The sequence below is a fragment of the Hippopotamus amphibius genome, chromosome 7, assembly GCF_030028045.1.
Source record: "Hippopotamus amphibius kiboko isolate mHipAmp2 chromosome 7, mHipAmp2.hap2, whole genome shotgun sequence".
Lineage (NCBI taxonomy): Eukaryota > Metazoa > Chordata > Mammalia > Artiodactyla > Hippopotamidae > Hippopotamus > Hippopotamus amphibius.
In genome coordinates, this window is record NC_080192.1 from 101,907,903 (window position 1) to 102,196,260 (window position 288,358).

Consider the following 288,358-nt stretch of genomic DNA (forward strand, 5'->3'; position numbering starts at 1 on the left):
AAAAAGAAATAAAACCCCTTAGTTCACGGCAGTGTTGTTTTAGTTTTGTTTTGCTTTCACTGTAGTTGATTTAGAATGTCCTTAATGCTGTTCCTGTGACTTTGATAGACATTTGATAAAGACAGCCTGATGGCTACATTTTTAAATTCCTGAATTTATACTACGGTTCTTTCAAAAATAGGTAATGAGCTTACAAAAAGAAGACTCTGGAATGGTCATTGGAGATGAATAAATCAGGAAGGGAAAATAAGGACTGAGAAAAAATAGGAATTCAAAGATGCTAGTCATGGTGGTTAATGCTGTTTACATGACTGAACTTCTAAACTTGGCTCTCGACCGCCTGTCAGCTGACAAAAGGCCAAACATGGTAAGTTTAATAAACATATCACATAAAAGAAGATGGGGGGGAAAAAACCCTCACTACTTCATTATATGAGACAAACATTTGCCAATTACAAATTTTAGACTGATATGTTCACTTGGGATTGTTTATGAGAGATACTGTTTGTTCATTAGACATTATACTTGGTAACGTTTTTACAGCAAACACATGGTCATTTCATGAAATGGTACTTGGTTAAATATTTAATGCAACCAATGATTAAAGAGTAAAGATGATTCTATGAGCCAAGCTTCTGTGGAAAATTCTGGTGATCTGATTTGTGTTAATGACAATTTTAAATTACCAAAAGTAGAGACTACTTTATTTTTCCTAAATGGAAATTTTCTCAGCCAGGCTTTTGTTAAGAGCTAGACAGTAGAAAAATTAGGATTATTCTCTCCAACCAGTGTTTGAAAAGCAAATGCATGCTGACAGTGCATTGAAGAAAGCTCCACATGCTTTGGAAGCCAGATGAACAGGTGGGTAAACTGATCTTTTCTCATAACAGTTGATGAACAATCTACCATTGTCCTCTGGATTAACTGATGATCCATCGATGCCCACAGGCGAGCATTTGTTAGAAACTCAATAAGTGTTATTACAGAAAGATTTCAGATATGATCCAACACTTAAATAAGTCATAGAATTTATACTCTCACATGGCAAAAATAGTTTTGGCTTAACAGCACTTTTTCTTTTGGAGAAAATTCAATGATGCCAGTAATGACAGCTTCCATTTCAACACAACACTATATGCTTTAGTCAAAACAATGACAACAATAATACTAGTAATAATAGTATTATTTATTGCAAGCTTACTTGCATATGAAGTACAGTTTCCAGTGATTTACACATAATAACATGTAATCTTCACAAAAAATGTAAATTAGATATTATTATCCCCATTATACAGAGGAAAATACTGAAATATGAAGATCACACAGCAACTAAGGGTTGGAGCCCAGGCAGTGTAATTTCAATGACTGAGCTCTTAACCACTATGCTAAAAAAGAACAACTGTAAGAATTATAATGGGAGAAACAAACTTATCAGCAGATAATCACATGATTGTCTACATTGGAAACTCATAGGATACCACAAATTAACCATTCTCCAGCGTTACTTGATAAAAGATCAACAAAAGAAAACAAGCAGAGTGCTCATAGCTCTGTAATAACCAACTAGGAAAAAAAAGGTAATATAAAAAAAGATCCCATTCACAAAATTAACAAAAACTGTAGAGCATCTAGGAATAAGTGTAACAAAACTTGTGCAAGACCTTCATGAATAAAACTGCAAAGCATTATGAAAGGATATAAATAAATCTGAATAAATTTAAAGATTAGTGGGTGGAAAAACAACGCTCTAGTCTAGATAGATAGGTAGATATAGATATAGATAGAACCAATTCAATTCCAATTAAACTCCCAAGCAGGACGTTTATGAAAATTGATAAATTAATCTCTAAAACTAATATGTGAGAGTCAAGACTAAAGAAAAACAAGATATGAAGATATAAAGAAGACATAGTAATTAAGTAATTAAGACAGTGAGCATTGGAGGAGCACGTGGAGAGGACATGGCCAGCTGCTGATCCATGCGCTAGACCCAGGCAATCAGAAGCCCCTTCCCCACCTCCCCTGGCTTTTGGATATACTCTCTCCCCACCATTCCTTCAGCTGGAGCCATTTTCAAGGATGCAGTCTTAAAAGAGTGATGTTTTATTGAAATCATCTGGACCTAATACATGATTGAACACCAGTTAAGGCCTCTATTTAAACGCAAAATGGCTGGCGGTGGGTGCAGAGATCTACTCGTCTGGCGGCCTCTCAAGAAAGCCTTGTAAGTAAGTTCCCTTGCTTATTAAACCTGCCACCTCCTCGTCTGGAGTGGTCTGCCTCTTTCTTCGGTCTCTCCATGCTCTCTGTATACAGGAACAAATTTGTGAACCAACAATTGGCATAGCAGCTAGGAGACGGGAGAAATGGGTCTTGGGAAAGGGGTATCCATGGAGGAAATCTGAGCTGGCCTTTTAACTGTGTGGGAAGGAGTGGCCTGTATTTAGATGCTTGTGTACTGCTGTGTGAGTAGAGGGACTCCCCCCAAAAGCCAGCTGGTCTAATGCGCATCTTCGAGGAACTACACAGAGGGCACTCCGACAAAGAAGGAAAACACATGGCTGTGTAGTGGGCTGGGCTCTGCTGTGGTCAGTTCTGTGGTCACTGATGCTCAACTAGAGGCAGAAGTTTGGGTTAGAAAGTTGGAAGGAGGGACGTGATTAGAGAAGGGTGTGTGGGTGTCCACTACTCTGGCAACTCAGGGCTGGCGGACAAGGTGGGAGAGCAGGATAAATTGGAGACATTTGTGTGCCATTTTGCAAAGATAGGAGGGTAAAAACTGCTGAGGTAGATTAAGGTCGGAGTGCTTGTGACAAAACCTGGTTGGGATGCACAGAGGCGGAATCTCTGGGAAAGTGAGCCACGTCAGGAGGAGGGTGTTGTGGTGTTTGATGGAAACAGATGAAATGCCGTGTCTTCAGACCACTAATAGGAAAGCAAAAACACAGCAACAACCACCCAGCCATCGGGGCAGCCCCCAAGTCGGGAAACATTCATGGTGGGAGAATTTCCTGGAACTTGGCAGCTACGTCAGTAAGCTCAGTGAGAGTGTAAAGCCAGGGAAAGCATCCAGGTGTGATTAATACAGCTATGGGATACAGGGGCGGTGGCATTTCTCTGGCCCAGCAGGAGGCACAGAAAATGAGCAACATCACCACACACCCTGCCCTCCAATAGTGTGTGTGTGTGTGTGGAGGGGCGGGGAGTTCAAGATACCCACTCCCTTAGAAACTGGATTATTCTAACCTACAGGGAGGCTTGGCCCAGTGAGGGGATCTCCCTGGGCATGTGGGACCCTGGAAATCTATAGAGAAGGTACAACAAATTCTTTTTTAAGAAAATACATCTTTATTGGAGTGTAACTGCTTTATAATGTTGTTAATTTCTACTATACAACAGAGTGAATCAGCTATGTGTGTACATATATCCCCATATCACATCCCTCTTCAGTCTCCCTCCCACCCCTCTAAGTCTTCACAAAGCACTGAACTGATCTCGCTGTGCTATGCCGGAACTTCCCACTAGCTATTTTACATTTAGTAGTATATATATGTCAGTGCTATTCTCTCATTAAGTCCCAGCCTCCCCTTCCCCCATCTACATCCTTAAGTCCATCTACATCTTTATTCCTGCCCTGCCACTAGGTTCATCAGTACCATTTTTCTAGATTCTGTATGTATGCATTAGCATACGGTGTTTGTTTTTCTTTCTGACTTACTTCACTCTGTAAGACAGGTCCATCCACCTCGCTACAAATAATTCAATTTCGTTCTTTTTATGGCTGAGTAATATTCCATTGTATATATGTACCACACTTTCTTTATCCATTCCTCTGTTGATGGACATTTAGGTTGCTTCCATGTCCTGACTATTGTAAATAGTGCTGCAGTGAACATTGGAGTACATGTGTCTTTTTGGATTATGGTGTTCTCTGGGTATATGCCCAGTAGTGGGATTGCTGGGTCATATGGTGGTTCAATATTTAGTTTTTTAAGGAATCTCTATACTGTTCTCCATAGTGGCTGTATCAATTTACATACCCACCAACAGTGCAAGAGTGTTCCCTTTTCTCCACACCCTCTCCAGCATTTATTATTCCTAGATTTTTTGATGATGGCCATTCTGACCGATGTAAGGTGATACCTCATTGTGGTTTTTTGTTTGTTTTTGTTGGGTTTTTTTAGGAACTTTTATTGAGATGATCGACATACAATAAACTGTATATATTTAAAGTGTACTATTTGATTATTTTTTCTTATTAGTAATGTATATATGTCAATCCCAATCTCCCAGTTCATCCCACCCCAACCCCCCCCCCCACGCTTCCCCAACTTGGTATCCATATGTTTGTTCTCTACATCTGTGTCTCTATTTCTGACTTGCAAACCGGCTGATTTGTACCATTTTTCTATATTCCACATATATGCGTTAATATACGATATTTGCTTTTCTTTCTGCCTTACTTCACTCTGTATGACAGTCTTTAGGTCCATCCATGTCTCTAAAAATGTCCCAGTTTTGTTCCTTTTTATGGCTGAGTAGTATTCTATTGTATATATGTACCACATCTTCTTTATCCACTCATCTGTTGATGGACATTTAGGTTGCTTCCATGTCCTGGCTATTGTAAATAGTGCTGCAATGAACATTGGAGTGCATGTGTCTTTTTGAATTATTGTTTCCTCTGGGTATATGCCCAGTAGTGGGATTGCTGGTTCATAGGGTAACTATTTTTAGTTTTTCAAGGAACCTCATTGTGGTTTTGATTTGCATTTATCTAATGATTACTGATGTTGAGCATCTTTTCATGTGTTCATTGGCAATGTGCACATCTTCTTTGGAGAAATGTCTGTTTACATCTTCTGCCCATTTTTGGATTGGGTTGCTTGTTTTTGTGATATTGAACTGCATGAGCTGCTTGTATATTTTGGAAATGACTGCTTTGTCAGTTGCTTTGTTTGTAAATATTTTCTCTATTCTGAGGGTTGTCTTTTTGTTTTGTTTATGGTTTCCTTTGCTGTGCAAAAGCTTTACATTTCATGAGGTCCCACTGGTTTTTTTGTTTTGTTTTGTTTTTATTTCCATCACTCTAGGAGGTGGGTCAAAAAGGACCTTGCTGTCATTTATGTCATAGAGTGTTCTGCCTGTGTTTCCTCTAAGTGTTCTATAGTGTCTGGCCTTACATTTAGGTCTTTAATCCATTTTGAGTTTATTTTTGTGTATGATGCTAGGAAGTGTTCTAATTTCATTCTTTTACATATTGCTGTCCAGTTTACCCAGCACCACTTATTGAAGAGGCTGTCTTTTCGTCATTGTATATTCTTGCTTCCTTTGTCAAAGATAAGGTGACCGTATGTGTGTGGGTTTATCTCTGGGCTTTCTATCTTTTTCCATTGATCTGTATTTCTGTTTTTGTGCCAGTACCATGCTATCTTGATTACTGTAGCTTTGTAATATAGTCTGAAGACAGGGACCCTGATCTCTCCAGCTCTATTTTTCTTTCTTAGGATTGCTTTGGCTATTCAGGGTCTTTTGTGTTTCCACATAAATTGTAAAATTTTTTGTTCTAGTTCTGTGAAAAATGCCATTGGTAATTTGATAGGGATTGCATTGAATCTGTAGGTTGCTTTGGATAGTATAGTCATTTTCACAATATCGATTCTTCCAATACAAGAACATGGGATATCTTTCCATCTGTTTGTATTGTCTTTGATTTCTTTCATCAGTGTCTTTTAGATTTCCACATACAGGTCTTTTTGCCTCCTTAGGTAGGTTTATTCCTGGGTATTTTATTCTTTTTGTTGCAGTCGTAAATGGGAGTATTTCCTTAATTTCTCTGATTTGTCATTGTTCGTGTATAGGAATGCAAGAGATTTCTGTGCATTAATTTTGTATCCTGCTACTTTACCAGTTTCTTTGATTAGCACTAGTAGCTTTCTGGTGACATCTTTAGGATTTTCTGTGTATAGTATAATGTCATCTGCAAAGAGTAACAGTTTTACTTCTTTTCCAATTTGGATTCCTTTTATTTCTTCTCTGATTGCAGTGGCTAAAACTTCCAAAACTATGTTGAATAATAGTGGTGAGAGTGGGCACCCTTGTCTTGTTCCTGATCTTAGAGGAAATGCTTTCAGTTTTTCACCATTGAGAATGATGTTTGCTGTGGGTTTGTCATATATGGCCTTTGTTATGTTGAAGTGGGTTCCCTCTATGCCTACTTTCTGGAGAGTTTTTATCATAAATGGATGTTGAATTTTGTCAAAAGCTTTTTCTGCATCTATTGAGATTATCATATGTTTTTTATCCTTCAGTTTGTTAATATGGTATATCACATTGATTGATTTACATATATTGAAAAATCCTTGCATTCCTGGGATAAACCCCACTTGATCATGTTGAATGATCCTTTTAGTGTGCTGTTGGATTCTGTTTGCTAGTATTTCATTGAGGAATTTTTTGCATCTATGTTAATCAGTGATACTGGCCTGCCATTTTCTTTTTGTGTGTGACATCTTTGTATGATTTTTGGTATCAAGGTGATGGTGGCCTTGTAGAGTGCATTGGTAGTGTTCCTCCCTCTGCTATACTTTGGAACAGCTTGAGAAGGGTAGGTGTTAGCTCTTCTCTAAATGTTTGATAGAATTCACCTGTGAAGCCATCTGGCCCTGAGCTTTTGTTTGTTGGAAGACTTAATCACAGTTTCAATTTCAGTGCTTGTGATTGGTTTGTTCATATTTTCTGTTTCTTCCTGGTTCAGTCTTGGAAGGTTATACTTTTCTAATAATTTGTCCATTTCTTCCAGGTTGTCCATTTTATTAGCATATACTTGCTTGTAGTAGTCTCTCGTGATCCTTTATATTTCTGTGGCATCAGTTGTTCTTTTTCACTTCTAATTCTGTTGCTTTGAGTCTCCTCCCTTTTTTTCCTGATGATGATGACGAGTCTGGCTAATGGTTTATTACTTCTGTTTATATTTTCAAAGAACCAACTTTTAGTTTTATTGATCTTTGCTGTTGTTTCCTTCATTTTTTTCACCTTTTTCTAATCTGATCTTTATGATTTCTTTCCTCCTGCTAACTGTAGGGTTTTGTTTGTTTGTTTGTTTGTTTGTTTTTGGTTCTTTCTCTAATTGCTTTAGGTATAAGGATAGGTATTTTGAGATTTTTCTTGTTTCTTGAGGTAGGATTGTGTTGCTATAAGCTTCTCTCTCAGAACTACTTTTGCTGTGTCTTATAGGTTTTGGATCATCATGTTTTCATTGCCATTTGTTTCTAGGCATTCTTTGATTTCCTCTTTTATTTCTTCAGTGATCTCTTGCTTATTTAGTAGCATATTGTTTAGCATCCACGTGTTTGTATTTTTTCAGTTTTTTTCCCTGTAATTGGTATCTAGTCTCATAGTGTTGTGGTCAGAAAAGATGCTTTATACAATTTCAGTTTTCTTAAATTTACCAAGGCTTTATTTGTGAGCCAAGATGTGATCTATCCTGGAGAATATTCTGTGTGCACTTGCAAAGAACATGTGTTCTGTTGTTTTGGGATGGAAAAATCCTATAAATATCAATTAAGTCTATCTGGTCTAATGTGTCATTTACAGCTTGTGTTTCCTCATTTATTTTCTCTTTGGATGATCTGTCCATTGGTGTAAGTGGGGTGTTAAAGTCCCCTACTATTACTGTGTTACTGTTGATTTCCCCTTTTATGGCTTGTCAGCATTTGCCTTATGTATTGAGGTGCTCCTTTGTTGGGTTCATAGATATTTACAATTGTTATATCTTTTTCGATTGATCCCTTCATCATTATGTAGTGTCCTTCCTTGTCTCTTATAATGGTCTTTATTTTAAAATCTAATTTGTCTGATATGAGTATTGCTACTGCAGCTTTCTTTTGGTTTTGATTTTCATTTGCATGGAATATCTTTTTCCATCCCCTCACTTTCAGTTTGAATGTATCCCTAGGTCTTAAGTGGGTCTCTTATAGACAGCATATATACAGGTCTTGTTTTTATATCCATTCAGTCAGTCTGTGTCTTTTGGAACATTTAATCCATTTACATTTAAGGTAATCATTGATATGTATGATATTAATAATTTGATATTTTCTTGTTCCATTTCAAGCAATTCTCACACAGGGGAATAGGTCACATTTGCAGAAAATTTTTCTGTCAGTAGCCGCATCATAGGATAGTACACCTGCCAATTGATGTATATGATAGTTATTGATATTACCATTTTCTTAATTGTTTTGGGTTTGTTTTTGTAGTTCTTTTGCTTCTCATGTTTCCTGCCTTGAAAAGTTCCTTTATCATTTGTTGTAAAGCTGGTTTGGTGGTGCTGAACTCTCTCAACTTTTGCTTGTCTGTAAAGCTTTTGATTTCCCTGTTGAATCTGAATGAGATCCTTGCTTGGTAGAGTAATCTTGGTTGTAGATTTTCCCCTTTCATTACTTTAAATATATCCTGCCACTCCCTGGTACAACAAATTCTTAGGGAATTGGAAGTAAGACAGCGCTATAGATGACCTTATCTTTGAAAACCCTGATCTTATTGGGCCACGTTCACTGCAGGAATGAGAGCCTAGTGTATGACACTGATATCCATGCCTAGCTCAGTCATGAGCAAGACATTTGTGATGTTGGGCAATCAACTGGTGATCTGGGGGAAACTGACAAATCCTGGGAATGGGGATAGGCTGTGGGAAAGATGCAAGACAGCTCAAAAGCCAAAAGGCTGTCCCAATCTGCTATAAAGGGTCCTGTAAAGGTCACCTAGAAGCAAATGCGACTTGATCTCATTGCTGCAGAATGTCACCTGAAAAAATAGCCCAGCAACCCAATCCTGTGTTGGTCAGCCTATAGAGAGTCTTAAAACCTGAAAAACCATTCAGACCTGCCCCACCTGCCCTACTATTCCTGAGGCCTCACCTGCTCTAGCTGAGGCTTCAGAGATAACATCCTATTCAGGGTGGGTGATTATCATGCCCCAGATAAAGGATGCAAGCCAGAATTGCCCCCAGGTGAGGGCCGTTGGAGGCAATTGAAGACCTCACGTTGCGCTTACAATTTGTTGGTTCCCACAAAATAAACAAAAGATGACTGCTCTGGTTGATACAGGAGTCAATTGCACTCTAGTACATAGTAGCTCCCAGAAAATTTCCAGCCCAATCATTGCCATCTACGATTACAGAGGTCAAATGGTTATTGTCAGGAGGGTGCCTTTGACGCTGAAAATTGGGTGTCCTTCCCCATGAGAAGAGGAGGTTTTTCCTCCTCTCTCCAGTACCAGAGAACATATTAGACATTAAAACCTCACAAGGTGAAAAAAACTGCAAACTGCTATAGGTGAATTCCACTTCTGGCTTAGACTAATTAAACCAGTGCTAAGGGAAAATACCAACTGGGAACTGGTAAGTCTACTGCCCTCATGAAAAATATGAACCATATAAATTGCCTGAGGAGCATAAGGAAATAGGAGAAACTACCCAAGAACTGCACCAAGTGGGGAGGTATTACACACCCTGCCTGTAGTGCTTTCAATGCTCAGGTATAGCTGGTCAAAAAGTCAGATGGCTCATGGCAGATGACCATGGACTACCTAGAATTGAACAAGGTAGTGCCCCCATCCATGGGGCTGTGCCTCCATCTTAGATACTTTGGCCATGGTGCAAGGGGTGTACCATGCTATACTGGACTTAGCAAATGTTTTTTCAGTATAACTCTGGTGGCTGAATCATAAGATCAGTTTGCCTCCATATGGAAGGGGCAACAACGGACCTTTCAACACCTTCCCTAAGGCAACCTGCACAGCCTCACAACATATCACAGGATGGTAGTCCAAGATCTGCCCTTGTTCTCCTTCCTCACATCAGTAAAATGGCTCTTTACATCAATGATATAAGGTTAACATGTGAAGACTTTCCTCTGATACAGGACACTCTGCAGACTTTGCTGGAACATCTGCAAGGGAGAGGGTAAACCATGGAAAATTCAAGGCCCAGGCAATAATGTCAAATTTTGGGGACTCGTTTAGTTGGGTAAGATGCACACTGTCCAAGAAGCTGTAATTGACAAGGTGCAAGCCTATCCAACCCCTAAAAACGTGAAAGAAGTACAAGCTTTTGTAGCAATGTGGAGGTTTCTGAGGACTTTTGTTCCCCACCTGAACAGTACCTTCATCTTTTATACCACCTAGTAAACAAAGGGCATGTGTAGGGCTAGGGATCTGAACAGCAAGTCACCTTTGAGAATGCAGAAATACTAGAGAAAGCAGGTCAAAACTCTGGGTATCTCCCAAGCAGGGCTACCCTTTGAGTTGGATGTATCTTTGTGTACTAGGCACTGTGGCAGAGACAACAGAAGGAGAATGTACCACTAGAATTTTGTGGTCCCAGTTCTAGAAGGGGCCAGGAACCTGATATACGCACATAGAGCAACAGCTCCTGGCAGTGTACACAGTGCTCCTGCAGGTAGAGCCTCTCATGAAGGAACAGCGTATCATAGTAAGAACTTCCCTTCTTATCAAGGTGTAGGTTGAGAATATGTTCTATCGATCCATCTCTGCCATGGCTGAAACTTCTATGCTGTCTAAGTGGCATGCATATTTACAGCAGAAAAGCACTGTATCCAAGCCCACTGTCTCAAGAAATGGTGCTACTAGCTAAGCAGAGTATGTAGAACCTCCAGATGTTCTTGTGGCAGCCCCTGCAGCCTGTATAGAGAGAATAGGGGAAATTTTTGCTGCAGCCCCATATACAGATGGATCTAGTTGGGGCAACCGCCCGCATGGACTGCAGTCACTATTCTGCCCATTACTTACACCACCTGGATTGAAACGGGAACAAACCACAGCAGCGAGTGAGCTGAACTCTGAGCGTTTTGGCTGATGATCACTCATGAGCCCTGGCCATTAACCCATTGCACTAACAGTGAGCTGTTTCATAGAGGTTAACTCTATGGCTTGGACAATGTGGAGGATGAGGGGTGAATGATCATGAGTAAGTCCTTGTGGGGTCAGGATATGTGGGAAGACATTTGAGCAACAGCCTGAGGTGGCCCTTGCTGTCCTCCATGTCCCAGCTCATAAGGCACTGCACTCCTGAGAAGAAACTGATACCCTAGCCTAGATACTCTAGCAACTGACCCTTCAGTAGATACAGCAGACTGGAGGCATAGGAAAAGCATGTACCACAGCATCTGGTGGATGGCATATTGCCAAGAATGCCAGATTGCCCTTGAAATACAATGACTTGGTTCATGCAGTAATAGCATGTACTGTGTGTTCTAAACAACAGCCAAGGCAACTACCAAAGGAGTTTGGGGCTGCCACTGAAGTTCCCAATGGGCAAGGGATTGGCAGATTATATTGGCCCCCTTCCTCTGAGTAAATGTTCTAGATATGCTTTAGTTTGTGTGGACACTGTGTCTGGTCTAGCCCAGGTTGCCACCACTGGGGGCTAGAGAAGCTGAGTACCATGTATGAATACCATCCTTAAGTAGATGGTGATTGGGGGGTCACATTTCAAAGGTCATGGTATGTAAGACTGGGCAAAAAAAAAAACATGACATTGAATGAGGGGTTCCCTCTCTTCTATAACCCACAAGCAGCAGGGCTGGTAGAAGGTGATAATGAAATATGAAAGCAACAGATTAAATTAGTAACAGATAAAACTCTCTTGATGGGTGGACTAAAGTACTATCCCAGGTTTTAATATATTTAAATGATCACCCAGTAGGGCATGTTGCCCCAAATGCCAGACTGGGTACCTTACTACTATTGAGACAGCCCGTACCACAAAAATATGGAAGTCATGTGAAATAGCCCCAAATCTCACTGTGGATCAACATGCTGTGTTGCTGAGAACACCAAGTCCCATCATGCCCTGGAAAGGTGTTGTCTACTGGAATGTGCAGTGGGACCTCCCACCAGGATGGGTGAATTACTCCAAACCCCTGGGTGACGAGGAACTACTCAGCCTCCACTGGGATCCGATTGTCCTGCTGCAAGCCAGAGCTATTGAAGTTCACTATACCTGAAGTGGAACACACATCATTGGAAGAGGGGAGAAGGTGGGATCCTTGTCTGGCGTATCCCACCCCCAGTCCATCTCCTCACACCTAACAGTGCTGCCTCCCCAGCCAACATATATGATATGCACAACCAGGTCAAGTTCCTAAAGCTGCCAACCTTCCTCTCAAGGTTAGGTGGACACATTCTGTTTTCCACTGGTGTGATCATCTGGCTGTTGTCTTTGTTCCCTCCATTGGCCTAGAAAACATAGCACACATAGAAGGTCTTACTAATTCACCCAGCAAGCCTTAAAGGATGGCCAATAAAGCCTGTCCTTAATTGAAAACTGAAATGTGTCTAGTGAGAAAAGTCTGCAAAATAGGATAGGCTTGGACATTATTACTGCTTTGCAAGGAGTCACCTGTGCCTTTATCCAAAGAGATTCATATCTCAGTCTGCTAATGTGTCAACTTCCATTAAATTACATGAGGACATAAGTGAATGCCCTGACTGATCCAACCCCCAGTCCAAGGGACTTAATAAATTAGTGGTTTGGACCATGGGGCTCCTGGTGGAGAAAATTGTTACTTCTTTTAGGTATCAGTATCTTTATTTGTGCTTTCTCTTGCATTTGCTTCTGTTACTATTGTATCTGCATTCAGTGCAGCCAGATAGCCCCCAAATGAGCCACCTCCATGTTAGTGGAACTCCTTGCTGACCACTCAGGGCACATTGAGGAAGAGGGGCCATGTAAGAGTGTAAGAGCTGGTCATGAGGAGTGGAGTGTTGGAGGCCATCCAGAGGACATGAACGCTAGTTTACCCACGAGTTGGACGTAGGCAATTGGAGGCGCCTCACCCCTGACCCTGTCCTTAGAATGAACATTCTGTCCACTATTTCCACAGTGGAAGCTGTTTTCAGAGCCACAGCCATAAGAGAGCAATGTGTTGTTGAGTCTATCTGGACAGTATACTTGACTGAACCCTGTTAAGACCTCTATATAAACTTTTTTTCTAATATTTATTTGGTTGTGCTGGGTCTTAGTTGTGGCACTCAGGCTCCTTAGTTGCAGAAAGTGAGCTCCTTAATTGCAGCAGGTGGGCTCCTTAGTTGCAACTCTAGGGCTCCTTAGTTTCAGCATGAGGGCTTCTTGATCATGGCATGCAAACTCTTTGTTGCTGCATGCATGTGGGATCTAGTTCCCTGACAAGGGATCGAGCCTGGGCCCCTTGCATTGGGAGCATGGATTCTTATCCACTGTGCCACCAGAGAAGTCCCAAGGCCTCTAAATAAACTTTTAAGATTGAGGCAGGCTGGTGCAGAGACCTGTTTGTCTTGTGGCTACCCAAAACAACCCTCAAAAGTTCCTGTAACTATTAAAACTCCCACCTACCAATCTGCAATGGCCTGCCACTTTCTTCAGTCTTTTCTTGCCCTCCTTGTGCAGAGACCAGTATTCAAACCAACAGTGAAATATTAGCATGAACAAATTAATGAACCAGAAGAGATCCAAAAACACAGACGTATGTGCGTACACACACATATTTGATAAATAACAGGTGAAACTACAAATAACTGCAGAAGGATGGGCTATTTAATAAATGATTCTGGAATATAATGGAAAAAATTGATTCCTACCTTATAAAACACAAAAAGATAAATTATAGCTGGTTAGATACACATAAATAACACAATTTTAAAATGTTTAGGGACTTCCCTGGTGGTTCAGTGGCTAAGACTCTGTGCTTCCACTGCATGGGGCATAGATTTGATCCTTGGTTGGAGAACCAAGATCCCACATGCTGCACAGCACAGCCATAATAAATAAACAGATAAAATAATTATTAAAAATGTTTAGAATAAATAGAAGATTATAGTTTTAGGGTAAGAAGACTTTGTGGCATAGTTTATATACAATATTAAGTTTCAGGTGTACAACATAGGAATTCACTATTTTTAAAGGTTATATTCCATTTATAGTTATTATAAAATATTGGGTATATTCCCTGTATTGTACAATATGTCCTTGAGGCTTATTTTATGTGTAGTAGTTTGTACAGTCATCTATCACCCCTATTTCCCCTCTTCCTACTGATAGCCACTAGTTTGTTCTCTTGATCTCTTTATTTTGTGTTGTACTCACTAGTTTGTTTTACTTATTAGATTCCACATATAAATGATATCATACAGTATTTGTCGTTCTCTGTCTGACTTATTTCACTTGTAATACACTTGAAGTCTATCCATGTTGATGCAAATGGCATCTTTTTGTATGGCTGTGTAGTATTCTGTTGCATATATATGGCACATCTTCTTTATCCACTCATGTGTTGATGGACACTTAGGTTCCTTCCATACATTGGCAATTGTAAATAATGCTGCTATGAACATAGAGGGGCATGCATCTTTTCAAACTATTGTTTTTTTCAGATATATACCCAGGTGTGGAATTGCTGGGTCAGATGTTAGCTGTATTTTTAGTTTTTTGAGAAATATCCATACTGTTGTCAACAGTGACTTCACCAATATACATCCCTAACAACGGTGTATGTAAGTTCCCTCTTCTCTACATGTTTGCCAACATTTATTTGTGTTCTGTTTGGTGCTGGACATTCTGACAAGTGTGAGGTGATGTCTCTTTGTAGTTTTAATTTTTATCTCTGATTAATGATGGTGAGCATCTTTTCACATGCCTATTGGACATCCTGTATGTTTTCTATGTACGTAGAATAGCAGAAATGTCTATTCAGGTCTTCTGCCCATTTTTTTGATGCTGAGTTTTATGAACTGTTTATATATCTTGGACACTAGTTCCTTACTGGTCATATCATTTGCAGATATTTTCTCCCAGTTAGTAGATTTCTTTTTGTTTTGTCAGTGGTTTCCTTTGCTGTCAAAAACTTTTAAGTTTAATTAGGTCCCATATGTTTATTTTTGCTTTAGTTTCTTTTGCTTTTAGGAGACAAAGAAAAAAAAATCTTTCTACAATTTATGTTGAGTGTTCCACCTATGTTTTTTTCTAGGAGTTTTATGATTTCTGGTCTCACATTTAGATTGTTAATCCATTTGGATTATTTTTGTGTATGGTGTTAGAGAATATTTCATTCTTTTACATGTAGCTGTCCAGTTTTCCCAGCATTACTTAATAGACTGTCATTTCTCCATTGTATAGTCTTGCCTCCTTTGTCATAGATTAATTGACCATAAGTGCATGGGTTTATTTCTGGGCTCTCTTATTCTATTCCATTGATCTATGTGTCTATTTTTATACCAGTACAGTACTGTTTTGATTACTGTAGCTTTATAATATAGTCTAAAGTCAGGGGGCATAATTCCTCCAGCTCTATTCTTAAGATTTTATTGACTATTGGAGGTCTTTTGTGTTTGCATACAAATTTTAAAATTACTTATTCTAGTTTGGTGAAAAATGCTACTGATGTTTTGTTAGGGATTACATTAAATCTCTAGATTGCCTTAGGTTGTACGGTCAATATTGACAATATGGATTCTTCTAATCCATGAACACAGTATACTTTTTCCATCTGTTTGTGTCATCTTCAATTTCTTTCACCAGTTTATTATAGTTTTTGACATATAGGTCCTTTGCCTCCTTAGGTATGTTTATTCCAAGGTATTTTATTCTTCTTAAGCAATTGTTAATATAGATGAGATTGTTTCCTTAATTTCCCTTTCTGACAGTTCATTGTTAGTATATAGAAATTCATCAGATTTCTGTATATTTTGTATCCTGCAAATTTACTGACTTTATTGATGAGCACTAATAGTTTTTTTTGTTCCATCTTTAGGATTTTCTATGTATAGTATCATGTCTTCTGCAAACAATGACAGCTTTACTTCTTCCTTTCCAATTTGGATTATTTTTATTTATCTCATTGTTATGACAAGGACTGCCAATACTATGTTGAATTAAAGTGGTGAGAGTGGGCATCCTGATCTTGTTCCTGATCTTAGAGGAAATGCTTCCAGCTTTCTTCCATTGAGTATGATGTTGGCAGAGGGTTTCTCAGATATGGCTTTTATCATGTTAAGGTATGTTCCTTCCATTCACACTTCCTGGAGAGTTTTTATCATAAATGGATGGTAATTTTTGACAGAAGCTTTTTCTGCATCTACAGAGATGATCATATATGGTTTTTATTCTTTAATTTGTTAATGTTGTGTATCACATTGATTTTGTGACTATTGAAAAACCCTGCATCCCTGGGATAAATCCCACTTAATCATGGCGTATGATTTTTTTTAACATATTATTGGATTTGGTTTACTAATATTTTGTTGAGGATTTTTGCATCTATGTTCATTCATCAGTGATACTGGCCTGTGATTTTATTTTCTGTGATATCTTTAACTGGCTTTGGTATCAGGGTGACACTGGCCTCATAGAAATATTTGGAAGAGTTCCTACATCTGCTAATTTTTGGAATAGTTTGAGAAAGATAAGTGTTAAGTCTTCTCTAAATGTTTGGTAGGATTCACCTGTGAAGCCATCTGGCTCTGGACTTTTATTTGTTGAGAGTTTTTTTTATTATTGGTTCAATTTCATTACTGCTAATTAGTCTGTTCATATTTTCTATTTCTCCATGGGTCAGTCTTCAAAGATTGTTCACTTCTAGGAATTTGTCCATTTCTTCTAGATTGTCCATTTTATTAATATATAATTGTTCATAGTAGTCTCTTATGATCTTCTGTATTTCTGTGGTGTCAGTTGTAACTTCTCTTTTTTCGTTTTTAATTGTATTGATTTGAGCCCTCTCCCTTTTTCTTGATGAGTTTCACTGAAGATTTATCAATTTTGTTTATCTTTTCACAGAACCAGCTCTGAGTTACGTTGATCTTTTCTATTTTTTGTGGTCTCTATTTCATTTATTTCTGCTCTGACCTTTTTTATTTCTTTCCTTCTGCTAACTTTGGGTTTTGTTATTTTTCAAGCTCCTTTAGGTGTAAAGTTGGGTTATTTGAGATTTTCCTTATTTCCTGAGGTAAGCTTGCATAACTGTAAACTTCCCTCTTAAAACTACTTTTGCAGCATCTCGTAAGTTTTGAATTGTTTTGTTTTCATTTTTCATTTGTCTCTAGGTACTTTTTGATTTCCTCCTTGATTTCTCTAATGATCCATTGGTTGTTTAGGAGCATATAGTTTAGCCTCTACATTTTTTTTTTTGCAGTTTTTTTTCTCATACTTGATTTCTAGTCTCATAGTGTTTTGCTCAGAAAAGATGCCTGATATGATTATAATTTTCTTAACACATTATTGACTGGGAGATTTTTGCAGAAACTAATGCCTGTGGTCAGCAATTTGTTATATAAGTGAATATTGAAACACTCATCTTTGAGTAAATATCAACAATTTTTTTGCACTTAATGTATTTATTTGAAACTTTGTACATCTTACTAAAGCATTCTAATATTTCATTAGAGTGTGATAGGCAGTATAGCAGGCACCTCTGAACAGAAGAACAGAACATCTATTACAAATATACTGTGTTTCACTGCACTTCCCCCTGGAAGGGCAAACTCTACACTTTCTGGCAGCATTTTTTTTTCAGTCCTGTGGGTGTTATTTCCTCTAGAATATGTTCTTTTATTTTACCTGATAGTCAACAAGGTGAGTCTTTGTGTGGGGCTCTTTTAGAAATGCCACAAGAAGGACCAGGTGAGGGACTACCACTGCATTCACCGGAATGGTCAATTACCCATTCTCTAGCTACTGCTAACAAAAATTGCTTGTAAGTCATTTTATTCTGTGCATTAAGGCTACAATAAATTTTAAATGCATTGAATAAACTGCAATTACTCAAATAGAAACCCACTTTCTTATGCCATTTTTGAGTTTTCCAGAGGATATTGAAGTTTGCCAGATATAGATCAGATTGATCAGCTCCTTGCACATATTTATTATACTCTAATATAGAAGTGGCCTATAGTTTTATCTGATGGCCAGTCCTCCTTTCTTCCTTTCTTGTAGATGCTATGGAGGCATCATGAATAGTTGTCATAATGCAGACTATCCTGTTGCCTTTCCATATAAGAAGAATCACTTCTCGCTTCCATAAGAATACCATTTCTCCCCTCTGTAGATTTTTAGATTTCTCCTTTAATTGGTTTGGTAGACCACAGTTTTCTCTTATGGTCCTACAAACATAGTTCAATATTTCAGATGTGGACACACTGTTGTAATAATTGTATTGGTAAATATGGTGCCGTGAACCAAGATAAGGTTGTAGAACTGATAATATTGTTTCTTGCAGTTTATTTCCTTCCCCCATGTAAACCTCAGGTTTGCATATATATCCAGTTTCACTTTCACCAACCATGCTGACCAAAATTCCATATTTTGTACATTCTCTGGGATTATAGATTTTGAATCTAAGGCTTCCTCTCCACTTATTCCCTCAAGTGATAACTCTTGTTTGGGTATATAGATTGACTGAGATTTTGGTAGAAAATAATCCAAAAGAGGTTTAACTTTTGAAATTCTGTCTACAGGAAGTGGAGTTTCTGCATTATCATTAAAGAAATGTCATTGTTTGTTTGAACCTTCTTGTCATAATCTTTGGAAGTATAGGTGTTTCAAGTAAGGGATCAGTCAACCAGTATTCTTTCTTTCCAATGTGACTTTCTTATTTGACCCATCAAAACTATTAATCCAAGAAACTTCTTCATGTCACTATTGGTTACATCAGTCCATTTTAAAGCCTTATCATACTTTTTATATGATTTTTTCATTCTGTTGGTGATACAAGTTTGTTTGAGAAGTGACCAACTTGAAAAAGTTGTTACCAAAAATTAATTCTATTATTTCCCTAGCACTTTATGGGTTATTACATTCAATAGTTACACCTGACACACCTGTAAAGCCTTCTAATTTTCATGAAGTGTTGTCTTCAATCCACTCTTCTGTAGAAACAAAGGAGCATTCTCCAGCACCATGAGTTTTGTTTTCACTTTCTGTGTCAGAATCAGTCACTAAGGTTTTTTGTCTTTTTGTTGGTCACATTGTCTGAATCAGAACTATATTCTGAAGAATTATCATCTTCTGAGACACTAGCATATAGGTCACTTGGACAATCAGAGAAAGTATCTGCATAAAATTCATTGAAAAATTCTTCACTCAAAATTTCACTGCACATCATTTTTGAAAATTTTACAGTAATAAACTTGCATTTATAATATACACAAGGTTGGAACAAAAACCTAACAGAGCAAAATGTGAATGATAACAACAATCATAAGTTGTATAATGTACCCTTGATCAATTTTAAGCTCTAACAACTTCACATGGTGATGTTAATTATATTACTCTCTAAAAACATATCGATAAGTCTCCAGTCAATAATGTGTTAAATTTACTGAGTCTTCCTTTGTGGCCTAGCATGTGATCTATCCTGGAGAATACTCTATGTGCATTTGAAATGAATGTATATTCTGCTAATTTTGGATGGAATGTTTTATCTATCTATGTATCTCTCTCTCTCTCTCTCTCTATATATATATATATATATATTAAGTTTATCTAGTCTAATATGTCATTTAAGGCCAATGTTTCCTTATCGATTTTCTGTCTGGATAATCTGTCCACTGATGTAAATGGGGTGTTAAAGTCCCCTACTATTTTTTTGCTTCTGTCTTTCTCCTTTTATGTCCATTAATATTTGCCTAACATATTTAGGTGCTCTTATGTTGGATGTATATATATTTACAGTTATATCTTCTTGGATTGATCCTTTGATCATTATGTAGTGTACTTCTTTGTCTCTTATAACACTCTTTATTTTAAAGTCTATTTTGTCTGACATAAGTATTGCTTCTGTGGTTTTTGATCTCCATTTGCCTGAAATACCTTTTTCCATCTTCTTACTTTCAGTCTCTGTGTGTCTTTAGCTATGAAGTGAGTCTGTTGTAGGCAGCATATATATGGGTCTTGTTTTTGTGTCCATTCAACTACTCTATGTCTTTTGATTGGAGCCTTTAGTCATTTATATTTAAAGTAATTATTGATATGTTTGTTCTTATTGCCATTTTGTTAATTGCTTTAGGGTTGTTGTGTAGGTCTTTTTTAGTAGGTTCTTTCTTTTGTTCTCTTGTGATTGGATGACTGTCTTTATGTTCAGATTCCTTTTAGTTTGGTGTGTGTATGATCTGTTATACATCTTTGGTTTTCAGTTACCATGAGGTATCTCATATATATATATTATATATATATATATATAATATATTATATATGATTATATAAAATATAGGATTGTTCATATGTATATATATGCATATATGTGTGTATATATATGATTTTTTAAGTTGCTGGTCTCTTTAATTTCAAATGCATTCTAACAGCCCTGCATTTGCAGTCTCATCCCCTCACAATTACTGTTTCTGATATCATGTTTTACATCTAATTGTTTTGTGTATCCCTTAACTGCTTATTGTGGGTATAGATTGATTTTACTATTTTGTCTTTTAACCTTCCTACTAGCTTTGTGCCTTTTTCTTTTTCTCTTAGAGAAGTTCTTTAACATATCTTGTAAAGCTGGTTAGGTGGTGCTGAACTCCTATCTTTTGCTTGTTTGTAAAGCTTTGGTTCTCTCAGTCAAATCTGAGAGATTTGCCAGGTAGAGAGCACTCTTGGTTATAGGTTTATTTCATTGATCACTTTCAATATGCTGTCCCACTCCCTTCTGGCTTGTGGTTTCTGCTGAAAAGTCAGCTGATAGCCTTATGGGAGTTCCCTTGTACAAAACATGTTGCTTTTCCCTTGCTGCTATTAGTATTCTCTTTATTTTTAATTTTTGCCATTTTGATCACAATAGGTCTTGGTGGGTTCCTCTTTTGGATTCTTCACATTTCCTGGACTTGGATGTCTGTTTGCTTTCCCAGGTCAGGGAAGTTTTCAGTTATTATGTCTTCAACTATATTCTCAGCCCCTTTCTCTTGTTATTTTCCTTCTAGGACCTCTATAATTCATGTATTAGTGTGCTTGATGTTGTCCTAAAGGTCTTCTAAACTGTATTCATTTCTTTTCACTTTTCTCTTTTGTTTAGTATCAGTGATTTCTACTACTTTCTTCCAGCTCACTGACCACTTGTCTGTATAACTTAAGTCTACTGTTAATTCCTTCTAGTGTACTTTTCATTTCTATCTCTGTGAGTCCATTCTACTCCCATGTTCTTTTATATCTTTACAGTCACTACCCTAAACTGCTTCTTGGGTAGATTGCCTATCTCCATTTCACTTAATTCTTCTTTTGGGATTTTATATTGTTCCTTCATGTGGGATACGTTCCTCTGTAACCTCATTTTGCCTAAATTCTTGTTTTTTATCTGGTAGGTTGGTTTCTCAACTTTGGAGAAGCGGCTTTTTATAGGAGATATCCTATGGGTTCCAGCAGCACACTGCCCTCATCACCAGAGTTATATGCTCTAGGGGTTCCCCCTATAAAGGCTTGTGGGTCTGTTTATTGTGAAAGACTATATGGGCAGTATGGTAAGCCTTGTTGGCCTCCAATCTGGTTGGTTGCCAGGTCCTACCTGTGGGAAGGCTGCTGGTTGCTGGTTGGTGGGACTGGTCAGGTGGCAGCTGACTGTGGAACCCCAGGATCCCTGGAGCTAGTGTTAGGTTACTTGTGGGTGAAGTCATAATCCAGGGGATCCTAGCACTGTTGCCCACACATTGGTGGGTGAAGCCAGTCCTGGGGCTGGTGCCAGCCAACTGGCAGGAAGAACCAGGTTCTAGGGTCTGGTTGCAGAGCACAGGGGTCCCAGAGCTGGTGTCAGATCATTTTGTGAGTGGGGCTGGTTCCTGAAACAGCTGGCTGCATGATCTGTGGTGTCTCGAAGCTTATATTGGCCTGCTGGTAGACAGGGCAAAGCCCAGTAGGTCATAGGGCAGGGTCTGGCCTGCTGGTGGGAGAGCTGCAGGGCTGTAGTTTTCTCGCAGCTGGTGTCTGTCCACTGGTATGCAAGCCTGGGCCCAAGGCTAGAGCAGGCTTCCTGAAGGTCAGGGCCAGGACCCATATGATTCTGGGGCTTGGTGCCTATGCACTGGTGGGTAGAGCTGGGTCCCAAAGTGTCTGACTGGAAGTCTCTAGAGATTTATGGTCCAGTGCTTACACACTGTTGTATGTGGCTGTGTCCAGGGCCCTTTTGTGGGTAGAGCTGTTTCCCAGGGTGACTTTGGACTCAGAGAGTCTTAAGGCAGCCTGTCTGCTGGTAGGTGGGGCTGGGTCCATGCCCAGTTAGTTTGACCTGAGGCATCTCAGCACTGGCACCTATGGGCTGTTGGTCCAGGGCAGGGCTGTTTCTGAGGCAATAAGCTAGAGGGAGTACTCTAAAATGGCACTCACTAGCAACAGTGTCCATGTGGTAGAACAAGCTCCCCAAAATAGCAGCCACCAGTGTCTATGGCCCCAGGGTGAGCTCAGTTGCCTCCTGCCTCTCCAGGAGACTCTCTAAGATAAGCAGGTAGGTCTGACCCAGGTTCTAATCAAATTACTGCCTGTGCTCTGGGTTCCTGAGTGTGTGAGGTTTTGCCTATGAATAAAGTATCTTTTTTCTCCAGCCCCCTGGGACTCTTAAAAGTAAGCCCACTGGACTTCAAAGCCAAATGCTCTGAGATCTCTTCCTCACAGGGCAGGAACCCAAAGTGGGGCTCAGATCTCTCACTCCTTTAGGCAAACCTCTGCAATTGTAGATATTCTACCATTTTGTGAGTCACCCACCCTGGGGATTTGGGACTTGAGTATCATGACTCTGCTCCTCCAACCTATTTTATTGTGGTTCCTTCTTTATATCTTTAATTGTACAAAATCTTTTCTGGTAGGTTCTGGTCTTTTTCATCGATAGTTGTTCTGCAAATATGTGGTTTTGGTGTGCTTGTGAGAGCAGGTGAGCTCAGGGTTTTTCTACTCCACCATCTTGGCCAATCTCCTTAAGAAGATTTTCTTAAAATGCGAAAAAGCAAAAGTCATAAGGGAATACTAAGATTTTTACTACGTAAATACTAAAAGCTTCTCTATAAAAAATAATACAATGAAAATAATTAGAGAAGATGTGTGCAATACATAAAACCCTCAAAGACTTAATGAGCAGAATATGCAAATCTCTAAAAACTTAAAAACAACCTAGTAGACAAATGGTTAAAGTACATGGACTTCAAGAGGAAAACGTACAAACCAATAAACATTATTATGGTTAATCTCGCTGACAGTAGGGATAAAGCAGAGTATAACCACAATGAGATATTATTTTGTACCTAATCAGATCAGCAAAAACTATAAAAGGTCATATGTACCAAATGTTAAGTACATGGGAAACTAAATCTATTGGATGCTCTATTGATAAGTAGACATAGCCACTCAGAGGACAATCTGGCAATATCTTGTAGTTGAAGACATTCACACCCTGAAAACAAGTTATTCCACTTCTAAGTATATACTCTAGAAAGGCTGGCACAGGTGCACAAAGAGGTTTTCATTAAGCATTGTTTATTTTGCTACTATAGATTATTTTACTATCAAAATCTAAAATAATTAACTTTGGGTAATAAATTCTTACAATGAAAAATTATGCAGCAATTTAAAAATATGAGTTAGGTCCTCATGAATTAATATGTACATATGTCAAATGTTGAATGAAAAAGTTGTAGGATGACATTTATGTAAGTGCATAAAACTCAAGAATAATTTTCTATATGTATGAACATATGTGTGTTATAAATCTATGAGTGGAAAGGACACATACCAGTTCTGGAGCAGATTTTGCCTCTAGAATGGGGAGAAGGAGATGAATAAGGAAGGGAGTTCAAAAGAGACTTTAAAAAATGTTTTCTGTTAAGAGTGAATCAAATATTAGAAAAATGTCAGCATTTGTTAAAACATTTTTTCACTAAATCTTTGAAATATTTTATAATTGGGAAAACTTCAAATCCAGAGTTTTATTAACAATCTCTGGTGCACTTTTGTTCTTGGAAACTCTAAAACTCCTAGGATTCCTTCACTTTCTTCCCAGGCGCCCTCTCTCATCCACCATCCTGGTCCGTCCATCTTCCCTCCCCCACTTCTCAGCCCCCAGCATAGTTGGGTCTGAAATACTGCTTCTCACTCTCCCTACTCCGTTGCTAGAAGCAGTCTTCTTTTACTGTTGAGATTCTGCCTCAGCCCTGTTTTATTTTTCCTCTCAGATGGATTAGAGGATGGAGGGGTCAGGAGAGGAGTGACAAAACAGATGAAAATAAACAAGCAAAAGGAAAGAGGAAGGCCATGAAGCTCCACTTGTAACTTTTTTAAATCAAAGTATAGTTGACACTTTCAGGTGTACAGCATAGTAATTCAGTATTTTTGCAGATTATACTCCATTATAGGTTATCACAAGATAATGGCTCTAATATCCTGTGCTATTCAGTAAACCTTTGTTGCTTATCAATTTTATACATAGTACTTTGTTAATCCCATACCCCCATCTAGCCTCTCCCCACTTCCTCTCCTGTTTGGTAACCATAAGTTTGTTTTCTATATCAATGAAACTCTATATTCTATGTATAGAATGTACATATACATTTATTTGTATTTCTGAGATTCCACATATAAGTGATATCATACAGAATTTGTCACTGTTTTATTTCACTAAGCATCCTAAGCATAATATTCTCTAAGTCCATGCATGTTGCCACAAATGGAAATATTTCATTCTTTTTATGGCTGAATAATATACCATTGTGTATGTATGTATGTATGTACCACATCTTAATCCAAATGTCTGTTAATGGGCCCTTGGGTTTCTTTCATGTCTTGGCTGTTGTAAATAGTGCTGCTATGAACTTTGGGGTACAAGTATCTTTTCAAATTAGCGTTTTCATATTTTCTGGACATATACCCAGGAGTGGAATTGCTGGATCAGATGGTAGCTCTATTTTTACTTTCTTGAGAAACCTCCATACTGTTTCAATTATGGCCGCACCAATTTAAATTCCCACAAACAGTGTGCAAGCGTTCTCATTTCTCCACATCTTCACCAACATTTGTTATATACTTTTTGATAATGGCCATTCTGATAAATGTGAGGTGATAGTTGATTGTTGTCTTGATTTGCCTTTTTCTAATAATTAGTGATGTTGAGCATCTTTTCATGTGCCTGTTAGCCATCTGTATGCATTCTCTGGAAACTGTCAACTTAGGTCTTCTGCACATTTAATGATTGGGTTATTTTTTCTTCATTGAATTATGGTTGACTTACAGTATTGTATTAGTCTCAGGTGTACAGTATAGTGATTCTTTTTTTGCATAGTGTATTCCATTATAGGTTATAAGATATTGGATATAATTCCCTACGCTACATGGTAAATTCTTGTTACTTATATATTGTATATATAGTAGCTTGTATCTCTTAATCCTATACTCCTAATTTGTTCATCTCCCCCCTCCCCTTTGGTAACCATAAATTTGTTCTCTTGTCAGTGATTCTATTTTATATATAGATTCATTTGTATTTTTGAGATTCCACATATCAGTGATATCTTATAGTATTTGTCTTTCTCTATTTCAATAAGCACAATATTCTCTAGGTCTATCCATGTTGCTGAAAATGGCAATATTTTACTCTTTTATGTGGCTGAGTAATATTCCATTGTATATTTATATACCAGTTCTTCTTAAGCCAATCATTTACCGGTGGGCACTTGGGTTGTTTCCATATCCTAATTATTGTAAACAATGCTGCTATAAACATTGGGGGAAATGTATCTTTTTGAATTAGAGTTTTAATTTTTTTTCAGATCTATGCACAGGAGTGGTATTGCTGGATCATATGGTAGCTCTATTTTTACTTTTTTAAGGAACCTCCTTACCATTTTCCATAGTAGCTGCACCAATTTACATTCCTATCAACAGTGTATAAGGGTACTCTTTCCTCCATACCTTTTCCGCATTTGTTATTTGTAGACTTTTTGATGATGGCCATTCTGACTGGAGTGAGGTGATACCTCATGGTGATTTTGATTTGAATTTCTCTAAAAATTAGTGATGCTGAGAATCATTCCATGTGCCTGTTAGCTGTCTGTATGTCTTCCTTGGAAAAAATATCTATTTAAGTTTTCTGTCCATTTCTTGATTGGGTTGTTTATTTATTGATTGATATTGAGTTGAATGAGCTGTTTTGATATTTTGGATCCTAATCCTTTGTCAGTTGCATCATTTTCAAATATTTTCTCCCATTGCATATGTTGTCTTTGCATTTTGTTGATGGTTTCCTTTGCTGTGCAAAGGCTTTTAAATTTGATTAAGCCCCATTTGTTTATTTTTGCTTTTATTTCTTTTGCTGTAGGAGACTGATCTAAGAAAATATTACTATGATTTATGTCAGAGAATGTTTTGCCTATGTTCTCTTTTATGAGTTTTATGATGTTATGTCTCATTTTTAGGTCTATAAACCATTTTGAGTTTGTGTATATGGTGTAAGGGAGTGTTCATTGATTTACATGTAGATGCCCAGCTTTCACAACAGTATTTATTGAAGAGACCATCTTTTCTTCATTGTATATTCTTGCCTCCTTTGTCATAGATTAATTGACTGTAGGTGCATGTGTTTATTTCTAGGCTCTCTGTTATCTTCCATTGATCTATGTGTGTGTTTTTGTGCCAGTATCACTATTTTGGTTACTGTAGCTTTGCAGTATAATCTGAAGTCTGGAAGGGTTATACCTCCCGCTTTCTTTTTTCTTGGGATTGCTTTGACAGTTCTCAGTCTTTGTGGTTCCATATGAATTTTGGAAGTATTTGTTCTAGTTCTGAGAAAAATATCATTGATATTTTGATAGGGATTGCATTAAATTCATAGATTGATTTGGGTAGTATGGCCATTTTAACAATATTAATTCTTCCAATGCAAGAGTATGGGAAGTCTTTCCATTTCTTTAAGTCATCTTCAGTTTTCTTTATCAATGTTTTCAGTGTATAGATCTTTCACCTCTTTGGTTAATTTTGTTCCAAGGTATTTTATTTTTTTAATGCAATTTTAAATGGAATTTTTAAAACTTTCTCTTTTTGACATTTCATTAGTGTAAAGAAATGCAATATATTTCTGTACATTAATCTTGCATCCTGCTACCTTGCTGAATTTATTCTAATAGTTTTTGGGTGGTGACTTTAGGGTTCTCTATATAGAGTACTGTGTCATCTGACAGTTTTACCTCTTCCCTTCCAATCTGGATAACTTTCTTTCATTGTCTGATTGCTGTGGCTAAGACTTCCTATACTATGTTGAATGAAGTTGTGAGAATAGGCATCCTTGTCACGTTCTTAAGTTTAGCAGAAATGCTTTCAGCTTTTTCACACTTGAGTATGATATTAGCTATGGGTTTGTCAAAAATGGCCTTTACTATGTGAGATTTGTTCCCTCTATATCCACTTTGGTGAGAGTTTTTGTCATGAATAGATGTCAGATTTTGTCAAATGTTTTTTCTGCATCTGTTGAGATGATCAGGTGAGTTTTGTCTTTCCTTTTGTTAATGTGGTGTATCATGTTGATTTGCATATGTTGAATATCTTGTGAGACTGAAATGAGTCCAACTTGATCATGGTGTATGACCCTTTTTATGTATTGTTGGATTCATTTTTCTAAAATTTCAAGGATTTTTGCATCTATATTCATCAAAGATATTGGGCTGTCATTTTCTTTTTTTGTAGTTTCTTTGTCTAGTGTTGATATCAGGATGATAGTAACCTCATAGAATGAATTTATGAGTGTTCCCTCTTCAGTTTTTCAGAATAGTTTTAGAAGGATAGGTACAAGTTCTTTGTATGTTTGCTAGAATTCCCCAGTGAAGCCCTCTGGTCCTGGACTCTTTTATCCTGGGTGGTATTTGTGTGTGTATGTGTGAGAGTGTTTTTTTACAGATTCTATTTTACTTCTAGAGACTGTTTTGTTCAAATTGTCTGTTGCTTCTTGATTTGGTTTTGGCAAGCTGGAAACTTGTCTTTTTCTTCTAGGTTGTCCAATTTGTTGGCATATAACTGTTGGTAGTGTTTCATTAGGATTTTTTTTTTCTATGTTATGGATTGTTATTTCTCCTCTTTTGTTTCTTATTTTATTTGCATCCTGTCTTTCCTTCCTGGTGAGCCTGGCTAAAGATTTATTGACTTTATCTCTTCAGAAAACCAGCTCTTGCTTTTATTGATTGTTTCTATTGTTTTTTGATCTTTGTTTTATTTATTTCCCCTCTGATCTTTATTATTTCCTTCCTTCTGCTGACTTTGGGCTTTATTGGTTCTTGATTTTCTAACTACTTTAGGTAATGGATTCAGTTGTTATTTAAGATTTTTCTTGTTTCTTCAGGAAGGCCTATATTGCTATGAACCTCTTACAACTGCTTTTGCTGCATCTCATAGATTCTGTAAAGTTGTATTTTCATTTTCCTTTGCCCAAAGTATTTTCTAATTTCTTTTTTGATTTCATCACTGACCCATTGGCTTTTTGGTAGCTTGTTGTTTAGTGTTCATTCTTTTCCCATTTTTTTTTTTCTGTTGACTTCTAGTTTCAAATGTTGTGGTCAGAAATGATGTTTGAAACTATTTCTGTCCTCTTAAATTTCCTGAGCCTTGTCTTTTGACCTAGTATGTGGTCTTTCCTAGAGATCGTTCCATGCACACTTGAAAATGATGTGTACCTCCTGTTTGGGGATGTAATGTTCTATAGACATCAATTAACTCCAGCTGGTCTATTTTGTCATTTAGGAGTTCTGCTGCCTTATTGATTTTCTGTCAGGATGATCTGTCCATTGATGTCATTGCAGTGTTAAAAGTCTCTTACTATTACTGTATTATTGTCAGTTTCTCCCTTTGTTAGTATTTGCTTTATGTATTTATGTGCGCCTCTAATTTAGTGCATAAAGATTAACAAGTGTAAGATTCTCAATGAATTGATACCTTTATCATTATATAATGTCCTTTGTCTTTCTCTATGGCCTTTGTTTTAAAATTTATTTTGTCTGATATGAGTATTGCTATCCCCACTTTCTTGTCATTTCCATTTGCAAGAAATCTTTTTCCATCCCCTCACTGTAGTCTGTCTTTTGCCCTGAAGTGAGTCTCTCATAGGCAACATATTATGGGTTTTTTTTTTAATCTAACTTGCCATTCACTGTTTTCATTGGATTGTTTAGTCCTTTGTTATTTAAAGTAATTATTGATAGGTATGTACTTACTGCCATTGTGATCCTTGTTTTTTAGTTGTTTTTGTAGTTCTTCTTTCTTCATTTTTTTCGTGTTTATTCCTTTTGTGGTGTGATAGTTTTCTTTTGTAGTATGCTTGAGTTCCTGTCTTTTTGGTTTTTATAAATTTATTGTATATTTTTCATTTGTGGTTACCATGGAGTTCAAGAATGTTGACCCATAACTATATCTATTAGCTGTAAATTGATAGTCATTCAATTTAAAACATCCTGAAAGATCTACATTTTTATACTCCCCTCCCACACATTTTGTGATTTTGATCTATTTTACATCTTAATGCATATCCTTTCTCTTTTTATTGTAGTTATGAACACTTTTATAATTTTTTGACTATTTTTAATTCACATACTGGCTTATTTAAATGATCTTCAGTCCTTACAATATATTTGCCTTTCATATTGGGATTTTCCTTTTCCTTTAGATTCTTCTTTTCTTTTCATTTTTTAATGTTTATGTATTATTTTATTTGGCTGCACTGTATCTTCTTTGTGGTGTGTGGGATCTTCATTGTGGTGCGTGGGATCTTCGTTGTGGTGCGTGGGATCTTCGTTGTGGTGCGTGGGATCTTTTAGTTGTGGCATTTGGGATCTTTTAGTTGCGGCATGCAGGATCTACTTCCCTGACCAGGGATCAAACCCAGACCTCCTGAACTGGGAGCACAGAGTCTTAACCACTGGACCACCAAGGAAGTCCTTCTTCTTTTCTATTTGAAGAAGACCCTTCAGTATTCCTTTTAGGATAGGTTTAGTATGGCTGAATTCTTTTAGTTTTTGCTTGTCTGAAAAGTTCTTTATCTTTCCTTCTATTCTAAATAATAATCTTTTTGGGTAGAATATCCTGAGTTGCAGGTTTTTCCCTTTTAGGACCTTTAATATGTTGTGCACTCCCTTCTGGCCTGTAAAGTTTCTGTAGAGAAATCAGCTAATAGCCTTACGGGGATTCCCTTGTATATGACCTTTTCTCTTTCTGCTTTTAGAATTCTCTTTTTATCTTTAACGTTTGCCATTTTAATTATGATATGTCTTAGTAGGTCTCTCTGGGTTCATCTTTATTGGGACCCTCTGTACTTTTTATACCTGGATATTTATTTCCTTAAGAGGTTTGGGAAATTTTCAGCCATAATTTCTTCAAATAGTTCTTTGAAACCCTTCTTTTCTCTCTTTTCCTTCTGGAACCCCTATAATGCAAATGTTGCCACATTTGATGTTATCTCAGAGATCTCATATGTTGTACTCATATTTTTTCATTTGTTTGTCAGCTGTTCTGATTGGGTGATTTCCATTATTCTGTCTTCCAGATCACTTATGCATTCTTCTGTGTCATTTAGTCTGCTATTCATTTTTCCTAGCATGTTTTTTATCTCAGATGTTGAATTTCTGTTTGCTGCTTCCTTATAATTTCTAGTTCCTTATTAAAAATGATCTGTTTAGATCAATCTTCTTCCTTCATTCAGTTAGCCTTATTACCAATATTTTGAATTATCTGTCTGGTAAATTGCTTATTTCTATTTCATTATTTTTTCAGAAGTTTTCTCTTGCTCTTTCAATTGAGAGTTCTTCTCTGTTTTCATTTTACTTAACTTTCTCTATCTCTATGAATTTAGGTGAAACAGTTACCTACTTTGGTCTTGAAGGGGTGTTCTTATGTGGAAGTGTACCTATGGAAACTGCTTGTGCTCAATGCCTTTGGTGATAGGGCTGAATTTGATGTGGATGCCAGTCATGTCTTTCCTTAGGGACTGCTGGCAGCTATCACCTTGACAGGGGATGCTTTTGATGGAGAAACTAGAGTCTGGGAGGGATGGGATGTGAGGCGGGACTTCCTTTCTGCTCAGTGGCCATCACTGCCCTGTCAGGGGTGCTGGTCTTCTCCCAAGTTGCTGGAATAAAAGACCTGAGAGTTGGGCTCAGGCAAGCTCTGTTGCCTTTAATTGTGTGTTTTTCCTTCTCCCCACACTGGGACCTTTGCCCCAAAGAAGGGGAGTGCTGAAGCAAGTAGAGCTTGTGTGCTTACAGAGATCCTGTAGTCTGCCTGTATGGGCATCTGGGGCTCTGCTCAGATGTCATAGCCCATGGTTGCACTTTTTCCCCTGTTGTGGCCATCCCAGATCTATAGCATGGAGTGGGCAGGGCAGGGCCGGAGTATCCACTTGGCTTGGGCTAGGGACCTTTCTCCACCATGCCTGGGGTCAAACCAACACCTGCACACTCCTCAGATGTAGAGTCTAGACTTCTCCAGTCTATCCATCCCAATGCTTTTCCAGTCAGCCAAATGAGCTTGTCTCCTGTACGTAGGCCCCCAGGACTGGGATATCCAGTCTGTGGCTCAATCCACTCACTCCCCAGGATGAGTGTCTGTCTATGCAATCTCCCTTTTCCTCTTGGTCCCCTCCCGGAGCACAGATTCTGACCCAGTGCTTTTCTTTCCATCCTACCCAAATAGGAGCCTTTCTGCCAGTTTCCAGTTAGTTTTTCATGAGAATTGTTCCACATGTAGATGTATTTTTGATGTGTCTGTTGGGGGAGATAAGCTCCACATCCTCTTACTCCACCATCTTGATCTCCCTTCTTGCTAATTTATTTTTCTTCTACTACATAAAGATAACATAGAATCTCTCTTTTGTGGCAGTAGTTAGAGGAATCAGTTGTTTGAACACACTCCTTGTTCTCAATACAACTAAGCCATCATCATAGAATATTTATCCTGCAGTTTTCTACAACGGGAGACCAGGTATTCAATTCATAACATTTAAAGTGTACAATATTAGTCAGTAACAGAATCCCAAATCAAAAACAGTAAGGAAGATTTCAATCTCTTTGAGAGTCCAGAAGCAGGGTAGGCTCTGGACAAGGTATAATCAATGTTTCAGCTCCCTTTTTCCACAGTTTTCTTGGTGCTACCCTTTCTTGTAGGTATGCTTTCTCCTCAGGATGACTTCTCAATGACAGTCAGTAGGGCTGCATGCAACAGACAACTCTTCCTTATACATCTAACAGGAGAAAATAAACCTCTTCCCTACCCATGAAATAAAATTTCTTCCCCAAGAACTTAGAGGAGCCTTGTTAGGTCATGTTGCCACATTTGGGCCATAGGAATGCTGTGTGCTGATTGGCTGAAGATTGGCTTCCTGAACCAATTACTAGCAAGTAGGATGAGATTACCAAGACAGACTTTGAGTTTAGGCTTTAGAATAATCAAGATTCAGCTATGGAGTTGGAAACAACTTCTCCTGATTCTCTTGGGCAGTGTAGAAGAGCAGTCTTTCTAAAGCAAAGGAGAACTGTCTCAGGAAAAAGAGAAAAATGAATCTTGGGTAGCCAATCAATGTGTTCACTATTGAGTGGCAGAGCTAGACTGAGCCTGAGGAATGGTGATGGTTAAAAAAATAAAATGAAACAAAATGCTAGAGACTGTTATCCAGACTGTCAGAAACCCATTCCTCCCTAACCCAAATTTGTGCAAAGGGAAAACAGATTTTGTTTAATGCTATATTAAGCTCATGCAGCTTGGCCCATACCCAACAGTGGCCCATAGAATCAAAGGCCAATTTCAGACCCTTTGTGCTTCTATAAAACTGCATTCCTTATTAGCATATGAATCTGTTGTTGCCATGGCAATTATGATGTTGTATATTGTATGCTATTACTTTAGAACAGGATCTAAAAAACTAAAGGTCCTGGGGTAGGAAATGAAAGCCTTTTTGGTAATAAGACCAAATGGAATTATAACTTCGGCATCAAAACTCAGAAATATTTCCGCAAAATTGAGAGGATCTTGTGTTTTAAAGAGACATTTTTAAATTTCAATGAAATGAGGCTATACTTCACTTGTAATTTATCCTTACTTCCATACGGTTTTGAGGTAGCTTTAACATTTAAACTTATAAAATAGGGCAATTAAAAAAACAACTAGGAAAGAGGAGGAAGGAAGGATGAAGGAAATGGAAGAAAGTGAGAGAAATGTTGGCTAGTGTTTGGTTGTATACTCATCTTAGTATTGAAATTTCCTTGTTAGCCTGCTGTGTTTATTTTACCAGTTGCTTCAAGAAGAGGTCAGGATGCTGGGTTTGGGAGATACTTCAGCCTAAGTGCAAAGGAGATGGTGGGACAGACTTCTAGGCAGGGTGTATCATTAGCTAAAGCAAAGAGTGTCCCTCTTCCTCTGGGTGTTACCAATCCAAAGACTTTGCACTGCGACTCTGATTGAATTATGCTTCCTCTCTATTCTGGCCTGGGAGTAATTATCTCTTTTGTTCTCTTCCTGACCCAGGGAGGGAGAGGTTATATGCAGGAGTCAAAATGCCTGACTATTGTCCATTATCCCAGGATCACATGCAATGCGTGTATCAAACTCTTCCTTGTTTGGAACATCCTTGTAGCCGCGCCTCCTTTTTAAACAATACCGTCCATCGTGTGTTTTGAACTTTGGATCCATTCTTCAACAAGATACTGTTTGTTTCCCTTCTTTCAAGAATTCATCATAATTCAGGGTCCATAGAATACGCTATTTTTTATGTTCTACTGGAATTAGAAGTTTATTATCTTTTCAGTCGTTTTCAGGGTTCAAGGCAAGAGGTGGGAGCTGCAGCATGTACTCATTCTGCCATTTTGACGTGAAAGTATTCTCAAACATTTCTGCGGTGACATGAAAAACTACAGAATTAAATAGTTGTGGAAATTGTTTTTCAAATATACTGTTCCTATGTGAGAATCAGATAAATGTCCTTTTTCTCCATTTCCAAAATCACAATCTGTGACTGGTCATGACAAGGCCTGTGGTAGGCTTGAAAGTACATATGTGCAGCTAGAATCTCTCTATGTGCTAGACAGTCCCTTTGTGCTGATGTGGTTCCTTCCTCCAGCCTAATGGTATAAATTGCCACAGCTCATGAGTCTAGACGCCTATGTTTTAAAGGACTCGCCATTGTTTCTCGTGGACTGTCATGATCAATGAACTTTAGAACTAGGAAGGCTACTAAGAATCTTAAAATAACTCGACAAGTTAGATGTTATCTCCATTCAGCACATCAGGACACTGAGGCTCAATGAGATTAAGTTCAAATGCACAGAGCTAGAGTCATATGCTGAACTTGCTGCCCCAGAGTCAGCCTCACTATGCCAAAGGCCTTTATTCAGTGTTGTACTTAGTAAAGCATACTTTATATTGCTCTAGCCCAATCTCCTGACGCTTACTTCTATTGTGTTTATTCCCACCAAAACTCTCTTAATCATACGTAGTTATACCATGTGTTTTTATAACCCAAAGATGGTCAAATATTGGCAATCTCATATGGTTCAATCTGATATATTGTCCTTTAATTGTGTAATGAGATGGAGAATTTTTCTTTTAGAAGTCAATATATGAATTCCTCATAGAAGTGTCTTGAGTTTGTTGGGAATTTTACTTTGATAAGCCAGCTTGGAGTAGGCAGATCGTTTCTAAGAATGAGTGACAAGGTTTATAACGGAGAATCAGTTGCACTTGAGGTGAAGGTGAGGCAACAGGAACTTACAATAGAGTTAAAACTCTAGAAATGAGTAGAAGTCACTAGGAAACTTAGCACTTCCTCAAGATCATGAAAATGGATGTTTGAGGCAAATTTATCTACATTGCAAGGATAAAGGAAGCTCCTGCTGGTATTTAAGATACTACAGTTCCATGTATTTTTTTGTACAGTCAGCATCCTGAGTGAGGCATCAAAACGTGTTTACTCATGGTAGTGATAGGCATTCATTAAGTTTGTTGAACTATAGAACAGTCATCCCAATTAAGACTGTCAGCATTTTGCTGGATGTCACATATGATCTAAATTTTCTATAGTGCCTTGAGCATGTGCTAGAAAGTTATAAATCGTTTATTTTTTTAAATTTATTTAATGGCTGCATTGGATCTTTGTTGCTTTGTATGGGCTTTCTCTAGTTGCAGTGAGTGGGGGCTACCCTTCATTGTGGTGTGTGGGCTTCTCATTGCGGTGGCTTCTTTTATTGCGGAACATGGGCTCTAGGCACATGGGCTTAGTTGCTCCGCAGCATGTGGGATCTTCCTGGCCCAGGGCTCGAACCCATGTCCCCTGCACTGGCAGGCAGATTCTTAACCATTGCACCACCAGGGAAGCCCTATAAGGCATTAATTTACAAAGCTTAGATTTTGATAGACTGACATGATATGTAAATTAACCTTTGTTCCAGGGAAAAAGAGATCATAAACTGGTCATGTAAGAGAAGGGTGCCACTCACTTTTATTGATAAACATATTGGGCAGTAGCAAGATTCAGGCCCTGGGCTGTCCAGCTACTAGGTCATTTAAAGTACAGACTAATGCTAAGTGTAGGAAGCCTTGTTCCACAGTCGTATGAGTGATTTCCAAGAAGTTCTCTATTTGAGCATGTGTGTGTGTGTGTGTGTGTGTGTGTGTTTTCTAATCTGCATCTTGGTCATATGTGTATATTGTCTTTCCCCAGTAATGTATAAGCTTCTTCAATACAGAGGCTGAGTTTTCCATTTAATATTTCCCCTCTAGTATATCTCCTTGTGATTACTAATGTTTTAATAATAATTGAAGTTTAATCTTAATCTATATGAATTAAAAGAACAAGTGAAAGATAACTTTTAAATATTTAGTCTAAATTTTTAACTACATTATACTAGAAAATAGTGAATTGAGGAATCTCAATATCAAATCCCTCATTAAGAGCATGTTTAAATATGCCTTTGTTTTATATTTAAGACAGTGAATGATCTGTATTACTTTTATTACTGTCATTACACAAGAGCAATATGATATTTAGTGACTATTAGAAATTGCCTCAATTTAGGAAAAACATTTTGAGGGACAAAAAAACACTGAGATTAAATAATTTATTATCATTGCTAAGATGAACACATATACTTGATACTCAATTTTATGCAGAACTTTAAAAAAATAGTTTTAATACAGTATCAAAATTTACACAAGTATTTTGTCAAAAGACCAGTGTTCCTCGTATCAGCTTCTGCAGGCTCTACTGCAGGCACAAAAACTTGTTTTAAATGTCTTCAGAGTGTAGGAATACAACAATTTAAGCATGAAAGCTTTTCAAGATAAGGTGTAAATATAGCAAGCAATTTTCTTTTATAGAGTAATAATATTCTTAAAATATATAACATTTTAAAAGAAAAGCTTAAATGGTAACCCAATTATGATAATTAGATAATTCTATAGCAAACTAATTCATAAATATTTTCTGAGAACAGAGGGCTGCTTTTTCATCACAATAACATTCAAAAATGTGTAACGTGTAATGAGCCAGTTTAAAAACAAGAACAACAGAATATCTGCTATGAATCAAATCTGAGTAATTTGGAATAAATCTGAAAACTGGGAATTGTTGCATTCCTACTTTTTATAATCTTAAACTACAATATAAACTTAGCATTCGGTCACAGGCCTCTTGCACATTCATACAAGAAACTATCATTGCATTTGGATAAACACAAAATACCTATCATAGCATTTCCAATACACACAGTCTATTTTATATATATGTATATACCAAAAATAAGGAAAACTAAGCAAAGCTAGCACACCTCCTTTTCAAACCTCAAGCAATCTGAACAAGAGCTTTTAGCTTCAATAATGAAGGACATGCGATAGTTTCATGAAACGTTAGATAGCTGCTGTAGGCTAAGAAAGCTTTTTTCATAAATGCAGTGCAGTATTTTAAAGTTTACAGAAAGTTTATTAAGTATGACAGCATGTCTAGAAACTAAATTGTAGAAATTGACATTTCACAGCTGGAAACACTTAGAAAAATTGTTTGCTTGTTCTTTAATTGAAATTGTTAATATTAACATTAATGAATACACTGAAGATGGAGGTTGATATGTCCCCAAGATGTGTCTTCATGGACAATACATTAAGATGAAAAGAAAAGATATACTTACTGTGATCAATAGAAATAAATGGTACTCTCTGATAAGCACTTGACAAAGTCTTCCCTTCTAGCTGGTAAGGAAAATTTATGTGGTATTTTTAGCACCTCAAAAGTCAAAACAAAATCCCAGAAACCTAATCTTATCTTGCATTCAAATTAATTATGCATCAGGAACTAGTATTTTATTAACTAAAATATAATAGGTGACCAACTCTCCAACTTGGGAAGCTGGAAACCACCTCTTATCTTGAACAACATGGTAGAACACTCCCACCATTATATGCAATGATTCAATTCTATCAAAACCACTGAGGCTCTACTGGAGTCTTCCAATCATGCAGGTTCCCCAATTACAATCTTAGATCTGAAGAGTCAAAAACATTTTAGTTCTAATGAAAATATTGGTACCAAAATGGCGATTTTCAAAGCTACCTTGTTTGAGATTGACTGTTGTGAACACTGAAGTGAGAGACATAAAATACAACTTCAGTTATACTAAATATTTTAGAGGGAAAATATGTGCAATGTACAATCACTCCATGTTATTCCATGAGTCCTGGTTTGTGGAAATCCACTCTTTTCTTCTCTCTGGCAGTGGTGATGTCATGTTTGAAAGAGTGCGCTTCTCACATGGGTCCTTTGTACTGGTTTCCAGACAAATGTTGCCTAATTCCAGGACACGAACCTGCAGCATCTCCAAGTTTCCTCCATACAACCTTAAAAAGAAAAAGAAAAGAAAGTAAGCATCTTAACTGTTCTCTTCCACAAAGACACGTGTGTTTTTTGGTTTTTTTTAAGGGGGAAATCTGTGAGAGGGACAAAGAGCAATATAAGACACGAGACAAAATAGTCACATGAATGAGCTCAAACACAAAATGAAATGTGATGCAAGTTTCTAAATCATAAGCACTGCTCAATAGATGGGACTACTGCACTTTGTTAGAAACCAGGCTCAGAATTAAAGAATGACATTCCAGCTTACACTCGTTATGAGACTGGTCCTCAACTCTGGCTGCGCACTGGGAGTTTCTCTTAAACAGGTATGGTCATCTATTTTTTTTTGAGCTTTCAGCTTGGTTCTAATGTGTAGCCAGAATTAAGAACACATGAGCAAAATCATCCTGGTTCCTATATCATACATCTAAAATGAGGGAGACCAAAATGTTAAATCGCTAAGAACAGAAGCTCCTTCATGGTCCTTAGTGGTTTAAAGTCCTAAGCTGGTAGCCTTAACATCACTAGTAGATTCCCCCAGTTTCCCCTGCAAAGTGGGGGCCTCAGTTACCATAAATCTTAGCTACCCAACAGTTTGATATCTCAGATTACCACAACAGAAAGCAGCCAGATGCAGGGAAAATAATAAATTCAAGAGTAACTAATATAGATACAATATGTTAAAAATTGGGCTCTTTAAAGGGACAGTAGCAAAAGGTGAGATTAACAGTAAGTAAAACCACTGGATCCAACAATGACATACCAATATACTAATGTTAATTAGGAAACACACACACAGTAACAGTCATAACCCTCAGAGTGTTTCACTATTGGATTATGATCAGATTGATTAATTCCACAAAAATTTACATTGCTCTAACATGAACACAAACCAGTTGACTTATTAATTACTCACAGATGTGTTTCTTTGCTTTCTCTTTTAAAAAGAGCAGATGCTCCAGGGAAGCCCAGTACTATCCACAGTAATACATAAGAATGTAGGGTTCTCTCTACCTTCATTTCGAAGCCCATGGAACTATTAGTCTTTATGTTTTAGCAGGCACCGGTATGTGGCAGAGATATTCTGTCATATTTGAAGGGAGTTGCAGTTATGGTCCTAATATTTGGAAAGGAATGATATAGCAATGGATGGCTCAAGCTGTACCCAAGGGTAGGAAAGTGTCATTTCTCAATAAACTGATTGAAAAGGCACAAATTCTGAATCAGGAAGCCAAGGAATGCTATGGGCTTTGCCTTTCCAGCCCTTAAATGGTATACACAAGTACATCTACTCAAAACGCTTTGATGTCTTGTTTAGAAGGAGAGGATAGACTCAAATGATTAGGGACATAACACATTAGAGGATTACAACTCAAAAGTGCAACCCCTCTTCAAGTATTCAAATGTAGAATGCAGTAGGCCTTAACCCTGAAATTACTATGTGGTGAAAGGAAATTCAGAGAAGACAGAACTCTGAAATAAGCCAAGGATACTAAGGCAGACACAGAGCAGTGACTTGTTAACTGAAACAACAGAACAGGTGGGTATCTGAGATGGTGGCTGAGATGACCAGTCAGGTATTTCAGCTGTTCTCAGGGAACTGACAAGAGCCAAGCAGACAAACCTAAGATAAAACCATTACTAGAAAAAGACAGATTTACTATTCCTTAAACTTTGTTTTATATAAAGTTTATTTTTGTGGTATAGCTTGGGAAGAGAATAAAAGTACTTCATGCTTACTAGTCAACATGATGGTGCTGTGAAGAATAGTCTTTCCATTGTATAGATGTTAACAACTTATCTCCAGAAAGAATACCAGAGACTGGGATTAAACTATTAAGTTCTGAGTCTTTTAACGGCTCTCATATCATGAGAAAGCTTTACATTTCTCTAAAGTTACTGTAAAAGCACATAGTTCCTCTTAATAGGTTTCATAATCTTATGTAAGTTATTTCTTAGAAACTATGAAACTGTCCCACAATCTGTATTTTTCTTTTTTCCCCAATATTCGCTATGTGTATTTTTGTTTTCTTTTGTTTTGTTTCCTTGAATTTACCAAGGCTTGATTTATGACCCAAAATGTGATCTATCCTGGAGAATGTTCCATGTGCACTGGAGAAGAATGTGTAATCTGCTGTTTTTGGATGTAATGTCCTGTAGATATCTATTAAATCAAGATGATTTATTGTGTCATTTAAAGCTTGTGTTTCCTTATTAATTTTCTGTGTGGATGATCTGTCCATTGGTGTCAGTGGGGTGTTAAAGTCCCCCACTATGATTGTGTTACTGTCAATTTCCTCTTTCATAGTTGTTAGCATTTGCCTTATGTATTGAGGTGCTCCTATTTTGGGTGCATATATATTTATAATTGTTATCTCTTCTTCTTGGATTGATCCCTCAGTCTTTATGTAGTGTCCTTTCTTGTCTCTTGTAACATTTTTTAAAGTCTATTTTATCTGAGTATCACTACTCCAGCTTTCTTTTGATTTTCATTTGTGTGGAATATCTTTTTCCATCCCTTCACTTTCAGTCTGTGTGTGTGCCGAGGTCTGAAGTGGGTCTCTTGTAGACAGCATATATATGGGTCTTGTTTTTGTATCCATTCAGCCAGTCTGTGTCTTTTGGCTGGGGCATTTAGTCCATTTACATTCAAGGTAATTATTGATATGTATGTTCCTATTACCATTTTCTTAATTGTTTTGTGTTTGTTTTTGTAGGCCCTTTTCTTCTCTTATGTTTCCTGCTTAGAGAAGTTCCTTTAGCATTTGTTGTAGGGCTGGTTTGGTGGTGCTGAATTCTCTTAGCTGTTGCTTGCCTGTGAAGCGTTTGATTTCTCCATCGAATCTGAATGAGATCCTTGCTGGGTAGAGTGTTCTTGGTTGTAGGTTCTTCCCTGTCATCACTTGAAATATATCATGCCACTCCCTTCTGGCTTGCAGAGTTTCTGCTGAGAAATCAGCTGTTAACCTGATGGGAGTTCCCTTGTATATCATCTGTCATTTTTCCCTTGTTGCTTTTAATAACTTTTCTCTGTCTTTAATTTTTGTCAATTTGACTACTATATGTCTTGGCATGTTTCTCCTTGGGTTTATCTTGCCTGGGACTCTCTGCACTTCCTGCACTTGGGTAGCTCTTTCCTTTCCCATGTTAGGGAAGTTTTCAACTATAATCTCTTCCAGTATCTTCTCGGGTCCTTTCTCTCTCTCTTCTCCTCCTGGGACCCATATAATGCAAATGTTGGTGCATTTAACATTGTCCCAGAGGTATGTTAGACTGTCTTCAGTTCTTTTCATTCTTTTTTCTTTTTATTCTTTTCTGCATCAGTGATTATCACCATTCTGTCTTCCAGCTCACTTATTCGCCCTTCTGCCTCAGTTAATCTGCTATTGGTTCCTTCTAGTGTATTTTTCATTTCAGTTATTGTGTTTCATATCTCTGTTTGTTTGTTCTTTAATTCTTCTAGGTCTTTGGTAAACTTTTCTTGCAACTTTTCAATCTTTGCATCCAGTCTTTTTTCAAAGTCCTGGATCATCTTCACCATCATTATTCTGAATTCTCTTTCTGGAAGGGTGCCTATCTCCTCTTCATTTAGTTGTTTTTCTGGTGTTTTATCTTGTCCCTTCATCTGGTACAAAGTCTTCTGCCTTTTCATTTTCTCTATCTTTCTGTGGCTGTGATTTTCAGTTCCACAAGATGAAATACTGCTGATATTGCTTGATTCTGCTGTCTGCCCTCTTGTGGAGGAAGCTGTCTGAGCTATGTGTTTTTGATGTTGATGTAACTTACAATGGTGACACAAATATTTTAAATCAATGCCTTTTTCTCTTGGCTTTTAAATAGTTTCCAAATATGAGTGTAATAATCAGATTTGAACTACCTTACATTTTTTCTCAAATTTCTGTGATCAAAGACAAAAGTGGACAGTTAGAAAAGATGCCCTATGGAATTTCTGAAGGTAAACAAAGTGTGCAAGCTTTTGGCTGTCTGAAATCAACACCACCACTGTGTGTGTCCTCTTGAAGGATTTTTGGAAATATAGGCAAACAAAAATCAATGTAAAACTAATCAAGATCCAATTCATTAGTGGGTCTCTTCTATACTAAGAAATAAATTTTCTAATATCTAAAAATCTTATTAAAAAAAAAAAGAGACAAGAGACAGTCCTGCCTTTTTTTTTTTTTTTTTTTACAGAAATTCTGGCATTAAGCACAATGGAGATGTTCTCTGCTATAAGATACATTGATGTTGATTCTTGAGGAAAGAAAATGGAAGTGCCTAGATTAACTACACTTGGGAAAGTGGAAAGACCTTGTCCTCAGAGAAAATCTGGGTATACACCTGATTTCACTGTTCATTAGAGAACATTTGAGCAAGGTAACTTCAGAATCTTAGTTTCTTCAAATATAAAATGCGAGTATGGGGTTCTTACCTAGGAGTTCCTACCCCAATTGCCCCTGATCTGGGGTGAAAGCCAGACTTCTGAATTATGAAGAAGCCTCATATGACTGAGAACCACTGGAGGGATGCCCTGCTATGGTCCCTTCTAGTTTTACAATTCCTAGTGTCTGAAGTTTTCAATTTGAACATTTCCCTCAGATAAATTTTAAACCTACGGACAGGCAAATAGCTACAGAAGATGAACAGTGATGCATTTAGGAAATTATGACATCTAGAGCCAAGGACTTTTTTAAAACAGACAAAAACAGATATGTAGGAAAGAAAAACAAATATTTGAAAACAGTTGCAAAAGAAAAACAGCCACAACACAAGCAAGCAGGAGCCTATATGTGCTGGGGCAAGAGTGTTAAAATGCCCCTGGGACTTATTTAACATTTACTGGATTCCAGGAACACCTTAGGGAGGTACGTAAATGAGATATCTGGTCCTAATAGCCTAAAGCTGAAGGGTATTTCTAAGCAATTTTGATATCCTAATGAATAAATAATATAAGGATAAAACTATAATATAAAGCCAATTCAAATCAGTGCTTGAAATAATCAGCCATGAATTTTTGCTTTTAACAAATGTCTTCCCCATCATATTCTACTTATCTTTTTAATAAGCTTTATAAGTTATATTCTTGATGAAATGATATATCAAGCATATTACTCAAAAATTAAAATTCAGTTAATCAAATTCAAACCCCAAAAATGATTACATAGGCTATGCATTGTGAAAACAGCATGTCTTTTTTTGTTTTTAAACTGTGTTTTACTATGACTTTATAGGTAGGTTTCTATGTGGCTATCTCAAGTTCATATCTATCTATCTCTTACTATTCTGAGCTTGTATCAACCACTGAAAGGTAAAGATACTGCTTGCATGACATGAAGCACTCATATCATATGCATCAAGAACTAAGCAAATATTACCTATTAAGATGGTGATTTTTTTCCCCAAGTATAGTTACAAATAATCTGAAGAAGGTCATGTTTTCTTTGTTTATGACAGGTTTTTAAACACTGATCTTTAAGGAAAATTATGAAATGGAAACTGATTTATCAAAACTAGTAACATTTTAGGAAATTTATTACTCAAAAATTTCAACAACTCATTCTGGAACACAGAATTGGCTAATTCTTGCTTACCTGAATATTTTACAACATGATTATTGTGTTAATAAAACTGTAATAAAATTTACTAAAGAAAATCAAGGGAAGGTTGGTTTTAGTTTCATATAAAAATATAAAGGCATTTGGCCAGCATTTTAAAAAGTAGGTATTCATGAAGCAATAACTAAGCTATGATGAGGCTTTCAACACAGAATACACAATAAAGCACATTAAACTTACATTGCACATTTCTCTGACTATAGCTTTTTCTGTCTCACTAAGGTCATGTTCATACTCTTTACCCTGTTGACGATCTATAGTTTCCTGAACATCCAAGACCTGGATTTGTTGAAAAAGAAAAGCAAATTTCACATGGAAAAAAAACTTGTTAGTTATGAATAAAAATCATCAAGGTGCTCCACTTTGTAAAAATCTTTAGTTTTCTCCATGTCTGCATATCAGAGTGGATTAGCATACGGCAAAATCTTTTAAAAGAGTGGATTGTTCTGAAAGCTATCTGGAATCAATTCTACTTGATTTTCAAATGGCCATTAAAAGCAATCTATTGCATCACTAATAGTCAATTGAATTCATTAATGTCCAGTATAATTAGATGCATTTAGTTAATTTGGTCATTAAGATAAACCTGACTGTCCACCATGTAGAGACAGTCAATAATTCTTGCTCCATTGTAAAGACTGGCATGTAATTAATTATACTGCTCAACAGTCCAAATGATATGTAGACATGGCCTATAGAAAAAAAATGACTAAAAAAGATAATAGTGACAGGTGAAACTGGTCAGAACCCAGGAATCTGTAGCGTAAGAACTTTTGTTAACATTAACACTACTGCCCTCACAGTTCTTGCCTGGACGTGTTCCCAGTGGCTAGGAGAAAACTATGGAGACAGTCTTTGACAGAAGCAAAGAGAAGTGATGGCTCCCCAGTCATGAAAATATTTGAGCAACACTAAATATTTTTCATTTTTCACCTGGGAATGAAATGCTTTTAAACAATTTCAGATTCTGCTTCTCTATCACTAAATGGATTGAAAATAAAATTGTGTTCAAAATGTCTTTAAAATTTTCACATCAATACTTTCTGTAGTACAAAAGAGGGCAAAATTTTGGCTTTGAGTGCTGTTTATTTTTCTCTACATCAGCTTATAAATCAAATCATTGATGTAGCATAAAAAAAATGTTTTTCTAAAAGCTCCTGTGGAATCCACACTGAACTGTAACACTGCTGAACTCCCTGGTTCTGCTGTTGTCATGGTCAGTGCTGATGGCCACAGATAAAGATATCACCTGAGTATTTGCACCAATGAACAGGTGAACCAAAATAAATAACTTAAGCCTGAAGTGGGACCTTCATGTCAAGTTCATGGATACTGAGACTATAATGATATTTACTAGAGTTCAAATCTGTAATAAATAACCTAATACACAAACTACTTTCTCATAAACTCAAAACTTCTAGCCATTATTACTATGTAGATAGTGTCATATCCTACTTTAAAGAAGTACTGGTAAATGAAAGCCTCACTCTCGTACGCAACTCATATTGGAGTCAGTTCACATTCTTTTTATACTTAAAGGAAATCATTGACGATGCTCAGTGAATATTCATAGAAAACTTAACTCCTAGAACAAGCTCATTTGCCTACAAATTTGATTTATAATCCACCTCAGAGAAGTATACTTAAAAATCTGTTAAATTTCTACTAATGAAGTGAAGCTCCAATTAATAGTTACGAATTTTAAAGCAAGAAAAATGTGGTATTATTACAAGTGGGGCAATTCCTCACACTGATTTACACTTTCCCCACAACTAATGACCATGGAGTTTATTAAAGCCTGTAAAATTTTAAAAATTTATCAGAAGATGAGAAACTGAGCCATTGTTCTAACTATTCCTTTCAGAACAGAAAAATCTTATAATGTAAATCAGCTCTAGATTGGTAGCTATTAAAAACAAAACATGTTGAGTGGCTACATTTCTTTTTTTACATTGAGATGTTGTGAAGATGCATTTCCCAGAAATATGTGCAAACATAGCCTCTGTTTCAACTCATGGAAGCAAGTGTATTCTATATTCAAGAGCCTTCAGTTAATCAAGATGCTTCAGTTGCTTGGCATTACGCGTTGGCCAAGTGAGGACACTTAACGTGTTCTGATTATAACATAGTATCTTCCTCTCGAGATAAAATTTTATATGAAAATTAGAGAATGAATTCAGAGAAAACTGAACAACTCTTCCTTGCCCTCCCCTTCCTTTTAGGCCATACTAACACAGCTGCATTGAGAAATTTGGGAAAGATGGCAATGTGACCCACTACGCTGATCTGATTCCAACTGTACTTGCCATTGGATAAGGCAATAGGCTGAAACAGGTTTCAAACTGTTTGGAAAGTAGGGCAGTGTGTTGCCTTTGGAGTATGTGCAGATACTAACACTATAGGATTGAAGTCACACCTTCATTTTTCCATTTCTAAAATGCTTTTCAGATTGCTAGTGCCTGATTTATGCTAAAGTAGCAGCTTGGTTAGCATGCTGTTCATACTAAACAGTATACAAATGCTGTGGCAGAGAGCAAGCCAGTTGATAAACCAGCAACCCAGACACAGGGCAGTGCACCTCTTTTTGGTGCGCCTTCCCACAAATCCCTCTCACTTCACTTTGTGAGGTTTCCCAAACAAGACAGTAAATGCCAAGTGCACTGCCACCGGCCACCAGCATGGGTCTGCTACCTCCCCTCAGCAATACTGATCAGCAATCAGTATGTGCTCGGGAGAAGCAAACTCATTTCATCGTTAAGTTACAGCAAAATACAACGAGGGAGCTAAATCAACTACTAAAACAATCATCCTCATGTCAAGTAAATATTTTGAAGTTCTCATCTACTTCTTTGCTTTCCACATGCCAAGGAACGTATGCCCCCCTTCACAAGAGTGCATTGTCAGGCTGTTGATAAATCATTCTGAAACCAAAACAGTTTTAGAAAAGTCATGAAACCCATGTGGCAAAAGCAGGACTGAAGCACTCTACCTACTTTATGGCTCAGAAAGGTTTGGTCAAGGCTACATGTTAGGAATTATAGTGTGTTTTATACTTTGGAATTGATGAAACTTCACGGAACTGTCTCAATTTTTAAGATGACTTTATTGCCTGCAATTTCTTCTCAGAAACGTAAATATTTACATTGCTTATTATTAATTTTACTTATGGGAAAGCTCATTACTGGTAAAGAAAAATGATAAATTTCAGCCAAATCTTTTTTTAAGTCATTGAAGATCTGAAGTATAAGACAAAAATAAAATATCTTTATGAAATAAGACCATATATCTATTTTCTAATACTCCATAAAGAAACGTTAAAGCATTAACTAGAGTTTGAAGACAATTTCTATTTAGTGGTGAATGGAGTAGGTTTTTGTGTATTTGAAAACTTTCTTTTAGTAAGTTGCACAACATACTTCAGTTTCAAAAAGAAAGAAAAATATGGTATCTTTCCTTATTTTGGCCAACTATTAGCTTCCTATATTTGAAGACATCCATGCTACAAACATTGCACAGAAAATATCTGTAACAGTATTTTACACATATGGATATACATGCACATCAGACTTCAACTTCGATGCAGATAGATATGAATCACATTACTCAAAACAAAATGATAAAACTAGAGATTCAATTCAACCATAAGTATTCAAACCCACTATTTAAAAAAATTAAAATCATACCTTGAAACTTAAGATTAAAAAAAAAAGTTATACCATAAGGGGTCAAAAAATAAAGTATCTATGGTTAAAACAAGACTGTGAAGATTACCAGACTATAGCAAACAAGCCACAACACAACTGAAGTACTGGATAAATGGCTGTACACAGTTGGTTACCTTAAGAGAGTGTACCACGGGTTCAGGCTGCTGAGAAGGTGTGGTATGTCCACTGAAGCTAGCTGGAGAGTTGGGTGAACTGTTACTCCCATCAGCCCCTGATGACAACCTAAAAGAACCCTTAGTAGAAAATCAACAACTTTGTTATTAAAACAAAAGTCGTTTATAACTGTAGAGATGTCATTCAATATTCAATTTCACTGTCAAATGAGAATTAGCCATTTTGTTAATTTTTTTTCTAGCCTGTCTTAAGATGCTATCAACCTGTTAATTGGAATACACTTGCTGCTTGACCAGCAAGAAAAAATGTAACCAAGAGCCATCTCTATGCATTTCCAGATGTCACTTCTGATTTACTGAAGAGAGCAGTGCCCCCTAAGGAATGCCCATTAGGAACATTTCAAGAATGATTTTGAAACTTAAAGATACTCAAGAGTAGGGAATTTGTGCGTTACTCCACAGCTGAGTAAAACATGCTCACTCAGCAAGACAAATGCCATATTCCATATGTCTCAGAAAATGCAGGCACATCACATTGCTGCATTCGAGAAATGGTGTCCCTTATAAAAGCTTTCTTTGAGGGAAAGACCTATGGTGGAACATTTTCCAAAGAAATTTAACCATATTCGACATTTTCTTCAAGAATTCTCTTATTTTATGAACTTTTAAAATTGAAAAACAAAACATCACAAATTACATATTTGTAGTTTAGTGACTCTTTAACTGAATTGCTGAGAAGTCAGAACCTGGGCATTATTAATTTGACCTGTGAAAGTCACAGTCACCCACACAGGAACTGGGAAAAAGTAAAAACGTCACTTTTTCTAGGCCTTCCTTGGGAAAAAGACTAATGGATCAGGAAAGAAAAAGAACAGCAGTGATCTATCCTCCTAGCAAAAACAGTCTAAAGGGAATTTCCCAAACCTTTTTTTAGGGCCTGAGAAATTTTAATTTCTGTCCATCAACAAATCTACAGATTTTTTTCATACTTAATAGATTAATAACTGTTCTGTTCAACTTGATCCTATGAATCTAATCCCCTGCGAAGGAGCCACGGAAGGTGCATCATGTGTGAATTCAGGAAAGGAAGAAACAACAGTGATCGGGACATTAATTTTCCAGCACCTACAGGAGAGCTTCTATGTTGTAAATTTTAAGGACGGGAGGGAGAAGCTGAGCACAGGTTATAGCTATGGGTTTTACATAAACCATGCTACCTGTAGAGAAATTAACTCTTCCCACTGACTTTCACAAAGATTATTATTTATATGCAATTTGGAAAATCTTCTCCCTTGTTGCTGTCCTTTCTTCCTATGCCCTTGAAGGCTATCTTTGCCACCTCACAAGCCATCTGAGGCCAGGTTCTTTTCCTAATGCAGTCAAGTCAGGTCCTGCCCCCACCCTCGCTAGCCAACAGGGAGAGGAAGCCATGGAATCTGACATTTAGGTGACCTCTCCGGCTTCTGTCTGCCATTGCAACTAATGATGAAATTAATAGCAGGTGATGACACAGAACATACAATTATTATAGCCCCAACCCTCTCTGGGAAAAAAATATTTATAAGATTTGTCTTGCTGTATTTGTAATTTGGATCAAATCAGACATAATAGTACCCAAAACAAATAACAGAAGGGAAACTATTTGAAGTTTAAAGATGGGTAATAATAGGCACATCCTCCCCCCTCCCCCCACCAAATTTGGGCATTCTCTTCCTTTGTTGAGATCAAATATTTCCAAAATGAAGGAGTTATAAAGGAAGCTCTTTCTACCTGAAAAGCCCTGGTCCTCCACTATTCTCTTTCCTTAGTGGCACCACCCTTATGAACTCTTTGGAAAAGACGTCGGAGGTTATACAGAGTTCACATCAGCCCTCTCATTTAGGCTCCACCACTGCAGTGCTGTTTCCCCTGACTGGTAATCTAACTTGGCAGGCAACAATCCTTCCCGCTCTGGGATACATTCCCTTCCAGTTCTTCTTTTCAAATCCTTTTCTGCCGAGCCCTTCTGTTTCAAAGGTTCCCTTCCCAGACCTGGCAAAATGGTAGGTGTGTCAAATTCTAGCTTGCTTTTTTTCTTGGGCATGGGACCTCTATCAGGGTATTTTGGTTTAAGAGAATTTCTGAAATCAATGATATGTAACTTCCCTAAACCAAATCCTCTGGGCAATTTAGCATCATTTAAACTTACGGAGAGTCCTGTCTATTCAGAAAAACATACTCTTTTATTAAAGAAGTTTCATCATCATCGTCAAGGCTACACTGGAAGCTACACAGTGGGGAAAACTTTATCGTTCAGGGATTAAAGTTCTACTTCAAATTTGCTTTGCGAGCCACGGACTGGTAATCACCAGAAAAGTCAAGGTTTATATTTTATGTAGTTTCTGCGAAGCCACAAAGCTTACTGAATGCTGGTTAAGTTGTACTAACAGGTGCTAAATTGTTTTCTAGATTATAACAGAAACAAGTACCTCCTTCTATCACATCGCATTTAGTTACTATAAAATAAAAGGTTAAATTTCTATGTGCTTATTAGTAGAATCACACCAATATCTGGAGTTTTCTCTGGGAGCCATCAATATATACTCTCAGTTGAATAATACATTTTCACTGAAGTATTTTTTAAAATATGGTACTGGGTGAAATACTAGCACAACAAATAATTTTAAGCAGCCCCTTGGAATTTATTTCAATGAGATTTAGCCTGTTTATTTAAACTGTATCTTGGCTAGTTCAGGAGACAGGGAATTTAAACAGAAAAACATCTTACTAAAATTGGAAATGTGCCTCCCAGCTTCGGGGTTGCTTGTTTTCAAGCTACACGTGGATACACGTGATCACACAGTGCACGCACTGCCTCTTGGGTCAGCGGTCAATTTGAAACGGTGAGGAATAATTTTCTGGGCTGGTTGTGAGATATCTGATGGTGTGTAACAATTCATTTTCATGGCCACTGACCTTTAAACTCCCTTTCAAAACAGGTGCAGGTACCTTCCTCCTCCTCCAGTGTTTGGGGTTATTCAACGTTCACCCCCCAGGTTCAGGGAGAAAAAACACTGAAGGTGACTGTTTAGGAGGTGAAAGACTCTACTCCCACCTTCCCTCCCCTAATTTGTACACACAGTGACTTTCTTTCATGTGTACAGACTTATTCTTTCCCCCCAGGATAACTTTTCCTCTAGCAACAGAAGCCATCTGGTTACGCACAAGCAAATCAGCAGCTGACTCATCTTCACTCACCGGGAGAGTGGGCAGGCATCGTCCTATTCCTCGGCACCCTTGCCACCACTTCAAGACCCGCCGGGCTCTGGGCCCCCAGCCTTTCTCCATATTTGAGCTGTTTCTAGTTGGAGGTTGCCTTCTATTCTGGGTGGCCTTATATTTGGAACAATATAGTACAATCACTCAGAAAAATACTGTTTCCCAAGTCTCAAGAAAGCAGATAAGAACAAGAAGCTTAATGAAATGAACCACAATGACCACAATGGCAAGCTGTAACATGCACCTCTAACTGGGGAAAAAATTAAGATAAAAACTCACTGAAGTCCTGTATATGAGGACTAACACTGATTTTTAAAAAAGTTTTGGGCAAAGGTATAACTAATTCTCAAGGTATCAAAAAGAGATAGATGATAATGCCAAAATTCCAGAAGAAAAATGGAAGCTACTTATATACAACTTAATTTTGTTGGTTTTATTTGTGAGGAACAGAGAATTAACATAAGTCTTACAAGTATTTAAAACTGTAACTTCAAGTTAGAAATTATTTAAATGCAACTGGGAGCACCCTGACCTTATGTTAAGAGACACAAGTTGTGTAGATATATTCAATACTCAGAAAATCTGACACTGCATCAAATTCTTCGCAAAATTTCTGCATTTTGAAGAGTATATAATGATCCAAGAGATCACCATTGCATTAAAATAACTATTTTGCATGGGACATACACATCATTATCAAAATTTATATTAATCAGTTAATTCCCAAATTTCTGTACTGGTTGGAACTAGAGATATCACAACTGACGTAAAAAGAAAATACAAAAAAAATGTTTCCCTGAATTTCAGGTTTTTCCCATGACCAAACTGTAATTTTATTAAAATGACCAGAAGCAAAATGAACCCATTTGAACATAATTTCCTTTCCCTGACAACTTTCACTAAGACCTGTTATCTAAAATACTATGTCCTAAGGAATAAGAAACAATTTTTAAAATATAGAAAATTCACAAACATAGTCCAAAAATTCCACTGTCCAAATGTTTAAGTTAATTTTAGGAGACTGAAAATGAGAACATAATTTTTTAGTTCTCATTAATCTATTATCCTAGAAGTATGCGCTCTACTGTGAATAGCAATAATGTTTACTTTTCTCTAAGGCTGGATAATAAAGAAAATGTATCATGGTCTTAAGTGAGGTAAAAAAAGGGGTGCAATCTCAACCAGCAGTTGGTACTCACAAAACTTTTTCCTGAATCTACAAAATCAATACCAGTTACCTATTAAATAAGTCACACATACTCCTCATATATAACAGAGAAAATTATAATTTTTGCACTTAGATCATAATGATCATTTCATCAAAGCAACACTGATTTAAACTTTGCTCTTTTAGTAATCATTTCATATGTTAGTGTCTAATTTATTTCCATCATCAAACGAGTTACATCCAGTAATTTATAATATGGTTGACGGCTTAAAATTCACCTCCCATCCCAATCTGCATAGTTCTATTTCTGAGATAATCATTAAAAACTAATGCAGATTTTTTACAAAAGAGTTCTATCTTCTAAATTTGGTTCTCTCCAAGACTTTCGCATCTCTCAGATCTCATGTTTTCTGGATTCAACAACCAAGTAAAACATAAAAATTTCTTTCATTCTTCCTTAATGTGTAGCGAGATTAAATCCCAGTGCCTTTCCACTGTAACAAAGCTTATTATCATAACCATGAAATCTAAGGTAACATCTATAACCATTTAGAGGCCTGCTGGAAAGAGCAGTCATTTATTTTCCCAATTTCAGACAGTTGATACAACATGCAATAGCTATGCCTTTCAGTATCCTGTAAAATGTTTTTAAACATATTAAATACAGATGGTATAGTATTATTAATCTCATAAGAGGGAGCGATATATGGGTCAGATTTTTATGGAAGAATAAACTACTTGGTGATATCATTTTAAAGAAAAAGGTACTCTTTTAGAATCAGGATTATTGACTTTCTACTCATGTCAGCAACCTTCTTATTTTAATACAGGTCATGGAAAAATGTGTCTGGACCGGTGATCATTTTTGACCTTCGAGTAAAATATATCTGAATAATACTTATATATTAATGAAGGCTTAGCTCTTTGCTAGCTCTACAATTGTCAATCATGCTATTTTTTGATGACAGCTTCATAAAACATAAGCCTTCAGTAACTCAGTGGTTGGAGTTACTTTTGGCAACTTCAGAGCCTGAAGTGGGGAAATCCAGATTCCAGCCATCAATTGGGAGAATAATTCCCAACAACCTTAAGAAAGTCCCTTCCCATTTTCTGAAGAATTCTAATGTGCGTTTTTTCCTGCAGTTTTCCAAAAATCCAAGTTCATTAAAAAAAAAGAAAATAGCAAGTGTGAATGACCTTACTATTCCAATAGAAATCTGTGCACTCATCAACTACTTTATATACAGTTACTTAGAGTAATCTGAAAATTATTTGGTACTCTGGCAAATTATTTTCCTTTGCTATTTTGTTAATAGCAAAGTAATGCTCTGCATAAAGACAGTGTGGGAGGTAAATTACAGATCACTTACTATGTGCTAAGTACTTATTACAGAAATCACAAATTCTGATACTCTAAGCAAACACCCTAGATCGGGAAACAAAAGCACACCTCAACATAACATAGGCTATATATGATAAACCTACAATTAACATCATATTCAATGGTGAAAAGCTAAAAGCACTTCCCCTAAGCTGAGAAACAAGACAAAGATGTCCCCTCTTGCCAGTTTTATTCAACATGGTATTGGAAGTCATAGCAGTCAGACAAGAAAAAGAAATGAAAGGGATACAAACTGGAAAGGAAGAAGTAAAAGTGTCAATGTTTGCAGATGACATGATACCATACAGAGAAAATCCTAAACATGCCACCGGAAAACTACTAAAGCTCATCAGTAAATTCAGGAAAGTTTCAGGATACAGGATTAATACACAGAAATCTGTTGCTTTTCTATACACTAATAATGAACTATTAGAAAGAGAAAACAGGAAAACAATCCCATTTAAAGCTGCATCAATAAAACACCCAGGAATAAACTTAACCAAGGAGGTGGAAGACCTATACTCTGAAAACTATAAAGTTCTGATGAAGGAAATTGAAGATGATGCAAATAAATGGAAAAATATCCTGTGTTCATGGATTGGAAAACATAATACTGTTAAAATGTCCATACTACCCAAAGCAATGTATGGTCAATGCAATCCCTATCAAAATACCTGTGACATTTTTCACAGAACTAGAACAAATAACCCTAAAATTTATATGGAATTGCAGAGACCCCGAATAGCCAATGCAATCTTGACAAAAAAGAACAAAGCTGCAGGTATCATGCTCCTTGAATTCAGACTATACTACAAAGCCACAATAATCAAAACAGTATGGTAATGGCACAAAAACAGATGCATAGATCAATGGAACAGAATAGAGAGCCCAGAAGTAAACCCACACACTTACATCAATCAATCTATGACAAAGGAGTTAACAGTATACAATCAGAAAAAGTCTCTTCAATAAGTGGTCCTGGGAAAACTGAACAGCTACATGTGAAACAATCAAATTAGAATATTCCCTATGCCATATCGAAAAATAAGCTCAAAATGGGTTGAAAACCTAAATGTAAGACCAAAAACCATAAAACTAGATGAAAACATAGGCAGAACATTCTTTGACATGAATTGTAGCAATATTTTTTTGGATCTGTCTCCTAAGGCAAAGGAAACAAAAACAAACAAACAAATGGGGCCTTATTGAACTTAAAACCTTTTGTACAACAAAGGAAAGCATCAACAAAATGAAAAAACAACACACTTAATAGGAAAAAATACTTGCAAATAATATGATTGATAAGGGGTTAATATTAAAAATATATACAACAGCTCATAAAACTCAATATCAAAAAAACAACCTGATTAAAAAATAGATCTGAATAGACATTCTTCCAAAGAAGACATACAGATGGCTAACAAGCACATGAAAAGATGCTCAACATCACTAATCATCAGAGAAATGCCAATCAAAACCACAAAGAGGTCACCCTCCTCACATCTGTTAGAAGGGCTGTCATCAAAAAGACTACAAATAACAAATGTTGGCAAGAATGTGGAGAAAAGGGAACCACTGTACACTGTTGGTAGGAATGTAAATTGATGCAACCGCTATGGAAAATGGTATGGAGGTTCTTCAAAAAAACTAGAAACAGAACTACCATATAATCCAGCAATTCTACTCCTGAGTATATATCTGAAGAAAACAAAAACACAAATTCAGAAGGATACACGCACCCCAGTGTTCACAGCAGCATTATTTACAATAGCCAAAGTACAGAAGCAACTTAAGTGACAACTGACAGATGAATGGATAAAAGAGATGTGGCATACACCCACATAGAATGTAATACTAAAATGTAAAAGCCATAAAAAAGAATTAAATTTTGCCATTTGCAACAACATGGATGGACTGGAGGGTATTATGTTTAGTCAAATAAGTCAGAAAGAGAAAGAAAAATACTCTATGTTACCATTTATATGTGAAATCTAAAAAATAAAACAAAGGAATGAATATAACAAAACAGAAACAGACTCACGGATCTATAGAACCAACTAGTGGTAGCCAGTGAGAGGGAAGCAGGGAGGGGCAATATAGGAGTACGGGGTTAAGAGGTACAAAGTACTAGGTATAAAATAAATAAACTATAAGAATATATTGTACAGCATAGAGAATATAGTTAATAATTTATAATAACTTTAAATGGAATATAATGTATAAAAGTTTTGAATCACTATGTTCTACACCTGAAACTAATATTGTTAATCAACTAAACTTCAAATTTAAAAAATTAAAAACAAAACATTTAAAAAATTTTAAATGTTAGAATTATTATATAATGTAAAAATAAAATAAATCATGAATTCTAATACTATAAGCAAACACCCTAGACCAGAAAACAAAAGCATCCCTTCAAATCACTGAAGAAGATAAAACATATTGGTACTACTGTCTCTCTTTTATAACATGATATCTGGAAGATCTTTTTCCCTGAAAATTGTGATTTGGGATACTTTCTAATATTGTACGTAAAATAACTGACTTCTCAGGACTTCCCTGGTGGCGCAGTGGTTAAGAATCCACCTGCCAATGCAGGGGACACGGGTTGGATCCTTGGTCTGGGAAGATCCCACATGCCGTGGGGCAACTAAGCCTGTGCACCACAACTACTGAGCCTGCGCTCTAGAGCCCACGAGCCACAACTACTGAAGCCTGCACACCTAGAGCCCATGCTCTGCAACAAGAGAAGCCACTGCAATAAGAAGCCCACGCACTGCAACGAAGAGTAGCCCCCGCTCACCACAAGTAGAGAAAGTCCGTGCGCAGCAATGAAGACCCAATGCAATCAAAAAATAAAAGCAAATAAATTTATTAAACATAAATAACTGACTTCTCCTTCAAAATTAAGGAAAAACTATGAAGCCATTCAAATTTTTAAAAAATCACCTAAAAAAGAAAATATTTATATTACTTATGGTCTCACTGAGGAAAATTATAATTCACAATGTGAGTTTTAAGAGAACTAGCAAGACGAAGCTATTGTGCGTATCTTCTTGCTATTTTATGGTTATATTTTATTTATTACTGTTTTAGTAAAATTATTTTCATTGACACTCTGGAAGCTTCCATTCTTTTGCCTTATAGAAGTACATTTTAAAAAATCTTTAACAAGAATAAAAGAATATTATGTTTTTATTTTATTATATAAAATACAGGCTTCCCACTTAGATATAAATCAGATGTAATGCATTTGTAACAAACATTAGAGCCCAGCCCCCTCATCTATTATAGGAAGCCAGCTATGAAAGCCTGAAGATTGATCGGCTAAAGTAGTTTCCTGTTAGTTAAAGATTTTAATTTTTTATAAGTCCTGAAGCTAGGTCAAACTATCAAACAGTGCATCATACCTCATGAGAATGTATACCTAGTTTAGGAAGGAGGATGAATTCTCTTTCCTTATTATACGGCAAGAGCAGACACTTTTCTTAATCTCATCAGGAAAATAATATTTTGTTCAGTTTGATCAGTCTTCATTCTGACATGTTGCAATACTGCACCAACATACAAATAAGTGCTCAGATTAGAGGAGATTTTAAAGGTCACCTTGACCAATCTTTTCCAAAAGATTCCTGTCAGTGGGCTTAGAAATGCTAGGAGACCCTCTGCTTTGCTCTAATAGATAATAGTTGACTGTATTCAGGGAAAAGTTCTTTTTTATTTAAATTAAATAGAGAACCAGGACTTCCCTGGTGGTCCAGTAGTTAAGACATCACCTTCCAATGCAGGCATGTGGGTTCGATTCCTGGTTGGGGAGCTAGGATCCCACATGCCTTGGGGCCAGAAGGCCAGAACATAAAACACAAGCTGTATTGTAACAAATTCAATAAAGACTTTAAAAATGTTTATTTTTTATTTTTTTGGTGTGGACCAAACTAGAGAATCTATTCAACAGTAAAGTATTAGATAATTTCCTGGATATATATTCATTTATTCACTTAACAAAATATTTACTAAGTACCTACCAAAGATAATATCTCATACGATGCCAAGTGGGTCTCTATTCTCAGATTCTTTTTTTTTTTCTTTTTTTTTTTTTGACGTGGACCATTTTTAAAGTCTTTATTGAATTTGTTACAGTACTGCTTCTGTTTTATGTTTTGGTTTTTTGGCTGCAAGGCATGTGAGATCTTAGCTCCCCGATCAAAGATCAAACCTGCACCCCCTGCATTGGAAGGCGAAATCTTAATCACTGGACTGCCAGGGAAGTCTCTAGGTTTAGATTCTTGATCTGACACTTAGCAGTTCCACGACTTCTTTGTGCCTCAGTTTCCTCATCTATAAAATGTGCATAATAATGGTACAATGGTACCTCAGTCTATGGGTTTGGTTACTTACATGAAAAGAGCTTTTCCAGCAGTGCCTGGCCCACATTAAGTGTTAAGTATTTGCTGTCATTATCACGAATGTTTTTGCTTTGCTTGTCAACACATTTTATAACTTGCTTTCCAATCTACTTTCACATGTTTATTATTTAGAGCAGTTCTCAACCTGAAGTGATTTGGCTCCCAGCAGGGGATATTTGGCAAAAATGTCTTGCAGACATTTTTAGTTTTTAAAACTGGGCAGTTCCTATGGGCATCTAGTCAGCAGAGGACAAGGATGCTTCTGAATGTCTGACAATGTACAGGATAACCTCCTACAACAAAGAATTATCCAGTCCCAAAAGTCAATAGTGCTCACGTTGAGAAATCCTGAGTTAGAGAAAGAAGTGTGTTGGGAAACTGCAGAGCAAAATTTCTGGTGATAGCTCCATAGCAGATTTTGCATATGAACACAAGTCGCCCACAAGATTTGGAGCTTGTGGTGATTTTAAAGGAAACTCTCTGAGCTTCAGCCCTCAAGTGGTCTAAGTATAAAAACATCTTTATTTCCACCCCCAAAAAGGAAATTACTCTTTCTAACAAAAGGAATAGAATTAAAAATACCTGATACATCCTACTGTTACAACACTAGCAGAAACGGAATACCGAATGGGCAGGCTCAGGGCAGCAGTCCAAAGAACAAAGAGTTCTCAGAGTGGAGAGAGCACGCTGCAGCGCCGTGAAAACTGAGACACCAGTCCCACAGAGAATAAAACTGGCAGAAGGTGCTTTGTGGACATTATGGGAGAAAATGAAACATCCTTACCAATACAACAGGTAAAGATTCTGCCCTTAACTTTAAGTAGTCACACTAGGAAAGAATAAAATTGCCAACAAATAGAAATAAGGGTCCTGACATATGAAATAACATCCCAGTGCAGATGAGAGCATCCTGTGATATGCAGAGGGGAATCAGAGAGAGAGAATGCTGGACCAGAACAGGGACCATTCTCTCCCCTCATGCACAGATAAGGGTTGTGTCTCCTCAGTAGGGACAAGACTCCTTGAGGGTGTGGTCTTAGTCATAACAGCTCTCAATTACTAAGCCCCTACTACATGTTAGGACTCTCCTAAGTGCTGTAAATTAAAAGTTTATTAAGACTAGCTCATATGAGCTCCTGCTATATGTTAACAGCTATTAAGACACGAACTGTTGGCCTGGCACTTCTTCTCAGTAATTTATACTCCGTAGTGATTTTTTCTTTTTGGTTCAGAGCCCCGAAGGTCTTCTTCTGTTCCATGTGCTCATTATTTAGCTTCTGGGCTGTAAGGAGATCCTGTAGATCCTGGGGAGGATCAGGACAGTTTGGAATGGTCCGGGGGCTTGGGGAGGTCAGAATAGAAGCGTGTTACTATTATTAACTGATGCAGAAGAATTGGTACACACCAGCTAAACATCAGCTCTGGGCCCATTTAACTTTGTCCACTCCAGATCTAGAACTGTGGCCACAACAGTTACATAAAGGCTGCAGCTATCATAACCAAAGACTCTGAGACTTGAGATCTGATAAAGTCACCTAAAGAATTTGTTGAGTTGCTAACAACTCACTTTGGAATACTATATGAGTCATGGTATAAATGAAACACAATAGGGTTCCAGCTAAATGCAGTTATCAAGAGAATAGACTATTTCCTGTTCTAATTTCCTCCTCTTTGGGTTTGGGGTTCCAATGATACTTTTCTGGATCCTATGCTTTTCTTGTCCCACACTGGTGTGATCCAAGATCTCACTCTCTTGATTCTGGTTCCTTATTCATTCATAGGTACTGAAAAAGCTTGCTTCCATCCTGGCTCTGATGAACAAGTCCATGATCTCATGGACTCTACTTTCATGGTTTGACAGAGGGTGTAATTACCCTGACCACTCACCATAAGAGGAGCTGATAAGACTCTTGTTCATAGTTCTATTCCATTTTACAGTAATATTTCATGTATCTTGGAGCTCCCTGAGGTCATCGCACTTGACTTTCATTATCTCTGTAATCATGACTAGCACACTATCTACACATAGTAGTTGCTCTGTAAACTTAATATATGAATGGATGATCAAAATCTATGTGCGAGACTGTGGCTTTTCATCTGTCATCTCAAAATTAGTTGTGTAAATGCTTTACTTGTGTGCCTGTGTACCTCATAATTAGTAGATACTCAACTATTTGTCAAGTAATTAAAGCACACTTCTAGAGTGCTAAAATGGCCTGAAATAAGTGAAACTGACATTTCTGTGATGGTCCATAATTTGGCAAGTCTACAGAATTTAAACACAGACTAAATTCTCACTATTTTTTCTCATTAGCCAGTTATTATTTGAGAAAAATAAATTCTGAAAATTCTGAATCACTTTCATCTATTTCTAAAGCTGCAGTGAAGCTTAAATATGTTAAAAAAAAAAAAACAACAACAACAGTAATTGAGAAGATTACTAGGAATGGTTAACAGACTAAAAGTAGAAATAAGACCTTATTATGGAGGCATCCACAGTATATGCTGATTTCCACCAAAATCATTCCAAACATTAAGTGGTGAATATAAAAAAAGATTTGTCATCAAAAGAGATATTATTCTCAACTTCATTAAGTATAGGCCAATCAATATATAAGGATCCACACGTTCCCAGCTAAGGAAACGAGAAGATAACATTTATTCACTCACTCATTATGCCAAAGAATGGCTAAGCTTGAGGTCTGTGGAGTCACAGTTGAAGTGATGAGGAGCTTCAATTCAGAGAACCTGAAATTTTAGACAGTTATCACATTCAGGGAACAGAAGTTGTTCAAAAGCATGTGAGCCTAGAACTTGAGGGACAGGATAGCAAGAACTGAGGCTGACATGAAAGGCAAGAGGTCAGATGATGGAGAACCTTCTATACCATATGAAGGATTTGACATTTATTCTATGCTGAGGCATGAGCTGTGTGACAAGACCTGATTTGGTTTGACAGATAGCTCTAGGAATAATGTGGAGAATGATCTGGTTGGGACAAGACTAGCTGGGATGAAGTCCAATTACTAGATTAACAAAGAAATTCAAGTGAAAAATGATGACCTATCACCTACACTGGACAATAGCAGAAGGAATAAAAAGGATGATATTGATGGATTAAAGGGCAAGACCTTATGAGCCTTAATATTTATCTGAGTGTAGACAGGGAGGCTGAAAGAAGACTCCACAATGCGTACCAGCTAACTGGTCATGCCGTTAAGCAGGATAGGAAATGCCAGGGGAAGTAATATATCTAACTCATTCATCAGATTTTAGGATCAAGATCAAAGAGGGAATTAACAATATTAAACACAAAAGCATCTTTCTCACAAATACCCCCAACAAATGGTTTTCTTCTGACATGTAAAATAGGAGTTTGCAAAATACTTAAATTGTAAATGGTTTTAACTTCACACCCTAATGAAAATATATTCTTGGAAAAGAAAATAATTCAAATATCTATGACTCCAGGTGAAACTTGCAGATATTTAAATAGTTTCCAGAAAAAAAAATTAAATGAAAGCAATTACAGAGGTTAGCAGGATGCCTTTTTATAAGAATGAGAAAGAGCAAACCCCAGGAAGAAAAGAATTAATATCCTGAAAGGGCCAAAACAGCAAACATCCTGTATCTTTGTAGCCAGAGTGACAACAGACAAAGAATAACAATGAAGGCCTGGTTAAAAAAATAGCTGTTAAACGATAGGAAATGTGGACAATTAGATTTACGTACATTCTGCTTCTAAGAGTTTATGTGCTTAATTCTTGTCTTTTATTAACTGTACACCTCCCTGTGAGAAAGACTGAAATTTCTGGAAAAAAGATGATACATCTAAATGGGTTTCCAATCAGGTTGACATTAGATAGTAAAAGTTTGCGGCATTTTTGCTGAGAGAAACATATCTGAATACTGTTAGGTCTTGAGCTTATAAAAAAAGGGGGGAATGAGAGGGTCATGAGGAGGAGTAAGAGTCAGGGCATGGAAATGAAATGCCAGTGTAGATACAAAAGCAAAAATGTAAGGCTAATTAACATTGCATTTGGTTTGCAGAGAAGAGGTCTGTAATGATTGTCTTAAATACCTCAGCACTTCAGAGCCCAGTGGAAGACATGTAGCTAGAGTCCCAGGGACTAAACAGATATTTAAGACAAATCCTTGCTGAGGTGACAGAACTACTACATTGTGAGGTGGTGTTCACTGGCCTGGCTTTGGCAAAAAGAAGGGTCTCCAGTTTCTTCAAGGAGTCTTCCAGTCCCCAAAGCTCCCACACAAAATGGTCAAGATATGAGAGAGGTCAAGAGAGAGGCGGAAAAAGTCAGCTTCATCCAAGGGCAGCTACTGCCCTAGGACATGTGTTCATAACGCAAGTAAGAACGGTTGCCTGTCAGACTGCAGTTCCGCCATGCCATTTGTGGAAAACTCTACCTTGGAGCGATTCACAATGCTCTGATTGTTAAAGGTTTACAAAAACAAGAGTGGCCCAAGTGAATCTAGGCCCTGTAGTCTCTGCACACGTGATAATAATAAAATTACCAGCAAGGAGAAATGAGATCTCCCATTAGTGACAACACCATTAGAGCACAAAAGGAAACATCACGGAGACATGAAGCTCAATTTTCACAAACGGCTCTTCCTAGGGAAGGAAGAAAATAAGTGATTTAAAAAATGTGTATTTGTGCGCTCCTTCCTAATATAAATTTAGAATGCATTGTACTTCTCTCTCCTTCCCTACCTGTAAATCTTGCAGGGTCCCAGGGCACAGTCTACAAGCCACGTTTTTTCTCAACACTCATTCACAAAAATTCCTAATTCAGTCCCAAAGCCATGTATTCTTTCGAATTTTTCAATCCAGCCTGGCTCTTCCCCCTGAGTTCCATGTGTGTACATCTAACTCTGCATCTGACATCTCCTCGTGGATGTCCAACAACTCAACTTTACCAAGCCCCAAAGAACTTGATTCCCCTGCACCCCCTAACCTGTTCCTCCCAGTCTTCTCCACCTCCATACAAAGCACCACCAATCATACAGTTGCTTAGATCAAAATCCAAGGATCATCCTTGATTCTTCTTCAGGTTGCCCCTGGCTGCACAGTCTCTGTAAACAGTTCCTCCCGGGGTTGTTGGCGCCCAACCCGTGATGCCATGTGTCGTCCCTTTGCTTTCTAGTCCACATCAGCTGTGTCATAAAGCGCTCTCAGCGCTGCTGCGACATGTGGCATTGCGAACCCCACGCCCCCTCCCATTTCCACCCCGCGTGCAAGCTACCATCAGCCCTCTCAGTCTACCAAAGGCGCTCCCTGTGGAGTGTCCCTATGTCCCTTCCCCCTGCCTCTACTATCCTCAGTCTGGTCATGACCGAATAGTCACAGAGACCTTTGAGAAATGTAAATATATATCACACCCTTGCCCAATTCCTCCAATGGCTTTCCATCAACTCAGACCCCAAATCCACACACTTGACCTTGGTTAACAGAGCCCACAGGGGCTCTTTCCTGCCCATCTCTGACTTCACATCTTGTCACTCTCTGTCTCACTCATTCTGTTCCCGCCACTCTAGCCTCCTAACTCCTGTTCCTCAAATACACCCATCTCATTCCTACCTAAGGCTTTTGTCCTTGCTGTTTTCACTCACTGCAATACTCTTTTCTAGCCATAATCCTTTCCTTCCTTCAGGTCTCTTCAGATGTCAGGTCCTCTTCAGAGAGGCTTTTTCTAACTCCATGTAAAATATCCCCTTACTGCAGTCACTGTCCAATTCTGTATCCTGCTTTTGTTTTCTTTACAGTAATTATCACTTCCCAATAACATGTATTTATGGTTTTAAAAGAATAATCCACCTACTAAAATGTAAGCTGCATAAATTTCTTATTCAGGGTTGTATCCCACTGTCTAAAATATTATCTGTATATAACGGATGCTCAAAAAATACTTGAGGGGTAAAATAATGAATAAATGGCCAATACAAGTCATCAGACTTCCATGACCTATAGAAAGTCCATTCCCTATTGGTTAGCAGTTGTCCTGGTGCTACTAAGAAAAGCAGAGAAAGCCCACTAATCACTCATCATTGAATGAATATCCCTGTACTAATTTAACAATAAATGTTAACATTTTTCATTCCAAAAAGTGAGGTTACTGCTTTTGTCTAGCCTCTATGAGATTCTCAGAATAAAAGATAGAATAACTGAAATAGAAGACAGTTTCACTTCATCCCTCCATACAAAGTTTGACCACAGCTAATGCCACAAACCAAGTCTGCTTGGTTAAAAAAATTTATTTCTCCTTAAGTCTCTCCTGAAGTCTCTGGGTGAAGAACTTGAGAGGAATAAAAGGGCCAAAATTTTAAGATCACTACCTAAATAAAGGACTGGGCTAACATTTAAAATGCACAGCTAAATTTTTCTGAAAAGTTTTGAAAAGTGACATTATGAAGCCTTAAAGCAAATTAAAAATATATATATTTTTAAGTTAGAATTTTTGCAGTAGTATCATCCTGGAAAACAATCAGGTCTACCAGTAGTAATAAGTTTTCCAAGGCTGGCTAGAGCTGTCTTAAAAAAAAAGAAAAAAAGAAAAAAAAGAGTATTTTGTTAACCCACGAGAGAGATGGCCCAGGGACTAATGAGCTCCATAAGCCACTCAGTGCCTGACCCTCAGCCAGTCACTTGTCTTCAGTGCTAAAAGGGAGAGGCCTATCAATTAGCTCCATGTAGTGGCTGTGAAGGGGGACTAAGAAACCTGATTGCAAGGCACTCTGAGAACACTAAGCGCTACAGAGAGAGGCTTGCTAATTGCCAGGTTGCCATCAGTCACCATCTAAGCATTGCCAATGCACTTGGCTCTTTTTAAGCTGCCTTCTCCCTCTTGGCTCTTCTGATGACTGTCACTCCTGATGACAAAGAGAAAAAGACAAGTGAAGATTCTTCTCACTTGCCTAGTCCTCTCACTCACTTCTCCCTTCCTGATCCACAGGAAACATGCTGGAGACGTGAACTAGCCTTTGCCTTCCTCTGTTGTTTCCAAAGCAACTTGCAGATCCCCTATGAAGGAAGAGACACTGTATCAACGGCCAGAGGCCTTTCTTTTCTTTCCTTTCCTCTCCAAGCACACAGAGACCATAATTAAAACCACATATTTGACAAAGATAATGGGAGAGGAGAAGATTAATATGAAGGACTTGAAAATACAGAATTCACTTAATTCTTATCAGTGATCTCCCTATTTCTTATTCTTTCATGAAATGCCCTCACTTAAGGGAAGAGGGAGATTAATTGATTTCTGATGTCCTCCCAAGCCAGAAATGGTTTTTCTCATTCACTGATAAGCATGGATTTAGAATTTTGCTTATCTATGAAGAACTATATAGCAGTTCACATTCTTTCCAAGCCACCAGCCATTTGGTAAGCATTTTAAAGACAAGCCTGACCTATGTTATCTTCCCAGAAATCTCTTGAAGCATCCAAGAATAGCCACGACACAAAAGCAATATAATCAATCACTCACTAAAGTACAGATTCAGTCACCATACATATGCATTTCAGAAAAATACAAATTTCCTATCTGTAAGCACCACAATTGTCCTTCCTATATGGGAGGACTTGCCTTTTCAAGTTAAATGCAAGCATCTCCAACAAAATCATTCCAAAGCTTAGCAGTTTGCTAGGAAAAAATACCTTTACCTCTTGGCTCAACTACTCCTCTGATTCAGTCACAGCACTTTTCAAATCCCAGATACTGATAACTCAGGGCAGGTTTGGGGATGATAAGACAAAGGAACTTAAACCAATGAAAAAATAAATAATACTTATTGAGAAAAGTGTTTGCATACAATAAATTATTCATGTACAAATGAAAATTTATATAACAATGAGACAAATTTAAAAAAAATAACATTAACAGATAACCCAAGTAATTGACACATAAATGTTTTTAGTGTAGGACAGGAGTCGGCAAACTACTGCCAGAGTTAAATCCAGCCCTTTTCACCTGTTTTATAAACAGAGTCATCTTAGAACACCGACAGACCCATTCATTTAGATACTATACATTTGTTTTCAGCTCTTTTGGTGCTACACACATATGGCTCACAAATTTGAAAATGTTTACTATCTGCCCCTTTACTTAAAAAGCACCAACCCCTGGTATAGAAGATAATAAGGTCACTGCAGACTGGAATAGTCTGGGAAGTTTCTGGAGAAGGAGGCATCTTAAAGAGAAACTATAATTGAACCAGAAAATAAGTGATAAGTGAATATTTTTTTTCCTCAGTAATCATTTATCTAGGGGCTAGAAATGTCCTTAGGATTGATAAAAGGATGAGATCTTCCCATGCTGAGAAAATCATTATTAGAGCAATGAAAATTCTCAGTGAATAGCAAAGCAGATGGACCAGAAAATAAATTGGGTTTCTTGGTTAATTCCCAATTCACACCCCAGTGATAACACACCAGAGGTTTGTCAGGGATGGTGGTGGAGATGGTGCTGGCCATGGTGTTTTCATAGCTATCTTGCTTCAAGGGAAACATATTTGGCATGTGACAAGTTTCAGCAAAATGGGAAGAATGCTAGGCTAGTGGTACCAGAAAATCTGGACACAAACCTTGCCTCTGCCCATTAGTGCATACATACATGCTCACCTGCAATAGAGATAATCATAGGGGCCAAGGTCAGAATGGGAATCAGTATCAAGATGGACTCAATGTTTGTTCAATACCCAGGATGTCAGCTGATATTCAGGTTGTGGTTAGTGCTTGTGACCTAAACAAGCCTCCGGGGTAGAATGTGTGATTCAATCATCACATCCTGTGCACTGTCTGCACCCTGATGCAGACCCAGCTTCAAGGGTCATAGATTCTTCTAAATGATCCATCCTGCTGTGGTGCAAGCTGCTTCTCACAGAAAGAAAGGTCCATTTTAGGCTACAACCTTATCATTTCATATACAAATAAAAGAACTGGACACTATCCTTTTCATGACTTACAATGGGGTCTCTCCTTGGGCCCTAATGACTTAAGATTCTGAACAAATACTTAAAACCAGTAGGATTTATGCCTTAAAACAGAATTACCATAAAAGATACATTTAAAATAAAAAGCATAATTTTATAAGGCAATAAAGTATTAAAAATCAATGTGAACCATATGACCCAGCAATCCCACTACTGGGCATATACCCAGAGAAAACCATAATTCAAAAAGACACATGCACTGCAATGTTCACTGCAGCACTATTTACAATAGCCAGGACGTGGAAGCAACCTAAATGTCCATTAACAGATGAATGGATAAAGAAGATGTGGTACATATATACAATGGAATATTACTCAGCCATAAAAAGGAACGAAATTAGGACATTTGTAGAGACATGGATGGACCTAGAGACTGTCATACAGAGTGAAGTAAGTCAGAAAGAGAAAAACAAATATCGTATAGTAATGTATATATGCAGAATCTAGAAAAATGGTACAGATCAACTGGTTTACAAGGCAGAAATAGAGACACAGATGTAGAGAACAAACATATGGACACCAAGCGGGGAAAGTGGGGGGGTGGGAGGCGTTGGGGTGGGATGAATTGGGAGATTGGGATTGCCATATATACATTACTAATAAGAAAAAAAGTATCAAATTATACACTTTAAATATATGCAGTTTATTGTATGTCAATTATATCTCAATAAAAGTTTTTTTAAAAAAATCAATGTGATGACTAAATTGAACATTTTCTACCGGTTTAAAGACTAGTTAAAGTCTATTGACTCACAAATTACACTGGCATCATTTATAGCCCTGAAGCCCTGAGAAACCACCTAGAATTGAGAGATGTCTTATCATATTCTGGTGACTGACTCTGAAGAACTTTGTCAATATCAAGATCCTGAGCAGGGCACTTATTTTAATTGAAAAACATCGGAAGGGCAGCTGCCCTTACCTGCTCTCATGCCCATTTTGATCTTGTTCTCAGGGGTCAAAAGCTCAACTGGTTTCCCTAACCAAGAGAAGCCTCTTTAATAAAACAAATGCCATGTGGCCACATGAGCCACCTTCTTTGCAAGTGACCGTTTAGTAGAGGGTCCAGTCTTAAATCGACCTCTCCAAGGTCCTTTTCAATTGGCAATGAACGTGAGCTGCTATCACTAACTACTTTACCATTTGCAGAACTCATCAACAAATGCATGTGAGTTTTGCTGGTTAAGGAATTGTGCATTCAAATAGAAGTGGGATGAGAACAGGGGCTGAAAGTGACTGGAATTTGTCCCAAACAATATAACAAATTTCAAAAAGCAAAGTTGCTAAAGCCCCCACTGTCTAAAACTCTGTCAGAAAGAAAACATCCAAATTCTAACTGTAGCTTCTGTTAACTTCTGGCACTCAATACGTGCCTGGCACCCAAAAGGATAAAGACCCATCATTCCCACACAATTTATTTGTGATCAGATTTACTGGAGTTGTGATTTATTTCTGAGTGTATATCTTATGTTTTTCTGTAGTTAGGGTTATTAAATTTCCTAGCATATAAAAATGTTTAAATAAAAAAAATTCTCTTTTTGACATTAAGACACACCTGCCTTGAATGTCAAAAACAGCTGAAATATTTTGACTATTAAAAAGCCTTTCTTAGAGCCAGCTTTTATATAAGTCCAGGATGGCTCCCATCTGGTCCTGAGTTTATTACTTATTTGTTATCTGTCAAACATTAGAACTTCTGCCTCACATGTTGTTCTGTTGCAAATGAGAGGCATCTCAGGTCAAGAAAAGACAGTATCAAATTCCTTTATTTGCTATACTACATTTAAATCAGATTTACATTTCTTCCATGATCCTTACATTTCTGTATCTAATCTTTTTTCGAATAAACTGCTAAGAGCAATAGCTGGATGAATAAAACTACAAAATACTAATTAGTCCAAGAATTTTAAGCAAGGTTAGCATCTCCTTGTATTTTATTTTTCTTTTTAAAAATAATAATTCGAAAGTTGCTTCTACTCCACTAAACTACATTATGGTAGTTACAAAAATCTGAAAGAGGATCAGAATTCTGAAAGAGGGCTTGATGATCTGTGTGCCTCGACTAAGTACTCCTGAAATCAAAAGCATCTGAGATGAGTGGATTTTTGGTGAGGTATCGGAAAAGTGTGGGGACAAGACGTTCTCCCAAAGGAAAGAATTAGACCCGGGAGAGACACTTGAACCAAGGATAATGAAGTACTTTCAGAAGGGAGGAACGATCTTTGAAGAGACTGTCCCCTCGCTAATAGTACCTCTTCATTCCCACTTCCGATTCTGGGCTTTAACACTAGGACCCTGTGGTAAGAAGTACTTTTTCTATAGTCTCTGGGCCTGGAACGAGGTGGATCACAAGCAGCAGTCGGGGAATCTTAGCCCAGGGAACGTTGAGAGACCTGATCATAGGAGCCCTGGGGAAGGACCAGGACATCACTGTAGCAGCCAGTCAACAGCCAAAGACAGGACCAGACTATGGAGGATAGGGAAACCTGTACACTTGAGGAGGGAGCTGCTCCCAAAGGCAGGCTCCCAGAGGCTGAGTGCACCGATCCCATCCACCCACCCTGTCCTGAGCAAACACAGCCTACCATGACTTTGAGGAACACCACATTTACACATGGGGGTGGGTTGTTTTACAAAGTACTCCATTGCTTAGCAATGTATAAACTAGGTTGTAGAATTTCTAGATTAAACTCTAAAGTAAACCCTAAATATACTAAGAATTATTTACGCAGACACTAAAGGCCCTTAAGTCATAAAAGAATTAAGGGGAAGCCTATAATTTATTTCATACGTTCTCTTTCTTCATGCTGCTTCTCTACACATACTTTAATTAGCTTCATATGTCAACATGCTACTAGTTTATACAGGTTCCATGGCACAAAATCTAAAAGATAATATATAAAAAGTCCATGTGGACGGTAAAAGCGACACTGATCCCTGTCTCGCAATGTACCTCCTACCATTTTTCTTTCACTCTCTATGTCAACCACAAAATCTAAAGAAAGACCCAGTCTAGTAGTTGCTGGCTGTTATTTCAGATGCTTTAGCCTACAGTCTACAATCATCTACAATAAATCAGTTTCCTTTGAAGGAACATTTTCTTCCTTCTGTGGATGCCAGGATAGCTGCCATTTGATTCACATGCAGGGCCTCCTGCGTTATTCTCCTCAGTCTGGTCACATTGCAAAAGACTACTGTATGATCCCTCATATTTGTCCTCTGTTTTTCACAGTAATTTATTTGGGCCTCTCTCAGAATCAAATTCCTGAAAAGTATGTTACATTTTAAAATTAAGAATACACATAGTCTTGGTATAAATTAGAGGTAAATAAAAGTTGATTTTCTAACATTTCCTATATTGGTATCCTCTTCCATCATAATTTTAAAAACTTTGTGAAATATCATTCTCCATTGTTATAGGAAATCATTTGAAATATTTTTAAATGTGATTTTTTTTTTAAGAAAATGTTTACATTAGTTTAGGTGCTCAGGAGAGAATATCCTAAATTCCAATGATCTTTAACTATCATTGGTACCAACTCTGAAAAGGCATTTCCTTCTCAAATGATAATACCTCGTAGATAATACTACATTTTTAAAAAGTAATAGGAGTTGTCAATTTCTGTTGGGTTTCTCTTTGAATATCTGATAGCACACTGGGGTTCTGTCAGGTCTTTCTAGAGCCTTATGTCCTAACGGATTCAGTAATTGTGTGTCTTATACATGTATCTGTTTCCTAGACTTAATATTCGTTTAATCCAATACTTGGACATTAGTCTGAGGCTTGGACAGTCTTCTATAAACACCTCTATCGCCAGGACAAGCAACCCCAAAAGTTTGGACAACCATGAGGAAACAAAGAAACACCATGCAGGGAAAGGAGCAGGAAAAAAACCCACAAGACCAAATAAATGAAGAGGAAATAGGAAAAATGCCTGAAAAAGAATTCAGAGTAATGATAGTAAAAATGATACAAAATCTCAATAACAAAATAGAGAAAGTACAAGAAACAGTTCATAAGAACTCAGAAAAACAAACAGCAATGGATAACAAAATAACTGAAATTAAAAATACTCTAGATGCTATAACCAGCAGAATGACTGAGGCAGAAGAACAAATAAGTGAGTTGGAAGATAGAATGGGGGAAATAAACGACACAGAGCAGGAAAAAGAAAAAAGAATAAAAGATTAGAAGACAGTCTTAGAAACCTCAGTGATAACGTTAAGCGTACCAACATTCGAATTATAGGCATCCCAGAAGAAGAAGAAAAGAAAGGGTCTGAGAAAATATTTGAAGAGGTTCTAGTGGAAAACTTCCCCAACATGGGAAAGGAAATAATTCACCAAGTCCAAGAAGCATAGAGAGTCCCATACAGAATAAACCCAAGGAGAAATACACCAAGACACATATTAATCAAACTAACGACAATTAAACACAAAGAAAAAATATTAAAAGCAGCAAGAGAAAAGCAACAAACAACATATAAGGGAAAACCCATCAGGATAACAGCTGACCTTTCTACAGAAACTCTGCAGGCCAGAAGGGAATGGCAGGATATCCTGAAAGTCCTGAAAGAGAGAAACCTACAGCCAAGAATACTCTACCCAGCAAGAATCTCATTCAGATTTGAGGGAGAAATCAAAAGCTTTACAGACAAGCAAAAGTTAAGAGAATTCAGCACCACCAAACCAGCCTTACAGCAAGTGCTAAAGGAACTTCTCTAAGTAGGACACACAAGAAAAGGAAAACACCTACAAATACAAACCCAAAACAATTCAGAAAATGGTAATTGGAACACACATGTCATTAATCACCTTAAATGTAAATGGATTAAATGCTCCAACCAAAAGACACAGACTGGCTGAATGGATACAAAAACAAGACCCTTCTATATGCTGCCTACAAGAAACGCACTTCAGACCAAGGGATACATATAGACTGAAAGTAAAGGAATGGAAAAAGATATTCCATGCAAATGGAAGTCAAAAGAAAGCTGGAGTAGCAATACTCATATCAGACAAATTAGACTTGAAAGTAAAGACTATTACAAGAGACAAGGAAGGACACTACATAATGATCAAGGGATCCATTCAAGAAGAACATATCACAATGGTAAATATCTATGCCCCCAATATAGGAGCGCCTCAATACATAAGGCAAATGCTAACAGCTATAAAAGGGGACATCAACAGTAACACAATAACAGTGGGAGACTTGAACACCCCACTTACATCAATGGACAGATCATCCAAACAGAAAATAAATAAAGACATACAAGCTTTAAATGACACATTAGACCATCTCGACTTAATTGACATTTATAGGACATTCCATCCAAAAATGACAGACTACATATTCTTCTCAAGTGCACACGGAACATTTTCCAGGATAGATCACATCTTGGGTCACAAATCAAACCTCGGCAAATTCAAGAAAATTGAAATCATATCAAGCATCTTCTCAGACCACAACGCCATGAGACTAGATATCAATTACAGGAAAAAAACTGCAAAAAATACAAACTCATGGAGGCTAAACAATTCACTGTTAAACAACCAAGAAATCACTAAAGAAATCAAAGAGGAAATCCAAAAATATCTAGAAACAAATGACAACGAAAACACAACAACCCAAAACCTATGGGACGCAGCAAAAGCAGTTCTAAGAGGGAAGTTTATAGCAATACAGTCCTACCTTAAGAAACAAGAAAATTATCGAATAAACAACCTAACCTTACACCTAAAACAACTAGAGAAAGAAGAACAAAGAAACCCCAAAGGGAGCAGAAGGAAAGAAATCATAAAGATCAGAGCAGAAATAAATGAAAAAGAAAGGAAAGAAACCATAAGAAAAATAAATATAACTAAAAGCTGGTTCTTTGAGAAGATTAACAAAATTGATAAACCATTAGCCAGACTTATCAAGAAAAAAAGGGAGAAGATGCAAATCAACAGAATTAGAAATGAAAAAGGAGAAGTCACAACGGACACCTCAGAAATACAAAAGATCATGAGAGACTACTACAAGCAACTATATGCCAATCAATTGGTTAACCTGGAAGAAATGGATACATTCTTAGAAAAATACAATCTTCCAAGACTGAACCAGGAAGAAATAGAAACCATGAACAGACCAATCACAAGTACAGAAATTGAGGCAGTGATTAAAAATCTCCCAACACACAAAAGCCCAGGACCAGATGGGTTCAGGGGCGAATTCTATCAAACATTTCAAGAAGAGTTAACACCTATCCTTCTCAAACTCTTCCAAAATATTGCAGAAGGCGGAACACTCCCAAACTCATTCTACGAGGCTACCATCACCCTGATACCAAAACCTGGCAAAGATGTCACAAAAAAAGAAAACTACAGACCAATATCACTGATGAATATAGATGCAAAAATCCTCAACAAAATACTAGCTAACAGACTCCAACAGCACATGAAAAAAATCATACACCATGAGCAAGTGGGGTTTATCCCTGGGATGCAAGGATTCTTCAATATATGCAACTCAATCAATGTGATACATCATATCAACAAATTGAAGGATAAAAACCATATGATCATTTCAATAGATGCAGAAAAAGCTTTTGACAAAGTTCAACATCCATTTATGATAAAAGCTCTCCAGAAAATGGGCATAGAAGGAAATTACCTCAACATAATAAAAGCCATATATGAAAAACCAAAAGCCAACATCGTTCTCAATGGGGAAAAACTGGAAGAATTCCCTCTAAGAACAGGAACAAGACAAGGGTGTCCACTCTCACCACTATTATTCAACATAGTTTTGGAAGTTTTAGCCACAGCAATCAGAAAAGAAAAAGAAATAAAAGGAATACAAATTGGAAAAGAAGTCAAATTGTCACTCTTTGCAGATGACATGATATTATATATAGAAAACCCTAAAGACTCTACCAGAAAACTGCTAGCACTAATTGATGAGTTTAGTAAAGTAGCAGGATACAAAATTAATGCACAGAAATCTCTTGCATTCCTATACGCTAACAACGGAAGAGCAGAAAGAGAAATTAAGGAAACTCTCCCATTCACCATTGCAACAAAAAGAATAAAATACCTAGGAATAAACCTGCCTAAGGAGGCAAAAGATCTGTATGCAGAAAACTTTAAGACATTGATGAAAGAAATCAAAGACGACACAAACAGATGGAGGGACATACCATGTTCCTGGATTGGAAGAATCAACATCGTGAAAATGACTGTACTACCCAAAGCAATTTACAGATTCAATGCAATCCCTATCAAATTACCAATGGCATTTTTCACAGAACTAGAGCAAGAAATCTTACGATTTGTATGGAAACGCAAAAGACCCCGAATAGCCAATGCAATCTTGAGAAGGAAAAATGGAGTTGGTGGAATCAGGCTTCCTGACTTCAAACTATACTACAAGGCCATAGTGATCAAGACAGTATGGTACTGGCACAAAAATAGAAAGGAAGATCAATGGAATAGAATAGAGAACTCAGAAGTAAGCCCAAACACATATGGGCACCTTATCTTTGACAAAGGAGGCACGAGTATACAATGGAAAAAAGACAGCCTCTTCAATAAGTGGTGCTGGGAACATTGGACAGAAACATGTAAAAGAATGAAATGAGAACACTTCCTAACACCATACACAAAAATAAACTCCAAATGGATTAAAGACCTACATGGAAGGCCAGACACTATAAAACTCCTAGAGGAACACATAGGCAAAACACTATGACATCCATCAAAGCGAGATCCTTTTGGACCCACCTCCTAGAATCATGGAAATAAAATCAAGAATAAACAAATGGGACCTCATGAAACTTAAAAGCTTTTACACAGTGAAAGAAACCATAAACAAGACTAAAAGGCAACCCTCAGAATGGGAAAAAATAATTGCCTATGAAACAATGGACAAAGGATTAACCTCCAAAATATACAAGCAGCTCATGAAGCTGAATACCAAAAAAGCAAATAACCCAATCCACAAATGGGCAGAAGACCTAAATAGACATTTCTCCAAAGAAGACATACAGATGGCCAACACACACATGAAAAGATGCTCAACATCACTAATCATCAGAGAAATGCAAGTCAAAGCCACAATGAGGTATCACCTCACACCAGTCAGAATGGCCATCATCACAAAATCTGGAAATCACAAATGTTGGAGAGGGTGTGGAGAAAAGGGAACTCTCTTGCACTGTTGGTGGGAATGTAAGTTGGTACAGCCACTATGGAAAACAATTTGGAGGTTCCTTAAAAAACTACAAATAGAACTACCATATGATCCAGTAATCCCACTACTGGGCATATACCCAAAGAAAACCATAATCCCAAAAGAAACTTGTACCATCATGTTTATTGCAGCACTATTTACAATAGCCAGGACATGGAAGCAACCTAAATGCCCATCAACAAATGAATGGATACAGAAGATGTGGCATATATATACAATGGAATATTACTCAGCTATAAAAAGGGATGAGATGGAGCTATATGTAATGAGGTGGATAGAACTACAATCTGTCATACAGAGTGAAGTCAGAAAGAGAAAGACAAATATTGTATGCTAACTCACATATACAGAATCTAAAAATGGTACTGATGAACTCAGTGACAAGAACAAGGATGCAGATATAGAGAATGGACTGGAGAACTCGAGGTATGGGAGGGGGCGGGGGGTGAAGGGGAAACTGAGACGAAGCGAGAGAGTAGCACAGACATATATATACTACCAACTGTAAAATAGTCAGTGGGAAGTTGTATAACAAAGGGAGTCCAACTCGAGGATGGAAGATGCCTTAGAGGACTGGGGCAGGGAGGGTGGGGGGGACTCGAGGGGGGGGGGAGTCAAGGAAGGGAGGGAATACGGGGATATGTGTATAAAACTAGATGATTGAACCTGGTGTAACCCCCCCAAAAAATAATAATAAAAATAAATAAATAAATAAATTTAAAAAAAAAGAAAAAAAAAAGTAATAGGGCTGTTCATACTTTTGTGCTCCCTTTCAAATGCTGTGCTCACAAATTGGATGGCGAGTACAGCTCAGCAATGCTTATGGGGTGCCACGGAGAGCATGGCAGAGCGAAGAGCCTGTGCTCACTGGGTGATGAGTGTAACCCATTCATGCTTCCCTTGGGGTCCTCTTGATCACTATATGGAACCAACTCAATCGCACTACATTTCTCTATCTGTTCTTGACTACAGACCCCTTCATTCTGGGACTTGGTAACTTTGCATGGGTATACGACAGACACATGCTTTTATTTATCCTTGGGCTCGGAATGTTCAGGGCTGAAAGGAACCACACTTACCAATGAAGAAACAGAGGCCTTTGTATCTGACCAGACAGAAATCCATAAGCATTCATTACATTCCTCTTGGTTATTTTTAAATATGTACATTGTTGGGGAAAACTAGTGCCTTTATGTTCATTACATATAATTTTATGTAAAGAATAAAAAAAAAACATTACGGGGATTGCACATTCTCTCTCAAAATATATATAAGCTAGCACTGCCCAGACTAGTATGTGAACCCCATTACATGCATACTAGATGTGATATAAGCCTCAAAGATTTATACACAAGACTGTATGTTACTTAAATTTAATAGCTATCTGATGAAATTTTATTAACTAGAACACAATGAGGTAGAATAACCCACAATACACCTGTAATAAAAGATCCAATAGAGTGTCAAGTTGTAGTTTTAGGGAACTTTGTATCAAAAATAAAAGGGGCACACCTCTTTTGTGTATACATTACACAGACACAAACTTTCTCTGGTTAAAGAGTTATGGATTTGCAGAACTGAGCAGAACCTTCCACATTACCTTTGACAATCCTCTTTTTTAGTCAAGGCATTTAAGGTTCAGGTTAGGGTAGCATCCTGGTCCAACAGCTCATTAGGCCAAGTCCTAGTTCTTGTAATTCCTATTCAGTGTTTGTTCTAGCATATTCACAGCGACTCCTTTAATTTCTTGATTATTAATAAGAGTCCAAAGTCATGGCTGACTATGTCTCAGCTTTCTAAAAATGACTTAGTTATGTTTTGCTTATTTTCCACACAATGATAGCTTTTAAAATATAATTTAGGAAAGTTTCAAATCACTTAGAAATTTATTGCCTTAAACTGTCTTACTTTGTCAAAGAATATAATTATTTGCTTATATTACATTTATTATTTATATTGTATGTATACTTAGGCAATATAGATATTGCCTATATTGCATTTATATTTGCCTACTTTACATTTTGAGCATATAGGTAACTACCAATTATTAAGAGGCACCAATTTTAATTTTTATTGTGTTATAAGCTATGCACTTTCCTCAAGCTACAGTAAAGAAACAAACTGCACATTTAGACTCATAAATGAAAAATGCCTAAACCCCACTGTAGGAAAAGTTTGAAACAGAATGAAGAGGAGGACAGCATGGTTCAGATGCCTCTCATCCATCAGGGAAGTAGTGTGACCTCCAGCAGGAAATGGAGATCAAAGTGTAACTGTGCTTCAATGGGAGTCTCCACAATTTTACAAGTATCAACTAAGCCAAGTTTTCATAATTTATGGTTTTTTGATATCCTTATTTCAATAGTATTCACATTTAATTTACTTAATTTAATCCCCAAGTTGAATATTACACAGTATTTTCCACTACTTCCTATGAGACTGTTTTCCTTAGAAAGGAACAAGAAAAGGAAAGATTGTTTCATCTTTATTTTACAAAAATGTTTTGACTCTATTCTGGATTTAAAAAAAAAAAAAGAGTAGAGAGCCATTTCTATAGGACAAGAAAACATTAATTTCTCTTATAGTTCCATCTCACATTTTCCCCAGATATTCCTCCATATTGCTTCTCATTCAAATACCTATGATTCTAGTTGATATTACTACGCAGCAAAACTTTGTGCTGAGAGTCCCATCATTTCTGGTGACAAATTCTGCCAAGGACAGGTAACAAAAATGCTGCTATTTTTATGGCTATTACAAATCAAAAACATTTTTTAAAATATGCCCTAGTGATAGAATTATTAACATACCAGTATAGCTATAAAAAGGCAACACTGTAAAATATGAATAATTGATACCACAGTCCCTAATAATGGAGTACCTTTTAAATTCAATAATTCTATTAATAAGTTTAATAAGTAGTATAGCTATGCTTCCTGTTGCATTTCTATTTCACCTATTTTCTCTCATTAGAAATAAGATTTCTCATCATGTAGCAGAGTCTCAAACAAGAATTCTTATGCATGAGGGGTCACAGAAGAATGTTTTAAATCCCTTCACTTTGAGAGACTCCATGTTGCCTTAGATATTTTTCCTATGAGCTCTACTCTCTTTGATATTTTCTCTGATAGGTTTTCATTTTTCCCTTAATCCAGTCTCCATGTATTTAGGTTCTCCAACATGACTTTCCCCCATCAATTTACTTTCCATATCCATTTGTCTGTTTTATTCCAATACACCCACACCACTTGTGTAGCACCCATCTGTCCTCTGAAAACTCTATTGAACTATACATAAAAGCTTTTTTCCCCCTTTTCTTTAATTATATAAATCATGGTGATTTAGAGAAAACTGTAATCCACAAGCACTATTTCTCTGGTGGAGTCCATTTTTTTCCCCCAAATATGACTCTAGCAGCAACCAACCCTTAACGGATTTAACTAATTTCTTCTGTCAGTAGCATCCAGATTCTACTCAGGTTGTGCAACATAATTAGACTTGCTATCCATGGAAAAATTTTTTTGCACAAGTTACTCCTCGTGAGCACCACAACGGTAATTTCCATGCAAATAACAACTGAAGGGTACCACCACTCACTTTAAGCATCCTGAAAAGCACTACTCTGTGTCTGCTTTTGTGCAATAGTTACTGAATTTTTCTTTTTTCTTCCAGAGCAATTCTAACCCTAGAAGAGCCATATATTTACAACCTGATAAGGCAGAAATGACTTGCAAAACATAAAGTCAGAAAATGTAGAAAGGAGAAAGAGCGACACAATAAATAAATACCTCCACAGCAACACAGGAAAAGCACAGGAGGGAAATCTACATGTCGGAAAGAACCCCCCCACCCCCACCCAAAGCCCCCAATCTCTGCCCAGCACGCTGGCAATATGCATAAGCACACAGGTGAGGGAGATTTTCCGAGATGTGACGCTGGACCTGGGCTATGTTGCCATGGAAGTGAGGGGCTCGATTTCGTCAGCTCCTGTGTACCCTCCTTGGCACTTCTGGCAATGGTGACCGCTTCTTTCCTTTGTTCAGAAAATGCTCTGGAAATGGCCCTGCCTCCCAAGCACTGAGAGACTGCATTGTTGAGGCTACACTGCAACCAAATTACTCGACAAGGAGATTTTTTCATTTCCCTTCCTAAAATTAGACTCATGTGTGTGTGCTAGCACAACAGAAATAGAAACACTTGCTGAAAAGGGCCCAGTCAGTGGTGATCCAAGTTGCCAGTGCCTTTCAAACAGATTTGCTGAACCCAGAGCACAGGGCAGGCATAGCACACTAGGCACCTACACTGCTTCTGGAAACTGGCTCTAAAATTAAAATGGTGGTCTCAAGAGGTGGGGGGTTTGTTCTGGAGACGGTCACTGGGGCACAAAGGACACACAGTGCTTTTCAAGCCGATGTTGGTGCCAGAGGACTAGAAGAAAAAAACAAATTTCCCAGTAAGACTTGTAACAAATGTACTTAATTGACTTTGGATTTGCAGCAAACTGCTTATTCCTGTCTCTAGCCCTCTCCATAATGCAAAATCCAAACTCAACACAAGATAGGTGAAAATAGCTTTAGAAATATTAGTTTTTATGTTATGGTTGTATCTAAAAAGCAACTGATGTCTTCAAAGGATAGTATTATTTATAATAATCATCAGATAGGTATTCCTCATCATCCACTTTAAGATATTTTCTCCTTGAACAGACTGCTTTGCACACATAGCACATAAACATATTGGCTAGGTCTGGGTCAAAAAACCTTTGTAACTAACCATCAAGAAAAGGACAATGGAATGAGTAGAGAGATCCAAGCAAGGTTTTCAGATGAAGGCTAAAATATCAGCTGTCACTGGGATATACCTTGAAAACCACGACTGTATCTCTGTTTCCCTACTCACCTATCTCCAAATCATCTGAATAGAAAGACCCTTTCTGACCACATTCTTTCAAGTATGAATTTTTCATGAAGATACGGGTCTGTGTGCTTGTACAATAAAACTTTATGATTCTGAAGTATTTGGGAAAAGGAGGGAGAAGAAGGCTCTAAAATGCATTTTTCTTTCATTTATGATGGATACCATGGCTTGCAGAACAGTATTTCCCTTAAAGCAGGAAGAGAAAATAAACGTCTAACAAATCTTAGATGGCTAAGCAGATCCAATGTTAATTTTTAAGAAAAGTGTAAAAAAAAGAATTCAACAATAAGATAAAAATAGATTTAGCAGCTTAATTCCAGTGAATTAAGTTAATGGTATGAAATAATTAAAGGAGGCACTGTGTGTACACTAGAAAGAACGTTGAATAGGCCTATGTCTTAGCCTGAGTCTGTCTGTAAATTAGTTGTCTGACCAGGACTATACTCCCAAACTTTGTGAACCTTAGATGCTTTTTCTAAAGGAGGGGAGTGTCCAATCTGATACGTAAGGTTCTAATCAGATTTGAAAATTAATGACTTGTGTCATAATTGTCAAACAAAGAGCAAGCTTGTGTTTATGTGTAAACATACATGAGATGATATGCTGCTTTTAAATTTGACATAAAATTCCTTACAACTACAACTTTACACTTTCTCAGGTCTTTTATTTATAAATGCTTACTTACGACATTGTGAGTGACTCTACCTCATTGGATTTGAAAGTTAAAATTTCAAAGATAGCAGCTACATTTATTTAAGTAACATACAATCTTCATTTAGGGTTCATATCGTATTAAATATGTACATAGTGGAGCTGACAGACCAGTCTGAGCAGTTTTACGATTACGTGTATATATTATGAGAGGGTAGATGCAATTGTTTGAAATATTTTTAGACATGATCTGTAAAAAAATGTTCATGTTAGTTTATGTATTCAAGGAAGAATATCCCAGGTCCAGGATATCTTTAGTGATCACTTATACCAACTTTCAAAAAAGCATTTTCAGGGTTTACGCTTGTTGTTTCTTCTTTTTTAAATGCCTGAATGATGATCCATTATATGTTTATACCACATTTTCATTATCTATTCATCTGTTGATGTACATTTAAAGTTGCTTCCATACCTTGGCTACGGTTAATAGTGCTGCAATAGACATAGGAGTGCTAACATCTCTTTGAGATCCTGATTTCAATTCTTTTGGGTGAATATCTGGAAGTGGGATTGCTGGATCAAATGGTAATATTATGGCAAGAGAAATAAGCCAGTCACAAAAGGACAAATACCACATGATTCCACTTATATATGAGGTGTCTAACAGTCAAACTCACAGAAGCAAAGAACAGAATGGTGGTTGCCAGGGGCTGGGAGAGGAGGAGGGAGAGATAGGGAGTCACTAATCAACACGTATAAAATTTCCATTATGCAAGAGGAGTACATTCTGGAGATCTAAAGTACAACATCATGCCTATAGATAACAATACTGTATTATGCACTTAAAAATCTATTAGGAGGGTAGACCTCATGTTGTCTTCCTCACAAAACAAAATAAAAAGGTATTTTCTTTTCAAATAATACCTAGGTAAATAACACTGCATTTTCTGAAATTAATGAGACAGTTCTTACTTTAGGATACATTTGGGATATTGCATTTACTAACTGGACTTACAGAGTAGCTCAGCGACTCTTGGAGGATACTGTAAAGGCCGCGGCAGAGCAAAGAGCTCTGTGCTTACTAGGTGGTGACCTGCCACAGCACCCATACTGACATTTCATCCATGCCTCCTGGGAGCTCCTCTTCACCACCAGATAGAACCAAACTCAGTCTTCACTGCATTTTTCTATTTTCTAAAAAACCGTTCATTCTAGGACCTAGTAACTTTGCACGGGTATAAGACTGGACCTAAGCTTTAATTATACTTAGGCCTATGAAATACAAGAGCTGGGAGGAAACTTGTCATTTACATATCAAGGAATGGAAGCCTTTGCACCTAACCAGAGGAAAACCCACAAACACTGATGACATTCATCCTGTTTATCGTTTATCTTTAAATATGTATTTCTAGGGTAAAGTTGTGACTTTCTGTTTATTATAAACAATTTTATGTAAGTAATAAAAGTAAACATGATGGAGATTTCTTCAGGAAAAGGTTTTATGTAATTAGTCTAAATACTAAACTAACAGCAAAGGACCTCGCTACAGCCACAAATGGTATCTGATACACTTGGAATTCCAATTGCCAACTATATTCTTATTCCTGTTTATCCAAAGACAAGTGGGCATATTTTTATAAACTTGGGAGTAAAAAAAACAGTACCTTCTAATCAAGGCACAGTGAACAGGCTCTTATAATTGGAAATCAAGTGTTCAGATATTGATACTAATTTATGCAAGGGTGTCAGCCTGTCGCAATGAACTGACCTTGCAAATCAGCTCACATCATGCAGTCAGAATCGTTTCTGCAGGGAAATCTCACAATTATTTGTTTTAGTACCAATAAACATCTAAGAATAAGTTACATATGCCTTTGTGTTAGTCAGCCAAAGTCTCAGACTTCCACAAGGATTCACTTGACATCATTCCCACTGCTCTGAGGTCCATTTACTGTTTTCCATCCTCAGATCTCACCTACTGTCCATGTTCATTTCAGTTGAGTTTATACAAGTAGTTGCAAATGGTGCTTCTATCATACCTATCTATCTTAGCTATGAATGAAGGCAACATTCTCAAATATAGAAATTTAACAGAAATAATGTTTTTGAATTGAGATAGATCTATTATATTAGTTGCATACGTCCAATTGCGTATTTCAAACAGTAGATTTTCTTTGCATTAAAGTACTTTGGACACATAAAAAGCTGTTTAATTCTAAAACATTGTTTTTCCATTTTAACATCACTGAAATCAGCAAGAATCTGACATGGTATAACTGACAACATCTTTTTACTTTCTGAATAGTACGTATGATAATGGTGCCTCCCACATCAATAACACGTTAGGTTCAGTAAAACATGGTCTTTCTTAGACATTTCTTGAGGAGAAAAGCAAAAACAACAAGTCTTTTTTGATAAAAAAATAGCAATGCATTTAAAATCATAGGAATATGGAAAGTTGTTTAACCTCTTCTACTTTTAACTGTGCAAGCATTTAAATACGCACACACAGATCAACTATAGTTGAGGACTCTTCTGATTTCCCTTCAAGATCTCTAACACTCACTTTCACAGATTTTTTAAAAAATCAATCATAATTATTTTCCCATTTTTTTGTGCCTCTTTTTCAATAAGACAGCACACATACACACATTCAATATTCAGTATGAGTTTCAGTTCCCACTCAGAACCAAGAAACATCTCTCTTTTTTTTCCTCTTTCTTATCACTTACATTCCCAGGTGCCTCAGAGATGGTATAACCATATATAACATACACTAATTACATCTTTTAGGTTTCTTGGGACAGAGAAGTTAGATGTTGTCAGTTAAGGGTATTAGCACATTCATACTCTGAATCCAACATAAAAGGGAAAATGGCAAAGAAATTTAAAAAATGAAAAGTGTAGAAGAGCCCAGGAAAAAACTTTACCGGTAATATTTTATTTCATAATGAAAATAACCCTTTCTGTCATCATGAGCATTGACGTATGCATAGTTTGAGAAGGGTGAGAAATAGACTCATTTCATTTAATCTCATGACTTCCAGCTGGGTGACTGGCCAGTGGAAGAAAGAGAGAAGCACTCCCACATGCAGTACCTGACAGCCCAAATCATCACCAGTGAGCAAAACTAGTTTAAAAACACAAGGTTAAAAAGACCTAAAATATCTTTCCAAAGCCTTTGCGTTAATTAGGTCTTTGTATTAATGTTTACATATCTTCTCCTGAATTAGAAACAGTCTTTGTCTTGACATTTAAACGATTTACTAGCTGTGTGAGGTTTAATTTTCTCTTAGTCGCTTATGAAATAGAAATAGTCACCAGAATGTAGAAAGAACACCAGTGACTAAATGCTGAGACAACTCCTCTTTATGAAATATTAAAACACATTACTGTTTACCTGTCTATCAAGGAAACCGAGCTAGAATCAGTAGATTTGTTCAACTCGTCAATAAAATATTCCCAAGAACCACGACCTCAACCAACATCATTGTCACCAACATATCAGCCCATGGAAAATGTTTAAGTAAAATATACGGCAAGGCATTAAATCCCAGAAAAAGTGCCATTTTACATTCATCAGGGAAACAAAATTAAGCCCCAAAGTAAAAACTGTCAATTACTGTCATTGCTTTGTTGCACTGAAAGAGTTCAATTATATCACAAACAATTTTAGAAAGTACTCATTTAATGAAAATATGAAATCTTCAAACTACCTGCAGCTTTCCCTAGCTCATAAATTAGCACATTTTCCATTTAAATCAGAGTCCCTTCCCTATATTCACCAACAACATGCAGGATGGATGTGAGCAGTACCATCAAAGCACTTTCTACTTCTCAGTTTCTCTTTCTTCTTCCTTTCAAAATGAGTTTACATTCTTATTTTAGACATCTGTACCCTTCACTATCACACTTAAGAATCTGGACAATGTGATGGTCATTATGGAAAGTAATCACGCTCTATATTGATGAATGGCTATTCACAAAATGATTTCTATCATTTAAAGGAGAAAATGTAATTGAGACTTTCAATTCCAAATAAAATGCTACAGCTCAAATGACACTGACTAGCTATGAGCTTCTGGAAGTCACCCACCTGGGGCAGCATGCGATTTTCTTCTTCCAGCTGTCTTACTCTTGCCTCCAGCTGCCTAACATAGGACAAGGTTGATTCTAAAATTGAAAAGAAAGAACTCACATTATACACACAGGTCTTGTTTGGTACACTGTCAGGATATTTCTGCCTCCATTTATTCAATTCAAGTAGTGACCACTCAATCTGATATTCAGACAAAAAGATTTCTCCCCAGAAAAAAGAATAACAGAAGCCATTAAAACTATAAGCAGTTTGAACAATTGCACAATGTTAAGGAAAATCAGAGAAATTTATAGGTAGTAAGATTGTAGGCATCTGCACACCATGCAGCCTTCAGAACACTAGACACTTTGAAGATAGTTATTCCCTCTTTTCCACTTATTTTGTGCATTTTGAGCTTTCCCACACATAAGACTTTTTGTAATATTCATTATAACAAAGATAAATTACAAGGTCTTCCTAAAAAAATAGAAAATAAGAAAATATTTCAAATATCCAGCTCCCTTCATTTTCCCAGTAAACTTCTCAAGTCTTAAGAGCAATGTTTTGTTCTTCTCACACATCTATAGATACCATGACTATAACTAGAGAACAGCTACAAAAGGGCTAAATAATGTTACTATGAATTTTGACTTTGATATTGGCTGAGCATGACAGAGAGTCAAGTTTGTCCCTATTAGGTAAACCGGGGCAGGCTTGAAATTCATTTTCACTTCTTCAACAAGCTCAGGTGTGTGCTGACAGCTCAGGATCAGCATCATGCTTAGGGTCTGTTCCATAGCGAAACTCTAGGTTTTCTAGTTTTACATTATGAAAAGGTTCACACGTGAAGCAAAGTGGAGTTTCATTTTAAGGAATTATCTGACAGTAACTCTTCTTCAGTTAAATTGAAAATAATCAAGAGTGCAGCATCACATTGCGACACAGTTGTAATTCATTCATTACCCAAGAACAAACATATTTCAGGTCTAGTGAAATGTACATGACCAAAGAATCCCTCCAGAGCATATTTCCACAGTTAATACTGAAGAACAGATCCCCCTCAGTGCATATTCGTCAGCCTCAAAAACACAAAAGAGCAAGAAGCAAGGCCAAGACGGTAGTGCATTTAAGAGAAAAGTATTTGGAGCCCAAATAATCTGTAGTTAGGATGGATATGTATGCAAATTAGTACCCTGACCTGAAATTTATCATGAAAACGCTATAATTTTTAAACGTAAATTGGTTATATGAACCCAATTCCATTTTGTGACCTCCAAAGCAACAAGGTAACATTTTATTTTCTTAAAATACATGAGAAATTTCAGTCCCTAATTCACAAATGTAAAAATTAAACTCACCCCTAACCAGTTTACAGCATGCCTGTTTTCACAAATGTTTGCAGAAAGTCCCCATCACTAACATTAATATAACCATCCACTGATCTCACAGCACTGGTGACGACTTGAGCATTTCTCAACAAGACAGAAACACAAGGTAAAGGAAACTGAAGAGATTTGCTAGAAATATGCTCTCATTTTTTTAGCTCAATGAAATGTTAAGTATTTGCTTTATGGACTCTTCAAAAGGGAAAAAAAAAGTATCTGGCATAAATGAATAACAAACATTGATTTCATGAATCCACTTTACTCTAGCAAATGAATAAGTGATTTGCTGATCATCAAAACGTGAATGTAGATTGCCTGATTTACACAGTTTTGCAAGCTCACCTCTCTGCTCTCAAAAGACAACCACTTGATAAGGGCCATTCAAGTGAAAAGTTGCTCAGAAATAGTTTCTATTTAAACCATGAACAAATAAAATTCTTTTCTCCTTTGTTCACAATTCACACTTTATCTTTATTGTCCCTATACTGCACTATCCTTAAGGCTGTGATACTGAAAGCAGCTAAAATGACTCTATATAGAGTGATTTAGGTGACATTTGAAAAATGCCACTGACTGGATTTTAATTCAGTAACTATCTTCAGTCACTTTAATCTATTTCTCTTCTTTATCTTTGCAGTTTACATATTTAATGGTTTCACTAAGTTTCTACTTACATTACAGAAGTCATATCATGTCAGTTCCAAAAAAGGGTAAATTCTTGAATTTGGAAACCATTCCTTAACTCCAATTTTTAATGTCAAGTTATAGCAGATGAAGTCCCAATCTTTGTTTCAAAGCATTCACTGCAAATATGGGCAGGGACAGGAAATGACAGGGAATATTTTTAGACAGGTAAAGTAGTAAAACAAATTAGCTCTATGGTAAAGGCAAAGGTAAGGGAAATTTTGAGTTCATTTGTTCCACAAATATTTATTGTGTCACTGACGTGTGTCACGCACTACTAGGGTCGGGATGAAGAGAAGGCCAGTTATTGCAAGTCTTGTTTCTCAGAAATGCAAGTTCCATTTTAGGATTACACGTCCAAGGGCTGTGTTCCAGCCTCACGCTCTGTTGCAAATATTACTTAACAATGAACGGATACGATGAATGAAGAAACTCCTCCCGTGTGTGTTGGGGGATGGGGGGAAAGGGCGGGGTGGGGGGGACAGGAAGAATAGCTAATCTGCATGAATAAAGAAGAGAATTCATGCTGTTCATTATTTAAGTCATCAAGGAACTGATTATATACTCCTTTTGTATGGGAGTGGGTAAGGCAAACTTTTTTCTGGAATATACTGGAAGATCATCACTGGGTCCCCAAGTCCCTATATGAAGAGCCATTGAAGAAACATCCAATCCTTCAATTGTGACATGAGAGAAAAATAAACATTTGTTTTGTTAAACCCTGATGATTTCAAGATTTGTTATTGCATCATAGGTTAGCCAAGCCTGACTATAAGTGCGTAACCAATACAGGGACAGAAAATATGTAAACATTTTAATAAAACATAATCGGATAAAGCGTAAGAAATTCCACTTAAAAAAAAAAAAAAAACCACAATCCACATCCCAGTCCTAGTTGATCATTAGAAAAAAAAAAGATAAAATCTTGTGTGTAAGAAAGAAAAGGAGCCCCTTGTGCGCTGGAACGTATTTGACCACGTCTGCTGTAATCCTTTGCCCAGGCTCCTTTTCTTTCCTTACTCAAGGACCTTTCAGAGTGGTGTCAACTATAAGATAAGCTGGTCTTCCATTACACCCAGGGAGTGTGGAGTACAGCTGTGCTCCCAAGCACATGACAAAAATCGGTGTTTTTATTATGAAGTGATACACACACACATGTGCACGCACACTCACACACAAGTGCATTAGAAGGTCCTGTCATTTGAACTGATCATTACATTTATACCCATGGCTCACAGCTGTTAAAACAGATTCCAGAATGGCATTTTGGCTTTCAGAACTCTGAGAAAGAGGTTCCAAAACAGCATCAAGGCTCCCTGCAGAAAACAGTCAAATACTAGGCTGTCCTCTATGTAGTGCAGAAAACAGTCAAATACTAGGCTATACTCTACATAGACATACACTATATTAAAGAAGGATCCTATCTTCAAGAAGTGTATAACTAGTTAAGGGGAAATAAGGAGGAAAAAAATAAAGCAATAAGGTAATATGAAATTCAGGGCTAATGTACTTCCTGTGAAACAGTACAGAAGGATCAATATTGGCTGTAGGAGAAACTGGACTAATGGATCAAAAGAAGCTTGAGAGATCAGAGAGATGCCATTGGAGCCATAGGATGGACAAAAATGATCCTGTTGTAAACAGGGAAGAGAGAAGGAATTCACATGAAGGAAGAGAAAGGGACATACTGGGAGCAGAAGGAGGAAAGGCCAAGTTGCATCCCACATTCATGGATCTGAAAAGCCAGTGTCCAATCACAGCTATGCAGATGGTGAGATTTGCTTTTAACTTCCCCTAAGGGTATTTCATTTCTCTTTCCACCCTGGGAAACCTATGGACACCTACACATTAGAAAAGCCAGGTTAAGCAAACAATACCAATGCGAAAATCCAATGACATTCTCAAGATGGTTTGGGGGTATATCTTGAGCATGTTTTCAAAGCAGAAACCATTCTCTCCATGTATCTCACTTTTCTTTGAACCTACATGTAAAGATTCACAGTGCCTCTTGCAATAAAACAAGTATATGAAACAGTCATAAGAATTCCACTAATACACATCTTCTAATTGACTCCAGTTTTAGAACTGGAATGTACCTAAGACATTCCCTAATCCAACCTGTCCCCGATCTCAACTCATTTGGCAGATAAGAGAATAAAGCCCAGAAGGTAGTGAACTTGGCCACTAACACTGGGGATTAGTTACATACATTGAAAAGACTTTGTTTCATTCCTGGGGGCATCACAGTGATTTCCACCTTGTATCTTCTCATCACTAAGATGTCAAACTTCTCATATAGACAGTTAAATTCTAATTTCTCCTTTTTCCTTCCTGATTTTAGATATTCTGGATGGATTTTTACCTTTAAAATAACTTGATATTCTCCTTGGACAATATCCTGGACTTGATTTCACTTCAATTTACCTGAAATGCATTCAATCATATAAAGTAGCTCAACTTTTTTCTCTGCTAGTTTGAAAATACTCTGGTTAAAATATTATACCTTCTAATTTCCCCCTTGGTTTCTAAAGCAGTGTTTCTCTCCCTAGGGGAATCCCATCCTTGAAATTAGCCATGAATTACTCTGGTTATTGTGCATGAAAGGTTTACTGTTGATATTTGCAACTGTCTAAGGTTTGTCAAACTTCTGAGCAATTTTGCTTAGATGAAGTGCCGTCCGGTCTTCAAAACTTCAGGGTGGAAAATAAAATCTGGCAATGGTCCATTCTAAAACAAATTACAGCATCTTGTAATTATCTTGTAAAAAAGGAGGACAATTATCTGGAAGACTATTGCTGCTGTGAGTTTACAGACGTTAGCTTTTCTGTGTTAGCTAGTTAGTCTCCCTCAGCCAGAGAGAGAGTCCAACAGCCACATGCTTTCAAATTCAGAGACAATCACTTTAATAAACCCCAAACTCCAAAGACACTGTTGGAATTAGTTCCAAATTAATCCCACCATCCACAGGCTTTTACACATTCCTAAGGAAATGACTTCAGAACTATATATTTTCAAAATTATTACTGTTCTAAAAGTGTTTCTCTTTCTTCCTCAGGCAAGTAAAGTTCAGCCTCCTACTTAGAATTCATATTAGCTCCAGAAGTATAAGTGATTATATTTCTCACTATAATTTGATGCTTTTCTTATTAAAAAAAAATCTTGTTGGCATCAGCATTTTTGGATTTGCCTGGATATTTAACTCAGGCTGCCTTATTGGCAGAGATAGAATTTTTTAATTTTTAATGGGAGCTTTAATTGTCCTAAGTAGGTAAAAAATGATGTCAGGTCTTGCTCTGGTCCATCATCTATGAAGCTAATTCTGCTCTTGTCAGACCTTTGTTTCTGCGGCAATCAGAAAGAAATATGATGTAGTTATTTTCTATCCCGTTCCTCCCATATAGAAACCTGTTCACTGTTATTCACTGGCCCCAGCTTCTCTTAGCTCTGGGTCTCTGCCCACACCTTCTGCTGCCAAATAATCATTTTCAGCCTAGTCCATACTGCTTAATTTCTCTATGCATGCTATGAAAAACAGCTTTCTAATAATTAGAATATGCAAAGACTAGAGTATACCACTTCAGATGATAATGTGATTCATGTTCCTGGAAATGTTTGGAGAATGCTCAGTAAGATGCTGCAAAGATTTCTACCTGGGTGTGCTACTAAGCTAGTCCCCTCACCTCTGAAGATCAATGCTTCTACAATTTTAAATTCTTCTCTCTCCATAAATCTCTTTCAGTTTTCCTTCGTATCATTTGCCAAGAAATCATATATTGCGTGCCTTGTGATTTTCCTGTACCTAGTTGGCTATGTTATTTATTTTCATGTTTTCAATTTTTGCCCAAATGCGCTACCTGAAAATATTCTCTTAAACCCTACACAGTGACTATCAGTGTTCCCTGCAGGGATTTAATACATACTTGTTGATTTCCTGTAATATCAAGGTTTGGTCTTTCCCCAATAGTGATTATCTGCTGTGTGCCAGCCGCTGTTCTAGATACTAGAGATACAGCAGCAAGCAAGAGCGATAAGGTCTGTGTGTTCAAGGAGTTCACATTCCAGAGGGGAAGACAGACAATGGAGAGCAAATACACTCCTTTGTAAAGGCAGCATATACAATAAAGGCAATAAAACAGAGAACTAGCAAAGGGAGATGAGCGGAAGTATGGCTACATTAGGGAGCGTGGCCGAGGAAGAGCTCTCTGGGGACTACAACCTGCACGTGAGCCAACTATGCAGAGAGCCTGGAGAAGAGAGTTCTAGGCATCAGCAAAGGGGGGTGCCCAGGCCCTGGCTGGGAAGTCTCCTCTTCTGGAGTGCCCTGTGAAGAGGGGAGGGACAGCAGCTTGAAACAGGGATCTGGTGCAGTGGTTTAGAATCTTCCTGCTGGGGCTTCCTAGGTGGTGCAGTGGTTGAGAGTCCGCCTGCCAATGCAGGGGACACGGGTTCGAGCCCTGCTCCAGGAAGATCCCACGTGCCGCGGAGCAGCTAAGCCCGTGTGCCACAACTATTGAGCCTGCGCTTTAGAGCCCATGAGCCACAACTGTTGAGCCCATGTGCTGCAACTACTGAAGCCCACGCACCTAGAGCCCACGCTGTGCAACAAGAGAAGCCACAGCAATGAGGAGCCCGCACACCACAACGAAGACTAGCCCCCCACTCACCGCAACTAAAAAGAAAGCCTGCACACAGCAAAAAAGACCCAACACAGCCAATAAAATAAATAAATAAATAAATTTATTAAAAAAAAAAAAAAAAAAAAAATCTTCCTGCCAATGCAGGGAATATGGGTTCCACCCCTGGGCTGGGAAGATCCCACATGCCGTGGAACAACTAAGCCCATACACCACAACTACTAAGTCAGCACTCTAGAGTCTGCGAGCCACAACTACTGAGCCTGCATGCCACAACTACTAAGCCTGTGTGCCTAGAGCACAGGCTCCACAACAAGAGAAGCCACCGCAGTGAGAGGCCTGCACACCACAACAAGGAGTAGCTCCTGCTCGTGGCAACTAGAGAAAGCCCGCATGCAGCAATGAAGACCCAACGCAGCCAAAATAAATAAATAAAAATTTAAAACATTAAAAAAAAAAAAAAGAAACAGGGATCTGTTTGTGTTGTCAGCTTCCTCCACTACTTAAAAAAAAAAAAAAACCTTGTGTTCCTTTTGGCTGTTTACACTTAAACCTCGATTTTAACTCTTTGACTATTAGGTTTTCTTTATGACAAGAACCCTAGCATTTCATTCGGCTCCACTCTCTCACACACCCTACTGCCCCCGCATTGGGAAATTCTGTTGACCCTGCCGCCAAACTACTCTCAAAATCCAACCTCCCACCAGTCTAACAGGTGTGCTCACTTTTATCTTTGCCTCCACTCCCAGGTCTACTATCATTTAAAGTCTATTTCAAACCCATGGCAGCCAGGGTTTTCCTTCTAAAATACTAAGTCTAATCACGGCATTCTCCAGAACCCCACAGGAGCTCACCATTTTGCTCCATATAAAAGTCAAGATCCTTAAAAAGCCCAGCAGGGCCCCATGTGATCTGGGCACCTGGCTCCTCTCTGACTTCATGCCATCACACCTCTGCTCCAGCCACAAGGCCTCCTTTCTGTTCCTGAACACCCCAGGCACACACGTGCTTTAGCTGTTCACACTTTCTGGACTGTTCCTCCCCCAGGGAGCAGCTTCACTAACTCCTTCACTCTTACAAGTCTTTGTTCGGATCTCAGTTTCTCAGTGAGCCTTACCAAGCCCCCTTCATTTACTCCTGTAAACTGCCCCCACCTCCGCCCCACAGTCTCCTGATCTTCTTTAGCCTGCTGTATTTTTTTATTTTTCTTCAAAATACTTGATCACCTTCTATCATATACGTTAGCTTGTTCTTATGTTTATTATATAAGCCCAGTCTCTCTGCATCAGGACGTCAACTCCACAAGGCAGGGATCTTTGTCTGCTGTGCTGAGTGATGTACTCCAAGTGCCTAGAATAGTGTCTGGCGCATTAAAATTTATTGAATGAGTCAATCAACCAATTACATAGATAGTGCCCTGAAAGGAAACTATTTCATAGTACAGGTCTACACTTTTCAATCACTCCAGGTAAGACTGGGTTTGTATCTGAATGGAGCCTAATATCAATTCTGTTGTGTTGCTGAACATGCAGAACACTCTACAGAACATTAAACTTTGGACGGAAACTGGGAGGTTCTCAAATGACGTCAGATCTAATCATTGGTGGGTAATTTCAATAAGAAAATCTGAAATGTGCTCTGAAATGTGCTTTCACCAGGCTTGAAAAGCAATGTCTGTATGGGGAAGGGGGCGTGTGGCACGTGGGAAGGTAGGACGGGGGAGGAGAAAGGAGAGGGACAGGGAGAGGAAGAGAAGGGACAGAGAGAGAGACACAAAAACAGTTATGGGAGATGTGTAAAACATCAACCATTTCTGCCCTGATATCTTGGAATACAATATAAATGCCTTCAGCTGGAAATCTGCTTACGTGGCTAAGGTTCCCCCTTTTGGTTAGAAATAGCACTGGAAGGAATTTAAACTTCACCTGGACATCCTCCTCCCAGGTCCACCCTGTGAAGGAGGGGAAGGACGCAGGAGCACGCACAGCTGCGGGGCACTGGGCAGGTGCCAGCCGGGCCCCGAAGGAGGGGCTTTGAGCGGTCAGAGAGCAGACTGAGGAGGGCAGAGAGCAGTGGTCCGTATCAAAACAGGTTATGTTTCTTTGTGAAGAGAAAAACCTGTCATTTCAAAGGAAAAGGAAACAGAGCAATGCGCTGTCCTGTTTCTTCTCATTAGAATGAAGGCTGGAAATACGGCATCCTTTTCCAAGCATGCTTTGACAGAAAAAAATCACCCTAGTGCCATGCACGTGGTACGTTTTTGGAAACAGTCCAGATTTTTTTCACTTCTTTTCTATCAAAGAGTAAATAGAATCGTTAAAGAGATAGAAATCCAATGATGTGCACACAAACCAATTTAGAAAACAGAGAAGAAATTCAGGATCTGTGTCCTCACTTTGTTCCAGAAAATAATTAATTTTTTATTTTTTTATTAAAGATAGTTAATTTTTCAAGTTTCTCCTCTTTCCAAATGAGAATGTTTTTAAAATGGGAGAGAATGGCCTTTTGTTGCCTGTTTGCTGTCACCCACCTGTACCTATTCCCTGGGAACTGGCGCCTGGTTGTTTCAGCTTCCATCTCTCTAGCAGCTGGAGGCTCCACGAGGCAAGGCCGTGCCTTACAGTCCCTTTCCGAGCTGTCCTGTGACTCGCACAGCGCTATGTGCTAGAAGGTGTCCTGTAACTTTCTGATGCGTGAATGTCCTCATCATTCGGCTCCCAACCGCTCTGGCTGCTATTCCAAGTTTGGTGCTCCCAGAACAGTTTCAAGCAGTTACCTCAAAATGCAGTCAGATTTCCACCAAAAAAATCACACAATAGCAACAAGCAATCTAAACTGAAGTCTGGCTTAGAGAAGTATGTGTGCCCTAAAATTGCCTTCACTTTGACTTTTCCCTTGGAAAGCATCAACCCCATGAAGGAGACACTAGGTAAGTAGCACTGAACTGGCCTAAAGGACTGGGGAATCTATGGAAAATATTTCAAACTCTAAAGAGCTGTTTAGCGTGAGTACCATTTTCACAGCTATTCAGTGTTAAAATGTGTCTTACTTTCCACTGTTATGTTGCTGTGGCTGCTGTTGTCATTTCGCAGAGAAAATCACTGCCTTTTCCCAATACCAGAGGATAAAAATTGATGTCATTTTAAGAAATCTAACAATTTCCTTCAATGTTTGTGGCCCCCTTGTAAGTGCATCTTGTCAGCATTGTCAATGAATGAACAAAACAAATTTTCAAAAGATGGTAAGTCTATAAAAATTTTATTTTCTCTTAGGATAATTATTCTGACTTTTTATGTATATTTAGATATTTTTAGAAGCCTATATACAGCTTTTTTTTTTACTGTCATACTTTGCAGCAAAATACAAGTATTTTTATCACATTGTTCAGCAAAGCATCATTAATCTGGAGTCTATCAATTGGGAATTCATAAAAATTTTGTTCAATTCAGCCTGTATATACTCTCTACACTGGTTATGAAATAGTAGCGGGCAAAACAAACTCGTAGTGTAACAGTTAAGGAATAGTTACCTGAAATAAGAAAAGCAAAGTTTTCACAATGTTTTAGCATTATCTAGCCACACACAAAGTGATACGAATAGATAATGAATGAATGCAGTTTGATAATGGATAAATATAGTTAGTTTAGATAAGTAAAATTGGAAAGACCACATACTGTGGAACTTTTTTTTTTTTTTTTGGTTAACTATTTTAGTATGTATTAGCAAGCAGTTTGTAATCAGTCAGTTAACATACAGTTATTGAGCACTTAGTATGTGTTAGACACTCTTTCAAGTGCTATAGACACTCCACTGAAAACAAAAAGGGCTCCTCTGCTCAAGTAGCACTCTAGTACAGAAGACAGACAGACAGACCTGCAGACACACACACATAAGTAAGCACACTGCTCCCCTGTACACTCTCCACCACTTTAGCTTAGATCTAGATCATCAGACAAGATCTGAGGCATTCAAGTTGAAACCTGAATGTAAAGATTCTGGGAATGAACTCACCAAACATCAAGAATAGAATTTGCAAAGTCCCCAAGATGGGAATGAGCCACAGGCACTCAAAGAAAGAAAGGCAGCTGCAGTGGCCAGAGAGACCTGAGGAAAGTGAGGGGAGACGGAGTTGGAGCAGCAGAGACAAGACTTACAGCGTCAGTGAACCAACGTAAGGAGCTGGGACTTTGTACCGTTTGGAGCAGGGAGCGACTGGGGAAGGGGGCTGGTACGTTACAGTGGCACCATGTGCTTTATACTTGAAAATGATCGTCCTGGCTACTCTGTGGAAGACAGAATAAAAATAGAACGATGTGAAGTTTGGGTATGATTGAGGGAGCCTCTGCAGGAGGTGGGCTGAGAGGTGGCTGTGGGTTGTAAAGGAGCCACAGTCACGGTGCAGAGAGAAGTGTTCACACTCAATGAGCCTGCTGGAGGAAGAGACTAACTACAAAGCATAGGTATGGAGCAAATGTGAGGTCTTATGAAGAAAAGGAATCAAAGATAATGGCTACATTTCTGGCGTGGGCAACCAGGGGATGGGGAGATGGCTTGGAGACGGAGCAGGAGTGGGGTTTGAAATCAAGAATTCTATTTTGTTCATATTAGGCTTAATATTTCTACTAGACTTCTAAGGCAAGATCCAGTAAGCAGTTAAACATATGAGTCTGCAGCTCAGAGAAGGGATTCGGGGTGGTTTAAATGTGGAAGTCACCAGTAGAGCGCTGTCGTCAAAAGCCTGTTTGGAGAAGGGTCTGAATAGAGAAGCGTGGTGGAGGGGAAGAGCCACATGGCAGACACCCAGCCACAACCCCCTCTCCCCAGCCCTGAGCCTCAGAAAGCTGAGCAAGCTCCCGGCTGCCTTTACAGACACAACCTCAGAGCTTGTGTATCTTCTGCTCAGGTACATTTTAATGAGATCTCTCTCTCCTTTACTCTCACTGTGTTTTCATAACAAAATCAAATCCTCTCACTTTGGCTTTCTCCTGCTGGCCCCTTTTAGCATATCTCTCTTTCTCCTTCCCTTGGGACCCCTTGCCCTCCCACAGTAATTTTGGAAGGAGTGAAGTAAAGCACACTGGCTAAGTGCTAGCTCTGTGGGTTTCAGTTTTCACTTAAACATGAATATAGAAATAGATGATCTTTAAGGCTATTTAAGACCCACAATTCCTGGGTTACAATTATGCATTTTACCATAATCCATGTTAGTGGTTTAACTGCTAAAGGCAGCTAAGATAAGATTTCTATGTAAGTTATGTTGCTATTTTTTCAATTATTCATTAAACAAACATTTATAGACTATCTACCATGCACACAGCCTTGGTGAAGCAGAGACTATTTAAGACGATGTTATGTTCTGAGAAAGGGAATAAAACACACTCATGCGACAGAAATATACCAGTTCTGATTAGGGGAGTTAAACATGTTTAAGTGAAGCTTATTTATGTTTAAAAATCCTATTCTTGGGACTTTCCTGGTGGTCCAATGGCTAAGACTCCATGCTCTCTATGCAGGGGGTCCAGGTTCGATCCCTGGTCAGGGAACTAGATCCCACATGCCACAACTAAAGATCCCACACGATGCAGCTAAAGGATCCCACATGCTGCAACCAAGATTCCACGTGCTGTAACTAAGACCCAGCACAGCCAAATAAATAAATAATATTAAAAAGAAATCCTGTTCTTTAAGAACACCCACCCTTACAGATTTCTTTCCTCAACTGTGTACTTAAAAACTTTCCACTAAAGAAAGTTATCAGGTTAAGAAAAAAAAGAGTTTTATCTCAATATAACAGAATATTAGTTGATGTCATTGTTGAGAACAAATTACTGAATGTCTGCAAAAACAAGGAGCTAAGAAGCTATAAAAGGACTAAAGTTTAGGATACCGTGGTCAAATAAAACTAAGATACCAAGTTTTGTTTTGTTTTGTTTTTCTGCCACTGGTAAAATTGTAATGGGAAACAAATCTCAAAAGTCCAATTAAATACAGCCAACACAGGGCACCCTGGATGTGTTCACATTGGTTTTCATGTCCTTTGATTTTAGAGACACTTGACCATAGTGCAGGAGGGAGGATAAGTTCTGGCCAAGAAAACTCTTGCTGACCTCAAAGTTCATTTGGGCTCCTCTCTATTCCCAAGGATTCAATCATTTTGTCTTCACTAGACAGTTACTAGGCAACAACAGACTAATCAATTTGCTCAAGCAAGTATATCAGGTGACACACATAATGGCTAAGAACTTTAATTTGATTTATTATGTATCAAGCACTTTGCTAAAAAGGCATGGGCATTTTTCATGTGCACTAATGCTTTTTTTTTAATGTTTTTATTTTTATTTATTTATTTATTTATCTATTGGGTCTTTGTTGCTCTCATGGGCTTTCTCTAGTTGTGGCGAGCGGGAGCTACTCTTTGTTGTGGTGCGCGGGAGCTACTCTTTGTTGTGGTGCACAGGCTTCTCATTGCAGTGGCTTCTCTTGTTGCAAAGCACGTGCTCTAGGAGTGTGGGCTTCAGTAGTTGTGGCACGTGGGCTCAATAGTTGTGGCTCACGGGCTCTAGAGCACAGGCTCTATAGTTGTGGTGCACGGGCTTAGTTGCTCTGCAGCATGTGGGATCTTCCTGGACCAGGGCTCAAACCCGTGTCGCCTGCATTGGCAAGCGGATTCTTAACCACTGTGCCACCAGGGAAGCCTGCTCTAATACATTTGATTCTCACTGCAAAACTAAGAAGCAGGTATTATTATTCCCATCTTAGAGATGAAAGATTGAGGCTTAGAGGTGTTGAGTAATTCCTCAAAGTCACAAAGCTAATAGAATGCAATTCTGGACCTCAAAGCCCACTCCTCACTGCTGGAGAACATAGACCCTGAGAAGAGACAGAGGGAAGGCCAAATTTAGCAACTGTCAAAGAGTTTGATCAGCACAGATAGAGTCTGACTGATTTAAAGTTTCTTCCCCATTGCACTTGAACGCTATACCATCACTCAATGAATGCATTCATTGAAAGAAAACTATTTTCTATAAGATACAAAAAAAAAAAAAAAAAAAACTCATTGTTTCAATTCATACGGTTGTGCCTTCAAGTAAACAAGAGTCAACCAAAGTGACGACAGCAAGTTTCACAGTCAACAACCACCGAAACATCCCCAATTAAACGCCTGGATCTGCTAAGTCATTAGTGGGCTTAATAAATATAGATGCCATTCACAATGCAATCACTGGACAGTCTCACAAACTGCTTACAATTCAGAAACCTACAGGTTTAGAAGAAAATAGTGGACAAAGGCAAAGAGCAGTTTCTTCAGGCTTGCTAATGTCTAATCTGAGTTGTTTTCAAAGCAGCTTTCCTGGATTCTCTTCTGAACAGTTTGGAAACCCAATGAAATGTTCACTCTGCTTAATTTAACGTCATGGCTACCAATGCTGTTTAACGTTCTTCTTGATGATAACAAAAGAGAATTTGATGTATTGTATATCACCTAACAGAAGTAATCACAGGCAATTGGACACAAGTTGGTTATTCCCCCAAATCGAATATCTCAATGCACTATTTCTAAAGTAATCATCCTTGGCCACAAAATCCTATAGACATTCAAAGTATGTATCAATACCTAATGATACGTGAGAAACTGGACCAGATACAATGAACTTCTACACCTAAAGTAACTGTAATCGTCAAACAGTGGTGTCTCAAGCTCCATACCGCCTGAAATTATACACACAACAATGGAAAGGATATTTTAAATTTGTTTGGGCCCTGCAATGAATCTATTAAATTCTGTTCTATTTACACTACTTTTCAGATTATGTACTATCCTAGAAATGTTATGTGCTGTATTATAAAATGACATCCTTAAAATCAATGATTTCTTATTCACCCTCACAAAATACAAGAGGGCTTCTTTAACTTTCAAAGCAGATGGAATTGTACATCTTTAAGTTTTCACTTGTGTTAACTCTTATCAGTGCAGTCCCTGTTTAGGGAAAACCTTAGGTTATAAATAAAAGAAATGCATAAATCAAAAAGTTAGAGACGGAATAAAATAGACTGTGAAATCCTAAAATAAACTGTGAAGTCCATGTTCCTTAGCAAAGGGATTGTGCTTTTTTTATATTTATAACCCAAGTCTGGCACCAATATTTAACCTCAAATAGTTGCTAAACTAAGGTGCATGCCTCTTCAACATGAAAATGACCTTCGAGTATTTTAAGACCTAAAAATGTCTCTATGAAATTCAAGTCTATGACAGCTGAAAGAAAGTGTAAGCAATTGACTTTAAGGAAGAAATCTAACTGTGAATAAAAGAAGTAGATGTGCAAATCAGACCACAATAAAAACATTCCCCCTTAGAACACACTAAGATTAAGCAAAAGTCTACCTGGTCCCAAACGGCTTGAGTGAAGCATTCTAATTAAAATAATGATAATAATTAAATGATGCTTTTACACCCTTGGGAAAATTCCATTGTAATAAGGTATCTTAGGGCATGTTGGATGGAGGGAGGCTGATCAGAGGCAGCCCTTCCCTGTGTAACCCTTCAAGTAATAATTAACATTAGGCTATTCCTGCTCCTCTGGGAGTTCACAGTTATGGAGGGTGGGCACCATCATCGTGTAAAGAGAATTACGAGTCTATTTCCTCCTTGAGAATAAATGGAGCTTTATATTTATATATAAATTTATATATAAATACATCCTTCTCCCCCCTGGACAGCTCAGCTTTCTGCTATTAGCACCAGCAACCCAACTGGGGCTCTTGTTTGAGGTTACTGGCTTAGCAGATTTACTGAGAAAAGGCTTCTTAAATCATCATATTTGACCCAGGAATGGGATAAGGTAAATTGTTTTTAATTTGCTGTCTGTCCTTAAAAAGTACCCAGGAACATTAAGGTAGAACAAAACAACAGGCCCATGGCCCATGTAAATTCAAATCCATGGAAAATGACGGGTATCTCTTACATTTACAAATGTATATATCTTTCCATAATGCCCATTTTAATGAACTGACTTATAAAGAGATTAATCTTCTTAGTCTAAATAGCAACTCACTCGAAATTTATTTTCCTATTGTTCTCTGTGCAGGGGTGACACAGAATTCAATCTATCATCAAGAGACACTGACTTCTCTTATCCTATCCCTGCTATCGAGCTAGAAATCTAGCTCCTAATATACATGGAGGAAAATCAATTACTCAGAAGAAGTGCACATAATTCTGAAGATAGTGCTCAATTCTGTGTAAATAAGATCCAATCAGCTTTTTTTTTTTTAGAGGCCTAGAAAAAATACTTGCTTTGTAATCCCCACCATCACAACATATTTGATACATATGCAGGGAGGAAAAGAGTTTTAGAAGCTTAGCCAAGTCTTCCACATCAGAACAGACAAGCTCCTAGCCCAGGAAGGAAATACCAAATAGAACCTTCTCATACCCACTGAATCAGGGATACCTATTACTGTCATCTGCTCACTCAGATCTAAATAGCAAGCAGATGCTATAGCAGTTTGAAAGTTAACTTCAACAGGGCATCTCCCTGGAGCTCTAACCAGGCTCCTTGACAGTGGAAGGATTCGGCCTCCATCTCTTACAACTTCAGAAGCTAAGTTCTGTCTTCAGTTCAGGTCTCAGCACCCAAGTGTCACCACTCCCTGTCCAGTCACTTTGTGTGTGGGGTCCAGTGATCTCCCCAACCACTATCCAGGACATTTCACAGGGTCCTGGTCTCCGATACTTGAGTCTTCTGCATGCCTATTGTTTCTTATTCTATCATGTTGTCTTTTCCACATATTTTTTTCCACTTTTATCAGCCTGAAAATATGCAATCTTTGTTTACTTCAAAAAACATCTGTCAAGAGTTCATGTGGTCTTTTAAAAACTTGTCTGGCTCTTAAAAGTTACCCTTAAATAAATGGCTTCTAACTTTTTTAAAAAGCTCTTTACTTATGCTACTGGTTTATATATTTTTATGCACTGTTTTTTTTTACAGTAAAATGGAGCATGGTGGATCCAAAGTCCTAGGATATGTTTTGCTGGACAAAGGATGGTCATCGAGGGGCTAGAAGACTCTGCCTGACTCTGCTCAACCTGCAGGACTCTTGAGAATCCACACACTGTGTGATTTAATCTGCTCTGACAATCAAGACTCTAGCCTCAGGACCTGCATCCAGACTTAAGCCACAAATCCAATTATCAGGCTGGGGACTAGAGCACCGCACCTTGAAGGAAAGCAAAGGCCAGGAAGGAAGGCAGGTGCTAGACCTTTCAAGGACACACCTTAGGAACAACGCTCAGGTGTGAAGATGACGAGGACTGCCCTGAGCCCAGTTTCCAGGTATCCTTCCTGTTCATTGGCTTCTGCTAACTTTAGCTGGAAATCTTCCAGACAGTTCCAACCTTTATCTATCTGGGCAATAGTCTCTTTATGCCTCTGTTAGAATCAGCCCCCGAAGACACACATCTGGGGTCTGGCACAGATTCGTTGTTAAGAGCATGGAGCCAGACTGCCTGAGTTTGCATCCTGACTCGACAACCTCCTCTGCAGCCTTGAGTAAGTTATGAAACTTCTGTGCCTCAGTTTCCTCATTTGCAAAGCGGGTGAATAACAACCTTCCACTCGCGAGGCAGGTACGGAGTGAATTACTCTGTGTAGGCACCTGGGATAGTGCCTGGCACAGTCAGCCCCAGCTGTTACTAACACCCGCCTCCCTTCTAGTGCCAAGTGTGGTCGTGAGACCACCAACCACCGGCCCGTCTCTGGCCCTCTGCAGTGGAGGAGATTGCTTGCTCTGCCCTCCTCCTCCAGCGCCAAGGTGGCAGGCAGGACTGTGCTCCACATATGTGTCGTCTCCTATGGCCCTATGCATGGGCAGCTCACAGGCTCTTCAGCCTCGCTTTATGGCTTCTCTGTCTCAGCCATACATACTAACACTGGTAAGTCACAGCTTCCACTGAGTGCAGCCTGACTGCTGCACCGAGCACTGAACCTCAGCAAAGAGAATCTGTGAAATGGGAGTAAAAACCAGTTGAATACAAATGGGCAAGAAAATTCAAAGGAAAGGGAATGCCTATGTGTGGGAGCAGCACACACTTTATTTGACCAGTCTTTATAAAGTGATTAGTGACCCTCTGGCTGTTAATAAACACTGAATTTAAGCCAAAACAGCATATTTACTTATTCACCAAATATTTGAATGTTTCAGACACTGAACTACAATGAAGAACAAACATTAGTTAGGAAGCAAGAGAATAAATGAAATCAGTTCAAATGTGTTAAGGTTGATGAAGGAATGATTGAATGGTTAGGGAAGGCTCTCTGAAGGATGAGCATTTAAATTAAGAAATAATGAATGTGGCTAAGGGTCAGCATTCTAGACAAAAGGGGCAGTGCATGCAAAGGCCCTGTGGTGGAGATGGGCAAAGCATTTTTTTTAAATAGAGAATACAATTAGAAAGAGTGTTAGGCATTAAGTTTATATCTGCCTCAAACCAGCTTGGTGATTATGTTCATGTGATCCCTTCCACCTCTAAAATTCCATAAATCTCTCTAGGAAGTGATGTATTGATAGGTATGGATAAGGCAGATTATATTGGCTCTAGCACTTTGGAATGACTGTACAAAAATGCCAGAGGAAGGCATCTCAGTAGATGACATGCATAAGCAGTCATCCGTTTTCATCACAAGAATTAAGAAGATGAATTGGATTTAAGAAGCTTTGTTGTGATCTGGTTAATCAAAGAAAGAGTAAAGTGGTCATAGATCATCCCCCATCTTCACAATGTAAAAGACCACAGGACTTGAGGATGGAGGTGATGTGGAGAGAGAAAGTGGGACCTAGAGATGACATAACAGACAAGCAGAATACATGAATGAACTGGAGTTAAAAAAAAATAATTTTAGAAAGTTTAAACTCCAAAGGCTGTTCAGGAGTATCAGTCAAACTGCTCTGCAGGGGCTTTGAAACAAACACCCTTTTCAAGTCCCTTCTGAAAAATTCATTTCCAATTATGAAGACAACTCCAATATTTCAGGTAAAATTTCCTCCTAATGAGAGAAGAGTCGAGTCTGGGGACAGATGAACGGAGTTGCCTGAAAGTATTTAATTTCTCACTTAGTTTGGCAAGTCAAGACAGACAGCCTTAGTTCACACATTAAGATTTATGAAAAATGGCATGATGTTCCATTTGGAAAGAAGATTTGGGGGAATTGCAATATCCAGCAATGCCAGCTCAGACTCTCTGGACTGCTGCATGCTGGAGTAGGTGTGCCCCTCAATACAGAAAGTAAACTTCCAATTAATGTGGAATTTCTGTTGTGAAAATATCTTTACAGATAAATTGCTCAAATGGAGGCCTTGGAAACCATAGCAACTATATATTTTAATTAAAGTTTGAGGCTTGAAAGGAAAATCTTAAATAATTGGTGCCTCCAAGTCTTTGCTGAATTTGAATTGGCTTAGCTATGGGAAATACAGGCTTTTAATAACAGGAAAAGAAAAACCTTCCACTTTACCATCTTCCATTTACTACACGCATCTCTTAGACTGTGAGATATCCTGAGTTAATTCTCCAATATAGGAAGATAAAATTTGCCCTCTGAATAGAAAGTCCACTTGAACACAAAATAGAAGAAAAATTATAACTCTGGCTTAGGAATGTTTTTCCAGCCATGGGTAAGACACACACAAAAGACATTTTCAAAACCTTTTGACAACTACCATTAATACTTTCAATTTATTGAACGTCAATGACATCTGTTTATCATAGAAAAGTGACACTTTGCTATTTTGTGAATAACTGCCTGAAACAGAAGTGGAAATCTTTAACCACACACTTATTCAAGGAACATTTATGGGATGTCAACTATGTATCTGTACTGAAAACAAATATCCTAATAGAATATATTTAATAGAACACTCCCATACTATGTGCTTTCTGGACAATTTGTTTCATTCTCACAATAGTATCATAACTATTCAACAGATAGGGTGACAGGGATCTAGCAAAGGTTACTGACTTTTTCCAAGTCAAGTACTAAAATTGTGTCTACAACTGCAAACCAGTTCAAGGCTTCAACAGAACTGATCGGTTAGCTTCATCAATAGCCTGTCAATTTCTGTCAATAACAACAATGTCAAAAATAAACCTCAGGTAAATCACTGGAGTGATGTATCTGTGCACTCAACAGGAACAAACGTCCTTTGTGTGGGTCCTCGAGCCCAGTCAAAAGCAGAAATAAAATTCTGTGGCTCTAAATATACAAAAGAAAAAATCCAAGATGGGATCAGAATGGTTTTGTCCCTAATATACAAGAACAGGTTATAGGAGAACCATGTAAGTGTCCATATGATCATATAAGTATCCTGGCAAAGATTAATAAATGCCTTCCAAACCAAATTTGGCACTGGGACAGTTCTTGGAATGATTCCAAAAGGAAACAGGCAATATTTTATTTGAAATTTATAATCTCCTTGGCTGTCAATTAATCCAAATATCAGTCTAAGTTCTTTTAACAAGTATGTCTCAGGAATGTACTCTTATTCTTTATTATTAACACTGCGTCCCCCTGTCACTGCTCTATCTGGTCCCAGGTCTCCCAACATCAAGTCCACTATGGAGCTGACTCCTTCTAGGTGGTCTGTGCACTGCCACCAAGCAGGGAAAGTTCCAACTTACAATTAAGCAGGGAAGCTGGGATTTGTTGTCTTTTTCTGTCTGAGGTAGCTCTATTTACATATTCATCCTCCCAGGTCCTACATATCCACTTGCCACCTCAAAGAGGCAGTTCTCGTGATCATCCTCTGCTAAAAAACACACTGCCCAGCACACAACAGGGTTTCAAAAGCCTTTTCTTTGAGGAGGTTTGATTCACTTATGCTTTTGCCCATTTAAACATCACCCCTTTTCTTTGTAAAACCTACAAATCCCACGTATCTTTCGACAGCTGGCCCTCAACTCCTTCCATCTCAGCAGTCTTTCCAACTCCCTTGACTAAGTTAGTCTGTCAGGTCACTCCCGTCTCTGAATTCATACCACACTTTGACTTAACTCAGTGAAATGCTATGCAGAACACCACTGGATTCCATTCTCACATATCCACATGGTGGTTGTACCTCCCCAGTTGTGTAAGTCCCTTGAGGGCAGGAGCTTGGTTGATATCCCACTGTGTCAGGCACAATGTTAGACACATGGTATAAGCCACATACATACTTGCTATGTGGGTAAATATTGTCAGTCTCAAAGTCCATAGCTAGATTCAATCACTAAAAAATAGTCACTTTTACTTCCACCAAGTTTGCTTTATGAAATTTCCCCATTCCCAAAAGGCTGCCGGGAAAAAAGCTATGCAAAATGCAGCCTGATAAAACAATTAGTATTTTTTTTCCTACTCTTGATTACAAAATGTTTAAACAGGTTGCATTTAAGAAATAACCTCAGCTAGCCCCATGGGAGGTGGGGTGGGTGGGCAGAATTCCAAAAGTTTATTCGCACATCAGTTGTTGGGAAAGAGGAAAGCACATTCCCAGTGACTGAAATAATGCCCTATGTGGGGGGTTCATTTTCCAGAAGGCTGTAACAGATGAAGCAAAAGGGGCTGAGAGGAAGAGAAGTGGCTTCAGGGAGGCAGACTTGACACCCAACACCAAGGCTCTGGGAAAAGAGAGAGGAACAATCACAGGCCCCTCCACACCCCTTCCTCTGAATTGTGATGGGGAATCAGGCACCAGAGCTCCAGTGCTGGGAGACAGGAAATTCCGAGCAACAGCGAGTCTCCACTATAACTTTCAAGACGGAAGGAACACCAAGTTAAAGTTGAAAGGACCACGTGTGGCTACCCAACTGGACAGGCCACTTGTGTATCTGCTGCCTCATAAATGAATGGTGGATGTACTTGAGGGCATCCTCCACTGGCGGGCATCTGGGGGATCACTGAACCCAGTCTTTTTCAGACTGTGTGCTTCCAAGCTGGAGAGTCCCTGACAAAGTCATTAACTGCTCTGGGGAAAAGACACATGATGGCCAATCAGTTTGAGAACCACTAGGCTAAATAAAAATCATCACAGGTCCTCACTGGCTCCTTGAAGATAATGATGACTAGTGTAAATCTCATCAATGCTGAGGGGAGAGAGGCCAGGCAGCATTTCCCAAACTATTTTAACACAGAATGATCCTCCTGAAGGACAACACTGTGCAGGTTATAGGTTGGAAAATGCACATCAACCCATCCTCTGCATTTTACAGATGAGGCACTGAGGCCTAGAGATGCAAAATAATTTCTGGGGACTGACCACAGGTTCCGTTGTGTTAGGCAGTCGCGCCTATAGCCCCACCTCCTCTCCCTACCATCCTGGGGCTCTGCCTTCCACTCCCTCCATAGCTAAGGGCCCAGATTCATTCAAGACTGCCCTTGCCTCCTGGCCCTAATCTATTCTACTTAATATCAAATCCAATCTCCACTGCCAGCTCACCTGGATCTCTGCGGATGACCTGCTGCTAGAATCCCCATCACAACACGGCTGATCACCAGCCAAAACACACCTGCTGCCCTAAAGAAACCTTCCCAATGCTAATTAGTGCCTGCAGCAACACCATACCATCTCCTGACACCACACCTTAGTTCCCTCCACAGGCCAGCCCTGACTACCTGACTAGAAGGCCCCCCCATAGCCTCTGCTGGGTCCAAGCAAAGTCCCTGCCCTCCCTGTGAATACTTAGTACTCATGTCCCATCCCTGTTCCTCTGCCACCCAGCTAGCTATTTGCTGCCACAGGCAACATCATGTACCAGTGCCTGTAGGACAACCTTCTGCCACAGCAAGTATCCATGGCAACCAGATGGGGCCAGCAAATAGAATTTAACTTCACAGATAATTCCCCAAAGTTAGCTTAGCTGATAGATGATTTATCAGAGCAGTGAACATTTGGCAAAACTGAGTCTATTGGGCGCCAAATCCTCTTTGTTGTATCATGGTCTGCTGGGCAAAGACATGGCTTAGAGTGTGAGCCTGGAAAAGAGAGACAGCAGTCCCAGCCTTCACTGACCTCGAGAAAAAACACTGCCTAGGAAATGAAACAAAGCAGGGCAGGTTGCAAATCAGGATATTAGTCCTCCTTATTCCCACTTCAGATTCAACTAAATTTATCGAGGGCCTGTGATGCACCAGGTTATATGAGGAGCGTAAAGAAATATAACACAGAGGAGATTTGCACAGGCCAGTCAGGAAAGTAAAACTGAAATGTATAAAAAATGTGATTTAAGTGACTATTAAGATAAAAACAGAAGACAAAATTGCCACACAAAAGAACATGCTTAGCTGCCAACTGGATGGTACAAACAATAACAGCCATGAATGGTCAGGCAATAATATGACAAGTGCTCATCTCTGCTCATAACAAAAGACTTCCAGGATACAAAAGGCAGTAAGACCACCTGACTCATCAATCCTTCGATCAAATGAGCATGTTAAACCCTGACTCACGTGAGGGTTAAACAAGATGGTGTATATGAAGCATTCTGGAAGCATAAAGAACTCTACAAACCTACTTCTTACACTCTCATATTTCAGGATCAAAACCTAGACCACCAAGTCTCTTCTCTTCACGTGAAACTCCAGAAACATTTTATCAAATCAGCTTCAGGACTGGTGAATAGTGTCAGATTTTCAAAGTTAGAGATGAATCTTATTAGCACAGAGTAGGCACTCAATAAATATCAAAAATATGAATGTTAAAATGAAAGTGCTGTGCAGATAGTACTTCCTCTTCTCCAAGTTAAACTCCTTAAAATCACTTTATAAAGTGGACTCTCATAAAGCAAATCATGTTTTCCCACTGAGACTATACAGTAATTGGATGTTTATTTCTGACCAAGGATTCAGTATTACAGCTGTCACAAATATGATCTACAATGTCATAAAAGCAAAGATAGAATAATCATAAATCTTCATAATCATGGAAAGCACTAAGTTCTTCTTCAAACCCCATAATAGGGGTATCATGCATTGATTATACAAAGGGCCCAATGCATCATACATCATACCTACATCAAGATACAACCCTATTACATTATAAATTTAAACCCAAACCACTGTGGTAACTATAATAAACATTTAATTAAAAATGATATTCTTGCTTTTTAAGCACTGTCTCCAGGTACTCAAACATAGTCCAAGAAATTCTGATTTAGGCTCCCATTTTCTCCCGATAAATGTCTCACAACAGACAGAGGCATTCTAAATCATTCCATCAACTGAGAGCTGCCATTTAAAGAAACAGGTCTTAATAGATGTTTACTAGCGATAATGATAGTGACGGTGGTGCTTCTACACCTCAAAAATTACTCTGTAGGTCATCATTTACACAATGCTTCTCTTCTTCATTCCCCCCTCCTCTTGCTTCAGGCACAGTTAGAAAAGCAAATGCCCAGCGTCACACCTCAACAGCACCACCAGGAAGCAAGTGACCTCCTATCTACTGCAGTCTCCAGTTTATCAGACTTCTGAGTACAGCAGCGCTTCTCAAACATTAATGTGCATTCAAGTTACCTTTGGATCACCTGAAAGTGCAGATTTTTAGTTCAGTAGTCCCAGGCTGAGATGACACTCTTGTTGCTAGTCTGCGGATCACCCTTGAGATGTAAGGTATTAGAGCTCTACTGATGCTCTGCCCTCCACCAGCTGTGAGGCCTTGAGCAAGTCATTCAGCCTTTAGACATGGTTTGACATCTGCAAAAGGGAATTTCTACTGCTCCATTTTTGAAGTTACTGTAAAGGTGAACTGAACTCACACAGAAGCTTTTAGCATGGTGCCTGATACATGGTTAGATTCTCATTCAATGTTAGTTACCTTCATTTTATTGCAAAGTCATCAAAACCAACCAAATCAGGACAATGCTTAACAGATCATCAGCCTGAATCTGTAAACAACTCTTACCAAAACTGCTAGAAGCCAGCAAAAGCCAAAATCCTATGTTTAAGTATTGATGCAAAGTGTCAAATGGAAAAAGGCACTGGGACCTGAGGGATAGTGTGAATGCTGCAGTGTGATGAGGACAGGAGGGAAATGGGAAACAGTCAAAGAAGGCTACCCCTGATGACTAACTCTAGAGTCTGAGGCATTAAACTCTGTACTCTCTTCCTCAGAGCCTTATCACCAGAGAGGACCAAGGATTCTGAAGAATTTAAAAAAACAGAACAAAATACAAGTCAAAATTATTCTTTCCCTCCTGTATTTCAAGTCAAAATACCAGCATATAAGAATAACATTTCCATGGAAATGCCTATGGACACTGCCACTGAACTTACAGGAAATTTGGGTAGAAAAGGTCATATTCAACATTCTCTCCTTAAATTAAAAGTTGCCAGCCTTGCAAGAATCAAGAGTTCCTTGAAGGTATGAATTCAAGAGAGAGACACATGGCTCAAGCTGTGGGAGAATAGGATTCAGCAGTCTTCATTTTCTGTCTATTCAGACCTGTAAACCTGAAGTGAAAAATTCAATGGGACCAATCCTCTCTTCCTGAAAAGCACGTGCAGTTTTCCATACAATCTTGCTTCCATTTTGTTTCCTGGAAAAATTGCTAGCTGTTGCTTTTTCTCAGTGGCACAGAGTGCTGTAGACCTCACACAGATGTGAAGGGAACAGCTCTAACAATAGGAACCCCATTTTTCTTTTTCTACTTTTGGGGCATCCTTAAATGAGTATTCTCAGATGTAGCCATATAAAAACTTAAAAAAAACCCTTCTAATAATCAGTCAGAGTAATACTAAACCCAGGGAACATGAAATCAACTAAGAATGTGCTCAGATAATCCAATAAAGTAAAGCAGAAGTGATCAATTTTTTGTTTTGTTTTGTTTGCTTGATTGGTCTGGTTGGATTGATTTTTTAATATAAAATCATCATTGTGGTCCAACTTTGAAAGGGCCTTGTTGTAAGTTAGAATAAAGGAAATCCATTTTATCTAAATAGAATTGTTCTGAGATTCCTGTTGTGTCCCACACAAATCCTAGGACTTCTTGTTGCTTCTGGTAGCTATAGTTGACAGGAGTAACAGAAGGGTAGATTCCAGCAAGAATACAAGCTAACCTCCAAAGCATCCTAAACCAGTCCTTAGTCCACTAGAAACTGCTTCCTGTATTTGGGGACAACCCTCCTCTCCAGATCTGCCCCCTCTACCTTGTCAAAATAACCAAACATCTGCTCAACAATCAGGTGCGTCACTGAACATGGCCATGACATTTCATCCAGGCATGTCCCTATCTCCTCTGCGACTGTAAGTATGGCAGTTAAACAGCAGTTGGAACCAGAGAGAGCAAATAACTCCAGCCCTGCCACAGTTGGATATATGATGGCTTCTTTATTTGTTCAAATCCTTCCTAAAACTGTTTAATAAATGTGACAGTCAAAAGATGAACCAGTATCAAGTAGGCTCATTTCTTCAGTTCAAACAGCCCTGAAGTTTATTTTCAAAATCACTTTTATTATTAACCAAATGTTACACACAATCTTGTCACCTCTCATATCAGCATCACCATTACTTTCTGAGAAGTATTTTATATACTGCCATTAGATAAGTTATCACTATACCATAAAACATTTTAGAAACTGAGCCTATGATACCAACTAGGGTCTGTGAAGCTTTTATGATCATTAAGCTGGTGGTCTCACTTAATGTGTTGCAAGCTGCAGCTCATAAAACATTTTTACAAAACAGCTATATCTGCGTAGCTGCTTATCTATTTAAGAGCTGGTTCTGATATCAAGAAAGAAATTTAATTTTAACCATTACAAGGACTCATGTCATAAGCCACTTATTTTCTTTCTTCTAAAGTCTTCAGACAAGAAATAAAATCTAAAATTTTACCCTGTAGTTACCTTATGAAAAAGTTTTGCTACATAAATTCATATACTATGTTTTTTTTCCTACTTTTTTCCCACAGAAGGAATGCCTAGGTTCCCATCTAATCAAAATAAATCTTAACTCTCAACACAGCAGAATTATCGAATTAATAATAATATTTTCCCATGATTTCTATAAGAGGCAGTCTCAAGGTTGAGTTTATAGCCTGGAACTTTGGAAACTGGGGAATCCACTTCTCCTTTCCACCTCCAAAAGGGAATTCTGGTTTCTAAAGGAGACGACTCCCCTCACTTTCCCCAAGGTACAGCCTTCTCTCTCTCCAAACAATAGCCTGTAAGTTGCAAGGCTAGGATTCCATCAACTCCAAAGCCAAAGGAATTTGCTTTGGATAATACAGTGCATGGTGCACAGATTCAATGAAACTGTAGATCTGCCAAAGGACTGGACTCAGTGGACATCTAATAAATACAAGTTCTCTTTCCTCCCACTCACAAATAACTGCCATTCAGTGAATGGTAGTATCAACAGTGACAGAACTGCACAGAAAACATTCACAGTAGGTATTAGCAGGTTCAGTTTTCCAGTTGAGGGAAAGTGAAGTTCAGGGAAATTGTCTCCCTGACCCTCACTAATACAGTCAGGATTTTTATTTATTTATTTATTTATTTATTTATTTATTTATTTATTTATTGACTGTGTTGGGTCTTCGTTGCAGTGCACAAGCTTTCTCTAGGGGCAGAGAGCAGGGGCTACTCTTTGTTGTGGTGTGCAGGCTTCTCATTATGGTGGCTTCTCCTGTTGCAGAGCACGGGCTCTAGGCACATGGGCTTCAGTAGTTGTAGCACGTGTGCTCAATAGTTGTGGCTAGCAGGCTCTAGAGTGCAGGCTCAGCAGTTGTGGCACATGGGCTTAGTAGCTCTGTGGCATGTGGGATCTTCCTGGATCAGGGCTCGAACCCGTGTCCCCTGCATTGTATTCTTAACCACTGCGCCACCAGGGAAGCTCAGCAGTCAGGATTTGAAGTCAGGTCTTTCTGAGTCCAAAAGCTCAATCTTGTTAACTCCCATCTTAAGGGGATCTTCACAGTTCCACAGTGCCCTAAATAAATCCCAGTTCCTAAAGTGACACTGGCTGAACCCAGAACCCTTGTATGTATCTATTGATTGAGAGCTCCCCCAAGAATGTCCTCCATTTTAGTCCAAAATAGTTTAGGCGGGGGCAAGGAGGAGTTCTTTCTACAGAGGTATAGATAGCCCAAAGAGTGAGCTTCAGAATGGAAACATTTTAATGAACATCAATTAAACTTCTCTCTTGTGGAAGCAGCTCAGATGTTATTCCTTAGCAGAATGGATGAATAAGCTGTGACACATTCAGACAATGAAATATTACTCAGTGCTAAAAAGAAATGTACTAGCAAACCACGAAAAGACATGGAAGAGTCATAAATCTATATTATTAACTGAGAGAAGCCAATCTGAAAAGGCTATACACTGTATGATTCCAACTATATGACATCCTGGAAAAGACAAAACAATGGAGGCAGTAAAAAGATCAGTGGTTGCCAGGAGATGGGTGGGAGAATGAATAAGCAGAGCACAGAGGATTTTCAGGGCAGTGAAAGTAACTTATATGATATTAATATGATGGACATCTGCCATTATACTTTTGTCCAAATCCATAGACTTTACAACAACCAAGAATGGACCCCAAGGTAAACTATGGATTTTGGGTGATTATGATGTATCAAGATAGGTTCATCAGTTATAGCCAATGTACCAGTCTGATGAGGGATGCTGATAGTTGGGAAAACTATGCATGTGTGGGGCAGGAGGTGTATGGGAAAAGTCTGCACCTTTCTCTCAATTTTGTTGTAAGTCTAAAACTTCTCCAAAATATGAAGTCTTGGGGGATAAAAGTCTCATTTGAAAAAATGTCTGAAAATGGTGAACGACACCAGCTTCTCATGACTAGTTTGAGGAAACATCAAGATTTGCCCACAATGGTTTGGGCTGCTGTCACACCACCAAGTCACCTCCTTAAATGTCTAGTCATGCTATGAGAGTAAAAACACAACGCTCTCAGAGTGAATGAACTTCAGAGTGGGAGTGACTCACTTAAAATGTATTTCCTAAAAACACAAGTGTTTGCTACTGACAATGATGTCATGAAGGCTATGTTCAGAAAGGCCTTTCTTCCCTGCTTTGTTACTCACACCAAGCTTACCTAACTGTCAATAGCCGCTGCTCAAAGCACTCAAGAACTCAGTCCTATATATGAGTCATATCTGCCTCTCTGTACATAACAGATGTGTCTGGAAAAGATTTTTTTGGTCTATGTAAATCAAAGTTTCTATACGTCGTCATTTTATATCAGGTTTGCTTTAGTCAAAGGTATTACATCTTCTGCGGCATAGCCAGAAATAGGAAGGAACATCTTGACATTGGAAGGAGTAGAACTACATAACAGCCATTACAGGCTATTCTATCAACTTTGCTTCACTGCAGGCCAGTGCTGGGATGCCCCTGGGCTGTGTGTACATCTTATTCTTTCCACTTAAGCCATCATGGATCCACCATCTTGCCTTGCTAAGTAAAACAGCACAGATATGGGCAAGGCATGGGCCTTGAAGCCATGGAGACATTTGTTCTAATCGTGGTGCTGCCAATTATTAGGTATACTGCCTTTAATCTCTCTGATTCTCAGTTTCCTCATCTGTAAGATGAACAATATTTTGTAGAATTGCTGTAAGCGTAAGAAACAAATAACTGGTATAAAATAACCAATGATAGGCTAAGTATTAGTACTTTCACATGCATACGTCAATCAAGACAAGCAAACTCAAAGTCTCCACGCATAGAAGAAAAAGGGCCATTTATTCGATACATTAGTTCATTAAGTTTCTAGACTACCTCTATCGTTGGGCGAGGTAACAGGGTCACTCCTGTGAATGAGTGAGGCCTGCATGGAGCTTGACTCCACTGCAAAGCTGATCTGATTACACTGGACTTACACCCAGTTTTTTTTAAAGCATAGATGATAATTTTTGTGCTATGGAATTAATATATTTCATCATGGTAAATTTCATTATTTACTATTTGTCTTGTTTTGCATACTTAAAAGCAGGCAATCCCTTTAACTGGTAAGACTGTAACATGCAAGAAGATGAAGAAAAATGAGTTTAAAATCATTTATAATAAACTATTTACAAAGACTCCAATTTCAACTATTTCAACACAGGAAGTAAATTATGAAGATGAATGATCCCCCTAGATTTCTTTGGTTTGGGCTGAAGTTCTAGAAATTCTTTAAATGTTTAACCTTATCTCCCGCTTAAAAATATGAACTATTAAGAAAGTCACATAAATTTTGAATCTAGCATAACCACTTATTCTGAATTTTCAATCAATCAACCTGAATTAGGCAAAATGCCTTTCTAAGATAACAACGGCTGGGGAAGAGAAAGACATAACCCACTCTGGATGATAACCACATTGAGTCTGGCAGTAACCTCTGATATCATCTTCTCTGGAAAGGCAAGTGCTGTATCTTGCTCACTGTTGTAACTCAGCACCCAGCCCAGGCCTGGCACATAGTAGGTGTTCAATAAATATCTATTGCCTAATCAAGTGTCAAACACACTTACTTGAAATTTTATTACACATGGCAGATCTCCAGCTGGAAACAGCACAGGCTATGAGACGCACTGAACGTTTGTGTCCTCAGATCCCTACAGCATAGCCCTAATCGGCACCCCATGTGATGGTATTTGGAGGTGGAGCTTTTGAAAGGTAATTAGGTCAGGAGGGTGGAGCCCTCATGAATGGGATGAGTGCCTTTGTAAGAAAAACACAAAAGAGATAATCTCTCTTTTCTCTCTACCATGTAAGGATACAACAACCAGGAAGAGGACGCTCATCAGAATACAATCCTGCTCGTACCCTGATCTCAGACTTCCAGTCTCTAGAACTATGAGAAATAAAGTTCTATTGTTAAGCTACCTAGCCTGTGACATTTTTGTTACAGCAGCCCAAGCTAAGACAAGCCATGACAGGGGTTACTACATGCAATAAACACAGTAAATAAAGCATTTCTAATTCATTGTTTTCACTGACAAACTTATACGCCCACAATTTCTCTGACCTAATTAAGTTAGACGTATGATCATGTAAGTGGTTATGCAGTGAGTTAAAATTTGAATATTTCTATAAAACATGTGCAGTCCAATCCAAAAACTGCTGTTAAGAAAGACAGAAGTTCTTCTGTACTGAACTCTCACAGAACTTATGGTACAGAAGGAGAGGCCACCACCACCCTGTTCCTGTTCATCATTGTAACCATCTCACTTAGCAGTCTGGCACCTAAGCATTTAATACAACTTTTGTGAAGCAACTGAAAGAAGGAAAAAAAGAGCATGAGAAAGGAGGGAATGTCTTCTTGGAACAAGTTTACAGTTCGACTGAAAAGAAATGTGTCAATCTTCAAATTGTCATTTTTGGTACCTAATGTCATTATCTGGGAAACAGGAGTACTTGATTATTAAATCAGCAATGCTGATTAGAGAATAAGAAGCACTCTACACAGAATTAAATTCAGCAATTAATCAAAGCCAACGTGCTCACTTGTAAATATCAATATTGAATTTTAAGCATATAAACCAGCCAATCAATTAAAACGGAGACCATGACTTTAATGCTGAGATGCAATTTGCTGAATTCTGCAAGTAATGAAACTTAAGTCATTGTTGAAACCTGCTGAAAGGTAAACTAAGGCACATTAAAATTTTGAAAAGTCTATGAGCAAACATGTATTGGTGTTGAGCAGTACCAAACCAAAAGTGGTTGGAGCGCCTCCACTAAGAGGAGTTAGGGGCAAGGTTTTCATAGTGAAAATGTGAAAGCAAAGAATTTATAGCCTTCCCTTGGTAGCCACAGGTGACTGGTTCCAGGACCCTTGAAACCAAAATCCACGGATGCTTGCGTCTCTTATATGAAATGAGGTAGTATTTGCCTATAACCTACGCACATCTTCTCACATAGTTTAAATCACCTCTAGATTACTTGTAATACCTAAAACAACATAAATGCTATGTAAATAGTCGCATAAAATTCAAGCTTTGCTTTTTGGAACTTTCTGGAATGTTTTTAAATTTTTCTATCACAGTTGGTTGAATCTGAGGATGCAAAACCCACAGATAGGAAGCACCAACTGTACCTGACTGCTTATAGCCTAAGTGGTCAACTTATTTAAAAGTCTCATTGGCTGTTTGTAATCGAGCGGCCTTAAGTTTTACTTTTTTGGATTCAAGTGTATTGACTCTGGCTTAGGTTTTGGTTTGCTCACCTAGGTGACCAAGGCATCAGTCACCTGAGTCTAATGGTCTTTTTATTGAAATACTATAAAAACCCTGAGCTTACTGCCTTTGAGGCAGATACACAAATTACAGAATTTCTTGGTGTTTTTATCTACTGGTTGTGCCCTTGTCTTTTGAATAAACCTGGAAGTAGAGGTTATATAGTACAAAGAGAAATCCCCCAACTGCAAACACAGAGCAGTATGTTTTAGCACAGGAGTATGTTTAAACAGCAGTATGTTTAAAAGCTCAGGAACTAGATATTGTCCAAGTCAAGTCCCAATTCCACTACTTAACCAGCTATGTGACCTAGGGCAGGTTACTTGACTTCTCTGTGCTTCAATAAAATGGCAGATAATGATAATACCTAGTTCGCATATTTATTGGAAGATCAAGTTAACACCTGTGAAACAATTAGAACAGTATCTGCTAAACTGTTAACTGCTGAGTAAATGTTAGCTATTACTAATAAATGTATGTAGTCACCCTCCATTCCTTAAAGCAACAACATGTCAATAATATTATATTCTAAATATATTCATACTCTTTAAAAAAATTTTCCTAATAATCCTGAGGATAATCTTCCACGGATCATTAAAACATTTAAAAATTTTTTAAACATTTAAAAATAAACATTTTAAAGGAAGTTTACTAAAATCAGACATTTTCTTTAAAATATTTGAGACATGTTTCTATCTCCCAGATTCCCCACGAACACAACGGAGAGTGAGCATCAGGTCAATCTTATCTTTTTGTACATTTGCTATGTCAACATTTCTGAGTTTCATGTTCAGCACAAGATTATTGCAGATGCCCCAACAGTCCTTCCCAGAATTTGAATTTCCTATTCTGCCACCAGCACAGGTGCAAACAAAATCACGGAGTATTATTTCACCTCATAATTAAGTCTACGTGGCCCAGTGAACTCTAGTATATGTGCACCACTCCTAGAGGAAATTATCGATGCCACTGCACAAAAGCCAAACGTGCATGCGTATCGTCTTCCCTCAGAATTAAAATTCTACTCAGGACCCATCTTCACTGCCACTGTTTAGTGCGAGCATGACAGTGTTTCAAAAACATTATTTATTTGAAATGTCAGTTCTGTGAATTTCCCCTTACATCCAGAAAGCCCTAATAACAGGTGCTATCTTCAATAAAAACTACAGAATCTAAGGTGAACTTTATTGTCAGTGGCACTGGTCATGAAATAGGATGGGATTTCAGATAACATGTCATATTTCCCAATGAGAATGCACTTACAACAGCCCAGTTCATAGCAATGCAAGGAACCATCACAATTGCTACCTAATTGAAATACCTTATGTAACTGCTGCTTTCATTTGATGAAAATCAGTAGGACAAAGAGATCCAACGTCTACTCCTTCCTCTTTTTGTTCTAATCTTTATCTTTTTCACAGCTCCTCCTGGCTTACGTTGATATGATGAACTTCCTCAGTTCTTAGCGTCAGTTCCCAAAAATGCCCTTGCAGACTCTCAGCTTCCAAGCAAACTTCACTAGGAGATCCATCAACCAACATACTACTTGTCTATTAATGATGCCAGAACGTAACAGTCTAAACCATACTTTATACTTACCAAATAACTGCTCCCTGCATTCACCAAAGACAGTTCAAAACTTTTACGGGTATAGTAAATTTCTTCCTGCAATTGATCGACGAAAAAAAAAAGGGGGGGATCTGGTAGTTCCTCATCTGCACCACAAACACAGCAACCATTCAGAGACGACAAATAATTATCCAGCTCCCATAAAGGCAAATTCCTCTTTCTCCCAAGTCTTTTGCTCATAGTAATTACCAACTTTAGAATGCCTTTGCTGCTTGGTGCCTTTCAAGAAAAGCCTCCATATTCTTCCATATTCAGGGTTCACATCCAGTCCTTTCCTACTTGTGACAGAGCTTGCTGATCTTCGTTCATTTCTTTATGCAACAATTGTGGATTAGGCACGCACTCTGTGCCAGGTCTCCGGCCAAGAATTGAGGGTGCCACACACAGGAAAATAACAGTGGATGCTCTCTGGGTTCCTAAAGTTCAGGATTCTGTCTTCTGAACTATTTCAGTTTGAACCATAAAAGCATGCACATTCTTTCATTTACACATTGCACAGTGGTGACTTACTGTGCGCATGGGCAGGGGGCCATAAAGCGAGGACATAACCGTAGGCCTTAAGCATCTTCCTCTGAGTCCAGCACAGGGGACAGACAGACTGACAAGTAAAGAGTTTCAGTGCAGTTTGAAACTGCATTGATAGGTTTGTAAAAGACTGGTATAAGGGAACATGAAAACACAGAGAAGGATTCTTTTGGGGCTGAGGAGGAAGCTGGAGCTGCCTTCACAGTGGTAGCACTTAGACCAAGGGTGAGAACATTGTGTCCTAATGCAAGAACAAGGCAGAAAGACACAGGGGGCAAAAGCAGTGCCAGGGAAGCGGCAGAGAGGCCAGGAAGGTGCAGAGGCCAGGGGATGAAGAACCTCTGCCTATTTCCACCATGCCCTTCAGCCAGGGCATTGGAGAGCCACTGAAAAGTGATAAACGGAAGAAGACTAGACCAGATTTGTGTCATAGGAGGGTAGGAATATAACAAGTGAAGAAACTAGTACAACTTAAGAGGACAGTAAAATTCTGTAAGTAGCTAATGGGGAGGAAGAGAAAATTGAAACATAATCAGAAAACTAATGGAAATTAGGACAGAGTCCATATTATAGAGGGGTGAAGGAGGAAGGTGATGGATGAGAGAGAGGTCTATGTTCCTTGATGGTGGGTGCTATGTTTCAAATTTCTTTTTGTATCACAGTGCTTACCCACCGCAGTATACAGCACATAGGAGAGAGCGTCAATAAAATTTAGCCATTTGATCACTTAAGAAAACCAACTAGGAAAACATTTATTTTAATGGGTCAAAGCCCAGATTAAAACAAAAGAACTAAGATATAGTGAAATAAAAATGAGTAAAGTCATATCTACTAATAAGATATTGAATAGTAACATCACGTCCAAATGGTTGAAATTTTATTTTAAGTGGGAAAGAAATCATTCCCTGGAAAGTTTAAACCTCATTCTTTATCTTCAGCCCTACAACATACATTCAAAAACGTTATGGTAAGCTTTGGGGGACCTGTGATTTACATTCCTCCATAAGCCCCAAATGCCTTGTATGCAGAAGTGACTAAATTAAAATATGAACGATTTCTGTGAAACTTTAATTATCAGAAGTATATTCAACCTGAAATCTCTAAACCCACTAAAGAGCATCCAATTTGCAACTGTCACCATGTCCTATGAGTGAGATACTATAATCAGCATCTCAGAAGACAGTACACTACATAGTCACACAAGAGGAATGACGGGCCATTGAGTGCTCACATTAGCAACATTTTATTCCAGCCTGGAAAGCCCCAAAGAAACTTCATTTTTCTTTTCTTTCCATTCTTCCCGGGCAATCTTAATCAAGTACTTATCAATCCTGGGCCTCTGTTTCTTTATCTCTAAAATAGCCATAGAAATAGTTCTTACCCCATAGGGTTAATATAAGAATGAAATAAGTCAAAATGCATCAAGTGTTTAGAAAAATAATATGTGTCTGGTATTACCTATTATGTTTTCTTTTAAATGCTAAACCTAATCCTATGACAAAAGTCCAAAGAATGGTGAGTCTCTGAATTTTGTAAGAAATCTCTGAAGGGAAAACAATTATTTCCAGCAGTCTATAGGCTTTACACTTGTGTCAAGGAGAGAATATCCCTAGAGTTCCAGGAAAGAAATCAGCAGGTCCTTTCAAAGGAGGCATGGAAAGTGGAGAGGAGAGGCACTGGCCTGGCTCCTCCCTCACTTAGCTCTGCAAGACACCGGGCACAAATCTTAGCTTTTCCCCCACTCAGGTGCTCAGCTTAAATGTACTAACAAAGCTGATCAATTTCATCTGCCTCACAGGGTTCATATCAGCATCAAATGAAGGAAAAAGAGGGAAATGTAATTTACTAAGACCTCTATTCTCAATGCTTACACTAGGCTGGCTGCAGAGAAGGGAATAAAAGGCTTAGAAGAGCTGACCTAATGTATACCAATAAACACAACACACAGGCTCCCAGTGAATCTGACTGAGACATTTGTAAAAATGAGCTTTATGTTGAAATTATGATGTTAGTCTAAGATTAGGTTCATGGCAGAAAACAGTGGAAACAAAGATATCTTTGTAGTGGGAAGATGTTATCTGAACATATTAATCTCTATATCCAGATCTTTTTGTCTTAAGCAAGCAGCACAAAACCAAATACTTTTCTCCCAAACAGCTTTCCTCCTGTAATTACGTGGTTAGTTTTTCTGGTCCAAAATTCTGGTGGCCATGCCTATTTCACTTTCTGACAGGTGGGAAGCAGGAAGGAAACTTATGTGGACCAAGCATCACATGCTACTCTCAGTGGTTTTACAACCCAGTCTCATTTCTGCCTCTCAATTTTTCTCAGAAGTCCCTCATTATAACTTGTCCCATCTTACCTATCCAAGTATCTTCCACTGCCCTAGGGGAAACAAAGTCTTCACTCTTTTCAGGTCTATTTACCTTCTTTTAAACTCTACCTTTTGCTTAAGCCATTCTTTATGTATATCTATCTCTTGTCTCAGAACTTTAAAAAATTCACATTCCACATTGTCTATAAAGTTTTTCTCAACACCTCAAACACCATCTCCAATGACCTTTCCCTTTCTTACTTGCTATTCACTTGGTGTTAACCACATATTGTGCAAAAAATCATTCAGCCTGACAACTCCTGTGTGTCAGCATCATGGGAGGTGGGGTGTGCTTGTTTATAGAGATTCCCAGACTCTAGCCTCAAGAAATTCTGATTGGGAAAGTAGGGCCAAAGAAGCTACATTTTAGCAGCACCCTAGGTGATTCTGTCTCTGGTGGTAGGAAGACCACACTCAGAGAGTGTCCTGCCACAAATTCATCCCATGACAGAACTCTGCACCCTCATGGGTGTACACAAACTCACAAAGACACACATTTATCAACCACTGAGTAATTTGATTTGCCTCACAAATACTTTGTACAACATTTTATTATTTCAGTAAAAGCAGCATCCAAAGTCTAGAGATTGACTTTTACAATTTCTGGTGCAAAAACTTCTGTTACGCAGCTTGGACTGATTAAAAAAAGAGGGAGTTGAATGTTACTCTTTCCATTCATTGCTGCTTATGAAATAAAACCAGGGTTTCAAAACCTGTGTTACTTAGATGATAATCTAGACTAAACTTCACAGTTTGTGTTTGTAGAAAAAATTAATGTGATCAAACATAACTCAAAACATAGACTCGTAATGCAAGATTCACTGACCTTCCAGGGCAAACGTCACACATACAATCACACTCGGAGAAACCACCACCCCCAGCTGGGAGATGGCGAGGGTGGGCCAGCCCACGCACACTGACTGCAGCGCCCAATACTGTCACCTGCTTTGATCACATCAGGTTTTACGTAAGGACTTTGGAACGCTTCTTTAAATCCTCTGGAAAAAGAGAAAGAGTATAAATTCACGGAGTTGACAAACCAAAAGGTAGTCCAGGGGTGTGCTAGACGAACCTGTGTTTCCTGCATCTACAGTTCTCCTCCACTCAGCTAGGACACTTTGCGCAGACTCTAGCGCACTCCCTTTCCCCCAGCCAGGCTCACCCTGGTCCTGAGGTGACTAACGCTACCCTCAAGGTAGGGGAGGGGATTGCTTGGGATATCTAAGCTCGCTAACAGACCCGTCATTATATTATACTTGCTGATAGACTACCTCTGAGTCTATTTTCAACATCAAGAAACAGTTTTTTCCATGTTTGTTTACCTATTCGACACATATTTAGAACCTTCTTTGTATAATATGTGGTATTTACCCTCAAGTGTCTTATGATCTAGACACTGAAATCAAACTCCACCCGTCTCTTCCCCTAACATCTGATGCTGTGTCTTGGTAACTTTTCCAGCAGCCAGTTCCTTTAGGTCTGGGACCCATGGAATCCTTTCTGTGAATCTGTCACCGTGGAGGGGCCTGGTCTGCCTGGATCTATGCGTACTGTCTTTCTCTGAATGCTGGCTGCCCCCAGGGTCACCACTAGGATTCACCTTTATGTATCCAGGTGCCTCTTACCTGCCACTATTATTTCCAGACACTATAGTCCTTTCTTCCCCAGAATAGGCCCTATTAAATATGCCAAAGCTCAAGTCTCCTGTCCAGCGGCTCACCTCTTCCAGTTTTTCCAAACCTGGTCCAGTTCACTCTTCTATTCCCCATTATGCCCTTTGATTCACTGTACCTGGCACCACTAACATGTGTGCTCCTTGTGTTTGAAATGAATCACTGTAGCTCTTTAGTTAGTAAAAAACCCACTCCCCAGCCCCATGTCAAACACATTAATTCAGCAGTAAAAAGCAATGCGGTGGGGGAGGGGAGTATCAGCTGATTGCATGAAGACACTGGCAGGGATTCACAGCTCATGGTACTTCAGGGAGCTAATCTAGTCTGTGTTTTTGCTTATAATGATCTGTTCCTCACCCTGCCCAGTTTCTTGATTCAGGACACTGTCCTGTCTAATCCACGGCAGCTGGGATCTCCTCTTCTGAGTCAGACAGGCTGTAACTGACCACCCTCCATTCCCAGCATTTTCTTTCTCATATTCATGCTGCCCAGCCAACGACCATCCAACTTGCCAGGATATTTGTTTCCAGTGGCAAAGCTAGGAAACAAAAGACGTGTGAACTCCAGAACAGAGTATAGCCTCGGGATCCCAGAGATTATGAATTTTAATTCCCTGTTGCAGCACAGATGCACCCAGGCAAGAACATTAGAAAAGACTAATCAAGGAAGAAATCAGCAGGGGGCATGCATGCAGTGGATCGCTGACAGCACTCTAAGCTCAGCACAGCCAAGGCTAATAGCCTCCTTATATCCTCTCCGCCCATTAAAGATGCCCTGAAAACAAGCTACCCAAGAATATTGCTGCAGTTATCACAGTTACCAAATTGGCAGGCCATCTTCTCTAAGTGCACTAGGCCAAGAGCTTAGGATTTCCTGTGCACCCTTCACTCTTCGAGAAGGAGTGCAGTTATAAGAGGAGTAAGAGCAGAGGTACAAGCGATAAATAATGCATGAGAACTACAGGTGCAGAAAGCTTTATTCAGACCTGCCAGGCTAATGCACACCTATGCTGGGCATTTGCTACAATGTGACTGGATTTGCTACTCTGTGTGTCTGAAATGGTAATGAGAATGGCAGAGTTGAGAAAGGATGTGTACCTCTGGTCTGGTCCTCAGCCTCTCTCCAGCTGGTCTGTTCACTCTGCATTGCAATCCCCTCCCAGGTCTCCCGCCTCCAGACCTTTGCAATTTGCCTAGCTAATAAAATCACACCCTTTCAAAGGCCACAAAAGCAAACAGAACTGACGTGTGTGGTTAACTACTCTTTATTTGTAAGACTATGCATTTGGAAACTTGCAAAGCTTTACTTGCAATTAAATTAGCTGCCTCTCCTAATTTCCAATTGCTCTCTACTCTTTAGACTGCTGATGTCACCACAAACCATTCAAGTGACTGCATGGACTTCAGTTGTCCTAGAAAAGGTTGGAGAAAATCTAAAAATGGAAAAGCATAGTGGTCTTGAAAGATTCCCTAAATTCATCAAATCCTCAGGGAATGCATGATATCACGTGTATTTGAAAGATTTGCCTCAAACACTTCTGAGTTAAGAAATTCAGTTGGGCAGAAACGGAAGAACACTTACTGAAAGCATTAATATGTGCCTTTAACCAAGTGGAACAAGATCACTCTTTCTCCATAATGCAGCCTATTGTCTGGTTGAAATGAAGGGGCTGCTGCATTTAGGTGGCTTCAAGATCTGAAATTTCATGATGCATCCTAAGCAATGCAGGCATCTGACTGGAACTTCTTCACCCACCACAACCCTCACTTTTGAAATTACCTCAGTATCAAACTCAGAGCGTTGGATATCCTTTCAGTCTTGCATATCACTCTCTCTCCTGCTATTTCTCAACCAGGCTTATTCAGTCAGCTTCAAATTATCCAAAAATAGCACAAGCTGCCATTCAGCGGGGGCATCCACAAGCAAGGAAACATCATTTTTCCACTTAACCTCAACCCCAGGAAGCTTCCATGGCTATGCAAGATGGCTCTAGTGCCTGAAGCATGACCTTGTACATTTCTGCAGCCTGTATGGAATGCCACAGCCTGGGAATCACAGCTGAAACCTTTCCCAAAGGCGAATATGCAGCTGATAGCACATCATAGTGTTTCAAACATGGAACAGGTTGAAAGGTACTACCATTTCACAGTCTTTTTTTCTTTTTTTTTTAAACACCCCTAACCACTTGCCAATGGTTGGTGCCAAGCTCTATCTGCCAAGTACCACTCCGTTTGGCCAAATGGCTGAGGGAGAATGCAGCTCTGGACCCAATTCCACACGCTAACATTCAAGGCCCCCAAATCAACCCAAGTAGCAAGCTCTGACACTCACCTGAATTTAGTGAGCAAATATTTTTCCCACCATCTATGCTATTAGTTTGAGAATATGGTATATCCTTGTCCTTGGGGACCTCAGTTTAACACAGAAAACCTACAAATAAGGAGCCACTTTTTCTTAGCCCTGCACTTTGATTCCATTTGAAATTTATCATTAGTCGATTAACTCTTGCTTATGAAGTAGCTACATCACAAATGCCCCAACTCTTGGCCCTAAAACTTGAACAACCACATGTGCGTGCTTTGGAAACAGAAAAATGTACACACGTCACACAAAGGTCCCACAATGGAAAACATAGACCAGGACAAAGACTGATGTCCAAAAAACCTAAGAGAGGGGTGTGGTTTTCTAATCACAGAACTAAAAGAGGCACTGCCTCTCTGTGTCGTAAGTTTCCCCAACTCATCCATATTCCACTTAATATACTGATAAAAATCCATTTCAATGAAGCAACGTGGCCTGGCTTGCTTCTCATTTCCCCTGATCATTTTAGTGCCACCGTGGAAAGCATTTGTAATGTGCTTACAGACACATGCCCCCACCTCTCAACAAATAAGTACTTCCTCAGTAAATCCCACTGAGAATGCACTCCAGAAAAAGCAGTGCTTGCAAAACATCTCATGTTCATTTTTCAGAATTCAGAATGAAGTGACTAACCCCTGATATACAATAAAAATGATTAAAGGCAAACACTACTGAGCCTCTATAATAAATATTTTATATATTAATACGTTTTCAAAAGTCTTATTTCATTTTTACGGCTTTTTGGTACAGCATTATTCTATTTTAGTATATGCAATAAAATAATCTTCCATAAAAAAGTAGGCGTTTCTGGCCCATTTTAAATAAGCAAATGAATAACTATTGTGCTATTAATTTGCTATGTAAATTGTTTAAATTGCTAACTCTTTCCTCTTTCCATTATTAGAGATGGTTCAATCCTTCCCAAGGAAAATGGAAAATTCCTTTGCAAGGTAAACTGTTTCCACCCTCTTGTCCAAGATATACAATCCAGGTGCTCTCTCCTATGATTCTTTTTCAAAATAAGTCATAAACTCACTGAAAAGCGTTGAGTATAATGCCTGCTTAATGCTCACTCAATAACAAAATCCACCAAAACTCCCTTCCCTACTCTAGAAGCTACCAGCTGGCTTCAGGAGAAAACTCTGGTTGGGGACCACCTGATGCCTTCATGGAGTAATAACAGGTGCCTGGTGATGCCGCCTTCTCCTTTGATAGGCTTAGGGGTGCTTCAACCGTCTCCATTCCTTGGACCTAGAGATTGTCATCCTAAGCGAAATAAGCCAGAGAAAAACAATATCGCTTATATGTGGAATCCAAAAAAAATGATATAAATGAACTTATATACAAAGCAGAAACAGACCCACAGACATGGGAAACAAACCTGTGGTTACCAAGGGAGAAAGGTGGGGGAGTTTAGGATTAACAGATACACACTGCTGTATAAAACAGATAACCAACAAGGACCTACTGTTGCACAGAAAACTATACTCAATATTTTATAATAATCTATAAGGGAAAATAATCTGAAAAAATATATATATATAACTGAATCACTATGTTGTACACCTGAAACTAACACAGCATTGTAAATCAGCTCTACTTCAATAATAATAACAAAAAAATAGTCTCCGTTTCTTGTTTTCATCTGCTGCTTATGGAAAAGGGAAAGAAGAAAACTACCACATTCTAGGGACTCCTCAGTAGGTATGTTATAAACAGATTTTTGTAACATCCTGGCACAGTTCAGCAAAAAATCCTTTTCTAAACTACAAATGACTCTTTGGGACAAACCTTTCATGCAGGTGCTGTGATGGTAGCCAGGGAGGCACACACGGCCCATAGACACATTTAGAAGCTTCCGTTAAGTGGGAAATACTAAGGAAGAGAATAAAAAGAGGCAATGAAAGCTATACTCATGAGATCCTGCCGGTGTACTAAAGTTCCCAGTGTTATTTTCACATAGAGGAAAGGAAAATTGCTGCCTGTAGGTTTCACATTTTAAAAACTGACTTTTTTTCATTTTCAGGGCTGCCTGCCTCCCCTCTCCTTATCATATATGTAAGAAAGATGTCAACACTTTTCTGACTTAATTGGAAAATAGTAGAAAACCCGTCTGCTAGATCTGCAGAATCCTGACCCAGAAATCCTCAGGCTCACAGCACCTGGGCAGTGACACTGGTGGCTTGGCACCTCCCCCTCTCACCAGGCCCTTGCCTGAAGCCAAAGCTAGTAGGTGTGGGTGGGAAAGGGATTCCCCCAGGCACAGCCTTCTCATTCTATCCCCCAAGAGTTTCCTGACATTAGATAATGAGGCTAAAGCTCATGGGAAGAAGTCACTACACAGACACCACCTTCTTAATTTGGACAGAAATGATGTGGAACAAGAGTGAGTGGCAGCAGAATCCCACTCTCTAGAGGAGGGGTCATTTCTCTTTACTGGAGCCAGGCACTTGCCACCCACTCCAATGGCCACCCTCTGAGGGCCCTTAGGGTGGTCTCCAGGAGCATCATTTCAGAAAGAGGTCACCTTGCTTTCCATTAACCATGTGCAGGCTGAGTCTCTGCATCACAAAGAGAGAAAAGTTATCAGCATGCTATTAATCAGAGTTATACTTATGGCACAGGCCATGTGTAAAACCTGGCCCTTTGTAAAGAAGCCAACCCATCCTGGAAGATCACAGATGCATAAACATACAGGAAACCTTGATTTATGTCTCACTATACAAAAGAAAACAAAATTTAGGATAAAGTTCAGAAATAATGATCTAATGCTCTTTAAAACAAGTGTGAGGAAAAGTAAATAATAAGTCAATAAGTATGCTCGTCAAATTGACTTCTTCCTTTGAAGCTGTGAGACTATTTTTAGGGGTGGCATCTAGGGAGATGTTTGACTTATTTAAAAAAAAAAAAGAAAGAGAAACAACTGGTCCGTTCTTTTTCAGATTCTTTTACATTAAAGGTTATCACAGGATACTGAACATAGTTTCCTGTGCTAAACAGTAGGACCTTGTTGTTTATCTATTTTATATAAAGTAGTATGTATCTATTATCCCAAAGCTCCTAATTTATCCCTCCTCCCCCCCACTCCCGCCTTTCTTCTTGTACTAACCATAAGTTTTCTATGTCTGTGAAGACTTAGGATCATAAATGTGAGATTTTCCAGAAGTTCCCCCCCCCAGCCCAGCAACCTGGAATACCACCCCTTTTTCATACATAAATCCCCAAGTTCTGATGCGGCTTAGGTATGTGTTTTACCTATCATCACCAGTCAGTCCCTACATGATCATGGACCAAGTGACTGAAAAAGATGTGAACCCTCAGTTCTGGATAGTTATCTGGTTGGGATGAACAAGAAGATAAACTAATTCAAAGAGGCCACTCCCAAATGAAGAATGTCAGGGATGAGATAACACTGGCTGTAACAATTCCTACAGAATGAAAAGCAAACACCATGACCTGGAAAACTGACTTGTAAGTCCCATTTCTGGTATGCCTTTGGCTTTTCTCTTCATGCAGTCCTCCAGCCTAGTACATTCCAACTGGGACATCTAGTGGACAGCAAATAAGTCATTAATAGGCCGCAGACACTGATCCCTTTCCCCACTGGAGCAGCCATCCAGTGCCCAAGGTTCCTGAGCCCTGACTGTGGTCTTCTCCAGCCTGGTCCACACACTCCACTATGCTATACAACTGCTATCATTTTCTACATGTACCACGACATGAAAAGGCTGAGTGCTGTTCTAGTCCTCCATCTGGGCTTCACAGGATTATTCACTTTTAAAGTATCTGGAAAAAGTTACACCAGTATAGATTTGCACACTACCTCATTTTCAGCTTCTTTTTACAGATGGTCTCATCAATGTTAGCCATGATGGGATGGGTTGGGAAAGCACTAAGCCAGGGACCAAATTACACAATGCCTTTGTGGTCCCTTTGGAGGATACAGGTATAAATGCCAGATCCAAGGGAATTGTGTAGCCCTGTAGACCCCTGGTAACCCAGGACAGATCACACGGAGTATTCTTTCATTTTCTCGCCTAGGTTTGAAGCAGGTACAAGTGACCTACAACACTAAAAGCAGGCCAGACTAATTTCTTGTCACACAACCTACCCTAAATCCAACTGTTTGTTCCTATCACCCTCATCTTCCCAGGGCACTGAGAGAGGGTTGGGGAAGGCAGAGGGGTCTGGAGCTCCCTGTGAAGGCCAAAACAGAATGGTTTGGACCAGAAGGAAACAGGGGAAGATGTGTAGCCTTTCTCAAGTTTAGAATCATGCTGCAAACTCAAAATGTGCCTTTGCTGCAAAAATAAATGTAACGAGGCGCCCGTTTTACTAAAGTATATATGTCTCAAATTTGCCTAATCCTCTGCATCTCCATGAACATCACCCTAGTCCAAGCCAGCCTTTGCCATCTCTCACCTGGGCCTGCAGCAGCCTCCACTGGTCTCTAAGCTTCTGCTCCTTCTTCTACAATTCGCTGTACTCAGGAGTCAGCATGAGCTTTCCAAACATGTCAATCAGATTATGTCATCCCTCTCCTTAAAACTCTACTTCTCATTTTTCTTTGGATAAAAGTTAAACATGGAACTCATCCATGTTTATGTTTGCATAGGTCTCCTTGGCCTGACATAGTCTATCATATATTTCCAAGTTCATTTCATGCTATGCACCCATTATCCTGTAGAGCTCCAACCACACTGGGCTCTGACAGCTCCTCGAATGTTCTTTCCTACTTCAAGGCTTTTGTATATACCGGTCCCTCTGATCTTCTGCCAAATTTTCAAGGGGATAGCATCTTTTCATCCTTTAAGTCTCAGCTTAAACATCACCTACTCAGAGAGGCCTTCTCTGAGCACCCTAGCCAGGGCAGCACCCCCCCTCGTATTCCCTCTCACAGCCACTGTCCCTTACTGCACATCTTTTACCACCTGCTGTGCTCATTGCCTGTTGACCTGTTTCATTGTCTCTGATGCGTTCTTTCAACTTTTATCTCACTCGTTAGTGCTGTGTGTTCACTACTGTGTCCCTCGTGCCCAGCACAGAGTCTGTCTCACAGTGGAGGCTCCACCAAGCACTTCAATGACTAGTGAGTGAGGAGGTGAGCCATGGCACGGCTGGACCCATCTGTGCATATAGGGTTGTTGCTGAGCCTCTGCTCAAAGATTAAGACATCGAGATTTGCTTAATTCTCTCACTGTTCTATTTGCATGCCTCAATATTTGTCTCTGAAATACATTTTACGTTTTCCAAGATCAGAGTTTCCCAATTTATCAACAGTTGTGCTAATAATGACTATCATACACCCACACAAATTACTTCTGAAAATCACCCCCCCCCCCAAAAAAAAAAAAAAAAGACTTACAGGATCAAATCAATCTGGGAAACACTCCACATTTTTTTTTTTTTGGCCTTGGAAATTCACAATGCATGTTAACATATTAAAGGCTCGAAAAGAATTTCAGTAAAGAAGTCTGATTATCCTTGTTTAACCCAAGATTTTCCATACTTATTTGACAACAGAACTGGTTTTTCCACCAGTTCCAATTAACACCCTTAAGAACTGGTATTTCACAGAATACACTTTGGAAATAATTTTCTAGATAAATATATAGAAGATGCCAGATGTCATTTTCTTAAGAGACATTTGCTGAGTTCAAGGTAAATATGCTGGTGATATAAATTTGAAACACTAACAAAGATAGTTAAAAGTCAATCATCTATAGACCAGAGGTTAATTATATGATTTCAGAATTACCTACACTATTACCTTCTTCTATGTGTCTTCTGGACAGTTAAATGATCACCATTAGTGATGTTAACTAACTATGCGTTCAATCCAAAGCTGAGAAGGTCTGGAAGCATTAAGGAGCAAAATTTCACCACAAACATAATTCACTTACTCTCATTTGCCATAGCTGAGAGGCAAAGAGTCAGGTGTACTGAATCATAAACACGGGAAATGGCAAAAAGCTATCCTCTCCCCCTCCCCACCACAAATGATGAATCTTTCTAGGACCCCATCTAGCAAAACCAGGAAAAAAGCACACTGAAAAACAGAGAGATGTCATATTAGTATTGGCAAAAAGTTAACCTTCAGCATGGATTATATAGTTAATAATTAAGAACCAAAATAGCTAGAATGACAGATAATGGTTTCAATTTAAGACTGATCTTTGAGTGATTAAAGAGAGATTGAGAACTGACAACGACTGAAATGTCAGCACTGATGCAAGAATAAGAGAAGGTTAATTGGAGAAGGATGTGGCCCACAGCAGCACAGAGCAGAGAACCAGATCACAGCAGGAAAAGGAGGCCTGGGCCAGAACCAGGACGATCACTACACCAACCCCTCTTGGAAAGGGTCTGACTGAGATCCTAGGGCCAGAATAAGTTCTTCCACTTGATCTGTGGAAAGCAGACGGCAGAGGTGATAACTGAGAGGTGTTAAGATCCGATGTGTGTCCACCTCTCCAGCTCCATCTCTCACTGTCCCCTACTGTCACCTCTGCCTTAACCGTTTTGGACTCTATATTCCAAGCATCTAAACTACGTAGCTTCTCAAGCATGCCACGATCTCTCAGGCTGCTCCCTCTGCTTAAAATTCCTTCCTACCACCTACATCACCACCACCAACCCCCCTTTGCCTAGCCAAATCCTGTTTATCTTTCCATACTTGGCTCAGATGCCTGCCATGAGCTCCTTTCGATTTCAGTCTAAGTTAATTGCATCTACCAGGGCTCACACAACTGTATCAGAATATCTATACGATGCTACCTGGTCAATTTATTGTCATGCTTATATCCCTAGTGTCTGTCACACTGAACAGTCAACAGTGATACATATAGACAGAATGAATAAATACATGAAAAAAATCCATGCAAAATGAGAGACAAAGTTGTGATCATTGAAACTGAATTCAGCCACTAATGAGAAATCATGGGTCCTGGTGCCTACTGACTTATGAATCTATATACTTTGACTTATTGGACATGCTAATTGCAGCTTAAGCAGCTCTGCCTGTACTGTAACCAGGAACCTTGGTCTGCCTCCATGGCCCCAATCCCCTCCCAGTGCTACTCTTATGCCACTTCTGCTTACACTGTTGAGCCACTTATTTCCATGTCAGTGAATCCCTCAGCAACTAAAGGGTCACTATACATGGGCACAAGGTTCTCTGTACACCAACCTTTAGAAATAATTATCACTTTTTCACTACAGAGAGCAAATGCCATGCCCCTCTCCCCATCTGAACTATTAATGCCATCTGAACTATTAATGCAGACCCTGAACTACAAATCTGCAAGGTTCATCGATTGGGAAAATGGTGCTAATTGTGGTGTTCTGGTCTTAGGATCTACAATTTCATCACAACCAAATCTTTTAAAAAAATATATCTATTGATTTGAAATCAATGATGGTAGGGAGAAGCAGAAACAGGGCCCCAGGAGATAAAATGTATTTCTGTAGTGATGCGTTCTAAAATACACCACTGAACTTAGTTCTAGAAATGTCATTTTCATGCCAAATTAAAGGTAAACATAATTATGTGTAATACATCAAAAGTGTCTAATTAAAACACTCTTTGAGGCTAAAATATGCAGACAGACATAACTAATTCTAACTTATTTCACAATAATTTCATTATTTATTGAAAAGTGTCATTCAAAAACATTAAACTGGTTTGTGTTTATAAGAAGAGCTTAAAAACTGGCAGCGATTTTCATTGTAATTCATTCCTGGTTTCCTGCTTTGGGAAATCTATAAGCATCTGATTATCTTGATGCTAAAAGGGGAAAAAAAGAACAAAAGGAAAATTTAAGTATGGAGAGGTGGTGAATGAAGATAAAGCCTGGTGAGTCACATTGAGCTTGCTTCAAATAAAAATGCTGGGATTGTGACCAGATATGAAACTATTCATCACACTAACATAAAGACCTCTGTCTCCCTCAGTCCACTCCATCCCTCTGCAGTGAATACTGACCACGGCATTGGTGCTCCCTCTCAGCAGTGGGGAGCAAATTGTCAATCAGTCCCAAAGCATTGTATTCAGAGGTGAGACTGTCACCAGGCACTGTAAAGGAGGGCGATAGGTCCCAGAGCTTCCCCGGAGAGCCTCTTCTGTGATTCATGGCCGCTCTCTGGGGAAGAGGGAAAACCCAAAGATAACTGGGAAGGAACTTAAGAGGCCTAAAGCCCTGCTCCAAATTTGGAAGAAAATGTCACACTCCCCAAAGTAGTTCACATTTATATGCACAGAACATTGTGTGCTGGGTGCTACAATGTCCCATTTCTTAAAATCAGGCAAATAGTGAAAAGGGAAAGAATTCAAAAAGGGTAAAGGTAAGAAAATAAAGGAAAAATAGCAGCCTTGGAGCCAAGAAAGAAGAGCCACATAAATACTGGGTCTGAAAGGCTGAGCCTGACATATATCTGGTAAACAAAGAATGCAAGTGGACAGAGAAGCAGTCATTTAAACTTAATATGCATTTGACAGAGAAGGTTACTTCTACTTCTAGTCCTGACACAATAATTGGAACTGGACTTGCCTTCCTGGCATAAACAACTAAAAAGTTGAATGGAATATTAACAACTGTTTTCAGACACTAAACGACAGGCAATGGAAAATCTTTGAGGGAAGGGAAGCCTACAAAGATCTCCCACAGGTCCTTGACCAAGGGCTACATTGTACTAGTGCAGAGGGAGACTCTGTCAAGCCTAGATGAAAGAAGAGTCCAGGTATTGCACTAATGCGGAAAAACACTGGCGCTCAGCTACAGCCAGAGTGGCGAGACCTCACCACACAACTTAGCCTTTGGTTAAGACCACCAAATGGCTACACTTTGGAAAAGCACCACTCCCTAAGGAAGTCATGCCCTAGCACTAAGAACAAAACCTAAAATAGAGCAATCCTAACAGAATAAAACCAAGTCTGACAGCATCAAGAGGATCCACCAATAATTTAACTACAGGCCAGAAGAAAATCCAGTCTCCTTCAAAGATGACAACATAATCCAGACTCCCTACAAGGATTATCCCAGATGTCCAATATACAATACAAAAATTATGAGTCATTAAAAAGTAGGACGATGTGACTCATAATAAAGAAAAATAAGCATTCAATATAAAGACACCAAGAGATGGCCCAGTTGTAGGAATGAGTACACGAGATTTTAAAGTAGTTTTTATAAACATGTTCAAGGGTTTAGAGGAAAATACAGACACATGAATAAACCAAATTATAAAGAGAACCAATTCTAGTACTGTAAAGTAATAAATTTAAAATAAAAAAATCACCACATGGGCTTAATAGTCAGTTGGAGACAAGAATAGAAGATCTGTAAGCTTGAAGACAGATCAATAGAAATGATCTAATTTGAAGAATAAAAAGAACTTCAGTGAAGACAGGCTTAATGATACCAATGGTCTAACGTGCAATTGTTGGAAAAGAAAAGAGAGAATAGGACAGAATAATATTTAAAGAAATAGTGGATGAATATCTTCCAATTTGATTTAAAACATCTACCTATATATCCAAGAAGCTCAGTGAACCACAAACAGATAAATACAAAGAAAAATCACAGCTAGCCACATGATGTCAAATTGCTAAAACCCAAGATACAGAAAAAACTGTAAAAGCAGTCAGAGAAAAACCAAGATATTACCTATAGAGGAAGAAAAGATTCAAATTAAAGTTGACTTCTCATCAGAAACAAAGACCACCAACCAACAATAGACTAACTTATTTATGCTGCTGGGTGGTCATAATTCTATACCTAGTGAATATATTCTTTAAAATTGAAGGTGAAAAAGACATCTGCAGAGATACAAAACCTAAGAAGAGGGACTTCCCTGGAACCACCTGCCAACGCAGGGGACATTGGTTCAAGCCCTGGTCCGGGAAGATCCTTAGTTGCGGAGCAACTAAGCCCGTGTGCCACAATTACTGAGCCTGTGCTCTAGAGCCCTTGAGCCACAACTACTGAGCCTTTGTGCCGCAACTACTGAAGCCCATGTGCCTAGAGCCCATGCTCCGCAATAAGAGATGCCACTGCAAAGAGAAGCCTGTGCACTGCAACGAAGAGTAGTTCCCGCTCATTGCAACTAGAGAAAGCCCATGCGCAGCAAGAAAGACCCAATGCAGCCTAAGTAAATCAATCAATCAATAAATTTTATTTAAAAAAAAAATGTAAGAAGATTCATTTCCAGCAGACCTGCACTACAAAAAGATACTTCTGCAGGCTGAAGGAAAAACATAACCAGCTCAACACTCACAGTACAGGAATGGAAGAAGAGCACTACCAATGGCAAGTAGGTGGGTAAATTTAAAATATATTAAGTGTTCTTTTAACAAAGTTAAGGAAAAAAATTATTTAAAGGCAAATTAATATTTCCTCATATGGTTTATAATGCATACAGAAGTAGAATATATGATACAACACATAAGCACAAAGGGAGTAAACATAATCATATAATTAAAATTTTCTTACATTGTACACAAATTGTACAGTATAAATTCTGAGAATACCAATGAACCCAATGAGCATAGTGTAGTTTTCACAGCAATGATTTAAAAATATAAAGGATTATAGCTAAAAATTTGATTAATCTAACAGAAATTAAGTATTGTATGAAACAAAAATGAAGCAAAGAAAAGGGAAAGAAAGGGAGAAAAAAGGAAAACAAGATGACAAGATGGGACAAAAAGAAAACAAATTGCAAAAAGACCTCAACTCAACTAGATCAAAAAAAAGTACATTAAATAAAAATGGAATAAATACTCTAACTGAAAAGCAGAGACTACCAGACTGGATGAAGAGGTAAAATCCAACTATATGCTGCCTAAAAGGTATGAGAACAGGAAAATATATACATGCAAATGATATGCATAAGAAAACTGGTGTGACAATATTAACAACAAAAATATAGGCTTTAAGACAAGCAGTAAAACTGCTGATAAAGGATGATTCATAATGATTAAAAGGTTGCCTTTTCAGGAAGATATAACAGTTATAAATACTTATGTGCATAATAATAGCACTTCAAAATGAAGATAAACGTAATAGAACTAAAGGAAGAAAGACAAACCCACAATCATAGTTGAACACTCAAATATACCTATCTCAATAACAGAATAGTAAACCAGAAATTAGTAAGGATTTAGGAGATCTGAACAACACTAACAAGTAATGAACATTTAGAAACAGCTACATCCAGAAATGTCAGAATTCACATTCTTTTCTATTACAAATGGGTTACTCAAGAAAAAGCAATATAAGTCATAATAAATTTCAAGTGTGGAAATATTAAAGAGTATGATATATAAAAACAATGGAATCATAGTATAAATCAATAAGAATACTATATAGAAATACCCAAGTATTTAAAAGTTAAACACTTGTAAACAACTTTTTTATCTTAAAAAAAAAAATACATAAGGGAATTTGAAATTGATGCGTAACAAAAACACAATATATCAAAATGTATGGGATGCAGATAAAGCAGTGCTTAGAGGGAAATGCAGAGTTTTAAATACTTAGAAAAGATAAAAAGGTGAAGATCAGTTATCTAGGTTTCTTTTTTAAGGAGCTGGGGAAAGTGAAAAAAATATTAGACCCAAAATAATTAGAAGGAAATGATAAAGATAAAAACTAATGAAGTAGGACTAGTTAAGTAGGACTATTTTGATGCCTTACCATTCCTTCCTTTCTTTATCCAAAACCTGGGAAGAATATGACTGCTCCTACTTTCCCACTATTAAAGAATTTCCTGGACAAGACAAGCTAGGAGGGTGAAGCCTTCATTTGGGTGAAATTGGTATTTTGATATCACAGTGAACTTTCTCATGTTGAAAATGTTATTGTTCTTTATTACCTCCAAGTGCTTGTGAAGGTATAGGATCCAAGCAAGTTGGTTTTCAGGGTGAGGAAAATATATAAGAGCAAGCTTGAATATATGCTGAGAAAAAAATTTGTTTCTCCCTTCTAAACTATTGACTTTAAGCTCATTCTGGTTATGTGAATTTCACCACCCCTTTTTCTGCAGCAGTCTATTTTAGTAGTATATTCATTTCAAATTTTCCCAACTCTAAGAAAAAAAAATGACCCTATGGCAGTCCAGATCATCATTTTTATGTATAAATATGTTTATGTCTGAGTCCTTATCAATATTGTTTGACTGTTTAGCTAAAAGACACATGACAAGCTTCTTAACCTGGGTCTCCTTCCCTCTTTAGCCTCATCTTTTTCACTGTACCCATCTCCCAGTTCATATCTACTCTTCACCTATAATCGACTCTTTTTTATTGAGATATAATTGACATATAACACTGTGTAATTTTAAGATATACAACATGTTTAGTTGATACATTTATGTAGTGCAGTATGATTACCACTGTAGCATTAGTTAACACCTCTTTCACATCACATAATTCTTTTGTGTGTGTATGGTGAGAACAATTAAGATCTAATTTTCTCATTTTTTAATATAGCTGGTCGTGTGTATGATTTCTTCTCCAAGTGTGATATCCTTTTATAACTCTCCCACTTATTTATCTGGCCCACTCTTCCTCATACTCCAGCTTGCATGACTCTTTTTGCACATTTCCCTAAAGACTTAAGATTGGATCAGATGTTTATGAGATATGTTTCAAAATATATACTTTCATGACTACAGCTCCTATAATATTTGCTTTGTGTGGTAATGTTAATTTCTGGTATCATTTTAGTAATCTGTAAACTTCCGGTGCCAAGGTATTGTGTGTTTCTCTAGTGACTGTCACAGGCGATTGTGATGGCATTGAACATATGACTGAGTGATTCTTTGAATGGGAGTTGGAGAAATCTGCAACAGCAGAACCACGTAGGCAGTTTGGTGTTGTCCTGCCAGTAAGTTTATCAGGCACAGTGGGAGACTATCTTATGTTTTTAAAAATATCTTTTGGTGCGTTGAGACTCAAATGAAAATAAAGTAATATTGGGACAACCTTTATTTTACGTTATCTTATGAAATTGTCTCAAAGGCAGATACGTTGTCTTTACTGAAATGGCAAAGTTACTCTGTGATTAGAGACTGGAAAAGTAGAAATCACAATAAGATAGCTGAAAACAAAACAAACAAAAAAGCCTTGGCAAAGGAGCCTAACTTAATATATTTTATGGATATTTATGGAAAAAAAACAAAAAAACTAATGAAGTAGACAACACAAACACTAGTAAAAAATTAACAAAGCTAAAGGTAATTCATTTAAAAGATTAGTATAATCGATAAACCCCTAACAATGCTGATTTTAAAAAAAGAAAAATACAAGTTGCAAATATCATTAGAGGAAAGATGTCATATCACTATAGATCCTACAGATATAGCAACCACATAAAAGAAACTTTAAAAATTCAGATGAAATAGACACTTCCCTTGAAAATGCAAACTGCCAATATTTACTCAATAAAAACTAGCATAATTCTGATACCAAAACCAATCAAAAATGATTTTTAATTACATATCAAAATTCTTCATAAAGATAGACTGAAAAAATAATCTTAAAAAATCCAAACCCAGCAAGATATCAAAAAAATTAAAAAGTTTCATGACCAAGTAGAGTTTGCTCCAAATACCAATTTGGTTTGACAGTCAGAAAAAAAAAATCAATGTAATTTACTCGTTATTCTTTCTAGAATAAAGAAAAACCATATCATAACAAGAGACACAGAAAACATATTTGACAAAACATTCATATATAATGAAAACTCAGGAAACTGGAACAGAAGGGCACAAAAATTGACAGGGGTGTAGGAACAGCTGGACATGCAAATGCAAAAAAAAAATGAACTTACACTCTTCATAACAATTAACTTAAAATGGTGCACGTAGAAGAAAAACTCAATCACATTTTTAAAAAGTTAACATTACAAAACATGAAATGCTTTTCCTCTAAAATCAAAAAGGACTCTCTCATCACTTCTATTCAACATATTATTTGAGTTCCCAGCATGGATATTAAGCCAATAAAAATAAATACTATAGATGGGCAAGTGAGATTAAAATCTCTTCATTTGTAGACGATTCTTTTTTTTTCCGCAGATAATCCTAAATATTTTACTAAAAACTACTATAATAAGAGAATCTAATAGTGTCACAGGATACGAGGTTAATATACAAATATCAATTGTACTTCTATATACAAGCAGAAAAAATGGAAAATATTTTAATACCTTTAAGAATTCAATAAAAATAAAACCTTTAGGAATACATTTCTAAAAAGATATGCAAGGCCACTATTCTGAAATATCCAAAAAGAAAACGAAAAAACAAAAACAAAAAACTGCTAAGAGAAATGAAAGAAGCCTAAATAAATGGTGGAAAAATTGAAAGACTTTGTATTATTAAGATATACAGTTTCAACACAACCCAAATCGAAATCCCATCTGCCTTTTTCTTTTATAGAAACGAAAAAGTTGATTCTGAGATCTATTTGATCTCAAATGATGGAAATAATCTTAACAAAAAGGACTTAAGCTATCTGACTTCAGGACTTTCTATAAAGCTATAGTTATCAAGACAGTGGTGTATTAATATAAGAACAGACACATATAACAGAATACATCCACAAAAACATCCACACATATATGGTCAAATGATCTTTAACAAAGGTGCCAGTGTAAGGCATTCAATGGAGAAAGAATACTCTTTTCAACAAATTGTGCTGGAACCAGGATATTCATATGGGGTGGGAAGAACCTTAAATTTCTTACATGACCAAAGGAAAAAAAAGTATGACTTTAAATGGATAACAGATCTAAAAAGGTAAAACCTAAAATGATAAAAGTTCTAGTTTAAAGGAAGATAACATAGAGGTTAACATTTACAATATTGGAGTAGGCAAAGATTTCTTGGAAAGGATACAGCAAGTACAAACCCCCAGTTTTTTTAACTGATACACTGAACTTTATCAAAATTAAGGACTCTTGTTCATCTAGAAAATGACAAGTCATTCCCTATATATGTATCAAATATGTATATTTGACAAACGACTTGATTGCAACATATATAAAGAACTCCAACAACTCAATAAAAAGATGAACAATCCAACTTAAAAAACCCAAAATACATGAACACACACTTCATTAAAAAGAAACACAAACATCCTACACACACAACAGAAATTGCTCACCGTCATTAATCATCAGGAGAATACAAATGAAAAGCACAAGGTCCCATTATATACCCACCAGAATAGCTAAAATTAAGCCTGAAAATACTGTTTGAGTATATGGAGCAACTGAAACTCTCATACACTTGATGATGTGAGTGTAAAATGGTACAACCACTTTCAGAAATTATCTGGCAGTTTTTATTTAAAAAAAAAGTTCAGCATACACCTACCTTATGATCTAAAAAAAGTTCAGCATACACCTACCCTATGTCCTAGGTATTACCTAGAACAAATGAAAATGTATGTACACACACACACACACACACTCACTCATATACGGCTTTATTTAAAATAGTCCCAAAGTAGAAGCAACCCAAATGCCCACCAACACCATCATGTATAAACAAGTTGCGCTATATTCATACAACTGAACACATTTTTAAGAAAAAAAATTAACTTGTGATACATGCAACATGGCTTAATTTCAAAAACATTATGTTCAGTGAAAGAATCCAGACACAAGAGTAATACCATATGATTCTATTTACTTGAAGCTCAGAAAAGGCGAAACTAACCTGCCATGATGTAAATAAGAACAGTAGTTGCCAAAGTGGTGTAGGAGGTGACTGTAAAGGGATACAAGGTTACTTTCTGGGATAATGGAAATGTCCTACATCTTCATTGAAGTACTGGTTACATAGACACAATGTCTGTCAAAATTCATTAAACTGTACACTCAAGATACATGCATTTCACTCTATTTAAAATTTTACCCCCAAGGGCATTGACCTTCACCATTGATGTCAGCAATTGCATCAGTTAAGACAAAAATGATCTCCCCCCTTTTCTCCTAAGGCTTGTCCCAACCCACACACTAGAAGAGAAAGGAGCCTGGAAGAGGTGAGAATAGGAAAGTAGACCCTGCCCCTCCAATGTCAAGCCCCTCAGACTGAGTGCTGGGCACTGCTTAGAAGGACAAGAGAAAGAGGTGAGCCCAAGTATTCAGTTGGACCAGAATGGACTGGACTTTCTTACGTACCTAGAAGCGACCAGAAAGCTCATGTTATCACTGAAAAACAGCAAAGAGCAATTCAACATAGTGTGGTTGAAGGCTGTGACTGGAGAAACATAAGAACATTTCATTTATATACCCAGTCCTGTTCAGACTCAAAAAAATAAAATAAAATAAAACAGTTTATGAGGAAATCACTTTCTTGATTTTCTTCCCAAAAGGGGGGAAGAGAGGAGAGTAAATACTCAAGCTATTACAGAGGCTCTAGGAACTCTGGCATGGGGGAAAGACACTACAGACACACAGGTTCTAATGACACGGCTACACGGACAACTGCCTGCCCGTTCCCCGAGCCAGCACTGATGTCCTGAGCTCCTGACCAGCACAGCCAGCCGCCCGCTAGACACCTCACTCAGGTGCTTAAGTTCCCCACACCCAGCAAGTTCAAGATTGAAATCGTAATCATCTATCCTCGCCTCACTTTCACCTCCTATATCCTCAGTTGATCCAGAAGCCTGTGCAGCTCCAGAATCCTCACTCAGCTTCATCAGCTCCTGCCTGGGCTGTGCTGTCCCCATAGCGCCCCGCCCCCAAGCTCCTGCTCGCCTGGAGTCATTCTCCATGCAGTCTTGATCCTTCCAAAAAGCAAATATGATTACATATTATTCCCCACCTACAATCCTTCCAAAACTTCTTAGGGCCTCCTTCAGCACCCCAAGTCCTTGAAGATAGGGTGCTGCCTACCTCCCCAGCTGCACCTCCCATGTCTTCACACGCTTCCCTGACCGCAGTCAGGCCAAGCTGTTGGAACCCGTGACCACTCCTGAGCTATTCTCCTCGCACGCTACCCTGTCAGGTATGTCCTTTCCTAATATCTTTGTCGGAAATACTCCAACTCGTCTTTCTAAACTCAGAGCAAGAGTCATCACCCCCTCTTAGAAACCCAGCAGAGGTAAGTGCCGCTCTCATTACACTATGGTGCTTCCTAAGTAGAAAATACTAAGGGGCAGCTCCGTAGGAGACTCTGAGCCCACAGTCTAGAGCCTTATCTTATGTTTGCATTTCCTGTGCTGAGCAGGGTCTTGTACATAGAAAGGGCTAAAAATTTTCATCTGAGAGAATAAATGAGAGAACCACTAAGGATATGAATTCTGTCAGGGATTTCTTCCACAGAGTGCTAAAACGTAATATAGGAAGCAATCATTACAGAGCAAGTCAGACTTTTGAGTACTGCCCTGTGACTTTAAAGAAGTCAGGTGAATTTTCTTATGCTTCCATGTGTATGGTGTCAAATGGAGAGATTGGTCACATAATCTCTAAAGAATTCTTCTCAGCTCTAAAAGTCTATCGTGCTATGATTCTGTGTTAATGCAGAATCAGGAAGGAAATGGGCTTAATGTAAAGAAGGAGAGATTTGAGATGGACATAAGAAAGAATCTTTTAACAAAGAAGAAAAGGAGGGACATTTTGGGTTTTCTGTTCCCAGAGTTTTCAGGAGAAAAACCACCATCTGCTTTAAAAGGTTGAATTATGCCCTGAACATGAGGGGCCATACAAGATTATTTTAAAATTTTACCTCCTTTCCCATTTACTAATTATTATAGAATGCAGACATCAAAGGCACAAGTAGAAATTCCACATTGGGAAAGACCAGGGGAGAGTTTATCAAAGAACTGCCAACTTGGCATCAGGATCCAGCTTCTTGTTTAAGCTGCTGAACTATTGTGAAAGAATCAGATAGTCACTGAAGGCACTGTCTGCAACCCAGGGAGAGAGCTCTCACCAGACACCTGACTCTGCTGGTACCCTGATCAGGGACTCCAGTCTCCAGAAATGTGAGAATTAGATTACAGGTGTATAAGCCATTCAGTCTATGGTATTTTGTTATGATAGCTCAAACAGACTGAGATACAGGTTATACTTAAAAGTTTCATGGTTAACTTCATGTGTCAACTTGGCTAGGCCTCAGCACCCAGCTGTTTGGTCAAACACTAGTCTAGATGTTTCTGTGCAAGTATTTGTGAATGTGATTAATATTTACAATCAGTAGACCTGAAGGAAAGCAGATTATCCTCCATAACGTGGATCCAATCAGTTGAAGGCCCTAAGGACAAAGAGTATGGTTTCCCTAAAAAAGAAGCAAGTCTGCCTCAAGACTACAACATACAAATTCTGCTGGCCTGCCCGACAGATTTTGGACTCAAAACAGCAATATCAACCTTTGACTAAATTTCTGGTCTGCTGGCCAGCCCTACAAACCCCAGACTTGCTACCCCTCCCTGAGTATTCCTTAAAATAAATCTCTCTCTCTCTTTCTGTGTGTGTGTGTGTCTGCCTGTGTGTGTGCCACATCTATGCTCTTTGGTTCTGTTTTTCCCTAAAACTCTGCCTAATACACAAGTTCAGCAAAGTGGTATAACACAAACACGGGCTATATCACACAATATACCAAATAATCATAACTACGAGAGAGGGGGACAAGGAGAAAGAAAACAGCCCATCTTTCCCAAGTTATCCACAAGGGTTGGGGGTAACTTACAGAGGTACAGGAGAGCTATTTCACACTTAACTGACTTGGTTGATAAGTCTAAGCAAATAAAGTAAACCTTTTATTTTAATCTACTATGATCATGTTTAACCAATTTTGTGTTTTCCTTAGAGATAATAATGGCCTTAGAGATTAAAAAATTAAGTTTTCTCATTCGCATCGTTCTCAAATCATTCATCTTTACTACGTACATCAGATATGCTGTCATATGCCTGACAAAAGATTTTTCAGATATTCTATCAACTCTTTTTTTCCTGGTGTCTTCTCCTACAGTTACCTCCCAGGCATCCTACTTCTCACATCTAGCTCTGCTGTACAGTTGTCCTCCTGGGCCTTCCCTTTTCCGTCCTCTTGTGTCGCATTGTCTTTTTTCTGGAACTCACGTCCTCCTCTTTCTTGGTTTATGTATTCATTTTGCTGGAGCACATCTTTCAGTAACTTTCCAAGAAAGAATAGGTGGAAGGTACATTTTAAAAACACTTTTATCCCTGAAAATATCGTTATTTTGCTTCACAGTTGTTTGATCATTTGTTTCGGTATGAAGTATTAAGTTGAAGGTAACCCCCTCAATTTCAAAGGCATTATTCCTCTGTTTTCTAGAATCCGGCTGGTGTTGTTATTGTAAAGGCTGACTCCAATTCTTTTCCGTTTCTTGTTGTAGAATCCTACAACAGCTTTCTTCGGTCCAGGTTTCACCCCATGTACTAAGGCATTCAATGCACCTTTCAGAAATACATGTCTTTCGGAATTTTGATTTGTTCAAAAACACATCTTTTTTTTTTTTATATTGCTTATATGTTAATTTCCTATCCTTTTTGGTGATCTCTCTAGAACTCAAGTTGGTTTTGAACCTCACAAATTGATCTGCTTATCTCATCTTTCAACTTCTTTTTGTCACGCTTGCTTTTTATTTACTTTTTAGGGGAGTTATTTTCCAAATTGTTCTTTTCATTTATTTTGGCTATGTTTTTGTCTACAAGACTGCTTGTCTATTCCTTAATTGTTCCTTTATCATAGTATACTATTCTTAATTCATAAATAAAATAGCATCCCAAATCTCTTTTAAGAATATTTTATATGGTTATTTTGACATTTTCTTGTCTCCATTTTCTATACTTTTTTTTTTTCCAATTTGTTATCAGTGCTTCTTCCACAGTGAAAGCTTTCCTCTAATGCTTTTGATCTTTGGCTGCATATTCATATTTACAAGTGGAAGCTTGGAATGTATGGGCTGGGCATGCTGCCCGATTCCTCTTCAGTGAAGCCTCCGATCAGAGAGAAGACTATTTTTCTTCTTTGGAGAGACTCTCAAATGTAAGGATCTGGAAATCTTTCCACCCAGGAGTCATTCTATTTCTCAAGACACGAATTTTCTGCTCTCCTGCCTATACCTACTGTATAGATTTACTGAGTCTCCTTGCTTCCAGCCCTGTGATTTACCTTTGCCCTCTGCTGTATACATGATACCCCTGAATACAGGGCTTCCCAGTTAACTTCTCAAAAGAAGAACCTCAGTTCTATGAAAGAGAGATGGGAGGCTGGTGAGAAGAGTATCATATGACCATGTCATGTAGAGACGATCCAAGAATCCAAAAACTCCATGGTCCTTATGAGCCTTTTCCCAGATTTTTAAAATTCAATTTTATTTCTATATACAGCAACAAACACTTCAATAGAAATTTAATAAAAATTTTAAAATTAAACCATTTACAATAGAATCAAACAAAATCAAATATCTAGGAGGACATCTAACAAAATATTAACAAGACTTCTCTATGGAAAAACGCAAAGAGAAAAAGAATACTGAGAAAAATTAAGAAAAGCTAAATAATTCGACTGATACACCTTTGACCATGGATTGGAAAGCTCAATATAGTAAAAATATACTTTCCCCCAAACTGATGTACAGTTTCACTGAAATTCCCCAAGAAAGAGAGAAGCAGCTCCTGATATCTGGGTGCTTGCCAAGTCTTATCAGCTAGACAGTATGTTGCCACAAGCTGGACTAGTCCTCACATTACAGGCCTTGGTGTTCTCCTGATAAACATAAATAATTCCATTGAACATTAATATTGGACAAGAACACCAACAGTGGATCAAAACAAGACTACTCTAATCAAGTCTGGGAAGAGAGAGGACATGAATATTGTCCAAGCTGCAAACTACCAAAGAGTCCCTATCCTGGCAAAGAAGAAACTGTTGCTTCTTTACAAATTTTAGCTTTAGCCTCGGTATAGTCTTGCTTCTTAGGTAGGATTAAGATACACAATAATAAAATTAGCCCTGTTTTCTGACAGCGTCTGATCCAGAGCAAACACATACTTCCTTAAATGTTCCATAAAATCATGTAATACTACCCTAAATCCTACAGTAAATCTTTTTTAATACCATTTAACTGAGATATCCTATGGTTCCCAATAAGGTATACTCTCTCTTGCTACAGTAAGTAATAAATTCAACTTTTTCAACTACAAATATATTCCTGATTTACTTTGGCTGGAGGACATTGCATTTGCTAAGCTTATGCCAAAAGCTGAAATATTACTGTCTAATGTCAAAATTATTTGGGTGTTTTCTAGTTATATCTTTCTTTGAATTTTTAGCATAATTCTACTGTTATTGGAGAATATGCTGTTAAATAACAATTCAAATGAGTAAATTTTAAAGATATTCTTGGCCTTATTCAATGATTCATGACTTAGGCGGCATCCCATCTAGCAGACAGAACGGAGCTCCCAGGAGCTGTACAAAATATAAGATTCTTATAGGCAGAAGGCATCGGGACAAGGAAGTTATACTAGCACAAAGGGGATTTGGTTGCGGCAAGGTCATTTTCCTTTAGGGGATGACAAGGGTCTACCAGCAGACTACCTCAGTAGGGCTGATCAGGTAGCTCCTGACTGGTCCAAAATTCCACTTCTGGGAGAGGCCAAAAGTGTAATTATGTTAACTCTCTGTTTGGTAAAATGGGGAGCAGCATAAGTGACTCTACTTTGGGCCTGTTGTCTTTTTGTTTGTTTGTTTTTTAATTTATTTATTTGGCTGTGTAAGGTCTTAGTTGCAGCACGTGCTGCACGTGGGCTTAGTCACCCCGAGGCATGTGGGATCGCAGCTCCCCAAGCAGGGATCAAATCCATGTCCCCTGCATTGGAAGGTGGATTCCTAGCCACTGGACCATGAAGGAAGTCTCCTGTTGTCTTCTTCTGACAAGCATTTTGGGCCTGTGGATTTCAATGGCTTCAATGTAATGAGAAATCTGTTCTCATTTTGGTAAATGTTCCATGTTCATTTGTGAAAAATGTATATAAAGAACTATAATAAAGAATGCATATTCTTTAGTTGTTCATTTTAATATTCTATGTCAATGAAGCTAAGTTTATCAGTCATTTTGTTCAAATTCTTCACATTGACTGGATTTTTCTAATGGCTACAGGATGCTTATATTAACGCCTCACACTCTTTTGTTTTTGTTTTTGCATTGGTGCTTTTAGTTGAACCTTATGAACCTTCTGAACAAGAGTATTTTGGCAGTTTTTAGACCTGTTACTCCACAACTATCTGTAGTATCTGCTTCTTCTAAGACCATTAAGTTCTATAAGATGAATCTACTCTCTTTTGGTCAGTAAATCCCTTTGCAAGATGGTAAGTGGTAGCTTCCCCTATTTTGCTAAATTGATTACCACTCCTCTTTCTGCTTTTGATCTTGCTAAACTTTATTAAAGTCTACTATCCACTGATGCCCCCGTTCCATTTTCTTTAGCCTTAGGGATTAATATCATTTAATAACTTTACCAGTGTTTGGTAGTAGTTTGGGTAGAGAAGGCAAGAAGAGAAAAAACAAGTGTCCAACTTGTCATGATGTGTCCAAAACCCAGGACTGTCACATTAGTCTCACACACACAGCCTGGCTAACATATTTAGGAATGAAACCCCACTCCATCCACTCCTCTTAGCTTCCAACTAGGTTCAGGTAGAAATTGGAAGAAGATTGGAAGGAAGCTCAGGAATCCAAATGGTGTGTAACTTGAACCTTTTCCTCCATGTCCTCACTTGTCAAAGACAGCAGGGACCTGGCCAGGGATGGCCCGCCACTGATAGAAATAGCCCCAATCTGACATACTTATGCCCCCGAGCACACTGTCTTTATGCTGTATCTGAGGCTTCCTGATCTGAGACTTCTCACCTTCCCAGAGAGAGGAAATGCCTGCCCTTGCTCTGTGTCTCACCCCCTGTCAGACACAGAGAGTTGCTCAGCTACAGAGACCTGCTAAGTGGTCCAAATCTTTGGGACAGAATGATGGATCAGGAGAAGTTTTTCCAGAAGAAAACTGAAGGACTTACTATCGCTTGCTTGTCTCTTTATAAGGCACCCCGCCCCTGCATCCCTGAACCTCACCTGCATACTTCTGACACCTGCTGTGTAGTGTCTGGGGACCTAAAACAAACAAGCTGCAAAAAATAGGACAGAAAGCAGCTCTGGCTCACACACAGTGCCTCTCACTTCTGGTTATCACTCTTGCCTTCTTGATGTCTGAACCCTGCCAGCCTAGCCAATGATAACTGCCTGTTCCTCTCCTCTATAGCTTTACTGTCTGGTCCAATCCTGTGCGTGCCTAAGCACACACAGGATCTACCAATCCTCCCATCGTGCTCTGTCCAACAGTAATTCATTACTCAAATTATTCTTAACTTTACTGAAGACCAGTTCCTGATCAAAATCTACACTCCTCAAAACTGACCCACATCTGACCCAAATCCAATTCTAGCCTCAAAACTCCAGTTTAGTAAATCCTACAGAAGAGGTGATGAAGTGTACTAGTAACAGATTATACACTAGAGCCAGACAGATCTGTATTCAACTCCAGCCCTGCCACTTAATAGCCGTGGGATCTCAGGTGAGTTATTGCAACACTTTATGCCTACTTCCTCATCTGGAAAATGCAGATAATAATAAATTCTAATTTAAAGAGTTGTGAGGATTCAAAGAAATGATACAGCAACTATCAATTAGTAGAGTATGTAAAACAGAACAAGCACTGGCTCCCATCAAAGCCGACTTGAACCAGTAATAAATCAGTAGTTTCCCGCAGTGGACTACTTAGACTGTCTAGGAAGAATCATATAGACCCTTCCTGCCTTGAGTTTCTAAATTAATCACCTTTATCTTTAGTGCTGATTTCTAGATGCTTCTAAATCCCTCAACCTCCAACCAAACACAATGCAAAGCCAATCTTGCGGAGCCATTACAATATCTAATGCATGTTAAAATAGCATAAATAACTAAATAAATAAGTAAATAAATAAATAAATAAATAAATAAAACAGAAAGTTGTTAAAATTAAGTTGAATTTGTAAAAATAACTCAAATATAACTCCTCTAGGTTTAACAGTTCTTGATTTAAGTGAAAAATCAACCACACTCATGGGTACACAGTAACTGACATAATATTCCAGATATCTACAAAGTATTGATTACTTTTCATCCCGGGTGTTTAAATGGAAATGGTAGGATACCATTGCATTCAAAGCTTTTCTTGCTCTTTGGTATTTTATGATCACATATTCTTTGGAAATCTGAGTGGTAGCAACATTCTACTCAATTACCCAGGACTCTTAAAAATCAGTCTTTAAAGATACCTAGTGAATTAATAGGAGAATAAACTATTTTTACGTTATTGTTCTTTGCTATCAAATTATGAAATTATATGAATACTACTTATGAAAACAATGCTAATTCCTCCACAGTTCTTGAAATTTTGTCAGTTTCCAATCACTAAGAAATCAAATCTTTCTAGATTCTACCACTAATTAACATAATAGAAAGGGGCAAATTAGCCAATCCCAACTGACACAAACACATGTATGCATTCATCCACCGAGATCCTAATTCCTACAGTGGAATGAAAACAGGTGGGGTATGCTTGACAGGCTATTTCTGCACAAAATGAATCTGACACTCACTTAGCCTGACAATGCCATTACTGTGAGAAATCATTTAGCAGACATGACTCCTAACAGCAGTCCAACTGACAGATATGCATACCCCATGTTGAGTGTAAAGTAAAAACCACCAGCAAAGCTAATGTGGAAGGAAAAATCTAATAGTGCTATTTCTAGTAGTGGATCATCTGAAATAACTCAAGGGAATGAATGGGTGTTAAGTCCATCTCATCCTCACTTAAAAAAATAAAAAACTTACATATATATATATATATCTCCTCACTTAAAAGAAAAAACAAACAAAAAAACACCTGGCTTTCTTTCCTGGTGCTTTTTTTAGTGAGGGGGAGGGTGATGCTGATGGGAGGAGTGAGACAGAATCAATTAAATACAAGGAGATTTTCAATCACATGCTTAAATTATGAGGCCTGAATGTGACCCTGGGGATTGGCGTTGCTGGTGAGGCAAAGTGCCATACGCTTCCTCTGGGGAGCACTTTTGGTGATGGATTTGATGAATCATCAATATATATTAGCAAAGGCAAATTTACTGTGACAATAATGAAACTTAAGCTTTAGGGCTCTCAGTCACATGGGCCTCTTCCAAGGACTTGGGAGGAGCCCAGCAATGCGTCCATAATAGACTTGGGTTTTCATAAATTCTGCAAAAGTGAGATCTATTACCACTACCACTGAGATTGCTTCCTTCTACTCCAATTCTTCCTCCTTCACACACCCTGTCAAACACACACACCCTGCCAGGTGATGTGGCAATATCTATGGGCAAGTTGGGATCCAGCTAAGGAGAAGTTGAGTTGGAAGTACATTTAGTTGGGATTTAAAAGGATACATTTATGTGCTTCCGTGTGAGGTAAATTATTACTAGGGGTCTTGGTGGAAAAACGGCTTCCAGGAATGCTCCTGCCATACACAGTCCCAATTCCCCCCACGTTATGACCCAAAGATGCAGGGCTAGGGATTGCAAAAATCAATGTGGCCTATGGTGCCCAGCAGCAAAAGGAAATGAGGTGTGGAAGGAGAAAACAAAGCTTCAAATAAATGTTCAGAGCCAGAAACCAGTCTATGGAAAACTCTTCCAAATTGTAGAGAAAGATATTTTCTATGAAAGAAGCTTGAGTTTCCCAAATTTGAGAGCAGTGCTAAAAAAAAAAAAAGACATTACTAATAAAATCTAAAATTTTTATAAACAATAAAAAAGTCCAATCAACACTGATAAAGGGAAGACAATTATCTAAGCTCTCTATAGAAAACATTACAAAAATTATTATTGTGTGTAGTGATCAACGACCATGCAGCCAAAAGTGTTTTTCAAAATTGGACAATAGAGGCAATTAAAATATTACATAATTTTTCTGGATATTATATGATAATTGTGGTATTTGTCAGTATTTTTTTAAATTTGCAATTTGTTGTGATTTCTTTTCTCATTCTAGACCGTCCATTGTACTTAATCTGTTGTTTTTCCTTTAAGAGGTCCTCCAAAATTTTGTTTCAGGTCCCATAAAACCCAGATCTGCCTCTGCACAGTAGATCCTTGTTTTCAACATTCCATAGGAAAACTGAATGTCATTCCTGATGCATATGTGACAGCCCCGGAAACGTCCAAGTTTGACTTAACCTGAAGAGCTCATGTAAATCTTCCAAAAAATAATGAATACATTAACCCAAATTGTATGAAAGGCATAACTGGATCTAACATTTCCTTTATTTTGTATATAAAGCATCAAGGGCACAGTTTAACCATCATACAGACGAGTCAGCACAGACAGTCTATGAGATTTATCCCTGAAACTTATTTTTAGGAAAAATCACTGACATAGGCCTTGTGAGCCTACCAAACTTCATACCAAACAGCACTTGCTCTAATACCACTACCATTTAGCCTGTTTCTCTAAATGATGTTCGAGGAGAAAGTCTAGATATTTCTAAATCCTGATAGATTTTTGGCTAATTAAGTGTATTGTAAGTGTAATTTGGGGGGTAGGCGGGAGTGCAGAATAGTCCTGAATTAGACTGAATCCCACTCCCTAGTGTTTCTAGTGAAATATGGGTCTATTTGGTTGTCTTCTGAGGTTAACTATGTAAAACATAGCCAGTTTTATGCTCCATGAGGGCTGTGAGCACTCAATAAACCTGCCCCAAAGCCCGCCGGGTCCCCCTGGTGCCAGCACGCCCGAGCCATGTTGGCATCTCACATCCGTCCCGTATGGTCCCCGTCAGTGTGAACGCGAGGGTCTGTGCACTGTGATGAATACACCAATTACCTTTTTGAGGAAGGATCAAAACATCGTTCAAATGATTTAGGTGTGCACCATATGTAAAAAGGCCACGCGCACTTGAAACTCTCATTCCCAACAGGCTTAATCAATCTTTTCACAGATCTGCATTTTTTGTTTAAAAAAAAAAAAAAATCAGAAATAGCAGTACGGGTTGTTAAAGAGATCTGCCCAGGGAGCTGGCTTGAATCCAGTTCTGCGGCCTTGGCCAGGGACAGCGCGAAGTGGCAGGAAAATGGGTCTGGGGGGTGGAGGAGGAGGCGTTCTTCTCTATTTTTAGGGACGGTGAAAACTGTTCCATTTTAGAACAGCTCCTACTTCTCAGCTGGAAATACCACAAACCAAGCCCGTGAACGTATCTCATTGTCCATAATTACATGCTACACTATCTCTACGTTGTATATATTTTTTAAAAAGCGAAGGCTGTCTTCATGTGTGCAAGCACATGGAGAGTCACAAATAGAAAAACCTTCAAAGATCTTGTTCTCAGATACTCACTTTTTATTTAAAGCAAACCATTCTCCACCCCGTTTAATGTTAATGGTCTTTATCCTAGTCTTCGTATAACAACAGTCGAGAAGCCTTAATTAACTGCTAACATATCTTAAACATCCTCATCTGGACAACTTGCTAATAGTCCTTCTTAATGAAGAGAATGTAACGAAAGGTCGGGACTATAAGTAGGTGACAACAGCAACCACAGTGAGGCAAAGGGACAGAGAAACATGAACAACAACAGGACTCAGGACGCTGCTGAGGCCAGGTAAGACCCTCAGGGAAAATGCAAAGTCACGAACCCTAAATGACAAATTTCAAGACTATCTTCAATTCATTTCATATACATCGCGGTTAATCTTCTCTGGTAGCTGTGTTAGTAGAACTGTTCTCACAGAAGGGATTCCTCTAGGAAGCTGATTCAAGGACAGGCAACTTTGACACTACTGGCAAAGCAGCATCAGAAGGACAGCTTTTCTCTCCATCGCTTGTCCTTTCCTTCCGATGCCTCTTCTTTTCTCCTTTTTCCTCTTCCTACTCCTTGAGTAAGACCTGGGAGTGCCAGCAGCATCCATGAACAATGCCTCCCCCCACCTCCCACTGGCATTCTGGTTGATGACGCTCACATACTGATACGTCCTATGGAGAAAAATAAAGGAAGGTAAGGGGCAGAGGTAACGCCAGGATGAGGAGGCCACTATGTTATAGGCAAGTCCAGGAAGGTGTCCTTAAAGAGATGACATTTTACCAGAGATCTAAAGAAGAGCCTAAACCATGCAAAGCACTTAAAGGCAAAAGGCAGAGGGAATTGTACATGCAAAGGTCCTGCGGCAAAAGCACACTGGGTGTGCCTGAAGAGCAAGAATGCAAGGATGGCCTGGAGGACAGTAAGTGAGGGGAAGTGTGTTGGGAGGTGAGATCAGAGAGAAAGCAGGGGCCAGATCACAGAGGGCCTGCCTTTTCAGCCCTTTAAGGACTTCTGCTTTCAGACTGTAAGAAGGGAAGCAATTAGGAGGGTGGCGAATAGAAGAGTGATAGAATGGCAGGCTCGCTCTGGCTGCTGTGTGAAGAATAGACAGTGGGGAGCAAGGGCACATGCAGAGAGACCAGCTGGGAAGCTACTGCAATACTCCAGGTGAGAAATCCTGGTGGCTCAGGATGCTAGTAGGGTAGGTAGGGAAAGTGGATGGATTCTGGATATGTTTTGAAAGCAGAGCCAATAGGGTCTGCTGGTAGTTTGGATATGAAATTTCAGAGGAAGATAGGATGGGAGAGAGTCAAAGGTGACTCGTGGGTTCCTGGTCTGGGAAACAGAAAAGATGGTGTTTCTCTCTATGAAGATGTGTCAGGAAGCCCAAGGAGTGGGTTTTGGGGAGATGAGGATATTAGAAGTTTGGTTCTGGACAAGTTTGAAAACCTACTGTATATTCCAGAAGAAATATCAAACAGGCAGTTAGATACAAGAATATGGAATTCTAGAAGAGAGGCTCAAGCTGTAGATAAAATCTGAAAGTTGAAAGCACAGAACTGATATAAAGACTGTACGAGTGACATGAGACGGGATGAAATCAATCATTTATGGAATGAGGGGAAGTGGAAAAGGCTCAAGGATTGAAACCCAGTGCAGTCCAGTGTTTCACTGCGTAAATTGAGGGAGATAACTATTAGAAATCAGGAAAAAGGGGCTGAGAAGGAGTCCCTCATAAATAATCCCATGTGCCCCACTGTAAAAGGAGAACGAACCAGTTCACATTCCCCAAGAGCGATGCTCTCTACTGCAGGAAGAAAGCTGCGAAGATGTCTAACCGTCCCACGCTTCTCTCGCCAACACACATTCCTCCCATACACACAAACACAACCCTCTCCTGCTCACACTTGCAAAAACATGCACTCACACACGTTCACACCCAGGTTGCTCATCCACAGGACCATCCAATACACAGCTTGAGTGCAAACTTAGGAAGGGACTTGGGATTTTCCCAGCCAGGGCTCCACGGAGCCAGGAACTACCTCAGAGCGTCACGCCACTCATCTGAGAAGGCGGGTGGAGGGGGAGGCAGGGAACAAGAACTCTGCGAACTTCAAGGTTGTGTCCTGATTCAATTACACAGAATATTTTCCCAAAGGGGACAAAACACCCAAAGTAAATTATTCTGCTTGTCTCTAAACAGTCATTCAAGTATTAAAGAAGAATTTATTTCGTACTAAAACTTACAAAGAGTAACACTATCTAGAAGCTCTCTGAGTGTGCGTGTCAGTGAAGACAAAGGGCCCCGGGTCATCTACTCCCCTTACGCACCAGGACTGAGCAATCCCGGGGCTGTTGGGCTCTCTATGGAAGCTCTGTGCTTCTGGATGATGCTGCATGTCTACAAGATGTCATAGTGCCTGGGAAAGGTCAAGTTTTACACACTCTAATTAAGTACTTTCACTTGCTTTGTGCTGCTTGCAGTATTTCTAGTGCTATTCTGAACTAAGCATTCATTTGGTCCCTGCTGGTCTCTTTGTTAATCAATGCTTTAAGTGGTCTTGAAAAAAAAAAATGTTCTCTGAGGCGCCTCTTATTTTCCAAGCCTTATAATTGAAGCTGTAGTTATACTCTGCCAAAGTAATGGAATGATCCAGTCAGGGGAGAAGTCAGCAAACCAAACGTCCTATTTAGAGACGTGGCCGAGTCCTTAAATTTTCTGTTTGTAAGCTGTCATGCGGCATCATGTGGACATCCTCTGCGCCGTGGCGCTTGCCTGTGATAACTCTACTGGGAAGCACAGTACTGAGGAGCAAGAGAAAGCACTGCCCTGCCTTAACCCTACTCGGAACACAAGGTCTGGCCCTGCTGCAGTCTCTCACAAGCTCAACCACCACTAGCTACCAGATACCACAGAGAATTGAATGACCCTTTAACAATGTGTGGATTGTTTCTGGATGGCCACGATTGGGGAGGAGCATCTCCCAGTGAGGTGAAGACAACTCTTGATTACCTGGGGGTACTTGAGCTATACCAGTTCATCTAACAGCACCTAACTGCCCAATCCTGGCTTTCTCATGCAGAAAAACCCTTAGAAACGAAGGAAATCTAGGTAAAATTTTGTATTAGACTGAGAGAGAGATTTCCAGTGATTAGTTACAGAAAAAAGTGAAACAAGTCTTTATGAGCAAAGCCTATCGTTCTGTTTGAAATAAATCCCCGGAATCTCTGACATACTCCTATTCATATCACATTTTTAAAAAAAAATCCAAAACCAATATTAAGTTCGTCTTGAATAACCCACCCTTCAGTTATCCAAACCTCAATCAAGACTTAAGTAAAAAAGAATGAAATTTTGCCATTTGCGACAATATGGATGGACCTTGAAGGCGTTATGCTAAGTGACATAAGGCAAAGACAAAATACTGTATGATTTAAGCTATATGTTCAAGAACTGGGGACAGATCATACACCATAGCTTACATATATTTGATGCTCACTCAGTAAATGTTGGGTAAAAGGACTAACTTGAGGCAATTGTGTGATTGTGTGAACACAACCAAAGTGATCCCACTGGGCTGTAAAGAATGCATGCAGAATTTCAGACTGGCTTAAATGTGATAAATCCTAGCATATGAATTTGGTTACGTGATGTAGGAACGTTCAGAATGGCAGCAGGGCTATGCCTGAGTCACTCTGGATGCAGGAGGTTGTGCAGGAGGAGCTTATAAACTACAAATCTTGCTGCCCTATTTCCCTCTGCAAGGCTCAGGGTTTCAGTTCTAGCCCAAGAATAGCACCGTATGTTTATATAACCCTGTGGTTTTCAAAGTGCTACCGCAGGTTTCTTCACAATCTCCCTGATGAAGGAGGTTTCATTAGCCTCATTTAAGAGATGAGAAAACCGTATTTCCATGAGGCTTTGCAAATTTCCCTAGATCACTAAGGACAGGACTGATCTAAGATGCAAACCCAGGGTACTGATTCAGGACTATTCAGTGCTGTGTCAACTTCATCCCTAAAGCATTTTTTTAAGAGATGAAAACAAACAAACAAACAAATTAAATTGTGTAAGATGGTTTTGTAACATCAAGGTGCATTTTTAAAATTCTGCTAATTTTTTTGCAAAGATCTGTGAGAAACAGATCTAATAATCAAAGGTTAAATGCCCTGGAACAATACAGAGACTATTCAGGCTAAGTAAGATACTTAGGCGACGCATTCAACCACTAGGAATGTTTTTTAAAATGACACTGTTTTATATGTCCAATCGACCTTTTCCTTATACTAATTACCTGCCAGGTATGGTAAATATATTTACTCCCAGAACCAGTGGACTTCATGCTAACTCCAGGCAACCTAACCCCCAAAAGACCCTTCCTGGCAGCAGCACCTAGTGAAGAGATTACCTGGGTCATGAATGCAACACGATTACTAACACAGCTCTGTCCTGCTCATTACGCTAAACTACAGAACCACAGCACATTGCTACTTCTGCTGGCAGATAAGTGACCATGACGTTAGAGGAGCTCGAGAAAAACTGCACCAATGTATCATGTTCGTGTAAGCCCAGGTTTGAATAAATAAGTTCCACTAAAGTTGTATTTCAAGCATGACTTCTCCCATTATGGGCAGTGGCAAACATCTTCTTGAAAGAGCACTGATCAAAGGAAAGATTCTTGTGATTCTTTGTCAGAATCTACCTTTATTTTTATTTATTTATTTTTTTTACCATTTCCCCCAGACTGATTCAAGCTGAAATTACTAGGAAAGCCAAGCTCCAGAAAATCTCTTCTCCAGCAGAAGGCCAAATGGTGTTTTGGGAAGAGCAAGTGTTCCTGATTATCTTTTGTCTGTTGCCCTGTCCATTCATTTTCCCCTGTTTTTTGCTTGGTTTTTGTTTTTTGTTTTTTGCTTCATTTTGGTTTTCTTTAGTTCCATACTATCCTTCTAGACTTCAAGATGCATGCTGATTTTCACATTGATATTTCTCTGCTCACCACCAGTCTTCCTGTTCTCTGACTCTCTAGTTCCCTTCACATCCTATTTCTCTTGTCTTAAATACTAGTTTGGTTGCTAACCCACCACCTTAAATTTCCCAACTTAATATGAATATTTGAGTAGGTTTGGCCAAGGGAGTACTGAGGTCTCCACAGCACAGATCCATAAGGAAGAGGGTCCACTTGGGTTTGGTGGAGATGATCCAACTATCAGACTGCCCCCCAAGATGCATCATGGGACTTCAGCACTTAGTGTCCAAAGAGACAAGGAGAAATCAGATCTGACCTGGGCCGTCATCGGTATCTGTGAAGAAGCCTAATATGGCAAAAAGGATAAAGGAGCTTCGTGGTTTTCAGTCCATTAAAGACAGGACTGCAGCCAACAGCTAGGTTTCTAGTCCCTGGAGAATAGGCTCTAGGAAGACCTAGGAAGGTGACAGCGGGCCAGCCGTGCAGGTAGAGTTGCAGGTGATCCCGAACTCAGAGAAGAGCACGAGGCATAAATACAAGCAGATACCCAGACTGCAGATGCCAAGGGGATCAAGTGAGGCTACAACTCCGTGGACACCCAAGGGCTAGGATCTACCACATCCGTATCCGACATGGGAGTACAAAAGCAGAACTAAATCCACCTCCACCCACCAGCAGAGGGGAAGCCCCCAGTATGCACATACCCTGTCCTGCTCAAGGTGGTCAGGGATTGGATGGGCCTGAACTAGAAGCGGGAGGCCTGGTAGGCAACCAGGAAGTGGTGCTGGGGACAACAGGGTCCACTGGCTCTATGGAGACTCTCGTGTCTCCTCTCTTCTCTACCATCTCATGACATTTATTCTGATGTCAGTCTCTAGGAATATGGAGGGAAAAAGCAATCAGTGCATATGATCCTGTCTATAAAAAGTGAGCCACATCCAAAAACAGCACCAATGTATCCAATGCTCACTGCAGCACTATTCACAACAGCTAAGACATGGAAGCGACCTAAATGTCCACTGACAGGTGAATGGATAAAGACGACATGGGGTGTGTGTATGTACACACACACACACAGCCATAAAAAAGACTGAAATAATGCCATCTGCAGCAACATGGATGGACCTAGAGGTTAAATTACTAAGTAAGCCAGAGAAAGACAAATATATGATATTGCTTACATGTGGAATCTTAAAAAAAAAAGATACAAATGAACTTACAAAATAGAAATAGACCCACAGACATAGAAAACAAACTTGTGGTTATAAAGTGGGAAAGGTAGGGGAGAGACAAATTCAGAGTTTGGGATTAACATATACACACTGCTATGTATAAAAGAGATAACCAGCAAGGACCTACTGTATGGCCCAGGGAACTATATTCAATGTTTTGTAACAACCTATAAGGGAAAACAATCTGAAAAATTATATATGTATATTTCAGATTCTGCCTCTTTGTTATCAATGCATGAATCATTATACTTGTAAGTAAATATAAATTTCTTTAAAAAAAGAAACAAAAACAGTATCAATAATGTATCCCTCCTACCCCTGGCTCCCAGGTCCCTGTCCACCAACTTTCCTGCTCTGTTCATCCCCAGCACTAGGTAACCTCACAGGTAAGCCCAGCACTGCCCTCAGTTGAAGGAAAAAGTTATAACTATAAATATATGCCATCCAACCTCACTTGGCCCTCAAGGTTGCCTAATCCTTACTTTATTCATCTCACATTGACCCTGAATCACCTGACCTTCAGCAATTATTTTAAACTTTCTCAAAGGTCTTAGCTCTAAATCTTACCCACCCATCTACTCTCACAGAGGACTGCATTTCACATTTTACTGAGAAGACTAAAGAAATCCAACTTAAAGTGCTCCAAATTTCCTTCCATATGTTTCAAAATCACTCCATTTACCTTCCACCTCATTTCTCAGGAAGAAATGTCCCCTCTTCTTGCCAAGCCAAACCCAGACCCAACGTCTTCACCTCCTGGCTTTGCAAAGACGCAACTTCATCAGTTCTTCTCTCTCATAACGCAACCTCATTTTTCTGCTGACTCCATCCTTGTCACAATCATACTCAGATTTCTCCTGTCCTACATCTCATTGTTCTTCTTAAACTACAACCTTATTCTATCAAAATGCTTTTTGGCATCTGTACCAGGATGCCAAACAGGATCACCCCATGGCTACCTTTGTTTGGCACAATTCTCTGTGGAGAAGGACTCAAGCCAAGGCCGGCCATGGCCAATGGTGGAGTCTGACGGGGAAGGGGTGCAGTGCTCGACACACCGCGTGTATCTTCCCACCACCCACTCACCCCCGAATTCCTTGCATCCTGGCTTTCAGTGAGATCCTAATGGATAAATCCATAGATTTTTTTTCATTCTTCATTTTTCTGGGTACCCTTCTTCTGCAAACTTTCTTCCACTGGCTTCACTCTTCTTCTCCCTCCCTGGCCCTTCCTCCCCTATCTCCTCCCACAGCCACACTTAGCCCCTCACTTCCTAACTGCAGAGGTGCTCCTAGACCATGCTCTCTACTTTCGTCTACATCCTCACACTCCCTCATTAGAAGCTGATTTACTGCTTCAATGCATGTCCCTGGCTCCCATGCTGACATCTCAAGGAAGAACATCTCTGATAAATTCTAACATGTCTATAATTGAAGAAGTAGAAATCCAAACTTGTTACATTAGCCGATCTCAAATAAAAAATAGCTCTTCCTCCTGGCTTACTTCTGTTGATGAAAAGGATGTCAACATCTTATTAACATCTTTAATCCCTGTTTCTTCGCCTCCATCAGTAACTAATTCACAAAAGCTTGACATTGATAGCATTTTTGTTTCTTCTCCTTCATGTCAATTCAGAGAGCAACTATCCTTCAGATCTTTGCGATTTCTCATTTGGATCATGAAAATAACTTTCAAACTCATCTCTCTGCCTCTAACCCATCTTATACATACCTGCATACATACCTGATTAAACTTCTCAAACATGTTTTATCCCACTCCTCAACTTAAAAAAGTTAACAACTCCTCATTCAGGCATCTAAGAGCCTCCAAATTAGGCCCAAACCTACCTTCCTACCAGATGTTTCTCATGTGATTTCTCTATCCCTACCCCTTGCTTCTGCCAGACGGCGTGACTACACACCCCTCACCTCTCTCCACCTCATGCGTCCCCTCCCACCGCCTCACGCTCTTCGTTGTAACTTCACTCCGGCTCCCCATCTTCCTCTTTCACTAACTCACCATAATTTGGATTCACCTTATAACTCAGGGTTCACTTTAAATACTATCTCCTTTCCTGATCCCCCGATTGAAAACATTGCCTTCCCTCTTTGAACTTCTGCAGCACTCTGGGCCTCATTGGTGTCACCCGTTACACTCTGGGTTGCATTAAGGTTATTTATGCCTTGTCACCATCCCCCCCGCAACACACATAAATGATGATATGATACTATAAAGTTCTCTGAAGTCAGGGATTGAGTCTTATTTAAGTTTGTGCTTCCAGAATGTACATCCCACAAGACCCTGCTCATAGAGGGTACTTGTCAAATGTTTTACAAACTGGTGGAAAGTAAGCTGAGGTCTGGAATATGGTAACTGCTAAGGTCATGGGTCATTTGAGTTATTTTACATTCATGGCATTGGAAGGGTGGTACTATGTGGACTTCAGGTCAGTGCTCCCCATCTGAGTCAACTCTCTCCTTTTCCTTCTCGAATATTTGGACAAGTTGAATCTGTATAAAGTTACTACCAGTTATTTTTAAAACTCTCAAGCACAAAACGAAAAATAAATGGCATTCATCTAGCAACACCTTACAACTGGTGCCTGGTTTCTCGTTTGTGTTTCTTTTTTTAATATCTTCTCAGATGAGTCTGTAGGACTGTTCACTCTTTTCACAACTTCTGAAGCCACATGGAGGTTACCAAACGCATGTGGCCGTCATTCACACAGCTTGGGCACTGGGCCAGGAGGTCTATATTTATCTGGCTTGGCAAGAGAGTCTAATCCAGACAATACTTGAGTCGCCGGTGTGGCTCTTAAATTAGGATAAAAATGGCTTGCCCTACTTTGAATTTTTAAAGTGAACACTGAAGACCTAATCCTCTAAAAAAAAATCTGACTTAATATTGAAAATGAATTCTGATGGGTATAATTCATTCCCTCCTTATGCATGAGTTATTTTAGTCAACCACTTTATAATTGAATTTTCTTTAGGCAATTCACAGCTAGACTGACTGACAGGTTTTAAAGTGATAACACTAATCAATAGGCCACCAAGGACACATTGTGCCCACTTAATATATAGTAATAATAAGGTGCCTGACATCTGAAAGATAGTCTCATTAATTAATTCTCATACACAGTGCTACAAGGTACTTTGACTCTGCTTAAAAAGCTCTGTAGTCCATTATAGCCAGCAGGTTGGTTCTATGTTCCCATTAAAAAAAACAGCACAATAATAAATGCACGATTATTCAAAATGCAACACTTACTATTATTTTTAATTTCCTCATAATAGTCCTTTCATAGAGTCCTCGGTATTTCAGCCTGTAATCAACATATTTTGGGATTCTGACCTTTGTGAGCTAACTTGAATATTCACCATGCAATTTACTGTATTTTTCAGGATCATGAACAGGAAGCCTCTGAGGACCTTGACTTCTACATAGGCTATGTACCTCTTCTCATCTTTCCTATCAACCCTCTCATCACCTCAAATGTTTCTCAGTACTTTCAAACTCTCCTCCCATCAACTGTTCTTATCTCTAAGAAAGAAATGTCCCTCCTTATTACCAAGGCTAACTCTGTACTCAGTCTGCTCTGGTCTCCACCAAATCCTATTCTTCCTGTGTTTTCATTTTCTCTTCCTCCACGTAATCTCTATTCTGTCCCTATCATCATGTTCAGAACTTACTCCCTCTCCCATGACTTTAATAATGGCCCATAGTTCCATCATTTCTTTCTCCTTCCTAGCACATCATCAACGACCGTCTCAGTTCCCTGGACATGATGACTGATGACTGGTCTCTTTTTCCCTGTCCTTTAATGTCTACAGCATTTGACAGTGCTGGCTGCTCCTTCCTTCTGAAAGTTCCCTTCCTGGCAACCATAACTCCATGTGCTATTCTCCTGGTACCGGCTGCAGGGAAGTGCTCTCCAAGATACAGTTCTTACCACCTTCACTCTCTCCTTTAGTTTCACCTATCGCTCCCTATTTGTACTTCTCTCAAAATGCTATCTCCTTCTCCTGCAAGGTCTAGCCCTGTCATTCCAAATGCCTGTGGGAAGCTTCTCCTAACACCCCAGACTAAACATGAGTTTAGCCAGACTTACCGCCTTCTCCCTGAAACCCTCTATCACTCCCTTAACCTTATGAATTATACCTTAACTCCACATTCACCCAGATGCTAAAGGTCACCTCTTTCTCCCTGACTCCTTCTCCTCCTTTACCACCCACATTTTATTAGCCACCGAAAAATTCTGAGACATCGTTTCCATGGTCATTGATATGCTTCACTCCTTTGACATAACCATAATCATTACTTCAGTAAATGTCATCTATACCTCCCAGCCCCTACCAGTTAGGTGGCGTCATGCCATCAGCCTGGCTAATGGGCTGTGAGCAGAAGTGGGTTGCTTCTGGATGGGACTAAAGAAAAGCAAGGCATGGGAAATCCATGTGTTCTCTTCTCATTCGTCAGCAACCAGCAATGCTCCGGAAGAGGAAGCTTCCATCAGCCGGGGTCCCCCAGGACCTAGGAAGAAAAGAATCTCCTCACCAAAGTACAGCATTCACGTAGGGAAAGGAAAACACGAGTCTCTTTAATGCTAAGCCCCTAGAATCTGGGGGTTAATGTGTTCTTTATACATAACCTAGACTGCTTTCTCTCTTGCCTCTTCAAACTGGCCTGTTAGATAGAATGCTTTTCTCACCACCCTCTCCTATTCAAACGATACTATTCTTCTTGCAACTTAATCATCAACTTCCCCAGGGAAGCCTCTGCTAATGTCCCTAGCTAGGTCCAATTCCTATTTATAAGCTCTCATAACACCATATTCTCAATCATGGGACACATCACTAGCCTACAAGTGCCATGAGAGCAGAGATGCCACCCTTGTTTTAGGTCACCATGGAAACCCAATGTCCAGCACAGCATACAGAAATTAATAAGCACTTGTGAACGGAGTCAGTGTTGCCCATCTTTCTATCTGTAGTGTGTAACACAGTGCTTGGTACAACACTTGGTTTTTAATATGAATTAATCGATATGGCACTATCATACACAACAGCCACTGCGTAAATGACTTAATCACCTCTTTTCAATTGTTTCAGGGCAGGATCCACATTTTTATCCTTGATATCACTGCTACCACCACCACCACAAATACTGGGACACAGCATCAATAAACCCTGTAGAGTGTCACCAACGGGACTGCTGGGCCCCTCTGTGAGCTTGCTGAGAGAGCTTTATGAGCTGCGAATAGGTAGTGGGTATGCATCTGCTTCACATTCATCAGATTCAACAGACCTCAACATTCTTCCAAATACCTACTCTAGCTAACTCCTGCCTGCTAAAAGGGAAAACATTTACGAAGTACATGTTAACATACATACATATATCTATCCACACAAATATATTTGTGTATATGTACACATAAGTATATGTGGGTATGCATAGATGCATGTTTGTGTATCTCTTCCTCAAGAGTAGAGAGGAATAAGTTAGGAGATATATGAGGAAATGTGACACATTCTTTTAATACCCACCTGTACCAACCTGTGCCTTAGAGCCACCACTGCCAACAACGGCTTGGATGAGCACAAAACTAATCACACCTGTCCTTGGTTTTGCCAACTCTGTCCCAATCTGCATTCTGCAGAGCCATTTTAGTTGAGCTGGCAGATAACCTCAGTGACTGACATCACCCTTATTCCACTTTTCCAACAAGAAACCTAGACATCTTCCTTGACACCTTCCTCTCCAGCCGCTGTGGCTGACCCATCAACAAGCCATGTCAATCTTGGCTCTGAAACATCTCTGAAACCTACCCACCTCCCTGCATTGATACCACCACCCTCGACCAAGCCACCTCCTCTCCAGCTTAGAATACTGAAATAAGCTCCTAACTGGTCTCCCCTTATTCACTCTGACTCCTCTCCAATCCAATCTTCAGCATGCATCCAGAGCTATCTCTTTGTAAAAAGAAATCTGATACCCTCCTCCTTCCACCTCCACTGCTTTTAGGATGAGACACAACCCCACACAATGGTCTACAAGACCCAGGATGGTCCAGCCTCACCTTCCCCTCCAGCCTCATTCTTCACCAGCCTCTCTCTGCCCATCGCATGCCAGTCTTCTTTCAGTTCCTCAAATGCTTCCTGCTCTCTCTTGCCACCTGGAAACGTTTCCCTCAATCTTCACGTGAACGCCTGTCCTCCTTACCTTCAGCTCTTAGCTCAAATGTACTTCCTCAAGGAGGCCTTCCCTAGCTTCCTATTTGATCCATTCTCCAAACCAACCCACAGTTTTACAATTGCCATCATAGTTTATCCTCCGATAGGGAGTAGGAACTTGAAGAGGAGGTGAGGAGGGGCTTCTGGGTGCTGGTAAAGTTCTGTTTCTTGATCTGGTGCTGGCGACACAGGAATGTTGAGGTTGTGAGAATCCATCAAGCCGTACACTTATAATGCGTGCCCTCTCCTATATGTGTATCATACTTTAATAAGAAGCTTTTTAAAATACCCAGGGCACCCTGATCCTGATGTGTTTCTTCATTTGCCTATCGTGCCTGTGCACAACTGCAATTTTACATCATTAGATTAACGTCTAACACTCTCCCAGTAGACTGTCTGCCCTGCGGAAGCAGGCCGGGTGTGCTCGTGGGTAAACTGCAATTCCCAGCCTAGGTAAGTACTCAAGAAATATTGGATGATTTGGCCAGCGAGACTGGTGAAATGAATCTCACTGAAACATTTTAAAAATAGGTCAAATTGAATGGCACAGACTACGTGACATGAGAAATAATGGTCGCTGTCTCTCCCGCAGTGGACATTCTACTCTCTCAGGGTCCCTCCCACACCCAGGGCTCATCTGCTGTGAGGAAGCCCAAGCTCCCCATCCTAGAAAGACCAAGACCCGTGTCATTCAGGAAGGCAGAATGAAGACTCCATAAAGGCACTAAAGAAGGGCGGGAAGTGGAAGCATCTCAATGACAAGCACAGGAACAGCACGACGAAGTCCCGCGGCGACAAGGAAGCGGGGAGCTGGCACCGGGCCGGCCGTGGAGGGAAGACACAGCCCACGGGAGGCTAAGCCAAGGGGAAGGTGCAGCTTCGTGTACACAACGGTAAGAACAGAGACGCGAAAAGAAAGAGCAGGACCCACCAAGAATAAGCAATCGTGAAAGAGAATCCGAGACTAAGCAGCAGCCAGAATGGCAAAGCCACCAGACACAGAGGCACATCCAAAAGAAACCCACCTTCTTCCCAAAGAGCAACCCTTATCTTCCACTCTTACTGGCCCCCCTTCTGCAGAAAATACAGCCACCTGCTCAGACATTCACTATGCCCCTAATATGTGCCAGGCAACGGGCCGAGGGGGCCTCACAAAGCATTTGCTACCTACGGGGAGGAAGCAGAGCCGTGTCAAGGCAGAACTGCCTCAGGCCCATCCGAAAAGAAAGACAAAACAAGACAATCACCACAACACCACAGAAAAGGGGGGAGAATTAAACTAAAGTGGAAAGAGAATAAACAGTAATCAGAGTGAAAAACAAAAGGAGAGAAGGGAGGTCAGGTAGGCGTAATGGAAACCTGGCAAGAAAGAAAGGAGAAAAGAGGACATTTACAGTAAGAGCTCTGTGCCTACAATCCTTCCAATGCAGTCCTCATGCTCCTCCATTTGCTCCAGACTCTCTCTGAAAACAACTGGTCAATGAAGAGAGAAATGATTGTTAAAGTTAACCAAATGCCTCAGTTGCTCCAGATGTTGGTATTTTTAAAAGAAGCCTACATTAACAATTTGAATCACATTCTAATCTGTCCTCTAATATATTCACTTCTCAAAACCCAGAAAAGACATCTCTACTCACTGCTTCTCAGGAAACCTGGACTTCTCCGTCCTCAGCCTGAATACCCTGGCGCTGGGCCTTGACTCCCTCTGCCTCCCTCCTGGTTTTGCCCTCATTCAACCGCCCTGCCAGAAGCCCAAGAGAGCTTTTCCTTACTTTTATCTGGGCCAGGTGTGAATCATCTGATTCTTGATACCCAGTGCAATACCCTTCTCAACAATGCTCCCCACAGAAAGTTTACATGTTTTCAAACTTCAAACTAAGAACACTTTTCCACGCACTCATGCACAAGCCTGGATGCATGGAAATAATTGTAAAACTCCACTGCAGTCTCTACACCAGTTTCAGAATAAGATCCAGGGGACATTTCTATTGCTAATGCTTAGAAGCACAACCTATCTTAAAATCTTACTGTATTTTGAGCAGCTTCCCCCAAATGAAACAAGTACCAAGCCCTTAAATGAGTTAATACTTGTTTCCAGATGCTTCCTACTGTCCCACAAGGCCCCCGCCATCCACTGCACCCTCCACAGTCCTTGCCTGTGTATGGCAGGGAAGGGAAACCTGTGAACACACAGCTTTTACGGACAAGGCCCCACCTGCCCTTCATGGCTGCTGGCTGAAGGCATTTACCGCCTCAGGATCCTCAAAAGCAGAGGCAATGCAAAGAATGAGGCAACGAAGCCATTTAAATAAAGCTACGGCTGGGCTTGGCAGTATTACAGCAAATTAAATTTTAATGAGACACGGAAAACGCTGAACCTTCAGAAAGTTTATCAGACAGAGGGGCCTCTGAAGGACACAAATGCCCCAGGGCCCAGGCGTAGACACAGAGGGATAACTACATGCCAGCGCCACTCAAGGTCAAGAATTTGCAAACTACACAGACATCCAGAAAGGGAGAGACCAGCCCTCTGCAAATATGCTGGCTTTTACTCAAGAAGGCAAAGCAAATTGACGCGAGTTTCCTCTTAAAGGCTCAGAGAAAACCGATATGTAACAAGGTCAAGTGAAAGATGCTGCATGTACAAAGGCAACTGACCTAAATACAGCTGCTGACCAATGACCTAGTGACCCCCTCTTCTGATGCCGCACTTCAGGGACAAGCTCACAGATGGGCTATGAGCATAGGCTTTTTCTGTGTCCCCATCCAGATTCACTCTCCCTTCCTCCACCCTGCTCTGCGCCCCAGAAAGCTGCATCTTCCCAGCTTCCCTGCCTTTTAGCCCTGGGTTCAGCCAGTAAGAAGCCTTGGCAAGAGATGGGAGTAAAGAATAAGAAAAGCAGAGGTTCTCTCCCAGCCAGGCTGTGGTCTGGCAGTGAGTACATCCCTCTACCTAAGGCAGTGCTCATATCTGGGGGGCCTCTCCCATGGTGACAGCCACCTCTTCCCCTTGTCCTTGCAGGTCTGATCTATATGGACTGCAGCAGTGAGTTCTCCTGGCTTCTGGCTTCCTCCTGGGCTGTCACTGAGGAGCACCCGCAGGAGACTGGACAGAGGGCAGAGAGTGAGGTTCTGGCATTCATTCTCCCGACAACTCCCTCCCGTGGCACCTGGGCTGTGGCATCTAACTCCTCACTGAAGGTTACAACACTTGCCTTTACCTTTACTGAGGAGTTCTACTTGTTCTTACCAGAGCCATGACACAGGCACCCACCTGATATGATCTTCAGGACAACTACAATGGCTATGAGTGTGGGCTTTGGGGTTCAACTCTCTGAGATCGGTTTTGAGTTTTGCCCGTCAATATCTATGTGACCTTGGACCAGTGACCTGCCCTCTCCAAGCTTCCTCACCTTGGGGATCCTAATGAAACTGAGATCACAGTGTTGTCATGACAATTAAGCCAGGCATGTGGCTTGAGCTCACCCCCACCATGTAAAAGTGCTTGATAAATGTTCGTCAGTGTTATCATTATTACTTACAATGATTCCTCCCTAGCTCTTCCCTCGCTGACTGGTACCTGCCTGAAACCCCCACTTTTGTCAGGAGCCTCTGCATCGCTGGAAGGCACTTGTTAAAATAGAAACACCTTGAGAGTATAGGGGAAATCTCTGTACCGTCTGCTCAATTTTGCTGTGAACCTAAAACTTCTCTAAAAAATAAAGTCTATTAAATAAAAAGAAAACAAGTGGCAACACCTCAGGGAGACACGACACACCCAGCAGCTGTGACCACCTATCACTTTAAGCAGTCATGCACCCAGAAGGGACCAGCACGTTGGGCAGGACGGAGTGGACTCCCACAGGACCCCTGGGATGCCAGGGCCTTCGAGTAGAAACTGAGGTCTCAAGACGTAGGCCCCCCACAAGGCAGAGAAGCCAGCACCAGAAGGGAGGTAGACAGGCACCAAGGGCCTGTGTCATCTGCTTCCCCATTTTCCCAAGGGCAAGCCATCCTGGACCAAGAAGCCTGTGAGTCTCCTGTGTGTACCACCCCATCCCAGCACCTGGTCAGGAGACCAGGGCTGTCCCCAAACCAGAAGTCACCAAGGCTGGAGCCCCCAGCAAGGGAACCCCTTCCAGAGGCAGCCAGGCCCAGAATAGACCCTTCACCCTAAATTTATCATCCTTCCTGCCAGCTGGCAGGATATTCTTCCTCTAGAGCCGATGTTGCTGTGGAATATTTAGAGAGCAAGAGCATTTATCACAGTGATATATCCTGACTTCCAGAAATGGAGACATCTAGAAACAGCCATCTGAGTAATATCACTTACATTCCCTGTCACTTTCTGAAACGATCCGGGAGAGAGAAAGATAAAGTTGCTGTAACCTTCCACCGAGCAGGTAAAGCATGAATACACCTGACATGTCTCCCTGCTCCCCGGCAAATGCGTGGAGCATTTCTGAAGCACTCTCCTTTCCCCCTCTAAAGAGCTTCTGGTACCAGCAAAACATTGGTCCCAGTTCCAGTATCCCCAGATTTCCCACTTGTTTATTGAATCAATGCATTCCTTCCTTTCTTTTATGATTTAAAAGAGAGAATTAAACAGGGCTACATTCCATAGAACTGTATTAGAAGGAAAAATACATCCATCTTCTGTATCCTTCAAATCCTTCACAATGTCTTTTTATTTGTTTATATTTTTAACGGTCTAGTCGTTTCCATTTCACATTTTTATCAAAGTATAAAAGGAGACACTTATCAGTCCCCATCAAGACAAGACAGTTTGGAAATACCCAAACAAAACACTTCAAATTTAAACACAGTGGCTTCAAGGACCCTATTTCTTTCTGCGGGCTCCTACTGCATTAAAAGCCTAAATACACTCAATGAGAAAAAGCAGGACAACACTCCAACTACTTTAAGATTGTAGATGAACACATCAGTTGTGTGATTTATGCAAGGCAGAACTTCAGGAAAAAAAATGTATCTTCCAAGTTTCTTTCCTCTTCCTCCCAGGGACAAAAAATTTTACCTGTCACATTCCATGTCTATAATTCCCAGATAAGTATTTTTTTTCCAGATAAGTATTAAAATAAAGTTTAAATTTCTCAGTACCCACTATCACTAGATACCAGTGGGTTACTGTTACTCTCCCAAGCAACATATTTTCATGGCAACCCAATGTCAGAGAGCCTCAGGGCCAACCCAAATAAGAGATCATGACAAGGTAGGAAAAGTTCTGGAAATCCATTATGTTCTGGTCATCTCTGAATTCCCCCATACTAGGTAGTCACACACCCTAGTCAGCCAGGGTTCCTAGGCAGAACCTGTACCATGGTATAACCACGTTTTGAGAGGATGTCATTTAGCATGTAGCATATCTGAATACTCATAATAAAAATATTACAGAGTGGAGCTTCATTGAATTTTTATAGGAAAAAATAGTTGAAGATTATTCTAATCATAACTCCTTCAAATCCTTCACACACACTTGAGTTGCAAGGATGACTGGAATGAATTGTTCTTTCTCAAAATAAATATTTTCAAACCATGACGTCAGAAGTGAAAGGTCCTGAAACCATCAACCTTCAAAAATAAAACAGGGCATCAGTGGTAGAGCATTTGACTGCAAAAATAAAACAGGGCAGAAACAAATACAAGCAAATTTTTAGCTTAAAAAAAATCTCAATAAAAGAAATCTGTGCATTAAAAATGATAATGTTCAAATCTAAGCTATCTTGTCATGTTCTGAATCGTCTCTTCCTCTTATGTGTTCTCCTTCATTACTTTACACTGACTCTTAAGAAGTTGTTTTTAAAAAAAAGTTGTCCTTTTTCCAAAGGTCACCATTTAAGATGTCAAAGGCGGCTGCAGATTAGAAGAGAAAAAACACACAGACATACTAGGGAAATGTCTCTTGGCAACAGCACAGTTCCCCTCTACCCTCAGGATAGTCTGGCCTTCCAGACTGACTAGTCTGACATTCCTTTTGAATGTCTAAAACAAAATGAAGCAATGATCCTCTAATGGATACCCAATGTTGATGCTATGATCTGCCTTCAAATGTCAATTCAGATCATACTCCATCATCTTTCCTCGTGACATAAATTTCACTAAATTATGTTAAAAATTATAAAAGGCATTCCATTGTAAAACCTTTTCTTCTCAAGACAGGAGCCTGAAAATCAAGTTAAATTTAAATTATACACCATGACTAAGTGAGACTTATCTCAGGAATGCACAGTTGGTTCAACACATGAAAAACAATGTAATACACTATGTTAACAAAGAAAAAACACATGTGATAAATTCCGATACCTTTTCATAATAAAAACACTCAACAAACCAGGAATAATAGGAAATTTTCTCAAGCTGATAGAGGGCATCTACGAAACACCCACAGCTATCATCATACTTAATCATCAAAGTTTCCTCCTAAAATCAGGAACAAAATAAGGATGGACCCTTCTCACTACTTCTATTCAACATTGTACTGGAGGTTTTAGGTATGGAAATTGGGCAAGAAAGTAAAATAAAAAGCATACAGATTGGGGGAAAAAAAAGTAAAACTCTCTTTCTGCAGATGATCATATCTATCATGTACATAAAACCCACAAATAAACCACTAGAGCTAATTAATCAGAAAATTTTCAGGATACAAAAGTCAATCATATTTCGATACAGTAGCAATGAACAATCAAAATGAAATTAAGAAAGTAATGTACAAAGGCATCAAAAATACTTGGGAATAAATTTTACAAAAGAAGTGCACACTATGTACACTGAAAACCACAAAACACTGTTAAAAGAAATGAAAGAAGACCTAAATAAATGAAAAATATTCCAGTTCACTGATCTGAATGCTTAAGATTGTTAAGATGTTCAGATGATCCCCAAACAAAAATACTCCCCAAATATAATCCCTATCAATATCCCAGCTGCCTTCTTCGCCAAAATCATACTAAAATACATATAGAAATTCAAGGGACCCAGACCAACCAAAATAATCTTGGGAAAAAAAAAAAGTTGGAAGACTCACACTTCCCAACCTCAAGACTTATTACAAGTTGGAGTAACTAAGACAATGTGGTAGTGGCATAAGAACATATAGATCAATGGAATAAAACAGACTCCAGAAATAAACTCTCACATTTAAAGTCAACTGATTTTCAACAAGGGTGCCAAGGCAATCCAATGGAGAAAGAATAGTCTTTTCAACAAATGATTCTGGGACAACTGTACATCCACAATCAAAAGAATGAAGTTAGAATTCTACCTCACATCATATACAAAAACTAACTCAAAATGGGTCAAAGGCCAAAAAGTAAGAGGCAAAACTACAAATCTCTTAGAAGAAAGCATAAGCATAAATCTTCATGACTATGGATTAGACAGTGCTTTCTTATCTGTGATGCCAAGAGCAGCAGCAATCAAAGAATAGGTAAACGTGACTTCATCAAAATTAAAATTTTATTGTGCTTCAAAGCACACTATCAAGAAAGTGAAAAACAGCCCCTGGAATGAGAAAAAAGTATTTGCAAATCATATCTCATAAGCAACTTGTATCCAGATTACACAAAAAAAAAACTAATAAGAAAAATAGACAACCCAACAAAAAATGAGCAACGAATTTAAACACCCATTTATCCAAACAACAGATGCAAAAGGCCAATAAGACATAAAAAGATGTTTATTAGTCACTAGAGAAATGCAAGTCAAAACTTCAAGAGATAGCATTTATGTCTACTAGGATGGCCATGATAAAAAGGACAGACAATAACAAGTGTTAGCAAGGATGTGTAAGAAACTGGAACCTTTGTATATTGCCAGTGGAAATGTAAAATATTGCAGTCATTTTGGAGAACAGTTTGGCAGTTGTTCAAAAAGTTACATAGAGGGACTTCCCTGGTAGTCTAGTGGATAAGACTCCGTGCTCCCAATCTAAGGGGCATGGGTTCGATCCCTGGTCGGGAATTGGATCCCACATGCATGCTGCAACTAAGAGTTCACATGCTGCAACTAAGAAGTCCACATGCTGTAACTGGGGAGTCCACATGCCGCAGCTAAGGAGTCCACATGCTGCAACTAACAGATCCTGCACACCACAACTAAGACCTGGTGCAGGAGGAGAAAAAGATGGCGGCGAAGTAGAGAGACGTGGAGTGCATCCCTCTCCACAGATGCATTGGGAATGCACGGAAGGACGCAGTCATTCCCACAGAGAACCAGCTGACGGCCTCGGACACCGGAAAGGGCTGCGGAGAACCTGACATAGCCGGTAGGGAGGCATCTACGAGGGCTCAAAGAGGGTGAAGCGGCGGAGCTGTGGCAGACGGGAGGGAGTGAGAAACATACGGAGGGTCCGCAGCGCAGCTCAGCGTTCCCGGACCGAGACATTGATCCGCGGCTGAACGGAGGGTCCAGGAGCGGGAGCGTGGGAACCGGAGAGCTGGTTCAGGGGGAGAAACATTGTTGCCGGTAGGGTGACGGACCGAGAGGACAGGAGGGAGGAGGTCCGCGGAGAGGAGTGCCGATCCCTGAGAGCTGCCCGGCCATGATGGCGGCTGGAGGCTGCAGGCTCCCGGGCGGGGGGGAGGAGCCGCGCGCATAGCCTCTCTCTCTCTTTCGGTGCCTCTGCAACAGGCAGCGGAGAGACGCCCTGCGGGGCCACATAAGGCGCTCAGGGATAACAAGCACCCTCAGGCGCTCGGGCGGGGCTAGATTAAAACTCCTTGCAATGCCAGCAGCAGGGAGGCTGCCGAGAGAAAAAAAAAAAAAAAAAAAACCAGCATCAAAAAGAAAAAACCCCGAGAGAGGCCCAACTCTAAGACTTTCTGTGTACGCCTGAGCCACCAGCGCTCTCTGCAACAGGCACCTCCAAGCCTGACTGAAGCAACAGTGCGCCACTGCTCACTCCCTCCCAGGAGAAGGAGCCACTATTGCACCCTCTCCCTCCCCACACACCGAGGCTTACAGACGAACAATAAAGGAACCTCTGCTGGTCACAGAATAACGCAAAAAAAAAAAAAAAACCCAAGGCAAGGAAAAGGACACTTACAGCTGAGACGCTAAGGAAACAGAAATAGTAGTATCAATACCTATTGAACTGGTCCATTCGGGGATCAGTTCTGGATTTTTTTTTTTTTTTTTTCCTTTCTCTTTTTTTTTTTTTTTTTTTTTTGATTTATTAAATACGATCTTAGCCCTAAGGGATCTACAAGTTTTACAACATAATTTTTTAAGGATATTTTTTATTCTTTTTTTTTTTTTTTTTTTTGCCTTTTAAAATACTTCTATATCTAGCTAAGTTTTTGGTAGTACGGACAAAATATCTTTCATACTTTCCTTTCATCCCTTTCTTTTATACACTTCTATTCCTTTCTTTTTCTTTGCATATTTCCAACCACATTACGCTCTTCTGTTCCCCTTTCTTCCAGCCATTTTAAGTGTATTTTATCTTAACATACTTATAAGCAACACTATCGGTCTGCTCAGACTCCTTGCTCTATTCTCCAGATGATGCACTGCCTTGGTATTAATATTAGGCTTTTGTCTTTATCTTAGTTCTTAGTACAGTTGTCTAATTACATTCTGAGAATCTCCATTCTCTCTGGTGGTACTCCAGCTCATTTCTATATTTGATCCTAGCTTACAAAATCTCCCTGGATTGATGTTTGTATGTGTAGGGTGTTATTTGTTGTTTGTTTGCTTTTGCTTTTGTCTCTGATTTGTTCTGTTTCAGTTGTCAATTTCTGCTGGGTTTCTCTCTGAATATCTGATAGCACACTGGGGTTCTGTCAGGTCTTTCTAGAGCCTTATGTCCTAACGGATTCAATAATTGTGTGTCTTATACATGTATGTGTTTCCTAGACTGAATATTCATCTAATCCAATACTTGGACATTAGTCTGAGGCTTGGACAGTCTTCTATAAACACCTCTATCACCAGGACAAGCAACCCCAAAAGCTTGGACAACCATGAGGAAACAAAGAAACACCATGCAGGCAAAGGAGCAGGAAAAAAACCCACAAGACCAAATAAATGAGGAGGAAATAGGAAAAATGCCTGAAAAAGAATTTAGAGTAATGATAGTAAAAATGATACAAAATCTCGATAACAAATTAGAGAAAGTACAAGAAACAGTTCATAAGAACTCAGAAAAACAAACAGCAATGGATAACAAAATAACTGAAATTAAAAATACTCTAGATGCTCTAACCAGCAGAATGACTGAGGCAGAAGAACGAATAAGTGAGTTGGAAGATAGAATGGAAGAAATAAACGCCACAGAGCAGGAAAAAGATAAAAAAATAAAAAGACTAGAAGACAGCCTCAGAGACCTCAGTGATAACCTTAAACGTACCAACATTCGAATTATAGGCATCCCAGAAGAAGAAGAAAACAAGAAAGGGTCTGTGAAAATATTTGAAGAGGTTCTAGTGGAAAACTTCCCCAACATGGGAAAGGAAATAATGAACCAAGTCCAAGAAGCACAGAGAGTCCCATACAGAATAAACCCAAGGAGAAATACACCAAGACACATATTAATCAAACTAACGACAATTCAACACAAAGAAAAAATATTAAAAGCAGCAAGAGAAAAGCAACAAACAACATATAAGGGAAAACCCATCAGGATAACAGCTGACCTTTCTACAGAAACTCTGCAGGCCAGAAGGGAATGGCAGGATATACTGAAAGTCCTGAAAGAGAGAAACCTACAGCCAAGAATACTTTACCCAGCAAGAATCTCATTCAGATTTGAGGGAGAAATCAAAAGCTTTCCAGACAGGCAAAAGTTAAGAGAATTCAGCACCACCAAACCAGCCTTACAACAAGTGCTAAAGGAACTTCTCTAAGTAGGAAACACAAGAAAAGGAAAACACCTACAAATACAAACCCAAAACAATTAAGAAAATGGTCATTGGAACACACATGTCAATAATCACTTTAAATGTAAATGGATTAAATGCTCCAACCAAAAGACACAGACTGGCTGAATGGATACAAAAACAAGACCCTTCTATATGCTGCCTACAAGAAACCCACTTCAGACCAAGGGATACATATAGACTGAAAGTGAAGGGATGGAAAAAGATATTCCATGCAAATGGAAGTCAAAAGAAAGCTGGAGTAGCAATACTCATATCAGACAAATTAGACTTGAAAGTAAAGACTATTAAAAGAGACAAGGAAGGGCACTACATAATGATCAAGGGATCCATCCAAGAAGAACATATCACAATGGTAAATATCTATGCCCCCAATATAGGAGCACCTCAATACATAAGGCAAATGCTAACAGCTATAAAAGGGGACATCGACAGTAACACAATTATAGTGGGAGACTTGAACACCCCACTTACATCAATGGACAGATCATCCAAACAGAAAATAAATAAAGACACACAAGCTTTAAATGACACATTAGACCATCTCGACTTAATTGATATTTATAGGACATTCCATCCAAAAACGACAGACTACACTTTCTTCTCAAGTGCACACGGAACATTTTCCAGGATAGATCACATCTTGGGTCACAAATCAAACCTCAGCAAATTCAAGAAAATTGAAATCATATCAAGCATCTTCTCAGACCACCACGCCATGAGACTAGATATCAATTACAGGAAAAAAACTGCAAAAAATACAAACACATGGAGGCTAAACAATTCACTATTAAACAACCAAGGAATCACTACAGAAATCAAAGAGGAAATCAAAAAATATCTAGAAACAAATGACAACGAAAACACAACAACCCAAAACCTATGGGATGCAGCAAAAGCAGTTCTAAGAGGGAAGTTTATAGCAATACAGTCCTACCTGAAGAAACAAGAAAATGATCGAATAAACAACCTAACCTTACACCTCAAACAACTAGAGAAAGAAGAACAAAGAAACCCCAAAATGAGCAGAAGAAAAGAAATCGTAAAGATCAGAGCAGAAATAAATGAAAAAGAAAGGAAAGAAACCATAAGAAAAATAAATAAAACTAAAAGCTGGTTCTTTGAGAAGATTAACAAAATTGATAAACCATTAGCCAGACTCATCAAGAAAAAAAGAGAGAAGATGCAAATCAACAGAATTAGAAATGAAAAAGGAGAAGTCACAACGGACACCTCAGAAATACAAAAGATCATGAGAGACTACTACAAGCAACTATATGCCAATCAATTGGATAACCTGGAAGAAATGGATACATTCTTAGAAAAATACAATCTTCCAAGACTGAACCAGGAAGAAATAGAAACCATGAACAGACCAATCACAAGTACAGAAATTGAGGCAGTGATTAAAAATCTCCCAACACACAAAAGCCCAGGACCAGATGGATTCACAGGCGAATTCTATCAAACATTTCGAGAAGAGTTAACACCTATCCTTCTCAAACTCTTCCAAAATATTGCAGAAGGCGGAGCACTCCCAAACTCATTCTATGAGGCTACCATCACCCTGATACCAAAACCAGGCAAAGATGTCACAAAAAAAGAAAACTACAGACCAATATCACTGATGAATATAGATGCAAAAATCCTCAACAAAATACTAGCTAACAGGCTGCAACAGCACATTAAAAAAATCATACACCATGATCAAGTGGGGTTTATCCCTGGGATGCAAGGATTCTTCAATATACGCAAATCAATCAACGTGATACATCATATCAACAAATTGAAGGATAAAAACCATATGATCATTTCAATAGATGCAGAAAAAGCTTTTGACAAAGTTCAACATCCATTTATGATAAAAGCTCTCCAGAAAATGGGCATAGAAGGAAATTACCTCAACATCATAAAAGCCATATATGACAAACCAAAAGCCAACATTGTTCTCAATGGAGAAAAACTGGAAGAATTCCCTCTAAGAACAGGAACAAGACGAGGGTGTCCACTCTCACCACTGTTATTCAACATAGTTTTGGAAGTGTTAGCCACAGCAATCAGAGAAGAAAAAGAAAGTAAAGGAATCCAAATTGGAAAAGAAGAAGTAAAATTATCACTCTTTGCAGATGACATGATACTATATATAGAAAACCCTAAAGACTCTACCAGAAAACTGCTAGCACTCATTGATGAGTTTAGTAAAGTAGCAGGATACAAAATTAATGCACAGAAATCTCTTGCATTCCTATACACTAACAACGGAAGAGCAGAAAGAGAAATTAAGGAAACTCTCCCATTCACCATTGCAACCAAAAGAATAAAATACCTAGGAATAAACCTGCCTAAGGAGGCAAAAGATCTGTATGCAGAAAACTTTAAGACATTGATGAAAGAAATCAAAGATGACATAAACAGATGGAGGGATATACCATGTTCCTGGATTGGAAGAATCAACATCGTGAAAATGACTGTACTACCCAAAGCAATTTACAGATTTAATGCAATCCCGATCAGATTACCAATGGCATTTTTCACAGAACTAGAGCAAGAAATCTTACGATTTGTATGGAAACGCAAAAGACCCCGAATAGCCAAAGCAATCTTGAGAAGGAAAAATGGAGTTGGTGGAATCAGGCTTCCTGACTTCAAACTATACTACAAGGCCATAGTGATCAAGACAGTATGGTACTGGCACAAAAATAGAAAGGAAGATCAATGGAACAGAATAGAGAACTCAGAAGTAAGCCCAAACACATATGGGCACCTTATCTTTGACAAAGGAGGCACGAGTATACAATGGAAAAAAGACAGCCTCTTCAATAAGTGGTGCTGGGAAAATTGGACAGCAACATGTAAAAGAATGAAATTAGAACACTTCCTAACACCATACACAAAAATAAACTCCAAATGGATTAAAGACCTACATGTAAGGCCAGACACTATAAAACTCCTAGAGGAAAACATAGGCAGAACACTCTTTGACATACATCAAAGCAACATCCTTTTTGACCCACCTCCTAGAATCATGGAAATAAAATCAAGAATAAACGAATGGGACCTCATGAAACTTAAAAGCTTTTGCACAGCAAAAGAAACCATAAACAAGACTAAAAGGCAACCCTCAGAATGGGAAAAAATAATTGCCTATGAAACAACGGACAAAGGATTAACCTCCAAAATATACAAGCAGCTCAGGCAGCTTCATACCAAAAAAGCAAATAACCCAATCCACAAATGGGCAGAAGACCTAAATAGACATTTCTCCAAAGAAGACATACAGATGGCCAACAAACACATGAAAAGATGCTCAACATCACTCATCATCAGAGAAATGCAAGTCAAAGCCACAATGAGGTATCACCTCACACCAATCAGAATGGCCATCATCACAAAGTCTGGAAACAACAAATGTTGGAGAGGGTGTGGAGAAAAGGGAACTCTCCTGCACTGTTGGTGGGACTGTAAGTTGGTACAGCCACTATGGAAAACAATTTGGAGGTTCCTTAAAAAACTACAAATAGAACTACCATATGATCCAGTCATCCCACTACTGGGCAAATACCCAAAGAAAACCATAATCCCAAAAGAAACTTGTACCATAATGTTTATTGCAGCACTCTTTACAATAGCCAGGACATGGAAGCAACCTAAATGCCCATCAACAAATGAATGGATACAGAAGATGTGGCATATATATACAATGGAATATTACTCAGCTATAAAAAGGGATGAGATGGAGCTATATGTAATGAGGTGGATAGAACTACAATCTGTCATACAGAGTGAAGTAAGTCAGAAAGAGAAAGACAAATATTGTATGCTAACTCACATATACGGAATCTAAAAATGGTACTGATGAACTCAGTGACAAGAACAGGGAAGCAGATACAGAGAATGGACTGGAGAACTCGAGGTATGGGAGGGGGTGGGGGGTGAAGGGGAAACTGAGAAGAAGCGGGAGAGTAGTACAGACATATATATACTACCAACTGTAAAATAGTCAGTGGGAAGTTGTTGTATAACAAAGGGAGTCCAACTCGAGGATGGAAGATGCCTTAGAGGACTGGGGCAGGGAGGGTGGGGGGGACTCGAGGGGGGGGCGTCAAGGAAGGGAGGGAATATGGGGATATGTGTATAAAAACAGTTGATTGAACCTGGTGTACCCCCCAAAAAAATAAAATAAAATAATAATAAAATGATCACAGAGCTAAAAAAAAAAAAAAAAAAGAATTATCTAACGACAAAAAAAAAAAAAAAAAAAGACCTGGTGCAGCCAAAATAAATTAAAAAAATTTTTTTAAAGAAAAGGTTACAAAGAGTCACCAGATGGTGCAGCCATTCCACTCCCAAGAGAATTCAAAGCATATGTCCACACAAACACCTGTGCACAAATATTCACAGAAGCATTATTCATAATAGTCAAAAATGGAAATAATCCAAATGCCTATGAATTAATGAATGGATAAATAAAATGTGGTACATCCACACAAACGGGCTACTATTCAGTCTGAGGACTAAAGTACTGATACATGCTACAATATGAACGAACCCTGAAAACATTTTCCTAAGTAAAAGATGCAGACACAAAAGACCACATATCATATGACTCCATTGGTATGAAATGTCCAGAATAGGCAAATTCATAGAGACAGAAAGTATGTAAGCGGCTGCTAGAGACTGAAGGAGGAGGGAATGGGGAACAATTGCTGATGGGTATGACGTTTCTTTCTGGAGTGATGAAAAGGGTTAGATCTGGGATTAGAGAACGTTAGTGGTTTCACAATTCTGTGAGTTTACTTAAAACCACTGAATTGTATACTTCAAGAGGGGCGAATTTTATGGTATATGAATTATACTTCAAAATTATGAATTTAAGTGGCATGTAGATTTTCAGAGTATGCAAAACTTGGTTCAAGAAAAAAAATCAAGCAATTCCATTAAAAACTTACCATGAAACAGATGTAAATATTTAAAATGACAGACTAATAAAAATATCTAAAGTTATGACAGTTCTTAAAAGTATGATTCCAGAGACCTTCCAAAAGAATTCTCCAACAAATTATCACATCATATTGCCAGCAGCTGTCACTGAAGCGTCAGGACAATGTGCTCGCTGAACGGGGCCAGACCAGGCCCTTTCCAAAATCAAAACCTGGAAAGAGTCTAACTTGGTCTGAAGAATCAAACTCAGTAAGTGCTGAATAAAATCCTTAGCAAAACAAAGTTCACCCCCCAAAAAAAAACATTTTTTAATGAATCTTCATCATAAAAATGAATACTGCCAATTCATTTCTCAAATAAGTAATGTGCCTCTGAGTTTTACAAGGCTCCAGACCCTAACCTAGTTGATGATTCCAACTGAAACGTGCTTGACTAACTCCCAGCATCACATAGCTTCCTACAAAGTTACTTTGAAAAGAGAATAGCCACACACCAGGTAAAACCTACAGAGTAACTTGTCAGCCAATACAAGGCATCAGTCCGCCCAGCTTCATAAGCCTACGTGTCATGCCATTTCTCCTTTGGGCTTCATTATCCAGAAGTTTCCCTGTCTTGTCTACTTTTAAACCAAGAATAGTATGATACGTACCTTGAGTATGAGGACATTTCATTATCTCTTTTTCTGACCCAAGCAGGCTGTCTGTGCGTATTCCACAGTCTTATAGTGACCTTGACAACTGGCTCAATGAAAAGACAGTGAAATGTCTACTCAGGGAACCTCAAAAAGTACACTCATCTTTCTTCAGGATTTTAAATTTCAGCACACTTTAGCCAGGAAACCTGTCTCTCTTTTAAAGCTGCTTTACACTTTTTTTTTTTCAGCTGCCAAGAGATTCTGAAGTATAAGGATCCATTTTGCCCTTTGATAAGTACCAAGTATAAGAGCGTGATGCAGCCATCTCACAGGGGAAAATGTAACAAAAAGATACAAAGTAGTTAAATAGACTTTAGCAAACATCCATTTCACCCTGTAAGGTTACATGCATACATGATGCTTATCAAATGAATCAATCCTCTGTGAAAAGGATTGGTTTTGTGTAGACTGAACCCATGATCCAAAACAGTACAAGTTTAATCACTCTTGCACAGAACTTAATAAGTGCTCTTGTGTTAAGGAAATTATCAGTTCTTCGAAGGGAAAGCAAATCTCTGATTAAATGAACAAGTTGCACAATTTGGTCACTGCAGTTAACCAACTATCCCTGTAAAAATAAAGCCTCCAAATAATTTTCAAAGTTTTTGTTCATATTCTCAATGTATTTGTACAATGTTCAACAAACAAAAACAAGGGCTATACAGACTGCACCGGAAATGAGTCATAAATAAAGAGCCCTATTTTTAACAAAAGGATAATAGTATATGTTTGTATTTTTTAAAAGTTGAATGCTGAGCGCTATTTTTATATTAACCTACTATCTCATGGCAGCACAGCACAACAGAAAGAGCAGAGATAAACAGGACAGTGAGGCAGACCTGGGTTCAAAGCCCAGCTCTGCCACGAACTGGCTTTGGGTGAACTTGAGGAAGTCGCTTTACCTCCTCAAACTTCAGCTTTTAACTCCGTACACTGGAGATAATAATATCTACCTTTTAAGGTTGCCATGAGGGTGCAACAATCAGTATCTCACGTAGCACAGCCTGCGGCACTAGAGCCACCATACATCTCTATTAGGTCACCTATAATACGCACCTAACCAATGTTCTTTTTTTCATTTACAAAAGAAATGACACTTTATTAAGCATTTATCGTAGCAAACTTGTTTTATTATTATTCAATGGTTACAGGTAGTACAGCATCACAGTTAAGAGTTCCAGCAAGCCAATGATGAGACTTAACTTTGAATCTTAGCTCCACTACACACTGCTGGGAGATATGTACCAAATTTCTTAACCTCCCAAATGCAGTCCCTTTGTCTTTAAAATAGGGACAAGACATTCACGTAAGATGCTTAACAAAGTGCTTGATACACATTAGGGGTTACTACTTATCAAGCTTCTTACATGAATTTTTTTCCCTAATAAATGACTTTAGGTATGAATCTGCTGAAGCTCCGTCATGGCAGCAAAAGCTGCATCACCACAGATATACCTGCAGACACCTGTTTTCTGCTTCCTGCACTCAAGCTTCCCAGCCAAATGAGCTAGGCCTGCCTGTTATTTGAATTATCATTATAACTGTAACAAAAATAAGCTTGAAGAACTAATGGTAGATTATGCGTGCTAAGTCATGCCAGGAATCTAGAGAGGACATCCGGCTTTGGCAAAATGCACAGGCCATATGTGAGCAAGCCACCCTCTACACTGGCAAGGTCTGGGGTACCCCGCTTAGTCAGGCTACAGGTTCCAGGTCTACCCCCAGTGAGAATCCTGATAGAACAGAAATGCTGAATTAAGCACCACGGAGAAATGCCCCTGTGCATCAAAGCAGCATTTTGCACGGATGAGCAGCCAACTAAAATACATTTTGAAGAGCCATGCAAGCAAGTTCTAGGAAAGCTGGACAAGACAGGAGAATATGATAGAATCAATATTCTTGCAGCAGAGGGACCCTGCTTTGTTACTTCTCTGAAAGGCTCTGCATCATTCACACATTTGGGCATGAGAAGAAGAGTGATGCAGACATGAGAAGCCTGATGGGTCTGCACGAATGTGAGGCTGAAACACTGGAGCCGCCTATTTACAGAGAGAAAAGAACCTACTCAGGAGACCTGGGCTCCCTTTACTCTTCCACTAGGTAGACAGGATGTTTATCTTCTCTCATCTGCCCTAAGTCAAATCACCCCTCGTCTGATGCTATGCGGAATATTTTTAGGTTCTGAAATAGAATGTGTAAAGTATGGGAGGAGAGCTAAAGATATAAAAACGAATTTCTCATAAAAGGTCAATAAGTGTGAGGGCTCACACCTCCTCTGTTCTTCCATTCGTTGTTCTTCCTCTTCCCTCCACAGAGACTCTTCTCACCTGCTCTCTCCGTATCACCTGCACCTGACTCCAACCCAGGAGGGAGGCCAAGTTTGGAAACGGATTGCAGGAATCCACACAGGTCACACCTGGTTCTTTCTCCTGGTCTCCCAGCTACAGGTACCTCCCCACTCCACTCCATCAGGCACACAATCGTGTCACTTCTCTGCACAAACACAGGAAACAGCTCCTGACTGCCCTCCTAACAGCAGCCATTGTAACTCTTAGCGCGCTCCAGGTACCAGGACTGTAACAAAGTTTTCCTTCACTGTTCTTGGTGCTCACAATGACCCTGGAAGAAAGCTATTATTCTGTTATTATTGTTATTACCCCCAATATTCTTCTAGCTCTGTATCTGGTCACATCTGTACTTTGAGCATCATTCCTTGAGCCCCCAACAAACTGAACTTCTCACTGCTTCTTATTCAAGCCTTTGGTTTTTCCCGTTTGGTTCTTACTTGTGGCGTCCCCGCTAACGGAAATGTTCTCCTATTCACCAGGCATCCCTTTCCAAAGGCGATCCAGACACACCTCCTCCACAAGGACTTCTCATACCTCTTAGCCAAAAATAACGTTTCCTCTTCATTGTAAGATATTTTTGTACCACCTTTACGGAACTTCCATCTGACTTTGTGCATCTCTCTTCCCTCTGCTAGACTGTGCATTTTTCAAGAGACTGAATGTCCTGACATCGACTCCCATGCTCAGCACTGGGTGCACAACACACATGTGCTCAAGGAATGTCTTAAGGAAAAATACGAACTTTGAGAATAAAACCCAATCTCTTTTTAGTGTCATGTATTCTGCTTCTCTCATTGACAGGTGTTATCTTCCCTGTAATATACCTTTTTAATTTATGTGTAAAAACCAGTATCGAAATAAGCCTCCTATGGTACTATTTTTTCAAGTACATCTAATAATGGTTAATCATGGCTCTGGTTGGCTCTACTGTAAGTGGACCTGAAGAAATTAAGGGAGGAAGCTATGCAGAAAACCTCCTGCGCCTACTCTATCAACTGGTCCTAGTGATGAGATTATTCACATTTTCATTTAGACAGGCTTGCAGATTAGGAGTAAAAAGTTAATATCTAGCTTCATACTTTTCCTCTATCACATTGCACACCATGGAATATGGTATTTCAAATAATTGTCTGAAGATATTTTTAGCTTCTTCAGAGGTCTCCACGGGACTTTAGTGGAAATTAATGACCCCAAAACCCTACATCTGTTTTGATTTTTTTCTGATTTTAGTAAACTGTTTTTCACGACCTAAGATCAACTCATTTACACCCAGGCTTATAGGTATTTGGGAACATCTACTAAGCTATTTTTATCAGCAGAGATGATAGAACTGTTCAACTTTTCATAATGTGGTAATTATTATTCAACAAATAATTAGAACATAGTATCTTCCCTAAGTCAGCAAACAGGCAGGACAAGAAAAGAATGTGTAAACACTTAGCTGAAGGAAAATGAATACATAATCAAGGGGTTAGAAAGATGAGATCAATTCTGAATATCTTTAAGAAAGGTCTAAGCTGGCTCTGGGAGAGCATGCATATTTGAAAGGGAAATGAAACCCAGAGAGGAGAAAAAGGTAGATGATAAATAATGAATGACTGACATGAAACAGGAAAATCTGAGGAAAAAACTGAGGAGTTACAAAATGAACCACGATAGGAAGAAGCGTGAAACATAAAGGAAAACAAAAATCCACGGAGGTTTAATAAAAAAAAAAATCAGATAAATAAATGTAGTCAAGACATTCTGAAAGGGTAAGAGCAGTAGTTAGAAATGAAAGGCTAAGCAAGCTCAGAGGGGGCCAGTTCAATTCAGCAGCTATTTACTGAGGTCCTACTAAGGACAGGATGCCGTTCTAAGAGCTGTGAAGCCCACAAAGACAAAAAAAAGACCCTGCCATCCAGCAGCCTAGCAAAAACAAAGCTAGCACCATAGCTAAAAACCACGATAGATGGCAGATGAAGATGACTGCCAGGAGAGAGGCACCCAGAGATGAGGAGGAAAAGGAGTAAGCTCCCTAGTGAAGGAAGTGACCCATCAGCACTGACACACTTGACACGCTAGTCTCATTCACGGAGAAGCGAGAATTCAATAAACATGCAAAAGGACCTTGTATTAATAAGCAAGACATAGACTTTCTCATTTTAGTGGGGTTAGGTTGGGAAGAAAGAATTCAGAAATAAAAAGAGGACCAGAACAAGCACTATTTATCCATGTAGTGTTAACACTATATAAACCGATAGCCTCCGTTTTAAATCCGATGAATAGCATCAACAAATGAAAGATGTTCCGGCTAGTCTCTTCGTGGACAGAGCATTTTTCAGGTGTTCTGCCACTGAGCTATTAAAGTTTACTCTATCCCTCAAGATCTTAGCTCAGAAGTTAGAAAATAATACTTGAAAAACAACTCAGCCCTTGGTGCATTTCCAATTTGAATATGCCATCAGCTGACTATTCCCACCACCACCCCACCTTTTTTTTTTGACCTAAAACATAGGGAGGATCTTTTCTCCATGCAGACTGCAAAACAGGACTCCACAAAATGGGGTCAACGCAAGCAAGCATCAGTAGAGAGAAATACATCACAAGGGCCTTCTTGCAAGGAGCTTAGAGCGGCTGCAATTCAGTTCCGCGGTTAGTCCTGAACACCATTCTCAGATTCACAAATACAGCATATGAGAACTCCGATAACACCCCTCAGAGCAGGGGTCAGCAAACGGTGGCCCCTACGCTAAATCCAGGCCATGGCCTGTTTTTACATGGCCCACAAGTTATGACTGAGTTTTACATTTGTAAATGCTTAAAAAGAAAGTTTTTAAAAACATATTTTGTGACATGTGAGAATTACATAAAATTCAGATTTCAGTGTCCATAAATAAGGTTTTATTGGAACACAGCCACTTCCATTTGTTTACAGATTGTCTATGGTTTCACTGGTGCCGTAATAGCAGTTGAGTCGTTATGACAGAGACCTCTTGGCCCAGAAACCCAGCCTAAATATTTACTATCTAGTTGACAGAAAAAGTTGGCTGACTCCTGCTTTACAGCGTGCCAGGACTCCTCAACACAAATGTGGAGCATGAATTCCCTCTGCTATTTTTCAAAGGATAAGACAAGAAAGCTGTGTCGTTTTGTCGTTACACAACAGGCTCTGTTGTCACAAAGACAGGGTTCCAGTCCTGGTCCCTCAGTCACCAGCCATGTAACCTGCCGCATGATTTAACGTGTCAGAGCCTCCATTTCCTTGCCCGCCCAGAAGCGCACTGTCAATCCACACCAACCAACCAGCGGCCTGGGTTTACCAGGAGCTGGACGGGCTGGGAGCGCTTGGCCTTCCCTCTCTCAGCTCACATGCAAGTCCTCCTCCTTTCACGTGCACACCTGAGATGTTTATACGTATACAGCACAAAGACACTGGCCATCCAGTGGCACAAAAGACAAATCCCAAGCCACACATCAATTGTTTTGCTGACATCCGTCATTTTTAATGCCTTTTCAAATCACAAATCCCTTTGGGTATGATCATGCATTCACTCATCCAACAAATAATTGAGCTCTGTGAGTGCCAACTGATAGTCTGATGGGGAAACAGACAACAAACACAAATCTGTACCCTTATACACATTCATATACATATATTATATATACTATTATATATGTAATATATATTCCAAATTTTATTACATACAGATATACAGAGACAGAGTCAACAGACTGGATGCGGAGGGTGAAGAAATGCAAGAAAATAAATGCAAACAGTGCATTTTTGGCATGAGCAACGGGTACCATTTTCTAACATCAGCAATTTCTTGGGAGAAGCAGCTACGTGGAGGAAATCCAGAGTCTGCTTTGGGGTAAGATTCAGATATCAACTAAACATCCTAGTGATAATGCTGAATACGGATTTAGGGAAAAGAGTCTGATGTCCTGCAGCGAAGTCAAGGCTACAGGCACAGATTTGGGAGTCATCTGTATGAAATAAGCATTTAAAGCCTTGGCACCAGATAAAATGACCTAAATATGCAGGTAGAAAAGGAAAGTTCACAGGAGAGCACCCTGGGGCCCTCCAACACTGAGAGGTCAAGCAGACGAGCAAGGAAGGTATAAGAGAAAGAGCAGCCAGAGAAGTAGGCAAGGGGAACGCGATGTCACGAAAGCTGAGAGAGAAAGCATTACAAAGAGGAATGGCCCTCCTTTTCCACTGCTGCCGAGTGGCCTGCAGCATGGTGATCCCATGGGAACCATGACTCTAGTGGATCCCAGGGGACTGGTGACTCTTGTGGTGCCATCTTGGTGAAGTGGGGAGTGAAGAGCTACTGGAGTGGGATAAGAAAAGAATATGAAGTGAGGAAGTGAAAAAAGTGACTAAACATCTCTGATGAAACCAAGAACCTTTTCCCCGACCAAAAAAAAAAAAAACACACACAACACAACACACTAACACGTGAAGCATCAAATATCAGGGGGATTACATGGCAGACCTCCCTCAAGAGCCATGAACCCCCTAAGGTTCTAGGCACCCCATTAAAAATCCTTGGTCTACAATGGAAACAACTGCCAACACGAACTCCCTTCCCCCAGCCAAAACCTAGAATCATGAAGCCTGGGACAATTCCAAATATTTGAAGGTCTCCTGTCTTTCCCATGAAGCTCTTTGCCTCTAGAATGTATCTTTTTTTCATAAAATGGAGTCACTGGGATTCAAAAAGAACCAACAGGCTTAATTATAATGAATTGAGCCAGATTTACTCCAGCTCTTTCACTGACTTGTCTAAGAGACACAGACTGGGGGGCCATGCAGGAGCCAAGACCTCCAAGAGACTGTCTATTTTAGGACTCAGATGCCTTATCCTATTACCTAACTTGCTTTTCCTTCCATTTCAGGTTGGGGAGACTATGGCTAGCATGAGGTATTTTTACCAAGGAGGCAGTTGAAATATTCTTATTTTTCCAGAAGAGACTCTAGTGACACATTAATTGAACGAGTAGCTAGGACATCACAGCATCAGAGCCTACAGAGCCAGAATTTCTAAAAGATAAACTAGTGTTCACAGAACCAACTTTTTACAATTCTTGTTTGCTCCTAAATCTCAACTGTGGCTAGCCTGTTACCCTTTCATACAAGGGAAAGATACCATACTGTGTATGACAGGTCTACAGAATTTCTTACAGCCATGCCAAGATGTAAGGAAGATAAGCAGGACTTGTCTGGATCATGCATTACAACTCACTTAAGCACTGAAGCAGACTTTCAGTAGCAAAAGAATCTGAACCAGAAACAGTTCATTCTTGTTCTTTAATCTCCTCCAGCAATCCTCTACCAAGCACGTCCTATCCCCTTTCAGAAGGCCAGCACCAGGGCTAGGACCAAGAACCAAGCACCAAGTGATAGCCAAGGTCCCTCTACTCATGGAGCTCACATTTTACTGATGAAAGAAGACAATAACAACTAAAAATATATATATATGAATATGATTTTCAAATGAGGATATATACACACACATACATACATATAAAAGAAATGAGGTTATTGCTTTGAAAAAAATAAGAGTCAGAATAGGGTGGTCCGGGAAGAACTCTCTCAGAAGAGGTCATGCGTGAGCTGAGACCTGAATGACAAGGAGGTGGCAGCCATGGGACAAACTGAAGAGTGTTCTGCTTATGCTTCTAAAATCTTGTTTCCAATATCAAACTTAAAGCCACTGGAAAACAATCTAGACTTTGCCATTTAGCAGCAGTATTTCTAACAGCAGAAAAATAAATACGAACTCCTGGGATTGCCTATAAAAAGGAGTGAGTCATTACTTCTTTTATGAGGTTTTCAATGACTAACTAAGAGAACAGGGAGCCCAGAAAAATTACAACTGCTTGTACTTTTACTGTCTGTGTCCAGGAATTACATCATCTGCCCTAGGTATCTATCCCTAGAGTAAGTCTATGTTCCTAAATTATCAGTCATGACTTACTAGTATCATAAGCAGGGAAGAGTTTAGTTCAATTAGTCTAAGTAATTGTACAATTTTATCCAGACTCAAGAAAAGGTCTGAAACACAGAAAATGAAACATGAGACGCAGAAAGTAGAATGTTGAATATGCTAGGCTCGATGTTGCCTAATACCTTGATAAATTCCACTGGCTGATTCTGATGATACTGCCCAGCATTTAAAAAAAATTTTTTGGCCCATCAACACTTACTCAAGCATAATTTTACTGACAATATCAACACCTGTATCAACCTCACCAAAATTCTCTGACAATAAAGAAACAAATTTTCCTAGTGTAATATCAGAGTCAAAATTCAGACACTTCTTGCTGCGAAGTTAGCTCAAGGTGAAAGTCACTGATTCCCTGGTAAAAACCCATCTGCTGGGACTGATTCATTTTTGCCTCAGATAAAACACAAAGACAGTGCAGGCTATTTAAGCCTAATCTGTACCACATATTGTTTTGAAAAACTGATCACTTTCATGTTTCATTTATAAAAAAATCAAGACTTACAGATTTAGTTCTTTGTAACTGTGCTTCAACATGGTTCTTCTACCTTTAAGAACAAACAAGTCTAGGATGACCTAGAGCAAAAATCAGAGGTCTATGATACCAGCAACATGCTGCTCTTTTTTCTCTTTCTCCTATTCTCCTCCCCTTTTCCTCTCTCTTACTTTTTCTCCCCTCTCCTCTATACGCCATGCTTGCCACCAACACCCAAGTCTTACAGAATTTTGCAGAACTAAGGTCTAAAATGACTGGCAATCACTTACTCATAGCTTCTGCCACAATTACTAGCTACAATGTTAATAATCTTACCTAAATAATGCTTCTTTAAGGTCCTCTATTAAAAACTAGGGGGGCTTCCTAGGTGGCGCAGTGGTTAAGAATCCTCCTGCGAACGCAGGGGACACGGGTTCAATCCCTGCTCCAGGAAGATCCCATATGCTGCGGAGCAACTAAGCCCGTGCACCACAACTATTGAGCCTGCGCTTTAGAGCCCGTGAGCCACAACTATTGAGCCCATGTGCTGCAACTACTGAAACCCACACGCCTAGAGCTCATGCTCCACAACAAGAGAAGCCACGGCAATGAGGAGCCCGCGCACCACAAAGAAGAGTAGCCCCCACTCACCACAACTAAAAGAGAAAGCCGGAGCACAGCAAAAAAAAAAAAAAACCAACACAGCCAATAAAAATAAATAAATTTATAAAAAATAAATAAATAAATAAAATAAAAAAATAAAAACTAGGGAACCAGTACACATGTTCAAAAAAGCCAATCAAAAAGAGGAAATAAAATGGATGAGAAATAGAATAGATATTCAGAGACATGAGTCTATTTTGATCATGTAGGATTAAGCTCCTTATAAGTTAATACTAGGAGATTTAAAAAAAACCCACTGCATATGAAATGACAAGTGAAACTTTACATACATTCATCCAAAGAAAACAAAATTTCCAAACAGAGGGGATATAGGTCATAGTTCTGTTGATAAAAGTAATCGTGTCACAGTAATCCTGGACTATGGTAGGAAAATTCTGTCGTTGTCTTGGTCTTTGTCATTGGCTCTTGCATAAAAAAGAGACTCCTAAACAGGAAGAAGTACAGAGTCTTCAGAACCATCACTGGCATCCAGGTCTCTTCTTATTTCAGTTGTGCAATGGGAGAGCCTTAACGTGAAAGCTCATTATTTAAACATATTATACTCCAATGAATATAAAGTTTAGAAGGTAGATAAAATCATATCTCCCAACTTGATTCTGAATCTTAACATGGTCACGTAGAGTGGAATTAAAGAAATAGAAGGGGAGAGACAATGCGTAGACTTCTATATTGTTGCCCTTAGACACATATCAAATAATAAAGGCAAACATATACTTGTACACTTAGTATGTGCCAAGTAGTCTGTTGACTCTAATTCTGAGAAGCACTTTATAAAATGTGGGTACTATTATTATCCTCAGTTTACAGATAAGGAAACTAGGGCACAAATAAGTTAAGAAACCATATAGCAGAGCTTGTAAGTAGCAGAGCCAGAAAGTAATATCAGACTGGTTGGCTTCCCAAAGGAAGTTCTTAGTTACATAGTTCTTGATGCTCAATGGGGGAACTTTAGTCTTCAGCTCTGCTCTGTGCCATGTCCTTGGAAAAAGCATCTATTAATCTCTCAACAACTCTGTCATTTCTATGATTCTGAAATAGAACAGATCTACCTTATAAGTCACAGTGAAAGCTCACAATAGAGTGAAAAATTCTGTGGGAGAGCACTGGTGTCCAAATTACTGAGTCTTTCACGCTTCTTGAAACCTAGGTAAGCATACTTCGAAAAGGACACTCAGACCATCAACAAGCATAACAAAGCCACAGAGGGTTCTGAAAAAGACTTCACTGACCTTGAACTCTGACAGAGGAGACAGGTTAAATCAATACATAGTTAATCATAAATACACAACCATTACAATACACTAAGAAGATGGGGCAGGTCCCAAAGTGTCAGGTAATGTGGTAGGATTAGTTTCAGGAAGGCTTCCTGGAGAAAGGGCCTGTGAGCTGTAATTTTGGGGAGGGAAACAATGAAAAGAAAAAACAAAAAAAGAATATTCCTCTATACATACTGGGTAGACTGGACAAATCTTCAGCTCATGAGCCTGAGTCCCAACCAGAATATCTATACAGCTCAAGTGGACAAAAATTGATTCCTGCTTAAAACATTTCTTAGAAGACAAATGCAAGAAAGATATTGCTGCCATGCTATATTTTCTTCTCCCTCCAGGCTATTTCCCCCAAATAATGGAATCATTTTAATAAAGAAAAAGAATAAAACCCTGAACTATTTTTAAAATCTGAAAACATTATATCTTTCCTTCTGTTGCCAAGCAACACACTTTTGCTGTGACACAATCTGAGACCTTGATTAACATTCTCAGTCGTATAGAAAGGATATAGAAACAGGATATCTTGATTACAGAATGAGTTTCTTTACATAAAGAAATGAAAGAAAAGAGAGAAAGATATGAAATAGGACTCATATCAAATCATTGCATTTTTATATTGGAAACAGCAAGCCATGAATTCTTCAGTTTCAGAAAACTCTATGTACAGAGCTAATAATAAAGGGGGATTCTATGCAGATACTCAAATTGCTGCAGCCATGTGAACATGCAGCAATGTCACTGCTACTACATTAGCTATAATTACGCATTTTCAGTGACTGAAGGGTTTTTTGTTAGCTTTTGCACCTTTCCGTGCTAGAATTCACCTCGCTGATGGCAACATAACTGGGTAACTGATGTCAAGCAAAGTGAAATGAATACAGTTCCTGCCCCCATGAAATCCACAGTCTAGAGAAGCTTCCTGGGTTTATCATCCTCATTTTATGGATGAGGAAACTGAGGAACTTCCCCACAGAGCCTGGTTAGTGGTAGGCCTGGAATTGTAACTCAAGTCTGTTGACTCCAAAGCCTACAGCCTTAACCACAGTTCAACTGCATGTGCCTTGAGTTGAGCAGTGACAATGCCATTGTACCTTGCAATGATTTCACACCTGGAAAACGGTAGTTTTCAGTTCTATGTGACTCATTTTAAGAAAAGCCTTGAGTTCCTCTACATACATTCTAGTCTGTCAATCAGGATAACAGAATATCTGGAAAATATATTAGGAATACCCTCCAGGTTGTTTGACCAGGAGAGAAGATTTAGGTGGAGATGTGATAAACATCTACATAATAGAAAATTTACATAGAAAAAGTATGAGATTTACTCTATAAAGCCTTGAAACAATAGTAGAATCAAAGAGAAAATAATGGGTGGAGAATAACAAGGGGCAGATTTCAGTTCAACAAAGAGAGGAGCTTTTTTGACACAAAACCTGTCCCAAATTGATTCTAGGTGACTTTAAAAACAAAATGAAGTCCCAGGAATGAAAATTCCTCAAGTGGAGGGTGGCCAATAAACCATGGATGGTGAAATGTATGTGAACTGGAGATTGAATCAAATAATTTCTAAAAATCCATCCACTTTAATATACTATCATTCTAGAAGAAAGTCATATACTTTACTTTTTGACACATACATACAAAATTCAGGTAACTAGACATATTTCTATATACAGAAGAAAAAACATTTTTAATTTTCTTTTAAAATTATGTTGACTACATCAAGGAGAAAAAGATAAACAGGCACCTAATTGAACCATAGCAACTCCCTTTAATGCTTGCTGAAAAAAACCAAAATGATAACAGCCAAAATATAGCAGAAGTGGGCTGAAGCCAACCCAAGAACTAGAAATCAAAGATGAGTTAAAAAATATAAATGGACATTTGAAACTCTGAATTCTCTACCAGCAAATCTAAAAGGTTTCCAATTCTGACAATTTATACGTAGTCCTATCACAGGACCACTGAGCATAATTGTGCATTTTATAGGCTCTGAGAATAGCACTCCGTGGAGCTGTTCAACGTGTAATCTGCCAGGCCATATGCCCCAACCCTGCATATCCTTCATAAACCAAGAGAACATAACTGACTCTCTTCCAGTTAAAGGAAACACATTAAGTTCCATGTCCATTGGTGCCCATGGCCTTGTAAGTTCAATTTACCTTTCACCAGCCCCTCACGACAGAGGATGGTACGTACTTACAAGACTGGCTAACACAGTGATCAAATTAATGATCCTGATCTCACTGGCCCACTGCTCCAAGTAAATAACCTAAGCAAGCACCCTGTCTTGGTTATGACCGAAAACAAAAATCAAGAACAGCTCACCATTAATAAAAACAATAATAATTTCTTTTAAAAAAGCTCACTACTGTTTTGATCTTGGAAGTTTTTTTTGCTTTTTGTTTTTTTCCTGAGTTTTGTTTAAAAAAAAAAAAAAAACAGCTACAAAAGATAGAATTTTTATTTCTAAGCCTGTCCTTGACTTACAGTTAAGGTCTGATAATACAAAATTGCTTGAGGTGTCCCACATATACTATACAGTATCACTTAAGCTCTCTGCCTTTTTGTCATCCTAGGAGATCTTCTGCTGAGAGCACAGGGTATAGCTGCTGGAAAGGAGACTTAACTATGGTGTTAAACAAACAGTTACAGAGGGGAACAAAAAAAGATGTTAACTGAGTCCAATATATTTTTTTAATCCTTAATTTGCAGATATGATGTTATATACAGAAAATTCTAAGGAATTCATTAAACTATCAAAACTAATAAATGAATTCAGCAAGACTGCAAGATACAGATATCAATTCTGTTTCTATATACTATCAATAATCAATCAGAAACAAAATTAAGAAAAATCAATTCTATTGACAAGGGCATCAAAACGAATAAAGCACATATAAATAAATTTAATAACAGAAGTGTAAAACTTATACACTAAAACTCCAAAACATTATTGAAAGACATTAAAGAAGATCTACATAAATGGAAAGACATCCAATGCTAATGAATCAGAAGACTTGATATTGTTAGGATGACAGTATTCCCCAAATAGGTCTATCGATTCACTGTAATCCCTATCAAAATTTCAGCTGCCTTTTTTGAACAAATTAACAAACTTATACTAAAATGCATACAGAAATTCAAAGGACCCAGAATAGCCAAAATAATAATGAAGAAAAAAAAAGTTGGATGATTCACATTTCCTGATTTCAAACTTACTACATAGTTGTAGTAATCAAGACAGGGTGGTACTGGCATAAGGACAGACATATAGATCAATGAAAGAGAACTTTCATAAATCTAAGGCTTTATTTTTGACACAGGTCCCAAATCCATTCAATGGGGAATAGTCTTTTAAACAAATGGTGCTGGAAAAACTGAATATCCACACGCAGAGCAATGAACTTGTACTCCCTACCTCACCCCATGCACAAAGATAAACACAAAATGGATCCTAGACCTAAATATAAAAGCTAAAACTATAAGACTCCTAGGGAAAAAAAAATAGGTGTAAAACCTTCATGAGCTTAGGTTAAGCAGTGGTTTCTTAGACACGACACTGGAAGCACAAGCAACAACAGAATAAATTTGACTTCAACAAAATTAACATCTTTTACGCTTCAAGGAAAAGAAAACCTATATAATGGGGGAAATATTTGTAAATCTGATAAATATATGTGCACTTGGTAAAGGACTTGTGTCTTGAACATATAAAGAAGATTTACAACTATTAAAAAGACAAACCAATTTAAAAATGGGCAAAAGACTTGAACAGACATTTCTCCAAAGACAACATACAAATGGCTGATAAGCATATTGGAAGATGCTCAAGATCATTAGTTATCAAGGAAATAAAAATAAAAACTGAGATACTACTTCATATCAAGTAGGATTATAATAATAATAATAAAAAAAGACAATAACAAGCATTGGCAAGAATGGAGAGAAGTAGAAAGCTCATACATTGTTAGTGGGAATATAAAATGGTGCAACCCCTTTGAAAAACAGCTGGAAGTTCTTCAAAATGTTAAACATATATCATATGGATGCCATGTAACTTAGAATCCCACTCCTAGGTATTTATTCAAGGAATAGGAAAACATGTCCACACAAAACCTTTTGTACTAATGTCCATAGCAGGTTTATAATAGCCCAAATAAAAAAAACCTAAATGTCTATTCAATGGATAAAGGGATCAAAAAACGTGGAATATGCACACGATGTATTATTTTGGCAATAAAAAGTATGATGTACTGATACGTGCTAAAAGATAGACACACCTTGAAAACATTATGTTAAATGAATGAAGCCAGTCACAAAAGAATTATATGATTCCATTTATATAAAACCCATTATAGGCAAATCTGTAGAAACAAAGTATATTAGTGACTTCTTTGGGGTTGTGAGGGAAGATACAGATGGACTACTATGGGCATGGGATTAAATACAAATTCTTTTTGGGAAAATTAAAATGTTCTAAAGTCTGCGGTAACAGTTGTAAAACTGATTATACTAAAAGCCATTGAATTGTACACTTAAAATGGGCGAATTTTATGATACAGGTTAAATATCCTTAAAGATATGAAAGGAGGAGAAGAGGTAAGGGGAATAAGAGGGGAGGGGGAGAAGCTAGGGACGAGGGGAATAGAAACAAAAAGCACCAATAGACACTTGAAGAGGATTCTAGAGGATTGTTTAGGGATATGGAAACACCCATCTCATCACACCTTTGGTGAATCCCTGAAGAAGCCATTCCAGATAGTTGTAAGGCCAGACTTTGGGGCAGCAACAGTGACAGCCAGAATAACACAGTGGTAGTGAGCACTTTTAGCTGATGAGATACAAAAGTAAATTCCCCTTTAGTCTTCTGCTAAGGCTACTGGCTAAAAATATCAGATTTTAATTTATGGTCAGTTTTGCTTCAGCTTTGATGTAACTAGCTGCCCTTTAAAATGATAATTATCGTATCAAAGATGGGAGCAATGATTTCAATTTATATTTTCAGTGGATGAGTCTGAGATAGAACTATTAAGGGTCATTCATATTTTTCAGGATGCTGAGAGCAATGGTTGACAAACTATGGCCCAGGGGCCAAATTTAATCTGCTGCCTGTGTTTGTAAATAAGGTTTTAAGGGAATAGAACCATATCCATTCATTTACGTACTGTGTGTGACTGCTTCTGTACAGAGTTGAATAGCTGTGACAGAAACCTATGACATGCAAAGTCTAAATTTTCTTTCTGGCCCTTTACACAAAAAGTCTGCTGACTCCTGCTTTAGAGCAATACAACTAATTTGACTTTCTAACGAATAATTTATACATCCAAATTAAGTCTCCTCTTCAAAACATTCACCTCCTTAAACAGTTTATATTTATTTCAGTGATGCCACCACTGCTCAAAGCTTTTCTGAAACTCCTCTTTTGGGTTATCTTTCAAGACCTGAAAGGTATGCCTTTTAATATCCTAGCAATGGAAAACCAAGGTAAGTAGCTATTTTGAACCAAGATGGTAACTCAAGATGGGTAAAACTATTATTGTTTTAAAATCAGGTATGAAAGATAGCAGAGTAGGAGGACCTGCGCTCACTCCCTCTTGCAAGAGCACTGGAATTACAACTAACTGCTGAACAATCATCGATAGAAAGACACTGGAACTCATCAAAAAAGACACCCCACATCCAGAGACAAAGGAGAAGCCACAATGAGATGGTAGGAGGGGCGCAATCGTGTTAAAATCAAATCCCATAAATGCTGGGTGGGTGACTCACAAACTGGAGAACAGTTATACTGCATAAGTGCACCCACTAAAGTGAGGGTTCTGAGCCCCACGTCAGGCATCCTAACCTGGGGGTCCAGCAACGGGAGGAGGAATCCCCAGAGAATCAGACTCTGAAAGCCAGCAGGATTTGATTGCAGGACCTCCACAGGACTGGGGGAAACGGAGACTCCACTCTTGGAGGGCACACAAAAAAGTGTGCTCACCAGGACCCAGGGGGAAGGAGCAGTGACCCCATAGGAGACTGAACCAGACCTACCTGCTGGTGTTGGAGGGTTGCTGGCAGAGGTGGGGGGGGCAGCTGTGGCTCACCGAGGAGACAGGGGCACGGGCAGCAGGGGTTCTGGGAAGTGCTCATTGGTGTGAGCCCTCCCAGAGTCTGCCATTAGCCCCACCAAAGAGCCTGTAGGCTCCAGCACTAGGTAGCCTCAGGGCAAACAACCAACAAGGGGGGAACACAGCCCCACCCATTGGCAGACAAACAGATTAAAGTGTCACTGAGCTCTGCCCACCAATTCAGATTAAAGCCTTACTGATCTCTGCCCACCCAGCCCTACCCACCATCAGTCCCTCCCACCAGGCAGCACGCATGAGCCTCCTAGATAGCTTCCTCCACAAGAGGGCAGACAGCAGTATCAAGCAGTATCAGCAGTATTTCGTCTTGTGGAACTGAAAACCACAGCCACAGAAAGATATAGAGAAAATGAAAAAGCAGAGGACTTTGTACCAGATGAAGGGAGAGGATAAGACCCCAGAAAAACAGCTAAATGAAGAGGAGATAGGCACCCTTAGAGAAAAAGAATTCAGAATAATGATAGTGAAGATGATCCAGGACTTTGAAAAAAGATTGGATGCAAAGATCGACAAGTTTACCAAAGACCTAGAAGAATTAAAGAACAAACAAACAGAGATATGCAACACAATCACTGAAATGAAAAAATACTCTAGAAGGAACCAATAGCAGATCAACTGAGGCAGAAGGGCGAATAAGTGACCTGGAAGACAGGATGGTGATAATCACTGATGTGGAAAACAATAGGGAAAAAAGAATGAAAAGAACTGAAGACAGCTTAAGATACCTCTGGGACAATGTTAAACACACCAACATTTCCATTATAGCGGTCCCAGAAGGAGATGAGAGAGAGAAAGGACCTGAGAAAATACTGGAAGCGATTCTAGTTGAAAACTTCCCTAACATGGGAAAGGAAATAGCTACCCAAGTGCAGGAAGTGCAGAGAGTCCCAGGCAGGATAAACCCAAGGAGAAACACGCCAAGACATATAGTAGTCAAACTGACAAAAATTAAAGACAGAGAAAAGTTATTAAAAGCCACAAGGGAAAAACGCCAAATAACATACAAGGGAACTCCCATAAGGTTAATAGCTGATTTCTCAGCAGAAACTCTGCAAGCCAGAAGGGAGTGGCATGATATATTTAAAGTGATGAAAGGGAAGAACCTACAACCAAGAATACTCTACCCAGCAAGGATCTCATTCAGATTTGATGGAGAAATCAAAAGCTCTACAGACAAGCAACAGCTAAGAGAATTCAGCACCACCAAACCAGCCCTACAACAAATGCTAAAGGAATTTCTCTAAGTGGGAAGCATAAGAGAAGAAAAGGACCTACAAAAACAAAACAATTAAGAAAATGGTAATAAGAACATACATATCAATAAATACCTTGAATGTAAATGGACTAAATGCCCCAACCAAAAGACACAGACTGGCTGAATGGATACAAAAACAAGACCCATATACATGCTGTCTACAAGAGACCCACTTCAGACCTAGGCACACATACAGACTGAAAGTGAGGGGATGGAAAAAGATATTCCATGCAAATAGAAATCAAAAGAAAGCTGGAGTAGCAATACTCATATCATGTAAAATAAAAAATGTTACAAGAGACAAGAGAGGACATTACATAAAGATCGAGGGATCAATCCAAGAAGAGATAACAATTATAAATATATATGCACCCAATATATATTGAGGAACACCTCAATACATAAGGCAAATGCTAACAACTATGAAAGAGGAAATGCAAGGCAGAAATAGAGACACAGATGTAGAGAACAAACATATGGACACCAAGTGGGGAAACTGGGGAGGGCTGGGGGGGAATTGGGTGATTGGGATACCAAATTGTACACTCTAAATATATGCTGTTTATTGTCTGTTAACTGTATCTCAATAAAAGTTCTTAAAAAAATAAAAATAAAATAAAATAAAATCAGGTATGACTCTTGAAATAATTCAGCTGGCATTCCCAAGAAGCATGTAAATTGTCTTCAAAAGCAATTTCAAATGAGTTCCAAAGATGATCTGAGTAGAGAAAGCATCTTTTGAATAATTATTGAACCTCCTACTGTCATTATTTTGAAGAAGAAAGCTCATTTGGATGTATAAATTCTGGTATATTGGTTAAATCGGTCTCTTTACCTCCTAGTCACACCTCAAACTGGGGACTTTGGATACATTTATTATCATCGGGCGGGAAAATGTGTCTGATATGCCCCTGAATATTATGTGCCAAGAAAACAGATTTACAAAGACATTAACTCTCTATGGTTCAATTATCCTTGATGGGCTCTTTGATAGGCTGCACATCTCCTTCCCTGCCTAGGTCCAGAAATTCATTCTTTTATAGAAGAGAAGTGTTCCAGCCCAGTGCTTCTAACAGAGAATACTCCTCTTTGCACGCCTGCACATAAAAGGGGGGGTCCTTGCATTTCAAATACTTTCCAAGTTTTCTGCTTAAGATATGGCCTAATAGGGGTTACTCCATTAATTTCAAAAGTTGGGAGTCATTTTTAAAAGGATAAATATAGGCAAAGACCTGTTCTCAGACTCTATACTGTACTGCTCACAAAAGCCAATGCAAAATGCATCAGCTAGATTTTCTAGTTTCGCTTTCTTCTTTCAAGTGGAGTGAGAAATTCACACTTAAATATTTAAAAGTGGAGTGAGAAATGCTACCTAGCAAAATTTTTCTAAATTTTTGTGATTCTTTTTCTAAATATTTTACCACTTTCTTGCCCAATTTCTAATTTGACAGCAATTTTCATTAAACAACTTACCTTTACTGAATCTTTCCATAGTATCTGTTTTAGTTCACATAGAAAAATAACTCTCCTTTTACAGCAATAGGTCATCAGTCTATGCAATATTTTAACCAAATTTCAAGATTACAAGTGCAACGAATAATAAATATGCTTGGGAATACACACAACTAATTCCTGGTAAGCAAACAGTTCAACTAGTGGGAGAAATGCATGCGTGTACTAGAGCAAGTATCCTTTTAGCTGCAAATGCTATGGGCACCAGTCAGTATGTTTTATTGCAAAAATGGAAATAATCAGTGTGTTAAGCAGGATAAGTGAAAGTTAAGTACACATCTGTTACATTGTAAGTGCAAATGTGGTACACAATTTAATGAGGTTGATAGTTTAAAAAGCCTTGCACACAGGCTGATTCTATATGCGTAGCCATCTATGAGCCCAAATCTATCCCGGACATTGCTATGAAACAATCTGTGGTTCATCTCTTATTCATAAGCTAGTGCTTGTTATTTGTGTACCAGGAAATGGAGTCAGAAAAGCAAAGAACCACAGAAAACACCAAGAGAATCAGGACCTTAAATGTGGATGTTTTTCCCAAAATGGGAACTTGTTTTAGAAAAAGAGGGAGATGTAGTCCGATCCAGTGGGCCAGATGTCAGACAGTGGGGAAGGCAGGGGTGGTGAAGGCTTTGGTGGGAATGGAGAAGCCATACTAGAACCAATCAAGAGACTGTACATCCTCGGCTGTCTGTATATTTCTTTCTCTCTAGATCCATGGAAATTTTTATTATATGCTATTTTTGGTAGCCAGGAGACAAAAGAGAAGAGGTTATGAATGGAGACCAACTTTTATTGCTGTTTTGTTAGGTAAAGCCAGTCTTACTTAGCTTTTAGACAACCCATTTGTGGTTGGTCCTATCATTAAGCACACTGACACTGCTGAAGCGTGATCTCTGGAATGCCACTTAGCTACTGAGAAGAAATGACGAAGTACAAGCTGCCTTCTCAGAAATGTCTCACCTGCTAAACTGTCGGCAATAAAAGGAATATTAAGTGAGAAAGTTTCTGGAAAAAAAAGCACCACTCCCTCTATGTGGTTCTTTCTAGTTTATTCTTTGAAATTACATTTGTCTTTCTTCAGAATCTTTATTATAAAAGGTACGTTGTTTTCAAAGCTTAGCGATAGCTTCCTGGCTTACTATAAATAATCACATCTTATTTTCTGATATGTCAACAGTTTAGTAGTTTGTCTTTATATTCTAGAAGCTTGGTTTCATAAAAACAAAATCCCTAAAATATTTATTCAGCATGTGGAAGGTATCCGATTTAGCAGTCTTCTGAGAAAAAAAATATAATGGTGGAGCAATGGAATTTTAGATTAAACAGAAAACAAAATCAAAAGAATTACAGAGGGAATATTTGTGCCTATAGTGACAAGAAAGGATCTTCCAAAAACACTAACATCACAGGACTCCCTGAGTATGTCTTGACTTCAGAACACCATGCTTTTATACATACTGTTCCCTATATTCAACTGGCCTTCCTCTTCTCTATCTAGCAAATCTCAGAACATTTAAATGTTTACAATTAACCTCCCACTTCCCCACACGGTTGATCGCTCGCCACTCCTTGTTCCCATAAATCAGCACACTCGTGTCTACTATATTTACCACACTCTATTGTGATTGTTTCTGACCATCACTCCTACTATATGTTTCAGTCTCACAAAGAAAGAGACAAAGTCTTATTCTCAGTTTCATCTACTCCATAGTCTAGCATTAAGCCTGATACATAATGAACCTTAGAAAAAGATTTACAAAATGGATGAAACAGAAAAAGGAAAATGTTTGCTAGTAGGGGGCAAAACGAAGATATTGTTTGAGTGGAACAAAAGAATATTAAGCTGACGCCTTCTTTAGTAAACGGTGTTATACACAGGATCTCTGAGAGCACAGAGTGGGGGTGAACAGCCAGGTGTGAGGCTAACGTTGAGGAGTAAAACTTGCAAAGGGAGTGGGGTGGAGGGCATTCCGGACAAAGGAAAGTAGCAAAGGCACAAAAATACTGAATGGTTGGACGGGCAAGAAGAAGGTGGGATCTGCGAAAAGACTTCATGAGCAGTTGTTCTTGCAGTAGGACGAAGCAGGGGGTGGTCAAAAAAAGAAGCTACTTAAAATGGGTACATTTTATTGTATGTAAATGATGTCTCAAGAGAGGATTTTAAAATGTGAGATCATGTGAATGGATAAAGACGATATGATACATATATATAATGGAATTACTCAAACATAGAAAGAAATGAAATTGGGTCATTTGTAGAGACGTGGATGGACCTAGAGTCTGTCATACAGAGTGAAGTAAGTCAGAAAGAGGAAAACAAATATCGTATGTTAACGCATATATGTGTGGAATCTAGAAAAATGGTACAGATGAACCTATTTGCAGGGCAGGAAAAGAAAGGCAGACGTAGAGAACTGACATGTGGACACAGTGTGGGAAGAGGAGGGTGAGATGAACTGGGAGATTAGGTTTGACACATATACCCTTACCATGTGTAAAACAGACAGCTGGTGGGAACCTGCCATAGTATAGCACAGGGAGCTCAGCTTGGTGCTCTGTGATGGCCCAGTTGGGTGGGATGGGGTGGGGAGAAAAGGGAGGGAGGTCCAAGAGGGAGGGGATGTGTGTATGCGCATGGCTGATTCACTTCACTGTGCGGCAGAAACACAACACTGTAAGCAATTATACTCTAACAAAAACATCAAAATAAAAAAAATAAAAACGAGATCATGGAGCATTTTATAGTACTGTGTTAGCGTCAGGTGTACAGGATTTATGGTCCTGTGTTTCAGGTATACAGGATCATGGAGTATTTTTAATGCCATCTTGTTTATTGCTGAGGGTATCCTCTAACACTGCCTTTAGTTATTTCTTCATATTTCTTCATACAATTCTTTTCTCCACCATTATTCTACAGAGATCCCTGAGGGAAGAGACTATGTCATTTATCTTAATGTTACTCATCTTCACCTCCTTAACATCTACCACAAGGCATGGCACACTGTAGGTACGCTACACTACTGCTTCTGGCAGGGGACCTAAGGGCCCAGAAAAAAACATATCTGTGTGTGTGTGCGTGTGTGTATACAGGCACACATGTACACACAAAGTCACGTGAAGTTTGTGAAGGCAAACTACAGCCTAAACAAAACTCAACAAAGGTACCCCTGCATCACTATCACCCTCTTTAGTATACTGATGCTCATGACTGTCCTAATTAATATAGCAAAAAATGGAGAGGTCAGAGCTACACCGTTTGGGAGACATCTCATAAGCTAAATATGTAAATAATAAGTAACTAGCATGCCCTTGCAGGTGAAAGCATTTTCTCAGTTCAGGAATATGTTTACATCTACCTTCCCTGCACTCCTACCTCTGGTCCTCCGTAAACCTCCTAAGAAGTGAAGTTTTAAAGATTCGAGAAGTTAGATGCTAGCTCCCAAAATTTTAATATTAAAACGCCATGCGACAGCTTGCCCAGTTTCTTCTGGCCCAGCCTCTCCAGCAAGCCAGCAACACAGGAAAAAGGTGAGGACTGTGCTAGATGAAAGAGCCATAAAGGAACATAACAACTAGGTGCAAAGAGTGAATTGGAACAGAATCGAGGCTGGACTAACAAGTTCTAAAGGATATTTTGGGGAATATGGACTAGGTAATATATAATATATAAATTTATTGACAGGAAAAGCTGGTGATCACTAACTGAAAAAAAAAGCAGATTATAAAATAGCATACAAAGTATGATCTTTTTGGTTAAAAAATATGTATACAGAAAAGGATATGAAAAAAGGTACAGAGTATTAACAATGGTAATCTCTAGTGGTAGGAAGACGGTGTTTATTTTCTCATATTTTCTATTTTTCTACAATGTACATCTATTGCTATTGTAATAATAAAAGTTACTTTTAATTTTTAAAAAAGAGGTAACTAACCTAGCTTCTTGAACAAGCATAGTTTTGCTTTAAAATAGCTTAAATTACTCTATTAAGACTACAGTTTCCACTTTTGTTTGTTTTTAAACTCTCCTTTCTCACAAAGATATTTAGCACTGTATCCACAGTCACAATGTACAATATATTTGCTGAAATTACTTAAAGAGCATTTTGACTGGGAAAATTTTACGCTGAGGTTTATTCTTCTTTTTTGCTGCTTTTGTTTTGGTTTCTAAGCAAGATTTTCCACACAAGATGTTGTATCAGACAAGATGCCATATGTCCTCAAAACTCAGCAGGAACAACTCAGAGTCTGTAAAACAGATTTAATGATGCTTTTCCATAAATTGACTTCCCTGTGATCCTTAAAATACGCACATATTTTAAGAAAGCAATAATCAGGCAAACCTAATTAAGAAAGATAATTATGACTAACCAAAAAGGTTGGCAAATCACATTCAGAGATGTATATTCAGATGTTTGCCATGATTTTCATGTTCAATAAATATAATCCTTGGATAATTAAGATACATTACATTAAGCTTTTAGAAAGAACATCATTATTTTGAGCAGGTTGCTTTTATTCCACATAGAAAATTTTTTCCCTTCCATTCTAGATGTTTTTGCCTTTGGGAAGAAAACACCTTACAAATGCTGGCTCTCTTTACAAAGGGCATCAACCCATCAGGATAAAAAACTAAAAATTAATTATCCACTTACTTTGTCTAATACCAAACATTCATGTATTTTAAAGCACCAAAAAGATATTTCATGACTTCCAGTAAAAAAAAAAAAAAAAAAAAAAAAAAAAAGGCTAAGTAAAGGAATTCTCCTCCTTCAAAACCAACCATAAAATTAAATACAGAAGAAACTTCTTTGGAATAAGGACATGGTGACAACTCCACAATGGAAACTATGAAGCACACCTCAACCACGGAGGGTAATGTTACTACCCATACCTCCTCATACATCAGTGGAAGCAGGTTTTCCTAAAAGTTCAAGTCAGACTAGGCCTACAGGTGGAGGCCTATCCAATGACTAGGGCAATCAGATGGAGAGTTTGTGCCCAGGGAAAGGGGGAGTTGGGGAATTGGGAGGGTTCTAGGGAATATAACTGGAGGCAGTAAAGATACAGAACAAGCCACAGAATGTCATGGGAGATACAGCCAAAACAGAAACTGGTTTGTTGTTGTTGTTGTTGTTTAATCCACATTTCTGTTACCTTGGACCTAACCTTAGAGGAGGGAGACTTCCAGAGGAAAAGCACCCAGGCCAGGAGATTGCACAGTCTCTTACTTTGGTGGTATTGCCATGAGTCACAACACCTGTTAAAGGCTAAAATCTCAGGGAAGACAAACCCAAAGGGCAAAGAAATAGCCTATTTGATGAGAGGACTTTTGAAACAAAAACCAAAACTGAAATTAAAGACTGTCCCAGTTCACATTCCCTTTGCCCCATGAGCAAAGAAGAAGAACATAAAAAGGAAAACAATGTGAGTGTGCAGGAAGGCAAGAGGTGTCCACGCATTCATTCTGCACCCTGCAGTTTTCTGGTGGCATCTTTAAGGTTTTCTATGTATAACATCATGTCATCTGCAAAGAGTGACAATTTTATTTCTTTTCCAGTTTGGATTCCTTTCATTTCTTCTTCTGCTCTGATTGTTGTGGCTAACACTTCCAAAACTATGTTGAATAATAGTGGTGAGAGTGGGCACTCTTGTCTTGTTCCTGTTTTTAGAGGGAATTCTTTCAGTTTTTCACCATTTAGAATGATGTTGGCTGTTGGTTTGTCATATATGGCTTTTATTATGTTGAGGTAGTTTCCTTAGACATCCTGATGACTAACCAACACATGAAAAGGTGCTCAACATCACTAATCATTAGAGAAATGCAAGTTAAAGCCACAATGAGGTATCATCTCACACCAGTCAGAATGGGCATCATCAAAACTTCTAGAAACAATAAATGCTGGAGAGGGTGAGGAGAAAAGGGAACTCTCCTGCACTGCTGGTGGGAATGTAAATTGGTACAGCCACTATGGAAAACAGTATGGAGATTCCTTAAAAAACTAAAATTAGAACTACATATGACCCGGCAATCCCACTACTGGGCATATACCCTGAGAAAACCATAATCCAAAAAGAAACATGTACCACAATGTTCAGCACTATTTGCAATAGCCAGGACATGGAAGCAACCTAAATGCCCATCAACAGATGAATGGAAAAAGAAGATGTGGCACTTATATACAATGGAATATTACTCAGCCATATTTGTATTGGCTTATTTGTAGTGAGGTGGATGGACCTACAGTCTGTCATACAGAGTGAAGTAAGCCAGGAAGAGAAAAACAAATAGCATATGCTAATGAATATATATGGAATCTAAGAAAATGGTACTGATGAACCCAGTGATGGCAAGAAAAAAGATACAGATGTAGAGAATGGACTTGAGGACCCGGGGTGGGGGGGGGGGTGCATGGCAGGAGGGGACAAAGGGAAAGCTGGGACAAAATGAGAGAGTAGCACTGACATATATACACTACCAAATGTAAAACAGCTAGTGAGGCTGCAGCATAACACAGGGAGATCATCTCAGTGATGGGTGATGACTTAGATGGGTGGGATAGGGAGGGTGGGAATGAGTTGTGAAAGGGAGGGGATATGGGGATATATGTATAAGTACAGCTGATTCACTTTGTCGTACAGCAGAAACTGGCACAACAGTATAAAGCAACTATACTCCAATAAAGAGCTTAAAAAAAATTAAAAAAAAAAGAAAAGAAAAACAGTGAAATAGAGAAGGATTTCAAGCAAATAGTTTCCCACATCTGCAGATAAATTTTAGATAAAAGAGCTCATAAAAAAGAAACAGGTTTCAAAGAAATAAGATTGCAAAGTCCAGATTTAAAAAGGAAAGAGAGAAATGAAAATATTATTGAGATGAAAAACATCAGGAGGAAAAACAGATGGAATGAATACAACTAAAATCACAGTCAAAAACAAAATGGACAGGATGGAGTAAGTCACCTTAAAAGGGAAGTGGGGGAAAAACACAACACACATATAATTGGTGTTTGGGAAGAAGAGAAAAGAATTAGTTCAGAAAAATATCTCCAAGTATAATGGGCCTCATTGGTGATTAGAAAGGAACAAATAAACTCCTAAATAAAACGGTAGGTTTCACCAATCAGACTGATAAATTTTAAATAAAACAAATAGCCATTATTGGTGAGCATATGGAGCAATGAGTTTCATTTTCTGCTGGTGAAACTCTAACTAGAAATATCCACTCTGGAACAAGTGACAGTATCTAGTAAAGCTAAAGATAGACACACTTCATGACTCAGCGCTGCCACTCCAAAGTATATACCCAGCAATGGTACACTTGCTTACATGCACCAGTATACATGTATAGAGATGTTCGTGATGACTTTTTTCATAATTGCCAAAAACCAGCAACATCCTTAAGCCCATCAGTAGGAGAATGGATGCACATTTGTGGACTAGTCATTCAACGCACTACTACAGAGCAGGGGTCAGCAAACTTTTCCTGTAAAGTGCTAGATAGTAAACGTTTTCTACTTTGAGAGTCTATGATTTTTGTTGCAACTACTCAACTCTGCCACAGAAGCATAAAAACAGCCATAGACACAACATACACAAATCAACTGTCATGTTCCAATTAAACTTTATTTATGGACAATAAAATCTGCATGTCATAACTGTCACATCACAAAATATTTTTTAGATCTTTTTCAATCATTTAAAAATTTTAAAACCATTCTCAGCTTGCACATCATAAAAACAGGCAGGTGGCTAGACATGGCCTGCAGGTCACAGCTTAGCAATCCCTGCTATACAGCAATAAAAATGTACAAAGCACAACCACCTGCATAGGACTGAGGAATCTTCAAACATAAGATTGAGTTTTTTTAAAAATGAGCAGATTCCACATACATGAAATCATTTCCAAAATATATATATACTAAAGAAGAATCACAATGATATCAATATAGAAAAAAGCATGTAACAAATTCCAACACCCATTCTTGACAAAAATGCTTAAACCAGGAACTGAGGGGGACTTCCTTCACTCAATAAAGAACATCTACAAAAAGCCTACAGCCAATTTCATACTGGATCCTTTGTCCCTAAGATCCAGGACAAGGCAAGAATGTCCTAAATCACCATTCCTATTCAACATCATGCTGGCAGTCTTAGCTACTACAATAAGGAAATAAATAGTATACAGATTGGAAAGGAAGAAATAACACTACCTTTGCTCACAGATGACATGATTGTCTATGCAGAAAATGCCAAGGGGTAGGGAGGGGGTGGAGGGGCACACCTCCTGGAACTAACTAATCAGCCAGTATGGCAAGGTTGCAGGGTACAAGGCTAGTACATAAAAGTCTATTGCCTTCCTATCTACCAGGAATGGATAAATGGAATTTGAAACGTAAAAAACAATACCATTTACAATAAATGGAGAGATATTCTGTATCCATAGATTAGAAGACTTAATATTGTCAAGACTTCAATTTTCCCAGTCTGATCTATAGATTCAATAGAATCCCAATCAAAATCCCAGAAAATGTTTTGTGAATAACAACAAATACTAAAGTTTACATGAAAAGATAAAGTCCCAGAATAGTCACCACAATGCTGAAAAACAAAGTTTGAGGACTCACACAACCCAATTTCTGCCATTACAGAAACAGTAGAAATCAACACAGTGCAGAATTAGCAAAAGGACACATACATCAATGAAAAAAGAATAGAGAGCTCAGAAATAGACCCACATAAGTAGAGTTAATTGATCTTTGACAAAGAAGCAAAGGTAATCAAATAAAGAATAGTACTTTTAACAAATGGTGCTGTCCATACACAAAAAATTGACACTGACCTTACACCTTCCACAAAAATTAACTCAAAGTGGATCACAGACCTAAATGTAAAACATAATAAAAAAAAATCCCTAGAAGATAACATAAGAGAAAATCTAGGTGACCATGGATTTAACTATGAATTTTTAGATATATCACCAAAACATAATACACGAAAAAAAAAACTCATAGAGTAGATAGACTTCATTAAAACTAAAACATTCTGCTCTACAAAAGACACTGTTTAAGAGAAAAGACAAGCCACAGACTGGGAGAAATATTTGCAAAACATATTTGATAAAGGACTTACTTGTATCCAAAGAACTCTTAAAAATTCAATAAGGCAAACAACCAAATTTTAAAATGGGTAAAAGATCTGAACAGACATTCACCAAAGAAGATGTACAAGTGGCAAAAAAAACACACACACAAAAGATGTTTAACATCATTTGTAATTAATGAATACACGTAGTCCAAGTTCAAGTAAACTAAACTCTACATCACTTTAGGAAATGAGTGCTGTGGGTAAGACTATAAGAAAAGCAATGAAACGGCAAGTCTCAAAGTCAGGCTAGGGGTACCAGCAGGGAAAGAAGGGGTTGTGATGGGAAGGGATAACAGAGTTCTGGGGAGGCAGTGATGATTTGCATCTTCACCCAGGTAGTGTTACTTGGAATTTGCTTTATAAACAATTCTTATAACTGTACGATTTAGTTTCATTCCATTTTTCTCTATGTTATGTTACAATAAGAATGTTAAATGTTTTAAAGATATAATAGAAGAATATTCTGAAGTTAAAAAGTGACCGCATCAATGGGCCTCCTCTATCCCAGGAAAAACAATTCTGAGGCATTAATATCAACACATACTCAGGGGAAGTTTACTGAAAAACTTAGGCAGAAAAAGTCACATTCATGGGAAGGAAAAAGTCAAGCTGGCCTTATATTTCTCTATAGCAACCTTCAAAAAGAAAAGGGGGGCGGGGAATTTATAAGAATTTCTGTCTACCTTTTATCTATATTATGCATGGGGAGCTGTGTAGCAGGTTCACAAATGCGAATGATGTTTATATCTGGATGATACAATTGTGGCTTTTTTTTTTTTTTTGCTTTTTTCTAATTTTTCTAGGTTGCTCTTTTTTATTATAATCATATACCATTTTTACAAAAACAATAAAGTCATTATGCTTGAGGGTAGGGAAGAGATATATCACTTTTCACTTTGAGGCTGAAACTCCAGACTCTAGGCTCAAACTGCTCAACTTTGAATTCAGATCTGCCAGTAAATAGATTCAACTGTTAACCAGGATTTACACAAGCTCTTCATTCCCATTTTTCTTTAATTGTATTATCTTTAGCTCATCTTAGATACCAGCGGTTATTCAGGAAAAGAATATAGGAATTTGACTAACAAGATGAAAGAAAATTCACCCACTGGGTAACTAGCCTCCAGGTAAAGGTTTTCATTTACATTGTCACTGACCCTCACCTACAGCCGCCAAGTAGTATGACAATCAACGGAAAATCCTCACCCATCTTAGACATTTATGGAGCACTTACTATGTGCAGGTATCAACCCAAATGCTTTATATTCATTGATTCTCTTACTATTCACAGCATCCCTGTAAGGTAGAAATTTTTACCATCTTCCTATGAATGTAACTTATCAAAGGTCATACACGTAGCAAGTGGACAAGTCAAGGCAAAGAACCCCATCTGCCCTCAGACTCCAGCCAAGTATAACATATGACATGTAAACTAACGTCAGCTTCTTCCCTGGGAAACTGTGCTTATCTGTGTAGTCTTGCCTCAGGAGAATGTTCAATATCACCACCGACTATCCATCAAGCTGAGGCCCCGATGCCTGTCCAACCTTACTGGACACATCTGGTGCCACAGCCTGCCCCACCCCAGCCTCTTGCCACAACCTGCTGCTGACTGTGCATCCTCCCCACCCCAAAATAGCAACTCCCTAGTATGGCTTGCCCTACCCAAACCGGGCCACATAAACGTGATCAGGTTGCATTTATGAGAAGAGACTATTTGGGGTGGTTCTATTTTCAGTTATTAGACTTTGCTCCTTCTATGCCTCAGTTGAGGCAAGGGAGAAAAGAAAATCACTTCAACAGCAACTTTTTTACACTTAAAATAAATACTCCTTAATATCCAGTCATTAAAAGTGCATTAGTCTCTTTCCAAGGGGTTCCTAGAGTGCATAACAATAAAAATTTTAAGAGGCAGCTCAATCCTTGTTTGGCCTAGATCCTAGAGTCTCGGTATTCAGACAAAAGTCATCTATCTCCTCTCTTCCTCCAACCTCCTAGAAAAAGGTAGTTCCTAGAAGAACTTCTTTTGTTTGAAACCTAGGTAATTTTAGCCTTGGCTCTTGGCAACACAAAGAACCTGCTGCCAATTACGGTAAAGTCTAAACGCCTTGTAAAACAAGATTGTGGATCTCAGTTGTCCCCGTACTGCTTTGCCACCCAAGCCATTCTGAGCTTCTACCTACAAGACGTGGGAATGAAATACAGGTCCGTCCATGTGAAATATTGACCTAATACCCTAGAAGCAGGCAATAGAAACCCAGGACTAAGCAGTGAGCTTGAAACTGTGAAATTCTGGACACACTCAGAGCACATCTAAGTGCTTCTTTTATAAAACAAAAGTGACCACGATGAATCATTTTAAAGCTGTCAGCTGACACAGAAGCACATAGCCCTGCTCAGGACTGTAGGGTCAGTTGAGAGCTCTTCACCTTTCATTCTCTTTTTTGTGATGTTATATTCTCTTTACACATCATTAGTGACAATTAGCTTGCAATCTGAGGTTTACTCACTTCTAAGTTGCTGCGATTAAAGTGACAAAATAAGGAGCTAAGAGGTGAAGGAAATGGCTTTCTGAATGTCAAATATAAAAAATTAGATGCACTGTTATTTCCACTCTGGAAGAAGGAAGGGACCTAACATTTATTAACTGCCACTATTATCTGCTGCCTACATTTTATAAATAAGGTGAGGCTCTAAGGAATGAAGTAAGCTGTCCCCTAGGATGTGCAGTTTAGAATGGACTAGAACCAGAATTTGCATAGAGTGTGTGTGGCTCCAAGTCCACGTCCTGCCCACTACATCAGGATGCTTCCGATAGAGTTTTTGTGAGAATTTGAGCTGCTCACGGAGGGAACTAAGAACTGGGTCACAAGTGCAGGTACACACAAAGGAAGGTTCTTCTTGACATTTATCAGGAAGGACTAGATTTAATATTTTTTTTGTAATGTACACAAATATATTAGCAATATATAGATTTTAGAAAAAGATCTTTCATCCTTCTCATCCCAAATACACATTTACATATGTTCCTTTTCAGTATGAATAGCACAGAGAATGATGCCTTCCCCCTGCCAAACACGAACCTGGAATAGGATTCTCTCTCCCATTATAAGTACTCTCTTCCGCAAGAGTAATTTTGGAATAGAATCACTGGTGGGCTTCAACCAGTCAGCCATTCCATGAACATTTACCAACGGCCCTACTCACGCTAGGCACTGATATACAGAGACAGAAGACGATTTCTGCCTTCAAGAAATCTAAATTAGAATTGGGAAGGCAGGTTGTAAACAAATTATTATACTGGATAAACGTTCTAGGATGTTACAGAAACCCAAAGATGAGGCGTTTGGCACAGAATGGCAAAGACAAAACACCACAAAGGCTCCCAGGGTAGAATATGGTCTGGCGTACCTGGCAAGTACTCGAAAGTAATGGCCAGTTATGACCAGAGTACCTTAGGGTGTGAATGTCCTAAAGTGGGTAAGAGCAATTTGGATATGAGGTCTAAGATCCAAGCTGGGTTCTGATTCTGTTAGGATCTCCTGTGCCATTTACAAGGAGACTGAGTTTTATCCAAAGACATAGAGATACCATTGTAAGTTTGTTAGCAGAGAATTAACATGATCTGAGACCTTTAGGAAGATCACTTTACAACAGAGGCCAGTTTGGAATAGGAGATACTAGAGATGAGAAGAACATCCAGGTAGGTGGTCTACTACCAGAAGTCCCAGTGTTCAGGAGCTGAGCTAAGGGAGTGACAGTGGGGACAGGGGACAGAGAGAAGGAATATTGAGAAGAATAAATATGACAGTCTAGGATGACAGGCAAGGAAGAGACTGGCTAACCCTCAGTATTCCAACCAGGACAACTGTGATACCTTCAATGGAAGAAGAGAGGTTGGTGAAAATGAAAAGGAAGACAATAATAATAGTTTTAGATGCTTTTCCTTAATTGTTTAAACCTGGGGTTGCTTTTTCTAACATTCCTACTACTGTAGCACCAATGAACAAGACTTCATTATTTACAATGAAAGTGATAACACCCACAGGATATTTTAAAAAACAATAAACAACAAATGGCTTGGCCCATTTTCCCCAGAGAAAGGAAATGCAGGAGGAAATGAATTAGCCAAGAATAAGAAATAAGGACATGAATACATGGGTAAGATCACACATTTCTGCAAGTGCAAATACAGAACACGGCCAACAAAAGCATGAATCACACCTCAGCAGATTATCTCCCCCCCCTCCCCCCCCCCGTCAAACATCATACACAGCTTCCCAAAAGGAGTCTGGAATCTGAGTCCACGTTGCCTTCCACTCCTTTCCCCAAAGGCACACTTAGATTTATCATTATGAATGTTGACAAAAGAAACTCTAACTAGAATTTAGGGTTCATCTAAATTTGGGAGTACCAAGGAAGAGCAGTAATCCCTTACTCAAATGCCCTCGGGGCAGTCAGATGATAGAAACGGGAAAAGCAACCTGGATGTAAAGTAACAGGGAGGGGTGAGGACTACAACACATGGAAACGTTTTAAAGAAAAGTTGAAAATTCCTAGATGCTTAGCCCATGGAGAGGTGGGGTCTATGACTTCTCTCTTTACATCCTGGTGGGCTGGAGACTCAACCAAGAGAGTACGAGGAAAGTGACACAGTACGACCTCTGAGGATAGGTCCTCCAAGGCCAGGTGGCTCTTGCCTTGTTCTGCTGGAACACTCGCTCTTGGATCTACGTGCCGCCGTGCAGCAGGCCTGACTCTCCGGAGGCTGCCAACTCTCAGAAGACACACAGAAAGACCCCGTGGAAAGACTGGGAGCTGCACACAGATTTGGGGGATACCCAAGGAGCCCCACGTCATCCCAGCCCAACCACATGATATGTGAATAAGGACAGCTCCAAATGATTTCAGCTCCCAGAATTTACATCTGCCCAGCTGAAGACCCAGACACTGTGGAATAAAAACAAACCATCTCCACCGTGCCTCGTTCAAATACCTGAACCGCAGAATCCACGAGCATGAGGAAACGGTTGCTGTTTTAGAACACTAGGTGCTGAGCTGGTTTGTTACACAGCAATAGCAAACTAGAACACCTCCACTAAAGAGGCCGCCACTACTCTGTCCTGCTGACTGGCGCCATGGGGGGGTGCAGGACCAGTGTCAGAAGACCCTCCCACTTCTCAAGAGAAGCCAGAAACTCAGATTTATACACGACTTTTCCAATTGTTAGAACACTGTGTGGGCCAAATAAAACACAACTGTGACCGGATTTGGTCCTCAGACCATTAGTTTGCAACTCCTCACGTAGTATGTAGATTCCACGGAGGCAAAGGGATGTGCGCTTGGTGACAGCCAATTTCAAAGAGCACAGTCAGTGGTTCAGACCACTTGCCATCACCACTGTGCAGCACACCAGCTTCTGTTGCTGCTTTCCCTTAGATGACATTAGGCAAGAGTCAGCTCTGGATAAGTCTGAGAAACTACCCGCCAAATTCCTAAAGGACACTCTAGGACTTGCTTTAGTTTTAAATCTCCAATGGATTTTAACATCCACATTCTAACACCCGAAACCATGGTAATGACATTAAAAGTCAAGGGCCCATAAGTGTGGAAGTCACAAACATGAGTTCAAGCAGCAGACCTGGAATCCATGGTCTATAAAGCAGAGCAGGAACTCAGTTGGGGAATAAAAGATGAGCACAGAGTCTAGTACATAATAGTAGCTCAATAAAAGGTAAGTGTATACATTAATGGATGGATAAACAACAGATGGAAAACATTTCAACAGGTGATTTGTCTAATCTTCCTTTAAACTGTATTTTGGCATCTCTACAAAGACAAAACCACAACTTATATTCACTTAGGTCTTAAACTAATGTAAATTGTTAAGCCTCTAAAACATGACAAATTCTCCCAAGTTTCTATCTCTGATGGAGACTGACCAGCACAGCTAGTTCATTACAGTCCCCTATAGAATAAAACCTTTGCCAAAAATGAAAAGCACTAAATAGACAACCAAAAAAGGCCACTCTCACTTAAACTACGAAGTACAAAATTTGGTATACAAGTCAACATTTACTTCTGGGAAAAAACAAAACAGACTCCTGTTTGCATCTTTAATTTTTACCAAATACCACCCATGCCTAAATTAGTCTTTTTGTAAGTGACTAGGGTTTTGTTTGTCTGTCTGTTTTAATTTTCTTTATAAGGAGCAGAGAAAAGAAGGCACGTGAGACTCCACAAGAATGTTTACTTTCAAAGAGGTTGCATTCAACAAATCAGCATTCTATTTACTTTGTGTGAAATCACTGCACCACAGCCATCTGCAGAAAGAAGCTATGATACAAATTATCATATCAAGACTGAATATGAAAGATAACTTGAATATGAACTCTGACAGCAGATTCAAATCTACCACCATTCTGCAACCTGCTCAGAGAAGGATGGCTCAGAATGGCCAGACACTGACACCATGGCCAAAGGATTCCTTCCATTCCCTTCCTTTCTGCCTGAGTTAGGCCCCAGGCCTGCACACATAGGAAGTCCTTGAGACAGGTAAAGAATGCCTGCTGCCTCCTGTCTACATTGCAAATGGGGATTTCTGAGATGCCATACAGGGTACAGAAGGAAATTCTGGTTTCTTTGGTATTTATGAGAAGATGCTGATGACCATGACTTGCCGAGAGTTCATACGGAGATGGGAGAACACATCCTCACTGCCAGCTCCCCTGATAATGTTCCCTCCTCCCCCACCTCCCTTTTGTCACATGTACTGGGTGAGCCTGGAGGAGGAGAATGGGGCGGAGGCTTGAAATTATTATCTTGAAGCCTATAAAGTCACTCTGAAAGCTTCTCTGAGTCAAGCTGGGTGCAAGACATTGCTTGACCTCATGGCAAGTGGTTCACCACGGGCCCAATAAATTCTAAGCTTTCACTCATCAAACCAAGCTTTTCTTGATTTACATGAACCCAGGATTCCGGAAGTCACGACTACAGGGAAGCAAAGGATCCTGTATTGCTGTAAAATATACCACTCCTTCAAAATGCTCTGCTGCAGTGAAGCTGTATCTTCATTGGGTTAACAGCGTTGGTGTTGGTACAAGATTAGGCATATGTTTGTGAGAAAGCATGTGTGCATAAGAGAGAGAGCAGAGATGTAGAACAAAGCTTCCTTTTATAGATAAAATAAGCAATTTATCTTTTCTTTCTGAGCTAATATAATTTAGTATCCTGAATACTATTAAAAGCTGGCTTTTAAATAAATAAATCTTCTGATCAGAACTCAGAATTGAAGCAGACAGGCAATTAAACGACCCTAAAACTCAAACTCGACCTTTTCAAATGGCAACCCACTGATGTAACAATAAAGATCACATTTATCTAATTAAGCTAGTAAAACATATAATAAATTCTGCCCAAATAGTCCCACAGTAAAGATAGGAAAAGGGAAGGTTAACCCAGGAAAAAGCTGTGTGTTAGTGGCCTCAAGCATAAACATTAAGTTAAATTTCTCTAGAAAAGTTTGTCACTTCTATGAAAACCATTCAAAATGATCAGCACCTCAGCAGCTCTAAGTAGAGGTTAACAAAAGCTTGGTTTCCTTTAAAGAATCTATATTTTCCTTCCTCTCCATCTCCAGAGGGCATCACAAAATAAAGAACAGATGGTGGAGACTAAAGGAGGAGACCCTGAAGGTGAAAGTTTTCAAAGATGCATGAATTTAAACGTCTACCTCTGAAAAAAGACAATCCCCACGCCTATGAATTAACCTGATTGTGTGTTTTCATAACATGCCTATCATCACAGCTGAGACCAAGTACACACACTTGGTGACAAGAAGAATCAAGAAATCGTGTTATCTGGGACCACCTATTCACTGGTCCGTAAACCCAACTCAGGTTCCAAATGTTTGCCTCCTTTGGTGTCTCTGGGTTAGACCACAGGTTTTCAAACTTTGTAAAAAGTCACCTTTGTTTCAGTAGAAGCTTAAGCATTGGTGTGAACAGACCAGTTATACGTAGAGCTGCCCCAGTTGAAGGGTACCTGTGGTCATCTGAAGGGGGTGGCAGAGCCTGGCTCCTCCCCCGCACCTGTGCTTCTCTAGGGCTCAGTGGAGCACAGTTTGAAAACCATCTGGGACTTAATATACAGCACCATGGGCTAAAATGAGGTCAAAACAGTAAAGTGGGAAAACATCAGACTGAATGAAACGTAAAGGCTAAAATAGGTTAATTTTACTACATTAGACCAACCCAAAGGTCAACAGGTTCCAAGATTATTTTTCTCCCTTTATTGTTTTAACAGAATTAATTTATCAATTTCCGCTTAGCGGTATATGTCTACCTTCTGGGCAACTAGGCCATATTTTCCCCAAAACCATATAACTTCTTTATTACTGACTCAAAAGATATCAGTCAGAAGATAGGTTTTCTTAACTGATGACTTTCGTTGTAAAACTCTCCCACTAAAGAAAAACAGTAATTCAACAAGTCTGTGCTAGAAAAATAATGAAAGAGAATTAAATGAGAGCATAAATCTGGGCACATAAAGCCCTGAAACACTGATGATTGTAAAACTTCCTACTTCAGGAACCCTTAAGAAAAGGAACAAATGGTTAAAATTAAACTGAGTTATAAAATCCTAACAAGAGATTTTTTATTTTTAATGCTGAGGAACTACCTTCCCTTGTCCACTTAGTTTAATCACAAGGTCTAAACAATGGAAAACATTTTACCTTCCTTCCCATATAAGAAATTAATGTTGCCATTAGGAAACACTCTCAGAAAGCATTTAATACCAACTTTGCAAAATCACATGCCACAACCTTACAAAGACATCCAGCACAGGCCTACTCCCATTCTCATGGTCCCTCAATACTATTTGCTCCTTTCCATCTCATGCCATCTCTCGAGACATCCTCACCCCTCCTGCCAATGAATCCAAATCCAACTCTTCCCCAGACTCAGCCTGACAACAGGGCTCATTTGAGCAGCCTCCCTGATGTGTAGGTGTGTGAGCCATCTCCCAGGCCCGTGAAGGCCCACAGCACCAACAGCTCATTCTGTCCATCTGGCTCTTAACCACACACCTCCTCTGTTACTCACCTCCTCCCGTGGATACGGTGGATTGTGAACTCCTAGTATGAAGGGCCTGTGGCTCACTTTTCTGCTCCACCTCATAGAGGATGTATCACCAGGCTGCAGCCACGTGGAACACACAAACACGTGTCGAATAAACACGTGTGTTTATACAGGTATTATTCTCAGTAATCTCTCATCTATACATAAGACAGTGCAGATATTTATACAAAGCAAGTGAAACGCGAGACGACTTTGGTTTTCTCCTGCCACCCACACCCTCGAGTCTTTTACCAGCTCACGCTTCTCCCAACTGTCATTTTTGTTTGTTTTACTATGTTGTTTATCTCAGGACACACTCTGATTAGCCTATAATTTGTTGTAATAAATCCCTGTTATCCCTGACGTTGTTTAGAATGCTTGGCTGCCTGAAGAGTCAAGGCAAAGATTTACAATGAAATTTTGCCCTTCTCCTCCGTCAGCGGTTCCCTCCCAGTTTCACTGAAGAGTCTCACTCCAAACTAGTTTAAGCTCCAGTTGTAAAGTTATAGGACTAAAGTGCCAAAGAACAGAGAGAAGGGCTCTTCTTCTGCCCCAAGGTTCCAGGAAAAGATGACCAAAATCTGGCCGGATGGGACATAACAAAGCACACGAACAGGCTGCTGACACTGCCTGATCACTGGCTTACTCCCTTCCCAACTTGAGTTGATAAACCATACCGTCCCATTTGGTACAAAGGCGGAAAAAAGACTTGAGAAAATCTAGTCTACAATGGAGTACAAAGTAAAATCCTCCACTCTGATTTTCCAGAGCACTGTCCCACTAAGCAACAGGGAAAATAAGAATCTAGACACAGACTGCACGTTTCACAACGTGGCCAACCCATTTGTAGTCTGTCATCTGAGACCTGCCCAAATAGAAGAAACCTAACGTCACATTTCAGGACTCTACAAATACCAAGTCACCTCCGCTACAGCCTCTTTAGCTCCCTGTTCACCCATAAGGTGTTTAATTATCACTGTGGCCACATCAAAGGAGACTGGGTCTAATCAGCCATTGCTAGGTGAACTGTTGCAACCCCAACAAGTTCCTGGCAAGGCGCAGTGGTGCAGGGAAACATTTAGTGCCATGGTCATCAGGTTGTGCTATGCACGGTGAATCTTTCACCTGAGCCCAGAACTCCTCCCGGGTAACATCCTCACTGCTCTGTTAGGAGCCCAGGCCCAGCTGCACAAACTCTGGAGGAAGGCAGGCTAGGGTGGCAAGCAGGGAAAGGAGCCCCCAGTTCAAGCTGGTCAGACCCCCAGGCTGATGAATCTCCTTTCTCCCTGTCCTCATGAGAAGAGGGACAAGAAGCTGGAAGTGGTACATGGATTGTGGTTCCTGGTTTCCATCAGTTCATCTAGACTCTGCCTAAGTGAAATGAATACTGCGGGTCCTATGTTTATCAACATGCCAAGCTGTGTGAAATTAGATTTTCTATGATGATTGGGATAAAAATGAAGTCCCAAAACATGTTGCACACTAGAAATGTACTCTGCATTGCATTGTGCAATCTGAACCCTGGGCTACATGTTGTTATTATTCCAAAAAAGTTTATTAGAGATGTAAAGATGTATCAGTACAATGGGAGGGAGAAAAACTGCACTTCAGTAAATACATATTCTTTGTTTCTAAATGTTCAAATGATCTTTTATGAAATGATGGTGTTACTAGATGATGATGATTATTTTACAGTCCATACCTAACAAACGTAAAAAGTTGGCAATTCCAGGTTTATTCTCAGGTGTTACGTATTTGTGAAATCCAAATTCTGAGATTACTGACTTAGAAAAGCTCTATTCCAAGCCCCTCACTTGAGGGATAAAGTATTTTGCCCACAGAAGTGGGTGGTGTGCTAAAGGTCACACAGCAAAGTGTAACCTTGAAAGTGGCAAAGCCAGTTCTACACCCAGATCTCCAGCTGGGCAAGCATGCTATGATGCCCTTTATGAAGTTAGGGTATCACACTTTAACTCCATGGGGAAAAAAATGTACTTATTTTTAACTGTTTTAAAATGTTTTAAATAAATACCACTTTTATTCACAATTAAAACAGAATTTGGCTAAAGGAGGTTTATAAAATTGTTTCATTGTTTTAAAGCTATAAAGCTTAGATGTCAATGCCGGTTTAAGGATGCGTATCTACATACTACTTTAACATATGGGTGAAATTTCACAGATACCTACAAATGTAAAAATAACTACCTATGCTTTGTGAATAGGTACAATAGTACTAGCCTGGCTCTCTTTTTTAAATGAATGCCTATTGTATACACGGCTGTATAGACTCTAGCAAGAACAATGTCTCCATCAAAGATAAATTTATGTGTTAGGGCAATAAAACCCAAAGTGGGCAATTTTGAGACTGCAACAGGAAAAAGCCAAAGAAATTAAGGGTGAAAACCATGTGGCATATAGTTGGCGAGTAAGAAGGACTAAGTATTGGTCTCTAAGAGCTAAAGGGATACTGTAAAAATAAGCAATTTTTAAGCCTGTTCTTCCACAGATTTTGAAAAGCTTGATTCCTGTTTCTCATGACTGAGGGAGCTATTCATGGCAAACCACCTGGATAATGTTTATTTCTAGACCTCTAATTGATCATAATTGTAAATGTACTCTCTTCCAAAGTACCCTCATATGTACAATAAACAGCTAAATTCAGCCAGTTCCCCGCCATGGCTCCATCACCAGGGCGATTCTGGTTGGGTCCTGCAACAATGAGGCAGCCGGCCCTGCCAATCAACATAAGACAGGTACCCATTAGCAACAAGGGGCACCACCAAATAGGTGGATCCTTTGAAATTCTTCACAGCATACCCCTCACACAGCCTTTGTCGGCTATTTTCACTCTCCTCCTTCCTGTAAGTTGACTCTTACCTCACTTTCCTGTGAGTCACGTGGGATCCATCATCTGCAGATATGACTAAATGACTCATCTTTCAGAGTCTTATTACTCTGTTTAGGTGAATGGGTGAACGGGCACTTGCTGTCTAGGAAAAATCGAAGAGATGCTGAATTAGTGAGCATGGTTAATTTGAATTCTCAAGAGTGGTTCAACAGACCAGGCTGCTGGGAACAGAAATTTGCAACTCAGATATTCTGACCTTTTAAATGTCATCAAAAGTGTAATGTAAGTGTACTTTACTTCTGCCTATAGTAGCATAAATCAGAATAACAGGCTTAATTAGTTTTGTTTGCAGTAAGCTGAGTTATTAAAAAACACAACTCCTTGAGAGCAGTTGGTGTTGCCATCTGGCCCATCCCCTTGCTCCCGGTCTTTCCTTCTGTTTTTTGTGGTCCAGAAGCTGACACTTTTCCAGACACAGCCTTTTGGCTGTGAAGACAAGCGGATGTGTGAGCTCGGGACGAAGGTCAGCCCATTCACACAAAACTGTTTAAATGGAGGAATGTGGCCTTGGGGTGGGGAGAGTTCATGTGGGAGGAAGAAGGGCAGGAAGGCTGTTGGCCTCACAGGCCAGGAGCAGGAATACTCCTTCTACGAAGAAGGGTGCATTTCAGGACTTGTTCATTCAGCTGTGAACAGTGCACCCCGTCTAACTGAATCAGAGGTTCCCAGGCAACAGATCCCAGCTCCCCTCCTGCATCTCCAGGTCTCCTCTGGAACCTCTCTAAGACCAAGTCTACTGACATCCACCTTGCCTCACTTATCATTGCAGGTCGCTGGTTTTCTGGAATTTCCAACAGGAATGGGGGAAGACTGGTTCCCTATTCCATTTAGGGCCTTTATTGTTAACATTATCCCTACAAAAGCACCTTCAAAGTCTGGGAGATTAAATGTCTTCTTTATAAAAATGATGCCTTGCCCTGGGAGTCAGTGGGATTCTCGTCCTCTACTAACTGGCAATTGGCCTTGGGCAAGTAACTGAACATCTCTGGAAGTCAATTTTCTCAGTCAGAAAATAGGAAGGTTTAAATACATAAAATGTAGAGGACTTTACAGCTCCAAGTTTTATGGTTGATAGTGTCCTAATTACTTAGCATTAAGAGACATTCTCAACCAAATACAATACATCTATACATACACAGGTATCTACGCCCCCAAATGCACCCAAATGCAATCCATGCTTCTTATCATTTTGGAAACAACCGGCAATTATGGATACTCTGGAAGCTGTGGCTGCATACCATCCAGATCAGGGGTTGCCCATAAAAGCCAAAAGACCCCTTGATAACTGGAAGAAAGACAAGGAGACTTTTCAGTCTCCTTTATAATCAAGACTAGAAGACAAAATTCTGAGTTTAACACAACCATGAACACACCTGACTAGAAAAGCCAACTTACTCAGGAAGCATCAGAGACTGCCTTTGAATTTCTGGTCATCAAAAGGTAACTAGAACACTCTATTCCTCAACCATAGCAACAGGTAAAAATGGTGCTATAAATATCTTGTTTGCAAGATTTTTAAATGTAAGGATTCACTTTCTTTTATGTAGCTGAAAAGGAAAAGGAAATGAAAGGAGTCATTCAGTACCTTCAAATTCAATGCATTTAATGTTTGATGAAATATGCATACAAGAACACTCAATACAGCGTCCACGTGAGAGAAGCAAATAATTGAAATATAGACTTAGATCAATCACCAAAGCCAAACTTTCTCCTTAACATATCCCATGTCATAAAAAAAAGCCCACAGGAGGCCTAAATAACTAAGGATCTGAAGAAGGAGAAAACTAAAATAATCATTCCCAAAGTTTTCATTTATCTGTAATTGAATGTGTGTCTAATTTCAATCCAGGGCCAAGACCAAGCCCCAAGACCCTCCCATAATGATTCAAGTACAGTAGCTCCATAATACATTTAACTCTTTGTTACATGAAAACTGTACACAACCTAACAGTGTGTGAAGAACCCAGTCACTGTCTGATCTTAAGGACAAATCGGTATTGCCTTTGTAAGGACGATAAAGCAAGCTGCTATTCCTCTGCCATTTTCTCATTTCTAAGCACCGCTTCTGCCTCTCTGCTGCTGAAGAACCCCCGGTCTCAGAAAGAGCAGCCACTCTTTCTATTGGAAACTCTTGAATGGCACTCTAAAAGAAGGCAATTTCTGTCAGGAGCAGCAGTAACTTGAACCTCCCTCTTTCACAGATTAGAGACTTCTAAATTAGAGCTGAGATTTCATGTCTGTATTCTCAAGTGTCCCATGGTCTACTCTTGACGTTGAAGCTCAACTTTCCTAAACTCTTGAAAATCTGCCCACTTCAGAAAATGAAATTGTTCTTAATATTTCCCAGAATCAAATTCAAAATAAGTATTTTTCTTCAAATGTGCACAATGCTTGCCATCAACATTACGCATTAAAGTAGTATTAAGAGCAGCCCACTTGCTCCAAAGTACCCAAGGGGCAAAAACTGCTGAGCTGTTACACAGGTTCCCCGCTATCTGAAAGGACAGTGTTCCTATGAAACCTTTCGTAAGCCAAAATGGCATAAAGTGAAGCGCAATTACCACAGGACACATCTTGCTGACAGATGCACAAAGTAAATCGAGATAAAGCACAGATGCTCTTAGACAGTTTAAGCTATGGTGGCCTGATGTTAAGTGTGGTTCCCCAGGAAGGAGCTTGGCAGTGCCACTCTCACTGCCCAGGGTGTCCACTGCCTGCACAGGGGCTCACTGCAAAACACATTATTTTTGCTTTTCACCTTTTTTCGTACAATTGAAAATCCTCTTTAGATTTCTTTCAGTTAGTGAAAACAAGCACTAAGGTAGGTCTTTGGTAAAGAAAACTTTTGAAAAGCAGAGAGACACCTGTATTACAGAAATATCAATACTTCAATTATCTGAAATACAGTCAAGACCCAGAAAACAAGCAAAAACTAACTTTTTCAGCCCAAATAATTGATAGATGCATGACACATGGACCATGCACTAAAGCTCATGCACTTTACTCACAAAAGGATACTTCAAGGTCATTCACTCTTATTTTCAACACAGTTCTAAGCAGCATGATTTTCCCCAGGTATGACTGACCATTAGAAAGAGCAGAGCACAATTTAGAAACAATGAGGAAATGGGTTAAAATCAGGCCAGGTGAGGGCAGCAAGGAATATTGCTGACACCATGCTGGTAGTACTAGAAGTGGCTGAAAATCTATTGAAAGTAGATCTTGGGGGAAAAAAAAACCCATAGCCATCTGGGGCCATTTAATGTAGGGACTCAGCTCTATCTAGCTGCAGAGTTTCTAAACATCAAGAAGCAGCTAAAATGAGAAATGTTAGAGCCTAGGGCCATGAACTTCAGCACACACTGGCCCAAAGGTGCTGCACAAGAAACCTTTTTTTTTTAAGCTTTTGCGAAGTTTCACTTCACGTTCTTATTCCTGCGCAGTAGAGCTTGCCGAAGACGATCCCTACACTGATGCCTCCAGAATAATCTACCATTACTATGAGTAAAGGTGGAGCCTTAGAGCAAATCACTGCATCTGTACTCATCGGACATTTGTGAAAATGAGTTATCTAACGAAATGGAATACTCACCACAATTTTGTTCTAAGTTAGGCCTTTTCTGAATTATTTCAGTTAAAAAGATAAAGGCATTACCAACTCAGTGGTATTTTTTTCTGTTATGTATATCTTCTGAAAAGTTACGATGGATCCCAAAATACAGATGTTTAATTGATTTCAACTGGGTCGAAAGGGCAAAACCATAATCAGCTGAAAGGGATTCCTCTTCGGCTTCAGAGCAGCAACTGGCTTATATGACTGCATGCCAATGCATCTGAACATTTGTTTGCTGAACAAAATCAATCAACTGAATAGTTGGCATTGCACAGATGCAATATGAAAGTTACTAATATATACACACACAGCATATAGATGATATAATCTCCTTATAAGATTAAAATGGTCCCCTAGATTTAAAGAATGTTTATAACTTTGTGCTCTTATTGCCAATGCAGTTGAAACCTTACATTCTACTAGAAATTACCTAAGCCACCTAGGTTTTACAGTAAGTTTGCCTCAGATATTTTGCAACATCTTATATTTCCAATATTAAGCATTTTATGTCATTAAATCAAAATGTATTATGATAAATGCAATATGCTTTGCACAGATACAGTACAATCGATTGTATTTTTCAAAACTTCCTATGAAAACTTTCTGGAAATTGATGTCCTATCAAAGTGTATATAAGGTTACCAAATTACCATATCGAAGCTTGAAGATCGAAAACTATTATCTACTTCTTTAACCATCTATGTGTCAGCTCACACAATAGAAAATATTCTCAGAGAACCTCTGTTAAAATCAGTTCGGTAGTATTTCTATAACTGTAACCGCTGACATTTTTCTCCCAAGAGACACTCAATTTCTATTGTCCAAATTCATTCATAAGTGATAGTCTGACTTTTTCTAAGCAAAATAAAAGATTTATGAGAGCGATCACTCATGCTGTAGTGCACTAGTATTTAATTCACAGACAACCTTGCTTCAGAGAAACCCTGCTGGGCTCTTCCACACATAGGTTACCTCACCCCTAACAGATGAGGGCATTTTTGTGTTATCAGCCTCTTTCGTTTACTCATCAGTAACCTCAACAGAGAATACGGAGCAGTCTTAAAACTCAAGGTAAAAGCTATAAACTGAGCGAGATGAAACACAGATTCTCTTGTGGGAAATATTCATCAGGACTGCAGGTCCCGCATGATCTAAATACTTGCACCATGAGCATCCATTGGAAATAGGGTAGAAACCCCTGTGCTTCTTTGTCCATCTGGAAGTAGAAGGCTTTAAAAAGTAGTCTTAAACAACTCACAGAGTTTCCCCTACTTTACCTTCTAATCCCACGTGCCAAAAACTCAAATTTTCAACCCATACCCCCAGAGAAGTACATTATCAGATAACTTTGGTCCAGGATTGAGAGGGGTGACGTTTTCCAGTACCTGCTGAGGTCAGTCCTTCTCGGTCCTGGAGTTCAGCAAAGGAAAGAAAGAACTTTCTTCTTCCCAGGAAGCTTGGGCATTTGAGAGCGTCAGTCGCCACAGCCTATCTTATCCAACAACCATTCACCTCGGCCAATGGTTTCCACCTGGTCTGCTCATTAGAATCACCTGAAGGGTTCTTTCTACAACGTGCCCAGGCCCAGCGCCAGACCAATTCAATGTGCGTCTGAGTGTAGGCTCCAGGCACCAGCGCTTCTTCAAAGTCAGCCCAGTGATTTCAGTTTGCAGCCAAAACTGAAAAACACTGCTCTGAAGCAGTGATTTTCAATAGGGGCAATTTTGTCTACCCTCTGCCCCGGCAATATTTGGCAACACCTGGAGACATTTTTAATTGTCACCAATGCGGGTTGCTTATGGGTAGAGCCTGGGATGCTGCTACCTCCCAAGACAACCCCTCACAACTTTCACCTGTTTTTTGTTCATGCAAAAACATTCAAGCGCTCATCCAAAACACTCGCCTCTCACACCAACCCCACTCCGAAGGACTCCGTAAATGACTCAGCAAATTTGCAATTTGGGATTTACCTCTCTGCTGGTTCCTATCTGTTTATGAGCCAATAATTCAACCGAAGTGCGTGGGGATTTAAAAATATGAAAAAATCATGTCTTGCCATCCATATCAAAAATTAATTTGTAACAGCAGGATAAATACAAGCTACCAGTGCCCAAGTTTATAGGCCGATGACCCATAAACATTGTGCCTCTTCATTTTCCAATTAATAATTGAAATAAAAACGCGATGCAAATGGACTACAAATATACTTCGGTGAGCATATCAACTGTCAAAAGATTTGCCACTTAAGAATCAGAAAACTTGAAGTAAACACAAGAATTAAACTACAATGTCATTCTAAATAACACATCTATGTTGCATCAAATTTTGAACTAAATAAAATTGTTAAATTTAAAAAAACCATTTGCCTGACCGTGAAGTTTATCTGAACCCAGGCAATAAGATTTCATGATGTAACGTCATCCCTATCTAGAAACAGACCTTACTTTATACAAAGATTTGCTTAAAAAGTGCATCTAAAATTCCTTCTTAAATCATATGTTAATTAAATTAGAGAAGTTCTTTATTTAAATAAGCCCTTTTGTAAAGACCCATTGTTTTGTAAGTGAACCACCTGCCCTTGAGTAATCTTTATTTTGGTTCAAGATAAAGTTTCCCTAAAATAGTGCACACATTTACTTCTCATGCTCATGAAAAAGTAATGAAGAAATGGAAAAGTCATTAACTTTACCTTCCCATTAACCCATCGCCCCCTGAAGACAAGTTTCATGGTCGAGGACACATCTTGTGATATTAACACAACCAAAATATCTTTTTAAATGACTTCATCTCTTCGCACAGCCGAGGCTGCCCACAAGTAATAAGGGTAGCATCTCCCGGAAAAAGGGACGGAGCAATCAACAAAGTGAAAGCCCCGACCAGCCAGGCAGCCTCAACACAGCAGGTGAATTGGCTTCTCCCAGCTTCCACCTCCCAGCACATAACAGAGAAAGCAACAGCATCCCATCTTTCCCACTCTTTCTAGCTCCATCTGTGCTTAAAACATTGGATGTATTAGAAGCCAAGCTTCAGGAGTCAATTTTCGGCACTACGAGAAAAGGATTAGGATGAAATGGAATCCAACAGGTAAATCCCCAAGCACAGTACTGAAAATGTACCCCTTCGTGTCCCTGCTAAAACGGGCAGCCTCCACCACTGCTCAGAGCTGGCTGCACATAGACTCTGGGGCAGCTTTCAAATAAAGTGAAAACCTCATATTTTGGATGCAAAAACCCCATTTCATAAAACCAAGCATTTTAGTTCTAACTCAGCCACAGGTAACATAAAAGAACTATGAGGTTGGATTTTTTTTTTTTAAGTTTTTTTTTTTTCCCCTCTATTGAGTTCAGAGTAGTTTCAGAACCAAGATGCAGGAAATTAAACCTCTTCCAAAAGGTTTCGAGTTGGGTCTAGACCTGCCTCAGCAAATGCAGTGGATGTTATGCTTTGGAAACCAAAGGAGCGTCCAAACACATCTATACATTTTAAAGGGGAACATTTAAACAACCAGAAAGACAACTCGCAATGTAAAAGAGCACTCTATTCAGACTATGTTTAAAGGAGTTTGGTGAGAGGGTTGGGTGGGTTTTGAGTGAGCAGGGAAGGAAATCATTTGATGCATGTCAGACACAAAGGAAAGAGTGCATCTGCAGATTCAAGCTAAGGCCCCCAATAGAATGGAAAACATCCTCAAGGTAAAGTAAGGCATATTTACAGGCATTCAGGCAACCCAGTATCAACCCTGTTTAAGGGACACCCTAGTTCTTTCTTAATGTTATTGTCTTTCATAATAAATACTCATCTCTTCCTGCACAAAATCTGTTAGCTGCATTCAAACACCTTTAGTCACCTGTTTCAACAGAGTCCTGTAGGAAACTGCACACAACCAGGAAAATGTTCAAGATATAGAAATGTTATATTGGTTCTATTTTTATCTTTAGTGCCCACAAATCTCACCCTGGCTACTCAGGGTCCCACCGAATTACTGTTCCTCTCCTTCCCCTGCCCCCTCCTCCCCAGTATTCTCCAGGCTATTTGATAACTGTATAAACTAGAACAAATGGAGGGGGAGAAACACACCATGATTTGGGGGCAAATGTGTGCTCCTCTCCCCAACCCACCTCCACGCCAAAGCCTGCACTTTCTAACGGTGGCTGGAAAGCCCTTCATCACTCATAACTCTCTACCGAGTTGCCCCAGCAAAGCAGTTCCCCAGCACCTACTGACCCACCGTTCATGCCACTGTAGACATTCCGGTGATGGGGTGACACATCCTCTTGCGCCTGCCTTCGGAGGGTGCCCTCCCTGCTGCCGCCGCCGCCGCCGCCGCCCGCGTGTTTGTGATCTGGGCTCCCCCCGTAATGCTGTTTCAGGTGCTCGGGGCTGGTGCCCCTGGCTCGGGGTAGATGCTCCAGGCTCCCACCAAGGGCGTGTTTCTGAAGATGCTCGGGGCTTCCTCCGCTGTGTCTGGTGTGCTCTGGGCTGCCCCCGGGCCTGTGCTTCTGGAAGTGCTCCGGGCTCCCGCTCAGCACGTGCTTGGGCAGCGTTTCGGGGCTGCTCCCTGCGTGTGGGTGCCTTTGCTGCTCGGGGCTGCCCTTGCACAAGGGTTTATGGTGCTCAGGGCTGGGTCCTTTGAGTGCTTTGGGGTGATCTGGGGTCCCGGAGGCCCTGGGTTTCTGCAGATGCTCGGGGCTGGCGCTCCTGTGCTTGGAGTGCTCTGGGCTGCCCTCGGCCCGGGGCTTCTGCAGGTGCTCGGGGCTGCCGCCGCCCGCATGGTGCTTGTGGTCAGGGCTGTCGGTGCTGCCCGTACTGGAAGTACTGCTGCCGTCGCCCACGTCCCGCACGTAGGGCGCTGTGGTAGCGGCGAGCTGACACAGGCTGGCCTGGCTGTCGATGGAGCAGCGGCTGCCGGCACACCCCGGGGCCTTCTCCTCGTCCAGCAGCACGCAGAGCTCCTTGAGCTCCATGTTCTCCTTCACCACCTCCTCCTGCTTCACCTCCAGCTCCTTCAGCTTCTGCAGGTATAAGGCCACTTCCTTGTGCATCACCCCCGCGGTGTAGCGGCCCAGTCTCTGCCACTCCCGGGACACCCTCTTGCCCTTCTGCCTGTCATCATCCAGGAAACAGCAGAGGTCCCTCAGTTCCTGGTTGTCCTCCTGGAGTTTCTGGTTAATATCCTGAAAAGAGACACACAGTCATTCAAGCGAGGTACACCCAGGCGGCGGCGCCAGGCTCAGACTTCCTAGGGGCCAGGGAGCCTGGAATGGGTGAATTCTCTGTGATGGTCGGGGAGGAAGTGAGAAGGTGAGAGGAAGCTAAAGACGGGCAGCTATCCACAAAAATAAAAAATAATGGGTATTGCCTACGCGCCCTGCCCCGTGCTTTACTAGCGTTATCTCATCTACTTCTCCCCAAACCCTCAAGGGATAATGATTATTCTGGCTCTCTCACAGAAGGGGAAACTGGACCTCACAAAGCTTCACTGGTCCAAGGTCATCCACGCAGTCTTTAGGAAGCAGCCAGTTCATTAACAGGAAATTAGTAAAAACAAACAAAAAAACCCAACAACAACAACAACAAAAAACACACACAAGGCTCCCTGCCCCACCTTCAAGGAACAATGATGGCTGCTTGTGACCTGTGAAAGGCTTAAAAGCTCCGAGGCAACAGGCGTTTCTTGGTGCAAACAAGGAGCACTGCCTAGGTGTTCAGCCCATGGCATGAGACAGCAGCCCCACCCCCGTCACTAGGGAGCAGCAAATGCCCTCTGGTGGCGCTTCAGTCTGCACCTCCAGCCCCCACCTGCCATCCCCCCAGCTCCTGTGTTATATTCAAACTCCCCTCCCCAAATCGCACCTCTCAGCAAATGCCACCTCCACCCCTCCTGTTGCCCTTTATAAGAACCTGCAGTTATGACGGGCACCTCCTTCTCCCTCACCTCCCACTCTCCTGAACTCTACCTCTGGAATTTACTTTGTCACTCCCATGCTTCAATCCCTTAAAAGGGCCTCACTGCCCTTAGGATAAAGTGCAAAATCCTTTAGGTCTCAAAAGGCCCCCAATCCTCTTAACTGGCCTACTTCTCCAGCATGAACGGTGATTCATTCACAGGTATTTAGTAAGCATCTATTATGTGCCAGGTACCAGTCTAGGTGCTAAGGATAGATGAGTGGACACAGCAAAGACCTTGACATCCTATGGCTTTCACTCTGGCGGAAAAGACTAGCAAAAGGCAAGTATAGAACATAATATCATATAGTGAAAAGTGCTGGGAGAGAGACTAAAGCAGGATGAAAAATACTATCTTTTAAGAGAAGACACCTCTGCGGAGAAGGAAAACATTTGAGCAAAGCCCTGGGTGAAATAAAGGAGGAAGCATTTGCTGGAAGATGATCCCAGGAAGGGAGAAAGGCAAGTGTAAAAGCCCTGAGACAAATATGGCTCAAGCTGCAGCAAGGCCAGTGGGCCTAAAGCAGAGTGAACAAGAGCGCAAGAGCTAGAAAGGAGTCCGGGAGGTGAGGTCCAAGTGGGTGGGCGCCAGGGCTAGGTAGACAGTGCAGGCCTCATCAGCCACACGCAGGCCTTGCCAGCCACAGCAAGACTTGGGGTTATTGGCGAGCTGAGGATAGAGGACTGACACGGTGTAATTCATGGTGTAAAGAATCACCATCTTTCCGTGCAGAAAACAGACTGCTGGGGGATAGAAGGAGGGGGGTGATTGGAAGAGAGGGAGACAGGATAAGGTGGAAGCTGGAAGACCAGCTGGGAAGCTAGCAGGTTAGCCCGGGCAGATGGTGGCAGCAGACAAGGTGAGACCATCCCTCCCCATCATGCACTGATCCCCACCCATGCTGGCCTGGTCTCAGGGCCCAAGGGACCAGCCCTTCCCCTCTTTCTCTTGGAATGCTTCCCCCAGCCTCCACACAACCTTTGCCTCTCACTTTATGGCACTTCCACATAGAAGCTGTCCTTGACCACTAATCTAAAGGACGTCTGTCCCCTTCTATGCTCTGCAAGGATCCCTTTGACTTCCCCTCTGTTGCGTTATACCTTCTAATCACATATGGTTGAGTATGACTATCAGGCAGGTCTCCATCCTCACTAGACCAGTCATGAGAACGGAGACCCATTTATTCTGTTCACTTCTGTGTGTCCAGAACACAGCACCCCCACTGTAGATACCTGAAACCAAGGCATTCAGAATTAACTGTGAAATCCCCATTTGGTCTCCATTCATACATATAGTAAAGGGGGTAAATGTTTCTTGAAGCACCACAGTTTGGTGGGGGTGGAAAGGGGGCAGCTACCTAAGATTTCCGCTGTTTCACAAAGCCTGAAAACCTCTAGTCTTGTGGCTGGTCATCCAATCCAGAACTAGAGGTACTCAGAGAGGGGACTGGATTCTCTCAAACTCAGGTTGATTCCAAAACTTCCCCCTGATATTGACTGGAAAATAAACTATAAAACATCTGTCAACCAGGCCTGGCACCTCCTGGCAGTCATGAGGCCTAAGGTGGGAGTAATTCTCAAGGCCTGAGGAGGAAGAGCACCTGTGCAGCTCAGTTTTCAAGTCAATTCTAACTCTCGGCGTTACCAATAACTCTGTTTCCTCGTGTCTAATGTCCATCTAGTCCTTCTGCTTCTCACTGCCACTCTCTGACCTCAGGCCTGGCTGTTTCCAAAAGCCTCCCCTGGGCCTCCCTGCCTTGGTCTGCCCCAGCCCCTAACTTCCCTCACTCACTCCCATCCAAGCTCTCTCTGGCCAGACTGATCTTCAAAAACTCTCCTTGCAGGTGGTGTCTCTCCTGCCTCTCAACCCCCATCACCTCTTCTGTGCTAAGAAAAATGAAAAAGCCCTTGGGCCAGGCCTAAAAGGCTTTCTCCTGCCTTTCTACTTTTAGCTCCCTCTAATTAGGAACCAGCTAATTATGAAGTCTGATTAGGTCTAACTTTCCAACTAGAAAATCCTATCTTCTCCAGCCTATGAACTTACCTACAAGGAAAGATTGCTCGGATAAGACTCCACCACCCCTAAAATAGCACCTGGTGTGCAGCAGTGCGGGGCTTGAATGAATGAATGAATGAGGTAACTTCCCCACTCACTGCTCAGTGCCTATAAGACACACTCCCCAGAGCACTCACTGGGCATCTTTTTTTCTTTTTTATGTAGATATCTTAGCTTCTGGAGGGCAGAGTCCATTCCAATGTCTTTCTTTGCATATTTGATGCACTGCATACTGTGAATGCTAAATATGTGTTTATGGACCGGCCAGCCCTTTAGAGCCCTAGGCCTAGAGCCAAAACAGGAAACAGCTCTAGCCACTGAGAAAAGATTTCTTAGTATTGTTTTCAGCTAGCCCTGCTGTGTTGAAGTCTATAGTAATAAGAGAATAAATTACCCCTTGACACTGGTGCTTTATGGGAAATCAGAAGCTGTGTACATTCTGAGAAAATAATGCTAAACAAAATTAATCTTTTTCTGCTTCAAAAATTCTTCCACATTTAGCTTAATCCTGGCATTTCATAGAAAGTTCAAGTCACGTTCTTCTTCATCTAACTGAATTTCTATGTGACAATATTCCCCTTTGACTATCCTACAACTATTCCTGTCTTCTCCAGAACTGGGAAGTAAATAGGACTTGTGCCACCATGGGCTCCTTCCCAAATGGAGTAAAATATGTACAGTAGACCCCTGAACAAGCTGGGGGTTAGGGATGCTGAGGCTTGGCCAAGTTGAAAAGACATATAACTTCTAGTCGGCCCTCCATAGACCAGATCTGCAAACGGATTCACGGTGGACCACAGCACTGCAGTATTTACTAGTGAAAATAAATGAACCTGCGCACTTCAACTCCACGTTGTTCAAGTGTCAACTGCACCTCTCAGAATTCTAGTCAGAGTAGAAGGGGCGGGTATTGGCCCATTCATTCACTTTTATCACAGCTCCTTTTTTCCATTATTCTTACTAATATTATTTACTCTCCAATTCTGAGCTATTTCCTTTGTCTTCTAATGAACAGCTAATCAACCAGCTTGATAATAACCTTGTGAGCTAGTTTTTGCAAATCCGTCACTTTAAGACTTGGGCTGTCTTTTTGAAGACAGTAAGTGTCTTTTAACATTGCAACAGGCCACTAGATGTTACCCATCTGTCTAAAGTGGGCCCTTAAAAGATGACGTCCATAATCACCTCAAATTCATATCATCCCAAATTTCACACGTAAGACTCTCAAGTACTATAACTGTGGTTAAAGAATTGTTTTGTTATCTTTCCATCATTGCAAGATGGGGAATTGGTATGTTGAGAAGCAAGGAAGAAAATTAATGTGCTGCAGATAACAAATCCGTAGAGATTCAGTTGCCCCTAATACCTCCTTCCACCAAAACTCCAAGCCAGAGCAGTCTGAGTGTTGGTATACATTCGGAAGTGCACGAACGTGGTTCTCAGGAATCCATCCCTTTCAACATCAGCACCCTAACCGGAATCTCCTTTCTCCAACCCCTTTTAAGATAACACATTTTAATCAGAGAATGTCAACTAGCCAAAAGAAAAGAAAATCAGCTTATTTGGAACATATCTGTTTGACCTTCAGAAAGCTATTTAACCTCACTGGGGTTTCTTCATCTATGTATCATTTAATCTTCAAACCTCATGTGGAAATAATATCCCCATTTAGCAGATGAGAAAACGGAGGCTCAAAAAGGTTTTTTGCCCAAGCTACCCAAACTGTCAGACTCCAAAACCTTTCTCTTTTCACTGCCCCACCCTGCACTACCTTCTGAATGTCTAAACACAAACGAGTCAGCCAGTGCTTGGACAGAGTCATGGGCCCCTCATAGGAAGAGAACAATGCTCCCATCCCCCATGTCTACAGCCACAGTACTGCCTAGTAGCCTTGAAAATATTTAGATGCAATTTCAAAGGCAGCTCACAGAAAGAGGCATAAGAAAGAAAAGTGTTATGGCCTTAATTACCCTAAATTTACAGTCTTCAACTGAGAGTCCCAAACCAACAGAGGCCAAAAAAAAAAAAGGAAATAAAATCCCTTCCTTCCAATTAAATGCGAATAAATTTAAAATGTACCTTCACTTATTCAGTCAACCACATTCATGGATCATTATGGTGTCTAGGGAAGCTGTGAGCTGACATGAGCAAGGGAAGCTGGCCCCTCCACGGGGCTTTACCACGGGCCCCTCTGGGTGGGCCAGAGGCCTCAGAGGGGCCACTGGGTGGCTGCCCCAGGATGATGGGAATGAAGAGCAGGGGCTGCATCAGAAAGTAACCAATCCCCATCATTTCTGCACTTGATAAGGAGGCAGACTGGAAAATCTTTTAACGCCAGGTCGTGAATCTAGGCCACAAGGAGACTCTCCTACTTGAGGTGTAACTGCTCTTAACTGGCCTAATAGGTATTTCCCTAAATGAGGTTACTGGAATTAGACCAGGTCCCCCCCTCCCCCACACCAGCAATCCACACAACCTAGAACTTTCAAGTATTTCTAAGCCCTTATGTCCATGCTCCATACTATCAAAATCTCCAGGAAGTTAATTAATTACAAACTCTTCCAAGACGCATTATAGTTCAAGCCATGGAAGAAGATTAAATTGCAGGGTTACGAACTATACTTGAGCCCAGCTTTGCCTAGGAAACCAGATCCAGGAGATGCATGGCTATACACTTATGCATCATCTCCTGATGACAATAGCTACCATTTTTTGTAGTCAAGTCCAGAATTAAACCTTCGCCTATATTATAAATAATTTATTGTCACAACCCCCAGGCGGTGGTTATTATGATTTGTGTTTTATTGATGAGTAAAATGAGGCTCTGGGAGATAAATTACCCACGCTCACCCTCCTGGCCAATCGAGGATTCCAGATGCAGACCCACCTCTGAGATGATCTTCCCCTACACCGGCCTGCCTCTAATCCCCCAAGAGTCTGGCACTTAATAAATAGTCCATTAGTAAAGAATTAAACCAAAGGGGAGAGTAAGCCTTGGGATTTTTCTGACTGTAAGAGCCTCCTAACTGCATCCACTCTAGGGACTATATGACAGTCAGCTGGAGCCTCAGGGGAGGGCCATCTCCACCTGGACTGGGCCAGTACCCAGGTGAGCATCTGGCAGTTCTGCCCCTCCCACTCCCTTTTGCCCCCAGAATCCCAGAGCTGCAGCGCTGAGGCAATTAAGAAAGTGTCTACTGCCTGAGAAGTGGGGTGGGAGTGGAAAGGGGATAAGAACAGCATGTGCCTGCAGGAATTTGCTCCCCGAGGTCCCTGCAGCGATTTCGTTTGTCTGGCTTCCTATAAACAAAAGAACAATGAGAGGAAGGAATACCAGGAGGCACCATTGCAAGCGGTGAGAAGAGGAAGTTTGTGGTACACTCGGGTTGGGCGGTTCCCAGCCACCCATCTGCTGCAGCCAGCGGGGCTGGCTCGCTCAGAACGCTCCAAGGGGAAAAGAAAGTTGGTGGGGGGTTGGGGTTTTATTGTTTTGTTTTTCTTTTGTTCTTTTCTTTCCCCTAATAGCAAAGAGGGAGGGCTGGCTCCAAAGGAAAGCATCACTGGCTGACTCTTGGGATACCCCTTCAGAACCCTGTGCTTCCCACACTGAGTCCCTCTGCCCTTCCCCCCCCCCCCCCCCCCCCAGCTAGATGCAATTATAACCAAATTGGGGGTAAATGGAGCGGTCAGGCAACGCCAGATGACGCCAGAGGAACTCGAGAAGGAAAGCATCGGAGCAGGTAGAAAACAGAACGTGGAGACAGAGGTAAGCTCCTCTACACAACGAGACAGAGCCCAGCACCGAGGGTGGCGCCGCGGCTTCACCCTGGGCGCCCCGCCAGCCCTTCTCCCCAGCACCGGCGCCCTCTCCTCACCCTCTGCCCCATGGAGCAGTCGTGGAGCCAGAGCAGCCATATCGTTTCCCCGATCCCCAAGGGCGAAGATGCTCTGGACTCGCTCCTTCGCTCCTGTTTTCCCCTGCTCTGCTGTAACCCGGCTCCCCAAAGCACTGATCTTCCAGGCTTCCTTGGAAATTAAAGGTTCCGCGTACCCATCGCTCCCCTCCCAGGCTTTCAGCATCCTTGGCGCCCGCTCCTCGGCCACAGAGGACCACCGAGCTCGACGCTAGTGCGCCCCACATGGGGAAAAGGAGGGAACCCAACGCCTCCAAAGTTTGGAAAAGTTTCCAAAGGGCTAGGGAAGGGGAGCAGGGGACGCTGACAGGGAGAATGGGGAGGATCACCTGTTGACGGAGGGAGGGAAAGTTTGCCTGGCCCCACCTCCCCAGGACGCCCGGCTTCCCGCCCCGCCGGGCCCGGCGCTCACCTTGAGCCCGCGGATCTCGCCAAGGTGCAGCTGCAGGCGGCGGTTGACCTCGCGGATGAGGTTGCTGTGGTCCAGCATCGCGCTCACCTTCTCGGCCTCCGCACGCCGCAGGCAGCGTATCAGCTCCTCCTTGCTCCACTGCAGCAGCTCCTCGTCCGACACTTTGGACAGGTCCTCCACCGCGGCGGCCGCAGACGGGCCGGCAGAGGTTGGGGGACAACTTTCCGCCGCCGCCGCCGCCGATGCGCCTCCAGCCGCCTTCGACATGGTATCCGCGCGGTGACAGGTGCGAGTGGGTGGAAAAGGCGAAGCGACTCCTGAAGACGCGGGCGCGGCGGGGCCGCCTCCGCCCACACCCCTGTGCGCTCCAGCGAGTCAGCTGCACCGCCCGGGGGCCGCTGGGTTGGGGCGGCAGGGGTCGCGCTGGACCGCCATCCTACCTCGCCATCCCTGCGCGCGCGCCCGCGCTCCCCCAGGGCCGGGCAGCCACCCGCGAGCTGCGGCCGAGGCACATCCCAACTCCGCGCAAGTCCATGGTGAGGGGCGCCGCGGCGGGGGACCCTCGAGGGCCGCACCCCGGTCCCCCCCTGCCCTCTCCGCCGCCCTCACTCGAGCCTGTCTCCCCCCACACTCTCTCACACACGCACTCACACACGCTCACTTTCCTCCCCCTTGCCCAGCTGCGGCCCCCCACTTCTCTCCTCTCCTAGCCCCGCTGGGGAGCGCGGCACCCCCGGGACTAATCCAGCGCCGCCGCCGCCGCTGCCCGAGGGATCGGCGCGGCCGGCCGGCCGGCTGCACCCGCCGCCGCTCGCAGGCTGCTGGGGGAAGCCTGGGATTCGCAGCGCCCAGCCGAGGAGCTGGGGCGGGGGGTGGGGGGCGTTAAAGGCCGGACCGGCAGGAGGAGGGGCCTGGAGCCGGGGCCGCCCGCAGCCCGCCGCACCGCCCGCGCGGGCCGGACGCAGCTGCAGCCACCCGCCCGCCCGCCTGCCTGCCGGGATCGCGAGGCTCGCGGTCCGCTGTCCCGCCGGGGAAGGCCGGGGGCGCGGCTCGCTCCGCGCCGGGGCGCGGGTGGGGCGGGAGAGGGAGGCGCGCAAGAAGCCGTGACGCTCGGGCTTTGGGAGGCTCGCGCGCGCCACCATGTGGCGGAAGTCGCTCCCGCCGCCGGCCGCACGCCAGCTCGTCACCCGGCAGAGGAAATAGCTGCGAGCAAAATGAGAGATGCTTGGTATTTGGAGAAACTGGGGTTCAGGAAAGATAGGTGGGAGGACCTGAAGGGTAGTCGTCTGCCTGTACTTTGGAGAATGGAAGAAGAAGTCGATGGCAATAACAAGGGGGAGGGCGTTGGGGAAGGAACGCTTAAGATAACCGTAATACTCTAAGAAGGGGAAGAAGAGGCTTCTGGGCAATACTCTTTAGGGACCATCCACCCCCACCTTCACCCCAGGCGTTTGTCTTTTCTAAAAATCCACTACTTCGTGAAAAAGCTTAAGGGGAGGTTCTGGATCTTTTATATTTTTGTTTGAAAAACATCAAAGCCTTAAGGGAAAAATAAAAACCTTCATCTCCTGCTTCCCAAAGCCTGGATTTTAAGGTCAGCACAGTCACTTCCCCTCTGAGCAAAGCACGGCCCCTTAGGCAAGCTGAAATGCCAGCCAAGGAGATTTCCATTTTCCTCTGTGCCGAAGGCTGCCCTGTATTACTGCCTAGGCTTTTTATGATGGTAATTTCTGGAAGGGGTACTCTGTGTCCCTGGGTACTACCTGTGCGCTACAAAAGTCCCTTCCCCCCATCTCCAGTTCTACTCTCACCCGAAGGTGCATGTAATCATCTATAAGCTGAAAACATGTTTTTTGCTTGAAGAAGTGGATGCATTTGGTCCTGGGCATGTTACTTAAGTGAATACTCTCTTCTCCAGGGTGGAGACAGGGTCAGAAAACTGCAGGGACTTGCTCCCAGGGGCTTCAGAAAATCAGAGTGCAGAGGCAATCATCTCCATCCTGTAGGATGAGAATCTAAAGCAGAGACCCTCAACAGCTGGTCAGTGTGTCCCCTGATAAAGCTACTACCTGTTAGGAGATGATCACTTGGAGACTTCTGAGGTCTGACTTCCTAGAGAGCCTGAAAGGTGGTGTCGCCCTCTGACTTAGGTGCCCTTAAAGTTCCCCTCAGCTTGACTACACTTCAGACAGGTTTCTTCCTGACCAAAGGTCCCCGACCTCCCTTTTCATAGAACATTTACTTTAGAGAACCTTCCATTGTAAATTCTTTCTCTGCTCCCTTGAGCTGTAGATCATCTCCCAGCTTCTCACCAGTTTTACCACCCAAGAATTCTTTCTCAACAACCTGGGAGCCATCCCTTTGAAATGTGATCATCAAGGATAATGATCCTTGGATCCAGGGGTAATAGATCATCATGATCTGTCTCTCTGGGAGGTAGAAGCCTATCTTCAGTGAGTACCAATTAGCAAACACAGATGGCCTCGTCACAGTGACCCATGTCCTCCCACGCCCAGCATCCTCTGGTACTGTTGACCCTTGAACAATAAGAGTTTGAACTGTGGGTGTCTGCTTATACATGGAGCTCCAGCCAGCCATCTACATTTGAGGCAGGAGGAAGGTAGAAGCAAATGACAACAGTTCTCCTGGTGATATGACCCAGTGAATCCCATTTATATCTGGGCTTGCCATTTCACCACCTCCCAGCTTCAAGGGAAGCTAGGTAATTATTTTAGGTTAAACATGTCAATGCCACAAGTAAAATCAAAGTTGTTTTCATAAGAAATAAAACAGATATTGGATAGGCAACTAGCAGTTTCATATGCAAACCTTAGCAGTGGACTCTATATACAGTAAATGGAAGCCTCTAAAAACCAGCCATAAATGACTCAAGTCATTAGGTCCTGATGGTTTTACCTTATTTGTTGTCTTGAACTAATTGTTCCATCACAACTCACTATTGCCCAACCCAGATTCTCACTAGGTCTCACCTGACCATCTTCACTGATCTTTCTGACTTTAGCATCACCTCTCTCGAGTCTGCTTTCCACACAACTGCCCAAGTGAACCATCTAAAAAAATCAAGTCCAACTGCTTCACCCCTAAGGTAGATTGAATCATTGCTCATAATTCTTCGCAACCTCCCTGTATAATTCATGCCATCTCTGCCATGCAACTTTGCAGTAGCTCCCACTAAGGGGGGCAGAACTTATCTCCTCTCTCAATGATATTGTGCTTGGCCACAGGACTTGCTTTGCTAATGGAAAGTGGGTGCAGCTGAGGGTGTATCCCTTCTCTGGTGAGAACTCACCCTCCTGTACTTCCACACTTCACAGGGAAAAGAGCTAACTGCGGTGGCTGCTGTTGCTTCAGTCTGGGCCCCACACAGGGCCACCCTGAAGCACGGCCACCCTCCCCTCGCAGGCTCAGATCTGTGTGCAAGAATGTGTGATGGTTATTAAGCCACCGAGTCTGGGGGAGACTTATTGTGCAGCATGAACACGATAGACAGCAGATACAACTCCTCTGCCTAAATCCTTCAGAGGTATCGCAGTATCTCTCCAGAGAGCAAAGCCACATTCCTTAACGAGCGCAGAGGACGGTCACAGTCTGGCCTTGCCTACTTCTCCAGCCCCACCCCCACCCTACCTTGCCTCATATTTCATACTTATCCAGTACCAAACTGCCCGTAGCTCCCTATAGGCGCTCCCCATATCTGTGCCCCACTGGTGCTAGTCTCTCAGTGCCTGCCCTGCCTTTCTCCCCTGGGTCCTCCCTTGGCCACCATCTCCTCCAGGTCCCTGGCATCGGCCCACATTTCTCCAGTGGCGACAGAAGTGAGTATCCCTCTCCACTCCTACAACCTCCAATGCATATCTCTAGCTCAGCACTTAGAATATCAAACTACAGAAAATTATAGGTAGAGATTCAGACTAACCCAGCCCAACCCTAGCAGAAAGGTTAGCTCCAGCCAGAATTTAATATTCTCTCTTTTCTGTTTGCTCCAAACCCTGCAGACTCCCATCATGCCCTACAGAACTCCTCGGTGCCGAGGGAGATGCTACTGAGGACATTGCTGAGTGTATCCCACGATGTCTTGTCATGACACTGCACCCTCGTCCATGAGGTTTCTTGGCAACTCGTTAGTTTCAATCTTACAGAGACTGAATTCTGCAATTGGTGTGTATTCCTCTTTGCTCTGGCTGCTGGGAAGTCAGATCCAAACTTGTGGCCCACATTCAGTTACTTAGACAAGACTTAAGGAGTATAACGTGTTGACTAATTCTGACTTCTGTCATTTTTTTACTTTCAAATTTCCTTCTCCAAATTTCCAAATTTCTTTTTCATCTTGTTCTTTTTTACTTTGTTCTTTGTAAGTTACCAGATACATACATACATATGTAAACACATATACGTATGTGTATATACACACACACAGCAGTAAAGAAAGGAAGAAAGGGACAAAAGGGAAAGAGAGGTCTTGTCTTCAGTCATAGACCCTATATGTTTTCTCTCTCATTTACTTTGACATTTTCTCCCTCTATTAGCCCCTAAACTCTGTGAAGACAAGGCCTGCTTCCTACCTAAGGTCAGCACTTAATAAGAAAAGGAGGGAGGGAACAAGCTTGCTAGAGGCTCTTGTTCAGATTTTTTTATCCCCCTGGTTTGGAATGCCTCTTCCTTTTGAAAATATTAATTACTGTTTGATGTTTGCCATTTTGGAAGTCAAAGGAGTGCTTTGCAGTTTAGAAAACTTTTCAAAATTTTTAAAAATTGTGTAAATGTAGGATAATATGATGCTTTAATGTGTTAGTCTCAAATGGCGGCAAAATGCACTCAGGTGACAGGTTTATTCACTGACGATGCCAGAGTAAGTAATGGTACTGTAAGAACGAGGCTGAGGCTTATCTCATTGTATGTGTGTTGTGTCCAGTAACACAAGCAGCCATTGAGACATTCTATCTTGCTCCACCAAGAACCAGTTTCCCAGGTAACACTGCAAAACTCAATGGAAGTGCATCTAGATGGTACTTGCATCAAGATGCTAGTGTTGGTACCTATTCTGAGTCCAGATCCAGAGAACATGGCCATCGCGTGGAGCCAGGAAGTAGCTGGGAATCCCAGCTCTGGTGAGGAGCCTCTAGGGGTGGTGGATGTTATTGATGGTTGCCTCCAAAACACCTTTCCACTGCAAGCCACTGCAGAAGTGCTTTGTCTTGACCCAGCCCCACAAATGGAATATTTAGGAGCTTGCTGGTTTTTACTGTACTTTGTTCTGCCACGCACTATGGCAGAAACTGCCAGGGAAGGGTTCATCTAACTGCCAGAAGCACCCAAGGAAGAGAGATCCAGCCAGGCTGGCCCTCAGTGTTGAGCTCCCTAGTGTCTTCTGGCTCATGGGAGCAGATGCTCTGCCCCCCTCCCCCCACACCGTCTCGCAGCTGCCCTCTATGGGTTGGGGGAGGCGTGCATCTCAGGGAAGAAAGTGAAAGCAGAGGGTACCTCAAAGAGCCCCTATTTTCTGTTGTTTGTAAAGGAAATGGGCATACCCCTTTGTGGTAATCCCTGGACCTTTAATGCTATTCTCACTACTAACCCCCACTCCGGGTCTCTACTCCAGATTCTCAGCCTTGATTGCATATTGGAAGGACCTGGGTGTTTAAAACATACTGATGCCTGGACCTCTCCCTCGAGAGTTCAGATTTAATAAGATTGGGGTGCAGCATGTGCATTGTGGTTTTTTAACATACTCCCCACATGACTGTGCTGTGCAGCAGTTTGAAAATTGCTGTTGTAGATGGTGCTGAACACTGTCCAATAGAAATACAACAAAAGCCACAAATGCAAGCCAAAATGCAATTTAAAATTTTCTAGTAGTTGCTTTTAAGTGAAAAGAAACAGGTGGTACCAATTTTAATAATAGAATTAATTTACCCTAAATATCTGAAATTAGTCCAACATGTAATCAACATAAAAAATTATTAATGAGATACTTTGCATTTTTGTTGTCAGTTTTCAAAATCTAGCACGCATTTTACAGCTACAGCACACCTCAATTCAGACACATTTCAGGTGTTCGATAGCTACATGTGACGAGTGGCTTCCAAACTAGACAGCACAGCTGTAGGCCACTTGGTTGGGGGTGGGGAGAGTAGGAGAAAGAAAATGGTACTTGCAGTCAGCTGAATAATGATGCCCCGGAAGACATCCATGTGCTAACCCCTGGAACCTGTGAATGTTAACTTACATGGCAGTAAAGGACTTTGCAGATAAGATTACATTAAGGATCTTGAGGTAGGGTCCTAGCTCATCCCAGCGGGCCCTACATGCAATCACGTCTCCTTGTAGGAGGGCAGCAGAGGGAGATTTCACAGGAGAGGAGAGGGCTGTGTAACCACATCATCTGGGTTTGGAATGATGAGGCCACAAGTAAAGGAATGCTGGCAGCCAGTAGAAACTGGAAGAGTCAAGGAGCAGATTCTCCCTAGAGCCTCTGGAGGAAACGCAGCCCTTCCAACACTTTGATTTCAGCCCCTGAGACTCATTTCAGATTCCTGGCTTCCTGTGAGAGAATAAATTTCTGTTGTTAAAGATGCTAAATTTGCGGCCACAATAGGAAACTAATACGGCACCATTTGTAACAGAGCACTTCCTTTTTATCTGCATTGTTGTAGTTATTACAGTCTGTCTTCTTTTATAGCTCGTTGGATACCTATTGATTTTTTCTTTTTGAGGCAGGGTTATGTCTATTCATCGATGAACCTTCCACAACACCTGACAAGTAAAGTGTCTATCGTAAGAGCATCAGCAAAGGTTGCTCAGATGCAGTCTTCAGGGTGCCCAGACTGTGGTGTGCACTCAGGAATACAATGAAAGGAAGGCCTCCTCTAGAACCGATGTCTATCTGGGGAAGGGACAGATCACAGACACACAGATGTCCATCGGTCCATTGCACGTCTGCCAGCCCTAATCCTAACAGAGATCGGCTGCCCTGAGGGTGTGCGAGTTTGATTAGGAAGTCTGCACTTAGGCAGACGGACAGTCTCCTGGCAGCATCTGTACCACTTGGGATCCTGACGTATAATGCCCCCATATAATTTAAAATGATAAACAACAGAGTGAAAGTTGAGGTACACTCATTGCCTTTCAGAACAGAACCTTCCAAAGTGCCATGGTTGCACTATACTGGAGGAGATCTCTCATGGGTGAGGCACACCATCTTATTGAATCAACTACGGGACAGGCATTTTATCCCATTTTACAGATGAGGAGTCCGAGGCTCAGGCCAGACTCACACAGTTAACACTGAGTGTCATCCTAATGATCATCTTCACCAAAAGAAACAGGAGTTTGCAGACTCTGCAGGTGACTCTCTGGGCCCCCAACCTTCCATACAGCCTTCAAGGAGTGGCAGAGGGGTCTTCAGTGGCGTATTCAGTGAGAGCACTGCTATTTTTGGAAATAGCAGTTGAACAAGCAAAAAATGAGAACAGGCTCTGAAGGTGACAGAAAAGGAGTCCTTATGCCTTTGCCAGTGGAAAAGAAGTCCTAATTGCAGAATAATTTGCAAGGAAGGGAGTTGTAACTTGTTTTCTTTGGTTTGGCTGGTAGCATCTACAGAAGTTGCTGAAGCACACTCCTTCCCACAGGGATGTTTGCCTATGATGCTCTCTGCCTCAGCACCACTGTGATGCTGGTAATTCCTACCCCTTCACGTCACAGCCTTAGTATCACTGCCCCAGAGACACTATCACTAATCAGGTCATCAGAAGGATCTACTCCTTCTTGGTGCGTTCATTGCCTTATTAGTTTCCTTTATAACATTTTTCATTTGCAATTCTTTCTATTTTGTTTGTTTACTTTCCGTTTTCAGCTGGGAAAGGCAAGAAGGGAAGAATTGTGTTTGTGTTTTGCCTGCCCCATGGTAGGTATGCAGAAACTCTTTTAGTAATGGGCTAAATTGCAGGTGTTTAATATTTTCTTAGCAGCACAGCAAGCCCCTAATCACTCTGTGCTTTATAACAGTACAAATCCCCCAACACCAGAATGCTGATTCCGCTGGTCTGGGGTGAGGTCTTGGAAATGTGTATTAAAAGGCTACTTCTTGGCTGACTCTGATGTGATCAATCGATGGAACACCATGTGGGACCCCCGTGCCTGCTTCCTTACACAACTGTTATTTGTGATCTTTGCACTGAAAGTCATGGCAACAACCTAACTCACACACTCACTTGTGGGAAGCCTGAGAGCATCTTGTGAATCCTATTTGCATATGTACCCTTGTCTATCCACAAGAAGCCATGAATAAGATTCAGGGCTAATGTTACCTTCTATACACCATGAGTTAGCACTCCCTAGCAAGAAGGAGAGACCAAGACCACCACCATGGTGGGAATTGGGGGGAATATTCAGGACAGGCATGGGATTCCACTTTCAGGAAAATGCATTCCAAGTTCCTTGGAATCTGAAAGTGACATATATGTTTTGGGGGCTTGCAAAAGAAACAGAAGCTAGACCACTAAGGATGGCCAAGTGATGAGGGCTTGAGTGATGAGGAGACCAACCTTAAATAATCCTTCAGCAACAGATGGGGAATGAGGCTAGAAACGGCAGCAATAGGGAGCAGGGGCCACAGCCAAACACTGGTGACATCAAAAGAAAAAGCAGGAAAGGAATCAAGTACCTGAGAAATTAACTTCACTCTGGGCCTTTACTATTCATGGCGTGGTCCATGAACCAGCAGCATTGTCTTCACCAAAAACCTTGCTAGAAATTCAGAATTTCCAACCCCATTCCAGAAGTACTGAATGGGAACCTACCTTTTGACAAGCTCTCCTGGCAGTTTATAAGAACTTTAAAGTTTGAGAAGGGCAGACCTAAAACAATGGCATTTGCTGAACTAGAGGAAATTCCTTAGAATTTAGGAATTCCTTAGCTTAGAGGAAATTCCACTGTCAGCTTATTCAAGGCTCAGTGACATCTAAGGATGGTGTGACCAGGGTAATGGCTTACCACTCTTTCCTTCCTGAATGTCTCATCTCATCAAGGAGGATGTGAGCTCACTGGAGCCAAGGTTCCTCCCAGGGTGCAGCCTTGGGAATTGGCATTGGATTTGTGATAAGCAGAGACATCATGTAAAGGTGATTCTGAACGGTCGACTGGGATCTGCTTCTACCATTTACTCTCAGAGATTCTTGGCGTAGAAGTTTAGCCTCCTAGGATGATGTGTGAATATGAATATCACAAAACTTTAGAAAATGGTTTAGGAATGCTGTCATTAATGCTCCCAGATAGGCTGCGCCACTCCTCGGAGAGGGGTCTTTCCAGAATTGGGGGTGTGGCTGACTGGGTTGCTTTAATCTGTACTAAATGGCCCAGAGGGAAGGTTACATAAAAGTGCAGAAAATCATGAAACCAATTTAGCTAGCAGCTGAAAACAAAACAAAAACAAAACATCAGTTCTCCGCTTCATTGACTTTCATCTCCTCCCTGGGACACAAAGAACTCTCAACTGCACTGTGACATCACTGCCACGCTTTCACCTCCCACTGGGGCTGGGCACCGACAATTCTTATTTTGAGGCCAACATGTCAGACACTGCAAACACGATCTCAGTCACCCTTTCGCGGTGATCTGTGTGACACCCCAGTGCCCTGAGTGTGTGCGGTTTGAGAGCTTTTTTAGAAAACTGTAGAATAAAACAGTGCTGAGATGTGTGTGTGTGTGTGTGCATTTGTGTATGTGTGGATTCTTGTCTTTACAGCAATTAGAAGAGATTTTGGACAGTAAGAATAGAAAACTAGATTAAAATATATTAATTACAGTCCAAATAAATATGGCCATGTTCTCAAAAACAAAAAATTAAAATCTCCTCCAGCCAGGATCTTCTGTTTGTTCTTTAAGGAAACTATGCTCCTAATTACCATATTCTACTTTTGCTAAGAAATGCAATGTTTCTACGGGCATAGATTTTAAAAATTTTAATGTAATTCTTTGCATATATGTAAAGCAGTCAATACACAGTAGCTGTTAGTTTAATCCCTGTAATATCCAAGAATGACAGTCATGTATATTGTGAATGTTTAATGCTCAATTGATTATCTGAACATTAACTTTGAATATTTGAGTGTCCAAATCTTACCACCTGTTGCTATGCAACAAAGTTACAATTCTGCAATAAAATTTTTTTTAAATTTTATTTATTTATTATTTTTTGGGGGGTACACAAAGTTCAATCATCTGTTTTTATACACATATCCCCATATTCCCTCCCTTCCTTGACTCCCCCCACCTCGAGTCCCCCCCACCCTCCCAGCCCCAGTCCTCTAAGGCATCTTCCATCCTCGAGTTGGACTCCCTTTGTTATACAACTTCCCACTGACTATCTATTTAACAGTTGGTAGTATATATATGTCTGTGCTACTCTCTCGCTTCATCTCAGCTTCCCCTTCATCCCCCACCCCCTCCCAAACTTCAGGTTCTCCAGTCCATTCTCTGTATCTGCGTCCTTGTTCTTGTCACTGAGTTCATCAGTACCATTTTTAGATTCCGTATATGTGAGTTAGCATACAATATTTCTTTCTCTTTCTGACTTACTTCACTCTGTATGACAGACTGTAGTTCTATCCACCTCATTACATATAGCTCTATCTCATCCCTTTTTATAGCTGAGTAATATTCCATTGTATATATATGCCACATCTTCTTTATCCATTCATTTGTTGATGGGCATTTAGGTTGCTCCCATGTCCTGGCTATTGTAAATAGTGCTGCAATAAACATTATGGTACAAGTTTCTTTTGGGATTATGGTTTTCTTTGGGTATATGCCCAGGAGTGGGATTACTGGATCATATGGTAGTTCTATTTGTAGTTTTCTAAGGAACCTCCAAATTGTTTTCCATAGTGGCTGTACCAACTTACAGTCCCATCAACAGTGCAGGAGAGTTCCCTTTTCTCCACACCCTCTCCAGCATTTATTGTTTCCAGATTTTGTGATGATGGCCATTCTGACCAATGTGAGGTGATACCTCCTTGTGGTTTTGACTTGCATTTCTCTGATGATTAGTGATGTTGAACATCTTTTCATGTGTGTGTTGGCCATCTGTATGTCTTCTTTGGAGAAATGTCTATTTAGGTCTTCTGCCCGTTTGTGGATTGGGTTATGTGCTTGTTTGGTATTAAGCTGCATGAGCTGCTTGTATATTTTGGAGGTTAATCCTTTGTCTGTTGTTTCATAGGCAATTATTTTTTCCCATTCTGAGGGTTGCCTTCTAGTCTTGTTTATGGTTTCTTTCGCTGTGCAAAAGCTTTTAAGTTTCATGAGGTCCCATTTGTTTATTCTTGATTTTATTTCCATGATTCTAGGAGGTGGGTCAAAAAGGATCTTGCTTTTGCAATAAAATTTTTAAAGTATAATTTCTTGAAATGTAAGCTTAATAATCTTGTATTGTGATGTATATTAGAGCTCATAGTCTCTCTGAACCCTCAAAACTTATACATGCTTTTGAACCCAAGAGAAAAAAGAAATGAAATGCTTTGAAAGAGCACACTAAGGTTCTGAATGTTCTGTCAGGCCCATAAGGAAGGCTGGAAAGAACCCAGAAGCCCAGACAGCAACTCAAGTAGAGAAAAAGCCTGACTCTAGCCTCTAGGGTGTCGCCATTGGGGACACCCTCTGCAGCTCTGTTACTGTGCCTTTAAAATGAGAATAAAATGAGCATCAGTTGTGCTTCCTTGTATTAAAGCAGTGAAAGGAACATGTTTTGAAAATTTCACACTGCCACACCAAAGTGCAGCTGGACTATTTTATGTGGATATCACTTGTCCCTATTTTGTTATATCTCTTTCCAACCAGTGAAGGTATTCTCTGGGTTCACCGCTAATGTAGCAGGGGAAATAGTGCCTTTAATTGCTTCCATTCCTCTGGAGTTATAAGAATCATCCAGATTATAAACTCATGCTGAAATCAGGAGCTTTAAACCACAGTCAAACTCTAAGCTACATGGCAGTGGGGGGGACATGATTTTTTAAATTATACTTATCATCCTCCTCCCACATCTCCACACCCACTGCCAGAAACTTGGTTAGTCCATATGGAAACTCTGTGTGAATTAGCAAAAGGCAACCTTTCCTTAAGTTGTGTCTGAAGTACTAAAGGAGTGTGTTAGCGTCTCTCTCTCTCAGACAGAGATAGAGATAGAGAGATGTAAAATAAGGAAATTATAGATGCTGAAAAGTTCCAAGATCTATAGTTGGCAAGTTGGAGACTCAGGAGAGCCGATGGTCTACTTCCCGTTTAAGTTCAAGGCCTGAGAACTGGGAGAGCTGATGGTATAGGTTTCAGTCTGAGCCAAATCCAAAGGCAGGAGAAGACTGATGTCCCAGCTCAAAAGCAATCAGGCAGAGAGCAAATTTTCCCTTACTCCACCTTTTTGTTCTGTTCTGGAGTTCAGTTGATTGGGTGAGGGCCACCCACATTGGAGAAATCAATGTGCTTTACTGAGTCTACCTATTCAGATGTTAATTTCATGCAGAAACACTCTCACAGAGGCAGGTAGAATCATGTGTGGCCAAACACCTGGGCATGCTCTAGCCCAGTCAAGTTGACACATACAATTAAGTAAGGTGCATGGTGGACCACAGGCTGCATTCCAGCCCCCATCTGCCCATCAGCTGGGCACAGTAATGTAGAACACAATCTATACAAGCACACACAGTGCCCCTGCCCACCATGTTAAGAACTGCTCTAAGAAATGGCCTCCTCTTCTCCAAATCCAAGGACCTTGAAGTCCTACATGTGTGGCTCCCTCAATTCCACAGTTTCTGGACTGATCGTGGTTTAAACGCCACATAATATCCCAACAATGGGTACTTCATTTTAGGAATTGTTCAAATGAAGCCTCCTTTTAATTTTTTACCTGGGGCAACCAGACACGCATCTGAGTGACATGACTTACATAGGTCAAAGGTGCAATGTTGAACCCTTCCTTTCAGTGGGAGAAGAATGGCTTTCCCCCGGACTGGCAGGTCTGTGAGACACATTCAATTTTCCCTCAGTGAGGAATCAGAGAACAGAGAAAATCAAAAAAGAAAACAACAGAAAGAGGACAAAAACCAAAATGAGTCCACAATGTAGGAAATCATGTAAAGGAAAAGGGAGATAAACAGAAATAACAACTGGCAAAGTGTTCAATGAGTCCTGAATCCCAGAAATGACATTTGTGCAGAACGGTAGCATACGGAATGACTCACTGTTCACCAGCCACGGACAGGGTGCTGTCAAGTTCAACACACATGAGACAGTTAGGACTAGAAAGTGTGATGCCTGGGGAGCAGCAGTGAGGGCTGGCATCACAAAACACATAAAACCTTTCTTTATCACGTCTCCAAAGGGTGGGAGGGTGGTGTGTAAAATTACCCCACGTAAGGTTCACACATACAGAGTATAAATGTTTCATGAAGCCAAGAGTTGGAATAAATGGCAGATCCAAGTGAGTAAAATGTTTAGATGTTGTTGGCTAAGAAGTATAAACAATGCAGCTAAGGAAAACTGGGGGATATAGTGTTTGCTATGGTAACAGGTTTAGAAACCAAACATGACTCTGATGTAGACATGCAATTTTTTTTGGTTGGAAGAATAAGTATAAATTGGTTTGCCTTAAAATACACTTTCCGTGTTCATCCCTGAGATCTAAAAACCTGGAAAGGAATCTCAGACCCAGGAGGCAGAAACTTTGAGGATGGGGGTTTTAGGTGATTTTTCACACATAGGGTGTGAAATTCTGGCCTTTTGCCTGCCACATGGAAATGTATTTATAGCTAGTCTTGCAAAAACTCAGCTTAATCATAGTGAGTGGAAAACACAATTCCAGGTCAGCTGCCCTCCAGAAATCAAGGATGAGCCTCCAAATGCCCTTTGTAATTGAGTCTCCACCCAGAGAACCTGGACCTCAGCCTCCTAGGGAAGAAGTGTCATCACCCCTGTTGTTCTCACCTGTCCATCTCCTTGCCAGTGTAGCCTGGTGTACTCTCCCTCCATCAACACTTGCACATGCAGTGGGTATCTCAACCTAACCCCTCCAAACCTGAACTCCTGATGGTCTCCCCAAATTGCTCTCCCTGCAGCCTTCCCTATCTCAGCAAATGACCACTCCATTCTCCTATTACACAGACCCAAACCATGGAATCATTCTTGACTTTCTCTCTCATACCCTCATCTAATCATCTGTAATCCTATCTCTCCACCTTCAGACTGTGTTCAGAATTTGACTGCTTCGCTCCATCTGCGTTGTCACCCTAACCCAAGCCGCCATCACGCCCTGCCTGCATTATTGCTGTAGCCTCCTAATTGCATACCCTGCCTCTTTCTTTGTCACCCTTGTTCTGTTCTCAGCAGAGGTTAAGTCAGATCATGTCACTCCAATGTGCAAAACTCTCCATGCCCCTCCCCACCCCATGAAAGCCAAAGTCCTTAAAATGACCTAGAAGACCTCGCACATCTGTTCTCCCCTCCCTCCCGCTGCTTGTCTGGCCTTATCTCTGTTACTTCCCCCCTTGTTCACTCTGCTTCAGCCACACTGACTTTGCTTCCTTTAACACACCAAAGTCAATCCCATGTTAGAACCTTTGCACATGCTCCTCCTTCTGCTCAGAATGTTCCTGTTCCAAGTGCCTCTCATTCCTTCCCTGCCTTCAGGCTTTCAGGTCTCAGCTAAAATAGCTCCATAAGGGCTTCCCTGGCCACATCACTTAAAATGTAACACCCTCGGGCTTCCTAGGTGGCACAGTGGTTGAGAATCCGCCTGCCAATACAGAGGTCACGGGTTCGATCCCAGCTCCAGGAAGATCCCACATGCCACGGAGCAACTAAGCCCGTGTGCCAAAAAAAAAAAAAAAATGTAATGCCCTCTTTCAACACGTCCAAACCTCTCCCAATATCTCTCTCTACACAGTCGCAGGGTCCGAGGCTATTTAATATTGCTGTCTTGTAGCTTCACAATTGGGAACATGTGACCTCCTAGGTTGCCAGAGACGGGAAGAGACAGCTCAGAGGTGGCACACTGTCCCTTACATGCCTGGACATAGAAATGGGGCATGTCATTTTCATGTACACTTCATTGGCTTCAACTAGTCAGGTTCACCCAGTTGCAAAAGGACTAGGAAGTGTAGTAGTACTCTAAGTGCTCAGGAAGGAATGGAGAACAAGACACAGGTGGATTCTATACTGTGAACTACAAGCTGTTTCCTTGGAAATCCCTCACAGCTTGGGCAGTAGAGATCCTTGTCTCCCTATCTCATTGCTCTAAGATTCATTGTAGATTGATTCCTTTCCACTCATCCTTTCAACAAATATTTTTTGAGTGTCTCCTATGTACCAGACATTGCGAGTGATGCTGAAGATATAGGCTGGGGGTAGTGTTGTATTCCTGGCCACAGTAACCCTGGCAGGGTGGGATAGGCACACCGCAATATGTGACACAAACTGTGCCCACCCAAAGTCAATGGCGTGAGGCACATGCTCCACTGGATGGATGTGCAAGGTGGACACAACAGTCTTACTTTCTCCAGGAGTGTTAATGTACTAAAGGGGTGTTACCACTGTAAGCTTTCCTGAAAGATCTTGCAGCTTTCTCAGAAACTTATAGCTCCACTATATACATAAGTAACCACATAACTTACCCTGATCTCCTTTATCCAAGAAATAGCACATAAATGTTCATTTGATCTTCCCAGAATGATGAATTAATCACATTTTCCTCCTTCTTTGGACCCCAGGTGTACATCATAGAATTTCTGGCAGCAATTATAAGCAAAAATCCAAACCCGCTCACAAGAATAGTTTAATTTTTTTTTAATGTGCTGTCTAGTAGTGGAAAATGTAAGATATATAATATTTATGAATACAATTTATGTAAATTAAAAATGCATATACTCAAAACCACCTATATATTATTCAAGGAAGTGGGTATATCCAATATATATGTTAAACACACTAGGATGGCTGCTTATGGAGGAGAAGGGAAATGAAGTAGGGATCCGGAGGAAAGGAGAGGAAATAATAAAATAAAATGAGAGAGCTTCCTGGCATGGACTGTGGTGACAACAAGCCATCAACTGAGGAATATGACTAACTTGCCAAATATAAAATTTGACAATCTAAATTCTTTTTTGAAGAGGCACTCAGAACACATTTGTTGAATGAATTAGCAAAAAGATATCAACCTAAAATTAGTATTTAGAGCAGTAAGACAGACTGACAATGTTTCCTTCTGTAATTCTATATTCTGATCTAAGCCCACAGTTAAGCCTATAGGTAGATAAAAATAAGATATCATACTTATTTTCTATCAAATTGACAAGCATAAAAAGTTGTAACACTTTGTTAACCAGGGTATAGAGAAAAGAACAATTCCAAATTACTGATAATGTAAAATGGTACATCTTTCTGAAAAGCACTATTTATTGAGGTCCATAAAAATGTAATTTTTAACCCCAAACTTCCACTTTTAGGAATTTATCATAATAAAAATAGTTTAGGTACAATCATATTTATATAAAATTATTTTTGAGAAAATATCACTTGAAATAACAGAGAATTACAAATAATGTAAATGTTCAGAAATAGGGTATTGGTTAAATTATATGTCTATATGATAGAATTATATTTAATTGATATGTAGTCATATAAGAATATGTTTATGATATATTACTCAGCAAATGCAGCATTCTAAAATATGCCATGTAATTCCAATTTTGAAAACGGGAAGATTGTACATTAAAATAATGTTACATATCTCTGTATTAATATACTAATTCAATTAATATTGAGTGGTGGAATTATGTACGATTTTTTTTTGTTCTGATCTATAGAGGATATGTATTTTAACTGGAAAAACACTATAATAACAAACATCAGCGAATGTATCAGATTATAATTCCACCTATTATACTGTGTTATGTCTCAAAGGCATGAAAAAAGATGATTATTTCCATGCTAAATTCTTTTTTTTAATCTTTATTGGAGTATAATTGCTTTACAGTATTGTGTCAGTTTCTGCTGTACAACAAAGTGAATCAGCCACATGTATACATATATCCCCATATCCCCTCCCTCTTGAGCCTCCCTCCCGACCTCCTTAAAATAACATGCTTCCCTATTTGCAGAACTCTCAGATCTCTGTCACATGTACATTTCAAACATTACTCATTCATACTTTGCTGTGTCACCTTGAGCGGCTGCACCATTCCCATGTTAATAATTAAAGAGAATGTCATTTTGAAATAAGAATATGCATAAACAAAATATTCCCTGTAATTTTCTAGACCTTAACCAAGAATTCATTAAAACATTTTATGAAGGTTCTGTTTGTGATCAAAATCAAGGGAATCCATTTTATCATCAACATGGGTGTTCTTACAGTTCAGTCATGTCAGGACAAAAGAGAAATGACAAAACATTATGACCCATTTGAAGCTGAGAATTCTATTAAAACCCAGGTCAGCTTTTACTTTAATAATAGAGAATAAATGTTATTAAATATTTCTTACTCTGAAATATAAAATCCTGGAGGAGGGGGAGAGATAAGCAAGGGCTGGATGGAGTCAGAATTCAAACACTGATATATTTTCTATTCTTCTATGGATAATAGCTAGCTCTAGCATCTTATCACTTTAGTAAATAAATCTTGGGGGAAAATAAAAATACACACACATATAAAACAAAAACTAGCTTGGATCAAGATTTAAATTTCACAGAGAGCAAATTTACCTTAAATCACATTTTTTAATTCCACTGTAATAGGCATAGCCATAAAACTATTATCAGTCTATTAAGTATACACCAGTACAAAAATGAGGCTTGTTGGTAGTTAGAGGAAGGGTGGCATGTTCCAAGGCAAAATGTTTGCAGTTAACATCATCTGATGGATAGTATATTTTTAATGGTTAGTTACTATTTTATGGTGTGGCTAAGATTTGGAAAAGTGTACAGGTTTTTTTCTGTGTACATTTGCAAAACTGTCTACCACCTGTTACTTTGAATTATTGGCTTCTTTGATACAATTTTTTAAATTGCATTATGTAAATGACTTAATTGATTATGAACAATCCATAAGATCAGATATGTTTAAAACTCACAGATGCAGCTAATGTGAAAAACATTAATTATCGATTTTGATGTCTTGCTTTTTCAAAAATGATAACCCTATCTAGATTTGTAACTGCCATGATACACCCTTCTCCAGACAGGAGACATAAACCTATTCTTTATATCACATATTGTTGAGGACTGAATGTATTCTCCCAAAATTCATATGTTGAAGCCCTAACCACTACTCACCTCCCCCACAATGTGGCAGTATTTGGAGATGGGGGCTCTAAGGGAGTAATTAAGGTTAAATGAGGTTATAAAGCTGGGGCCCTTATCCCACAGGGCTCTAAGACTCTCTTCCCTAGAGAACACAAAAAGAGGTCATGTGTGTACAAAAGGCAGCCTCCCATAAATCAGAAAGAGAGCTCTCGCAGGAACCGAACTGGCCAAAACCTTGATTTTGGACTTTTAGCCTCCAAAACTGTGAGAAAATAAATTTCTGTTGTGTCAGCCACACAGTCTATGGTATTTTGCTATGGCAGCCCAAGCAGATGAATACATAATTATTTCATGTAATTCGTATATTTGTTTGGTACTTACTTTGTACCAAAACAAATGTAAGTTATCGACTGATTGGATTCTTCTAAATACAAGCTTCTTCTACTATCTGAACTTTGAATTCATTCTGCAAATTGGGGGTTGTGAATGTGTGGCACCCATGCTACCATTTTCTCCATCCTTAAATAAAATGGTAGATATTGCTAATTAATCATAGCATTATTTCCTACTGGATCGAGACCAGACTTTACAACACTTGTCAGTAATCCAAGCAGCCATCATGAAATGATGATGAGGTAGACATTTAAGTTGAAATCTATGCATCATTCATGGATTAGACTATAAGCTCACTGAGTGCTTGGATATTACCTTATTTCTTTTTTATAGCCTATAACCCTTCACATGATAGAAGCTCAGTAAATATTTACTGAATTAAATAACTTATATCCTTAGTATAAACCTTCTGTAAAGAAAGATCCCCACACAAGAGCTTTTGGCCTTGAGTCAAGATAAGCTTGTTTTGATTCTACGTGAATGCATGGGAAAGAAAGCATCATGTGTACTTTTAATTTTGACTGAATTTTCATCAAGTATGAATAACAAGTCATAATAAGATCACGAGAATAATTCATAACAATACATAATTCATAATAATAATGGTGCATTATGCATCATTATATACGAAGTTGAAAGCTGGAAGATACAAGGACACAAAGGAGTGGAAAGCTCAGCCCTTGCCTTGAAGAACTCCCCATCAAGTTGAGGCATTAGACTCTTACACATGAACATTTCACTCACAATATGAACAGAATCTGCCAAGTGCAACTGCCAAGTGCATGGTTTTGACGATAGAAGCATACGTGTTCAGAGGAAGGAGGGGAAGATGGTTGCATGTTCCCCAAATAGGTGCATACTCTCTACACTGCCCCACCTCAATATATGCAAAGCAGATGGAGGGGAATGATTTTCTTAATTCTTGAGCAGCCTGGGAGATGAGTATGTTCTCCCGTTGATGACTCAGTAACCCATGGTCAAAGTCTTGTCATCCTGATTTAAGATGTTCTCAGCTTCAATAGCAAATCACAGCAACAGAAAAGATGTGAGTCTCCAAATCCACCTTTGGGGCCAAAATTCTAAAAACTAACAAATTGGTTTCTTACTCTCAGACAGACACTTCCTAGGGCTACACATAACTTACTGAGTTAAGTAAGGAGAGCGGCACTTAAATTTTTAAGAACAAATTTGGCTTTGCTGGACTAGAGGTAGTGAATCACCATTACCCTTAAAATCACTGAGAAAACAGCCTCTCATCCATCACATGGTAAGCAATAAGCAAATCGGCAGTACATATTTATTATCATTTGATTACAGAGAAACTCTAAATCATTCTGTGAGTCTGATCATTTTCTTTTTAAGTGGAAACTAGATGAAGAAGAAAAAGTATCAAGTTTCCCAAGCATGAGGACTCAGAATACCCCTTTAAAGACCCTGAAACTTGTACCAAGTGGCAGCTGGAGTTTTCAGAGCAGTTCATTATAGTAGGCACTAAGAATCATATCCCAGATTACCTTTTCCCTGGCAGTCATCCAGTTTATTCATAGAATGAGATAAAAGAAAAGAAATATCCCCAGGCTTCATGCTGGGTGCCGTAAAGAGGCATCCCCTGTTCTCCTCTAAATTTAAAAAAAAAAAAAAAAAACACAGGGAACGTCTTGTTCTCAAGATGTAGAACCACATCCTCCCACCTTCAACCTTTCACCTTCAACCCCACTTCCCTAGGACATCTGGATCTCAGGAGAAGAGGAACCCAGAATCTGGTTGATGGAGCTACATATTTTTTAAAATGAGGGTTAAAATGAACTCATGTTTGAAAAGACCTGGTAATTGGTAGAGCTTTCCTTGCTTAAAAAGGAGAGAAGTTTTGTGTTACCAAGTGAATCACTTTCTCCATCTGTAAACAAATACCTGAAAGAGAACAAAGGAAAGAAATATTGAAAAAGGGAGAGGGAAGGGGTGAAGGCATCACTCTTATTCTTGATTTTGAGAAGGTGAATAGGCACAGGACTCTTTCTGGTCCTCTCCCAGACCAACAGTGGGCAGAGGGGGAGAAAGAGGGCTGGCAAGAGCATGCGTTCAGTCCCCCACCCACCTGCTCTCCCTCCCATCCCCTGCTCAGTTGGAGAAATTTTTGTGTAAGTGGTTTTTTGGCTCTTCTCAAAAGAGAAATCCCCAAAGGAATACCCAACATGTGATGAGTCGTTTGGCTGGAATCCCAGGGATGGGAGGGAAGAAGGAAAAGAAGAGGAAGAAAATCAACATTATTGAGCTCCTAGTTAATGCCAGACACGTTTAATCTATTTAATTCTAGCAATCAGATATGAGACACGGGATTCAGATGAGACCTAGATTTGAATCCCAACTCTGCCACTTACTAGCTTATACAACTAACTTTTCTGGAAGTCAGTAGTCCTTGTCTGTAAAGGGGGGCTGCTAATAATAGCCTTGTAGGATTATGGAGAAGATTATGTGAGGTTATGCATGCATACTACTTAGTGTCATAAATGGTAGCAACAAGTTATCAAAACTTAGCTCCATTTTATGCATGAAATATATGACCCAGAGGTGTAGGTAACTCTGCCACCAAGAAAAGACAGCACATTTCCACCTGAGATGATGCCTGACTAGTTTAAAACATTATACAAGTATGTACATGACTTTAAAAAGCACACACATTGCATACATTCGGAAGTCGCTTATTAAAATCCCTTCATACGGGGGGGGGGGGAGTTGGAGGGAGGGAATATGGGGATATGTGTATAAAAACAGATGATTGAACTTGGTGTACCCCCCAAAAAAATAATAAATTAAAAAAATAATAATAAAATAAAATCCCTTCATAATAGTGTGAAACAAAGATCTTTGGAAGTGACCTTGAGATACTGCAGGTTAGTCCCTGCCCCAGGCCATCCTATTGGTCATAGTGAGACCTCAGCTAGCCAAGGGCTCCATGGAGCTCCTTGCTGACAAACCAGGCTCTCCTGTTGCCTTCCTCTCTTTTGGATGTGCTCCCTCACACTTACTTCCCCAAATTTCAGCAACAGCATCCCTGCCCCACTCCTTCTGATGAGACTCGTACCCATGGATCTTGTGGTAGAAATAGAATTCTCACCAAATATTGTAATTTCTCCCCTACATTTTCTGACCCCCCCCCCTTAAAGTTACAGGGCCATCTGACTAGTTCTAACCAGTAAAATGTGACCAGAAGTTACATATATCATCTTTGCATGGAGGAAGTGAAAAGCTCATGTCAATTCTCCAGTCTTATATCTCCTGCTGTGGAGCATAAAGTCTACGTGACCCAAATGATGCAGATAGTAAAATCGCAGAGACTTGGTTAGTTTGGGTCTCTGAGCGACTGTGTGGAACAGATCATCACACCATACTACACTGGACACCTTGTATAACAGGTCAACTTTCATTCTGTTAAGACACTGATTTGGAGCTGTGTGTTATTACAGCACAATGTAGCATAGTCTAATTTACACAAAATGCAATTCCTGCCTGTAAATTAGAAGTGGATCTCTTGCTCTTGACCACCTCCCCATGACTCCCATATTGGTTCTCATCTTGCCTTTTTGATCCTAGCATGCTTTGCAGCAAGTGCAGAACCTGAAGTTCTAGTCACCCAGGAGTTAATTATCTGAATTCCTCCTTCTCTTTTCTACCCCAAATCCTACCTCAGCCCTGAGCTGGTTAGGAGCTGACCCAGCTGGAAATTAGCTAAGTCACCAGAATAGAGAATGGAACAGGGAGTTTTCGGCTGAAGCAGAGAGAGTCACTAGAGCATGAGAGGTGAAAGAAGAGAGAACTGACATCACAAAGATCAGGGGTAAATGTGCTAAATCAGATGGGGTTGCTCAGATGTGGGAATTAAAAGTCAGAATCTTGGACCTAAGAGCTTCAGGATGGGAAAATCAGGCCAAGGGGAAAGTGAGTCATAATCAAAGTCTGGATGGTCCTCGGCCATTCCCTCTAACCCTGGTTGGTGTACATGCCTCACCTCTACTGGGTTAGCAAGTGAGTTTGCAGAGGTAATTCTGGTTGGCTTCAAGGATCAGGTGTCTACTAGCACTGAAGCACCGACCAATCTGCTGTGCTTGGTGATCTGTTAGATTCTATCGTGCATGTTAATGCCCTTGGGAAACATGGTTTATTCATGCTCCTTGGTGCAGGGTCCCTCTTTTCCCCAAAATGCAGCAATTCATACATTTCTTACCAGTAGGCTCCAACCTAACATGCTTAATAACTTGCTTCATATTCGAAAAGCTTACAATCTTACTCACTTGCGTAATGCAATTTCCCCAGAATAAGCACAGAGCTAATTGCGGAACTTAATGACTAATTTCTTAAGCCAAACAAAATGTTCACATTACCTTTTAACATTCAGGTTTGTGACCAGATTGTCTGATTTGGCTATGAAAGCAATAATCACACCTTACATCCCAAATAACATTAAAAATCAATGTGCAGTGGAAAAGTTAATTAAGATTATGAAATATTAATTATCCTTTTTGATCTTTTCATTTAAAAAATCCATTCTTCCTTCATTTGCTCTATATTCAAAGCTGAACTGTAAATGATGTATCTCTGAATTTACAAGGCTATAACCAGTGATATTTACAAGATAAATCTTCATATCACACACTGAATATTCAATGAGAAACAGCACACTACCTGGTAGCTCCTGTATTATTGATACTCTGCATATCTGGAGAAACTGTAAATCTTTGCATATAGACCAAATTAAGTTTGCGATTAAATGAAAAGTGAAAAAATCCATGTACGTTAGGCCTCTAGATATAGTGAGAGGAAATGTTGTCATCAACAAGCTTTCTAAAATGATCCATTTTAAACCAAGCCAGATGCTTTTACTGTGAAGGAACACTGAGTTTACTTCTAGAGTGTCTCCCACATCACTAAATTCCACCTAACTATAAAAACAGATTCCATTGCTCAATTCTTTTACCTTTCAAAAATTGTTTCTTTTTTTACTTTGTGCATATGAGACCTCATATATCTTATTCACCTTCTGCCAATGAAATAATCCCCATTCCTTCTGAAACTGAAGAAAGCAAGAGTTCATAAAAATGTGTGCATTTAAAGTCTGAAATTTTAAGGCATTTTCAAATTCTAAACTCCTTTCTTTTATATAAAGCTGGTGCTACTGTTACAACCTGTGGAGGTGGTATCAATTTAACTTTTGTTGTGCTTTTCAGACCACATAAAAGTTTTATTTGATGTCCTTGGCATGTTGGTCAGTATATTACTAAACAGACAAACCAAGTTGAAATGGGGTAGCTCACCAGGGACACACCCTCTTCCCCAGATTTTACAATGTAGTAGATCTCTTGTAGAAACTTCTAGGGCTTCTGTCCCTAGATGAGGAGGTGTGGAGCACCCCAGAACCAGTTAAAGCTGCCAATATTATAAAATGAAGTATGACTGGTCCATTGGCCAGGACCCTGGAGCAGGCATTGTCGCTCCTCGCCTCACCTCTAGACTCCAGGGACTTCTTGTAACTCTGCCTAAGGGCTTTCCTCTGGCAGTGAGAGCATACTTGGCTACTCTTAGAGCAAGCAAGACTGCTGAAGAGTTAAAGTCTCCAGGAGACGCCCTCAACCAATGACTGTCGGGAATTTGGTGTATAGATACCATCTTATTTGCCTTTCAGCTGGGCTAATTCTAAAGCATGTTCTACACTGCCTCCTAGAGTTCCCCAAGAGGGTAACTGTTTGATACACTATCTTCCACCTGCCTCCTTCATCTCTTAACTTCTTAGCTCCCTATGTTACTTCTTAACTCCCTTACTGATATTTCCTGGGATCACCTCCTAGATAGACTACTTACACTTGAATCTTTGTCTAAAGGTCTATTTCTAGAGGAATCCAAAGGCAAATCCTTTGTGCTTTTGAGGGTTCAAAAGAAAAAGTCATCTGACTCCTATGATGGATAACTAGACAGAGGAGGGGTGATTCTGGGTCCTTGAGGTGATTCACAACCGAATTGGCTCTGATTCTGACTTGATTGCTGTAATAGTTCTGGATGGTAGTTGTGCATGGAAACGTGAGTAAGAAAACTTGCAGCCTTGGAGTCCAAGCATGGGCAGCTTGGCCAAGGTTAGCTGAAGGCAGTGGGATCATATCCCCCAAGAATTGCACTAGGAAGAGCAGGGTTCCATGACCTCCTCTTCAAAGCAGGGGACCAGCAATTGTGAGCAGGCAGTGCAGCCCTGAACTTCTATAAGCAGCATTGTTTGGTGTTGGGAACGTCAGCTATTGTGGTCACTGAACCCAGTGATACTCAACCTGGGTGCAGAGGTTGGAGTAAATTTTTTTGGACTGTGGAAGCTCCTAAAGCTATGCTAACCAATGTGGTACTCACTAGCTGCATGCACTATTTAAATTTTAATCTAAATTAATTCAAATTAAATGAAATTAAAAGTTCAGTTCTTCATTTGCACAAGCTACATTTCAAGTGTTCGATAATCATATGTGAGGGGCTTCATGGCAGAAAGTTCTATGGGACAGGGCCTCCCTAGAACTATTGAGCAGTTCAAGAAAAGGGGAAATCTCAAGGAAGAAAGACATACTAAACTCTTGACAATAGGGATCTAATGTATAGCATGGTGCTTATAGCTAATGACACTCTACTGTGTACTCAAAGTTTGCTAAAAGAGTAAATCTTAAATTTTCTCACCACAAAAAAGAAACAGTATTATGTGAGCTGATGGAGGTGTTAGTTAACACTACAGTGGTAATCTTCTTGCAATATGTAAGTGTATCAAATCACTATATTGTACACCTTAAACTTACACAGTGTCATATGCCAATTATATCCATAAAACTGGGGGAAAATGGGTGTAAGTAGTAAGACAGTCATTCTAAAACTAAAAAGATGTGCCTTTAAATGCAGCCTAAGTTCATGAACAGTTCATATTAGTTACAGAATTATAGAAGTTACAAAATTATAAATTATGACAAGAAAGTTTAGAACTTATTGATATATAGGCCAACCTCCTGACCTAATGCATGAAAATAAGATGAGTGTACCTATGACTTGGAAGAAGTAATGCATAAATGCTAAGAGAACTGTAAAACTCTATCTTAGTTAAAGAGTCAAGGGTTAATTTTAGCTGGGGCCAATAAAGGTAGGCTTCACGGAGAAGGTGGCATCTTCAATAAGCCTTGAGGTATGTGTAAGTTTCAGTAGGTGGAAAAGTGAGGGTAGGAGGGACACTTAGTCTGAAGACAGAGGCAAGAAAGCAGAAGCCAAGTTCAGGGAAGTTTCATTTGTCAGATTGTCTCTATAGCAGACAATAAAGATGGACCAGTGGGCTGAGGCCACTTGAAGGAGAACTGAGAGAATAAAGTCTCCCTCCTAGCACAAAGCCAGACCTAAAGACCCTTTCTGGCGAAACAGACTTCAGACCTTTTTTTCCCATTTATCCCTCCTTAGCTAGCTATTGTTAGGGCAACAAAAAGTGATTTCTCATCACAAGACGACCCCCAGTGTTCTAATGCTCTATACCCTTGGGGTGAGCCCCTGTATAAAATTCTGCAAGTCTTGAGGCTAATTCTTAGAAACTAGGTGACAGTGGTGCCTTCGCTCCTCTGCTGTTTCTATGGGGTGATTTCAGAAGAACATTCTGTTATGATGCTCTGTCACAATCCCCACCCTAAAACCTTATAAAATGGCCAACAAAAGAATTCTTAGTAGCTGAAGCAAATAGGGAATTTGTTGGTAGTATTCTGAGGTAGCTCAGAGAATCAGGGAGACCTTGTCTCCCAAGCTCTTAGCAGGACAGGGAGGGCAGCACTGAAGCTCTCAGAGGAAAACAGAGACTTGCACATCACCTGGGCTTTCCCTGTGCCACCTCTGTGCTGGTGCCCCTGGGGTGCTCCTCATCCTCTCTACCTGCAGACAGGCTCTGTCACTCAGCTGCGGACGTGGCACTGCAGCTGCAAACCTGCATCCTCACAGTTCCATCGTCAGAGAGGGCAGCTCGCGTGTCGGTGCTCCCAAGGAAGAACTCACAGGCATCTCTGGGTCCGTTACTGTGGCCAGGGAACTAGAGACTTGTCAAATGATGAGAGTCCTCATTTAGACCACATGACCAGGGGCGGGGGAGAGGAGGAGTTTCCCTCAAAAGGAGGCGGCAAGAAGGGTAAGACAGAATCTGGCTCAGACATAAGCACTGGAGGAACTGTTGTGGTCAGCCACTCAATATGAGTATCAGGTACAGGGAGCACCAAAAGTAGACTTTTGAGGAAAGGAGGGACAAGAGTTTGCAGGAGGATCCCTCGTGCCAAGTCCCACTGTGCCAGACTACCATCCCACGAGGTACAGGGAGGCCTGATATTAGCCAAACCATGGCCTTCTCCTATTCAACTCTAGTCTTATAACCCTAAGGCTAAATTGCCCCCAGTTTGCCAAACACACCTGTAAAATCCCAAAGCACAGAACTTTTCCAGAAGAACCTTGCTGCCATCCAAAGGAAAGCTAAGCCCTGATTTCCTACCTCTCCTCTATCAACTTTAGGATATTTCTTAGGAATACGTTGCTTCTTTCATTAAACATTTTCTAGGATTTGAATAATAAATAAATGCAAAATGTATCAGTCTGATGGGTGACAATATATTTTAAGACACAAATATGCTAAACCTAAGGGTGACCCCAAAATGGGAAATCTACTCAAGGAGACAGTCTCCTTGGCAAGAGACAGGCGTCTACATCATGGTATTCATCACATAGAGCCCGAGCAATACTGACCTTTCTTCCGCCCTCACCCCCCACACACAGCCCCACAAGGTTTACTGCATTCATTCAAACACAAATGTATCCCTGCATAGAAAATGTAACTTTCAAAGTCCTTTGGAGAAAAGAGACTTTTTTCAGCTGGATCTGCAGCTTCCGAAAGGTGCTAATTTAAGGGGAAGGGGCAGCTGTCTTGTGGGCCAGATCAGATAAACCACTCAGCCTTCAAACAGAGACAAGGGATCCCATACACAGATTGTTCACAGCCTATATGAGCTTTGACTATCATTGCCTACTGCCAGTCATATGGATAATTCCACAGTGGACAAATTCAATTGAAAATGTGGTATAAACTGTATACAAGCAAATGCATTATTTGCCTCCAAAATCAGCTTCTCTTCCTGACTCCCATATAGTTCTCCATAAAAATACCATTCTCTCTGTATCCCAGGCTTTGAATCCCACCTCCTGATACCTTCTTTCTTGGTCCCTACACATAGTCACAAAGCCTAGCAGTTCTTCATCCTTGGTCTTTCCTAGCCCATCCTTTGTGCTCCTGCCCACTGGCACATCTTTAGTACCATTTGGACTGAGAGGCAAATCTGACCCATCACCTGTTCTTGATAAATAAAGCTTTACCGGAACAGAGCCATTCTCACATTTCCGTATTATCTGTGGCTGCTTTCACACTACAATAGCAAGGTTGAATGGTTGAGACAGAGACTGTTGCCTCTCAAAGCGTGAAATATTTACTATCAGGCCCTTAACAGGAAATATTTCCAACAGCTGCCACTGTAATTTCTTTCCTGTTCTTCCTACTTTTTAAAATGTCCCTTATCCAATATGCTGTACTCAATTACTAATGGATATTATCACAGACACACACACACACACACACACACACACACACACACACGTGCTGTTTAAAACTTACTAAAAGCTTCTTGTTGCCCTTAGAACAATTCCCAGTTCTATGTTCTGCATGATTGGACATGGCTTACCTCTCCAACTTGCATCCCTTCTCCATACTCCAGCTCCACTAGCCATTCCCATTTTCTTCAGGCATCAAGCCCCTCCTGCTCCGGAGCCTTTGCACCTGCTGTTCCCCTTGAGTGAAACCCTCTTTCCTACCCACTTTCATCTGGACTACAGTTCTCATCCTTCAGCTCTCTGTGTCAATGTCAGCTCCTCAGAAATGAGTTCACCCTTTCTGATGAAGATTTCTCTCACTCTGTTCTCTCCCAGTACCCTCTCCTTTTCATTCATGGAGAGAAATGAAGCACGTATTTGTTTGTTTATTGGATTATTGTCTGTCTCACTTATCATAATAGCTCCAGGAGGCCAAGGATTGTGTCCATTTTAGTTATCACTCCACATCCAGCAGCTATCAAATAGTAAGCTCTCAGATCATATTTTTTTGAATGAATGACCTTCTGTTCATTATCAAATATCTTTCACTCTTTGGCCTGGTACAATCTGGCTCTATTCTATTTTCTAGTCCTACTTGTATGCCTCCAGATGAACTGAGATAACCAGCATTTCCCGCTTCTCCACCTCTGAACCTTCCTCATCCCCCTCCTCCACTGCCTCCTCTATCACTTTTGCTTAGGAAAATCTTTCTCTTCCAGGCTTAATTCAAGCAATTATCCTAGGAAGCTGTATAATAATGAATAGTTCGAATAATGTAAAATCAAACACGTTTCATAAGGATGTTTCCTGAAACGATCTTTAATATAGTTTCAAACCTTCATGCAAAAGTATACGGTTCAACAAAAGTAACTCACAGTGGGCAGGCTGTGATGCATTCCTGATTCTCTGATAGGCTTTATTCAGGGACAAATGTTAGAGTGTGGATGGATGGCTTGCATAACCTTCAGGTTGTTTTCGATGAGTACTGTTTCTCTCAGCTCCAGTTTTGAAAGTAATTGAGTAATAATGAGTGCTGACAGGTACCTTTACTCTATGTTTCAGTTCAACTGAGCTGGGAATAGAACTGATACCTTTGTGTGAAATCTGGGGATCGTGAGTGAGACTCATGCCAAAGAACAAAGAATGCCAACTCCCATTCAGTGATAATTCGGTGATAAGAAAGTACATCCTTATGTCAGCCTTGATGAGGTGCTGTACCTAGGGTACAGCAACCTGTCTACCGAACATTTTTAACTCATCATAATAAAACTTTATCATTTGCATAAAAAAGAATGCTTCAGTGTCTATTGCCTTTCATTTACATCCAGTTTATTAGAAGAGATCGCAAAGTTACCCCTCAAAAGTTAAAAAGGAGTGAGGCTACAACACATTTCTGTTGTGTGGACCTGTCCCCTCCCTTGTTTTACACATAAAGAGTACAACTTTTTATTTCTATTGCTTCTGAACTGTTTACGCATAGTAAGTTTATTTTTGACGAGAACCCGAATAATTTTTTTATGTTGCTGCTAATATACAGCTTCCTGTTACTGATGCAGTTGTAATTGTAGGACTCAAGTATAGGAATGTATACACACAATACAAGCATACCCAAATTTTGTCCTCCCTCACAGTTTCTTTATGTCAAGTGTGAATTTCATAGATATGGACTCCATGGCTTTGTTCGAGCCATTTATGACTCTTGTGCCCAACAAGGCCCACAATAGCTCCAGCACGCCTCGAGTCAATTCCAGTTGACATTTAGTATCAATCAGTACCCTCATCAGTACCTCAACAAGCTCTTCGCCCTCACATCTAGTCCTTTGACATGAAAACGTTAAACAAACAATACAGCATCTTGCTGGGTAGTGAAGTTTTAGCAATTTTTAAAAAAGAGACCATTTCTGACCTCATGAGGCTTATAGGTGGGCCATAAGGCTATCTAACAAGAAGTAACATTTATTGAATCGGCCACTATTTTAAGCACTTTAGGTGTACTGTGTCATTTAATCTTAAAAAAAAAAAATCCCTGAGAAAGGTGACATTACTTATTATTATTGTTATTTATACAGAAGGAAACTAAAGTTTAAGGAGATTAAGTAATCTACCCAAAGGCGCTCCTCTGAAAAGTGGTAGAGGCAGGATTCAAACCCAGATGCTCCAAAGCTGGCACATGTAACTCTCTTGCTGTTTAAGACACCATATATGGCAATGTAGGCTGTGTACCACCCAACTCAGAGAAACAGGTTCCAATGGACTACAGCCTGTACAATCCCATACAGTAGCCTGAAGCCCAGACATACCACCATATTTCCTTGACCTATCATTTTCTACTGTCCAAGACAAAAATAAATACAAAGATGAAGGGAGATGAACAAATTCCTAGAAGGACATGAAATATTGAAACTAACAAAAAGAAATAGAAACTCTGAATAGACTTATAATAAGTAAGGAGATAGAATCAGCAATTTTAAATTGTCCAGAAGAAAATTCTAAGCAATTGTATTCACTGATAAATTCTACAAAACCTTTACAGAAGAATACCAACATGTCACAAACTCTTCCAAATAATAGACGCAGAGAGGACACTTCCAACTCATTCTCTGACACCAAAAGCACAAGCAACCAAAGAGAAAAATAAAATGGATATCTTTTGTGTTACAAAGGAAACCATCAAGAAAGTAAAAGATAACCACAGAATGGGAACAATATTTGGAAATTAAATAACTGATCAGGGAACTAGTATGTATATATAAAAAGTTCCTTACAACTCAGTAATAAAAAGACAACCCAATTTAAAAATGGTCAAAGGATCTGAAAAGACATTTCTCCAAGAAGACATATGAATGGGCAACAGGCTTATGAAAAGATGCTCAACATAATTATCCCTAGAAAAATGCAAATAAAAACCACAATGAGATGTCACCTTACACCTGCTAGGATGGCTATAACAAAAAAGACAGACAATAACAAGTGCTGGTGAGGATGCAGTCTTTTTGGGACCTTCATACACTGTATGTGGGACTATAAAATAGTACCGCCACTTTGGAAAACAGTCTGGCAATTCCTCAAAGGTTAAATACAGAGTAAACCCAACAATTCCAGTCCTGATTACATACTCAAGAAAAATGAAAGCATACATCTATATACAAACATAGCATTATCCATAATGGTCAGAAATGGAGAACAACCCACATGTCCATTGATTGATAAATATATAAATACAATGTGGTATACCCGGATGTTGGAATGTTTGTTGATAAAAAGAAATGAAATATTGATACATGCTATAACATGTGTGAAGCTTTTAAACATTATGCTAAGTGAAAGAAGCCAGTCACAAAGGACCATATACTGTATGATTTTATTATATGAAATGCCCAGTTAGGCAAATTCATAGTGACAGAAAGTAGACTAATTGTGGCCTAAGGCTGGTGGGATTCGGGGGAAATAGGCAGTGATTGCTAATAGGTACAGGTTTCTTTTTGGGTTGACGAAAATATTCTAAAATTGATTGTGGTGATGGTTGCACAACTCTGTGAATATACTAAAAACAACCGAATTGTGCACTTTAAATGGATGAATTGTATGATCTGAAATTATAATTTAATAAAGTTGTTACTAAAAATTGATGGAGAAAGAAACAGTGGGAGGAAGGGAGGAAGGAATGGGGGGCAGAGTTCTCTTTAAATATGCAACATTGAACACATTAATTTATCTCTCCCAAAATGCCAATAAAATACTGAGAAAAGAATTTTTAAAAAGGTACAATTCCACATGGACAAATAATATGGGAGAAAAGACTACAGCCAAGAGGAGATGTCAACACAACTTTGGATGCTGGAAAGCAGGTGCATGAGTGTCATCCTGACTAGCTGATTCAGGAAAGCTGAAAACTAAGCTTACAGGGGAAGACAAGATGGAATATTTACACATCAGAGAGCATCAGATATTCTCAGAAACTGGATTATTGGTTACTTCTGAAGACTGTGGTATGGATGAGGCTGAAAATAGAAGTGTTGGTTGAAAGTTTATATAAGGAGGAGTTAAATCCTCTTCCTAAACCCATGGAGCTAGGTAACACACCCCACCACCACCCCTATCCCAACACTGACTCTGCTGTTGCAACTGAAGAAAGACAGCTGGTTTTCCTTCTGCAGAGGGCGCGGGTCTCAGACTCTGGTCTCAGGACTTAGGCTCCAGGCTCAGAGACCCAAGACACAGATGAAGGAGGAGTGAGATGATCAAGTAAAAACAAGGGAAATTAATCAAATGCTATGCATTGAAAAATAAAGTATAAGAATCTCACACAAAGTAAAACAAAGCGACAAAGAGATGGTAAATAAGAGAAAAGACAAGAACATTGGAGGGTGAATTCAGATGGTCAAGCATCAAAATTCTAGGAGTTCTAATCATGAGTGGGTGAAAAATGAGGCTAGAAAAAATGGAGGGGAGACTATTTTAAAAGAAATAATGCAAGACAGTTTCCTAGAATTTAAAAGAATGTGTTTGTAAATGGAAAGGATATTTCAGGTATTCTGCAAAATGCCCATCATTGTGAAATTTCGTAACACTGAAATTCTGGAAGAGCCATTCCTTCAAAGTTCCAAGGGAAAGTCTATCTAACACAGAATTCTATTGTTAGCAAAATTACTATGTAGACCAAGGAAGGGTACAGGTTTTGAATTACATAACTGTAATTCAAAAAATCAGGATTCAATGTAGGAGAGAAAGAAGCAAAATTCCCAGATTGGTGGTGAAGGGGAGCCTCTGGGTGACAGCTGGGCTGCGGGCCCGGAGAACAGCTAGAGCAGATGGAAACAGAGGGGAGGAGGATTCCGAAAGTCTTGTCTCCGAGGCTGAGGGTAGGGAAAGCAAGAGACTACTTGAAGTGATGACCTTATAGAAAGAAGGGTTCAGTCTTCAGGAGTTTAGGGGTGAGCTAAGCAGATAAAAAAAAAAATAGAGCAAATTAATAGCTCTAGAGAAAACAAAGGGTGCTATAAAAAAGAAGGGTAAATTTAGAGGTATATACTTATAATTGTTGGGTCCTTCCAAGAGACCTGGTAAATCATTTTCCTCTTTCCCACCTAAGTTTTGAACAATTTGATAAATAAAACTAAGGAATTCAGAGGAAAGATAAAATATCACTTTTTTTTCTTTGTGATAAAGGTTGATTTGGCTCACGTAGTTTAGTTGGAAGAGCCAAATGGGCTTTGAACCCCAGAATTGGGCATATTTTGTCACCCAGCCAGGGCAGTGCTCCAGGGAAAGCTTGTTCCTTGTTAACAAACAGCTTCCAGTAGGGCAGAAGGAAAAAGGGCTGATACAAATTTGCCAACCAAATTAAACCACACCTTCTCCCCTAGAGAGAAGGGAACGAATAATGAGTAAAGGAGCAGAGAGAACAGAGAAATCCCACCTCATAGAAGAAAATATCAGATGTGGGGAACATGCTTCCCCCTGATATCAATGATGCCAAGGTGAAAGGTGATTTCACCAGAAATTATAATAGAGCAATGTAAGAAGGGTCAATGGATTGAGGGTATTTGTGATGGCAGTGGCATAAGAGAGCTAAATCCCCATCCTCAAGACAGAAACACAACAGATAGTGCGAAAATGGAAAGTCAAGAAATGACTGTAAAACATATTATGAGGCTGTAACTAGCCAAAGAAATAGCTGAAAACAGCCCTAAGAGTGCAACATGGCAGCCTTGGAGAAAGGGCTGTGTGGGGAGATGGAGAGCAGAGAACTCCTGCCCTTTCGACGTGCACCTGTCTGTATTGCTGTTGAACTTTAAGACTTTGGGTTAGGTTGGATCAATGAAATTGCCAATATCCTTCTATTTATGGCCTAAAAAATCGCAATCCCATGTATACGAACATATGTTCATATAGTTCAACCTAAAATTTTAACAGAAATTCAATTTTGAAAACCTTTTTAATGGAGAGAAAAGGAATGTGATCCCTGGAGAACTTTCTCTGCCCCTCTTTCTCTTGTCCAGTTTGCATACCTTGCATACCTCCCTCCTTCCCACCCCCCCACTCGCTGATATACTTGTACCTATGTGGGGGGTTCCACTGCATTGCCATTGTCTGACCCTGTCTCCCCTGCCCTGGTTGTGACTACTTTGAGGGGAGGGCTATCTTTATAAGGGAACCCACACAGCAGCAGGCACAAAGTAGCCATGGTATTTTCTAAATGACATAACCTGTGTTAACAACCTTTGCTGGGTGCTTAGACCCAAAACTTCCTTTCCCCGATGTTTATAATAACCCTTTAGTAATCTATCATAGGATTTTACTCATAATCTACATCAAGTTCACTACTTGCAATTTGTAGAATCTACTATAGTCTTTTTTTTTTAAGCTCTTTATTGGAGTATAATTGCTTTACACTTTTGTGCCAGTTTCTGCTGTACAACAAAGTGAATCAGCTGTATTTATACATATATCCCCATATCCCCTCCCTCCCATGGCTCCTTCCCACCCTCCCTGTCCCACCCCTCTAAGTCATCACCCATCATTGAGTTGCTCTCCCTGTGTTATGCAGCAGCTTCCCACTAGCCATCTATTTTACATTTGGAAGTGTATATATGTCAACACTACTCTGTGACTTTGTCCCAGCTTTTTTTTTAAACAGAAACCTATTTTCCCATCCAGCTGCTCACCACGGTCCACATTACATATTTGGAAGTTCTCTCAGCAGCTAGAGTGCAGTGCATCTGCATCAGGAGACCTAACCTCCCTTAGGAACTCTGGAGGCCAAATAATTGAGCAATTTAGCTCTCAGACCCCAGATCAGATGGCCAGGGTATAAATTGTGCCCCTTCCTTTCCCCTAATTACATGAAATTTAAGTAGTTTCACCTCCCTAAGTCTATGGCTCCTAATATCTAAATAAGATAGTGCCTAAAACCACAGAGTTATTGTACATATTCAATGAGATGATGCAGGAAGCATTCAGATATGTCACTTACTATCTGACATGGGTTTCCTCCAGTCTGGACTTCTATTTTCCTTTCATCACTGTGTGTTCTATGCTTCTCAATCCAAAGATCATTCTTTGTTGCCAAAAAGAGGGTGAAAGGAGGTGGAGGAGCTCTGATTTTTTTTTTTTTTTTTTTTTTTTTTTTGCTATTACTGGTCAGCACACAAGAATTGCTCCAAGTCACAGGTCCACTCCCTACCTCTGCCTTGTGGGACTTACTCTGAACATAATTTTATGGGTTTTGTTGCCCTGAGCATTTCTTACGAGCTCATGGGAATTGAAGGCTCCATAATATTATTCCCACAGGTTTTGCCTCTTACCTCTGGCTCCAAGCGCTCACCTCTCTTTGCAAGTATTCTTTAGAAATCAGAACTCATCAGAGAGCTCCTGTGTAGCCAGCTTGGTTTTCCTAGGCAGCCATTTTTACCCCTCATTGGGTGTTTGAATTTGTGCAGACAGAGCACCATGGTTTTGAGAGCTCCTCATCCCACCCGGTACCTTCTTTTCTCTGAATTCCAGGACCCAGGGTCTCAGCCTCACCAGGCCCAGCTTTCCTCGCTGGCTCTCACTGCCTCAGTGATTCTTACAAGGTTCTTCTCACTCCCCACAACCCTCTCTTGGCTAGAATTAGATCTCAAGCAGCAATTCTACTACTTACTTTCTAAATAAGCTGGAAAATAACAGCTAATCAGAGAAACCCTACTTGTGTGAAGGTGTCCATGGAAACTTAGGGTACAAATGAGTAAGTACCAGTTTGTCCTCAAAGAAGCAACTCTAATTTTGAGACTAACAGTTTGTTTAGCCAGCGAAAAAGAGAATGTTTTGGGCCCGGGATAACTTCTTGGCATCCTTTAAATCATAATATTTATCCAAATGGCCACTTCATCTTAATGAGAACCATCTTGGTGATGAGAAGCTGCAAGTCCTCTGCCGTTTCCCATCTGGAGAGCTTGGGTGAATCCCTTCCCTCTGAACCTCTGCTTCTCAGCTGTGACATGAGGGTGTTGAACCGGGTTATCCCAAGGGTCTCATCCTTATGAAAGTTTTGGGATTTTAAGTAGACTGAGGGTTTAATAGACTGAGAGTTTTTCCTGATATCTAATGTTTGACCTAACGTTAAACAAAATATGATATCAAACAAGCATATTAGAGTTCAAATAAAATTTTTCCAGTATTAAGCAAAATGTAAACATCCCATCTCTTTCCATGTTTCCTTTTATATATTCATCAAGTTCTCTTTTTCTAAGTATTCACTCCTTTCCAATGAGGCCCCCACCAAGTCTGTTTTTAATCTATTGTTCTTTTTCCCCAGTAGGTGGCACCCAGTCACAACTTTCAATTACCTTCTGCTGCCTACAAACTAAGGGCAGACAGTCCAGAAAATAAACAGAATGAAGAGAATGTGGGGAGCATTGTTTATCAAACACAGATAAATAAAGGGACATTTATATTATCCACCCAAAATATTTATTGAGTTTTCTAAAAGTTAAATAATAAATCAGGTTCTACATGTAAGGTGTTGTCAATTAGCATGTTTTGAAACAGACGTGTCAGACTGTTGTATGTTAGGATTGAGTGCTACCCTTCAAAATTATGAAGCTATGAGATCATGGCTGATCCAAGTGATGCTCCCACATTGCTATTTTTAAAATATTTAGAAAACCATTTTCTGGTAGATACGCCCAGGATCAGTTCCTAGCCTACGTGAGAAACATAGTCTCAGTGCCTCCTTTTTGACACTCCCTCCCCAACAGCATTATATTCCTTGATAATGCTCACATTCAAGAGTTGTTCTTCTCTCCCACTGGAAAAACTATTTCCAAATATGCCAGCCTCACTGAAATTTGACCATCCACTTTTAATTATTTTGGAAAGAAAAGAACTCAGCAACTTACTACCACATTTTTAGCCCATGTGCTGCTTTTTGCCATGGTGGGTAGAGCATGGCCCTTATTGTAGGAGGATTTATTCTGGTACACTGGCAAGCAAAGAAGCCAGTAATAAATGAGATGGGAAAGGCCTCTAGCATTGGGAAACATGAACACTTACAAATTTGAATTTACCTTCTGAAAAAAGTAAGAAGGTGAGCAAAGATCTCACCAGCCCCAGGTCTTAAAGAACCAGCTCCTGCTTCAAGCCCAGCAGTGGATTAGGAACCCCAGTCCTACCAGTACAGGTCTTACCAGGATTGGTCTTGCTGCCCTTAGCCTATATGCAGAGCTCTTGGGACAGGCCTGGTGACCTGATACTCTTGGAGCTAGAACGGTCCATAGTCCTTATCTGAATGCATTCCTGTTTCCCTGTTGGAAGCAAAGTCCTGCCCTGAACTATTTCTCTGGGAGTCCATCCTTGGTGCGCTCAGCATGGTAGCCCACCCCCTCAAATGCACAGGGAGGATGCACGAACCCTAACATCCACCCCACCAACAGCCCCCACCTGTCCTTTTCTCCTCTTATCTCCTCAGGTATTAAGTTCCATGACCTTTATATTCCAGCTCCTAAAATCTACTTCAAGCTCTGCTCATTATGGTGATCTTCCTTCTCCACTGCTGTTAGATTCTGTAAACCTCTGGATTTGGGCTTCTCCAGGTAGGAGATGGGCTCCCATAGGCCCCATCCTCACTTACTAACTCTCTGCTCTCTGCCAGGAGAGAGGATCAATACCTGACTCTGACTCCTTCATTTCTCACAGCTGAGATCTTAAAGGACAGGGAATATCAGCCCATCAATGGATTATACTCTGAAACCACTGGGCTGAGTTAACCCTAAAGATTGGTTGCATGGTCTTCCAGACTTCTAGTTACATGAGCAGTTAAGTTCTCTAACTGCTTAACCCAGTTTGACTTGGGTTTTCAGTGATTGGCTCCTTCAGCTCCCTCTGGTGGTTAAAGCTCACCCAACAGGAAAGCTCACAGCTCTGAAGCTCTGCTGGTTTACAAGATCCAGTTTAGTGGCTTCCTAAGGATATGAGGATACTCATTTCAGTCAAGTGGTGGGGGAACTAGGCCATCTGACTCCAAGGCTAGGTTTCCTTGGGCAAACCCTCACCGACTCTGCATTTCTTTCATTTAAAAAACCTTCAATATGTTTTCTCCACAGCCTGAAAATCCTCTGCTATAGGAACTTGCAAACTAGGATGGCAACAACAATTCTATCAACAGCCTATATCTCTATAGTACTATTTAAGTGTTCCTAACATTTACTGAGTATTTACTGTGTGTTTGTCCCTGTTCTAGGCACTCTTCTTATATTATTTAATCCTGAAAACAACCCTAGGGGTTGGTATGATTATTACATCCACTTTTAAGAAGAAAAGATTGTCATACATTATCTCACATGCCACAAGCCAGAGAGAGAAACAAATATTCCTCTCTCAGATTCATCCACACAAGTTTGTGGCTCAAATGCTTCGTCCACAAGGAGGCATCAGGCTTACAGCAATGGCCCAGGCAGTTCTTTCTGCAGGAGCTACAGAGCCCAAGGGGAGGTGGTTGGCCCATGGGGGACACGATCACCAAACTGCTCTCGGAAATTTCAAACCAGGACTTTTAGGAATAACACACGGGTAAGGGCCAGCTTCCAAAAAGACTTTGGAACACAAAAGAGAAAGGATCTAAGGATGCATATGACATCTGAGATGGGCCAACACTGTGGTCTTCCAGTAGGGGGACCAACTGTCCCAGTTTGCCTGGGACTGAGGCGTTCCCATCACGTGGAAGTTTCAGTGCAGACGCCAGGAAGGTTCCAGGAAAACCAGGATGAATCACTCTATCTTCCAAAGAAATTCAGTTCTGCTGTGAAATACAGGAGACTTCAGGGGCCTCCTCTCCCCCCTCAAAGTTCTCAAGACTCCTAATTTCATTGGCTTCCATGTCCCTCCAACACACTCAGACAGGGATGGGGTCTGCATATCAAGCTCTACGTCACCAGGCTTTCCCAGTTGGTTTTAGTTCAAAGGAAGAAAATTTCTTGCTTCTTGCAAACCATGATAAATCTGTGGAACGTATTACCCTCCAAAACAGAAATGGAATAAAATATTTTTTTAAAGTTTGGATGCAAAGGAGTTCAGAACATGCTACTCCAAAATACGGCACTTTGGCATATTGACTATTCTGAGTTACAAATTGTGAAAAACAATAAATGCAAGAAAGTTACCCTGATCTTCCTTTTCCTTCCTGAAAGCAGGAGATAAAGTTCCCATGTGAAAGTTGCCTCCCTGTACTAGGAGGAAGAAACATTCTCGGGAGCCAGGCCAAGAGAAATCTGTACAAACAGACCTTGTTAAAATAAGTCTCATCTTCCTTTAGTCATCCCATATAGTTTAGTTAGTTTTTTACAATTGCCACATTTTGTTCAACCTGGAATATAAACACTTAGGTCTAGTCACTGCTGTGGATCTTCTTTCTGTATATTTATGTACACATAAATGAAATTTGTATGCTTTTCTCCTGATAATCTGTCTTATGTCAGTCCCAGCTGGAGACCCTAGAAGGGTAGAGGAACATTTTACCTTCTCTACAGATGAACTAATGAAATTCAGATCTCTAAAGGATTGGAAACATAAAGATGGGTATAAGGGAAGGAAGTGATGTCACCCTATGAATGTCCCTCAGGCCTCTGTTACCCAATAAAGTCAAAGCCCAGTGGACCATGGGACTGAATCAGTATAACAATTCTAATATCAGTAATTATTATGGGTGTTTGGGGAGAAAACAATGAACAAATAAGCCTGACTAAAATAAATACATGGCTGAAAGACTTCAAGAAAAGAAAGCCAGTTAGATATAGCCAAGCGATTTTTTTATCCTCTCTTACATTTTGCCAAACTTAAAATACAAGAACCAAGAAGAAAGATAATTCCCGTTTATGATTTACTCATCTTCTTCTTGAACCTTAACTTGTTAGACTTCAAATGGCAGGTCGGCCTGAGTTTAGGTAGGCACATACAATTCTGTAGGATAAGGGACTCGCCAAGGGTTTGCTTCCTGCAGAGCAAGCGGTGGTTCTTTAGTAAGCTCTGCCAAGTCCCACCCAGCTGCAGTCTTCAGACAATTGTCCTGGACCCTGAGCGTTTCCGGCTTGCCATTCGCAAATCCATTTTCCAACTGTTGACTTTTGGCTCTGACCTCTGCTTTTAGTCTCTGTCTTCAGCCCTGATAGACATGATGTTTAAACCTCTTCCATTATCAAGAATTTAGCTACAGGATTTTGTCTGGCTTATCCTTTGGGTTCCTGGGATCCTCCACAAACTTTGATAGGAAATCACAGCCCTATCCTTGACCCCTCAAAACCTAAGCCATTCCCCAGTTACTCAGCTGGGCAATATTAACCTGTCTTATAGGGAGTCAGGCCTGAGATTCAGGCAATCTAGAAGCTGGTACTAACTCTTTAACCCCATGGGCCTCTGTATTTCCAGATTAAAATAAGGGTAATCTCTGCCCTTTTCCACCTCTTAGGGTACTTGGACCCCTTAGAACAAGTTCATAAACTTGTCAGGAAGACTGTTATGATCCTAAGCACATCTTTCTACCCAACGTTGCCCTTGATCTGTTTAAAACTAGGCCCTGTGATTTCCAATTTAAAAAAAAAATCAAAGAAAAAAAAGAACAGACAGCATTTACCCAGACAAGCAAAGCAATTAGAAGGATTTAGGTAAATACTTTGAGCTGTTAAAAAGAAAGGTACTGTCTAAACCTGATTCCCAATCTTGATTTGTATTCACATCTTCAGCCTAGTATAGAAGTAGTACAGAAGAAGGAAACCACCAACAAACCCCATTTGGTATAATAAAATGATGACCATCATTTTTACTCCAAGAGGGAAGACACAGGTAGTGGAGACTTCACTGCCTAGAAAATTGCTAAACAGGATTAATAGAAATGATCCAGGCAATTCCAGTTTTCTAATATCACTGAAACCATGTCTCTTGCTCAGCACTTTCTCCAGAAGTGTCTGAGTTAGGCTTTCGGTATCCTAGAGGTCTGGTTTTGTACTATTGCTCAGATTCCCAGGTTCAGAAATATGCTGCCTGATCCAAGCAATGAGACAAATACTCCTTGTATCCTCCAGTGCCTCTTTCATTTGCTCTGCCTCCCTTATATCTCTCCAGGATAAAATTCATCCCATCTTTTAAATGAAACACATCTGCTTAATCCTGCCCAAAAGAAACTTCCACTGTCCTACTTATTTTAATAGTCATGTGATCTGCTAATGCACATTGAACAGCAGAGATTAAACAGGAACCCTCTCCCCAGTTGTGCTCTATTCATTAAGTACGTGTGAGTCTGTGATGATCTCGCCTCTCCTTGTGCTCGATGACTAATTGAGTTTGAGACAGTGGCTGTCAAATGCTGGAAAAGGAATGATTTATGCTAAGGATATTTTTGGCCTCTGATATACTCAGCTTCAGAGGGAATAAAAGAAGTTGTTACCATATCGGGATTGTGATGATAGGCAGTTTCTAAGGATGGAATTGCCCTCCTACAACAAGCCAGTCTATTAACTGAAAGCATCAAATTTCCATTTTTGCTTTCACCCCCTGCTCCTGTGTGAGTGATCCTGCAGATTTTTATTTACATTTGCTTCAGCTGCAACATTCACTCCATTCCCAGTTATCCTTCCCTGAGATCTTATTGAAGCTGGGAACCATGGAAATAAGTGATATCTTCAGTAAGGAACCAGCTGCTGGGCCCAGCACACTGTTCAGATGATGTATGATGTAGCAGCTCGGCACCTCTCTCAGAAACAGCATCTCAGGAACATTCTGGTTACCCACAGAGGAAACCCATTCCCTGCCTATAACCTGATACCATTGCTTTCATTTGGGACCATAAAATGGCAGTAGGTGAATAGAAATTTCAGGCTGATGTGTACAAACTGGGTTTACAATACTGCCTTCTTGGAAATAAAGGGGGGGAGGAGTTGAGTAGGGGAGGGAGGACTGACTTTGAATTGTTTTGATATACACAGGGTACATAAGTCAGAACCAAAACTATGTCAACCTGTAAGCTTTAGAAATCCCAATAACAATGCTGAATGTTGGTGACTATGCATTGGCTTATTTTATCACAGGGATAATTTAGTCAACTTAGCCAGATCTGAAAGACTGGCATGGATCACAATGTGAAGAGATTTCTGACTTTTTGTGATCTTGCTTCATTGGATCTTCTGCTGCCCCTGGGAGCTGTCTCTCATGGGTGCAGGAATAGAATCACCATTTTCCTATTTTCCATCTCCTCCAAGCTCCATTGCTCTTATACCATCAATTCTGCCCCAGGTAACACTGACAGAGCACCCTCTAACCAGTCTCCAGCTTCTCAGATGGACCCAAAAGACACACTTCTCTCCATTTCCCACCCCAGCTGTCTCTCATAGCCCAAAACATTGACTCCTACAAGGTTTTTCTGATAACATGTTAAATGCATTTTCAATGATGTACATGGAAATGGAAGCAAAATTCCTCCCAGGGTTTAGATTCCCTGGGAACAAGGAATTCAAAAGGATGGATATTCACATCTCAAGGTAACAGAGGGAAATGGTTTTCATCTCACCTCCCTCATCTCTCATGTTCTACTCTTCCTGCCCCCCATCAAGTTATCCAGTGCCTTCAAGCTGCTCCCACAGCTCTGCAGCCTCTCTCAGTACAGTTTGCTTCCCTGTGAGAAGCCCATTCTTTTCTCTTACTTCAATAACCCTGCTCAGAACATCCATCAGCAAGAATCACGTAGTGATTGGGTTGTGATACTCAGCTATAAGAGATAAACCTAACACAAAGGGAATTCACATAGATGGGAAACTCAAGGGCAAACTGACTCCAGGAATAACTGGGATCCAAGGGTTTAGACACTGTTTTCAGAAATCTGTCTCCATTTCTCAATAATTCCTTTTTGGCCTTAGCTTCATTTTAAGGTGCTTCCTCCCTATGTTATGAGAAACAGGATGACCAACAGCTCTGTATTTACCTCATCCTTACAGCTAGGGGTCTCAGTAATTCCAATAGAAATCCCAGATTGGGCTCTGATTGGCCGAGCTTAATCATGTATTACCCCGGAACCATTTACTAAGGCCAGGTGGACTGTATTCTCATTAGTCAGCCTGCGGTTTTACACTCACCTGAAAGCACTTGTAATGAGCTCCCCACAAGAAGTAGAGGTTTTGTTACCAAAGGAGGTAGGTCAAGAGGCAAGCTTGGGAAAACAGTTATAGCTACACTGACAGTCCACTGGTTAAATGGATTAGTTTGATTAAATTAATACTAATTAAAATGGCTCAGCCCAGATAAATAGGTCCATGATGGAGAAAACTCCTCCATTAATAACAGGCAAGTAGGAATCAGGGCCCTTTAGAACCATCCTAATCATATTTCCTGCATTTGACTACTTTTTGCAACCATATCTAACTCCCTCAAAATGTAATTATAGTATGTGGAGTACTCATGTTGGAATTGGCCCTGTTTGGGCATCATTGTCTAAAACAACAGTGTTCAAATTTGTTTTTAAGTACCAGGACTTTCTTCAAATAGAACTGTATGTAAAATTCCAACATATAACTCCTGATGGGCGATTATGAGCTGTTCTTTACGGCTGAGGGTTGGATATGGTGAGGGCGGGCAGACACAGATATGCGGGCCCAGCCCTTTCCCACTTGTTGGCACCAGTGTGGGGTACATCTTTGGAACCCCTGGGGTTCCTGAGAGGACAATTTGAAAATGATAGATCTGACTGCTCTGAACACAAGTCTCTGAACTATGAATGTTAGTTAAGCCTACCTTATTCAGTTTCCTTACCATGACTAACAGGGAAGGAGCTCATTTAAAATCATCATCATCATCATCATCATCATATATTAAGACACTGATATTGAAATAACAGTAACCCAAAAGAAAATTACTCACATCACAACCTGAAATCAAATCAATATTCCAATTTATCTATATTAATCTGCTAGGTATTGTCTAAATGAATGTTCAATCTTTAAATATCTGATACTATTCATATTGTGTATTCTAAACTTTACATTGGCAGTATGCTATGTATATTTTCTCTTCTCTCTCTCCTCTCCCCACCTCTAAGTAACCACTATTAACAGCCTGTTTTCTATCTTTGTACGCCTTTAAGTTTGTACAATCATATGTAGACATATATACACATCTATGAGGGAAAGTAGTGGCTTTTTGTTTACAAATATGAAATTATTATGTAGTAGATACTTATGTACATTTTACATTTCTCTTTGCAGAATTCTTTGTGGAAATCCTCCTTGCTCAACTAGTATAGACCTAATTCATTCTTCAATACATACTAATTCATGGTATTGACATGCTAAAATTTATTCAACTGTTTCCTACCAATAGGTATTCAGGTTGTGTCTACCTTCTTAACTTTTTGTATTTATAAAATTTTGTATTTTTTATTTTGTTCTGCTTTACTATTACAAACTATGTAGCAGTAAACATTTGTATAAATATGTCCTTAGCTATCAGTGATGTTATTTCCAGATATGAGATAGGTATGTCAAAAGATACGTATATTTTAAAATTTGATATTTTTGATTGCTTTTTTTAAGCAGTATTGTAATTCACATTTTCACAAGCAATGATTAAAAATGCCTTTTCTCCATATGCCCACTATCATCAGTTACTGTTGTTCTTTTTAAGCCTTTGCATTTTACACAATTCTCTATAACAGGTATCTTTATAATGGGCACAAATGGTTTTCCATTGTAACTTTTACTGGCCTTTCCTTCACTGCTAGTAAGTTTAAGCATCTTTCACTGAGATGGCAATTTTGATTTCTTCTTCTGAGGATTCCCAACTCATAGCCTTTGCCCATTCTACTATTGGGTTGTCTCTTTTTTTAAACACTTCATAGAAGTATGATTGGCATACCGAAAGCTGTAGTATTTAACATATAATGATGTGTTTGGAGATGAGTATCCCAAACCCATGAAACTATCATCATAATCAGTGCCATAAACTTATCCATCTACCAAAAATTTTCCTCTACCCGCTTTGTTTTTTTTTCTTCTTGTGTGTGTTTGTTTTGTTTCTTTTGTAGTAAGAACACTCAACATAAAATCTACCTTCTTAGCAAATTTTTAAGTATACAATACAGTATTTTTTTTCATTGGAGTATAACTGCTTTACAATGTTGTGTTAGTTTCTGCTGTACAGTGAAATGAATCAACTATATGTGTACATATATCCCCTCCCTCTGGGTCTTCACTTCCCCCCATCCCACACATCTAGGTCATCACAGAGCATGGAGCTGAGCTCCCTGTGCTATACAGCAGGTTCCAACTAGCTATCTATTTTACACATGGTAGTGTACTTATGTCAAACCTAATCTCCCAATTCATCCCACCCTCCCCTTCCCCCCACAATACAGTATTTTAAATCACATAGTGTATGTTGTACAGTAGATCTCCAGAATTTACTTATCTCATATAACTGAGACTTTGTATCCTTTGACCAACACTTCCTCATATCCTCCTCCCCACAAAACACCTGGCAACCACCATTCTCTCTGCTTCCATGAGATTGACTATTTTAGATTCTACATATAAGTGAGATCATGCAATATTTGTCTTCTGAATCTGGTGTATTTCACTTAACATGATACCCCCAGGTTCATCTATGTTGTTGCAAATGGCAGGTTTTCTTTCTTTTCATGGCTGAATGATATTCCATTGTATGTATATACCAAATTTCTTTATCCATTCATCCAGCAATGGACATTTAGGTTATTTCCATATCTTGGCTATTGTGAGTAAAGTTGAAATAAACATGGGAGTGCAGATATCTCTTTGAGATCCATGTTTCAGTTCTTATGGACATATACCCAGAAGTGGAATTGCTGAATCAAATAGTAATTCTATTTTTAATTCTTTGAAAAAACCTCTGTACTGTTTTCCAGAGTGGCTTTACCAATTTACATTCCCATTAACAGTTTACAAATGTTCCCCTTTCTCTACATCCTTGCCAACATTGTTGTTCTTTGTCTTTTTGATAATAGCCATCCTAACAGAAGTATATCTCATTGTGGTTCTGATTTTCATTTCCCTGATGCTTAGTGATGTTGAGCATATTTTCATGCACCTGTTGTCCATTTGTATGTCTTCTTCAGAGAAATAACTATTCATTTCCTTTGCCTATTTTTTTATTTTTTTTTAATTTATTGACTGCATTGGGTCTTTGTTTCTGCACGCGGGCTTTCTGTAGTTGTGGAGAATGGGGGCTAATCTTCATTGCAGTGTGCAGGCTTCTTATGTGGTGGCTTCTCTTGTTACAGAGCATGGGCTCTAGGAGCATGGGCTTCAGTAGTTGTGGCTTGCAGGCTCTAGAGAACAGGCTCAGTAGTTGTGGCGCATGGGCTTAGTTGCTCTGAGGCATGTGGGATCTTGCTGGACTAGGGCTTGAGCCCATGTCCCCTACATTGGCAGGCAGATTCTTAACCACTGAGCCACCAGGGAAGCCCACTTTGCCTATTTTTAAAATCAAGTTGTTTTTTGCTATTGAGTTATAGAAATTCCTTCCATAATTTGGATATTAACCTTTTATCAGATATAGTGTCTGCAATTTTTTCTCCTACTCTATAGGTTGATTTCTTATTTTGTTAATTATTATTACTTTTACTGTGCAGAAGATTTTTAGTTTGATTTAATCTCACTGGTCTATTTTTGCTTTTGTTGCCTATGCTTTTGGTGTCACAGAACAATCATTGCCCAGTCCAATGTCTAGAAGAATTTTCCCCTATCTTTTCTTCTAAGAGTTTTATTGTTTCAGGTCTTACATTTAAGTCTTTAATCTATTTTGAGTTGGGTTTTGTTGTGGTATGAGATGAGGGTCCAATTTCATACTTCTGTGTGTAAATATCCAATTTCCTCAACACCATTTATTAAAGAGACTATCTTTTCCCCATTGTGTATTCTTGGCACACTTGTCAAAGATCAGTTGACCATATAAGCCTTGGTTTACTTCTGGATTCTCTAATCCATTCCATACTTGTATATGTCTGTTTTTATGCCACTACTGGACTGTTTTGATTACTGTAGCTTTTTAATGTGTTTTGAAATCAATGTGTATGATACCTCCAGCTTTGTTCTTCTTGCTCAAAATTGCTTTGGGTGTTCAGGGTCTTTTGTGGTTTCAAATAAATTTTAGGATTATTTTTTCTATTTATGTAAAACAAATGCCATTATGATTTTTATAGAAATGACATGGAATCTATAGATTTCTTTGGGAAATATGGACATTTTAACAGCTAATACTTCCTATACATGAACACAAGCTGCCCTGCCATTTATTTGTCTCCTTTAAAATTTTATGTCAACATTTTCTAATCTTCTGTTTCCAGACTTTCAGCTCTCTAAGTTTATTCATAAGTATTTTATTCTTTTTAATGCTATTTTAAATGGAACCATTTTCTTAATTTCCCTTTCAGATAGATCATTATTATAGAAATGCAACTGATTTTTGTATGTTGATTTGGTATTCTGTGACTTTACTGAATTAACTTATTAGTTCTAACATTTGTGTGTGTGTGTGTGTGTAGTCTTTAGGGTTTTCTACATAAGATCAGGTCATCTACAAACAGAGATAGTTTTACTTTTTCCTTTCCAGTTTGGATGCCTTTGATTTTACTGATTGCTCTAGTTAGGACTGCTATTACTATGCTGACTAGGAGAGGTGAAAGTGGGCATTCCTGCTTTGTTCTGTGTCTTAGAGGGAAGGCTTTCAGCTTTTTACCATTGAGTATGATGTTAGCCATTTATAAATAGCCTTTATTGGGTTGAGGTAAATTCCTTCCATAATTCCTAATTTGTTGAGAGTTTTTACTATGAAAGGGTATAGAATTTTATCAAATACTTTGTCTGCATCTGTTGAGATATCATGTAGTTTCTATCCTTCATCTGTTAATGTGGTGTATCACACTAATTTGCATATGTTGAACCATACTCATATCCCAGGGATAAATCCTACTTGGTTATGGTGTATGAATCTTTAATGTGGTGTAGTTTCAGTTTGCCAGTATTTTGTTGAGGATTTTTGCAACTATATTCATCAGGGATAATGGTATTTTTAGTGGTGTCTTTGTCTGGCTTTGGTATCAGGTGATGTCAACCTGATAGAATGAGTTTGGAAGTATTCCCTCTCTTTTTTTTTTTCTTTCTTTTGAAGAAGAAGTTAAAGATTGATATTGATTCTTCTTTAAATGTTTGGCAGAAATCACCCATGAAATCATCTAGTCCTGGACTTTTTTGTGTTGTGAGGTATGTTTTTATAACTCTTTTAATCTCACTTATTTTTTTATTTTTTCAGGCTATTTCTTCTTAATTCTGTCTTGATAGGTTGTACACTTCTAGGAATTTCTCCACTTCTTCTAGGTTGTCCAATTTGGGGGCACATAATTGTTCATATTAAAACTCTGTGGGATCAATTGTAATGTCTTCTCTTTCACTCCAGGTTTTGAGTCTTCTTTCTTCTTTCCTAGTTAGCCTACCTAAAAGGTTTTTCAATTTTGTTTATTTCTTCAAGAAAAGCTACTTTGTTTTATTATTTTAAAATTCTTTTTCTATTCTCCATATCATTTATTTCTGCTCTGATCTTTATTATTTCTTTAGGTAATTTGGGTTTAGTTTGTTCTTTTCCTTGAGATATAAAGTTAGATTGTTGATTTGAGATGTATCTTCTTTTTTAATGTAGGAATTCATTGTTATAACCTTCCCTCTTAGCACTGTTTTTGTTGCATTCTATAGGTTGTTTGCCTTTTCTTTTTTTATTGAAGTATAATTGATTTACAATATTTTATTAGTTTCAGGTGTAGAGCATAGTGATTTAGTATTTTTACAGATTATATTCCATTAAAAGTTATTATAAGATAATGGCTATAATTCCCAGTGCTATACAGTATATCCTTGTTTCTTACCTATTTTACACATAGTAGTTTGTATCTCTTAATCCTTTACCCCTATCTTGCCCCTTCCCCCTTTCCCTCTCCCCACTGGTAACCACTAGTTTGTGTTCTTTATCTGTGACTCTGTTTCAGTTTTGCTATATACAGTCATTTCAAAATGGTTTTTTTAAATTTTATTTAGTTATCTGTACTCTCTTGTAGTTCATTGAGTCTCTTTAAGGTGATTATTTTTTAATTCTTTATCAAGCAGTTCATGACTCTCCATTTCTTTCCAATCCATTACTTTAGCTTTACTAATTTCCTTTCATGGTGTCATGTTTGCCTGATTCTTTGTGATCCTTGTAGTTCTGCATTGGTGTCTGTACCTTTGAAAGAGCAGTCACCTCTTCCAGTCTTAATAAGCTGGTTTCAGCAGATAAAGACTTTCACTAGTCAGCCTAGTCAGAGATTCCAGGCTGGTCAGCTGGCAGGTCTGTGAGTGAGCCAGCTGGTGGTGTCTGCAGGCAAGCTTACTGATGGAATTCATGGGTGGGGCCACCAAGTTCCTGGACATGTGGGACTAGAGCCAGGTCATGGGGCTGCCTCCATATCTGCAGTCAGGTTCACAGTTTGTGGGCCTGCTACTGGGGTCATTGGCTAACCGTCTCAAGTCACCTTTCCTCAGTGTTGGGCTCCACCTGGGTGTCACAACCTCCTACCTGGATCCTGAAGCTTCCAACAGAGGCACTGTTGTCCATGGATGGTTGCCAGATTGGTGTTTCTATAGGGGACAAGGGCTGGGGATCTCCTATTCTGCAACCCTATTGACACCCATGTTGTCTTTTTCTCCCCAGTTTTATTGAGATATAATTGACATACAGCACAGTATATGTGTAAGGTATATAGCATTATGATTTGTATGACATATGTCATGAAATGATTATCATGATAACTTTACTGAATACCCATCATCTCATATAGTTGTAAAATTAAAGAAATAGGAAAAAATTTTTGTGATAAGAACTGTTAGGATTTACCCCAACTTTCATATATAAC

At 39.7% G+C, this 288,358-nt stretch overlaps 1 protein-coding gene across 4 annotated transcripts; it reads right to left on the reverse strand.

Moving 5' to 3' along the window:
* Positions 1-36,184: 36,184 nt before the first annotated feature.
* Positions 36,185-238,819, reverse strand: CCDC85A (coiled-coil domain containing 85A). 4 transcript variants are annotated; one of them, XM_057740442.1, is made up of 7 exons: positions 238,054-238,819; positions 229,954-230,899; positions 84,435-84,511; positions 50,553-50,687; positions 47,316-47,435; positions 43,658-43,756; positions 36,185-37,867 (listed from the first exon to the last, which is right to left on the reverse strand). In XM_057740442.1, the coding sequence occupies exons 1-7, from the start codon at positions 238,318-238,320 to the stop codon at positions 37,778-37,780; spliced, it is 1,734 nt and encodes a 577-aa protein (XP_057596425.1). In that variant the 5' UTR covers positions 238,321-238,819; the 3' UTR covers positions 36,185-37,777. The 4 variants fall into 4 exon arrangements, with proteins under 4 accessions (XP_057596425.1, XP_057596426.1, XP_057596427.1 ...); XM_057740443.1 differs by lacking the exon at positions 43,658-43,756; XM_057740444.1 differs by lacking the exons at positions 43,658-43,756; positions 47,316-47,435; positions 50,553-50,687.
* Positions 238,820-288,358: the final 49,539 nt, after the last annotated feature.

Bases quoted from the DNA above. Each gene is read 5' to 3' on its own strand.
- CCDC85A (XM_057740442.1), bottom strand. From the start codon at position 238,320: ATGTCGAAGGCGGCTGGAGGCGCATCGGCGGCGGCGGCGGCGGAAAGT. The intron at 50,688-84,434 runs GTGGGTGACTTC...TCCAAATATAAG, and splicing joins AAAATCGCATGCTGCCCCAG to GCCACCCAGAATAGAAGGCA. The intron at 43,757-47,315 runs GTAACCAACTGT...CAACAAATCCAG, and splicing joins CCGTGGTACACTCTCTTAAG to GTCTTGGATGTTCAGGAAAC.